The sequence below is a fragment of the Cuculus canorus genome, chromosome 1, assembly GCF_017976375.1.
Source record: "Cuculus canorus isolate bCucCan1 chromosome 1, bCucCan1.pri, whole genome shotgun sequence".
NCBI classification, from domain to species: domain Eukaryota; kingdom Metazoa; phylum Chordata; class Aves; order Cuculiformes; family Cuculidae; genus Cuculus; species Cuculus canorus.
Genome location: NC_071401.1, coordinates 64,204,234 through 64,492,591, shown reverse-complemented (window position 1 = coordinate 64,492,591; position 288,358 = coordinate 64,204,234). Strand labels below are relative to the sequence as shown.

Below are 288,358 nucleotides of genomic sequence, written 5' to 3'. Positions count from 1 at the left end.
ATTTCAAAATGGAATGAAATACTGATTGTTCTGTAATTTACAGAGAAAAAAAAAAGAAATCTCTCACTGATCCTGGCTGTAATGACACATTTGATTGCTCATTTCCGTTGTAGGTCAGTTCTGTCACTTAATTTCTCCCCTTCCCAAAGAGCACTGTGTACCCTTTCATTTTCCCCTCCTCCTTCCTCTTCTCCCCCCTCTACCAACCCCTTTTCCATGGATACTGTCTGAGAACTACCACTCCATGCCCCTGATCTGTGCAGGGTTCCACACAGCGCTTTTCGGCAAGGTGTTGCCCCTATGTCCAGGGAGAGTAGAACAGATTTTCCATACCCACACTTGTCTCAGACATCTGTGCTAGACCACTCCACATTTCCACTCCGTGAACAAGAGTGTTATTCAGAAACCAGGATCCTCCTCTATAAATCCACGTGCCCTTCTTTGCCTGGACCGCTTTGGGCAGGTCAGCCTAAAGAGACAATTGTTACCCTGTGGCTGGAACAAGTGCAGTTTGTGCTGTGAGCTTCATCTGTCATTGTGGGTTTATTTTGATTTAAGGTAGCTACTCTACTGTTCTCAGATTACCTTTTGCTCTCATAAAGGATGGTGTAGGTTGATGGTATTGGCAAAACAACACAAGGAAAAGGCAAACTGCAGATGCCAGCTCCCTGCCTGGCCTGAAGAGAAACTTTCTCCTTTCACAAGCGCCATACAAATGCCCAGTCATAAATTCCCTAGCAGGAATAAGGGAGAAATTATCCCGACCTCTGGCATTTTGCCAGCGTACCGCATATTCATATACCGTACATAGTAGGCACTGCATTTTGTATATTTTTGATTCCGAAACGTTTCCGCAGGGTAACTCCCACCGCTGGGTCTCTTTAATGAGCCACGCACCCTTGCAAAAGGGAAGGGGAGGATTTCGAAGGCCAGTTTAACAAGAGCCCTTCCTTTCCAGGGGCTCAAACCAGCTGAAATCAAAACTGAGCCCATGCCAAGCGCCAGGCAGAGCCTCTTCGACTCCGCTCCTCTGCCTCCCTCTAGCGAGCAGCGCCTGGGAACCCGCTGGCATTCCCTGCCCTCGTTTGCTGCACCTTCAGCAATTAATCCTCATTACACAGACTGCCATATCATACCCTTCCTCTCAAAGAAACGCGACCTGCATAGCACTCAACATCTGCAAAAATAGGTCTTTCATCTCCGCGGTTCTTCTTGTACTCTTTTTCTTTCGGTTTGCAGAAGTCAGGGTGACTAAGCCTTTCCTGGTGTCTGTGAAACTCTAGGTGTTTGAAAAAGAAAAATGACCTCGTAGCTAGTTATCCCAACAAAAGGTAAGCAAATTGAATGTATTAATAAATTCTGATGACAGCATCTAGGCAGCTGTTGTCAGTCCTACATTAAATCTGACTAGTAAATGGGATACGGTTATTCCCCTTTAAAGAGTATCTTGGAGTATGCTTGAATTCAGATATCCCTGTCAGCTGCACCTCAATTAATTTTGTATTATCGAAAGCAGCAGTACAGAGACCGGCAGTCAATGCAATTATTTACATCCCCCTGAAATGATCTCCTGGCACAACAGCATGTCAAAAGTAGTAATTCACATTAGATGAGTCATATGCCTTCCCTTTAAAAAGTAGACAGTATGTGTATATGGCCATGAAGCACCCTGAAAGAGATTACTACAGTCCCCCTAGTTTATAGGCAAGGCTACTTCAAAATTAATTTAAAGCTTCATACCTGACCAGCAAGTACAACATGAGATGTTTTCGATCCTCCACCAATAAAACAAAGGTATATAGTACATGTAATTGCCTTTTTTCCACCACTACCAAAAGAAGCTTGTAGTAATCTCCAGATCCATATTCTTTTCTTCATGCAAAGCCAAAGGCAGAATCTGACTTCTTGTATTCAATCAATGTTATTGCTGGAACAGCAAAGTAAGAAGCCAACTTGCAAACTCCTCAGCTGCTTAGAGGTCTAGATCTTTGGACTGGTCCTTCCTTCCTGCATTGAGTTGCCAGTTATTTACTCAAACGAGCGTGTCCATCTGTCACATTTCAACAGTCCCACACAGAGGGTGTTTGGTTTTATCTTTACATCCTGCAGAAGTGCAGCATATTTCTAAGGCAATAAATTTGAAATCAAGAGGGAACGTTTAACCAGTTCCACAAGGTGGTATCTCTCTCTCCAATCAAAAGTGTGATTAATATATAGCAAGTGAGAAAGTGAGTCCCAAGAGGGTGATGAAGGAAGACTAATGCTACCTTTACATCATGGTTAACCTGTAACAAGAATCCATTTAAGCTTGGAGATTTGATGAGCCTTTTCAACTGTACATTTACCCAGCTACAGATTGATTTTAAAATATGTTAGCTGGCTCTTTCAAGGATAAGTGGTGCTTCTAATCAGTTCCACCACAGAACTAGATAGAGTTTACATACTATAATTGCAGGCATCCTTGACTTCTGTAGATTTGCATTCCACAGATCTCTGTTTGTGGGTTTTTTTCTTCTGGTACTGTTATGGCATTATAGAAACAGAAGATTCTTCTGCCAGCACTAGTGAACTTTGTCTCTTTTTCTTTTTCTTTTTCCATTGTTTTCTGCTCTGTGTATTCCTGACATGAACAAGATTTGCTAGAAACATGTTCAGTAATTAGTGTTACTGATTTACTCTGCTGCAGGGTGCATACTGTGCAGGATGTATGTTTTAGAGAGAAAAAAGAAATCATTACTTTCTAGCAGTCTGTACACCATTTTCAAGTATCTTCTACCTTACATCCAATTCAGTATCTCAGAGGAGTCAAGAAACTAGGTGAAAAATTAGTGGAAATAATGTTATTGAGTGCAATACTATACATTACATTTATTATGTACACATAATATTCATATAGATAGAGTTGAATATATGTACATACACATGACATATGTCTCTTTCTTCCAGGAGAATCCCAGCATGATGGGAAATGCCAGCAACTGATTTTGCCAGTGTAGCAGTGGGGGTTGGAGCCGCTCAAATCCCCGGAATGAGGCAGCATCTGCCCCATGATGTCTAAATACAAAGGACACAAATTGCAATAAAACTCACAAAGAGTCAAAATAGTGCTCCTCTTCTTTCCAGACTCTGTCAACAGACAAGTCATGACATGAGTCAGATCAGGTGAGCTCTGCAAGAAGTTCAACCAGTTGTAGTGGTGTTTTGGATAATACTTTAAAGGAGACAGAAAAGCAGTGATTTTTTATTTGAGTTTCAAATTTTAGCTTCTAAAAGTGACAAGTTTCTGGTTTCTGTGACACTTGAATAATAAAACCTGTGTCTCAGTCAGGTTAGCTTTGACTCACAAGAGGAAAAAAACCCTATTAGGTAATGAACATCATGACTTCCAACCCTCAGCACCTATTAATCACAACTCCTTAAGAGCTACATTACTTTTTTCAGCCACCAGCAACAGAATAGACAAGACAGTTGTCTTTTTGCATGTAAATAGATCTGAGCTGACTGCTTTTAGCTCTGTGGCCAATGAGGAAATCAGGAAGCCTCTGATCCTAATCTACTCACCCCAAGAGAAAATCATTGCAAGAGAAGACATTACTTTGCCTGCAAGGGTATGGCTAGCAAAAAAAAATAAAAATCAGAGGTGTGCTGCTATTCTCTCTCTGCCTTGCACAGGTAAAAACGCAGAATTGCAGACGGGAACCTTCCCCATTGCCTCTTTCAGAAGAAATTGGTATAACTGTTTGTCCGGCAGGTGGAACCCTCCTACTTCTCTTTCTCCTACAGATTCACTCGGAAGCGAAAGGCAGGCAGCCCCGTCCTGTGCCGGTGGGTCAGCCCACGCTACCCCAGCGCTCTCTGCTCTCTCTCCTCATCTCTGCTCCCACTGGCATTATCCACGAGAGGTGTATGGGACCTTCCAAAGAAAGGGAGGGAAAGGTGTTTTTTTCTGTAAGATGTGTTTCATTACCTGATTGCAAATGAAAACTCCAAAATGCTATAAAAATAAAATGAGCCATTAAGCTCTTTCGACAAACATGTTTGTTTTCCCTCCTGACTGCAGGAAAGGAGTCATTTATGAAGTTATATGTTATCAGCCAGAAAGGATTCACACTGTCCACATGAGTGTTTTCCAAGCTTAACTAAGTGTATCTCAGGCATCTTCCCAGCAAGTATGAGAAAGCTTCCTTAGGTCCCTCAACAGGGAATGCTTTGGTTTATCAAACTAAGAGATGCTGTAGGGACCATAATTGTGCACAGCAGCTGGGAACTGGACTTCTGAGCACACGATGCCCACCAAACATCTCAGCCCTGTCCACAAGCTCAGGGTCTGCTCCTCTGCAAGATGAGATGCTGGTAACAGTCAGAGGGTGAGGCTGAGGGAGTGTTTCTGAAACTTGGGATTGCACATCAGCAGAGGAGTGACAGTTCTGCACTCTGAATCGATAAAGTTAAGGCCTGGCTGAGGAGGAACATACAGCAGGAACTACCGTGTGACAGCCAGCATCGCCACTTGCCTCACTCCAGGACCCCATTCTTTCACCAATGGAGTGTGAACTTGGTTCCTTGTTGCCACCATCCCTGTTGGTTCCCAAAGGAATTTATCATGATTCAAGGATTATCTGGCCAAGGAGCTCTAGGCCACTGAACAGAGCTTTATTTTTTGCAGCCTGAATGTTCAACACATTCCACACAGAGCTTCTTATTTAAACACAGCTTTACACAATGCTTTTTTTCAATATTGTTCCTTTATTATTACTTTATTTTCTCACTATCTTTTTTAATATTCCACACAACGTTTGATTCACTCTTATCCTTTTGAACACATCACATTGTCAGTATATACATTCTGCTTGTCACTATAAAATTATTTGATTGGGTAATATAAAATAATAATCAATTTTTTCCCTTGATGTTTTCACTTGTCCATTAATTGCTGTTTGGCACCTCTGCTGAGCCATTTCTTCAGTCAAGGTGATTTTTTTTTCTTTTTATTCACTTCTTGTATAAATCAGTCCCTCTTGCCTCTAGAGTCATTTTAACCATATGTAACAAACAAGGCCTAGAGCCAGCAGAGTCATGTAAGAAAAGAGCTTTTCCTTCCCAGCACCTGATATATGTCCTCGCATCCCCCCTATCCCCTCCACCCAGCCCCATGTTCTACTAGCCTTTTCTTTTTAAGGTATATTGAATTGCAAATCCTTACCTGTAAGTTCTCTTTGCTTTTAGCATCGTAGCACCATAGATTTTTCTTCCTATTGCACACGTCAGCTTAATTTTTCACCAGATAGATTAGCTTCATGTTTTCAAGTTCAGCATCACTCCTTCTCCGAGAGTACTCGCAATTGCTCCCCAGTCTCCTTTCTGTGAAATTTTATCACTCCTAAGGACTTCACTGTTTAATGCTCCCACTCCTCTTTTTCTGCTTAACTTTCTTCTCTGAGACAGGTTTGTATTTCCTTGCTTGTTTCAAAAGAACAGACAATGTAAATATTGAAAAACATAAGTTTTAAGCTCTTTTGGAATTTTTATTTCGTTATTCATTGTTCTTCATGAGGCAAGACTTTATTTTTAGTTGTTAAAATTCAGATTGCCTCCACAACTACACTTAAATATATACCACATAGAAGCATGCATTATATAGTCTTACACAAAAAAATGTTTTCTTTAATATTTAGTTTACTGTGATTTTTTTTTACTTCATTACTGAGAACTATTTTATGTTCTGTTACAGTAGGCCATTTTTTATACCTTGCTATAAAGGTATAATATTGCTATATTTTCCAACAAAATAAACAAGGTAGGCAGGATGCTTGACTTCATATTGCTTTAACTACTTCCCTTTTGTGTTTCCCAAATATGATTTTTAAGCTGTAAAATCTCAAATAACAGCGATACATCTTCATAATTTCTTGAGGAAGGAGTTACAGCTTATTTTTTTCACTTCCCATCTCTGACCTTTTCTGACTGACTAATGGTTAGACCTTAATTCCCACTTCCAAAGAGTCTTAAGAAACTCATGTTACCAATATTACTCAAGCACAAAGGTATTTTTTGTGAAAAATGTATACTCACATTCGTATATACTACGAAACACAACATGTATTCCATGACAAAAAGAGCATATTCAAGACATGCCAGAGTTGTGTCATTATTCATCTGAAGTTACTAAATCTGGGTAGCTAGAAGACTGTCACTACCTTCCACTCTAAATGACCGCAAGTCTCTGAGCATTACTATAGCCAGGTCTCGTGCTCACTTGGCTTTCAGATCTGTTGATGCAACCAGCTCTGATCCTCCATCTATTTTTTTCTTTTGGTATTTCTGTGAGTTTTGAACTTGTAAAAGGTCTCTAATTGGCGACATCAGAAACGGGACATCTGTATTTATTCACATAACAAACCTAGCACAAGTAGCAGCACCAGTGCTGCTCTGATGCTGGCACTGCTACACGAACAGATCTAGTCTCCCTGCTTTCTATGCCAACGTATAAATCATCTCCGCTACAGAGGGAAATGCACCATGTAAACAAATAAAAAGCAGAGCCCACTATCACAAAAGCTAAATATATCCTTAAAGCATTAATATAATAACGCAGTTTCTGCTGAAGCTGGATTCACTTGCAAGGAAAAGGGAGAGCCACATGTGACAGATGGCAAGTAGATTATTTTGGTTATAAGCACAAGAAGAAGATACCACTGCATAAAGTAAAATATTGATCTGTAACATGTCAGCTCCGCTATGGTAACTGCTTGTGTTTTGCCACAGGACAGTTGAGATGCAGCTTATCCCTAAGTGAAAGTGAGATAAAGCTGTTTCATGTTTATCAATGAGGCAAGATATCTCAATAAGCAATAGCAGAGGAATAGTAAATCCACTCCCTCCTGAATATGGTGTCCATGTCTGTAAAGGTCTTCTGAGATGTGTACAAAATCCTTGATAATTGGGATGCATGAGAGTCTAACCAGTACTGGAATCAAGTGCCTATCTTTGATGGCCAATTCTGGATACAGATTTGTTCTGCAGTCACTCTGACAACATCAGCTCATTCATAGCAGCCACCCAATGTTTGCAATATGTTAATAACTTATGTTAGGGTTGTATTGTGAATTGGAAGCAAAATAATTTTCCTGGATTATCCCTTATCTTTATTAGCTTATTTTGCTGTAAATAGTTGTTTCCTGTGACTAGGTTTGGAGGATGGGCCCAAAGTAAATAGCGTTGTCCTGTCCTTTTTACTTTTTCAACAGTAGATATAGAACATATTTGGTGATATCCAAAACCATTGTTCATGGAGGCAGTGAAAAGCTGGTTTTGTGGTGAGTAAAGCTAGAGATCTCACTTTCTGCACTTATGCATAGCAACCAAGAGGTCTCAGCACTGACGTAATGACCGCAGAAGCATTAGCAACAATTAAGGCATAGGAGGAAGCTGATCTACTTTCTGTGTCAGGTTTGCACAAATATTAATGCCCTAACCCTCAAAGATTTTGCTCTGTGTGCTAGAGAGAATCACCCTTCCGGGAAGCAGTATTCATTCCTATTGCAGCCACTACAGCTAATGCTCAATTCCACAAGTGGAGACGAAGCAGGTCCAGCCCCCGCAGCTGCTGGACCCAACCGCAACGACATGCAAGAACGGTTGGGAGTAGCTGGCCTGCAGCTCCATAAGACATCAGAGTTTGGCTACTTGGAAGCACATTTAACACAATAAGGACTAGTACAGGAAATAGAACATCCCTGAATTATAAACTTTCAGTTGCGGACAGGCTTGTGCTTTTACAGTGCTGTTGCTGCCACGGCCCCTGCCCAGTGACTGGTATTGAATAAATGAAAGAGTTGTGCTGATGGGGGGTAATCTGTTGAAAAAGAGATGTGCTTGGGGGTAAGCTGTTGAAGCCACCACATTGGTTGTACCTCTGTTGTTTCTGTCCGGCCAAGCACATATTTCTGTCCTCTCCAGCGCAGATTAATAGAAGGATACTTGTAATCTAGTATAGATCAATTTCCCTTCACTAACCAGGTTGCATGCACTATCCTTAAAGGTAACCATGTTCTAAGCTTCATAAAATTTTACAGAAAAAAGCTACTAATTTGTTGCATGATTTCCATTTAAAAATGACCACAGTAAAAGCACACTAGAGCTGCCTATGAGAAAAACTCTACAATCTTTATATATCATAATCTTGATTTTTCCAATAGTATTCCTTGTTTTTCCTGCAAGAAAGATGCAATACAACACACATGCATGACCTTGTTATCCCAGTACCTGATGGGATAACAGGATTAAAAATGCAGACCAGTTTCTCACAGTACTTCTTCTAAATAAAAGGCCTGAGGAAGGAGTGAAAACTATGCGCCTTTTCTCTTTGCACTTCTTGAATGAGCCAAGGAATAGATGCCATGTCAGGTTATCTCTGATCTGTGGTAAGGAAATTAAAGAGTGAACTTCCCGTTTGTAACCACTTGCACCCATTCAGGGAAAGAAAGCCCTGTTTCCACCAAATGCTGAGGAGAGGTGACAAGTGTTTTGTTTGCCCACTGGCTCTGTTGGAGGTCATCACTGTGTAATGCTGTGGCAGCAGCTCCCCTTTCCTGAGCTGCGGGTGCTGCTTTGTAAGTAATTGCCTTTGCTAATTCCAGGTTTTTCACGCTCTGACAGATATCATATGCTTTGCTGTAAGCTTTACTATTCTCAAGTGGCTCTTCTCACACCAAAGGTTTGGAATCACAGTACCTTTAAACTGTTGTTTGAGATGCAGCCCAATGCAGTGGGCTTAGTAAGCCCAATGTGTTGCTTAGTAAGGGACGCATCTTGACCCCAGGCTCAACACTGTACATGTATAGCTGACCTCAACAGATATCATCCTGCAACATCACTTCCAAATAAGGTAACATAGAAAAGCTCCTCCAGACTGTCAGACACACAGAAATTTTCTTTGGGGTCCAAAATGCAAGCCAACAGCAGGATGAAAGGATCTGTGATAGTATCTCCAGTTGCATCTGCTTGCTTCCAGTGCCTCTTGTACCTCATTACTGCACCATACCATAATTCATATAATGCATGGAAATATAGTATTTCACAACCACAGTATAAGTCCCAAAAAGTATACCTGAAACACAGAAATACTCTTAAATAAAATGGACAGACATAAAAGCAATCACATCAGCACAGTCCCTTTACCCCTCTTCTGTTTTAATTGAATTTCAGTACCTCAAAGCAAACATAGAATGATTCACAGTGTGGTTACTGCAGGAGACTGGCATTTCTAAAAACATCTAACACCCCATCCTCTATCTTGAAAAACACCATAACTTCTGAATTCTTGCGCCAAATTTGGCTCTTTCTCATGAATATAAGACAAAATAGACTGGACAACAGGGTATTTGTTCAGAAACAAACTTTTGTAAAAAATATGAACAAGTGAACATCTTGCAAGGCTGGATGGCATTGACTGATTAGATAGACAATAATTCTACCTGGGGAAAAAAAAACAGTATTCTAAAACAGCTTTGACTTTCTATGCCAAATAAATGCTGAAGAAATCACCATGTGGCTACAAAAAAAAAAGACCTCCTAATTTTCTAGAAATTTGGGGATTGTCACAGCAGCTGAATTATCCCAGTGGAGAATGGAAGATACCTACATTTACCCTGCTGGGAGCTAATCACAACTCTCTTTGCAGCTTCCTATCTCCATTAATATAAAGCAGACAGACAATCAGATCCAGCATCACACAATAACCACTTATGCTTCCCACCACTACCAAGGTCTGAATCTTCATTAGAAAACTATTTTATGATACCAAGGCACTCATTCTCACCTATATTGAGCATTGCACATCCCTGACAGGAAAGCAGTGAGGATTTTCAGGAGTACTCTTCTGATGAGATCACACCTATTAGCAGGCAGACAACTCTCTAACTGGGTGTCAGTAAATAAAGTAACTCCACAGCCCACTCAGAGAAGCAGGTGGTAGGAGAGGGATAGGGAGCGCTCTGCTTGAAGTAACGGTGGGTGACATGAGGCAAAAGCATATCTGCACAGGGAGGCAGGAGCTGTGCCAAGGGCAGGGGAAACTGTCCTGCTGTGAACAGGAAAGTAAAGTAGAGAGTGTACGGTGGTAGGGGCACAGGGAAGGACTGACAGTGCTGGAGCCACAGCAGAGCAACAGATGAGCAGGAAAGCCTCTCTCTCACTGAGTTCTCCTCTGCGCCTCCATTCCTCTGCTGCTGAGCACAGCTTTCCCAGACAATTCCTATTACCACCTGGTGATTTATAGCCATTTCTCTCTCAGATGAACCAAAACACGTCTCTTGTGATGGACTGTGTTCTGCAAAGCATGAGGTTTTATCACCCACAAAGCAAATGTGGGAATATTTATATGGGGGTTTTTTAATGCAACAAATGTATTTTCCCAGATGCTCTCAGCTGAACAGGTTGCTAATGGGGGTATGTTCAGCTTTCCAGAATAAAATGCCTTTAGAAAAGAGAGAAAATATTGACAAGCTCAAGAAAAAGGTGATTTTTTAGAAATAAAACAAGCTTTCAACATCATCTGTGGTACTTTCTTCACACAACTGCTCTAAGATCCACATTACAATATTGCTTATTAGCTCCTTGCTCTTAAAACATGGTATTACTCAGAGGAGGTGGGTCATATTAGCTGTGGTAAGTTCAGCACAGTAGTGGAAAGCAAAAAATTCCACACCTTATGAGCAGGCATCTTGTAGGCTAACACCTGAATATAAGCCCCACTAATGGGCTAGAAGCTGAGTCAAGTATTAAACATCAAACATTATAACACTCAGGTTCTGGATGAAAACTTCACTCTATTTATTTCAAAGCTTATATGAACATCCTCCTTAAATTCCCATAAGGCTATTTCAGTTTGTACAGCTTGTTTACTGAGAAGTGTTCATAGATGCCAGGAAGTCAGACCATTTGTTGTAAAATGCATCTCCTTTAATGATTTCTTAAATTCTGATTAAACAGATTACCACAATCTGTTCCTGGATATATAACTTGATGAATGGTCTTATTGATTCAAAGTCTCACTGAAATGAAGGAAGCATATTTCATTGTGAAGAATAAGATATCTCAAAGAATTTGAGAATCACCAAGTATATCTTAACTGCTTTAGAGCAAATACTTCCTTGACAGCCCATTTTAGAAATGGGCCACTTTTATATTTCTATGTGATTGAACAGCTATAACCTGTCAGTATGTTTGTGATCCTCAGTTAGTTGAGCCTTCCTGCCACAGTCACCAGGTTACGTTCCTTGACTAAGAGGTGCTTATGATATTATGTGCTAAGTAGCTATTTTCAACGTAGTTAGCCATTGCTGTTATTGACGTGACGTTACTATCTCTAACAAGCTTACCTTTGCCAGCTGCCTTCTTTGTATGTTGTCATGTTTGTTGCCAGCATGCCAGCTGCTTCTCTCATGCTTCACAACTCTGTTTCTATCACAGACTTGAGTCTGAAGGAAAAACACTCCCACTCTTGCACTCAGCCAGCTCAATTCCCCCTTCACCTTTGTTTTTCTTTTCCTAGTGAAACAAGGCTACACCTACTTCTTTTGAGATCTGTAATACTTTCAACACTTAGGAAGTATGTCTAGAATATCTGTCTACAAAATATAAAGAAGCAGCTTTCTTTGGAATGTATTTATGAGCTACTAATAAACATTCTCAAGCATTTAGTAGAAAGTGAGGTAAACATGTATGTATGGTACTTTATGGCTGCTAATAAAGTATATCAATTAGAAAAGAACTTAAACTTTCTCAAGTTTCGAGGTAATGTCCTTACAATTAACATCTGTTGGGCTATCTTGAAATACATTCTAGGCTCCGCTGAAAGGAATAGCAATATTGGCACTGAATTCAGTAGAGAAAATATATTGATCTTTAATTTTTAGCTGTATACATGGAGATATACCATATGAAAAAAAAAGGAGAAAAATTAAGCAAAATCATAAACCAACTGCAAGTCCTATAGATATTGAATGCAGCTGCAAAAGGACAATCACCATTCTGACATATATTAGAACAAGATTAAAGACTCGGAAATACTGAAGCAATTCACCTGATATACTTAGTTCAGATAGTCACCCTACTGGAGTACTGCATTTCACTTCAGGCACAAACTTTTGAGGAGGAGAAGAACTCATTGAAGAGAGAAAAGCAGAGATTAACCAAAGGTCATATGACTTTACCTATGAGGAAAAGAAACATAAATAAAATAATCATAAAAGAAGAATGAGATGACCATGTTATAGCAGTTATCTTAGGAAGGAAGAGTCTCCTCTTCACTGGTAGGGAGCAATGTGCTTAAATAACAAAAATTAAGAATGTGGTTAGACATCAGAAAACAGAACCTGATAGTAGAGTCAAGGTCTGGATTAGATTGCTTGGAGATGTTGTCAAATCATTGGCAGAGCTCTGGGCAGACATTACCCAAATATTTTTCAGAGAAGGTCTAGGTATAGTTAATCCTACCTCACAGAAAGACATGGATTTTTTTCAAACTTTGGGCACATTTTTTCCTATGATTCAGTGTTCTTAATTTTAAACATAACTGTAACGTTCACTAGCTTCAGTGGGTCGTAGATTTGTACTAAAACAGTTTCCAGAATTCACACAAACCTTGAAAGAGTAAATTAAGTTTTAAATCTATGGATGCCAGGCATTCAATATCAAAGAACTTTTTTGAAGATTTCCTGATTAATGCAGTTTTCAGATGGCACTAAAAGATTTAGATGATCAGCTGATTCTAAATTTGACCAGATCTGTGCATTGAATGTCCTCTTAACAAAACAGATCTAAGAGGTACTTCAATACATTTGAAGACTTTTTTATTAAAAGAAATGCATATCAATTCAGAAGCTAAAGGTGAAACCAAAATGGAAAACAGACTAAATCATAGAACAATTAGGCTGGAAAAGACCTTTGAGATCATCAACTCCAGACATATCTGTCCACTACTAAATCATATCCCTACACATTTCATCTACCCATCTTTTAAATACCTCCAGGATTGGTGACTCAATCACTTCCCTGGGCAGCCTGTTCTGCTTGATAACCCCTTCTGCAAATAAATTTTTACTAATGTCCAATCTAAACTTACCCTGATGCAGCTTAAGGCCATTCCCTCTTGTCCTACCACCTGGGAGAAGAGATATATACCCACCTCACTACAACCTCCTTTCAGACAGTTGCAGAGAGCAATAATGTCTCAGCCTCCTCAGCATCCTCTTCTCTAGGCTAAACAACCCCAGTTACCTCAGCCGCTCCTCATAAGACTTGTTCTCCAGCCCCTTCACCAGCTTCATCGCTCTTCTCTTGGAGTGCCTTCTTGTAAACATACCCTTACAAATAAGAATCTTCTTCTGATGACTCTTTACTCCTGATATCTTCATGTGATGCAGGAAAGTTTCATTCTTCAAACTGTTTTCATATCTTGAACAGAGATTGAGCTTCATCTCTAAACTTTATTTTGATATCTTTACCTTAACTAAACTGTGTACAAAGAACCCAAACTTCCAGTAATGTATGTCAACAAAGTACCACAAATGCCATGGAAGCACAGTAATTCAGAAAAGTGGAAGATCTAGTCTAAAACTGTAATTGAACAGGGAAAAAGGGCTCCATTAAGATCTACATATCCTGCTTAGAGGAATAGGAATACTGTTTTACTTTAGCATTTTAGTGGTTTATAGATATGGATAAAATTCCTTCTATGAGCACACTAATTTTATAAGAATAATCTCCCTTGAAAAATTATTTTCACCTCATATTTTGAGAACGGTGTGTACATAATCATTTGTGTTACTGCCACAGCCTCTGTTTGCTCAATTGATTGTCTTGTTATTGTTTTTCTGTCTGCTCATCTATACAAATAAAATTATCTTGCCCTTTTCTCTTTTCTGCCTGTTTTCTCAGATCATTTAACAATGAGCTGCACTTCCCATGTAGCCATTTCAAAAGAGATGAAAAAGGGTAAAAGTATAGAGGAGGGGCAGGAAATTGAAAAGTCAGTGTCAGATCCATATGAAGTAATTTCCTTACTGACAGTGATTTTGCTTGATCTTTCAAAAAATCATTGTGTTCATGGTTATATGAATTTAATTGTTTCTATGGGTTCATAACTTTGGTGATTCATTACTGCAATTTAGCCTTATTTCAGTCTGTAAATACTGAGACTCTATTTCTCTTGGAAAAAAAATGAAGTAAATCTGTATTTTTATTTCAGTTACAATTAAAATGCATGGAAAATTAACAAAAATTATAAAACTATTAAAGTCTCACTTCCTTGACCTTTTTTTAATATTTTCTACCATAATACTGCCACTATATTCCTGAAGAACTAAAACTATGTGCTATATACTGCAGTATGGTCCTTCTTGAACCCTGCTACTAGGTCTGTGTTGGATTGTGTGCAGCCTAGACCACATGCCCACTCAGAGGACACTCACAATTTGGCATTACCTCCATATACTTCAAGGTTAGGGTGCCGAGGCTGGCAGCTGCTGGTTATCTCTCCTACTGACCAAAAGGATGGGTAAGCAATTAACACATACCTCACATCAACTATCCAGGCATGTTATTTCTGGGTTTTGCCTATCCCGACAGCTTAAGAAAGTAAAGCCAGAGCCAAAGTGGAAGGGTGCCTGTCTGAGGAGGGGTTCCTTCCATTTACTTTAACACTCAATGTGTCTGCCCTGGTCCAAGGCAGCTTGCATGCACACAGTCCAATATGTCCAAGACATAAGTGAGTTCCACAGACTTAAACAAATAAGTATTCAGTTTCTTAAGTGGTCACGTGTTAGTCTGTAAATTATCTATGATGCTAAATTCTAAATGTTATCTGAACCGTACATTGTTCTGTGAGTAGTATTTAGGGAAACCATAAATAAACAGCTGCCTTTTCTTTAATACATATTGCCTATATAACGCACTGGTATAGGGCAGTATAATACCATTTCACTTCATCAAATTAGCTTCCAGTGTTGCATGCCCTGATACATAAAATAAGAATATTTCTGTGGTCTCCGACTCTTTACTCTGTGCAAGTGGACTAGGAATAAATAGAGTAAGGAACAAAGCAGGAGGAGGGATGTCCCATCAGCACAGCCTGGCTATTGAGAAGTGGGATGTAGTCTAGACATAAAATAAGATTGTCACAAACAATTTCCCCTGAAGCAATGTAGAAGCAGGGAACAAAAACGTGGCCATTGCTTTTTCTTGATACGCTATTATTACAGCACATCTGTTCACTACTCTGTAGTAAGAGGAATTAATATTGTTAGGAGGAGAATCACACAAAGGGGAAAAAAGGAGAGGATGAAATCTGCTTCATAATCCCCGACGTCCTCAGGTAGATCTAAATTCTGTGTCAAGAATTGTGGAGGTGATTTGGGTAACACTGGAAATTCCACTTCATTATGGATAAAGAAATGATGTTTTTACAGTATTAAATATGAGATTTATGAATAGATCTAAAGGAGCAGTGGGATTTTTCTATTTAAAAAAAAAAAAAAAATACCACACCGAAATTTCTTGTACTTTGGGTCATGATCAGTTTTCCAGTTCTAAGCATACCATAGATGTTAGTTAAATATCTAGCGCTCCGACACTACAAATGAGTGTTCCAGACTGTGGAAAATGTGGCAAAACCTTACTCATAGCAACACATGATTCAGTCCTTTCTACATCAAGAAATTTGTTTGGACTGAGTTTACATAGCAAGGTTTTTGTAGCAGGTGGGCAATCAAAATCTGATGGCATCGGAAAAGCTGATGACTGCATCAGAGAAACAGCCCTTTTGTTAGAGGAAAAGCTGGAAGCCACAGCAATTGCATAGCTTCCTTTCTGGCAAATAAGCTGTTCACTCAATAGCTTTGAACTGTGGGAAAAGCACCTCATTCTCCTGAGATAATGTTTCATTCACTAATTTGCATGGAAAGGAGCAGAGAGAAGGGTGAAAAGGAGTGCATACCATATAACTTCTGGCAGTGAATGGAAGTGCCTACAGAAAGAGCTTAATTATGTAAAATTTCCCAGAAGAGTGAAGGAGACAGAGAAATCTCAGTAGTTGTTCCAGTTCATCTCTAGACAGAACCATCTGCCTTCCTTGATTGTACACATAGCTTAGGGAAAACTTGACTTTTGACTCAAGCAGCTCCATCGGATCCTAAAACTGGGTAGCATATTTTTGGCTTTCACCTGCAATCGTTATCATTCATCCACTTCATTGGATAAATTTAGAGCATCCTTCCTTTGCCTTGACGCAGAACTGTTGCTTCAGGTTGTCTCCAAAATCAAAAGGACAATAATGCTTTTTTCTTTTTTACTGCACTTAATTTTCATTGGACTAATAGGAAGAAGAGGTTTCATTCAAAGCACACCTTGAACTTTTAAAGTTTTAAAGGAAGTTTTAAACATTTTTGTTTTAATCATCTCTATCCTATAATCTAAATTTTATCTCTATCTTTTCACACCAATTCTGTGTCAATACTAGGTAACTAAAAAAGAAAGTGGTTCAACTGAGACATATTTTTCAGCTTTCAGTTTCTCTTGAGTAATTTCACTTATTTTTATAGAAATTTTTGGTGGGAGAGAGGTTGAAAAATCAAATAAACTAGTGAAGTATAACCAGCATCCAAAACAGTAAGGAAAATGTGAAGGTAAATTAGTTATGGTCGCATACGTAACGCTTTTGTCAGAGGCTGATATTTGAGGTATAAATTGCATACAAGGGAAGTTTAATGGCCGTTTGTGGACTTTTGTCATCAAGTTGCATTTCAGTACAAGTAAAAGTATTTGAACAAGTCAGATACTATCTATCATCTGTTGGCACATCCTCTAGGCAAGTGTGGAGTTTTGCAGGGTTTCCCAGCAGCCACTCCACCTCTAGAAACTTAATCCTCCCAAAGATATTGGGAATTCTGAATGCTTGTCCAGTTCCTTGCATACTGCTTAATGTCAGTGTTCAAGGGATCTGCCTAGATAAAAATGGGCATATGCAGTGGATGTGTCTACTTCTGAAGCAGTTACTCCAGTGTCCCATTTAACCACTGGAAGGAATCAGAATGCAGTTTTTCTTGTCCTTAGCAGATGTTTTCCAGGTGACCTGCACCTTTCACATCACACGATTCAGTGACCATAAGGGAAGTCTGGAGTAACTTGCTCACTTGAAGATGCCCTTGATGTTACTGTCTGAAGTTAGGCAAGAAGGCTTCTTTTTTTTTTTCATTAAGATTGTCACAGATGGACCACAGGCACTATCTACTGCCACCACAGTACCTGGTTTTGATACACACTTTCAACTCACTTAATGGAAAAAATGAACTGTTTCCCAAGTCATTCTTGGATCAGAATCATGAGAAACTAATGCCATTGAAAGGATTTTGTTGTTTTTCTTCACTGTCACTTCCTGAATACGCTTTCATATTTCTGTTGTTTGGGAACCTAGCCCACCTTCCAGTGATACTCTTTTCCACAAGAAAGGAGAAAGAGAGCAAAATAGCCTATTAATTTGACTAATGTTGTTCTCTGATGTTGCTGAGGAAACTTTGCAGTTCAGTCACCTATTAGCTAATAATTAATGTCCATAATAATTAATGGTTGTTACCAAACAAGTGGGGGGGGGGCATAACTAATATTACTTGCTTAGACTATTCTTTTCAAAGATGGCTCCCTATCATATTCTGAGAGCATCTGCAATATGCCAGACATTGTCTAAAAAAAATTAAAGAAAATAGAGTCCTTACTTGAAGAAGTTAACAGCGTCAACATGGTTTATTTATCTGGTAAAACATGGTTTACTTCATTTTTCATTGCAGCCTGCTTTCTGAGGTCTGAGAACACAGCAGACCTTCACGCACAGTAACCTGTCTCTCCTTGCTCCCAGAATAAGGGTCATTTGGGCAACTGAAGCTGATCCTTCATGCTAGTGATGGGCTTTTCTGCAGGCTAAGATTCGTTTCAGGCAACCAGCCCTTTGGGAGGCTTTTGTTGTTTGCATGGGTGGGTGTCTCAGGCGACGGCTGCGCGACCAAGGCTTCTGTCCATGGTGCTGATCAGCCTGGACGCCTGCCCGCTTCTTGCGTTGTGCGAGGAGCAACCACAGGCGGGGGGGAAAGTAAACATCATAGTTTTACTGGAAAGTCGGTGAAATTATGGGGTTTAAAAACGTGTACGTTAATTTGAAGTTATTTTATGTTATTTATATCATAAATATAGCAATTAATAATTAATATGGTAGTATATATTGCTGATTGATGGGTAGTTTGGCATGAGCTGGCAATGTGCACTCGCAGCCCAGAAGGCCAACCGTATCCTGGGCTGCATCAAAAGAAGTGTGGCCAGTAGGTCGAAGGAAGTGATTCTACCCCTCCATTCTTCTCTCGTGAGACCTCATCTGGAATATTGTGTCCAGTTCTGAAATCCTCTACATAAGAACAATATGGAGCTGGTGGAATGGGTCCAGAGGAGGGCTACAAGGATGATCAGAGGGCTGGAGCACCTCTGCTATGAGGACAGGCTGAGAGAGTTGGGGTTATTCAGCCTGGAGAAGAGAAGGCTCCAAGAAGACCATATAGCGACTTCCCAGTACCTGAAGGGGGCCTCCAAGAAAGCTGGGGAGGAACTGTTTACAAAGGCTTTTAGTGACAGGACTAGGGGCAATGGCTATAAACTGGAGAGGGGCAGATTTAGACTAGACATAAGGAAGAATTTGTTCACTATGGGAGTGGTGAGGCACTGGCACAGGTTGCCCAGGGAAGTTGTGGATGCCCCATCCCTGGAGGTGTTCAAGGCCAGATTGGATGGGGCCTTGGGCAGCCTGATCTAGTGGGAGGTGTCCCTGCCCACGGCAGGTGGGTTGGAACTAGATGATCTTCGAGGGTCCCTTCCAACCCTAACTATTCTTTGATTCTATGATTCTATGATAAATATTAACATAACTCCTTGTGCCAATTTATATGTCCTGGAGTTATATTACAAAACCTATATACAAATTGCAAAAAGAAATTATCAAGACAATTCATAAACCAAGATTAATATTCCAGTTCTCTTCCATAGGCCAATATTTTTCATTACTCTAAGCACAGCGGGAGAGATTGCATTTTGAATATGTAAATGCATTTTAAATCAGTATATAACCATATAGCACTCTTATTGAAACACTAATTCAGAGTCAGGAGGCAAGTGGGAAGGGCTATGGAGTTTCAGAAAAGCTTCTAATTTGTCAAGACAAGTTTCACGAGCTTTGTATATAAAAGCCTTCTTTCTCAGGTGCAGAGGAGGGCCACAAAGATGATCAGAAGGCTGGAGCACCTCCCACATATGGACAGGCTGAGACAGTTGGGTTTGTTCAGCCTAGAGAAGAGAAGGCTCCAGGGAGACTTTAAAGTAACCTTCCAGTACTTAAAGGGGGCCTACAGGCAAGCTGAAGAGGGGCTTTTTATCAGGAAGTGCAGTGATTGGATGAGGGGGAACAGTTTTAAGCTGAAAGAGGGGAGATTTAGATTAGATATTAGGAAGAAACTTTTTACTATGAGAGTGGTGAGGCACTGAAACAGATTGCCTAGAGAGGTCATGGAAGCACCATTCCTGGAGATCTTCAAGGCCATGTTGGATGAAGAGGATTTGATCAACCTGATCTAGTGGACCGTCTCCCTGCCAATGGCAGAGGCGTTGGAACTGGATACTCTTTGAGACCCCTTCTAATTCAAACCATTCTGATAAATTCTATGATCCTATATTTGAAAGTTACTTCGGCTTTGCTATCTTCTGCTAAGCATACAAAGTCTTTTTCTTGTTCTCATTACATCTAACAGCTGCAGGATGGATAGCTCATATACCACAGAGCATACAATAAATAATGAATCACTTTGAAGCATTGCTTTCATCAGAAGTCACATACAAATATGATGTTTACTTGTAATTTGTCTAAGTTATAAAAACACTAGCTGAAAGGGTGAGTTCCCAATAAATCTGCTAAAGTACTGGGTAATGGAGCCTAGCTTCTTTTCTTTTCTTACTTTTTAATTTTTCAGCTCAGCTAATTTATGAGCCCTTTCCAAAATCGTGCTCTGAAGCACATTTTTAGCAAATTCCCCAAATGAAATGCTTCTACAGAGTTTTGTCCAGGTTCACTTCAGTTTTATTATCACTTTCTCCCAACTTCAAATTCAATGAACAGCAAATCGTAGAAAAACACCAGCTCTCACGCTATTTGCATTTGCCTCCCAAATGTCCCGAAGTACTAATACCTTAAGGATTAGTTCACAAATGTGAACTCGGCTATTTATAACTTTTCATAAATAAAGCAATACAAGTAATTATTCTAATTAGAAATGGAATTAATCAAAACTGCCAAAGTTGTTCTGACAGCGTCAGCTGCATCACTGTTTTAATAACAATTACATATTTTAAACTAGATACTTAAGCTTCCAAATAGATCCACAAACAAGTTTAGCAAGGGAAGAAGCTCATATACAAAGGCTTGCACCCAACTGCTAGCATGGAAACGAGACGGATGGAGGAAGGAAGTGATCTCTGCCTTTTGCCTCCAGAAGAATATGCTCAGTTAACCTCAGGGTGACTTCTTGAGGAATGTCAAGTAAGATAAGGAGGCAAACAAGGGAGGGGTGCAAAAGCGTGATCTAGATGCAAACAGGGCTAAAGTGATAGGAAGGATAGAAAGGAGGAGGCTGGGGAATATGCCATGCAAATTCGTGAATCTTGCAGGTTTGTTTATTTGAGGTAGGGCCTCATGAGCTATAGACATTAAAAGGTCACCTACCTGTTCCTTTTGTTGAGTACATCAGGATTATAAAAGGATAGTAATTACGACTATGAAGTGTGGAATTTTGACAAACACAGAACCCAAAAGGCCTAGCAGAGAGTACCAAGAGCCCAAGAATATAAGCTGCTGTAGGTACCATTTTTTTCTGGCCAACACTGACCAAACCAAACATTTTCTTTCAAAATCCTTCTTGCTGTGATTAAATGCTCTTCTATCAATTATGTCTGTCTCACAACCTGGAACAGTTTTTGTCTCTACACTCTGCTTTGCAGAACAAGACTCCTATAATAAATCTATGGAATTTTGCAACTCAATTTTATTTCTCTATTTCACCATTTTTTTACATCCTGATCCAATTTTCACAGAATTCAGCTAAATAATTCTGCCAGGCATGGAGCAGTGCCCTTCAACTGGGATTATGTACTTACTGATACATATAGGCTACAAGAGATATTATTCAGACATTTATCAATATGGATTTGTGTGCCAAATGTTTTCTGACTGCATTTAAAGTACAAACATTTAGATCATCGAAACACAGAAATTAAAAATTGCTTTCTGGATGAAAGCATTCTTACACAAAAGAGGAGATAAGACATTTTTGTCCACAGTTAAGAATCTTGTACTGGAATTATTTTTTATCTTTTACTTCTCAGTTTCAAGATACCTGTAGGTACTGAGGTTCTGATTTAAAGAAGTTTGTAAACCCAGTAGCTGAACCACTGAAATCTACAGGATTAGTCTGATTAGCAATTAGTTATCCATAGGAGAATCTGAATTACTGAGAGCAGAGCCCAGTTACTAAATAAAGGCAATGGACATCAAAACATAGGAATCATGTTGTTGTAAAAAACATATTTCATTACAGATATGGTAAACAAGATATTTGTATGTAAGCAGCAATGAATGAAACAAAGTGGTAAATACAAAAGAATGAACTATGTTTTGTGTCAAATACATCTGTGTAAAAAGGTCTACACAATGCCCAGGCAGTGCCTAAGATTTACCAAAGCCCTTAAATTGAGATATTTTCATATTTTATTTCTAAAAAAGCCAAGGTTATCATGTTAATCTGGTCCTCTTCCTATTCTGTTTCAAATCCTTTGAAAATACTCCATGATTTCAAAAGGGAGACATTTTACTTGAAGTTAAGAGAAATTTTTTAAATCCCATTGATTCCAACCAATTTATTCTAAAGCAAACAGAAATACTCCAGCCAGTTTCCACCAAGTATTAATGGTACTCTCTTAGATAACATTTATGAATGCACATTAGTAAACGAAAAGAATGCAAACCAATGTATTTCTCCTGTGAAGTCTGAGGTCACTCAGCAGTCATAAAATAATAACTTGTGGGTAAAAAGCAATATCCTCATGAGCCAGAAAATATTTCAGGCCAGAATGTGCAAGTTTTCCAATTTGACAATTCTACATAAATTCAGGACATCTTTCGTAAGATTTACCTACTGTAGAATTTGCAGTTAAACAGCAACAGTTTATAAACTCCTATAAATTCTGCCTAAGATTATTACTAACCTACCACCCACTCCCTGCCTTTCCTTCACATTTCTCTAAGGATATATCTGCTATGGCATTCTTTTCCCACACCAGTCACAACCCTGTTTACAAATTTCTGGTAGATGTGCATATAAAATCATCTCCTATCCGTTGAAGTTAATGAGAAGAATTACTTCAAAGGAGATACAATCAGAATAATTTTACTTTTTTTTTATTTTGGATGCAAACATGATTTTAAATTCTCTGGATTAACAATAGTGAAATTATACATTTTTCATTTTTATTTAGGTAATTTAATTTGAAAATATTGAATTATATTTCTCATAGATCATTCATAACTTAAATCAAAAAATTCAGCAAACAGCTCTGAATTGTGCCTTACTGGCTGTATGTAGGGCTGTATGTAGTTCATTGGCTGCTAAGAAGCTGACACTTTCTTTTTTTAGTGTAAATGGCTCTTACAGTAAGGATTACCATTTGGGTTCTCCTATGTTTGTCCATGCATTTTGTCTTGTGTGTGCTTTTTAAGACATGAAGATGTAAGAAATACTTTATTTTACCTGTAGAAATGCAGCACTTGAACAAGTGAACCAATATGGATGTTTGAAGAGATACTGGGTAACTTTCAAGGTGGAATGAATTTCAGACCTCTGCAGAAGACAGGACTCGTGTTTATTCTGAAAGCTTTAGAAGTGTGAACAAGCATGGAGATATCATGATCTAATGGGTTACTGCCTTTTAATGACTCACGTACATATGCCTCACTCTCACTGTAAAACAAAACATGCTAGCTTAAATCACATTTTATGTAACTTTCACTAAAAGCTAAGCAGGTATAGACGTTAATTACATTACTGTAACTATTACAAAGGAGGTCCACAAATATTTCTGGCAGTGTTTCCACTAAAAACTAATTTAAAGTTGATACATGTTTTTTCTTCCTCAGTATTTCAAAATTGGCGGACACTAGAATCATAGAATTACAGAATATCTCAAGTTGGAAGGGACTCAAGTCCAACTCCCTGCTCCTCACAGTACTAGTTTCAGCTTTTTCATTATTACAGACTGTGCACATAGCAACAAATGAAATTATTGCCAACATAGAGGCATCTGACTTATGCTGCGTGGCTTAACAAAAGGGGGAAGAAATGGTTTTATTTATCTAATCCAAAAATCCTCACAGAATCTAATCAATATTTTCAGGCTTTCCCTCAAGAAATCATTGATTCTTTAGCCGACGTGTATGTATATGAGTGAAGAGAAATTGAGTCCAAACAGCACCAGGTTTTGATAAATCGGTCTACCCAGTGCCATAGTGAAAAATATTTCCTGCTGTTTAATATCAGTTACTGGTGGTGATGCCTGGAAGGGCAGTTTTTTACATTATACTCACTAGATGTTTCCAAGGAAATTCCCATGGTGTCAATGGGATTTCCTTCAATTGTTTTGTCACTTCCTACTTATCAAAATTATGCACTGAAAATGATCAGAGGGTTTATTTAAACATCTCTAGAGCATGAACATGATCACCATACCTATTAATAGTAGTAACACTTAAAGTTTAAGAAGTGTCTTCAGATTGTAGTTCATAAAATGAAATTTTTGTGTAGTTTCATTTAGTTCTTAACAACTTTATTATAATTTTTTGTTTTAATTCAGTTTTCTTTCTGACTTAATGAGAGAAGGTAGCATCCACGCATCTATAAAAGCAATATTGCTCATGTGAAGTTCATAATGAGAAAGAACCTGTCATCAGAGGCTTTACCAATACTTTTTGCAGATTTCCTCTAAAGATTGGAGTCCTGTAATAGAAAAGATTAAAATTGAAGCTCAGTTGTTGGTTGTTTTCAGTGAAGGTACAGAAGCACAGTTTTCTAAATTCTTCTAAAACTGTGTTTGCAAAGACCTCCTCCCCATGCTACCATGAAAAAAGAAATCTTTCCTAAACTGAAATTTGAATACTTAATGTTCTTGAAATCCTTTCTCAATTCCTACTCTTTTTTTTCCCAAGACAGCAACAGAAAAATTACTAGCAAATAATGGACACTTTGAGTTCAGACAGAGTAATATAAAGACCTTATGACTGGCACTGCAGGATGAAATAGCAGGGTTTAAACACCAGAAGTGACTTAAACTCACCTGCTAGTCTTTGCATCTGAAATAATAAGTTTTTTCTTGCACCCCTTTCAGTTTAAAGCCGAATTCAGGACCATAAGCCATCATGGCTTAAGAATATTCATATCATCAGTAATAGCTGCAAAACTGATCCAGAAGCTGCTCTCCCTCTTTTGCTTTCTCTTTCATCTAGGTCCTCTCTTTATTGTGAAATGGCACTCAATTGTCTCCAAAGTTTGCAAACAGATCTGTGACCCACTTCTGCAGCAGTTCACACATGACTTCGTGATTTTATCTGCTGGGGTAGAGCTCTGGCACCCTCCATTCACCACGATCCTCTTTATTTGTGTTATATTTGTAATTCTGCTTTCCATGTGGATGTAAGGTATTAATATGATTTCAAGATCATAATACCTACATATTGGAGCATACCAGTATGCTCCTTGCCTTCTTGGGTATGGGATTGGTCACTAACACGCTGTAAGTCATCATAAAATGCAAATTATAAATGGCAGAAATGTTAGCCTAGCTGAGGGTGTTCCTATGCCAACTGTCCACCAGTTCAAAGGTCTTTTGCTGTAACCTTGATAGATGGTAGGTCTCTGTTCAGACAGATTTGCTACTCAGGGATAGATTTCCACAGAAATCCAATAAGCAATTCAGTCAGCTTGATCTTGTTTAGTTCAAGACACACCAAAGAAAGGTGGATCTTTGGTTAGTATATCTGTTCCCCTTTGCTGGGTCTAACTTCCCATTTTTTTTTAAATCAAAAGGAGAATGACAAGCATTATTTCTGAGTAGCTTGTCAAATAGCTATTCTGTATTGTGTCCTATATCAAGGTTCACAAATTTGCATTATATTTTTATTTCGTTACAGTTATTTTATTTTTCTCTCTCCTCACGTTCAGCAATGCTGATTAACAATGAAGAAAAAGTAAAGGAAAATATGTAGCTTCTGCATCAGGGGCTTCACTTTACAATGCGTTTGTATAGCCTTATTGCAGGGGAGATTTGATGTGATGGACTTCTGGGAACAACTGGCAATATTAATATTAAATAATGATAATAATACACAACTTCCTTGCTTGTTTCATTTTAATCATACGCTCAGTACAGTTTACATGTAATGGTTCCCCATAAGGCAGTGCATCTCTTTGATCTGATTCACTCTTACTTACACCCAAGTAAAATGGGAATAATGCAATACAGCTGGTGCAAGAGAATGAAAAAATTGAACACATTCCATTTTCTCCTTCAATCCCTTAATTTCAAGTTCTTTATGATAGCATTCTTACAACAAGTGTTGAAAACCTAGTTCAGTTCAGGTTGCCTGAAATTTCTTAAAATAAAAGCCTTACTTTTAATTGCACACAACTTTACCCAGCATCAGGGTACCAGCTGAAATTTTTCACACCAGATGTCTGACTTAGATTGAATATTGATTTTCTTTACTTCAGCATTTCAGCAAAAACAGTACTAGTTGCTTCTGAGACTTGTATAAACATCGAATAAACCAGCAGCAGAAATTGACAGGATCTATATTTTAAATATATAATTTGTAAAAAAATGCTACCTGTTCTCTTACTGTGCTCTGTAAATGAAATTATCCATATTGGTGATGCACTAATACTATGCAGCGCAGAAACACCTGGGGAAAATCACCAGTTTTATTTTCACTGCAAAGATTGAATGAAGTATAATGTGTAAGGCCACTTGTTTAATGACAAAGAAAAATATAAACAGTGAAGATTTACTGTCATCGAAAGAGAGGCATCTCAGAGGAAAAAAGTAGTATGTGATCATGCAGTTAAAAACTATCATAAAAGGTACACGGACAAGAGGAGCATATTAAGATTTCACACAGTCTTAACTCTGCTTTTCTTATGTTTTTAAGTACTAAACTTTACAGTCCTATCATTCTTTTCTATTTGGCAGAGTTTTTTTATACTACAGACTGAGAGAAACTATACCACACGGTATTAAACAGTATGTCATGCAAGGTACTTGCCACTGTAGGGAAAAGCCATTTCTTTGACATCTTATACAGTTTACTACCAAAAGAGTCACATCAGTGATCTACACTGTCTGGAATCCTGAAAGGTCAAACCTGCAGCTGTATCTATCTTCCCACAAGGTAACCAGGGATTGTTAATACCTTTCAAACACTTCTTCCCAAAGAGTTCTCATCCAGGTGGTTTTTCTGAGCTGTTGAGCAAATGGATGCATAATTTCCTTGGGGACTCCATGGTTAATAAAGAAAGCTGCAGAGGGATTCTAAGATGGATGCTATCCCAAAACCGACGAACTGATCCAGAGGCCCTTTTTTAGAATAATTCTCCCATAAACCTTTCTGTAGTATCTGTCTCAGGAAAGCTTTCAGTACAAGCCTTGAACTAAGCTATAGTAAAACCTTTGTTACTAAGAGAACACTCGTTGGTTTTTTTTAAGGAAGCTAGTGAGTTATTAGGTAACTGTAATCCAATTTTATAAAATGCATAATTAAACCATACAAAATTTTAACTCAGAAATCCATCAGAACATAGAATTTTACCTCAGAAGTATATTTAGCCAGTTAAATATTCATTCTTTAGAGGTTTTACATCATGACTTAAACCTGTGGCTTCTTGTATACTGTGAATTACAGTCCTTAACGTAGATGCTGGCTGAGATTATACTTCAGTTTCTGTCACTTACAGTTCCTACTGTTCAGACTCCTCTGAAAGACCAACTAGCAGGAAACACAAAGAAAAAGAAACGGTGGCAGTTTAGCTTGAGTGGCCCTAACCAAACATTTTCATTTTGATCAGCGCCATGAGTTGTATCCAGGGAGATCTTTTTCTGAGCAAAGTCTCAGTGATGGACATTGGCTTAAAATGCAAAAATCTTTACTTTTACCAAGAGGGAGTTCAAAGAGCTGTAGCCATACAGCTTTAGCATACAGCTACTTGAAGTGTTTCTATAGAAGAAGTAATTCTCTTCGGAAACATGGTCATGTCGAGCATGAATCCGCCTGGCAGTTGCAGTTAGCATCTCTGGCACCATAGTGTATGTACTCATAAATGACACAGAATTTACTGGTTCTCATTTGGGCACAACACGCAGGTAACACGAGAAATGAGCTTTGTGCCCTGCTCTGTTTGAGGGATGCTGTTGGAGGTGCAGCTAGGAGAATGCACATTGGGATCCATTGTAGCAGGGTTCTTTTCCAAGAGAAAGCACCAGAGTACTACCTGAAATAATAATAGTGGATGAGCAAAGAAGGGATAGTAAATCTTTCCATCAACTGGTGTTCACACCTTACTAAAGTAAGTAAGGTGCAAAAAATGGCTTCAAAATCCAAAGCCATATCAGCTCAAGGAATCTATAGCTTAAATTAACATCTCATGAGAGAAGGTACAATTTAATCCCTTTGTGGTTAAGTAACTACAGGAGTAGATGCATGTGTAAGGTAAAACTTGGCCAGTGCCGTTGATTCATTGGGTGAAGGCTGGAAACCGTTCCTTGGTACCAAAGAGACAAAACTTGTCCAAAGAGGCTGCACAAATAAAAACTAATAAATTTTCAGGATCCATTTTACTGAATGTAATTAAAAAATAATTGAGAAGTAATTAATTTCTAGAAATTAAAAAAATCATTTCCCATACAGTGTCATAAGCAGATGTCAATTAAACCCACTAAGGACAACAGGAATTTGCTTTAGTTTTCAGTGACCACTGAATTTGGGATTTAATCTAGGAAATAATTTTTTTTTCTCATTGGTTACCATTATATCAATTTGCCTGAGACAGACTTTGGCTAACACTTTTTCCTGGAATTTTCCATGCTTTGTGATGTCATAACTTCTTTCTCTGTGTTAAACTGGAGAAATACAGATGAAAATGTAATTAAAACTTTCTGTGAATTTAATTTAATATCCATTTTAGCATCCATGCATTTTCTATCACATTTCAGTTGCTGGAACTTGTTTGTTTATTCCAAATTGGGACAATCTCAACATTGTTTCCAAGGTCTCTGACTTCTACTTATTATTTATATTGTGTTTACTTACGACAAGCTTTCTGTTTAGAAGGCAACTCCATGATCCCCTTTGTCTAAAATGTGTCTCTGTTGCCTTTTACTAGGAGGATGTTTTTACTGCAGAGTCCCAAAGCAAATGTTGCATCAGTAGTGTCACTCAACAAAGCCTAAGATTGGCTGACAAAAATAGTAACAGCTGAAACCTCTAAGTTTCGGCCACCTTTATTTGGGCTTCTTCAACCAAGCCTGTATTATGCACACAATTTATGTGTCTGCAATCATAATTTGTTGTACATAACGTACATAATAAATCGCTGGGACTAACACGCTTCTTGGCATGATATCTGCAGCAGTCCACGAGCAGGCTGCCGAAGCCACTCTGCTGGCCAGGTAGTTGGCAAATAGGCAGGAAGGTGTCTGCCCTTGGGTTGTTCCTTGCAGTGGGCTGAGCTTTGCTGATTTGCCACCTTCATTCTGGTTTTACGTCTTCCCACATTGCATTTTCCTCTTGAGTCAAGGATGATTTTATATTTTCTGCTTTAAATTATTTCTTTTACCAATCTCAGTTCCATACTCCTGTGGACTTTCTATTTCTGCTTTTCCATCCTTCATGAGCCAATGGCCCATGTTACCTGCCTCTCAAGAGCTAATGGTGACAGCTACAGCTCAGCACGATCTTCCCTCTGTAAAAACTGGGACAAGGGCACGAGGGTTCTCTTCGCACATGCACTCTTACTCTCAGTACTTAGAGGTTCATTGTTGAGCATCACCTGAGGACAGAGTGCAAGAATTCTTTCATGGGAAAGTTGATACTACCATATCTTTGCAGGTGAGGTTTATAAGAGGCATAGCAAAAAAACGGAGATGCCCAAGAACCAGCTGCCCCCCATCTGGGAAATGTGGCTGCACACATCAACCATGTTTGGAAGGTAGCTGTGGGGAAAGGTTGTCCTGACCAGTCCCCACACAACCATGCCTTGGCTTGGTGCTTGCCCACTGTGAGGCCCAAGGGTGATGTGGGCACGGTGCTGGGCGGGCTGTCAGAGCACAGAGCTCACCTTCATAGAATCATCAGGTTGGAAAAGACCTCTTGGATCATAGAGTCCAACCATTCCTATCCAATGACATCCCTGAGCACCTCATCTACCTGTCTTTTAAATACATCCACGGATGGTGACTCAACCCTCTCCCTGGGCAGCCTCTGCCAGCAATCAATGACCCTTTCTATGAATATTTTTTTCCTGATATCCAGTCTGAAGCCCTCTCCCTACCTCAGCCCTCTCCCCTTCCTCCAGCCCTCCTTTCCACATGTCTCTATTGATCAGCTCTTTCCTTCCCTCCTTTCGCTTTCCTGATGGTTTGACACGATCCTGTTCCTTCCCTTCTCCTCCTCATTCCCTTTTCTTCTCTCACCCCAGTTTTGCTTCTTAACCCTCCTTCCCTGCCATGGCACGACTATCACTCTCCCTTGAGTCATCCTTGCTTCCCCCCAACGTCCCTTAGCACTCTGACGTCTTTCCCCCTTCCTCCCCCCAGCTCTGACGGACGCGGTCCTCTCACCCCACTCAACCCTCCTCCTTTATAAAGGGATTTTCCTCTTTTTTAATCCACGAGCCCCCCACCTCAGCCTCAGCCCTCGCTGCACCGCCGGCAACCGCGCAAGGGGGGCGGGGGGCGAGGGGGGCGGGAAGAGACCATCCTGCTTTTGATCCTTCGCCTTCCCCAGACGGGAAGAACGCCCGGGAGGGGGGAGGAAAAAGCCTCATCCCCGACACCGCCCCGCGGGATGGGCGGCAGCGCCCCGGGGGCTGCGGGGCAGCGCGGCGGCGGAGCGCAGGTGGGGACGGGCGGGGAGCTCGGGGTGGAGAGGGTGGGAGAAAGGGATGCGCGGAGCCTCCGAGGAAGCCGGGAGGGCGAAACGGGGCAGGGTAAGGCTGGTTCGGCGGGATGGCTTCGGGCAGGGCTCCCGTGGAGCCGTCGGGAAGCGAGGACGGGTCCTGTCGGAGCGGCTGTGCGACAGCGGAGCGGCGGGGAGGGGACGGGGCAGCCGCGGGTTGGGTCGCCCCAGAGTTTCCCCCTCGCTGCTGGGTTTCTGCCGCTCGACAGCTTTCCGGTTAGTTCTCAGATTGCCAACGAGAGTAGGTGAGTGCTTTTAATGCTGGACAATTAAATGGTGTGAAAAGGAAAGCGCAGGTTTTTAAATACCGGAGATGACAGAAAGGGGAAAAGGATCAGCATTCCCACGCAAACACTGGAGAGGATGTGTTTTGCTGTTGTAGCGATTACTTATTCAAAGTTCTTTTTGCAATAGTTTTGTGGCTTATGTTGTAACTAACTAGAGACTTCTGTAATAAGCCACATGGCCATGATCTCCTGTCCTATTCTGTCTAACAAACTATTTGTTGACTGAAGAGTTCCCAGACACTTGGGGACTTGGTGACGCTAAAACGATTCAATGCTCAGGAACTAATTTCTATTAATTGCATAGCTTTCGGCCACGTCATTCATTTCCCATCGTAATCGCAGTTTAGATTATCATTATTTTTTGCTCCACAGGCATTTTAATTGGCATGCAAACCTAATTTAAATTACATCTGAAATAGTCATTTCATAAACTCACCAGAACAGTCATTTTAGTAACCATCAGAGTTTTCTTTGTACACTGATTCTGAAAAGCGTCTTACCAGGTTTGTTAAAAGGCGTATTATTGCATTCTCTCCAGAGGTCTTAATGAAATAGCGATCAAAGAAAGAGCCAGGACTTCAACATGGCTTTCCATGTGGAGGGGCTGGTGGCCATAATTGTATTCTACCTGGCTATCCTGGCAGTCGGCATATGGGCTGCTTGGAAAACCAAGAATACTGGCAGTGAAGGAGATCGCAGTGAAGCTATTATAGTCGGTGGAAGAGACATTGGCTTGCTAGTTGGTGGATTTACAATGACTGGTATGTAAAATCCCCTTTTTATTTTTTCCTAACCATCATATAATTTGTCAGTTTTCAATCTGAATAAAGAAATGTGATCTGCATGTTCAGTAATGCAAAATAGAGAACATATTTTTTTTTTCCAATTGCTGCTAACATTGTTCAGTGAACAGTCAAATGTTGCATCTGTATAAAACAACAATTTTTTTAAATCATATAGAAAGAATATGTTATATTTCTTATTCACTGCTTTAATATTCATCTGTAGATCAAATATGTTTGGGACAGGAATACAGAATTTATGTAGATTAATAAGAAATCCAGCTTTAAAATCACTACTGTTGTTGTTAAAGTCATTCAACTTGGTGAGTTATTTTTGTTTAATCTGAGTAAAACAAAGTTTATATTTGGGGTTTGTACACAGCATCAATTAAGAATAAGTTTCTAAAAAACTCGTATTCCACTGATTTCTCCAAAGTTACTTTGTGGATTCTTTTAACTTCTTTTGCTGCAGTTTGACAAAATAATATATTAATATGAATAGTAGTATCAGTAGGAAAACTTGAGTGACTTAAGAGTTCTTCACTAATTTTGTAAGCAGTGCTGTCTGACTCCTAAAGCCACTCGAACCAGTTGTTTTACCTGGATAAGCAAGATATTCACAATATGGCCCAAAATCTCAAGTCTTACAGCTAACACAGTATCATAGCACAAACGCATTATAAGAAGTGTGAACTGACCCACTGTTTTTATTTAAGGAATTTAAATTTTAAGCATACTTCAGTTTTGGTTGGTTGGTTGGTTGTTTTTTTTTAATTCTAAATCTAGTCAGGCAAAGCCCTTTCAATTGCCAAATTGAATTTATCGGATTATATCTATGTTTTGCTTTTTTGCCCTGTTCTGATTTCACAATTATCTAATAAGGAAGACATACATTGAAACTTGGGCCAAAATTCTATACAGGGTCATTTTGCTCATTCAAAAGTGGATATTTGGACATTGAGTAAACAATGTTTGTAAAACCAAAGTTTAAATACAGGTAGATATTCTACTTTTCACACATTGTAATAATTTACTCTATCATGTCTCCACGGTCTACTGAAGCATCCAATATAATGAGATTCTGCTCATAGCAAAAGCTGGTCTGACTGCTTTCTGCTGAATTAAACGTTGTCAAGATCACTGAAACGGGAATCTTTTGCAGAGATACTGCTTTCCACAAACTGTAATCATTGGGGAGAGTGGAGAAAAAACAAGGCATTCCCCATGCAAGTCATTGTCACTAACAACTTTGCCTGTGGAAGACACAAATTCTGGTCTACTTAATTCTGTTTTACAGGAATGATTTCCCTAACATTTGAAGCAGAGATGAGACTTGAACTGGAGCTTCCTATATTGCAGGCAATTTCTATAACCTCAGTTCACACCCACATATACTCATCATGTTCCATGCAAGCTCGAGAGACTGTGTAGTTTATCCTCACTGCGGTTCAAAATCGAGCTGATCCTAAAACCTTTGTGCGACTAAAACACTCATTGGTTTTATACTGTCAGGGTTCACATAATTTCTCACTTCTGCCTTTTTTATATATGGCAACTAAAGCTTGAGATGACAAGCAAATTACACTTTAATTTTCAGGGATCCATGCCTGGAACACAAAGTTAGGTGTGGCCACCAGTCTACTGAATCAAGGGATAGTCCAGATTTTGTCTTGGTGAGGGTGATTTGGATAGTTTGTAAAGCCATAACAAAATAATTGTGAAAGTAAGCTGATCAAAATCCACAATTTTTTTTACTAAATAATCATATTATTTGAGGGCATGTTTGCTTCTTTAAAATTATAGATGCAGATTTTGTACGTTATAACCATATCTCTAGAGATATATGTCGATAGCAACACAGGTTTTATATTTTAGAGATTTAATTGTCGAAATATAAAAAGATATTAAAAAGCAAAGCCTACCCCTCGAAAGGAAAACAAGAAATTGTAAAGATCTCCCAAAAAATACTGGTAATATGGACACAAAGTAGTTTGGGCTATGGAGTAGGATTTGCTTCTGTCTTTCCTGCCAGAGATAAGCAGTAGTATTTTCCATGGATATTGGCTGAAAAAATGGTAGCAGTTTCTACAGCTGCTTGGTGGGGAGGACAACAGAACTCAGCCTATAAATTTAAAATCAAATTCAGGTAATTAGAGTTGTAACTTCGTAGGGACAGACTTAAGAATCCTGAGTAATTATAGCTGATTTTCTAAACAGCATTTAAAAACCTGGAAACAAATGCACTATCTATGAATAAGGGCTGTGGACATATTTGGATGTATAGCAGGATCCTGAAGAAGCAGCTGTACCAACTAGGTACTGCAGCACCTAAACACGAAGCCTCTTAAAGGCTGAATGTGTCTGTAATTGTCAAAATAGATGATGTGAGAAGCTTGAGTTGGGGATGAATCACAACAGCTCATATTAAAATGAGCTAACATGCTACCATAGTAGCCACAACTTTAATCTGTGTATTGTTTTTACATATTTATAGTTAAAATGTTGTATTAAATACTAGCATTCCTTAATTTGTGGGTGAAATTCTTAGGAAGCGGTAGCTGCAACAAACTTGAGACTATTCCAATTTCAGTGATCCAATTTAACCCCCAAAAGAAATGTTTGAGATGACATAATCAAATGCTCACAAGCATGACCAAAAAGGTAGTAATCTATTAATGTATTTTTTTTCACTTTAGTTCAATAAAGCTACATATCCTTCCACAAGAATAAAAGAAATATTACAAAATTATATTTTTTTGTGACCCTTTGATAGGATTCTCATTTTGCAGGACTTGATGTGTTGATTCAATAATTTGAGTGGTCAGACAAGGGATCATTCACAAAGTAGTGCCAAAAATTTTGGGTTTCTAGTGGATATCAAGATATATAAAGATTTCTGAGATTAAGTTATGTGTTCCTCATGTGAACTAGGAGAATTGCACTCCGTATCCCTAGTAATCGATCATTTTTAGGATATATGTTTAAATGGATGTTGGTATTTGCTGCATTTCTTGGTCCTTCAGATGCTAGGCAAAGAGGATTAAAACAGATTACCACATGAGTGTTTCCGTAGGTTATTACATTTTATATTCCTTTTGTCTGATTTAGAAAAAATAATAATAATTTCACCGTAAAAGGTATTAAACAAACTTTAAATTGTGGGTTAGCAGCTGAGGATCAGAAAGTTAATATCTAAAGTTGAAATCCCATTTTATCATATCCCGTTATGTCTTTTCTAATGTGTTTACTGATATCAATGTGCTTGCTGACTACTCATTAACCCCTTCAGAAAAAAACCCTTCAGAAAAAAACCCCTTCTAGCACTTTCCTAGAGCTCTGGGGTCCTTGGCAGAGGTTCCAAAGCAGTCATGTGCACAGAAAAAGTTGACCAGCATCTATTTTTGAAACCCCAATCTGGAAATCAAGACATCAAACTGAAAATAAGTGCTAAATCCTCTACACCACCTTACTCAGCAATACCAGTCCACAGGGCATTGTTCCTGTCCCCAGTCAGGGGAAGGCAATGTCCCTTGAAACATCCCACAGAAGGGGAGTGATCTGCTCCATCACCTCAAGAAGAAAATACATGAGCTAGGCGTAGCATCCGGGTCCCCATTGAAGAACACCCACCACCTCTATAGCAACCATATGCAAATTGATTAAGGATGTTGAAGCCTCTTTGCACCACATTTGTAGCCTTGCTGGACATCTGTCATTGACTATGGGATATTATATCCCACCTGGAAGTTCATGTTGTTCATGCAGAATTCATCCTCATACTTTTTCCACGGAAGGAGACAAATATAATTCCATTCCTAAATATTTACTTTTGTTAGTGTATAGAGGTGCTTGCCATGTGTTCTATAAGTCTCTGCTCCTTGAGACACAATAGGTAACACACATCTCATGGTGTCATGGACTCAACAGTCAATGGATAAACGTCCAGGTGGAGACCAGTGGCAAGTGGTGCCCCTCAGTGGTCCATTTGGGGACCAGTATTATTTAACATTTTTGTCAGGGACATAGACAGTAGGATTAAGTGCAACTTCAGCACATTTCTGTATGACACCACCCTTAGTGGTGTGGTTGTTACTCTAGAGGGAAGGGGTGCCACCCAGAAGGACCTTGACTGGCTTGAGAGATGGGCCTGGTTGAACATCATGAAGTTCAACAAGGCCAAATGTAAGGTCCTGCACATGAGTAGGAGCAATCCCAAACATGGGTACAGGCTGGGTGATGAGTGGATTGAGAGCAGCTCTGCAGAGAAAGACTTGGGGATACTAGTGGATGAAAAACTGAATACGAACCAGCGATGTGTGCTCACAGCCCAGAAGGCCAGCCTTATACTGGGCTGCAACAGAAAAAGTGTGGCCAGCGGGTCAAGGGAGGCGATTTTCTCCCTCTATTCTGCTCTCTTGAGACCTCACCTGGGCTCCAGGGCCCTCGGCAAAAGAAAGACATGGACCTGCTCAAGAATGTCCAGAGGAGGGCCACAAAGATGACTGGGGGCTTGGAGCACCTCCTGTATGAGGACAGGCTGAGAGAGTTGAGTTTGTTTAGCCTAGAGAAGTGAAGGCTCCAGGAAGACCTTCTAGCAGCCTTCTGGTACTTGAAGAGGGGCCTACAAAAAAGCTAGAGAGAGACTTTTCACAAGGGCATGTACTGGTAGGACAAGGGGCTTTAAACTGAAAGAGGATAGATTTAGATTTGATATTAGGAAGACATTCTTAACTGGAACAGGTTGCTCAGAGAAATTGTGGATGTCCTCTCCCTGGAAGTGTTCAAGGCCAGGTTGGATGAGACTTTGAGCAACCTTGTTTAATGGAAGGTGTCTCTGCACATGGCAGGGAGTTGGAACTAGATGATCTTTAAGTTCCCTTCCAACTCAAACAATTCTGTGATTCTATGATTATATGATTGTAGGACTCTGTTAACCAAAGCATCATATTACTACCTACCTGAATTCACATTGTCAAGGCACAAAATCCCAAATGTCTGACAACTTTTTATGTAGCTTCTGTATCCCTGCTCTTCCTGTCAAGGATCAGTGTTAACCCATCTTCTCCATGTGGTTCCACATGGGCATCACTTACCTCTTGTCTTTGTCTCTTTGGTACACAACAGACCTTGATACCCAAAAGTCTACCAATAAGTGCTCACTTGTTTTGCTGCAGACTTTCTCATGCACAGAATTGTCCACTTTTGTGTTCAAAATACTGAAAGTGGGGACAATTGTAATGCTTTGACTGCTAAAGATCTTTCATTCTAAAGCTATGGTGTTATGTAGTATCGAGTTAGAAAAAATACCCTATGGTATTATTTGAGAGATACCACAGTTAAGAGGAAAACAGTATTAATTTATATTTATGAAATTTCTTTCCGAATTTTAATTAATTTTTCTTCATCTGTGTTTATCTCCAGTTGTTTGGCCTAAACACAAAATCAGATTTGCTTCTATGATGATGGATGATGGGAAAATTCTGAAGAACACTTAAGGAAAATAAATTTCTTACAATTGTGAATTTTTACTCTGAAAGCCAGAACTACTCTTACATGAGATGGAAAAGGTTTCTGAGGAAAATCGAAACAGCATTAAAAAAATCTAGTGCTTTTAATGAACTGCTTGCCCTTGTTCAAACTACAGACCTACGTTCATAACATTTACTTATTATACATTAGAGAAAATCAAGAGACTTTTGCATGGAATCTGCAAAGAGGAAGAGGCAAATATTATTAAACAATTTGTTATGAATTAGTTTTGCAGATGCACTCACAATACATTTCTGTGTTGGAAATTTTCTTTCATACGTACTGTAGGTCCCAAATTTTCGAATGGAGAAACTTCCCATCAAGGCAGAGAGTAAATTCATTAAGAGTCTAAAGTTGTTATATTAAAAATACTGATGGTGTTTACAGAGATATAATCAGAAATTTAACAGATAACATGATTCACTTCAGGAATAAGTCTTCAGGAAGCACAAAAAAATAAAAGAATCAAAGTTTAGAACTTAAATAGCAACACAAACCCACCACAGTCCTGTATGCAAATACAGCATCTGTGGAAGCATATTATAAGTGTTTTGTGTAGCCACAATTTAATATTTCACAAAGGCAGTTTTTTGTCATGAAGGCTCTAGTAAATAATGCATTAATTAAATTTGTCTAGTTTAGATGATTTGAGTTTTCCTAGCCAGGATGGCTTTATCCCTGTATGTTTATTGTTCTTCTTCAGATCGCTCTGTGTACAGTCCAGCCCTTGTACAGTCCTTATATTGAAAAATAGCAATATTATAAGTGTTAATACTTTCACTCTACAATATGGGAAGTTTTCTTTGTGCACACTGAAGACTTTTCCACCTCTTCTTTTTCAGCCACATGGGTTGGAGGAGGTTACATCAATGGGACAGCAGAAGCTGTGTATGTCCCAGGCTACGGTCTAGCTTGGGCTCAGGCACCGATCGGATATTCCCTCAGTCTGATTGTAGGTAAGCAAAGAACTAAAGCTAATAGTCTCTCATTCTAAACAGTTCTGATGACAAGTCCATCATTTGAAATTAAACAACCACGGTCTGATAAAAGGAGACTGAGGTAAACCAGATCCCTTCTGTTAATAGGTTTGGCTATTGAAAAGAAAAACAGAAAACCAGTATAGTTTGATATCTTAAGACTCCTAAATACCTTGGCAAGACCTATTTCACTATTACAACCGTAGCTATCTATGGAGGTCACAATAAGAAAGATTTTGTTGTGGCATTTTTTCTAATTAAGTATACTGAGTTTTATATATTTAGGTTTTCTTTAAATGTCTGTATGATCAGGAACATGATAGTATCAGAACACCTATAATTTATGCAAGTCAAACCCTTTCAGGTTAGGGAAGTTCTTGTACCTTACAGATCTTCACTAAGAGTCTAAGCAACTCGTCTAATTGTGTGTTGAAGTCTTCCAGGCAGAAGCCTTTGCCATTGTAGATGTTCCTCTCTGGAATGTGCAAGCCAACTCCAGTTCTAGTAGCAGTTTCCATCCCTGAGAGCAGCTCTTCTTCCTGTAAGAAAAACAGTAACAGTACATATCTGCCTGGAGACTGGTTGACATCATTATAAGGTCATGAGTGTCATCATCCATCAATGTCATTATGCAGTTGTTAAAATTGTAGTCATAAGCATCTTCCTAACTCTTAGTGTCTGGAGGATTGACAGAAACTAATAATGGGCCAGAGAGAGTTGAGTTAGCCTCTCCCCTCATTTCTAGCTGGTTTTAGATATTTAGACTTTTTTCTTGGAAATAATCATGTCTGCTGCAGAGAAAAGAAGTCTGTATCATGTGGCCATATATATATATATATATATGTATGTATGTATGTATGTATCTGCAGAACAGAGAGAAAATCATTTCCGTAGGCGTGATCTGCACGTGAAGGTCTAGGGGGAGGAGTTGTTTATTCTTCTTTTTAAAAGAAATCAGAATTATAAATACAAGGCTAGAAGAAATATTACTGCTTCAGACTGGATTTAAGATTAGATATAATCTCTCTGCTAGCTCAATGTTATGCTGCACACCACTTTTCCTAATTTTTCAAGCAATTTATTTTTAAAGGTTAGAAAATCTCCTATTTCCTTTGACAGATGCTTGAATGTCCTGTTAGATTATAACACCAGTGACTTTTTTTCTTCTTTAAATTGTCTTTTGTAATGATGACATAACAAGTAGAATAGGAACAGGATCCACAAGCAGTCCAAAAATAGTTAAAAAAATACTGGAGGTTTTCTGAACCCAAACAACCTGCCTAAAGACAGCATTAACAGAAGCAATATAAATAAATTACCATTTGTAAACTAGGAACTTAAGTTCAGGGAACTTTAAAAATGAAGATATATGAGTGATATAAAGCAATACATAGAAATGTGGAAAATCTTCTGTACAGTATTGATGAATACATTACATATCTTGTGATGAAGATGAATACATTACATACCTTGTGATGAAGAACCTAATTAAGGGTTGCCACATACAGCAGATTGGGAACTGACTGGTTTTCCTACTTTTCTGTTGTTGCTGTTTTAACTTATACATTGCATTTCATAAGTTTTACTGTCATAGAAGTCTACTTAGTCATAGACATGTGCAGATCTCAACTACACAGGTTTCTATACAAGGGCTCTTTTAGCTTTCCTGAGATATGTCCTTTTCTTTTTCCTAGCCAGAAAGAATTTGAGGACTGTACATTAGAAAGTTTAGGACTGTACATTAGAAAGTTGCACATTTATGTACATATCCAGCCCATAACGCCAGCCAGTCAGAGCACAATTGTGATGCATCAAAATTCCTGAACATACATAAGTGAAATCAATGTATGATAAATGTTCTGGGATCCTGACTCCTTCAGAGCCCAGAAGGCATTTGACCTGCCCTGCAGGTGTGATAAGGTCGATTTAAGTATGCAAAATATATCTGAATTGTCCTGAAAGAATCAGATTTGCTGTCTGTGCACTAAACCATGTGTGAACTTATATTTCTGATCCAGGAATCCCAGACAGTTTTATTTTTAGAGTAGGACCATGCGAAAACTCAGGCTGGATTCTACTCCAAGAATGAACAGGATTAGGTAGAAAAGACATTCCCTTTGGCTCATCCAAAATTAGACAAAACTCTGACATTACCTGTAATGGCAGATTAAGTAAACTGAACCAGACAAATGAAGACAAACTTATTTTTCATGATCAGGTCATAGATATTAATGGTGTGGATGTGTTTATGTAACTCTGTAAACAGATGTAAGGTAAAAGTACCTAGAGTATATTTTAACTGTACTTCTCTAAATAAAAAACAAAAAGTACTGCTGATATTTTTGTACCCTTAACTGACAGTCAATGTTGTACCCCTTAGTGCCAATGCATTCTACACTGCAGCTGGTGTCTTATGCTATTTTTCTTTGTAGGTGGCCTTTTTTTCGCAAAGCCCATGAGATCCAAAGGCTATGTGACAATGCTAGACCCTTTTCAGCAGACTTATGGAAAAAGGATGGGAGGGCTACTGTTTATTCCGGCTTTAATGGGAGAAATGTTTTGGGCTGCTGCCATCTTCTCTGCCTTAGGTAAGGAATAAGCAGTATAAATATTAATTTTTCACAGGTGGAAAGGATTAAGAAAATCAGAATTGCATTAAAATTCTGGCTTCAAATGCTAACTATTCTAGTGAAATGATTCAGAGTGTGACAGTTCTCAGACCTGTGATAACTAGTAATTAAACCTGGTAATGACACTCCATTAATAATTTTGGTAATGGAAAGACATGTAAGGTATCTATTCATTTTCAGGTACCTTTAATTTGTCCCTTTTCAAAGAGCATGAAAAGATTTAACAACAAATTTCCTTTAATTTTGAGGGTGACGTGAGTGAGTGAGTGAGTGACTGAGTGATTAGAAGTGTACCTTTTATGTTAAGGCCAACCTAGCTTCTCTTTTACACTACTGAGAACACAGTCAAAATTGCCCTTAAAGATATGAAATATTGCCAATCCATCTAAACAAAGTAATCCTTTGCATGTAGGAGACCTACATCTACAGAGCTTTCCATAGCACCAATAATAGAGTAAGACACATGCTGATCAATAAATTGAAGTATTATTCAGTTTTACTAAGAAAAAAGTGAAGAAAATATGTGGATTCAGGAAAGGATTCAGAGAATTAGTGCAACTATGACTCAATACAAAATCACCCAACTACTCATCCAGTCCTGAAAAAAAAAGCAGTTTCCAGGGTTTTTAATTATATTTCAGGCCTGAATTTAGCAATGCCTTCAAGAACTGAGAAAGCCCTTGAGTTGAAGCACCAGTAGTTGACTTTTACCAGCTAATCATACTCATAGTGCGCATGCATGTGGTAATGCTTTCTAGCACAAGCTATTTTAAACAGAAAATAAACTTTGAAGGTACTCTCCAACTGTGCTCTGATGAACTGCAAAGCAATGGGGAGCTTGTTTACCACAATTTCATCACAAAACCCTTAAAGGACTAAGAACAAACTACATGCTGAGGTGATAGGAATTGAATAACTTGAAGACCACTTTGAGTATTTGGAATACGCTTTCTTTTTGATTGAGGACAAGCTAATCTGTGATATTTCAAAGCATGTAGTGTGAATACTTTTCTAGTAGGTATATTAAGAGGTGACAGTTAAAGACTGTCAACGACTATAAAGGTCATTGAGGGGGTTGATTTTAACTCTTCTGTGAATAATCTGGTTATGTTACACCTTCTCTGCACATCTCTGCTCACTGATGAATATCACACTTCTTGATCTTCGTGATTTCTTGATTGAAAGGGTATGGAAAGGAAAGACAGAGTTTGCATCTTGTGAAAGAAGTCTGAGCTTGTGGTCCCTAAGAACATGAACTTTGAAGGCCAACTGCACAACAGAAAGCCACCTGGAACATCCCAACTTATATACCACACATTCTGTTGTGTTCCACTGACAGAACTTTTCCAATGTGGTTAAGAATATCCATCAACAATACCTGCGGGGACTAAAAGTTATTGCAACGTTTCGTTTAAATTATCCTGATTAGAAGGAGAGGATTTTTTAAATAAACTAGGGAAAATGTGGACTGCTGCTGAATGGGGCAGCAGATCTAGAGACAAAGGATATGGAAAAGGTTGAGGTACTCAGTGCCTTCTCTGCTTCATTCTTTGCTAGTAAGACCAGCTTTCAGGAATCCCAGTCCCCTGAGAACCAAGGAGATTCCAGCGCAAAGAAATCTTGATGAAGGAGGATCAGATTAGGAGACATGTAAATGTACTGGACAGACATAATTTCATGTGATGTGTCCGTTGAGTGCCTTGGGAGCTGGCACTGCATGGACACTCTCACTAACCTCCACCTACTGTGGTAATAATGTATGCTTCTGAATATTTGACAGAAACAAACGTCACTCCCATCTTCAAGAAGGGCAAAGAAGAGGATTGTAGGAACTAAAGACTCAATTCCTGGGAAGGCAAAGGAGCAAATACTCCCGAAAACTACTTCCCAACAAATGAAAGTCAAGAAGGGGATTAGGAGGAGTCAACGTGGATTTATGGAGTGGAAACAATTCCTGACCAACGTGACATCTTCCACAATGAGCTGACTGACTTGGTTCACAAAGGGAGAGCAGGGCATGTTGTGGATGTCAGAAGGATCTTTTTACGCTTTCTCCCTTAATATCCTCATAGGCAAACAGACAGAATGTAGACTAGATAAGCAGACAGTAAGGAAAACTGAAAAATGGCTGAACTGCTGGGCTCAGAATGTTGTGATGAGCCGCATGGAAGCCACTGGGTGGCTAGCCACACCAGGGCTTGGTATTATCGAGTGCTGGGTTGTATAGCATCTTCATTAATAATCTGATTGATGTGACCAAGTGCTCCTTCAGCTGTTTTGCAGAAAATAAAAGCTGTGAGGAGTTGCTGATAGGCCAGATTGCTTAATTGCCGTTCAGGAGCATCTCAACAAGCTGCAGAAGTAGGCCAACAGGAAATTCATGAAGTTCAACAAAGGGAAGTGCTAGGTCCTACAACTGGAGAGGTACAACCTAATGTCCCAGTGCAGGCTGAGGGTTGACCAGCTGTAAAACGGGTTTGCAGAAAAGGACTTGGGAGACTTAGAAAGAAATTAATTTGACCATGAGTCAGCAACATGTCCTTGTGGCAGAGAAAGTTAATGACGTCTTGGGCTGCATTAGAAGAATTATGATCAGGAGGCTGAAGGAGGGGATCCTTCCCCTTTACTCAGCACTGGTAAGATACATTTGGAGTTCTGGATCCAGTTCTCCACAGTATAAGGCACATGAACATACTGAAAAAAGTCCAATGGAGAGTCACAAAGATGATTAAGGGAATGGGGTAACTGGCGTACAGGATAAGGCTGAGAGAACTGGGACTGTTCAGCCTGGAGACGAGAAGGCTCACGGAATTCTTTTCCGTGTGCATGAACACCTGGTTTGGCAATGAGGAGAGTGGAATAAAGAAGATGGAACCAGGCTCATCTCTCTGCTGCTCAGTCACCAGAAAAGAGTGAATGAGCACAACCAGAATGACAGGAAATTCCATTTAAACTTAAGGAAAAACTTTTTTTTTCACAGTCAAACACTGGCAAAGGTTGCCTGTAGAAGTTGTGGAGTCTCCATCATTGCAGATATTCAAGACCCAACTGAACACAATCCTGGGCAAACTGCTCGAACTGGCACTGTTTGAGGGGGAACTTGGGCTAGACAATCTCTAGAAATGCCTTCCAGCCTCAGCAACTCTTTGATTCTATTAGCTGTTTTGTAGAGACTGACTGATCAGCTCAACATTGTGGTTTGTTTTCTACAAATGAAATCTGCTTAATGGTGCTGGTAAAAGTTCTTGGTTTCTAGGTTGACAACAGAGGATATTTTCTCCAATTTGCAAAGAAACCCACCTTTGTCCAATGTAAACAACTGAAGTGCACTTTTGAAGGGTCAGTGAACAATTGCTCCTATTGTTGATGGCTCCTTCACCATTACTTCGTTGGACAGAAGGGGCTAGCTCAGGGCATAAGTGACATACGAGTGTGATATGTTGCAACAGACCTCCCCCAGGCACAGTTTTTATTGCAGTGATACACTTGTTCCCATGCAGCTGCAACAAAACCAGAGAGGCTTCAGCTGTCTGTGTGTAGCTGCTTTTCCCCAGACAGAACAAGAGAATGTAGTCCTTCCAAAGCTTGAGCAGTGTAAGGAAAGGCTGTTGGCACCCTTCCTTCCTCCATTTCATAAAAACCTTTGAAATGATAGATGTTAAACTTAGACCCACAGGAGCCTTCCTTTTCCCACTCCCTTCAAAGAGTGAAGAAGGAGTGTGTAGAAGATAGAGGAGGAAATATCTTCATGCTGTTGCTAGGTGACACACTAGCACCTATATATACAACTTAACAAAGGTGAGGCTTCTCATCAGACATACTGTGATGTACACTAACACAGTGCTACTTTTCCCTCCATAGGTGCCACTATAAGTGTGATCATTGACGTTAATGTCAATATTTCAGTCATTATTTCTGCCCTGATTGCCACTATGTACACGCTTGTGGGCGGGCTTTATTCTGTAGCCTACACTGATGTAGTTCAGCTCTTCTGCATCTTCCTGGGACTGGTAAGTTTGGATTTTTTTCCCTTCATTGTTGAGCATTTTGTCCTGAGCATTATGATGATTACTGAGGCCTATTGCCCAGCTCCAGTTTTGGATCTGTGTCTTCCCTGAAAGTGCAGTGAAGGAATATCTCCACTCAAAGAGCCCTGACTTTAAGAAGCCTGCAGTTGCATCAATGTACATGCTTTGACAATAATGCTGACTGAGAGGCCCGGTTCTTTGACATTTTTTCCAACCAGTAAGTGCAAACGCTCTTTTAATTTTCTTGCTGGCGTTGGACCTCCAGAGCTGATACTCCACTGCTTTGCTTTCTTGTACCTGTCACCTACTAACACATCTTAGTTACCTCCCGCTTTAATCACCTTCTTGGTTTTTCCCTCATTTCCCTTCATTGCTCTTGGAGACCATAGTAAAGGAAGTCTTACCAGATGATCTTTCTGTTTGAATGTGGTGGTGTGAATATCCTCTCATCAGCTATCAGTGATATGCTAGTGGGTAGCCTTTTACTTACTTGTTTTTACTGCTTTCTTTTATTTACTGCTGTTCTTTAAGCCCTACTCTGAAAAACATCAATTCAACAGGGCTCAGATCACAGGGGTGCAATCGAAGAAGCTGCTGTCTTTGTTTGCCAGTGGCAGTAATAGATGATCACAGGTGTGCAGAGATCTGAAACAGAAATAAATGGGGTGGCTCAAGGTGAAGGAATGGGATGGCACCGTGGGGATCCAGAGTTGTTTCTCTTCTTTTACCAGAGTTCCTGTGCAGCTCTAGGGAACTTGCTTCAGCCAGATTTCACACAGGTGGTCACTAACCAATCCTGTGTGTTGTCCTCACTCTGTGGCATCCTGCTGGGAGGCCTGTGACCAATCTGCAGAATTGTTAAGCATTCTTTGTTGTAACACACTTCATGGGAATGCTGCTAAATACTCTGAAAAAGCAAGTCCAAGTTCCAGCTGGCCATCTCAAAAGAGAAGTTATTCCAGATCTTCTCTCATACCTTTGTTCTTCAAGTGCACAGTGGGGAAAATACTGTTTCCTTCCCTACAGAGCATGTTAATATTTGTGAACTATTCTGTTTCTACAGATGGTGTGTATTACAGAAATTCCCAGATTTGTAGACAAATCAAAATACAAAAATCCTTTTCTAATGAGAGCAATTCATACACTTCTAAAGACCCTGATCCCGTGGGAATAACAACATGTGATCCAGTATTAAAGGCAGCATGAATCTGACAGCAAGGAGAAAGCAAACGAAGATTGTATAGCAATCTTCTAAATCTTTGTATCTGTAGCTTTAATAGAATTCTTTCGATTCAGGTTAGGATCTTTATGTTATTTCCCATTTAAAATAAACTGCAATAATGTCATGTAGAAGGAACCACATTTGAGAGGCATCAGTGAGACTAGAAGCCTCAGGTAGCATCTGAACAGTCATGCTTTAGATGAGGCTGTTTTAGATGAGTTGGGACACTTTTGCAATAGGTGTCACAGCAGAAGATGTCACAGACTCAGGTATCCCAGCTTCCCCTCTGGAGTCTGGAGCAGTTTCTATTTGTTATTGTTCCCTACCCCGGCTCCTCAGTTCAGGCACAACAAATTCCCCAGGCTTCTATAACCTCTACCCCAACTACTCCACAAACTTCCCTGGTTTTCGCCTTGCAGTCTCTAAGTTCTGTTCCACCACGTAGAAGTCCTTTTTTCTGGTTTCCAGTCCTTTGAGGTTCAGATCCTTCTAGCTACCTGCTACTTCCTCCCCCAGGCTTCAAGCCCCAACAGAAAGTCCCAGTTTCTTCTTCAATTCCACAAGCCTAGGTTTTATTTGGCCTCCATTCAAAACAGTGGATTTTCTACTGTAGTTAGAATGGGTTCAATGAAGAAATTGGATCTGTGTCTATATTTAGCAAATTAAACACTGTCAAGGTGAAAACACAGGATCATCTGTAGTGCTTAATTGTAAACACAGTTAACAATTCTGGAACAATTTTGGCTCACACCAACTAGTAATTCCCCAGATAGTTCCCAGGAGCAGTTGAAACTGTCCTTTTTGGCAGGGAAAGGAGTCTAGATATATAGATGTAAATCATGAAATCTCAGTGAACTGCAAGGCCAGAGAAAGTGTCTTAGCTCAGCTTATTTACTATTATAGAGGTAATTCTTGAGATCACAAAGAGTTAGGTTACTGTCAGAAACTGGAATTGATTACAGACGCTCATAATGCATTTGCAATACGGTCCCTATTAAATCTTGAGTTCAGTTTCATGCAGGGTGCAGGTAGATGTTTAAAATTTCACCCTAATGAAATCTCAGCTGAATATGGGCAAACTACAGTGCTTCAGAAGCTCACCATTGGATGTGTTTGAGATTTGAGACTCACAAATGAAAAATTAAAAAATCCTTTTGACATCCTTGTTACCCATGAATTTCTCAACAAGAGGAGTATTAACATCCATTAATTTTGAGAATACCTTTATTTTTCCTTCTAAGTATTTTGGAGACATCTTTCCCAGAAGAGCCCAAGCAGATGGCGAGAAGGGAATATTTCTGCCTAAGTGCTTAAACCAGCAATGTTTAATGTGTAAACTGAGAACGGAATCCTATGGTACATGATAAACAGCCTGAATAGTTGGCAGTGCAGCGCACACAGCAATAATTCAGATATTCTTCACACATTATTGCAATAATTGTACAATAAAGTAAAGGAATATGTTTGATTTCTCCCCTGCTTGCTTCTGTTACCCCATACACTTGAATGTGATCTGTTGGGTTGTTGTAATGTTTCGGTTACCATTGGAGCCTTAAGAATGCCATGCTTGAAGTGGTCTGTTCCATATAGCACAAAGCCTGGTTTTAGTCTCAGTAGGAACTACTAAGGTTTTTCCTATAAAGAGTTAGTGAGTTATAGCATTGCAAAATGAGTGGGCAAGTAAATGCACAAAAAGTCAGTCGGTGAACAAAATTAACCTTCTGGCTAAAACTGTCTCTGAGAAGGGTTACTCCACTCATTTTTTTTGCCTACATCAAAACCAGAGAGACTGAAAATAGTCAAGAGGCCAGAGTGAAATTGCCTTCAAGGTAGAAGAGTGCTGTGATTCTGGGCTACTGGGTATTTTGGAGCAAGAGAGATGGAGGTTCACCAACAGCACCCCTCTCTTGTCACAGTCTAGTTTTGTGTTGAATTAAAAACAAGTTCCCAAGCCTTCAGCTATGTTTGTAGTGTCTCATTCCTGTATGCTGGCAAATCATGATGCTATTGCACACAAGTTTATATGTAGATGTTTCTTTACAGGGTGGTCCAGGAAAGGGTGTAAAGAATATATGTGAAGGTTAGGGAAAATAAAATGAAGATGTATAAAGGTGTCTTTCCTGCTCATTTTGCTATTTACACTGATTAATTCTCTGCTTATACTGACACTCTCCAGAACAGAGGTAAGCTATCCACTACCAAGCACTCTGTATTTTGGAGATGTTCCACCGGCACATAACCCGACTTTTCTGCAAGTTAGCTCAGCAGCTTAGCTTTTGCTCTGTAGCACGCAAGAAGAAGAAAAACAGATAAATGTTAATATTAAAATTTCATGAGTTTGGAATACTTGCTTTAGACCTAAACAAAGTGTTGCCTTTTGGTTACAGTGGATCAGCGTACCCTTTGCTATGTCCCATCCTGCAGTGACAGACATCGGGCTCACAGCTGTGCACCCAGTGTACCAAGCACCTTGGCTTGGATCTATCAACTCAGTTGATATTTACACATGGCTGGACAGTTTCCTTTTATTGGTAAGTGATGGCTTGTATGAAGCAATGAAGCATTTAAGCGCTCACATTCTGTTACTATATCAGTTGAAAATAATACAGTCTAGTAAAGAGTTTCCAGCAAACTGAAAACTTTTACCCTCTTGACTCCTGCTCAATATGTCTGCACATTTAAATGACTTCAGTAAAATATCAGTGAAATATTGTAGCACAGCTGTCAAAGACAACATTGCCAGGAATGCAATTTAAATATCAACAGGCTGAAAGAGTTGACTTATGCTAAAATTAATTAGAAGTAAGAAGGTAACTCTTAACTTATGTCATTCTTGGCAGAGGAATTTATATATTGCAGAAGGCAATAAATATGTTATACAAATGATTAAATATGCCTTATGTATAGGTGATGTAGAAAAAGCTTTTCAGAGATGGATGGATGAATTCATACATGCACACACGCCAGAATGAACTGAGGGCTTTCGTTATTTAATACCATGTATTACACATGGGATTGGTGGTTATTAAGTACTTTCCATTAGAGGATCTAGCAACACATGGTAACATTTTCCATTCTCAGTGTCCCTGAGCAACTCTATACTTTTTATATCATCATGCTTCAGTATTCTTTTTTTCTGTTGCTATTTTTTTTTTTTTAAATTAACATATATTGTTTGAAGCTGGGTTGGGATTTTTTTGAGTTTCACAGAGAAACAAAGGATGACATTAGCTCAAATGGCTCTATTCTGTGTGGTAAACCTGTAGGTTTCACCTGTGCTGATGTTACCAAATTGTGACACAATTTCTTTTCACCATGTTTCCTTATAGCTCTAGAAATGTATACATGCTTGGAAAGCTTTGTTAAAGGAACATTTTTAAGTCCACAAAGGAAAACAGTCATAATAGCAATTTAAAATCAGAGCTGCCTGTGAAACATTAATTTGATCCCTGTGTGTGCATGAAACATGTATGAAACACCTGTATACACCCTATTTGGTCCAAATGCCTCCTGCCTAATCTAGTGTGTAGAACTGGACTGTGGACATTTAGCGTGCAATTTGCTTCATTTTGTTTCTGTTCTGTTTAGTCCTAGGTACTTTTTTACTTAGTGGAGAGTATTCAGATCCTGCTTTCAAGACAGAATTGTTAGTATTTGGGTTTTCAACCTTTGATAATACTCTTTTGTATCATACTTTGCAGACATAATTTTAAGTCTAATCAGGAGATTCACTGTTATATACCCCCCAAAAAAGAAAAGGGTTGCCACCATGAAAGAAAATTTCCTTTTACTGCTTTTTCTTTAATTTTTATTGGTATCATATTTGCTTAAGAGAGTGGGAGAATAATTTTTCAGATTCTTGAATTCAATGTATACAGAATGTGTTGCCTTGTTTTGTTGGCCACATGCATTCATAAAGGAAAATAAAATCTTGCTTTCAAATCCTGTCAGAGTGTAATCTAGTTTTGACAGGGGGAGGATACTTGAGGCCAAATACTCCGGACATGAAATATGACAACAGTATTTTATAACCTTTCATAAGGCTCTATCAAGTATTTATGCAGTTCATAGTACTTGGAGGTTACAGAGACTATGTAAGTGCGAAGTGTTGTTGCTAACTGTACAAAGGAATAACTTGTCTAAAAGAATGCAATTTAACTGTATTTACAAAGGTTTAACATCACCTGTGAGAATGAAAGCTATAGCTATTATTGGCTGACTGGTATTCAGTAAATAAACGAAAGAGTAGCAACACAGCATTCAGTTGATGCTTCTGTGTGCTTTCTATATGGTGATAGCCAAAAGCTCCAGAGTTATCCCCCAATGACAGGATGCTGCCGTTGTATTTGCAGACATTTGGAGGAATCCCATGGCAAGCATATTTCCAGCGAGTTTTGTCCTCATCTTCTGCCACATATGCCCAATTTCTGTCAATTCTGGCTGCTTTTGGCTGTTTTGTAATGGCTCTTCCTGCAATACTCATTGGTGCAATTGGAGCATCTACAGGTAAATTGTTGAAAATTAATATTACAATAAATGTAAAATTAATAATGCAATAAGTGTATGAAAACTCTACAAAGTTTATGTTAGATATAATCTAGCCATGTGACATCATTTATCAATTCATCATTTCTTCAACAGAAGACTACACTGAAAAATAATACTATAAAATGTTTCTCGTAGGGGAAATTATTCCTGCCCCAGTAACTGAGATTAACTCACTCTGAACATTCTAGGTATCTACAGATGTAATATCTATATTTAATGTTTTATTTAGATATCTTTTATTTGGTACTAAGGGTAATAACTGCAAAATACCTGTGTATGTGTTGTAATCATAGAACCACAGAATGGCTTGACTTGGAAGCGATCTTAAAGATAATCTAGTTCCAACCCTTCTGCCATGGGCAGGGACACATTCCGCCAAATCAGGTTGCTAAAAGCCCCATTCAGCCTGGACTTCAACACTTCTGGGGATGGGGTATCCACAGCTTCTCTGGGCAAACTGTTCCAGTGCCTTACTTGCCATCCTCAAGGTGAAGAATTCCTTCCTAATATCTCATCTAAATCTAGTCTCTTTCAGTTGAAAGCCATTACACCTTGTCCTATCACTACATGCCTGTTTAAAAATTCCTTCTCCAGCTTTTTTGTAGGCCCCCCCTTCTGTACTGGAAGGCTGCTATAAAGTCCTCCCAGAGCCTAGTCCTTTATCATGAATTTCTTATCTTGACCAAAATATCCTTGTCAAGTCCTTTGTCATAGGGAGAGTGATCTCCGTCACAGTGGCCATGTAGCTAAATCATTACAAAAGTTCTGTTAGGAATGTTTAACCCATGGCATTGAGCTCTGAGTCTGTAGTCCAAGAGAATAGTTAAACACGTCATAAGCAGCATGGATCCCAGACTTGGTTTTTTGAGGAAAATGACATTTATCAGCCATACAAAGTTTTAACGTTAAACTTCCTCCTGGATAACCATTGTTCTATCCCTAGCAACAGTTTGGTCATTGAATGTGAAGGAAAACGTGGCAATACAAATAGCTCACTATGCATGAAATCAAGAGATGCTGTAGTTGATGACTACTAATATTGCTAATAACATATTGGTGTCCATATTGCAGCCTGGAACGAGACTGCGTATGGCTTCCCTGACCCCATGACTAAAAAGGAAGCAGATATGATTTTACCAATCGTGCTCCAGTACCTTTGTCCAGTCTATATATCATTCTTTGGCCTTGGCGCTGTATCTGCTGCTGTGATGTCATCAGCTGACTCTTCGATTTTATCAGCAAGTTCTATGTTTGCTCGTAACATATATCAGCTTTCCTTTCGGCAAAACGTGAGATTACATTTTTGTTTTTACTTTTAGAGAAAATTTTAGGTGAGACCTTTACTAGGTGATGAATAGTTTGTAAATTCATAATGAATCACCTCTTTCACATTCCTGCCTGTGACTAGAAAAAGTATAGCATTTTGTTTCCAACAGTATATTGAATAAACTAGAAATCATAGAAATATTATGGTTGTGACTGGGGTGAATAAGCTAGCTCAGGGGAGGCAGCTTTCAAGAGTTGTCACAGCACAGCAGTTTGTCCAAATAGCTCTTAGTTGTTGATACAACCTTAAGTTTTACTTAACACCTTAATAAAATGAGACATCTTTGTAAATTATTGATCTATCAGCAAAGCATTTGACAGCAGAGTGGCCAATGAGTTGGATGTTTTCTTAGGAAATGGAGAAGAAGAAATTCTGACACTGACAGGTGTTTTTCTGGTTAATTCATATTTGGCTTATATTTAAAAGTTATTTCTAACATTCTACTGTTGCTTTTTTCTTTGACACATTATTAAAATTTTCCTTCCGATCAAAGATCAAGGACTTTGGGAATGGTGACAATAACTCATGAGCTTTTACTCTGTACTTGGGATGGAGATAGCAGTAGTGATAATTGTTTATAAATATTATTGAATATGTCGTGCAAGATTTTCTTTTACAGTGTAGTATCTTACATAGGCTATGTTCATAAATGTAGGCATGCCTATATTGCCATGGAAAAAACACCACCTAACACTGCCATTTTTTTGCAGGCTTCAGACAGGGAAATCGTGTGGGTCATGAGAATCACTGTTTTTCTGTTTGGAGCAGCAGCAACAGCAATGGCCCTGCTAGCTTCGTCGGTGTACGGCCTGTGGTACCTCAGCTCTGACCTTGTTTATATCATCATATTCCCTCAGCTCCTGTGTGTGTTGTTCATTAAAGGAACAAACACCTATGGTGCCATTGCGGGATACTTATTTGGCCTTGTTCTCAGAATAACCGGAGGAGAACCATACCTCTACCTTCAGCCCTTGATCTACTATCCTGGCTGCTATCCGGATGAAAATAATATATACACCCAGCGATTTCCATTTAAAACACTTGCTATGCTTACGTCCTTCTTTACTAACATTATAGTCTCCTACTTAGCCAAATACTTATTTGAGAGTGGGACTTTGCCACCAAAGCTGGACTTCCTTGATGCTGTTGTTGCCAGGTACAGCAGGGAACACATGGACAAAGCAACTCTTGTAAAAAGTGACAATATTGTATTAAACGAACTTGCACCTGTGAATCCACGACACAGTCTAACTTTGAGCTCGACTTTCGTAAACAAGGAAGCCTTCAATTATGTTGATTCAAGTCCAGAGCTGTCCAACACTGAAGATAATTAAAAAATCTGGTAGCCACAGGCAAAGCAATGTGAAGCAGGATATTCTACAAAGAATGGTAAGAGGCATTTTATCAGAAGAAAAGCAAAAATTGGGAATAAAATGCCACTGCACAATTCTTTAAGTTGTTTCTCAGAGCAGGAGCATCCCATGGGAGGAACTCTTTTCTGTTAGTATCTAACATGTTGGATTAGACCATAGAGTGTTTGCCAAAAGATAAAATGATCCAATTCTTTCCACCCAGAACCACATGCCGTGTAACTAAAAAAAATATTTACAACTGAAAATATATATAGCATAAAATATGCGACATTTACTTAGCTAGGACAACAGATGAAGAAATTATAATGCAGTCACTCTGAAGTACTGTCAGTAAATATTTTATTGGCATTAAGTGAAAACGTATTCTCACAGATATAAATGATTTATTACTAAAGAGCTAGTTGCTTGCAGAAGGACAGATTGATAACTTCCCTGAGTTTTTGATCCGGTCATTTTTTTCCTCATGAAGAAATTCAGAGAATACAAATCTAGTATTTTATTATTTGCATAAGACAGCAGAATGCACAAATATTAATAAATTCCTTATAGGCGTGCTAAATATATTCATTTAAAAAGATAAAATGAAGTCACCAGTTTAATATTATGTTTTACCTAATGCAAGATGATGTTAAGCAAAGTATGTTGCTATAGGTGGTCTATTGTCCTGTGGTCAGCGGCTGTCACCAATGGATGATGTCACGATTTTTAAAGCAATAATTGGAGTTCAAATGCAAATTATGAAAAACGGCAGAACTTTTCAATGTTGAGAGAAGAAGCCTCATCTTGACTTACCATGATGAACACTGAGCAGAGCAGTCTGGCACCAGCCAGGTGCAGCAGTGAGACAAATAGCAAAAAGTAAGGAGAGTCAAGAAGGCTTTGAAAAAACAGATGAGAGGTTTTTCCATGGAGAAAAATTGCTATTTGTCACTTAATAAGAAAGTATTCTCAAATACATCAAAAAGTCTTTTGCATTGGACTTGATGGGATTACTTCAGAAAGTTTTTCCATGGAAAATCACATTTTCTCAAAAATTTGATTTCCCATGGGAAGAGCGGACTTACTGGACAGCTCCATGTCTGTAAGTGTCTACCTCCAGAAGCAGCAGCAGCTCGGAGGGGAACCAAGAGGAAAGCCAAACCCGCAACAGCAGTGGAGGGTATAGCGGTATCTTCCACTAAATGCTGGACTTTAACATCACGGTGCCTCTGTGGAGCACCAGCACCAGCCAGCCAGGTGCAGACAAGGCTTCACTCATAAATGGCAACGCTGGCCAGAAATGGCAAAGCAGGGCGATGAGGCCTCTTCCAATTTTGCCCTGACCAGCAGGTTACATGCAATGTCATCTCCTTTTGCCCATGGCTGATATGATTGTGTCTGTCCCCATTGGTATGTGCCTTTCACAGTGGGAGATCTAATAGCTAGATTCCTATACAACTAAGACTTATGCTCCAATAATCCTTTTTAGTATCTACGCATGACACAAAATGTTCAACTGAAATCCAGATATCCTCCTGGTCACTGGTGAAATTTCTTCTTTAACATTCACAGCACGAGGAGCTATATGGGAGGATAGGAGATGTAAGAATAGATTCTGCTGCTAAAGGAAGAAGCCATCAACTTGTGCATTCAGTGTTGACATAAACTTTCACAAGGTTTAATCCTTAGATATGTTTTTGCTCCTTTTGTGGAGTTTTAACAACATAAATATATATTTATATTTATGTGTAGAGAAAATTAATTTTAGAGATGTTATTTTTTTTTCTCCATACGCTCCATTTAAAAATAACACTGCATCTCAGATCTGAATATGCATTGTCAGCTGTGGTACTGCTGTGCTAACAAATATCGAGTCTTCCCTCGGTGGAGAGAATCAAAATCAGCATCTGCACTAAACACTCAGAAGTGTCAATAAAGCAAAGAAATGGACAAAAAAAAAAATCCTGCAAGGTGAATGAACAAGCCACCAATGAAATCCAGGATGCTGAGGATCTCACAAATGAGATACGCCAGCAGTACTCATTCTCCCATTGAACCATGGAGAAGAGAAGAGGAAAGAGATCGCGTGGAAGAAAGAGGGTAGAACAGAACCACTGTTCAGTTATTATCCATTTCTGGCTCAAATCAACTAGCCTGCCTCCCTTCTCAGGAGAAGATATCAGTCCATGATTTTGCTCGCTTACATAGCCAATGCCCTACACTGCAGTTCCAGATGAAGGTAGGGGATCCCAATTTACAGTCACTTGTAGGTCTTCCTGAAAATTTTCTCTTACTTCAGTTTTGTCTAGGAATTGCTAGAATTTCATTATGAGAAGCTGCATAGTCGCAGAGGCATTGACTACAGCAGCATCTCTGCGTAATTTATTTCAGGATTCCCGGTAGTGAAATGAGAAGGAAAGGAGAAGGGGATTCATCTGGAATCGTTAAAGAAATTTTGACTGAAAAATAAAAATCTTTCCTTTTCCCTTGAATTCCCTTGTTGCCTAAAACCATAAAGGCTTCTAAAATGCTCAAAATGAAAAAGATAGGTGAAAAATTAAAATCTGTTAATCCAAAAATTTTAAACCAGATGCTTTCAGCATTATCAGATTATTTTATACTATTTATCCTATTAAATATTTCTGTGAAGTCACTGTGATTTCATGAAGTATTTCTGTTTAGATAGAGCTATGCATTCTCTGGCAGGAAGTGGTCCCAACAAAGTCTTCCAGTCGACTCTGTGGAGACTGGAAGGTTATTGCACGTTTACATATAGCACACCATGGAAGCTTTATCATGCAAAGGAGACAAGTGACACTGAAGACTGTTCATCATTTCACCATAACTCTGCTTTTCCACGGGCTGCAATGTTTGCGGTGGTAGGCTATGTAATGGACAGGACCATTCCGAAGTCAAACAAAACAACCGCTTGGAAAGCCTGTTTATAAGTTTTCTTGCCTTAGTTCAACTATCCAAGCGTTAAATTTATCCGAAGATGTTCCACTTCCGCAAGCAAAATGCCAGCAGGACATGATTCTTCAAACAGACTTTATTTTCGTGGAAATCATTACGTGTTCATTCTCCACTTTTACAGTAGTATTGTGCACTAAATTGGATCTACAATCAGTGAAGTAAACAGCTCATTTTCAGACACTGAGATTGTTGTTTCTGAGCCTACGTTTTCTAGATAAAATATTCATATCACAATCATACATTTTACTTTCATATTCTTAACATTTGTGCATAATGCTTATTTGACAGGTTTTTTTATCTCCTTTGCATGAAATGTGTTCATAAAATCAAGGTTAATAACATAGCTGAGATGTCAAAAAAAGTTACTATTATTTCATGTATATTTGTCCATTTGGGATGTTAAATGTATTATAAATAAAACATAATTTTGTGAACCTGAACTGAATGTAAACATTAAGTGGATCAAATAAAGTAAAGTAAAAGATTTAGTCTTTTATTTTCATATAGTACAACAGTTTAGGATTTCAAATATAAGTATCCTAGGAAAAAAAATATTACTCATTTTTCCTTCTGCCCTTCAAGTGTATTTGATCAAGTAACTTGCAGTTAGACAGTAAGTTATTGTAAGTCTGCTGTTATTCAGGGCAGTATTTGTGGCTGTTGTTAAAAAAAAATAGTATATTTTTGTCTGTGTCAGAAATGTTATATTAAAACTATACCTAATGAAGCAGATAGGAAGCATAATATAGATATATATGTTTTAACTTCATTTGTATTGTATTCAATGGTACCCATGCAATTCAGGAAAATACTGTCCGGTTTGGGGTCTGTTTTGTCCATCTATTAAAAATAAAAATGTTTATTTTATTATCACTCAGCATCACCTGAAGTTTTGTGTTATGGGCACAGCACTGGTGAGGTGGCCCAGGCAGAGCAGGAACTGACCCTCACCCAGGGAATCAGAGGGGCCACTCCATGCCTACAGACAGCCCTACCCCAAAACCTGGCTCCCATGTTGGAAACGGAGCTCTCATTTCAGTCATATCTTTGTTGTCCTCACAGCCACAAAGGTTCGTGAGGTCTCTCAGCTCTAGAGGAATCTACATCCAGTGGGACCCTCTCCTGGTGACCCCTTGCCAGGGACCTTTCTCTTGCTGGTGTCTTACTGGGACAGGGTCTGCAGTTTTGACAAAGAGCCCAAATGTGCTATGTGAGCAGCAATGCATGTGCATAGAGGTTGCAGCTGGATTCCAGCTTTCATGTGAGCAGACTAGAGAAAGGATTTAATTTTTTTTTCCCTTTGTAATGGGACATAAAGTCATCCTGGGCATTTTATGTGTTATAAATACAATTATTTAGAAATATGAATTTTAACTGACTGAAAACTAAACCTGTGCTTTTATCCTCCTATTAAGAGCTTGAGCTAATGCCTGCCTGAGGCAAAAGGAAAGGCACAAATGACTGACTATCCAAATGTTACTATGATGACACATGCCAAATATACTATGTATTTATCCCCCAGATGCATTGGAAAAATACGTAGTCAGTACTGTCCACTCATGATAAGAAAAATAAGGCACACTGGCTTATTTTCCAGGGCACTGACATGCACACTCATAGTGCGAAGTACAGGCTGGGATTTTCAAACAATGTCTCATAGCATAGATATTTTCTTGAGGTTCTAATGCTTTGGTGTCCCTTGCAATTCAGTAGTTTGATCCCTACTCACACCTTTGGAAAACTGAAGCATGTTTCATGACAAGCGCCCTGCTATCTTGCAGCTTGTATCTCAGAGTGAAAGCAAATTCATAACACTATAGATTCAAAAAGGCAAGAAAAAGCACAAAGTAAGGATGCGTTGATGATTGCATTGGAAGAATTAATGAGCTGTTTCACTGCATAACGTCATGTGAAGTGCCATATGCAGGCCAGCTGAGACCAAAACCACAGCAAAACTCTACTTAGGAGGTTCTATTTATGAATCACTCAAAGCTTTATTATTTTAAACAGTAACAACTTATTTGTTGTAAAGAATAATTTAGGGAAAAATATTCTGTATTTTTCTGTCAAATTCACAGAAGTAACAGTGGGTATAAAAACAAACAGTGGAGAAGTAAATGGATAGAGAAAGAAATTAAGCTCTTTAGTAAAGGTATTTTTTAGAAATATGGAATACTGAATCAGTTTCCACCACAGCCACACAGAGACCGATGGCAGGTGAACACCAAGTAATTATGCAAAATGTATGAATGTATATCCCTTTCTTTAATTTACATTTATTTGCCCAGCATAGTTTAAAATGCACAGAAACCACTGAAAAGACCACCTGTACTGAGTAGTTGTCCACTTGAAAAGAGGGAACCCGAGTACAGTCAAACGCCATGAAATCTTCCCAACCAGGACAGTATCAGACTCCCCTTGGCAAGATTGGAGAACAATTACACCAGGCTTGAGAGACACTTCAAAGATGCCAAAGAAAGCAATGTTAATACATGAAACAATGTCTAAAACTGTTTCCAGGCCATTAAGGTGATCTCCAGCTCCAGCCTGCTTTATGCTCGGGCCAAGAGTCACCCTCCCAAACAGGCACCCAGGCACAACTTGGGGGTCAGACTGCTTCAAGGGCTCTACAGTGTCTTTCTCAACAGAAGCCCTGCAAGCACTCCCCCCTTTTGCAAGGCTTGCAGAGATTGTTAGCGTAGCTTCCCACCAAATAGTTTCGGTTCCCACAAACACCCTTGAGCACCTTCAGTATAGTGGTGTGACTACAGTCTCAGAGATAAACAAAGCAGTTCTCCACTCCTGATCTGGCCTTTGGGGCTTCCTCTTGTGTCAAAGGAGAGAAGCTGACGCAGAAAACATGACAGATTTTATCCTAATTCACACTTTACTGTGAGATGGGGCACACTGTAGAATTGCACCTACAGATGCTTAAACATCAGTGAGATGTGGCCCACTCCTTTCTCTTGCTCTTTAAGAAGGAGGCTGAAGCCATGAATAAGAGCACACCAAACAGATAGCTAAGAATTTTTTCATAGGAGGGGGACTTTGGGTTGTTTAGCCTTTAGGAAGTATTCACAAAAAAAATCATAGTTCTCAGGACAGTTTGTACCTGGCTGTCTGGAACACTGACCTGCTGCAACCAAGACCACAAAAACAGATAAAGGAAAACACGAATCTACTTTGCAAAGGATGTAGACAAAAGATGTCTCTACTGGAGAGAGACACGTACCAGCTCCACAACTACTGTTAATAAATAACAGGTGAAAAACAATGTAGATGAGGAATAAGGCTATGATAGAGAATAGGATAGTGGACAGTGGCCAGGCAGGAGGAAAGAAAGTACTTTTGTGAACGAAAGAATTGATCGCCTTGGTCGTATGTAATTGATTTAGGAAACATTGTGAAGTCAGAAGGAAACAATGAAGTTGTTTGTGGACTAATGCAGTAAACCTCAGTAATGAGGTAGAAGAACTAGAACTACCAAAGCAATATGTGAAATTCTCTTGCACAGAGCAGGGGAAAAATGGCAGAATACCTCTCAAGATGGAAAAGGATTTGCTAAGATTATATGCTGGGCTATAGAGGTCTAAAGAATTTATCTTGAATGTGGACAGACACATAATATTTTAGTGAAAGAAATACTGCTTCAAACTGCATGATCAGGTAAACATTTGAAATCTAGTAGAGACTAGGAAAAAAGGCAGTTGTATTGGAAGAAAATAAGTCTTTTAGTCCTGTGGGTAATAGATTTCTTCCTCAAACAGTCAATGCACAGGCAAGAAGAAGTGTTACTTCACCTTTGAGTTTAGTGCCTGAATACAGCATTACAAAACATCTGATTATAGAAAACAACCTTATATTGAAAGCTCAGAGTGATTAGGTGTTCTTCATATACAAAGAGCAGTGGGAGGAGATATTTAAGCTGAAAGTATATTAATTCAAAGACAAATTGATGTACGGTACCATAGAATAGATTTGGAATGGGAATTAGAGAGAAATTGCTCATCATACGATTAAATTTCTGAAAAAGTTGGAGTATTGTAGACAAAAAGCAGAAGTAGTGCTAAAATAGATCCTGTGGATGAAACAGCAGTGATGGTCAGGTCCTGGGTGTGTTGTAGTCCTATATCTCATGTTGCTCATGATCTTGACATATGTCATCCTAAGAGTCTAAGCACACTTGAAGTAAGTTTAAGTCCTTCTACTTAAAATTGCGGTAGTAAATAATATCTCAGCTACTTGTTAATTCTTCCAAGTAAGAGTTTTCTGTGGTTATGACTGAAGCACTAAAATTCATTTACTAATTTAGAAATGGACAAGGCTATTTTTTTTGCCAAGCTACAAATTAATTTTACTGCAAGAAAAAGGAATTAAATTTATCCTGCCAATTCACTAATGGAATATAATTATTATCTGAGTATTAATAACAGAGATTAGAGTGCTGCAGTGCACTTTGTGTTACTCAGCAGTTCACATCCATAAAACATTGGACACAATTTTCAGAAGGACTTAAAGGGAAAGCTTCTCTCAAAAATGACGGATCATTGAGGGGGTGTCATTCAAGGAATGGAGAAGCTCTATTACCTGACTTTTTGTAATTTCAACATGATCAGGTAAGAAAGACACAGATTGTCTCTGATTAGTGATATTTTGTCAACTGAGATGTCCATGTTATGTTAGCTATACCAATAACCCTGCAGAGCCATGACTGCAAAAGACTTGTCTTCCTTTGAGGTTTGGCAGGAGCATGGCCACGGTGAGAGAACAGAAAAGGTGCCTGGTGCCCACAAGCTTCCTGCTTTGGTATTTGTGTTGTTCTGGTCTCTGGCCAAGCGTTATGATTAAGTCTGTCCTCAGCATCACAGTGGGTATGAACTGAGTCTGGATATGAACTTACATGTAGCCTACATACCAACACAGAAAATAATGGGAAAGACGTATCTTTGTCATATTATCTCAGAGAATCTCAAAAAAAAAAAAAAAACAGCAAAGCTCTGCTGAGCGATCCCAAAGATATCCTTTTAACAAATATTAAGGTTTTCTTTTTTTTTTTCTCTCATATATATTAACACCTTTGTGATCCAAAGTATCTCCATTTGCCTTCTTTCACAGTAAGGCTTTCCTACTTCAATACTGATTAACAGCTGTGGTTGTACTCACACGAAGAGCAAGCCTAGTTGCTCAGCAAGTAAGAATATAGGTAGTTAGCAATAAGAAAGATTTCTAACCTCTACAGTTTATATTCCTAGACATAAAGATGAGGTGACAGAAATATGACAGAAAAGTAAACTGAATACCAGAGGTAATATAATTGTTCACAGCTAGTATACCAGAGAGCTATGTAAACATTATTATTCTGTGTGACTGAAAAAATATTTTGTTCTATCAAAGCAAAAAACTAATAATTTCTGCTTCTTTCCTGCTTCCTGAGCATCAGGAAAGTAATATTAAAAGAGATCACAAGGGGTTTTTTATATCAGTTATTTGTTCTGCAGGATATTGTCAAAAGTACACATTAATTATACTCTCAAAACCACATATTAATCACAGATTATTGATAAACTTCAGTAACTAGATGTGAGACAGGCAACCTAAACAGGACAGCTTCTATTCCTTAAATTTTAAGGTAGGCTATTAAAATGAATTATTCCATCTGTATAAAGCTATACAGAACACCACGTTTTGGCTTATGGCAATAGGAAAGAAAAATAACTATGAACCCTAGTTCAGATATGAGGTTTTTTTATATTCCAAATATTGTCAAGACAATGGCCAATAAAAATGCAAATGTCTGGAAAGTCATCTTATACAGCCTCTGAATTATAGCCAAGAGATCATGAACATCCTTCCTGGTACCACACATGTGAAACACACCGATGAGCAGGAACAGCTGCACACATGGAGGCAGAAGTTATAGAAATACTTATCTTAGGTGACAAAAAAAGAAAGATTTGGACCCAATTAAAACTCTAGTCCTCCAGAGATGTTGTAGTGGTTACTGCCAAAGGCTGACTGGTATTCTTCTGCTGCATAAAGTAGCATGATATTTGCACAGTGTCTGATATTTGTTTGTGTGCTCACTGGAGTAGCTAATCATATAAGGAGTTCATGTTGAGGAGCAAGCACAGTTACCCAGTTTTAGGTTTGAAAAATAACTTTATGTTTTCCATCAGTCTAAAATTCAGTTTTCTACTTCTGCTGAAGTGTCCTCGAGGATTTCACTTGATCAAAATTGCTCATAATATAATGGAAATGTTTCTTTCAGCAGCATAATATAATCTTTGAATAAGAAAATAAATAAGATGCATTTTCATAAGGAGCTTATTTCCTTGCTAAAAAAAAGAAAGATAGAGCCTTCATTCCTGAACATTCCTGAACAGGACCATGTTTTAAATGTGAACATTTTAAGGGGACTCCATTTTTAAAAAGAGTTGAACATTAGCTCCTTGAATACTAAATCTGCTTAAGCTACTTCAAAGCATAAATATAAACTAAGAAAACCTGGGCTGTACAGACATTTCAGGCCTATGCCCAGTGAATCGTCTACAATGTATGCTTAACTCATTTTGCATGAATGCTTGCATCAAAACTTGGGATACTTGGCACCGCTTTTTTATAACTAATTTTCATGCACAAGCAGTTTATATTCAGATACACTATGAAAAAAATGCATGCAACAGCGGCGAGGCAAAACCAAAAATGAGATAACACCTGTAGCCCATGTGTTCAGAAAGAAAGGTTTTGTCTGAGGGATTTCTTATGTCATTCTCTTTTACTTAACCTAGTAAAGCACTTACAGTTGTATTGCTCACCCATTTCCCTCTCAATATGTCATCTCCTGTAGATTTATGTTGCTTTCTAACAACCTAAGGAATACTGAAAAGGTTTTTAATGAGACTAGACAAACTGTCAGTAAACAGATTTATTTCACAATATTGTAGTTTAAAAATAAGCACAAAAAATGTAGAGGTCTCAGCAATTAGAGTATCTGCAGTTAGGAGCAGAAATGTCAGAGAAAATAAGCATTCGGCAACATGAAACTGAATGACAATATCAGGACAACGCTGAGTGTTTCCATTACTCAGTTTAGTAATGAAGGCTAATGGTCCTGTCTCTGCTGTCACCATATGCCAGAGTAGTCCTGAAAACAAATAGCGAGGATGCAATTAAAGAGGTACAAGTTGTAATTGAATATTCTAAAATAAAAGTCACATTAGTAATAGATTCTTGTTAATCACACAATGAGCCCCTGTGACAGATGTTATCAATGCAGTGTATCTGAGTTACCAAAGTAAATCAATGTAAATCAATGTAAATTTTGAAATGCGTGGTCTGCAATGGTTTTCAGTCATACGGAACACTGTAGGGTAAAAAAATGGTGGCACTAAGTGCAAAGGAATTATATTGTGCCTTACTAAAAAACAGCTATCTGGAGACTTTGAGCAAGGAGAAAATAATGATAGCCATAAATAAAGGCACTTCCAACAAATGAAGATGGGAACAAATATATGTGTTTGTTCTGCACCCCATCTCATCTGTGCAGTAGCCAGCAGTGTCCTGTATAAAAATATTTTGTATGAATAGATACTCAGCTTCTAGATAGGTAGTGAAGTCCCTGTAATTTACAGTCATCGAGGCATCAGGAAATTGCTTTCCTAAATGCAGGTCCACAAGGTCATGTATATGTAGCTGAAACAGAGAGTATGTCACAAGAAAGAGAAGAATAAGACTCACATAGCTGTTGCAATTTGGATTGCACTAGAGGATGCATTACAGCAGACTGCCGTAGGCCTGGGAAGCATACAACATCTTTCAAGTCTTCAAACAGCCTCTATTCCATCTTTATCCTCCCAATCTGTCACTAAGGACAGGAGATAGCAAAAGAATTTGGATAACATATATTAATTTTTTCTACCATAGCACTGCTGTTCTAGTGGGTTTGACTCATTTTTATAGTTTATATAATTATGCTTTTATGTTGAATTCTACAATTATTGCTTCACTGTGCTGAAGAAAAACACAAATACGTAGGGAGATGTAGTTCCTGTTCTTTAGAGTTATTCAGATACACTTGAAGGAGAGAAAATATGTAAAGATCTAACAGATAAAATGGCTAGACAAGGGCAAACAATCAAACAAACTAGCTAAGCACACAACTTCTAAGTTTCAGCTTATATTTTTGCAGTGAAAATAATAATTAATGCAAACTTAGGCCACTTACCTGTTAAGTATCCTGCCTTATAGACCTAACAGGAGCAGTGGGACCAGGAAGGGAATGTCATTGCCTGCAGCACTACAGAACAGGACAGATGACATATCTTGTCAAAATTGCCTTCTTGGGCGTCTTAGACAATCTTGGGCACTTTTACAAAATGAGTGTTTGATAGTACTATTCTATTTCAGGCCAGAAGTTAAGGCCTGCATCTTTCTTTGCTTTCATTTCTTCTCACTTATTTCTCTTGTTTTGATTTAAGCTAAGACATTTCTTTCTATGTGACTGCAATATACCTAAGGAGGCCTAGTTAGTCTAGAATACCTGTATACTGTTGTAACATAAATAGTAATAGAAATATTAAATATATCCCTAACCTTATGCTTTTGACAGCCATTCCCCCAGTACAATCTTATTAGCAATATTAATTTGCATGTTGGCTGTTCTTTGGCTCTCATTTGTTCTGTCTGACAGGTCTAATATAACTTTGTAAGTGCAATGCAGTGTTAACCACACAACATGAAAAAGAATTTCCTGTAGTACAGTATTTATAAAACTGTCATGTTGCTATACAGAGGCACTCTCTTCCAGACAAATGGTGCATTTGGCAGAGTGTTTACCACTAAATTAGAAATTGCTAATTGGTTATGATAATATTTTTGTTTAAAGTGACACGTCATTTCACATGAGCTGCCTACCTTATTCCAACATTCCTGCATTTGATAGGGAAATTAGAAACATCTTAGAGGCTTATAAATTCAATGCTCTGTCTCAGTGCCTGAAATGATCTCCTTTTTTAAAGAAAAGTGAATCCTGCCAGATTAGCAGATAGTGAACTTTATAGTTGTTCATTTGTCCAGCCTGTTTTTATGGTCTGTCTTACTGCTTTCATAATTTATCTGTGCTGTCATTACCTAAGACTTTGGGGGTTTACTGTGTACACCTGACCTGGTAGATATTTGCATTCTACTGCTGGCAGCTGCAGAATAAAGAACTGCTCTTTCTTTCAAATACTGAAATGCTTCTTTGAAACCCTTTATTAAAGAAACCCCGCAGTAACAGCACATGTCCCAGACAGCCTGTCAAAATTATGCTGCCAGTATCATATGTTAATACTAATCCTGTGCTGGAAAACAACTATTCCTTGGATTTCATAGTGTATAACTTCAACGTTAATTGGATTTTTCATGTGTATGTAAGCAATTTTCCGAAGGGATTTTAAACTGTAAGTGCTTTAAACCAGGACTTATGTTTCTACTTGTCTCCTGGTTTTGGCCAAGTCTTTTTATGAAGAAAACCAGCTAAATATAATAGCATTTTTCACATGGTTCCCAAATTAGTTACACAGCTGGCTAAGATTTAATGTCTTCTCTTTGCAGACCTTGGCCTGAGCTTTGCAGACAGTTGGCAACATAATGTCTAGAACACCAAAGCAGTTCTAAAAACAGTGCAGAGGGAGTGGTAAATTAATTGTATACATACATATAAGCTTGTAAGTACATATACAGAGAAAAACTTAATTAGAACAATAAGAGCTTGTATATTTAAGTCACTTTTAAGACTTGAAACATGACATCTATGAAATACATTGATTTATAATAACAGAACAAAACCATCTCATTCATAGCCCCTCACACCATAGTTCTGTGTCTTGTAGATTTTTTAAATTATCTAAAGAGCAATAAATGTAAGTGAGTGAGAGACCTTCACAACAACTGTCAGGAATTACATAATAAATGTACTGTGTGTAAATATACACACACAATTAAAACACTTTATTTAATTTTTGCAATATTCTCTCCCTCCAGAATGATAAGGATGATACAAGGATGGTCCTCTCAGAGCAATATCTTTCAGAGCAGAAGCTTAGAGCAAAAGCTCCCAGAAACTGATTATTTGTCTTCACTCTCCAAGACTCAAGTGAAGGAGAAATACTTCACAAGTTAATCATTTTGTATGGACATCAACATGAAATCAAGATGGAGAGTGAAGTGTAAATCATCACAATCAATTCTGATCTTGTTGCAGTCAAAATCTCCAAAGCAAGGTCAATGAGGGGAGAGATGAAAAGCTGCAGATGCTGAAGGTCTTGCTTCCGATAAATAAAACACCCAGATATGTATTGGTACCATTCCATTATTACTCGAAATGACTGGCATATTACATTGCTGCCGTCAGCAGTCGATGAAAGGTTTTGAGGAGTGTTAGTTCACTTTCTGTGGCGTTTTTGTCTGACCATATCATTAACCAGCTCTGCCAAACCTTAAGTTTTCAGACAAGTCTAAGTTAAGCTTCATTTTTGCAAAATAATTCCAAATAAATCTTACTAAATCAGTGGAACTTCAAATACATCCAAAGGAAATTAAACCAATTCAGCAATCTTATGCTTAATGAAGATGGGAATGCCTATTTGAATAAAGCATTGAAGAAAGGTGAAGCTATGTTACTGGATAGGAGCAGGGGAAAGAGTATAAACTGCAGAGGGGCAGATTTAGACTGGACATTAGGAAGAATTTCTTCTCCATGAGAGTGGTGAGACACTGCAACAGGTTGCCCAGGGAAGCTGTGGATGCCCCCATCCCTGGAGGTGTTCAAGGCCAGGTTGGATGGGGCCTTGAGCAGCCTGAGCTAGTGGGATGTCCCTGCCCATGGCAGGGGAGTTGGAACTAGATGATCTTTAAGGTCCCTTCCAATCCTAACTATACTATGATTCTACAATACTACGATACGATGATACGATGATACGATGATACTATGACACTGCTCTGGAGCTGCCCTCCAGTGAATAAGTAAAGAGGATGGGGGGTTCCTTTCAGGGTTAAGACATGGCACAACACAAGTATCGTATCAAATATCGTATCGAGTATCGTATCCTTATAGGACTTAAATTATAAAAGTACTGTAATGTCAGTAGATATATAGGATAATGAAACAGATGTAAGATCACATTCATATAACTAAGTAGTAATATATCATGAAAGAACAAAACAGAGTTGCCATAGCCACTTGGGCTTTTCACAGCCTGCAGCTTCCAGTATATTTTAAACTTCTTTTTCTTGTTTTATCAAAAGAAAAATCATTTAATGCTGCTAGAATTTTGCCATTTGCCAGACTGGTTGATCCAAGATACACTAAGCTATGATAGTTTCTCAATAGACACCACAAACAGCTCATTAGCTCAAGCTGGAAGAATATTTAATATCCAACTTTTTTAAGACACTAACAACATCCTGAGAGCTGCTAACAAAATGCCCAGATATCAGTACACAGAATAAATAAAGAAATTTATAGGACTATCCCACTTTACATACTTTGCCATACAGACATTCATCACAGATCTGAGAAAAGGCCTCTGTAGGATCCACTGAAATTAGACAGACAGCAATATGAACAGTAGAGCTCTGCTTCAAAAGACCTCGTCATGCAAAATGGAATGGAATGATTTCATCAGCTCAACACTGGCAGAGCTGCAAAGGTGAACTGTTAGAAAGCATGATGAAGATAATGCTCTGAAGCTTATCTGCAGAACTGCAAAACGTGGTATTGAGGACGTGTGGTATCAGGAATTCAGTTCTAAGATGTGGGTTGTCATGTTACATTAAAAAGTTATTATTTATGGCCTTTGCTTTCTACACAAGTAAATGCTGCAGCTCACATTTCCCCACCATTGGATGTTACTAGAGGTGCCTTCCTACAAGCCAATCCTCAGAAAGCAAAGGCAAGCTGCCTAAAACTTTGAGATTGCCATTTTAATGCTTGGACAGTACTTACCTCCAGGGGAAAGTTACATTCTCACAACCTTCTTTAAAACAGGTCCCTGTATCAGCATCTTGTGGCGCTTTACAAGCCTGAATATATTGCTCACTTTAAACAGCTGTTCTGTTCCAAGACTGCGGTGGGATGCTTTCAGGTCCTTTAACATAAAAGTCCTGGACATATAATGTGCTATTAATAATGGAATGCTTCTTATATGAAGTTAGCTTTCTGTCAGTGTTTCTTTGGAAAATGTATAATATCCAACTGAAAATACCATCTGACACAGCAGATTGCACTAATCAGGTAGTTTAATGGTCAAAATGCAATACCATGATACAGATATGTTTGGCATTTATATATCTTGTACACTAGTTTAAAATGATTGCAGAATTGTGTTCAGAACTTTTATTGCAACCAAAAGCTATTTTGGTCTTCTCCTAAAAGTTTCTTGCCAAAGACTTGTGTTGCAGACATTTTCTAAGATGGTTTCTGATTTTGGTTATTTTATTCTCATTGGTTCAATTTTCTAAGCCGCTCTCCATCCCTCCTTACAACTGCTATTCTGGGGTTATATGCACATGAAAAACTTTGGACTCAGCATGCCCTTGGCTTGCAAGGAAATTTCACAAGTGGACAAATAAAGGAACAATTTTGTTAAAGCAAACTGTTATGCAATGAAAGTGTTTATATTGCTAAAAGATTTGCACTTAATTTGTTTGGTTTCCAAAGCTAGTTCATTAACCAACATTAACCATACGTAGGAAGATGTATGTGTTATAAATCCTAGCTATTGCTATAATGCTGATAGCTGAATGAGGATATCGCAACAATTTTTGCAGTTACAGATTTTAAATACAGAATGGCAGACAAGTGTCTCCCCGAGGGGCTTTAAGAAGCAGAAATCTTAATGAACTCATCACTTATAAAACCTGAATACCTGCCTGAGGACAGACAGTGGGATGGTAGAGGGATCACACAATTAGGTTTCTCTTCCAGCTTAGCATCCAGCTAAGCTCATCTGATGTTTATTGTCACACAATGCAATATGCAGCAAAGCAAGACTGAACAAAAGAGATTATATTAACCAAAAGTGACATTTTCATTTCTAGTCATTTCTGTAAAAGATGAGAAAGCAAACTTTTCAGACAAGGTATGTATATTGCTTCTTTTGCAGTTGCTTATCCTATTTAGTGTTTAACCACAAATATGGCTTTTAGAAATCTTTTGTGTTTCTATGGGAGTTAAGCAAGTGGGTAGTCTTTGTAAAATTTAATCATGCCACGTCATAAATACAACATCCACTAAATCACTGACTTTTTTCATCTCTCAAACCCTATAAATCGACAATATTATCATTTTGGAGCTTGATTCTTCACGTGGAAGAAAACATATCAAACATTTTTTTTTTCTTATTGGCTTCTGGGAAGTATTTATAAGCCCTTAAACATATAAAAATAAAAATCTGCATGTGTGTGTCTCTGTTACATAACTCACTAAATGTCTGTGGCAAAACCTGTTTTAATCTGGAATGTTTCAGGTGTCCTTGAGTTCTACTTACAAATCCAGTTATCCTCACAAATGGGATATGCTTTAAAACTTGTTCTGTGAGCATCCTACTAAATTCTCTCAAGGATCTGGATAGAAGTTCTTTCAAGGAGCAGTTTAGCCTCTGTGATATAAGTAGTATTTGTTTTCTTTTGGTTTTCATTTCTACTCAGCAATCCAGGGGTTCAATGAGTCACTTGCTCCATGAGATGTTCAGAATGGTGCATTAAGGCTGGGTAATTTTTAAATTGAGATGTGGGGGAAGAAATCTTTTTTGCTAGTAACTGGACTTGGGAAAGGGAAGACTGTCTCCTGCAGAAAACAGGGGATGGTCTTAGAGCTTTAACACAAAATCCCAGCTGTATGTAGCTTTTAGGCGAGAGCAAGAAAGGAGATTTGCCCTAGCCCAACCTACTATGCATTAAGGAAAGAAATGTGACTGCACAGAATATCTTTGACAATACCTCTTGTGGCCAGCAGCATGGTAAAATTGCAGCCTAACTGTACTCCTGGCCCTTCTTCTTCAGAGGCACCAACCTGTGGATAAAACAGCAATGCTAGGACAGACCCACAACTCAGGATTCAGAGACCAGAATTCTTTTCCTTTTATTTTCATTCTAAACATTCTCCTGCTGTCTACCGGCCTCTTATCATAGTAAAGCCCGAGTTAGGCATTTCACCACTGCTTAGCCTTGCTGCATGATACCTACTCTCCTCAGGGGCTGACATCAACCCAAAAAAGCAGGTGTCTCATCTCTTGGTTACATCATCATACAGTCAGCATCCCACAGGCACTTCAGGAGACCTAGGAAAGAGCAGATGGTCACTGGCTCTCCAGCTTAACAACAGGTGATACAAGAGCGATGTAGAGATGGCTAGATTATGGTCCATAGGTATGGCTGTGTCCTTCAGAGAGCTAAAACATACTGTGGTTTTCATAATCTTGCTGTTGGTTGTATGGTATAATTTCAAACCTGGCTCTCTATAAAAAGAAAAGAAAAGAAAAGAAAAGAAAAGAAAAGAAAAGAAAAGAAAAGAAAAGAAAAGAAAAGAAAAGAAAAGAAAAGAGAAGAGAAGAGAAGAGAAGAGAAGAGAAGAGAAGAGAAGAGAAGAGAAGAGAAGAGAAGAGAAGAGAAGAGAAGAGAAGAGAAGAGAAGAGAAGAGAGAAAGAAAATGTGTGAAGGGGTAGTGTACTGAATGGGTGCATGAACACCACTGTAGGCACAAACATGCATTTCAGAGAGAAAAGATATCAAGAGAACAAAAGTGTTGTTTTACAGTAATGCTGTAGTCTTTGTTTTGCCAGCTGATTTCTTTGTGACTTCCTGGATTTCCAGAAATATTGCACATAGACATATTTTATTTATTTTAAACCAGCTTTTCCTACTCTCTTAGCTTTCAAATTCCTCTTATGACCACATCAATCATACGCTCTGACTGGAGATCCGAGTTATTGATAACAATTGAGGGGACTGATTTCATAAAAACTAAGAAAAAGTCCAGCATGTGACTTAGAAGTAGTCACTCTGCCAGAGTTCATGACATGGAGGAGCTCGCTGTGGCTCTGCTACTTGTACCTATAGTTCTTCAGTCTATACAAGGCTGAAAACTGTACTCTAGTACAGGGCAAACAGGCTGCAGCTTGTCTCCCTTCATCCTACTTAGAGCAAAATGGAATAAACCAGCACAGCAGGAGTAAATGAGCCATGGCAAAACTGATCTTAACCTCCACCCCTCTGACTTGGCAGGCACGCACTAGGGCAGGGAACAAGATAATTCCTTTCAGCTTCAGTGGCTTCTGTAATACAATTTGACAAATCAAATACATAGCTCTTGTTAACATAACTAAATGAATTATTGCAAATGGGAGAGGTGGACATTGATCAGTCTTCATGTATGCGTTCTGCTTTGGAGGAGGGGAAAGCAGCTTTAAATCCAAACTGCTGCCTGAGGTAGGAAGTTGGTGTAATGAATCAGTTCTACAGTTTTGATATCCCCAAACCACCCATTTAATAGCAATATCAATAAAGATAAAAGGGAAATACAGAAGAGCACTACAGATACAGAGCTACCAATGTTCCTACGTGGACTATTCAGGGCTAGATTTTAATAAATATGACTGCCTGGTTAGCTTTTCTGGTAATGGAATGGAACTAACAAAGATACATATATGTTGTCTATTTTGGTGAATGTTCTGATCCAAGTGAAAGGCAAGGATACTCTGACTGTTCCGGAATAAGAGCACTTCCCACATAAACAGCTTGAGTAGGATATTTTGCAGCACAGACGGTGCAAATACAGAGATAGCTTCTTCAATGAAAGCATCCAAGTCTAGGTGTCTAAAGTCAGGCAAATAAATTCAGACACTAAAGAAACATTGGTATTAATGCCACGTTATCAGAGCTGCAAAACTCAAACATCCAAGTGCCAAACATGGATATTTGATTTGAAAAAGTATTTTCTTATGTCTTTGTATTCTTGCAAGTTAGATCTGAGAAAGCTAGAGAATAGCTTATATTTTCCTTCTCCTCTCTTGTCTATACCCAAAGCCAAAACTCTCACTGTACAGAAGTCATGCACACCTGTGCTGGCTGAAGCAAGGGATGGGAGACCTTCTAGTAATGGGAAAAATAAGCAAAATAATATAGGCAGAATAAAGACTGATTTAGTATGCAGTAGAGGAAGTCTTCTTGGAACCGTGTAATGTGGTAGACTTCCAGGAAAAGTGATTAAGCAACTCCTGGTTTCATATATCTATCGTTTTCGAGACAGGACTAGCAACGTATCTTGCTGAGCTATTATGCTGAACACATGAGATTCAAGTATTACAGGTAGGACGGTTCAGTTTTCTGCATCCTGCAAAATGGTGATGCATTCTTTTTTCTCCCCATCTAATAAAACAGTCGCCCTGTTCACTTGTTCAAAAATCTTTAGTGTTTTTTTTTAATTCTTACCAAAATACTGAGTTTAAAGGGGGTTTTTTATTTATTTACTTAATTTGGTTGACTGTGAGTACCTAATGTAAACTACTTCTGGAAATTTTTATGGTATTTATTTAAGTACTTGGTTTTAATCATACTTGTAACATCACAATGGAAGAGTATTAGTGCAGGTTCGAAGTATGCCATGTAGAAATGAAATCTATGCCTCACAGGTATTAGCGAAAAGGCATAACTAGGAGTGTGTTATTAGCTTAGATTTCTTTTACTAAAGGTGTTTTATTTGAAGGTATCTCATACTTCAGCTCACTGTGATAAGAAATACTGTCTATACACTAGAACAGAAACCCACTCTTTCACCAGTTTTGAAAGTTCTGGACAACAAGGGTACACCTAAAGTTCTTCCTCAGCTTTTTGCTAAATTTTCCGTTTAAAGACAGAAATCCTGGCTGCAGAGACAGGAGGCATTACAACTGTCATGAAAGCATTAAGCTTTCCGTGCAAACAGCCCTCTGCTGCTACTGATAGTCTCCATCAGCAGGTTTCAGGTACTTTCAGTAGGAAGTTGTGCAAGAAGCAGAAGGTAATACTCTGGGAAGAAAGTATTAGCTTCCCTCTCTCTTCTTCTGCTTTTATGTGGAAGGATATTACAGTGACCACTGAAATAAAGAAATTCTCAGGATTATAGTGGGAGAGAAATCCCAGCTTCTCAAAGTGAGCCATGAAATTAACCTTAGGATTTTCCCACTTCCTCCTGTTTCACATTTCTGATGCAGGGGTAACAGTTCTGTTACCTAGGCAAAGGTATATATCCCTCTCCCAATTCCGAGAAAAATATGACCATTACCTTTGCAATCCCAGCTACCTTTTGAAGAATGAGTTATTCATATCGGTTTGTTGATCCAATATGCCTTGCATACAGCAGGGACCTTGGATTACTTCTGACTTCATCTCTGCTCTATGTTCTGTAAAGATGCCTGTTCCCTCAACAACCAGTGCTAACAGACCTTCCTAAAATATTGCTCGGCAAATTGCTTGGCCTCCTGAATTTAATTAACTGTTCAAATCAGTGTATCTCAGATTAGTTTCTAAAATGGACCTGGGGCAAACACTGAAGTAGATAAATGACAGTGTTGCTTACAGCAGTAAGTCATCTGTTTGTTCAGCTCAAACGATCCCTGCTCAGGCTGGTTATTAAGGTAGAAACTATTCCTAGGAAGGGCATGAAGGGAAAATACGAAAAAAAGAAATCTGAATGTAGCCTCCATTTCAGAAAGTCCCTGCACCACTAACCATGGTGTAGACAGACTATGGCAGGGGAAGGATCACTGTGCAATGCCTCTTTCATATCACCATGCATCAATCTGCTGTTCAGAGTTAGATCTCCCTTTAAGTACTCTGCATGTGCATCCGCATACATGTACACGTATACGTATATGTATATATTTCAGTCAGGAAGAAAATAATCTTCTCTGTCTGACTTAGGTTAAGAAGCAAGAGGGTTTGGAATGAGTCCTGAAGAAGAAACTCTCCTTCCTGTTAGAAAGGACAGATCAGTTGAGAGAGCAGTCTCCACACTTAGACGGGAGGAGTTTAAAATGGCAATTATTATCTTCCCTCATAAATCAAACCCCCAAAACTCAGATGGGTCAGGCTCTTGCTCTGCATGATTTCCTTGTGTTTTCCATTTCTTTTCTTTGATCAACAGGGTAGGTTATCTGTTCCAAATACGCCGCCTTTCAGTTTTAATTAAATTGAAATATGTACTGTACACCACTTTTTTATTTTTAACCCCAGAATGCTTGGATGACCTGAGAGAGTGAGATCCTGCCATGGTATCTGCAAACCAATAAGAAGACAGGCATGTATGAGTCCTTCTGTTTCGGCCTATCAGTTTTCTTGCTCCCTGGGCAGTAAAGCATGATATGGAAGTAGCACACAGTAAACTTTCACTTCAGGCAAGGTTAGACTACAAAGCCTGCCTTCTCAATGATCTTGTCTCAGGGTTTGCTTAAATGTTTATTTTTCCTAAAACTTTAATAAATCATGATATCTTCTCTCCATACAGAGTAACATCATCCAGAGTTTTTTCTTCTCTTTTCTGAATTTGTAAACCAAGACTCTAAAGAAAGGACTGGCCCATCCTCAATGATCTGTAAATCCCAGATTTCTCAGACTCCTACTATTTTTGTCACTCTGTCGCATTCTTCAACTCATCTCCACTTTCACAGTATCCATCCCTTCCTTGATTTCACCACACATGATCATTTCAGTGGTACTTTTGCACATGGGCTTTGCACTTCAAGGACTGTGTTTATTCAAAGAAAAATGACATTTGCAAAGCTGAGTCCACTTCATCCTTTCTTTATTATCACTTTCTATGCACCACTAATTACCTATTTCAGACTATGTGTATTTGAGACGTCGCCCAGTCTTGAGGTCTGCACTTTATTGGACTTCATACTAAAGGAAGAAATAGTTTTTGATGTGAAGGGTCTGCTCTGGGTGGCCTAAGATGTTCTTGTTTGTCCTCTACTAATGAAGTCACTAGGAAGAGTGAAATCTTAACAGAGGGAGCATGTGATACCTCATCCAATACTAATACTGCTGTTCACTGTGGAAATTGGAGTAAAACTATGGATTCACTCTCTTCCATCATGCTTTCCTTTTGGTGAGCTGCTGTTTGGGGCACAGAAGCCAAGGTCTTGGAATATCTCATGTCCCAGAAGTATGCTCAGCAGCCCCTGAGCAAGACCACAGAAAGAGTTCCCAGAAGCTCTAAAACATAAGTGATAGGGTTTGCTAGTTCTGGCTTTGACAAAAGAATCCAATGGGACACCAACAGTATAGACGTCTTTCAGGTTCCCAAGTGCTGGAAGATCAAGCAAGCAGCAAGGCTTCTTCTTAATTGGCGATTTTGCCTGAATAAAAAGAGTTAGATGCTATCTGTTTGACCTTTGGCTAATACAACAGCATGAAAGAAGGAAAGCGGACATGAACTGAATCTGCAAGACTGCAATATCTCTCTGATCTATGGAAAGAGGACATTACTTCCTGGCATATGTACAGTGTTTTGTGGCAGTGAATCACTTGATTTCCTTATGCCACTAAGTCAAATAAAATTCTGGTATTATGCTGCACATCTGGATTCCTTTCCCTGACAGCAAAAACATTAATTCAGCAGTAAATTACATGAGAGACAGTAGTTTTCATTACTTACTTAGGATAAAAATGCAAAAGCTAGAACCTAAAATTTTACTGCCTCTCAATGGCAAGGTCAGACTGAAAGAGCCAAAGGAACAGAACTGGCTTTATTAGCAATCTTTATTGCTATAAGCATTTGAAATTGGGAAAGGAGAGAGGCAATAATATGTATTTTCATTAGTTTGGAGATTCCCTTGGGATGAAAGTGTGCATGTGTATTTTCAATTAAAATCCAGCACTAAGCTCACTGCTGTGATTAGGGAGACAGCATCTGGATAGTGTTATTCCACTGTGTTCATACTTCTTATTCATTTTTTTCCTCCTATAAATAGTATCCACCATATAAGCTTATATCTTTCATGTCCTTTTGTTTTATGTTTTACTATGCATAACTAATAGTTTAATAAGCCATTAAATCATATTATTCTTATTAATTAAGTTTCTGGTCCTGTTGGCTGTGTCTCACCTGATGGGCATCAGAACACTTCCAAGTGTCTGTGCTCTGCTGCCTGTGCCCTTATCAACTCTGGCATATCTACAAGAGCAAGACTAAGGCCACAGTCTTCTTCGGCTCCACCATGCACAGTTTCCACAAAGAGAAACCAAATCGCTCAGGGTAGGTGCCATGACATACTCTTGCCAAAGTGCTATTCCAGACAGCTTAGGATCCCATACACTGGGGTGTACTTCAGTGCATAACCACTTTTAGTTGTGGTCAGAAAAAAGACGTGTTCACTGATTTTAACAGAAGCAGCATGTCCTCAAACAATGTGGTCTTTAAAGGCTGGGGGATTTGGCTTCTGTTAGAAACTGTAGCTGTTTTACGGCTTTCCAAAGGTTTTAGAGAGCCAGCTGGTGATCTGCCAGGCCTCCCATCTTCTTTGAATTAGTTCTTACTGAACCGAAAGTGCCAAGGATATCCAGTAAATCTTAGTCTCTTAGGTCTTAGGAAAGCCCCTCTCAGCAAACTATACGATAAATGAAACTTGCACTTGTTTGTCTTGTCCTCCTGCCAACCTCCATGGTTCCTTGACCACTACAGGCATGAGTTTCATTCCATATCAGAACCAACCCATAGCTTTCCAACTAGTCAGGCAGTGTGGTAAGCAGCAAAGCACTGGCATATTGCTGTCCAAAATAGTGGGATATTGCTACCCAACAATTGGAATCCAAAGTTACCAATACAAAATCCATTCTCTACTCCCCCAAAAAATAAGTCTAATACATTCTACTGCATATTGACTAATTGGTCTGACGGTTTATCTGTGCATTACACAGGGAAGTATATAAAATCTCATACATCTGGGACAAATATCCTTCTAAATGTCTGGAAATAATGCTTGCCCACTTGTAAGTATTTTCCTTGAAATTTGCATGTGTGGCTTGGGCCTAATGATGCTGAGGGGCTCTGATCCTGTTAGGCACATCAAACCTGACAGGGACAGTATTTTGCCATAGTCAAATGAGCTCATAGTCTATGAGTCTAGAGCTCATAGTCTATGAGCTGTCATGTATAATTTTTGCAATCAAATAAACCCAAGGCTGTTTTAGTAGTAGATAGACTTCTTCAAAGGACATGAGTCTGTTGCCCATGTTACCTGTCCCACAGAAGAGAAGAAACCTGAGGGAAAGAGAATGGTCAGAGATTTGGGTCTCTGTGGTTCAGAACCCCAGAGAGGCTCTGCATGCACGAAGAGAGCAGCTTAGAATTGCTGTTATTTTCTGCTGTGAAAGGGAAACAGTTAAGGAGGCAAGCAAGAGTTTTTCTCAGTGTGAGAGAAACCAGTATAACTTCTGTACTGTTATGATCTAAATGCTGCCCTGGGAGACTTAGGGTGACTGTGAGCTCATGTGGAAACAGAATCATCAACAGCAGAGAGAAGCATCCCAATAATTTATCCTAGACAACCAGAAAAAGTGATGGATGCCACACTGACCACAACAGGTTTCCAAGCAACAGTAGTGGCATTACTGCAGGCACATGTTTTGCCTCAGCTCCTAAGGAGTAACACAATTAGCTTTGAGGAAGGCAGGCACCTCTTTGTGCAACTCAGTTAGGTAAGATACCTGACAAAATTGAGATAAAGAAGTGTTGCTCTTCTTTTACTTTCATTTCTGTGTCTGGATTTATTTTATTTTGTCAGGTAATAACAAGCTAAGAAAACTTTACATTTTCTTAAAGTCTGTCTCAAATAAGCAAACAGAATTATATGCTTTGGCAATTTTTTTCTATTCATCTCCCTTCCAAACTGCTGCTGGCACTACTCCCAAGAGGAAGTCTAGACACAGGTTTTGCAATAATTCTTCAAATGAACTTTACTGTTGGGTAAATGATATCATCTGCATGCATTCAGATCTCTAAAAAAGCTCCACTAAAATCTCTCACTTTGAGTAACCCTATTTTGAACTATGTGATGATATATAAAGATACTTCTGATAGCCTAAACAAATGGATATGGCAATACAAGCAATCTAGGTGTACCTTCAGAGCCCCCTGCCCAAGTTAATGTAACCTGCTGCTGGGGTAAGGTTACTTTCAGCAGTCATGCTACCTCCAAATTAAATATCCCTATTTATACCCAGAGCTAAAGCAAGGGTTGTTACCCAAGAAGCAAGACTATGGTTAGGCAAGGGACAAGGACCCATGGGAGAAACAGTGTGATGGAGCAGTCCAGAGGGTTGAGTGGAACAGTAGGCCTTGCACACGTGCAGCAGGCAAAAAAACATTACATGAGATCTCCAAGCGTCTCTTTACAATATTGAGATAAAATATATAAATATATCAATCAGGTCCCTTGAGTCTCTTTCAAATCCATTTGAGGGAGAAGTTGTTCTGATAAGGTGACAGTTAGCTTGAACTCATAAAAGCTCATTTCCCTAAGGCTGGACCTCTAAATGTTTCACATAAAATTATTGTTTCTCTGATGCATTCTGTGGGACACAATACATTACTCATTACATAGATAAGGTAACTTCCTCAGGCTCATCAGCTTGGAGAAAAACCCCTAGAAGGTGGACAAGTTAAAATAAAGAATCAGTCATTACAAAGAGAACATTGTGGTAAAAGTGAATGTTTGAAGTATAGCAACTCTATTTCAAAAAAATAGAAAGGTTTTACTGTGATCAATCAGTCAGTGACAATGTTTATACTGGAACAAGTGCATTATATTAGTTTAATGAAACATGGCTATTACCACCCTTGCATGTGGTATCTGCACCTCATCACACTAAATTCATTTACAGACCTAATAGGCGACACCATTGCCATGGACACACATGGCTGACCGAAAGGAATAGGGATCTAAGGGGATCCAAGGAGTGCTTTAAGCAGATGTTGTTCTTAAACACATTAAATAGGGCACAGCAAGAGTCAAAGTATTTTTCGATTTGTTGCTCCTTGGACTGATTTGCTAGGGCCACTCTTGAATATGTATGAGAGGATGAAGGAAAGGGAAAGGGCTTAGTTGATAAAGGGAGTGTGTTAGTAATTCTTTTACAGACTCCTCAATGTAATGAGGTGACAACTACCAGGCTTTCACTTCATCTTATCTTGTTACCCCCTAGTCTTAAACCCCTGAAGCATTAAGTAGCCTGCTTGTACCATTCTCTTCAAAACAAGGCGACAGTTCACAATTCCTCTTAGCATGTATGCTTCTCAGAATCGTAGGATTAACTTCATTGTCGGTGTTCAAAAGTCAAATGCTTTTCCAAAAGCTTGTCGTATGAACCACCTTTACTGAAATGAGGTTTGCAGGCACTCTGTAGCCCTGCCAGATCGAGCAGAAGATACTAGATACACTGATTTGATTGTATCCAGACAGCCAATATAATAATGCTATTTACCATGCTGGAATACAAAGCTCCCCAATTACTTCAGAATACACAGTCACAACTCACAAGGGAAAAAAATGCATAAAAATATTTTACCTTTAGCTTTTGCAGTCTGTTGTTTTACACAAAGTTTTATAACCCCTTTTATAGAGTACTACATACAACCTGCCTTTGTAATAAATAGTCTAATCCAACACACACAGCAACAGTATACAACATCATAATAATGTGGAGAATCAAATATTTCTGCAGCTTATCATGGTAAGTCATAACGGTGACATTATTTCATCAACAAATACATGTCTCTCAATTATTTATAAGGCTATCCTTCTTCCTTAGCGTGAAACATATCTGACAGATCCAACTGGGTGTTTTCCTTGAAAATAAAGGTGTCTCAGATGTCTTGCATTCATCTTACAGGGGCTGTTTTCAGATTTGGTGATTTACACCATTTTTACTAGTAATTTGTCTGTCATGTAAGTTTATCTGAAAGTCAAATATTAAAAATAAAACTAATCATTCATCCTGGTGATATTCAAATATTTGTAGACAATTATAATACTTATCCAAGTCCAAGCTATTAATATTTAACTCTTTGTCTTTCCTTCAAGTTCAGTACTTCTTGTATCTAACTAGAAAATTCATCTCCTTTAAAATACTAATCTCTCTATTTGATTCAAAATGGCATTGCTGACTTTGAAATTACCAATAGTTATAGAATGAATTAGTTTCTCCATATTTTGGCTGTAAAACACAGATTTATAGTCCATCATATTCTCACTTGTCATAAAATATCGGGGCTTCATCAATCCAAACCCAGCAAGGACTGGTATAGATGTTCTATTTTCCTGCTAAATGTAACGTGGCAAGTACTGCATATTCTATCTTGTCAAAGTAAAATTCAGTTGTGTTTTCTGTGTCTAGTACCATTAAAGCGAGTGTATAGTTATGTATATACGTACACACACATATGTATGCACACACATACGTATGAAATGATACGAGTCCTGCAGCTTTCTTCTGTGTGAATAATTCACTCAACACTGATCAGTAGGCTTTTGTGCTCCATAACAACACATCCTGTCATTAAGATTTAGGGTGCATGGGGCACTAGTAATAGAATTATGAAATCTACTTCTAAAAGAATGATTGATTCAATTCATCACCAGCTTTCAGTGTAAAATAAAATCTTTCCGAACCTTAGTAAAAAAAGTCATGAGGCAAATCCAAGTGCTAATAAATGTCCTATATAAATGTTAACAAAATGGACTCAATATGCAAAAATCACTCTGCATCAGTATGTTGAATACTCTATAAATAAAAAATGCTCTTTTTCACTAAGTAACAGTTCAATGAGTTAAAATAATTCACTGTAGCTGAAAATGCTTAAAAGCTGGCTGTAGCAGAGTGCACGGTAAAGGTCCTTATTGACTGATTAGCAATTTGTTTCTCCAAACACTGCACAGCAGTTGCCCTACTTTGCAGTAGGCTATTAGAGTCTAATGAAAAATGTGCGTTTTCATTAGAGTTAATGGTCTCTAACAGAAGCCTTATGCTTCTACAAGGCCTTATTCTGTACTTAAATTCTGGATTCATGTCTGTGATTATAGCTGTTGTCCCTCGCTTATATAATATACCCACATTGCATAGTTTTGCATAATAGTAAGATTCCAGTGAACATGAGGAACAAAATCCAATGCTCTTAAATGATGAAGCCAGTGTTCTGTGAGACAAGGCAGCAAGTTTCTGTCAGCAGAGGAGTTGAGGCCTGGAAAGCAGAAAGCAGAAACACCTACTTCTGTAGCTGGATGTTTTCTGCTTTAGACATTTTGGGCTCTCACTGGACTTCAAAAAAATTCAGCACAGAGAGTGGTCTGCTGTACATGGCAGCTGAACTTAAAAGGTGACATGATAAGGTATCCCAAAGTAGATGAAGTTCAAGGTTAACTAGAGATTACCGCATAGGCTGAGTGTTCAGCTGCCTGGGACAGCACCGAGCTGTGCAAGGTAAAGACGCCGGGAAGGGGAGAGTGGGGCAGTGTGCAGGGCAACCTGCTGTCACCAGGCATGGAGCACTGGATGCCGGCACAGCTAACAGCAGCCCCTGTTGCACAAATCCACTGTAACAAAAAGCTAAGGATGATCTAAATAGGCAAGTTATTTCATACCTAATTTGGGGTTATGTGGGTCCAGACTAAGCAAGTCAGTCTTTGTGTTTACATGTGTGAGCATATATATGTGTAAGCGTATCTTATAGTTTGTGTTTTTTACTTGATTTGGTTTCGTGTGCATTGGAGCCAGTTTTCACAGACATCCTTCATCTACAAACGCATAAATTATATGATAAATATATATGCCTGACTTTGAGACTTGCCTTAATTTTCCTTCTACTATTCCTACATCCCTGAGAACTGCAATGCCTAGTCCTTCTCCAGTTCCAGTTCATAGCTAAAGTGGAGTTTCCAGAACCTATTATCCTAAATAATAATAGAACTCTCTGATTTCCTTCGTTCTTCTTTCTTATTCCTTAGGGATGCTTTCTGGAGTGTTATTTGTTTTCTTGTCTTGTGTTTATTCTTCATTTTGCTTTCCACTGCTTCAGCTAAAACAGGGCTTGTGGTGATGATGACAGTTAACAACAGCAGAATTGAATGTGGAAATTTCTTTGTGCTCTTAAGATTTTGCTTCCTGTAAAAAATTGCTATTGATTGTTCATCAAAGAATCTGCAGCAACCCATTATTTATATCCACTCCAGTTCAGACTTCTAGGAGGGAAGTACATGGCTGATGATGTGAGCAAGTGTTCTGTATCTGGAATGTTATTTTTTGATTGCTAAGCTTCCCATAAGAAACTTTTTTATTAACTTCTTAATTCTTGTGCTTTTTGCTGAGAATCAAAAACTTGTAAAGTTCATCTCAGTGAAATAAATATGTTTTCTTAAAACATGAAATATATAAAAGGAAAAGCATGCTCCCACCCTGTCTGAATGCAGTGAGCTGGTTACTCCACTAGTACAATCATCAGGCAGTTATGAGCCTATAGACACAGTCCATATACTTTAAGTTTGCAAATTACAGGGCATATATCTACACCTGTTGATATCACATCTTCTTTAATCCTTGGGTAAGCGGAAACATCCAAAACATCCATTTAACCTAAAATTTTCTCAAGCCTCCAACTGAAAGTGATGGCTAAACTGCGGTCAGAGGATGATTGGTAGTCCAAGGACTACCATCAAGGTAATGGAGTAACTTGACAGTTCACCATCAGTGAGACTCAACGGTTTCAGAGGTTTTATAATGACCTGTTGGCCTAAGAACTGGTGCTTCAGGGCAGGCTTGTTCATGAGGCATGCTAAAATATCTGGACCAAACCACTGCACCATGAAAACAGAAGATCCTCAAGGCCTCTCCATAGGCACTGTTCAGTTGCGGTATAGGAGGCTACTGCTTTATTTCCTTTTTTAATAAACTTTGCACAATAATCAGAATACAACAAATCTTCCTCTGAAGCTAGAATCCCCAAAAGTCTCAAAAGTCCAGTCTTCTCATCCTACCACTCGACATATTTCCACCGCTTCAGCTTCCACTCACAGCTCTAACGGCTGGACATCTTTTTTACAGCAAAAGCCTATGTAAAAACATGTCTGAAAAACACACTACAAGCAGTTCACAGACATTAACTGGGAAAATAAATTACACTGAGAGGACTGATTTACTCTTTCTGATTGCCAAAGTGTCACCCAACACACCGCTTCTCAATCTCTTTTAACTAGAAGGCCAACTGCTCTTTATGCAAATTATACAGGACAGCTTATTCTTTGCTGTCTCTAGTTTTTATTTACAGTCAAAGGGAAATTAGATTTATTTTTGAAAGTTCATATATTGCCTACATTTGCTAGCTTGTGTGCAAGTAACTTTCCATATGGATGTATGGATGCACGTAGACATTTTTACTATCATTGCTTCAGTCATGATACAATCGTGCACATTGACTGACAACAAACCCATGGGCTGCAAAGGTATGAATAAAGAATTAGTCATTGGTTCAAATTATTTGTGATATAGAAGTGCAGGCGCGGAGGTCTGACCCATATGAACAGGATGACAAAAAGAAGACGTTACACTGCAAGGCATGTCTACAGACAGGAGCATGAGTCATTATCTTAATTTGGTGCAGGCAGTAATTATGGGGTGATAAAGTCTTGTCAGTTCTCCCCACTTTTTAACATGAACTGGAGAGGCTCCTGATCAAATGTACAGAGCCTTTTCTTGACACCTCATCAGATTTTATCTAGTCTGACCTATGCAAAACCAGATCCTTTGTGTGGTTTGGGAAGTATTTTATCTTGTTTTCTCTCTAAAGAGAACAAGAACATTCTGATTTTGTTATCTACTCCCTTTTGGGGTAAAAGGAGTACATTTCTTCCGCTTCCAGGTAATGCTATTCAGTGTTAAAAAATGTATGTAGGGTTTTAAAGGGAAATTGAGTGTAGTGATCTTTACTAGCTCTCTTTTTAATGCCTCTTCAGAGTTACTACTGAAGCCACCAGGCTGAATCTTCTATGCCTAGGGAATTCTGTATTTCAATAAATTTTGTAATGTGAAAAATAACTCTAAAGGCATTTTTTCTTTTCTGTCCAATAACTCCCTGAAGAGAACTTGTACATTTGAAAACACGGCTTTACATTAACTTGCACTTAATGTGGGGGTTTTATGCTTCTTGGAGGAGAAGCTTTTCAGCTCTACAGTACCTGTTCTTTCAGGGACACATTATCCTCCACACTGACAGCACATGAAATTTATTGGAAGCTGCACATCTCAGAGAAAACTGACATGATAAATACGTCTCTGCTGCTGATGTCTCTGAGAATGTAGATGTTTTCTTTGCTTATAAGCTCTATTATATTATAAAAAGAAAAGACTGTTACTAGATTTTAACCCATTACTTTTCCAGGAACTGACATCTGGTTTCATGCTTTCCTGAAAGAATGGGAGTCGCAGAATAATCTTCCCAAAGGCTAATAGCTGGGCTGCCTTTCTGCAATGAACCCAGCTGACCTTAGAAGAAAAAGAAAATTGTATTATGCCAGACAGAGTCCACATGCCCTGCCTTTTTCCACAATAACTCTTGCTTATAGAGGAACTTAAGGATAGGAAGCTGTTCAAGGAAATCCTAGGGAGATACGATCCTATGTAAAACCTTAAAATATAGAGGAGGAATGAACCCTGAGTAATTTTTTTTACAAGCATGTCTGCTGCTTGATTGATGTTGCTATAATCCGTGTTAAATTACTACTGTTAATTTAGTGTGTTATTCATTAATTATTTACAGTTAGATACAGAAACATTTGTCATAAACATTAGAAGAGGGGAAGAAAAATGACTCCTGCTAATCTTATTGTGTGTTTAATTTTACCATATAATGTGAGCTAAGTCATTAGTCACTGATGCACTTCATTCTGGAAAGGGCAAAACATCAGTTACATAGTTGCCCAAAAATATTATAAAATATACTTATTTTCTGCTGCATAACACAAGCTGACAGTCACAACAGGAGAGGCTTTCTCTCATCCTGAATCTGTAACTTCTTTCAGAAGACCAGAATGTCCTATTTCTGCTAACATGGTCCTCTTCCCTCTCATCCACCTCCCAAAGAGAACGTAACAACAGTCTGCAAGGAGGCGTAATAGTAAAGGAACTGTTGTGCTGGCCAGGAGAATCCAGCTGCTGTATTCTATGAAGCTCAGGACCACAGAGTTGCTGAGGCTGAAAGGCATTTATGGAGATTGTCTATTGTCCAAGCCCCCGCTCATCAGGGTCAGCGGGAGCATGTTGCATGTTTAAATGGGATTTTCTGCATCTCCGTTTGTGCCTATTGCCTATTGTTCTATCACTGGACAGCATACGAATGAGCCTGACTGTTTTCTTTACTCCACTCCTCCCATCACTATACCAGGTATTTATGCACATGAATAGGATCCTCTGATCCTTGTTTTCCCCAAGCTAAGCAGTCCCAGCTCACTTATCCTCTTATCACAGAAATGACGCTCCAGGCACCTTTGTGACTCTGCTGGACTCAATCCAGTATGTTCATATCTCTTTTTTACTGGACCCGGCACTCCAGATGTGTCTCACCAGTGTTGAGCAAAAGGAAAGGATCCCCTCCCTGAACTTACTAGCCATGACCTTTCTAACGCAGACCAGGACGCCATTGATTTTCTTTGCACGAGGGCACATTAGTGGCTCACCATCAACTGCATCCACCTCTAGGACTCAAAGGTCCTTCACTGTAAAGCCGCTATCGTGGTATTTTAGCTAAATGTGCTTGATTGCCTTCTGCATACTCTTTTCCTTCACTCATCTATGTAAATCAACACACAAATGAGAGAAAACTGCCATGGGAAGCATAAGATCCTTACAATATTCACAAACCTAGCAGGTTTGTGCTTTACACTTCATACAATTTTTATTCCCTTCACAGCAGAAAAATAAAAGCAAATAAATGCTCTCTTGCAAACACATTTTGCTATGACGCAAGCTCATTGCCCAACTCCCCTGCTCTGCCTGTGGGCAGAGCCAGATGGGGCTCTTTCATCTTTCAGTAACCAAGTTATGATGAGGCATGAGCAGTAATTTGCTATCTTTAATAAACAAATAGGTGAGTGATGACTGTGGAAACAGGGTATGCAAGTTACAATTTGCCTGGAGGGATTTAATTTCTCCACTGAACATTTTCATTCAGCATCTGAGCTTTGTAGCCCAGTGATCAATCTTTTTGAACATCAGGCTGCTTCTAACATGTTCTGGAGGTCCTATCTGGATCGTGCAGTGATACTAATTAGTTAATCCACAGAACACCCAACATGCATGGTTCCTAAATGAACCTGATTTACTAAGTATATTTATTGATGCCTTTTGCAGTTAAATATGCAGAAATATTATGGGTTGAGCCATTGGCTGCATGCAGCATGAAAAATTCATCTTGTAAATAAGCCAGCAGAGAATGGTATATAAATCAAGGCATCTGCTACTTGTCACCTTAAGTCTAAAATAATTTTTTGTTGTCTTTGGTTGAACATTGCGTGGTCCTTTAGTGAAGTGCATCACCGTGTTTCCAGCCATGTCCAAATACTGTACGATATAGAAGGAATTAATCAGTCACCATGAACCGAATGAACTATAAGTTGCAGTAATCAGATGACTTTATTGTAGGCAGATACCAAGAAAAACAATGTTTTCTACAATAATACAGGACTAAACTTTTGTCTAAGTGCATAATGGGTTTTCTCACTGTAGTGTCTAGTATCTGGCTATTGATGGAACTGATTTACCCATGCTTTTAATGCAAAAGACTACATAAGAACTCATCTGTGCTAAAAGGTATTAGCATAATGCCCTTGACTGCAAAAAGATATAGACATGAATAAGAGCATGGTTTGATGTCACATAAAGAAGCTGTAAACAGGTTAATCAGATGGACAGAGTGACACAAGGGCCCAGAATTTCAAAGACACCTGAGTGTCTCCCTGATCACTGACGGAGACCAGCTCACAGGGACGCCTAAATCGACAGACGGACTACCGCTCTGGTGGCAAGTAGCAACATTTTATTCTCCAAACGGAGTTTTTATACTCTTCTGGTTGAGATAACATCGTACTTGTATGCACTGTTTACATACTTTATTATTATTATTGTCGTGAGAAAGCAGGCTCTACAAGTTCTACAAAACAAGGGTCTACGTGTCTGTCCAGAGTTCACATAACATCCTTAACTAAATCTGCAGGTGTTCCTGGAGTGTATACATTTAGCTTGGGCCCTGGAATGGGGAGAAACCCATTATATTGCCAAGAACCTCTGTGTCCGCATCCTCCCTTCCAGGAGGAGCGGCTTTTAATCTCAGCACAGTTTTCTGTTATCGACCCTTTCAGGCCCCACAGAACACTGCTCTCAAGGCCTCTGGCTTCATCATTCTGCTTTTGACCCTTTCAGGCCCTCAGAATGTATAATGGTTCTCCTCAGATCACATTGAAGGAATTCAAGTAGGACCCAAGGAGGCTTTTTGGGATTTTTCTTCATATAAAATTTTCTTCTTATAATACGAACAATAGTTCAAGTGTTACACCATTTGGCCACTGGTTCTGTAACTGTCTGGACAGACAAAGAGAGAACTGTACAGAAGTGGTGTTTCACAAAATACAACACCAATGAATCTTGAATTAGATGTCAGTTAAGTTCAAAAGCATGCTCTCACTCTGATGGAAGATAGGACCTGCTCACAGCTACGTGTCCATTGACAATAATTCCAGAAAGCTAAGCTACATCATTATGAAATTGAGTCATTTAGTGCCATGAGGATAGGAAAAAGAGAGGTGGAAAGCCTCAAAGAAAGCTCACATTTCTGGATTCCTCCCTCTTATTACCATCAATGACTACTGAGAGCTGAAAAAAAGTATGAGAATATACATTGAAACTGTTATGCTGCTTTGTCTTCACTAGGTTTGTACAGTATGTCTTTAAACTATACAGTGATTTATTGAAGATGAATTTCTAATGTCATTCTTTAAAACTGTCTAGCAGTACAGAGCAACTTGCTGCATTATATAGACCTCTTCAGAGGCCTCTTCTGACAGTGAGGCATGGTGGTAGCAGCCCTGCTCTGCGCATCATCAGAAGGACATGGATAGAAGCTTTTACAGCACCGGTGTTGGATGTTACTCTGCAGTATAGTTCGGCATGCAAAAGTCACTGACCTGGGCAGTACAAAGTATTCCAGCTCACAGCTGAAGTGAATACCCTGTGCTATTGGCTGGGATGAAAACTCTAGTATCAGGCCAAACAGAGCTACCACTTTCTTTTCTTTTAGCTTGAGAAAAAACATCAGCCACCTTTTGTTGGCTGGTTAAAGCCATAAAGGAATGCTCTGCCCATCATCAGTACATGATCACTGCCATTGACAGTGAATTACACTGTTCATATTCAAGGTATATGAAAAAGGAATCACCATGATGATTTTCAGAAACACTCTGCAAGGCACCTGAATTGTCACTGTCTCTTGATGTGACCATGAACTTTGCTTTAAACTGCAAAGAGCATTTGCTGACTGCTGAAATCTGAGAAGGATGTGTTTTTCCAATGTGGAGGCTGCCAGTGCCACGCTTGCCCCTCACCAGGAGGTCACACAGACCCATCCAATTCATAAAAAGGCAGTTGTTTACCTCAGTTGCTTTACAGCAGCAAGCTTTTCTTGCAGCCTGTGGGGGAAGAGAGTCTGAGGAGGCTTCATACTGGTGTGCACTGCTTCTCACAGCAGCATAACTCATGCTGTGGTCTTAAGCACCTCATATCACCAGCTTCAGCGCTTTACTATTTTTGGCACAGACACAGAAGAATAGGAAAATCTTCAGGACAAAACAAGATATGTCGCTTTAAGAAGCACTGGATTCCCACCACTCTTCCAGTAAAAATTAGGAACATAAGCCCTCTCTACCCCCAGTCAGATCCGTTAGGAGCAAATTGCACTGCCCTCTAGTTTGGCATTAAGTAGGAATGTGAATAATCTGAGACTAACTATACTGTCAAGCATGACTTAGGTATTGCTTTCTGGGAACTTGCTGTTCATTCTTACTTATCCGTAAGACCTCATCTAGTTCATAGCTTTCTTTGAACATAGTCAGCTGAAATTGATGTAATGGAGTCATGACCTGCACTAAAAACATTGATTGGCATCTATGCAGACTTTTTTAAATTTTGAAACAATGCTCCACAGAATAGAAGTATTCTATGAATCATTAGAATACATTTCTAGTAAGAATACATATTGCAAGGATCACTATTTGCAGACTTTGAAAGAAAGTAATAATTTGTTAATCCAGCCCAGCTGATGATTTCTAGAATTTTACAGTGGCAGGACATAGGTTCTCCTTCATATTCCAGGCCACATCTTATCAGTGAAACCTGATGACAATTCATTTCTTCCTAGTGTTCCCACATCACACCATGCATATTATCCACTGCATATTCTATTTGTAATCGAAGACTATCTGTGGTATCCACTGCAGATGCATAGATTTGTAAATATGAGTTCTTTAATGATCTTTAGATAGGAATGATGGCACCAAACCACTTCGTTTCTATTAATGCACAAAAACTCATTAAGGAAAACACTGCTAAGTGACAGGAACTCTGACCAGGACTGTTGCAAACAATTTTGAGTAGACTGCTTTTCTTTTCCGTTACCCTGGAGTATCACCTTCATCTCAGATACAAAGTCTTTCTTATCCAGGCCCTGGCTAGGTCCAACTCCAGCAAGCCATGCTGTCACATCAGCAGCTTTCTGCTCCTGCTGCCCAATGGAATTTCCCAGCATGGATGGGGGGTCTCAGGGAAGTGCTATGTGCCAAGCTCCCAACAGGGATTGAATTTACAGAAATCTGGGAGGAAGTAAACGTCTTGTCCTAGTAGCACTGAAGTTTCCAGAGGAAAGGAGGCACTCCTCTCTGAGGAGGTGGATTATGTGTGCCTCCAGTCTTGGCTTCACTCTCTGATGTCAGCATTTAATTTTCTGCACTGTTCAGCTGCTCTGCATATGATCAACTGATGCTAATGGGAACAAGAAATTCTTTAAGTGAGGACATAGCACACAAGGTTTATCGTGGGGCTTTGCTTGAACTCAACATCACTGATATTTGCTTTAAAAAGTTAGCTTTCTCCTTATTTAAAGGACCCTGTGTTACAGATAGGAGGCAAGATCCATAATATGAGTTCGAGCACTTCTAACTCATGTGATGCAACTCAGAAGAAAACAGCCAGACAGACTGGCATCCTGCATGATTAATGGATAGAATTAGACAGTTCCAAAGGGCAATCTGAAAATATGCTATGCACTGCACAGAAAGACAAGAAATTATAGCTAATAAAAATTTCCTCCTTCCTAGAGTTTGGGCATAATCAATTTGAGACATCGAGTGAGGTGCCTAGTGGAAAGTACCTTGAGGTGGTCCCAGGATGAGGTAGTCTTAAGTCCTGGATCATGTCAAAAATATATTTTTCTGAGGAGCAGGTCTTCACCATGTCTATACAACGCTGGATGAGACAAACATCCATGAAACCACTGCAGCTTGGCAATGAAGAAGATAAAATCCTTCAAGGCTGAGGAGAGAAATGCGAATAACTTACTTTGTAGCCTACTGATTATGACATTATCCTGGAGGGCATAACGCCTGGGCTTTGGTTTACAGGGTTATCAAGTCGCAGTGGCGTTGTCAAGTAATCTCAGAGCATCTGGAGTACAGTAATCTTGTAGGGCAGGCTAAATAAGAGAAATGTTCTGCGGATCCTCACAGCACTGGTAGGAAAGTTGTCTGTTGCTGTAAACCACACCTGATGCTCTAGAAATACCTTCAGTTTCCATGATATCTCACCACGGAAAAGCAAACTTGATCATCACAGTCAAAATACTCTGAAGGGTTTCTAAAGCAGCATGAAAATACTACCTCTACATCTCCTTTCCAAAGCAGTGTTACAATAGTCTTTACAAATTGAAATGCTTGTTTGAATTATGACGGAAAAACAAAACAACTATATTACTCTCATCCTTATCAGATGTAAGGAGAATGACGGGTATTTGGACAGGAACAGTTTACTCTACAGCAAAAAAAAAAAAAAAAAAAGTTAAATTAGATAGCAATAACTGATTTTCACAGCAGCTCTGAAACTCTGGGTTAAATTAAACAGTCCTCAAATAAGTCTGTTGCATTCTTTTAGTAAGCAGGACTGTTCTGCTTAAAATGAAACTCCTGATTTCAAAAACTTTCAGCCAAAGCACTTAAAAAAAAACCCAAAAAAACTTGCTGAAAGAATTGATGTTCTTGATGTTTGCAAGTGCAGAGAGTAACTAGTTCATGAGTAGGCTGCAGAACATATTTTAAATTACTCCTATAGAGGCTAGTAGAGCAGCATTTTTCAGAATAATAATGCTTATATGAATTCAAATCCCCCAAAATACTGGCACTGGTTGCTTTCCTTTTCTCTGCAACCATCACTGATTTTTGACCACTGTATTAAGTAAAGGAGTATTATACGGGAGATTTTTTTACCTTTTTCTGTCTGTCTTTGGAAAAGCATCTGCACTCCTTAAATCTCCTGTTCATTCCAGCTAGAATCTCCTCTAAGGCAAGAGAATGGCCTATAAAATGTTTTGAAAGTTAATTTTGAACCGCTAACAGAATGGCTCTTAAAAGCAAGCCCGTACTATAAAATCCTGCTTCCAGCTACAATTTGTTGATGTCAAATGGCCATCTGACAATTAGACAATCTGTACCCACATATGAAAGAAAGTGGATATACAAAGAACCTCAATATTTCCATAACCAAGCTAGCAATATCTCCAATTCAAACTGTAGCTCTCTAAGCATATGTCAAAGAATGGAAAGGATGGGTCAGGCGGGCAGTTGTTTGCGTCACCATAGGTTTCACTAGACAGAATGCATTAAGAATATTTATGAGCTGGAGGAGCAGAGTCGCCCATAATGCAATTGCAGCTCATTTAATTGAGAAAAGGGAATGAAAAACGCTTACCTCAACATGTCTGCTTAAGCCGTCTTCTGATTTGCTCCATTTGTATCAATACAGGAAGTCAAAGAGGCAAATTGAATTTATGGACCAGTGGAAGATAAACCAATTTTCTCTGGTGAAACCCAAGTAACATAGCTCATACCTAAGCTGCCTCTTCTGTTTTCACATCAGTCACCGTACACAGCGTTTACAAAGCAGTAAACCAATTTAAATGATCTATACATGTCAGCTGTTGTACTGCTCATGCGCCATCCCTGCAGTACAACTTTGCTCTTTGTAGAGTGGCTTAAGCAGCACAACTCACCATCTGAACCCTCCTGCCCAGCACTGGTGTCCTGGCACAGGTATCCACACCTGCTTCCGGTCTTGGTAGCTTCAGTAAGGACCTGCCAAGGTGCTGGGCCCTCCAGATCCCCTCTTTTCATGTAAGCCTGCTCACATGCAAAGTGATGCCCAGCAGTCAGAGCTCACCAGTGCTCCCAGCCATTGCCTACTATCAATTTACTGAGAGCCTTGTCCTACCACTACCCCAAGTCTCTCTTATTGTTCACATAAACACATGTGCCTTTCAGGGTTGCTTGTTCTAAGTGGCTTCTTCAATTATCTCAATTAATTCCAACTGAAAAGCAACAACATGTCAAAGATTTAACATAGATCAACATGTAGTCATAAATACAGCTGACATGGCAGGAGTTTTTCTAGACTTGGCATTTTTCTGACAGACAATGCTGGATATATCAGAAATGAAATGTTCTAGGGAATATGTTGACAAAATGTCCAACAGACTCAAGGGGGATTCCCATGGAAATCTTGTTTGTCACTGGCCTGTTTGCCCTCCCCTCATCTCTCCAATGGCCAACACAGCAGGAAGTTGGGAAAGCAGGAATGAAGCAGTAAGCAGACCTGGAGTCAGGGAGTTATTTTCCTAGGGAGTTCATGAAATGCATTTTGCTTTTGAAACAGTTTTTGAAAGACATTTACAGTAAGCCATGGCAGATGTCTAACCCAGGATCTTCACATCCACAGCAGTTTCTTCCCTTTTGAGCCAGATGCAGGGCACTCTGGGTAGCATTAGTTAGTTATCCCTTTTAAGCCAATGTGTATGACAAATGAGACTTAATTTCAGCCATCACTGAAAACCCTAATCCCCTTAATAACTAGTTACATGTGAATACACAAGAGAAGCTGAGATTAGGTAGTGTTCAAAGTTTACCTTTAAGCAAGCTAGTGAAAATGTCACACATGTGAGAGACATGACTCTATGCCCTAAGAAGACTGGCTACTTGGGGAATATGTTGTAAAAAATACCAGGTCAGATTTTCAGTTGGTACAAATCACCCCCAAAGTCAACATGCTGATTCATGCCATTGAAAATTCTCAGTGTACCTGCCAATAAACATTCTGAATTATTTTTCAATTAAGTTTCAGTGTGAATATTTGTGATGGATATCATTATTTTTGTTTCTTTGTATTCTGGATACACTTGCTTCTATCCAAACCAGAAATACATTCTTGCAACTTTAACTGGTGATTACCATCTGAATTTCTGGTAGCAAACACTAGATAGCCATTATTCTATGCAAAATCTCATTTAGCTTTTTTAATCAATGAGATGGCTCCAGTTTTTTAGATGCTTGACTGATTTCTTATTCCTATCATTAGTGGCATCCAAAATGCATATTGATAGCATGGTTATGATTTGTGCCTCACGTCAATGAAGAAGAGTGGCAATTACTTTAAGACTCAAAAGAAGATCTTATTAGAAAGAGGTTCAAAAAGATAGTATCTGCTCAGTATGTACAGGACTTTGTTGTAATACAGCTTAGGAAGTCAAATTAAAGCTAACGGTAGTAAATAACACATCCTCCTAAATGTTGCTTTCTAGAACTTGGCTATAGCAGAATAAGGTATTGCTTAGTTGCATGAGTATACCAGTAAGATTTTCAGTCTTATTTAAAATTATATATTTCCCAGAGCTTTGATTTAAAAATAAAATTTACTGTTCCCGTTCTTCCTTTCCCACGATTCTCTCTTTTCACAGCTGTTTGAATTCAGCACTTGAGCCTCCTGAGTTTCTGGAATATTCAGTGAGCAAGGAGATACTTAATGAAAGCAAGCAGTCATAACACTGCTAAGAGAAATGATAAATAAACTCAGCCTTGATGCTGAGCTAATGTCAATGCACAGTGCCTGGCTGGATCAGTGCAGAGCTCACTCTTTTCCTGTAGAAGACCCCATAAAAATACCACATGGCAGATGTACTCAGTATCTCCCTCAAAAGACTAAAATCAGATCCCCAATAGGAAAGCAAACGCTGTATATACATCAAAGTACAGACCACTAGGGATTCTGTCTCTGATTTTTAAAACATATGGGAATTAGAAACTCTTTGTTTGGACTTTCCTCTAGCCATCAAGTGTGGTTTGGATGCCCATTTTTACTACTTTCACTGAAAGCATGGCCTTCTCCGCCACACCCTCCCACGCACCTTAGTATAAATTGTCTCACAGTAGGCTCTTGGCTGAAATCCTGCACTATTTGAAAGTAATGGACCCAGACAAAAAGCTACATCCTTTAAAGAAAGAATTTTGTTGGCAGTGGAGGTCATATTGATGACAAGGTCATTTAACAGGCGTCTGTTGCAACCAAAACAAAAGTAATGAGGAAGTCACTTCAGGGACTAGAAAACTCTGTAAACTCAGGCTCCTTCCCTTTGTTTTGGCTTTTTTTCACTAGAAAGGGAAATGAGACTGGAATAACAAGCAGAAGAGCGCACTGGAGCTCAGATGTTAGTGGGACATCTGTGGAATTGCACCAGCCGCTTGAGCTATCAGAACTTGGAATGGGATGCAAAACCAGAGTGTGAGCCAAGTTCCCTAAAAGTTACCTGGTGAGTTAAAAAGGACTATTTTTCCAAGTTCACCACTAAGCAGATTGACCTCAGCTGCTTTGCAGATGCAGTGTGGACTTTCTAATGGGGATTCAGCTGACCTTTGGATGTCAGATGACATCCACTTTTAGGATGAATATTCCCATGCTGTCTGTGTCTGAAGTTGGGCACAGTGTATCCCACCCATACTACTGAACACTTCACTACGCATTTTCAAACACACTAAAAATCAATTTTTCCACAAGAACACAAGGTCTTTCTGTCTTTGGTATATCCTGCAAGCATTCCAACAAAATCATTACAGAAGGATGCTTATATGCAATTCTCACTGTGCCCATTCTCCATTTTTTTCCTTAGCCAAGGTCAGGCATGCAGGATGGCTATATTCATATTTGATTGAGTGTGTTCAGATCACTCTGGGAGGAGAGCTAGATGCCATCTCCTTGCCTTGATGAAATTGTGTCCACCTTCTCCAGACCATTAATGACACACAGAGTTCTTGAGCAGCAGAGTTCTGATCTTCAATGGCTACAGATTAGCCAATGTGTATTTGCACACTAGGTTTAATAAAGAACAACAAATTGCAAATGGCACACAGTTATTTTTAGCGCACGGGGCAGAGTTCCAGAATAAGAAATTACTTACTTACCATCATCAAAACATAAGCTACTGCATGGGAAAGAAGTGCTAATGCACAAAGCTTTCTTGAGTTCATGATTAATGCTGAAGCAGAAGGGCTCCAGGCTGGTTTAAATTGGCCCTCATGTTGAGAAACATTAACAAAGATGAGGGTTTGAGGTTGCTGCTTTTGGTTTTTGGTTTGTGTTTTTTTGTTGGGGTTTGGGGGGGGGGGTTGTAGTGTAGTTATATAAAGTTTTAATTCAATAACTAGAACTGCCAAACTCAGCAAGGGAAATAAGATGTGATGTGTATAAGTTGCAGAAGGATGCAAAAACCATTAAGGATATTGATGTATCATTTATAAGGACAACATGGCCTAAAGGAAGACTGGATATTTTAGTAGGGTGACTCCAGAAGCTAGACTTACATAGAATTAACAAACAAGGAAACGTAATCTATTGTTTGTGACAGGTAACTAACTTACAGCCTCACCAACATTTATTTATCCCTGGACTGTGGACATCACGGAAAACACAACCTGCAATAAACCATTTCTCACTTCACACTGAGCTGTCTAACAACCTAATGTGAAAGGATCACATCTTAAAACAGAGAATGTGACTGTCTTCATCGTCTGTCCTTGCTAACTATATAATGATCAACTAGTGATCGAGCTTTAGTAGGTAAATTTATAATCTCTCCTCGCATTCTCTGTTGCCACTGCAGTCCCAATCTAGACTTTAGTTAGCTTAACCTTCTTTCTTTAAATGTGTCCAACAAGTGTTTGGACTCGTCATTTGGGAAATTGAAAATCAGCAGGGACAAAGACCAACACGACTTATGTATCGTAAGCTGAGATACATAAATTCCCTTTCTTCTGTGACACAGTCATTTTCTTTTTGTGGATCCCATAGCTGTCCCACCTTCAAGGTCTCCTTTGCTTAGAGCTCCCTTTGGAGTAGACCTGGCAACATTTTGTCCTTTCCATGCCCTTCCTTTTGACATTCTTTGTGAAACCAGTGTTTCGGTGTTTCTTCTTTTGCTTTGGAGTTTTACTTGCTATTTAACAGTTCTGCACACACCTTTTCATAAGAGGCTCTGGATCAGGAAAACAGGGTGTGGTAGTAGACTGGTAAATAGATATTCTGTTCCATGAAACAGACCCCGTGTAAGAAAAATACTCCCTGACACCTCACCACGGCGTCTCCCAAACATGCCAAAACAAGTGAGAAAGTCATGCTGGTCTCATTCTGCAAAGCAATCAAGATAGGGTTCCTGGGCCTCTGAGAGGGCACAGTCAAAGAGCAGATATCATAGAATCATAAAATCATAGAATAGTTAGGATTGGAAGGGACCTTAAAGATCATCTAGTTCCAATCCCCCTGCCATGGGCAGGAACACCCCACTAGCTCAGGCTGCCCAAGGCCCCATCCAACCTGGCCTTGAACACCTCCAGGGGTGGGGCATCCACAGCTTCCCTGGGCAACCTGTGCCAGTGCCTCACCACTCTCATGGTGAAGAAATTCTTCCTACTGTCCAGTCTAAATCTGCTCCTCTCGAGTTTATACCCATTCCCCCTTGTCCTATACCCACAATATTTATGAATAGCCCCTCTCCAGCTTTCCCGTAGGCCCCCTTTGGGTATTGGAAAGTCCCTATAAGATCTCCCCTGAGCCGTCTCTTCTCTCGGCTAAACATGCAGCTTTCTAAGCAATTTAAACTAATTGCAGCAACTTCTCAATTTCTCTTGTGCCTCCTTCAAAGTAGTTTGAATAGCTACAAGAAACTTTTGCCACGTGGACTGATAGATGGCAAATTAAGTCAAAATGCCACTACCTTTCACAAATCCCACCTTTAACTTGCTACCATCATAAAGTCATTCCACTGGTAACAAATATTCATTTCTTAATAGCCTCTGGATGTTATTCATTTTGAGGCCATACTTACAAGCAGTCTCAAGTTTTCTGAAATACTGTCAGCCTAAAGTTTCATTTTCCCTTCTGTTTCTGTTGTATAAGAGGACCTCATGTGTTTGGCTCATTAACTTTATGCTGCCTGAGAAGTGAAGGGAAAAGCTCTGCTTCTAGATGTAATTTGCATATAGCTGACAGTAGCAATTCATCAGGTTCTTGGATCTTAATATGTAAGAATCCAGGCCTCAGTTTAGCTCTAAATCAAGTAAATCTCCAGAGCTACAATCAGGCAGCATTTTCTTAAAAAAAAACCAAACAAACCATACTTATTATTTAAGATATTATAATTGTCATTGTGTCACTGCATCGTGTAGACTTTAGGCAGGGCTATATGCATATAAAATCATAAGAGATTGCTTTTTCTAAGGTAACTCATGACAGAATATGTATGGTCACATGCACGCATATTCACTCTTTGATATCAGGCCTCAAAGTCTACCTGGAGGAAAGTCTGGGATTTCTTCTTTGTAAGATATTTTTAGGAAGACAATTAAAAAATTATATACATGATGTATATTGAAAAAAGACATCTGCTGGATCATCAATTGTATAATATTTCTTTGTATTTTAAATAAGCAATCTGTCTCTACTAACAAGTTTGAAATCACTTCAAAGAGAATTCAGCCTTCCAGTCAGAACATTAAGCATAATGGGAGAAAAAGGCTGAACTCCTTTCTCAGGTGAAGTTACTGGCTGTTTTGCCCTTCATTTTGATTGAGTTACATTTTAACTGTGCAAATCAACTTCTATAGTACTTTCTCACCTGAAAATCTCAGTTCTTTTCTTTTCTGAAGAAAAGTTGTGTTTGCTTTAACTATCACATGTTTAACTGATTTTTATTTTCTTTCAGAGATTAATTGCCTTAACTAAGGCCTTAAATGCAGTTGCTGCTTCTGTCCTACATGATATGGTCAGGGTTCTCAGTGCCAAATGCAGCCAAGAGATCTGGCTCAGTCGACAGGAATAGGAGAAATTTTATCACCAGCATCTAGAAAAAGCATTCCAGAAACCTCTGCCTGGCAGCATTAGAAATTGCTTAACTGCAGCTCTCACAACTGTATATGTGATTTTGTTTGTTGATTTCTTAAGTCCCAGTTCAGGCTGAACACCACTTGGGCAAACTAATTCAGATTCAGACCTAGGTCCCACCAAGGCCCAGCTCTGAAACATTCCCATACCTTTCTCCTGCCAGCCCACCAGTTCAAACACTGACATACACTGAGAGTTTGAGATTTTTCTGGAGATCAATGGAGTTGAGGTCATTTTTCCTTCAAGAATGGTCCTGGTTTCTCCAAAACCCACAAATTTTACCTTATTTGATTTATTATTATTTTTAAACACAGCTTACTCACTGTGCCTCACTAAGCTTAAGACTTGTGAAGCCTGTGTTCTAGCCCTTTATTCACCTGAAGTAATTCAAAATCACCTCAACTATCAACTAAGGTGTTGTGTTGAAACTGTGTCTTGGTGCTATGGACAGATGCTGACTGACTCTGCACTAACCAGGGTTAGCCTAGGATGTTCATTTAGAAAGGGAGAAATCCCGGGTACCAACCTCACCTCAAAAACTGCATCAGGATTTTATGCTGTATAGCTGTCTGTTAAAATACGCAAGAAACATCTGGAGCAAGGACTGGGCTCATGCTTTTCTAGCCAACCCACAGTGCTGGTCTCCATACTATAGTTATTTGTTCCTCCTAATCTTGTTCTGCCATTGTGTGATTATTGATGTACTGCAAATCCATTTCCGCAGAGTGAATGGAAAATATCTTCTTCCAGAACAACCTCCTAGCTGTGGTCACAACACTCTCATAAAGTGATTCTTACTTGTGACAAAGCTCAGCTGTGTTTGTAGGTAAGGCCTTTGGTCCTGGACCACATCTTACAGTTACAAGAAGTCCCAAAATATTTCTGCTATTTCACTGTAAACTGAAGATTGTCATGGCAAATATTACTTGTGTATTGGGATGCATATTAGCTGACTTCAGGCTTGTGGTCTGTGCTGCACAATGAATGTGGCCACGTTTGGATTGGTTATGCTATGTTTTAAGAAATCTGTAATTATCTTCAAGTGTCATTGTTAATTACACTTTCCCTTTAAAAACATCAGAGCAGGAAACCCTAATGCTGTCATCAATACATATTGATAATACTGTTTCTTATTCATTATTTTCTTACTGACGGATGCAAAAAGAAAAATAAGGCTGTCTGTAAATTGCTTCAGTCCTTGACTATGGCCATGGGGCTTTCCCCCCTGTGGGGACATAAATGTATAATTTGGAACAGCCACTTACAAAACGCATTGGTTTTATTTTATTTAAAGAAAACAATATAAAACCCAAATGTGTCACTAATACATTAAAATCTGAAAGAAATTTGAGCTAAATTATGTTGGATGTTTATCTATGTTTTGTAAGGCCTTTGTACTAAGCAATTAGAAATTCTGAGGCCACCTATGTAGAGATTTTTTTTAATCAATCACCTGTTTAGAAAATGTTGACAGCAATTCCTTTTATTTATTTTGTGAAAACTGGAATAGGAAAACTGGAAAATCTGATCTTGCTATGTATCCTTTACTTCAAGCCATAATCTGGAATTACATTCATCTATCTTCTTTGGAAGTTTACTTAAAAGGAAGCAAACTGAACTTTCAGGAAATGGTATGACAGTTATTTGTGAGGGCAAAAGTAAAAGGAGTCTATTCTGGAGATGCAGCTCAAGGCGCTGTAATTAGTTACTGGAATGGAATTAATGGCTTGTCACTAAAAAGCCAATTCTCTGGCTGGAACATCTGGCTGGGACATGACAATCGGCTGCTATAGACATTATATTGGTGTCACATTATGCGATAAGTAACTGGAGAAAGCAATATCTCTAAGAGAATGAAGACCCAGTTTTACAGTTGTGTTTCCGCTAAATAGAAACATAGGAAGAAAACCACAGTGTATCCATTGTCCAGTTTATAATTATTTCTATTTCGGATGAAACCTTCACTTTTCTTCTTACTGTTTTTATAAGACAATATAAGCTCTTAAAACAAAAACAAATGTATTCTGCACTCACTCATTTTTTTGTTTTCATTACACTTTCCTGTGCACTTCCAATAACATTAATGCAATTCAAGTTTTACTAACTGCTCAAATGAGCAGTCATAGGGTGTGTTTTCAGTACTTTCAAGTCCATAGCCTTGAGTTCAAATAAGGCTGTGGAATACGAGAATTGTTTTGCCTAGTGGCAAAAAAAATAAGTGGGCGGTTGCCCCAGATTTGAGCCATCTTTCCAAGAGCTTCCCAAATCATAGAATCATAGAATCAACAGGTTAGAAAGGACCCACTGGATCATTGAGTCCAACCATTCCTAACATTCCCTTAACCCATGTCCCTAAGCACTTCATCAACCCATTCCTTAAACACCTCCAGGGAAGGTGACTCGACCCTGGGCAGCCTGTTCCAGTGCCCGATGACCCTCTCCATGAAAAATTTTTTCCTGATATCCAGCCTGAACCTTTCCTGGCGGAGCTTGAGGCCATTCCCTCTTGTCCTGTCCTCAGTCACTTGGAAGAAGAGGCCAGAGAGGCCAGCTCCCTCCTCTCCACAATCTTCTTTCAGGTAGTTGTAGAGAGTAATAAGGTCTCTCCTCAGCCTCCTCTTCTCCAGGCTAAACAACCACAGCTCTCTCAGCCGCTCCTCATAAGACTTGGTCTCCAGCCCCCTCACCAGCTTTGCTGCTCTAAATTCAGCAAAAGCAAACATTGCTATATTGTACAATGTGCTACTTACTAGAAACAAAGTTACTGTCATTGCAGAAACTTAATTTGTTTAATAAATGAATGCCACATTGTTTTCCACCTCTCACTCTTTTGTGTTTTGTTTGTGTATTATGTGTGGTAATCTTTCAAGTGAAGTGTTCCCTGTTAGTTAATACACTAACCTTTTAGAAATCTCAATAATGGAAAACAAAAGGAGAGAGAGCAAGCCTGATGAAAGGAAACTCTTAATCACAGAAGTACACATTTTTCTTTTCTGTTGTTCTGAGCCAAATTAGTTCTTAAATGTATCCAGATGCTCTAGTTTCAGAGGAGCACTAAAGTAGAAAACACAAAATTACTCTAATTGTCCCAGAGGAATTAAATTTAGAAGAGGTAGTGTAAACATCAAATGAGTTAATTATTTTTTAAAAAACACAAGCAGGTCAAACTCTGAAGCATACCAAGCTGTGCTTGTGTATTGTTATTTTTCCTCAGGTAACTGCAGCACAGTTATAAATTCACTCTAGTTAGGCTTTCTGTTTGGTAGCATGCCAAAAGGTCTCCTCTTCATCTACTCTGCAACATATCCATTTCCTTTTGTTCTGCCTCAGTAACTTCAGAGCTTGTTGTCTGAGTATACACACAGCAGTAGATGCATATAACCACACACTTTACAGCAAAACTTGTCTCCAAGGTAAAAATAGAAGGGATTGATGGGGTCAGTATTGAACTGGATCCCTCTAATGAGTTAAAGACTCACATCTGTTCCATATACTAATGTGGTTGAAGCCTGAAAGGAGGAAAGAAGAAAAGATCAATACAAATTTATGGGCTCTTCATAAGCATTAAATTAACAGCAAGAGAAATGCAGGGTTGTGTGGAAAGGATGCTCGTGGTCCTCCTCTGAGGCTTATAAAGCTAACTGAACGTATAATGATATAATTATGGTGTTAAATAAGACTTCTAGGTTAAAGTTCCTAGAGGACAAAAAAATATGCTTGCTACAGCCTTAACAATTAAAGAAGCATTTCCAAAAGGAAGTCTGCACCATTAGCCTACCTGTTTGGGATCAGCTACGCACTCATGTTCTCCTTTTTTCTGTCTTTCCAGTTTCTCATATTAATCTTCAGTGTTTCTGACTCCCCCATGTAATTCCCTTCCCTTATACGTTTCCCCAGATTTTTACTTCTTCAAGACTCGGTGTTCCAGATGAAAACCATTCACCGGAGTTGGCCTCCATACACCACTGCTGCTTCCCTAAATTCACTGTGTCTGAACTTCTCCTCTTGGTCATCCCTTCAGCATCAGCCGTTTGCTCCCTCATGACTTCCCATTAAAAGGCAGAGCCAGGTCCCTTTTTTTCCTCTGCCCTTTTTGCCCTCTTGTTTTTAATACTGTTTGATGCTCTTCATGCTTCATTAGCTTCCATTCTTGAACTTTTTGACCCATTTCTTCCCTGTTAGGCCTTACCTATTGAACAAAAAAATGTGTCCTTAGCACCTGCTCTGCATTACACCTTCTTGTAGAAATCCCAGTCCTCTGCTGAAAATTCTGTTTTGCCATCTTCACTGCTAAATGAATCTATGCTACCGGATTGGTTGGAGCTTGATTGACTCTTTCAGTGGTACAGTTCTCTACCTTTGGACTGATCCTCAGGACCTTTCACCCTCTTCCTGTTATTTGCCTCTCTGTATGGACACGGTCCCAAAGTTGTCACATCTGACATCCCTTGAACCCCCCTCTACCCCCACCCCAGCCTGCCTCACCCTTTTATAGTCTCTGATTTCTCAGTCAACTCTGGTTTCTTCTACCTAGAGTGCAAAGATATCTCAATCTCATCCCTCTGTTAATTTATCAGCTTGTCCCTTTCTCATTCTCTTTGCCTTTTTCCTTTGACTGCTGAACTAAGAGGGGGCACAGTCTATAATAACCATCTCAATACTCCTCTCTCCAGCCTTAATCGCTGCAGTGGCTTTCCACTTATCTGACTATGACCACCACCTCTGCCAATTCGCCTCCTGGGTTAGGATCTATCTCCACCCTTCCTCACACAGAGACACTCAGACTCTATATTGAGACATATTTACAAACTTGAGTGAGTTTTGATGTTCACAGATCTTTGGGCAAGTTCAGAAAAGCTTGTCCATATGTTTACTGGACTCTATAAAATTAGGAACATATCCTTACAGGGTAATTGTATAGCATGGAGGTAACTTCCTCCACTTACAGGAAATGGATGCTCACTTTCACTCTGAAATGAAATCCAATTCCAGGAACAAGGTGTTCCTGTAACTCTGCTACTAGGAGCAATCAGAATAGGAGATGATTACTTTGTGAGAGCAAATGAGCTTGAGACTACTGTCAGTCTCCTTACAACCCTTCCACATTACTGTTGGTAAAGCTATTCCCATAGCTGAGATCCTAGGTCTGTGACATGGTTCAGACCTTCTCAGGTGGGTTCAGCTCAGAGCTAAGAACTTCAGCTAGTTTAGCAGGCTGTACATTAACCCAATAAAGAAGCTGTGAGTGCTACATCCAGAAGGGCTCTACCCGCCATCCTATGGAGCAAGAGGTAAAATTTATCATCTGAGTTACAGACCAGTTGCTAGGACCACTAGATTTTCTAAAGCCTGTAGATTTATCCTTGACATACATTGCCTTGTTTCTTTTAGAGGTAATTTTTTTACAGATCACAGTGGGAACCCCATTTGTACATCAAACATAGGATTGCTCTAGCCAATCTCAACCTTCCTTGCTTGACTTTGGGAATCACTAGTGGTTAAGAGTACCCTACCTTGGTTTTGCACAGAAATGTGGGAGTAGCTGTTTACAATCTCCCTCTGAAATGACTCAGGCTTTAGCATGAGTTTCTTTCTCAAAGGCTCTCTAGTAACTGTCAAAGGTTCTCTAGTAACTGTCAAAGGTTTGAGCCAACACACACAAAAAAAATTGTTAAGTAAATATTTCCATTTATTTATCTGTCATAGATAACAATAGCAGTAACCCATTCTCTGCATACTATAAACCTGATGCATTCTTCTCTTAACTACTTTACAACAAAAAGGATGAAAACAAGGTAAAAAAAGAAATGCATACTAACAGAAAACTGTTTTAATCAGAGATTCTTGTAAGAGACTTATTATTTTTGGCTGTCTTTAAGCATTTGTTTTCCTATCTTAAATGAATTGTTTTCGACTGTGGCAATGGCAGTGTCCTTTAACCTTATCTCACTCTCACAAGAAGCCCAGCTGTGCTTGCTGCCCAGAGAGGTCATGCTGCAGTCTCATCCATAGGGCAGGGGCAGAACTATATCTTGGACCCACATCAGACTCCAGAGCCTACTTAAACCTCCCCAAACTCAGTTCTAAAAGTTTCACGGAAGAAGCACTGCACAGGTCCACCAAAAACCTATACTATAGTAGAGAAGCCATTTGCAGCAGTGTGAAGGCCATCCTGGGAGAGAGAAGAAGAGAACCAGAGCCCAGGTGGTATCCTTGCACTTTTCTCTCTCTGTCCTCCTTTTTCTCTCTTTCTTTTCCCTTAACACAAATTTAGTAAGCCAATGCCAATCTTATTCCTAAAAATGCCTGTATAAATAAACTCCTTTTAGATCAATCGTTTGGCATCGTTTCGCCTTCACTTAGCCCAGTGGCTGCTGAACTCATAAATTTTATGGGGAGATCCAGTGTCTTATCCTGGCAGTCCCTGGACTGTCCAGGTTGGGTCACGACAACTGTAAAACAAAACAAAATGTCAAATAAACCAGATCTTGTTCATCTATAAGGGCCATAGTTATGCCATTAGCTTTTCCTTAGTACAATTTGTTCAGGGCATTGGGGAGTTCATATAAAAAAATCAATGGTTCGATCTGTCCCTATAAACACCAAGCAGCGTAGCTGTCTACAGCATTCTGGCAGATTCAAGACAAGATGGATGAGATTCTCTTCTTGAAATTTGAAATCAGAGAAAGAACTGAGGGCTGGCATACTGAAAAGAGTATAGTTTTAAAAAAAAAAATAATAATTCTCTACGATCATTAGAAAAGTCAAGTAAATCATTTACTTTTCCCTAGTGCAAACTGATAGTCAGTCCCCAGCATAATTTGTGTCATCCAAGACAAAAGAATCATCAAGGAAAACAGCAAATGTAACAACTTACACAGCACAGTTGTTTTGCCTCATAATAACACACTCCTAAGGCAGTTCTTCTTGAGCAAATGTGAACCCTGTGGCTTCCATGCCAGGGGAGGTAACAGCAACTCTTCCTGTGGAAAAGGGACAGGTCATTATATGCGCAGGTATAGGCAGCAGGGTAGAAAAGAGAGATGTCGGCACCGATTTTAGTGTTTAGCACAGATTCTCACTACACAGTTACTGAAAGGTGGAAAACCCTGAAGAAGATCTGAAGACACTGATTGCTCTAGGGGCACCATGAGAGCTTTGACATCACCTTGTCTCTCAAGTTCCTTGTTCCTCAGCATCTATCAATGTAGTAAGTTTCATTATGCTAACAATGAAGTGCAGGAAGTGTTCAGCCGCAGTTGAATTCACGTTTAGGTGGGAACGAGGGTCATTATCCCAGCTCTTGCTTTAGTCAAGCAGACAACAAAGTGGTCACTACTGTGATTGACTTACTAAACCTTCCCAGATGGAAGTGCTTATCAAACGATGATCCTTGCCTTAGAGCATACAGATGATAGGTGGTTGTCTGTTACATCCTTATTGTCTGAAATGCTCTTTATAAATGCTTCAGAATGACTTATATACAGGCAAGAGATCACAACTCTGCAACCACTCTTCCCCTTCTCTCTCTGTTTAATGGTTAAGCATTTAATACAGTACTTTTCCAATTCAATTAAACACAAAAAAAAGAAGGGAAAATGTTACTGTTGTTATGATTGTATAGCACATTACCTCATAATTTACGTGCTCACAGCAAACTGCAGATTCATTCATAAATAACACACACAACATCATCTTATTGATAATGTAAAATTTTGAGATATGACTCACAATCAAGTCATCGCTCATAAATATAAAAGAAATGCTTAAATGCCTTTGCTTGTGCTCAGAAATCTACTGCAGTCCTGGTGCACAGTGCACCAACAATGTCATATAGTTTGCAGTAAAACATGACTGCTGTAGAGTGCCTGAAACAGTAGCTGCACTCTCTTCTCACTCTGGATAGCAGGAGTCTTCCAAAACAGTACTGCCCTCCATGCTGTTGTTTGCACAGGTCAATCCAAAGTGCATTAACTTAGGGACAGTGCATACTTTCATTTGGCAGTGTCAGTCACTCACTTCAATACTCTATGGACATATTGACTAGAATCTGTTGTGATTCAAAACCACATGTGATTCAGATGTCCATAGGAATTTTGTGTAGGGAAGGAATAAGCAAGAATTGCAAGATTTGACCCTTTAGAGAGTAATGGAGAGTAGAGGAGACGAGCCAGCCTGTAAGAAACTGATACAACTCCACATTCAAGGTCACCATAATGAAATTACAATATACATTTGAAAAGTAATCAGAAGGCCATTCCAATGTTCATTTGGCACAACATACTCTCTTATCAAAAGAATCAAACTTTGAAAGCCCTAAATGGACTTCTCCCATTTCTGTGCAGCTCCATTTAATTCTCTAAATTGCTCATGCTTGCCCTACAATGGAAAAGGTAATCAGATAAATTAAGCTTATTCTCTAATGTAATTTACCAGAAGCCAAGTTCCTTAACAGCTTTTGTGCCACAGAGTATCCAAGTACACAGAGTATCTTCTGAACTTGCATGTGACTTTGTGCTACTGTCTTGATATTAAAAAGGGGGAAAGGAAATTCATACTGACTTGTAAACAAAATAAGAAATGACACAAAATGCTTAATGCTATCCTATCTGTGGAAGCATTTCACCAGACAGTATTGATACATATGTAGGCATATAGAGGCAGAAAACACACAGGTTGCTGAGAATTTTTTTACAAAGAGGCAATTCAGTACTAAATAACTTCAGTCACCTAAAATTCCTTATTTCTCATGGTGCAAACATGAGAAGTGCCACTGCACAGACAACTGTTGGCCCATTTAGCTTGGCTATTTATATGTACTTTCCTACCACCTGCTGATACGCCACATGCTATTCAAGGCATTGTCCACAGCAGAGGGCTACACTTGTAGCCCTAGAACCCATTGCTTGTTCTTCACATCCAGACTAAACAAGTCACAGCGAGTTTAGAAGTTATTGGAAGACAACATTATGGACAACGTGATCCACTTGCCTAAGAACGTGATGTGATAAAAATGAAATGCTCTCTACATCAGGGGACTAAGAAATTGTTCTGGCTTTCTACCCCTCTCCTCAGTACCACCAAAGTATGTATGGAGCATCGATATCTACATCTACGCTCCTTTCCTTTCACAGTCATAGTGTCATAGTATCATAGTATAGATAGGGTTGGAAGGGACCTTAAAGACCATCTAGTTCCAAACCCCCTGCCACGGGCAGGGACATTCCACTAGCTCAGGCTGCCCAAGGCCCCATCCAACCTGGCCTTGAACACCTTCAGGGATGAGGCATCCACAGCTTCCCTGGGCAGCCTGTGCCAGTGTCTCGCCACTCTCATGGTGAAGAAATTCTTCCTAAAGTCTAGCCTAAATCTGCCCCTCTCCAGTTTATACCTATTCCTCTTAGTCCTATCCAGTAACATAGCTTCACCTTTCCTCACCCCCTGGTCCTATCACCACAAGCCTTTACGAATAGTCCCTCTCCAGCTTTCCTGTAGCCCCTTCAGGTACTGGAAGGTAGCTATAAGATCTCCTCTGAGCTTTTTCTCCAGGATGAACAAGCCAAACTCTCTCAGCCTGTCCTGGTAAGGAAGGTGCTCCAGCCCCCCTATCATCTTTGTAGCCCTCCTCCCGGTCAAACAGCTCCATATCCTTTTTACGTTGAGGATTCCAGAACCAGACACAGTATTCCAGATGAGGTCTCACAAGAGAGGAACAGAGGGGCAGAATCACTTCCCTAGACCTGCTGACCACACTTCTTTTGATGGAGCCCAGAATACAGTTGGCCTTCTGGGCTGTGAACGCACATTGCCGGCTCATGTTGAGCTTCTCATTGACCAACTTCTCATCGACTTTCAGTGGAAAGAAACAGAAGCTCAGGACTCATCTCATCTTAGAGACATCTCCTCAGGCTTTTCTCAGAGGTGGACAATGTTTAGCAGGAGGTTGGACTAGCTGACTTCCAGAAGTTCCTTCCAACCCAAATTTTCCTATGTTTCCATCTAAATCCTGTTTGTTAGCACCAAGCATTTTGCTCCAGAAATGCGTAGTGAACTACTGCAGCTCCACAGCCAGCACTAATGAAAGATATGATGTCTTGATAAGAAAATGAGAAAAAAAACTTTGTTTTTTCCTGCTAGTAGGAGGGAATACATCAGAAGGCATTAAGTTTCTCACAATGGTCAAAAGTTGAATCGTTCCATCTATTGCAAGGCATCACACACAGAGACACTTGGTTCTGTAGAAGGCAACACTCTTTTAGACTGGACATTTAACAGAGAGCCAGAGGAAAGAGAGGACCATCGAAGTTACATGCACATGCTAGTTAGTTTGCTAAGCATCCTATACAGCACTTTGTTTGGATGCCTGATCTTTTTTTCCTGAGTAGGAGCTGTAATAGTTATATCTGCAGGTCTGGACTCAGCTGAGTAAGGTAATCACCTGCCTGATATAATCTTCTGATATCTAAGAGACGTGATTTATCTCACCTAAACCTAACATATGTAAGTCTAAGTGTGTCATCTCTAGCTCCTTATGCTTTAATTAATAAGAAAGAGGAATAAAGAAATGGTGGCTTATTACACATACTTCAGTTACTTGTCTTGTTTGAAAAGGATTGTTCTCTGAAGATTTTTGTTACTTTCCATTTACAGTAGTCAGAGTTTCAGGTAGTGAAAAGATAAAGAAAAAGCTATGCATCTAAAATTAGTAAGAAGGAACACCAGCTGATGAGTCTAAAGGTGTCCCACAGACATCAACTGACCTAGCAGATGCAGTAATTATAAAAGTAAGTGCCTTCATTGTGAAGGCTATTACAAAACGACAAATTCCGTCTTCAAGTGAATATAGAATATGTGTGTGTATATATATATATATATATACAAAAATTTTTTTGCAGTAATACTGCATTGGCTTCCCACATTTGCACTTTATTCCAGCAAAATGACACTTCATTTTCACTGATAGCTCTTTGTAAGGATGGCAATTAAACAATCAAACAATTTGGCATTGGACTTGAGTCACAAATGTGTATTAAATCACAAATTACTTTCTTGCCTGGAGAAGAGAATTTTTGGGGGAAGCCTAATACCACCTTTCCAATAGCTAAAAGATAACTAAGAAGACAGAGCTAGGCTCTTGAATGTGGTGCATGATCAGAGAACGATAGACAGTAGTCACAAATAGAAACAGGGGAGGATCCAACTGGATATAAGGAAAAAAAATGTTTAATTAGGAGAAAAGCTAACTAGCATTGGGACAGGATTCTCAGTGAGATCATGGACTTGCCATCTTTGATGACTTCTGAGATCCAACCTTAGACAAAATTCCGAGCAAACCCATCTCAATTTAATAATCATTATTTTGAGCAGGAAGTTGACCTTGAGACTTCCTGAGATCTCCTCCAACCAGAATGACTCTATGACTCTATAGTCACACAGCTTCCATTGCGTTTCAAAAAACATCCTCATATATATGAGACCTGAACCAACTACAATGGAATTTCTAGCTTTTAGTCTCCACAGAATACAATGCATGAATGTCCTGATGATAAATAGGTCTTGAAATTCCCACACAGGTACAGGAGTTTTCTGGCTGACTAATAGCTGAAAACCATGTATTCCCTTTCTCTGTTAGTAGAATTGCTCCTATAAAGGATGAAAATAAGTCACTAGAATTATTATTGTGTTTATGTTATGTCTTTTTTCTTCTTAGAGGAAGAAGAAACCTATTGCTTCCACAAAGAAATTTCTCTTCCTTGAAAGGTAAAATCCAGTATAAAATAAAGCCAGTATAAAATAAACACAGTAAACTTGAAGACAAAAATAAACCCAGTATAAAATAAACCTAGTAAACCTGAAAACAAAAATGTCTTCACTACATAAGTAAATGCCTAAAGGAGAACAGCAGATTTAATATTGCTTTTATTGCTTTGGAGCTTTGCTATGTACTGTCTAGCTTGCACACAGAGGCAGCTTTTCACCTTATCTTTTCTCTGTGCTGATCTAGTGGAAGTCGTCCAAATTAGAACTGAGCTCCTTGAGATTAAGATATGTAGTTGTAGTTTGTCAGTGTCTTTAAGTAATTTAATAAAGCAGTGTATCTGTTGGATTGAATGGATGTTGTTCAGATATGGAAAGTTCAGTTTTCAAAGAGGCACCAGACTAATTTCTCCAGCAAAGACTACATGTTCCATAGAAACAAGGAAAGTAAAATTTGTAAATGTTTCAGGAAGTCAGAATTAGAAAACAGGTGTGAGAGGGGGTTCCTTTTTCTTTTTTTCCTTTTTTTTTTTTTTTTTTTTTTTTGTATTGCTTTACTGGCAGCAGAGCAGAAAGGAGGATATATGGAACAACTGCACTAACATTTAGAACAGTTCATGGGAAGCACTCAGTATAGTTCAAGAGAAGTTGTGCAATACCAAGACTGGCCCAAGGACAGAATCGGACCTTGGAGGCACAGCATTCCAATAGCAGGATTTTGACCTTTCCCACCTTCCACCCTTTTGATACAGTACAATTGAGAAAATGTTGTCAAAGATCTATGGAAGATGTCTGCTCACATGCACAGCTGCCTCCTGGTTGACCAAAATTCTGGTTTCATTATGTTAAGTTCATTGGTTCGGGAAGAGTTATTATGCACCCTCTAAAGAAAGTATTTCTGTCAAGATAGAGGCTGGAAACAAAAATAACCATATTCTCTGGGTAAAGCCATTGTAAATGCACAACTAATCATTTAAACCACTTATTTGGTGAAGATCTTTCTGTGTTTTGAGTGATTAGGCTGCTTACCTGCAGTTACCTAAAGTATTTTGTGGACTCATGAAGGGCAAATACAAACAATGTTGTGTTAGACAAGCAACTCCTTGTATTTTCGGTGCCAGATGGTGATGTTTCCAAATATTTCATACTTGCATTTGCTTTACGCAAACCACAGCTATGCCTCTGTGCCTCTCCACCCAGGGAGCCAGGAAATCTCAGGAATTATCAGGCTTCTTACCTTGGTGCCTCTAGTTTTCTTTGTTATAAACCAGAAACAATAATGCTGCATTTTTTTCTGAGACTTCTGAATATTATGGGCCTTGTCTACAGGCAAGTGCTTCTACAGGCCACACATTCTACCCTGGCTCCACTGAAGTCAATGGCAATGTGCTTGTTTAATTCAGAGAGGGACAATTGTTCATTCGTTGACTTGAACAACAGAGTAGGCCTTGTTGTTAAGCCAGAGTTTAACAATTATTACTATTTAAAACTTTCTTGGTATGTTCTTCAAGCACAAAACCACTTGTCATGTTGTTCCTATTTCAGCAGTGAATGAGGACAGGCCTAATATCTTGGTTCATTGGCAGAGTCTACTATTTCAGTTGCATCTGTTCACACACTGTAGGGAACAATCTGTTGGTACAGCATATCCATCACGTATATGTAGATGTTCTAGAGTAGATGTAATGGGCAGCAGCCAGTGTTTTCTTGAACTCAAATATCAAAGTTGCATGCATTCAGTTGTTGCTTACATTAAACCCTAAAAAACCAGCTTTTGTAGAAAGTTGTGAGGGATATTTAATATCTTCCTAGGCTATGATGTAGTTTCAGCACCAATGCACAGCAAAACTCTTTCAGAAATTTAAAAGGATCTTGCATAATCGCTGAATAGATATGAGGCTGGAGCACCTCCCATACAAGGACAGGTTGAGAGATATGAGGTTGTTCAGCCTGGAGAAAAGAAGGCTCCAAGGAGACCTTATAGCAAACTTTCAGTACCTGAAGGGGATACAGGAAAGCTGGAGAGGGACTGTTTACAAAGGCTTGTAGTGATGGGACTAGGGGCAATGAGTATAAACCAGAGAGGAGCAGATTTAGACCAGACATAAGGAGGAAATTATTCACGATGAGGGTGGTGAGGCACTGGCACATGTTGCCCAGGGAGGTTGTGGATGCCCCACTCCTGGACGTAGTCAAGGCCAAGTTGGATGGGGCCTTGGGCAGCCTGATCTAGTGGGAGGCATCCCTACCCACCACAGGGGGACTGGAACTAGATGATCTTTAAGGTCCCTTCCAACCTAAACTATTCTATGACATTCTTTTATATTCACTGAGGTTCCATAAAGTTCTGCATCATGTCACTCAACTTCATTTTAGATAAATAAAAGTTCACTGTTCTGACTTAAACATTGTATGGCATTTAGCGACTTGTCATAAATGAAGATCAGTTTGCCTCTGTGAGACTAGGACAAATATAAAGAATGACATTGCTCAGAATTTATCACTGTAAGAAATTTTATACTTCATAGAAGTATATTTTGATAACGATTCATTGTGATAATTTAATTATTAATTATTCCCTCTTCCTTTTACAGGGAGGAAATATCAGCTTTCTGGCAATCAGCAGAGAAATAACAAATCGCAGCCATAATTCTAACACAAAAAACACACTTACAATCCTGGCCAGCATTTCTAAGTCCGGATATCTACAACTGTAGACTAAGCTGTATCAGACACCTCTGCAGTGGTACAAGAGGAACCTGCACTTCATCTTTACTGATTTTGCTTTTGATAACAAATCAGTACACTTGAAAATTAGGCCTTTTGTATGCAAGTATCATCTCAAGACAGATATAAATTAATACAGTCATAGCAAGCATTGTAAGTTTTTTCTTCTCCTGTCACTGGGAGAGAAGCTCCTGTCTGGCCAATTGCAAGGTTTCTGCAGCAGCTATAGGCTGCAGGTCTTCTGAGTCTTGAATGGCATACTGGTTGTTCACACTTTGGAGATGAGCTAGGTGTGCTACCATTCTCTGATTGGAACATAAAACTCCAGGAAGAAGAGTTTAGATGGGCCAAAAAGCCACTAAAGGCATGAAAAAAAAATAAAATTTCTTTCATATTTCTTGCAACAAAATAACTATGAAATACTCATAAATGTTCAGACATGAGGTTTTAAACCTCATGGTTAAAATCAGTTACCTTTTGGCACAGTAGAGTATATAAGTGTATTTTGAATGTCATAGAAGCTTTAAGTGGGGTGAAAAATAGTTGAATCAATACAGGGAAGATTAATCCAATGGGAGATTTTAAATATAAATAACCTTCAGGATAAGAAGTCCCACTACTAACTATGGTCAGAATCTGGAAGAGCATATTACAAGAAAGCTTACTGCTTCCTATCTCTTTTTCCTAAGCATGAATGACTGAACATTATGGTGAAGACTGAAAAAGGAATATTTATTCTGATCCAATTCTTTTATTTGATCTTGAGATCAAGGGAGTAAAAAAGGGAAAAACTACTAAATCAATGAAACTGCCAGTAGTCTCAGTCTCCTATGCTCAGTGACCTCACTGCCCTGAACATTGTCCTGATTTGTATACACTATTTTTCTATCTGAAACTTTGCAAAATGTTTCAGAATTAAATGCAATTATTTTAAAAGGAACGATAATGTTGTAAGGCATCTTAAAGACTGTGCCTAAAATAAATTCTTAAGTTCTTATTTTGGAGGGAAAGAGGTTTGGAATAGGCTTGTGTGTATGTTCAGAAAATATTAAAGATGTCCCTGAATCAGATTAAGTGCTAGCTCTTTGGTTCCTAATATCTTGGCTTGCTGCCAGATGGCAATCTTAGTGATTGAGTCATTTTGTATAGGGAGACTTTCTTCAGATAATGCCCAAGTGAGTCATAAGATCTAATTCCGTTAAAAAGAGTCATGAGGCCCACAATCTTAATTATATTTATGCTGCTAAGCAGAGGAATGCTTAATGGATCAGGACAAGAATAACTCATTTTGAGTCCCTTCCAGTGGAACCAGAATAGAAGTAGCATTGCCCATGCCAGAATATATGAATTTGTCTCTGTGCAACCTTCCAGTTTTGAGTTCCATAAGTGCTGGAACGGTCACACTACCATTAGTGAGATTAGAAATGAGGCGTGTGGAAGATGCTAGAAGTGACGGTCTGGCACTTTTCGGAGACTGTAACCTCTGCCTATCTTGCTCAAAGTGAAATTCTCTTAGATAAGTTCACATGACAAGATAAAAGAATTTAATGACTGCTAAGTCTAGATAAACATAGACCCCAACACCATTTCCATTATTCATACAGGCAGAATCCACATTTTCCTGTACTAGTCAGAGGCTGGGCTTGTTTTCTGTGTCAGCTGGATGTAATACGATAGGGGTTTACTCGCACAACATAATCAAGGAAAGAATTGTATTCTACACCCTGTTAACATATAATTATTTAGAAGAGCTGTCTCATATTTTCACCTTTCCTTAAAGACTTCATCTAAACAAGTATTCAGAGATTGGTAGTTTTTGAAATCAAAGTAAAAATACATTTTCTAAGACTTTTGCTAGCTTTTCTACTTTGGACCAAACAGGACGTTGGTTAATCTGCATATTTTTTAATCACCAGATCTGCATTCTGGGGTTCTTTAGTTCTGTATAGACAGGCAAATTTCATTCTGCACCCCTTTCCTTTTGTTTTCCTTCTTCAATACCCTGAAGAAATCATAACAAATGCCACCAGAGCAATATAAGGCGGTGAAACCTCAGTAACTCATTCCTTTGCTGGGTCAGCACATACAGAGCAAAGTCACACCACGTGGCACGTACGGCAGGACCTTTGCTCAATCTACATCAGCAAGAAGCACTGCACCCAGGAGTGTACAAAGTCTGCTGAGGAGCCCCTGCCCACACTGTGTGTGTCTCAGGGGCTTGCTTTGGGCTGCCCATGAATAGCCAGAGCTCACTTAGTGCCCATCTGGAGCTTTTGGTGACAAACCAGCAAAATTAACATCAGTAGTTCCCTTGAAAGTAATAACATGAAGGACAAAAGTTCAGTTAGCCCTTCCATTAGTCATGAAGTGAATATTTTAATCTCTAAACTCAACTACAATGTTTAACATAATTTCTTCACTACTTGTTTCTGCAACTAATTAAAAAATAGTCATCATTAAAATTGGATAAAATTAATTTACTTCTTTGCACCTTGTCTTCACTGAAAAGGAGGTTTAATGCCTTGACATAACTAAATTGGTTGTAAGTTCCAGACTGCTGAAGCAAGCCTCCTATAACAAGATGATCTGTCTTCAAGTCATTTTTGTCTTGACAGTTGCAGACAATGATTTCATCAAGTCTAGCATAAAAATGCCCTATTTTCTTCCCAAACAAAACCTAATCTTGTTAGCCATGGAAAAAATGACACTTGGAAAGGTAACACTTCAATCAGCGAATTTAAAAAGGCTTCAATACATAGCATCTAATGTGTTTCAAAGCAATTAATTTGTCAGAAAACACAACAAATAATGAAATAGAGATTGTTACTTAAATCATTGATGTCATCTTAAAAATCATCCTTAGCAATTAATTATTTCCAAAGTTTCTTCAAACCAGATTTAAGTTTTACATATTATGCTAGAAAGTACATGAGGATCTGTATTTCATTTTCATTGTGCCTTCTGATATTGAGAAGACAACCACACTGAGACACAGGCATCCAGAGCTGAGACTATGAACTGAGAGGGGTGGAAGGAATGATAGCCTTCAACCTGTTTTCTGTCCCATAATCCTAAAATATATTTTTTTCAAGAGTTTTGCAAGATGATTTGCAAGGTTTGGGAGCTGTTTCAGTCTGACTACAGTATTTTCATAGCATATTTCTGGTCCCATTTTGGTACAATTTACTACTTCTGAAAAAACAACAGCAAAAATCAAACCAAATCACAGGTTATACGGACATCAACAGAGATGCCTGCCTTTGTTTTAGCAATGTGTTATAGCCTCTTTTCACTTGTTATCCAAATGTACATTTCCAGAGGGCTTATGGAAATGAAAGCAATGCAAAATATAAAAGCAAATATTAGTCCAAACTACTGCTGTAAAGAGGTTTCTATATTGGTACTTGATCATCTGATACTTATTTGTATAGTTGGCTGTAGCCTAACAAGGATAAAAAGTAAAAAAAAAAAAAAAAAAAAGAATAGTGTTGTCTAAGGACACTTAAATGCATCTGTTGCCTCATGCACTTAATTACAGTTACTTAATTACAGTAGTTTGAATAGTTACTGAAGTACTCAAGAATATTCCCACACTACTGTGTTTCTCAAATAGCTGGACTAGATAGTCAGTCTTGTTTTCTCAGATAGATATTATAGTGGCACAGAGAGGTCAGAAAGCTATATCACAAATCCCCTTTTACACAAGAAAACAATAGTAAATAAAATATTAAAACCTTAAAAATAGCACACCAATTCTACTCTCACTTGGGTTAGCCACTGGGCTCCTGGCAGAGGTGGTGAGCTTTGTTGCACTCTTCTACAATGGTCTTTGCAGCATATCAGGGTAGTGACAGAATATCTTCCACAAACACAGCCACAGTGTGGTTAAAAAACAGGTGGAGGCCTCAGGTGAGAATGTGGGTAAGCATCCTACAGAAATACAATACTAAAGCCTCAGTGCTATTTTCTTCTTTCCTCCAACAGTACTCACTGAACAGTAAATCATCCTAATGAATTCATCAGATAAATGGTCATTAGTTAAACAAAATACAACCCAACCCTTACAGCAGTTTATAGGAAAAAAGTAACAAGAATGCAAAGGGCTTAGAGATTAATAATAATAAAAATCTGAATTAAAAGACTTGTTAGAGAAATATCCTAAGCAATCTTCATTTCAGTCTGCTCCAGCAAATTCATTTTTTAAAACTAGCTATTAAAATATAAAGCACCCTGTGAAATATTTCCGTTGTCTCCTTGCAGCCGCTTTCTGAGTTTGTGCCAGCAGAGCTATTAGCCGTGATTGAAGGTGAGACAGCCAAGATGAAATTCTCCAGAGAACAAGACGAGAGACACCTTTCTGCCCTCAACCCATCAGCTATAATGAATGATAGGCACAATGCATGACAGGGACTGAAATAGGAGACTGTGACAAAGACAGGCTCAGGAGTGCTTGAGAATAATTCATTCAGTTGCATTTGGCAGTAGCAGGTCATAATATTTTTTGTGTAGCTACGCTGTCAGTGCAAAAAATAAAATACAGAACAGCATTTGAATGCTGATTCCATTTCCACCAGAGAGAGAGAAATAGTGACTTAATGAACTTTTTAAGTTAAATTCTCCCTCCTGCTTCCCGCTGCTCATAAGCACGCAGGGCAGTATGAGACAGCCACATGAGGCTGAGCAGGGAGCAAGGTCTAATTAGCAACATAATGATTACAGCTACTCCTTGTGCGCTTTTCCTCACATTATGGTCCATACTAGAAATATCCAAGGCTTTATTCATTAGCTGTGCTTGCAGTCTTTGTCTCCGGGTTGAAAGAAGTGTTGGAAACATGGCTCCACCTTTCAGGGCAGTAAAGGGAGTGGGGAGAAGCTCAGTGAAGACAAAGTTCTGGGGTAGATATCAGATTGCTAGAAGCAACACTGCAATCACAGCTGTCATCCCACAGCTGTCACCTCACCTTACAGACAGCGGCTCTCTGTCTATGCTTTACCACTGCAACCAACACCTGGGAACCAAACACTTCCACATCCACTTCCACATCCACATGGGCTCACAGGCACAGCAACTTGTCACAGCGGGGCAGGGCTTCCTCAAAGCAGTGTGTAGCCCCAGCCTGAATTTAAGAAACCCATACAACATAGTTCATAGAGGATTTCTGCAAGATGCTGCCAGAGTGGTCAGTGGGGCAGACAGCATCAGCATGTTCAAAAGAAATTAGACCCAGAAATGGATCCTGAAAACAGAGGTACTCTAACATCCCTATCACAGCCACTCTGGACAGCCAGGAGTCTGAGGAGAGGAGAATGCAGAAGACCAGGCTCCCAGCCTGAGCCCTGGGCCCCAGGGCTTCTGTGAAACCTGGCAGGGTGTTTACTACAGTCTTGGGATTCTCCCTCATTCTTCAATATATTTGTGCTAGTAGGAATGCACCAAAAATGCCTATTTCCTAGTGCAGATGTTACACAAATTCCCTCCAGTTTAACCCCAGTAACCAAAGCATTCATCTAGGATACGAGGGGGAAAAAATAATTTATACAATGATGTAAATGAGTTCAAACTTACTTCCGCACTCCTTGCTCATCACTAATGTAGAAGTCATTCCAGAAGACAGACAACTTTACCTGCTGCTTCTTTGGGAACACCAGGACAGAGAAATGAAGCAAACATCATACTAGAGATAAACAGAGCACTTGCCCTACTCTGAGGCTTCTTGAGGCGCAATTTGATATTATAATGAGTAGTCTGTATACAAGAGGTATAAAATATCTTTTGCAGCAGGGATTGGTATAGTCAGTGGGCTTCGTGGGTGCTTTTCTTAAAGATGGAAGATGTGGCTTTGAATTCCCACCAGACAGGAGAGGGGATTGAACTTCTGTCCATCACATCACAGATGACTGCACTGAACAGTGAGCTTACCACAGGGGAGGAGGAAAAACACTTCGTCTGGTGACACTATACAACCATGACCCCTTGCTCTACTTAGAATAAAAATGAGCAAAGACACTTACTTTCAGGAGTTTTATTCAAGGAGTTCCCAGAGGAGAAAGGCACTTTTCTGAGGCGGAGGACAGTCTGGCTCAGCAGGCTGTTTGCCAGTCTCCTCTCTTTCTGGTTGTTGTCACTTGCACAGAGGTCATCACCATTTAAACGGAGTGCTGGTGACCATTTTAGGAGCTCAGCACCAAATCCTCTGCCAGGACATGGTCCTCAGTCAAAGCTGTGACCTCCAGACAATAACAGCTAAAAGCAAATCCTTCTTTTAGCACAGTAACACACTGACTGGGACAATTTGCTGCCTCCTTGCTTTGTTTTAGATAGAAAGATAAATTACAATATATTGCAATAGGTAATTTACTAGCTTTTTTAACATGTTCAATTCTGTTTAGGAATTCAGCTTTGTTTCCTACACAGTCTGCTAACAAAAAGCACTAATGAATTGGAGCTAATAGAACAAACTCACATGAATATGAAAATATGGCAAATTTGGCTTCTCAATGTATGCACACAAAAAGAAACAGATATTTGCCAGGCAAAAACATTTTTAAAAATGTAAATAATAAATATGCTTTAAGAAAGGTAAATTCAATATATTAGATGACGCTATTCAAGCCTGAAAAAAACACAGTATGCCAGTGAGATACTTACCTTCTGCTTTCAATGTGCCTACATGGGATGAAACAAGAGACCTAACAAATGGGTGTTTATCAGTAAATGCCAGTCTGCACCTGTCAGCTACAACTGCCAAGTCTCACCACTGGCTTTAGTGGGAGACACAGTATGAACGTCAGTAGGAGCTGAAGTACATCTGTACAAACAAGAGAGCTCTCTTATTAATAGTTTCATATAATTCGCAGAAGAAAATTTTAAAATGGTATAACAAAAATGTTAACGCTGATGGCCGGTTAGCTTGGAAATGCTGTACAAAGACTGCTTTTCTACTCTGACATGGGGATACTATGAGGGTTTTGACTCATGGTTTTGATGAGGGTAGGGAAAGATCAGTGTGTTCTTCCCCCATACCAAAAGCACTGAGGGAGAAAAGATGAGTGATGACATTATATGATGAGTTTCTGAACTTTTCAAGGCTCCTGCAAACCACAAATTCCTTAGATTCTCTCATTAGTAAGAAAAAGTATCCCTCAGACTTCTGAGTTTCCAGAAATTTGACAGTTTAGACAGACTTGAAAAGGAATTTGAAACCTTCTTATAATTATGCTTCTAACTAAGCATTGTGTAGTATGTAGAAACCCATCTACAAGCAGGTCTGCCTTCACTAGATTGATTTGAAATAAATGAAATCCAAAAAATAAATGTTGAGAAACTGATTAGCAAAAGCATACATTTCATTTTGGATCAATGCAATATTCCTCCCATGTTGCTCAGATATTTTTTGAGTCTATCCATGGTCTGTTCAGGAAATTATGAAGAGCTGCAACAGATAATTAGGGTGGTGGAAAATACTCATAGCTGATCTGGCAATTTAGCTTTCTTGCAATGATCGAATAAGAGTTAGTTCACAAATGCATAGGTGTCTGTGGTAAAATAAGATTACCCTACAAAGCAGAAAAGATGTTCTCCTGCTACTGTAATACTACCAGTTCAATTCACAGTCATTCATATTAATCATTGTTTTTCACAGTAGCCGTGAAAGTTGAAGTCTTGTATCAGTCTGTAAATCAAGAGTAAAGACTTGGCTCCACTGGAGCCAACAGCAAAATCTGAGTTGCTTTTATAAGTTTTCCCAGTAAAGCAATAATACCATAATAAGACATCAAAATAAAACTATCAGTTAACTGGGGAATAAATACTCCTATTGTAAAACTGATTAGGGGAGAGCAGTGAAAATAGATTACAATGCCCTGTTTAAAAATAAATGTGGTCGTCATTTGGTGGCAGCACTCACCAATTTCTTTATTATTTTTTTTTAGCTAATATTTCACACCCATAACATGAGTCCAATTAGGTCTGACTCATGCTAGTGTCCAAAAGTAAGAAATTTGGCTGGAACACATACTGTGAGAAAGTGACTGTCTTAGTTTGATTCCCCCAGCTGAGCCAGGGTTTGGCATCGCATCCATCTGTGTGCAAGAGGAACTGCACAAACTACTCCAGACTGAAAGAAACCTCCAGGGATGCTCTAATTCACAAGAGTCGTGGACATACACTAACCAGATGATTTTCCTCTCTGAGACAGACATTTACTTTCCAAAAGACAGATAGCTATTTTCCCTTTACAGAGAATTACTAACACAGCTATCTATGTTAGTAAATCTAACTGAAGAGCAGAGTACATAGGCAACACACTGCCTGCCTCCTTTAAGAAGTGGGTAAGCTCCTTGCTGCTACGTCTGGAAGAAAATATAAGGCTCTCCCATGACAAACTAGATTCCATACTGTCTAAGAAAGTCTGGTTCAGTAGAGACTAAAACAAAAAAGCACCAGTATTATCCATTAGGTTAGACTCTCTCCTATTTTTAATGACATTTTTAACAGGGAAAACAAAAGAAATAAAACTTCGACAGTCTCATGAAGGGAAAGTATGCTTAACAGTCCCGGATTATTTAATGCTAGATTATTACAATAACCCAGTAATCAAATATGGTATATGACATATCATAACTGCATTTTATGAAGTTGGAATCCGATGCTTTTTAAACTAAGATTACCTTTGAGTGAAATTATAGGGTTTTCTGTACTAATTTTATGTCATTCTGTTTTCAAACTTCAGTCCAGCATAGATTCCTTCAATACTTTAGAAGGTTTTTACTTTAGAAGGTCATCCTGCAGGTACTTATTAAACTTGCTTGAACCCCCACCCAAACTCAAAGCCAGAAGACTTCCCTTGGATGGGAAGAAGTGGCATACGCTGCCTGTACTCACAGTGGCTCCTAATTCATTAGTGAAGGTGGGTAGAACATGAGTATGTGATTGATAAATATTTACCTTTCTGAAACAAATATTGCTCTTTCCAAACTACCCTAATTCCCTCAAATGGTTGGTATCTGCCATGAAGAAGGCAAGAAATCTTTCTGAACCTGGAGGTGTATCTCATCCTACAAAAAGTATTACTGATTTCAGGGGGAGTATTTGCAAAGCAGGGAGCTGCTTAACACTAGGAAGAAAGTCAAATGTGATCCTGAACAAAACGAATACAGATGTTTCCAAGCATGTTTGCCTATCACTGAGTGTACTGCAGTACAGCAATTGCTATGTCTAGCAATCCAAACAGCTCGGTCAAATTAGCTCATCTGGAGCTAGACTCCACGTACGGTTCTGTCTAAGAGGAAGCCATTTAAGTTTAGGCATTTGTACGTAATTGCATTCATGTGAACAAGGATTTAAAGCAGCCATTTAGAGTCAGTGGAGACCTGCATCTTGGTTCAGCTGCCCAAGCACTGTCCCTTTTCCAAAGTCCTGCTACTGAGATCTCCCTGGGAGTCTGGCAAATGCAGTGACCTTACCTCACTCTGGGGCAACCACTGGAGACCAGTAGGAAAAATGCATCTCACCTGCATCTCACCTACACTTAGGCAACTGAACCATGCCCCTGCTTCACAAGTAAAAAACTCCATGTCTGTACCTAAACGCAGAGGGTTTAGTCTAGAGATTATCAAGACTGATTAGGGCGTACCCACAGTACCTGTGCACTGGAGGTACACTCGTGCCATTCCTTCTTCTGCCTGTGTATGAGACATGAGAAATGAGAAGCAAAACTGTTTCTGTGTCCACAGGTACTGACATCCGTGCATGTAGTATGACACATCTCTGTCGCTGTTTTAGCATTCAAAGCAACACTTTGAGCAGAAGATACAACAGTTTAAATTCAGGAAACCTGTAAATAATGACTGGTTCTTATATATATACATCTTTTTTTTTTTCCTAGAAGATAGATTAACAGATATCCACAATGTATACGATAAACACATCCTTCTATTTTTCAATACAGAATAACAAAACGGCTGAGATTGATAGGGACCACCAACCTAACAGCATTTCTATATGCAGAAAAAAAGACAAAATAAAAAAATACGAAAAATATTAAAGCCTTTTAATAAATAAAGCTGAAGTAATTATCTCATTTTGCATACTGATTCCTCTCAGAACACTTTGAAGTCTGCAGGGAGCTTGCAGAAGAAATTCTGATTAATGTATTTTGTCATTCTCCTCTCAGAAACAAAACAGCATAAATAAAATAAATAACAAAGTAGTTTCTCTCTACCACATGACGCACATGCAAAAATGGCATAAATCATCTTTAAGATGTCCATGGGGAAAGTGCTTTCAGAGCTCTGTTTGCCTATTGGTTTACAAATAAGAGCTTAATCTTTGCATGTCAAAAGTAACAAGTAGGACACAGAAATGGTTTATTAAAAGTCATTATTAATTTGTTTCAGATCTGAACAGTAACCTGCTTCTTAGAAATGTGTTGAATGAAGGCCCAGCTGTTTCATTTCAAGCCTAAAGGAACTGTACCTGAACACACCATTATTAACTTCTCTGCTTACACTGAATGCATCTGTGGTCCGTTCTTGTGGCAGGGCAGAGCCAACAACCCCAGTCTTAGCATACACAGATGTCTTTTAATTATAAACAGAAATCTGAATTTTATCAGTGTCTAATACTTGGTATAGAGACAATTACACCACCTAATGTGGTTTTTTTTTTCTAAATTACTCCTATGTAATCTCAACCTGAACTGCATGCTGATATGATTTGTATCTTGTAAACTGTCAGAGGACTGATGTTTTATTGCAGATGTGATGACTGCAATGAATGTGTGACTCATTACCACATCTTTTATTGATGGGGCTGAGGGTTACACTGCAGGACATCAGCAGAGGAAGAAAGATGATTTGCAAATTAAACTCTGTGCAAAGAATACCATCTTGCAGGAGGCTGCAGCCATGAATTAGTTTCCTCTCAGGGAGGCAGTAGTCTTCTCACTGGTTTAATATTTTTCAGTCTTCAGTTTCAGTCTTCAGTCTGATTTTCTTTCTTAGTCACAGCGAATTCTCTTTCCCTTTGCCCAGCCTTGTTCTCATTGCTGTATGCCAAAATGAAATCAATTAAATACAAAACAAACAGTGGTAGGGAGTTCACTGTTTGTCTCTCCTTGAGATCCCTCTCACATATAGTCAGCCAATGCTGAAGTAAATCACTGCTCCCAAATCTCTCCTCTCCAAATGCCTAGATATCCTGATTTTCTGTTTTGTTTTTCTTCCCTGGCTTTCTAAACCAAACCAACATTTGGGCACTAACTCTGGCCAGACCCTCATATGAAATATATTGCTTTTCTTCAGAGAAATAAAAGTAAGCACCTTCATAGCTTGATGAAAGCCAAGGGGTTGACGAAGTCCATGCATCTCTCATGAAGTAACAAAATCTTTCTCAGCTCCCTGTAAAGCCACTCTCAAATTTCCACACACCAAAGCAGCAATGAATGAATAGAGCTGTGTAACACACAGCTTAAGCTGGCAACCTACAATTACCTCAGGTGAAGCTTCATGCAGACTAAGAGAAAGGGCTGCAGGTAATTTTAAACTATTCATGCTCCCTCCCAGCACTGAGCTGATGCAGGGACTGTGGGATAATTGGGAATCAGTTAGAGAAGTTGCAGTTCTGGGCTTTGGCTAAAAAGAATTATACATGAGAGATTTTTGGCAAGATCTGTTTCAGCCATGTGTGAAAAACAGAAAATTATTTGGAGGGGATCAAGGATGGGACAGAAGAAGAACTGGAGACTGCACTTATAAACAGTGTGTTTACTGAGCCACAGGCAAAAAAAATGGGAGTAACTAGAGTGTGTTGTAAGCTTCTCTCCATAAAGAAGCGAGGAACGAAATTTATCCAGGACACCAGATAGTAAAGGGTACCTTTACTAAAGATAAACCATGACATCATAAGCAACAACCTCACCATTGGCTACAACTATGACAGAACAAATGATCTAACCAATCTGCTGGGAAGACATGACTACTTATATCACTGTAGACCTGCTGCAGTTTCTCTTTGTTTTGTTTTTTTCTAGTTACTAGTTATTTTGTTCCCTCTTTCATTGAGATATTGCAAATCAAAATCAGGGTAAAGTTAAGATGTCTTTCACTAACTATTTATAGGTAACCTCTTGAGGAGAGTGAAAGAGATATGACTTCAATAAAGACATTAAACTGAAAGCACTTTTCCCCCTCGTTATTTTTTTCTGTCATTTCAGCAATTTTTTCAGTAAATTACTCCACTTGTTCTCTGCCATGATAACCATGTTCCTATTTATACATCTACTTCTTCCTACCTGGGATTAAGGATCACCAGATAAAATCAAGTTTTAATATTACTGGGAGGAAAATGCCCTACTATAAATGCGTCAGTATGTGTATGTGTGTGCATGCTTTGCAAATAAATCTTATCTGCGGGCTGCAGGCAGGGGAGGGTCTCAAACCGTAAGGTCCAATGAATGTTTATCCGTAAGAGAAAGAAGTATCTTGTAAGCCCCCACATATAAATATCCCCATGTTTCAGAAACCTGTGTCGTCAACACTTGTGAAATCACTCGCCCTTCAAGTCCCTTTCATGGGACTGATGCCACTCCTCTTAATCTGTGATGGCCATTACTAGTTATTGGTAACGAGAGATCTGCACATCTCTGTATTTTGAATACAACAAGAAAATAACATCTGGCTCTCTAGCATAAGTAATCTATCATTTCAAATTCTTTTTCTACAGAAGAAATAACAAGCATATTTGCTCACAATCACCAGAGCTATATCTTTTTCTTTAAAAAATACTGACAGAAGCAGGACTTGTGCTAGATTCAACTGCTACCTAGTTCTGTGCTACCTCTGACACTATTTAGAGGGCAAGTAATAATGAACTTGAGGCACACTGCTGTGGACGAAAACATAAAGGTAATATAACTCTACTTAATGCTTCTGACCATTTAAATGAGATGGTAAATACTATTTTTCCGTGTGACAAGTATTCTAAAACTAGACAAGGACTCAGAGATCAAACAGGAAAAAAGGCTCTTTTAGAGCCAAAGGCAATTGTCAGGACTATTTGGTGCCACCATACATGTTACTGCTTTAGAAACACAAGTCAAAACTTGACCTCATCTAAGAAGGGTCTTCTTTCACTTACAGGAAATGATCCCTCAGGTCCCAGCTTGCTTTAACTGGAATAAATTATACTAGTTAAAAACAACCACACTGTCCTCAGTTTCAACCAATGCCCACAAATCAATAAACACTGTCTGCTTTTTTTCTGCCTCACAACTGTGATGAAGATTCATGGATCTTTAAAAATCACAATATTGAGTTTTGCACTTCCTTTATTGTTTATTGATTATTTGATCTTGGGGTTACCAATACACTTGATTTTTTACTACCATTCTTTTGAAAAGCTGTGAGGAACTTTGAATAACTGACCATTAATTGATTAGGTGGACTCCAGATAAATTAATGAATAACTTTGCCAGTGTCCAGAAAAGTCCACAAACTGCCTCAAGTAAATAATAAACATACTGATTGTCTCTAATAACTGAGTTGCAAGTAGCATGCAAAGAACTCCAAAGGCTATATTTAAAAAGCAGAATGAGCCAGTTTTATGCAGAGGTACAAGTAAGAAAAGAAGAAAAGGAAAGAGGAGAAAAAGACAACATTTTAGCATCAATTATTTTGGCTATGCCTGAATGAACACACTGAGCTAGCCACCAAAGGCCATTGCTAGTTTTAAGCATGTCTTGATATCATTGCTCAGTCTGTTCAATGTGTTGCTACAATTGGCTTGATTTTGGAAAGAAAAGATTTGCAGGGTACCTTTAGCATCTGTGGCTGAGTTAACAGCTCATCAAAGTAGGGGAGCAAAAAAGACTGTCTTCCAGGATAATGAGATACTATCCATGACTTCTGTAAAATTAGGAACAAAACAGAAAAACATGGCTCAGGAATCTCTAAGGCATTTCATGCTGAAACAGCTATTCTAATAGAGACTGTCTTCCTATCTGTTGAGGTTGTGCAGCAGATTAAACATATGTTTCAGAAACAACCTGGGAGCCCACTGAAACTCAACTTACATGCAACTTTTTGGTTTTTTCTGGGTGCTGCCAATGTACCTCTCTTTCAAAGCTTTCTAAAGAACTATTATTTTAATCTACAATGGAATTTGACTGCTGTTAGCTTGCACAAAGAGAGAATAAACCCATTACACTCACTTTTCCTGTTTTTATCCTTCAATGGGCTCGAGGAGGGGAGAAAGAGAAAGAAATATCTCCCACAGGCAGCAAGTATACCTAATAAGTGTGCATGTGTTTCTCTAATGGGAACAGTGCATTCTCAGTTTAAATGATAGTTACTTCTTAAATACCTTGTTATTCTCACAACTTTATGATAGATTTCAACATTTACAGCAATGCAACCATGAGTCCTTACCAGTGTACAAAATCCATGTGTGAGAAACTTTAATTTATTCCACAGCTTCCCTTGCTCAATCGCATCACATTGAGCCATGTTTTATTCATCAACCACAAGACTGACTTAGAAAAAAAAATCTTCCCTGCTGTTTAAAACAGCAAAAAGAACCTTTATGTCAGTCATTTCCTCTATAAACATAGCTCTGGGGCAGACTTGGGCCTGTAGTAAGACAAGAACATCTTCAGGGGAGTCAGTGCAGAGGCTGTATCAGAAAACTGCTGCAAATCTGTATTCAAAAGTAGGATGATAATGTTGAGGGCTTTCTGCCACAGAGGATGCAGCTTTTCTTACCAGAATAAAAACCAGTTTCTGGAAAACATGCTGTGATTTTTATGGTTAGTGATCTCTATACTCGCATCCATTTCATCTTTTCCTTTATGCTCTTGTATGGTTGCATATGTTTGGGTTTCCTCTTCTTATGAATATGTCCAAAAGCTTCTGTGGCAAAGTCTTCATTGCAAAAAAAAACCCTTATGGTGTCATCAGTACAAGTCATTTTTTTAGATGTACCATGGTAGGTCAAACAACAAATATTGACTTTGTACAAGTCTGTGGTAAAGTACTGAGAAATGCAACAGTGAGAGAAAACAGCTTGTCTCTAACAGGCTGGACAGGCAAGGATGGATCTCTGATCTAAGGGTGCACCTAAGCACCTAAGAAGTGTGTCTTAAGCAATTACAGCTCCATCCTGCTTGTCTCTTAAGTCTTGCTAATGCCATAATTGCATTTATTTTATTGCTGTCCTATGTGTGCAATAAATCCATACCTTTGTAATCATGCCTGCCATACTTATTCAATTGTGTAGGTAAAGACTAAGGAAGACAGACACAAGAGGTGCTTCCAATGTGTCTGTACAACATATAACTATGTCAAAGGGTGAGAAGGGAGGAAAGGAGGGAAATGGGAAAGGCTTACTTTGATCCTTTGTTGTTTCTGCATGGGTGCACTGTCACAATCTATTGACTAGAAACTATGAGAAGAACTGGCATTTAATGAAGAAAAAAATATTTTATGCAAGTTTTCATATTCACCACTCCAGATACATCTACAAAAATAAATTGTGCCTAATTACTCCATGCAGAGCCATGGCTGTGCCTCTTACCTAAGTTTAATAGCAGCCACAGATGAACAATCAAGAATAAAATTTGGCCAGCAGTCAAGAGGCAAACCTGTGGAGAAGTTACCCTATCACAGGCAATACTGGAGGGTTAAAATTTTCAACATCGATATCATCAATAATTTAGCCACCAGGTGGATTTGTTTCTGTCTCAGAAAGCTTCAGCAGGAAAAATCAAATCTGTACTCTTTATTCTGGTATTCAGTGATGTTTACTGCTTTATTAGAAATGGCAATAGGAAAGTGGTTCCTCTATTTCACCTTACACTCATGAATGTGTCTTTCATGAAAAATAAGCTGAAACAGCCACCATCTGGTAACAAATTTCTGGTCATTAGTGCTGACTAGGGCTGAATTTTAAACAACAAATTTCCTGAGTTCCTTCAGTTCTAATACAATTTTGCAACAGTCCCTGCATCGTATTCAAGAAGCCAAGAGTATGCAGCTCTCAGTTTTAATGTTTAGAGGTTTTGTTTATTTTCTGGAGATGCTCTTTTATTGGCATCATGAATAGTCTGCCTCAGCAGGCTCTCCTAACAAAGTCGCAAAGTCTTTGGTCTACTGAGGAAAACCAAACTCCCTCACTGGTACGTTTTAGAGTATCTAAGCCACGTAACGGGTAAATTGCTGAAAGAAAAAACAGTCATATACCCCTCAGCTGTTCGGGGATTATCCAGCAAGATACAAAATACTGGACACGGTTGGTGTTCATGCAGACCTTATGAGCCTGGTGAACTCGGGTTCAGAGTCATATAGTCAGATAGGCACCACGCTGTAGCACTGTACAAAGCTGGCAGGGCTCTGGATGTGTTATAGAGGACAGAACAGAGATACCAGCTTAGCTCCACTTCAAAAACACTGCATTTGTGTTCCAACTCCTGCATTTGACCTTTTTTTTCCCCCTTTATGCTGTTACCTCCTCTGGCCTTCTAAGTGACAAAGACTTGGGCTTTTGTAAGCGAGTCCAATAATGAGAAGTCAGTGAAAATTAATTATCCATCACTAGTATAAATTTTTATTTCCAAGAATGGCCTAACAGAACTTAAAAAAAATGTCTTTTTTCTGTTTTCATCATTCTTCCTTTACATAGGTTACATGGAGCTGACAATATTATAGTCTAAATACTCTTCAATTACAAATAGCAATGTTACTTGCATCCTGTCAAGCTCACTTATTTTAACCCTCCCCTTTCCAGGTCCAAGGAAAACGTCACACAATGTCTCCACTGTGCTGGCTGCAACAATCAGGAAGAAGTTAACCAATTCAGCTTCTTCCTTCTTCCAAGAACTGCCTGCCAGAAGTCTGTGATTCAAAGGCCTTATCCTCGCAGAGAAGCAAAGTCATGGAAAAGACTTCCATCATACCTCCTTGGAGTCCCTCTTAGCTACTGAATACTATTCACCAAACAGCTTAGCAGTGAATAATGTATGACAGTCAAGCTGCTCATCAGCAGCTTTAGAGGAGCAATTCCTCACGAAGCAGCTTCCCTGGTGTTGATTATCCCTGATTAGGCACCTCCCCAAGCTTTGGCAGCTCACTGGTTCAGCCCCAGGGTGGTCTCTCTTTCTCCTCCTCGCTACTGCATTTCAGGATCTTCTTGCCAGGGCAACTTCTTGCACTGAGGTTCTAGGTTCAATTTTCAACATTTACCTATTCAGTATTCATAAGTCCTTGTTATTTTCCCTCCCTCCTTGAGGCTTTTCTCAGCAAACCCATCTGGTAGATATTTACCGTACACCCAGGTGAAAGGGAGGTGACCATGAGTGAGAAGACTATTCTTCTAAAGCAAGGGAGAGCTGCAGAAAATAAGTTCAGTTAGTCACAAAGCTTCAGCCTATTCATCTCATGTCTGGTGCTCCATGCTCTTAAACTTCATCACTCCTACCCTTACAGCTGGTCCCAAACACACTGGGTTATTTTGTGCTCTTTGTGGCACTGGGGCAGTTTGGAGACCTACTGGATATTAACATGAATGCGGGCATTATATGCATGAAAAATGAACAACAAAAACTATACAGGCTATGAAAAGTCATTGAAGCTCTGGACAAAAAGGCCCAAGGCCACCAGGATCCTGTTGAACAGATATGATGTTCCACTTCATGGAAAATTCAGTAATCAAATCAGGGAACTTTGGAGTAATTTTGTAATTTTGTATGTTCACAATGTTGTACAAAATCCTGAAAATCAGATTAACTGAACACCAGTGGGGGTTTTCTCAGTCTTTCCATCTAGTACCTAAAAGCTGTGCATTTTTGTCATGATCACACACAGATTCCACACAATATGCGTTGTGATTTTTTTTGTTTAGCGCCTAGTGTTATGTTCTCACCTACACACCCTGTCTCTCTAAAATAATATGACCTAGATCATCCATAAATATCACTTACATTTCCAATCTGCCTTGCACTGACTCTGCTTGAAAATGTATGCCCCAGTACTTCATAAAACCCTCTTAAATGAAGGATCTCCTCATTTCAACAAAATTTAATCCAACTCATGCGATAACCTACTCTGCCAAGCAATTAACACATTTTAAATGGTCAAACTGCATCTGAAACCTGCTTATTCTAAAGGGAACTGGTTCTTGTCCTTAACGAAATAATTCATACATAACTATAATTGCAGGCTAGTAGCTCTGAAAGTACTTGTTCCAGAATAGGTATCTGAGGCTTATTCTCAGGTCCAGAGGCAATCACATTTATTAGGTTTAAAAATTAAAGTTTGCTTTGAAGAAAAACCCTTTCCAGCTTCACCTGTTTGTCTTGGAGATCAAATAGCTAAAGGGGAAGAAAATGGAATGACAGAAGTGAGGTATCTGCATTGGGCATGTTTCAGTCTTGAGAACCACAGTGAAGGAGCAGTTCAAAATATTTCATGCTGCTCAGCTGAGGAGTGGAAGAAAAGAAAGTGCCCATAGGTTTTAAAATGTCACGACATTCTCGTACAGAAAGAACATTAAGAACAGGATGTCCAGAAAGGTCTCTGCTTTTTCAGGCAAAATTATAGCAGATCTTACAAATTTAGACAACTAAATATTTAATTAAATTGCTGATCAAAGTTTCTATCAAAGGCTGAAAAAGGACTGGAAGGTGGCTTTTGTCTTGCTCCTTTATGATGCATAAAATTCAGCCTCGCATTAAAGACATTTTTGAGAAAGCATTACATTGTGAACCTGGTCAATGGAGGCTACGAGTCTTGATTAGTAAAGTACTCTATTCCCCAGTGGCACTGGCTGCCTTTTTACATTCAGTTTCTAAGCCATCCTTTATTGCAGCTTATATCCATGAAAGCATTCAGCGATGCAGACAATAACAAAGCACAAACAAAGAGTGTTTGTATTTTAAGCCATACATTGTAAATGCAGAAAAAGATGACCTTAAACTACTTATCACAGTAGGAAATGGCAAAGAACAATATTCAGGTTTACTTGTTTGAAAATTTGTGTTTAGGAAATTTTTTGCCTAGGGAAAGAGGTGGGGGAGAAGCCAGTGTTTCCTGGTTGCTGGCTCTACTTGGTTTGGGGGTTTTGAGGGGTGACACACAGCACAGTGAGCTAACCATTGTTGGCATTCAGAAAACACCGACTCAGATTCCCACTGAAAGTGTTAAAAATAGAGATATCGTAGGAGCTAGCACAGCTCAGTGAAGGCTATTTTCTTGAACCTTTAGAAAGCTCTAATAAAAAAGTACCGAAGTTATCCCCTAAAGCCCATTCTTTACCCAGTTTAGGCCATGTAGTTACCCTGAGCACAGTTGGTGAAGGCAACCCTTCCCCACTCCGTGTCCGGCCAGCGCCATCAAGATGGAGCACAATTCGCAGATAACTAAGTAAGGTTGTGTCAAAGAAATAACAGGCACGGTGACCAGGTTTCTCCTAGTATGGTTATGAATTTAATCCCCAGGACCTCGTAGTCAGGGAATGAGTCCTTCAAAGAGTATTTTTCCCTCTTTTTTTTCTGCAGGAGAGGAATTATTTCACTTCATTTTGCTTTCCTCAGCGTCTGAACTGATCAGGAGAAGAAACGTTTCCTTCCAGAGTCTGCCCACTGGCACAGTGCATTGCAGGCAAGTTGCCAAAGGGTTTGCTGACAGAAAAGGACAGAAAGGGGGAAAATCAGGAAATTGGAGTTTCTAAAGGCAGGTGATCTCTCTGTGTCTTCCACCGAAGAAGAGAAACAAAGCCAGATATTGGTGATAAGAAAAATAGAAAAATAAAGAAAGAAGCAAAATCAGTGTTGGAGGGGAAAAGATACCATGTGGGCTGGGACCTGCAGAAGGAAAGCGTAAGGACTATGAAAAATAAGGACTATGAAAACCTTCATGCTGAGCATGAAGAGAGCACTTTGCTCTCTGTTGGGATGAGGCATCAGCCCAGCCTACAACAAAAGGAGCTGCCCCTACCTCCAAAGAAATGCTCTTTCCACCTGTTTAGAGCACCAAATCCAGTTCTATGGTTATCTGGGGAGATTTCTTCCCTCATCTTCAACCATGCAATGGAAATTTCAACAAGGCCCTATGGTTGTGATCCTCACAGCCTACTTCTTCCACTTTATATAATAAATGTTGGCCCAAGTGTCGACGAGAGCAATCTGTGCAATAGGCTAGTGATTACACCAGTCACCCAGCTCCAGTTTCTAGTCCACAGGCAAATTTATACCTCAGAAAACAAAACATTTAAAACAGCGTTTCTTTCTCAGCTGAGGAGGACTACATCCAAAAGAAAGGACCAAAACCAGAAACTTCTCATTCTGTTCTCAGGCTAGAGAGAAGGATCTGCCCTACCGTGAGGGCTCTTCCTAAATGATTATGCCAACTTGCAGAAAAGTTGCAGGTTCTTCCAGCACAAGGGTCCAGAAACTTTGTGGTTTGCCATACCCAGTGGCACAAGAGGGAAAAGGTCTGTTTTCAGACTTCTTATCTGATTACTAACAAGCTTAAAATAAAACATAGGTCCCACAAACCCCAGAATCCTAGTAAGTCAGTCATGTTCTTTCTTCTTTACTTCATATCAAAGCAGTTCCCCTTGCTTATGTCTACTTTCCCTATGGCTCAGAGGCAGAGAGGGCACCCACTTTTTTTCACCAGAAAAGGGTGGTGTGATTTCAGCACCAAACTTCAGAAGAGAATTCACAAATACTAATAGCAAATAAAAACTGAAAAGGACCTTTGCCTACCACAAATGTGAACACCAAGTCCAGTTTGACAACAAGCTCCTCCCATTCAAGGGAGCCTGAGCTCCTAAATCAGGACAGAGAATTTTACTAGGCAATAGGGAACCTGAAAGTTAAGTTTTCCAGTTCTTGAGTTCCTTTGTAGATGGAGCATTTAGGTCCCTGTGGCACTTTGTGGAAGCAAATGAGCAGATGCATACATCTATGCCGTGAATTCACCCTTCAGCAGAAACAGTGCCTCCCAAGGCATCAGGAAGGGATATTTCCTACCACTGACACAAGCAGCAGATTTTTTTCTGTAACTTTGTAAATTGGCATCCTCCCATACGAGGACAGGCTGAGGGAGTTGAGGTTGTTCAGCCTGGAGAAGAAAAGGCTCCAAGGAGATCTTACAGCGATCTTCCAGTACCTGAAGGGCCTACAGGAAAGCTGAGGAGGGACTATTCACAAAGGCTTGTGGTGATAGGACTAGCGGCAATGGGTATAAACTGGAGAGGGAGATTTAGACTAGACATAAGGAGAAATTTCTTCACTATGAGAGTGGTGAGGTACTGGCTCAGGTTGCCCAGGGAAGTTATGGACATCCCGTCCCTGGAGGTGTTCGAGGCCAGGTTGGATGGGGCTTTGAGCAACCTAATCTAGTGGGAGGTGTCCCTGCCCATGGCAGGCGTCTTGGAACTGATGATCTTTAAGGTCCTTTCACAACCCAAACCATTCTATCATTCTATGATGTTGAATTTGCTGAAAACTATTAGGAGGGGAGGGGGAGAGAATTACTGCGAAGTGAAGAGGAAGGGAGAGTTATTATGTAGTGAAGCAACAGTTACAAGCAGCAGGCAGAAAATCACAATTATTACAGTAGCGAGGTACCAATTATTTCTCCTTGCTATCAACGATTTCTTGATTACTTTAGCCAACTACAGGAGAAACGTCAAGACCAACTCGTTTGTTACTTGGGAGAAGGCAAAGGCTGTCTCCCCCTAGAATGAGGGGTGGGGTACCATCAGCGATGGTGCCGCATCCCTGCGGGCAGCACCGGGGGGCAGGAGCGGCACTGGGACCAGGACGGTGATGCCGGGGATGGAGCAGCCTCCGGGCGTCGCTGACCCTGGCTCAAATTATTCAAAACAGTGCCATCTGCTGGGGCTGGATGAGGGATGGAGCCTCTCCCAGAGGTCTGCTGGTAGTTGTGTTTTGTTCCAATTCCTAATTAACTTCGGTGTTTTGAGAAGAAGCAACGGCTGATGAAGGCTAAAGATTTTTAAAGTACCCTTTGCATTTCATTAAAACGCCTTACAAAATGTTTTCTAAAGGTCAAAGTGCTCTGTTTCTTTAGATATTTTTGAATCATGAGGGAAACGAGGCTTGGGTTTGGGTTTGCTTTTTTTTTTTTTTCTTAATTGATGCTCTCCAGCACAATAAAAGCTCAATCAGTAAAGCACTCAAACAAATGCTCACCTTTAAGCATCTAAGTGGCTTCTCTGATGGTGGCAGAAATAATTGCATTTCCTCAAAGTCCTGCAGAGCAAGACATGAGATCAGGGTAAAAAAAAAAACTTATAAAAGTGTCTGTCTCTTATTCACCAAGTAATCACTCAAATGCAGTCTAGATTCAGAATTGCGCAGGAAAAAAAAGCAATGAAAAGTGTTTCTGAAGCAAAAATTTAGGTTTTGTGTGAAGCAAATATGTGTTGTAAAATCACTCCACTTCTTCAACTAGAACTGACATAAAATGGATAATTTAAAGTCATTGGGAAGTTAATATTAATATTCAACAGTTAAAAAATCCTTATCTTTTTAAATTATTTATAGACTTTACAGATCTGATGTTTGTAACCTCAAACCCTTCCTGGACTGTTTAATATATCGTAGAATGGTTTGTGTTGGAAGGGGCCTCAAAGATCATCCAGCTCCAACTCCCCCACCATGGACCAGGACATCTTCCATTGGATCAGGTTGCTCCAAGCCTCATCCAGCCTCGCCTTGAACACCTCCAGGGATGGGGCATCCATATCTTCTCTGGGCAACCTGTTCCAATGCCTCACCACTCCCCCAGTAAAAGAAATTTCTTCCTAATATCTAATCTAAATCTCCCCTCTTTCAGTTTAAAGTCATTACCCCTTGTTCTATTCCTGCACTCCCTGATAAAAAGTCCCTCCCCAACTTTCCTTTAGGGCTCCTATAAGTACTTGAAGGCTGCCATAATGTCTCCCTGGAGCCTTCTCTTCTCCAGGCTGAACGAGCCCAACTCTCTCAGCCTTTCCCTGTATAGCAGGTGCTCCAGCTCTCCGATCATCTTTGTGGCCCTCCTCTGGACTACCTCTAACAGATCCATGTAATATGCTAAAAGTCTTTGTCTACTTGTTTGCCTAAGAGCACCATGAATGAGCATAATAATGCTCATTTTACAAGCATTATACCAGCTCTAGTTTTACACTTGTGAAATTCAGACAAAGAAAGTGTCTAAAGCTAAAATTCAAATTGTGCTTATTAGTCTTGGGTGACTAACCTGAGCTACCTAAGGAGCCTCTCAGTTATAGAAGACGTTTACCTTTTCACTCTATGGACTTTACAAAGAAGCTGAAAAGGGAATAATTTTGTAAAGAAAACTAAAGGACCTCTAGTGAAATTATCACGCTGAGGATTTTTTAAAGAAATACGGGTTTAGAACAACTTGTAATTAAACTGGGGGCTTCAGTGCCACATTTTGTTAGAGATATCAAAAGTCTAAAATATGTTCCAAAAAGGATTATCTAAATTCATGGATGATAACTCCATCAAAGAGCTACAGTGCTGCATTCTTGCTTTTCAGCACTGCCCCTTTACAATCTTATGTACATTAAAAGCACGTTTTCAATCAGCTCCTGCATTAGCTGTGTGTGTGCTCAGTACCCCCATAGATCTTTCCCTAGGTCTTTCATACCGTTCACCAGGCAGTTTGATACACATCATTAGTGGCCAACTGTGATCATTTTGTCTTGCAGCTCACTGCCAGATCCAGAGGAAGGTTTTGAGCACCCATGTGCAGTGTGATCCCCTTCATAGGCAGCTGGGGAATCTCAGAAGAACTAGTCAGCTCCTTCAGAGCAGTGGAAGTTACTTAAATCCCTTGTATCCGATTTTTGCCACCACAGTTGCTTAAACCCCACTAGGATGGCATTTCTTAAATGCAGGTGATCTCTCAATCAACTAGTCCAACAGAGCATTGGAGCATGCTTCTCAGAGAAACTTCATGCTTCAAAGGGTAAGTATTGCTTTGGAAATGAAAGAAAGAACTTCTAAAACTAAACAGCCCTAGGCTGGTTGATTCAGACCTGATACATGGCTACAGATGTCATGGGAATCTGTATGGACTGAGAGATAAGGAGCATCTAAAACCCGCCCTGGCTGCAAGCAGGCCCACAAACACTTATTTCCAGACCCATGAGCCACCCAACATTACTTGCAATCTATACCAGATCCAGCAAGTCCTGGTGCAGCACTGCCATTTCTGTGACTGGAAGCTTTCATTTTGTAATCAAGTTTCTACATTGGTTCTCCCAGCATCCTATGTCAGTGATTTAAGAGCTTGTTCAGGAGGAAAGCAATGGAAACCTAAATACAAAAGGCTGAATTTAATGAAGAAATAACAAGGTATGAAAAGCAGCTCCATGGTTCTGTAGGTATCTGTACTGATCTTCTAAAAGTGGAGCAGGAGCACAAGCGTGAGAAGAAATGCAGGAAAGCAAATAGAGACAAACAAGGTTTGGGGAGCAGCCAGTCTTTCTTATTGGGAAAAAAAATCTCATTTCAGCCTCTTAGAATGTGATTGCTCCTCTGGTTGCTACCACTGTTGTGTGTTAGGGCGTTGGAACTAGATGATCTTTGAGGTCCCTTCCAACCCTAACTATTCTATGATTCTATCTTGTGGTGATAGGACAAGGGGAAACGTGTACAAACTAGAGCGGGGAAGACTTAGACTAGACATTAGGAAGAACTTCTTCACGATGGTAGTGGTGAGACATTGGAACAGGTTGCTCAGGGAAGTTGTGGATGCCCCATCCCTGGAGGTGTTTAAGGCCAGGTTGGATGGGGCCTTGGGCAGCCTGATCTAGTGGGACATGTCCCTGCCCATGGCAAGGGGGTTGGAACTAGGTGATCTTTGAGGTCTCTTCCAACCCTAACTATTCTACAATTCTATGATTCCATGATTCTATGACATTAAGAGAGCTGGAGAGTGACCAGCTGATGGAGGTAATACAAAATTAGTGTTTACCATGAGAATAAATGAACATGCAGTGGGAATAGTTGTGCCCAGGTCACTGAGAGAACATCAAGCAGAAGTTGGAGCCCTCCCATTTGATGTAGCCAGAATGATTCCTCCTGGTTCAGCCCTCCTGAGAGTGCTCCAACACACCGCTACCTGCCTGCTGATGCCCTACATGCTGGATGCACACTATCAACCTTCATAAGGCAGTGCTGCCTGCCTTTACATGCTGAAAAAAAGAAAAAATTAGCATATAGTGCACAACCCTACTGTATAGCAACTAAGTCCAAGTATTCATCCCTATAAAAATGCTGGTGGAAGCCCTGCTGACACCAGTCACTTAGATAGAGGAGAATATTTGCATCTTGAGGGGGCATTAACATAGAAAATCTTCATTTCTGGCTCACTTCAGCACTCGTTGTATCACAAAATGCTTGCATTTCTGAAAAGTGTGAGTAGGTTCCTCAGATGAGTGTTTCCTGCCCTTACTTTCTGAATTAGATTTGCTAAGTGTTGGTTGATAGCTGGTAAATGAGAAGTGAAACCAGTTACCAGTTGCTGCATATGTTGCTATGGGACAGCAGCTGCAGGTCTAAGTCTTGAGATTGGTTCCCTGCAGCTCTTGAAGATGACGGAGGGATTTTAATACGTTTTATATCTGTAACTATCACACATAATTGCAGTAAGTTGTCAGAGCTATTGCCTACATGTTTTGGGATGTATCCACTGTCTTTTCACGTTGTTCACAGTGGGTGTCATAGGTACACAAAGTCCTTCAAGTGAGTCAGATGCTAATTCAGCATATTTCCAAGATGTTTGCCCATGGCTGACAAATATGACCCATACGAGATTTCTGCCCATCTGAAAAGAAGTTTCCAAAATCAATGAAATAAAAAATAATGGAATTTCAGTGTATTTTTAATCAGCCACATACTTAATTACCCTACTGAATCCCATTTCAATTATATCTCATCATAAGATATGAAGGTCATAGTAGGAAAGTTTTTAACTGCTTTTGGTATTTCTGAGCAAACTTCTGCAATTAGCCATCTGGTAAATACGGATTTGTAGAATATATGATATGATAAAATCGCAATTCAGCATGTTGGCTAATTCCAGGTCAAATTTTTGGAGTAGAACAGTGTTTAGGTTAGGGGGTTTTAATGGTTTATTTGTACTTGAGATTCTATTTTCCTTCAATTCACTTAGAAAATCTGTGTAGCTAACTGTATGGGATGAGTGACAAATAAATAGTCTTAACCAAGAAATGAGCATAGATACAAGTAGATACCAAGCTGATTTTTATACTATTATATTATTATTATATTATAACACTATTTTGATTTGCCAAATTTTAAGTCCAGCTTTTATACTGGTACTCACCTTGTAACTACTAGTTAGCATTACAGAAGAAATAATCAGATTTTGAGCCTGAAGAAAATCACCTTCAGAGTGTGGCCATTTAGCCACCCAAACCCAGGAATACTCATAGCTCACTGGTTGAGTGCCACGTCATTAAAGTACAACTGAAAAACATTTGGGGCACATTCTCACATGTGAGAACATCGTGCCTGAAGAATCAGTGCTGTCAGATAGGTAATCCAGCAGTTCCATGGTCAGAACCTGGAAGATGTGAGTAGAACTCTCATCTCAGAGCTCCATTATCACATTATAAAAATGATTGATATTCTGTAAGTTGCACTCTGAGCATCATGTGCAAAGATAGCCTCAAGAATTCAAAGCTTAGACAAAAGTCATCGCATGTTGATTGATGGCCCTGTGTCGCTCTAGTTTACGGGTTATGACCACTGGAGGCTTCAAAATGAACTAAGCCAAATATAACGGTATCCTTTGCTCAGTGAAGCAAGGACGCAGGACTCAGAAACCAAAGTGTTCTGTCAAAAAATAAAATACTTAGCTCCAAAAAATCTGTCAGACTTTCAACACTTTTGACAGCTTCCATATTCAATGCATACAAAAGCGAGTCTGATGAATACAGATAAAGCATCCAGAATGTTTCTTTGACATTAAAAATCCATAATCTGGTATATTATCCTTAAGTAATTTATACATCTCTTTTACATAGTTCCCTTACTCACTCTCCAGTATGCTCTATATAATAAATATCTTCATTAAAGCAAATAAAAATAAACTACTTTTCTTATATTGGATAGCGTTAGAAACTGTCCTTACATACAGTATAAAATTATGCTAATATTTTAAGAACAGTGATGAACAGCAAATATTAACTGAAAAATAGCTGTCTTTTTCTTAAGTGTACAAATATCAAGTGAGTTCATCCTGTATTAGGACTGTCATTTATTGTAACAGGAGATATTTTTCTCAACAGGTAAAATGAAACATACTATATTAACTGTCATAATTACCCAATCCTTAAAATGCAGCCATAGTTGTTATAAGGGCATCACTTTGTAAGATATTTGCTTTTAATTTGTAATCTTCTGTTCTTAATTAGGAATCCTTATGTGTCACATTATTTCAGCTATTAATATTTTACTGAACTTTTTCCATTTGGAAAGCAGCAAACAGTGTAGAGTTTATGAACCCCCATCAAATTCAATAAGAAATCTGTAGATCAGACATGAGCAACTCAAGGAAAGATACCTAACAGAAATTATAAAAGAATAAGTGACCATAATATTCTTCATTTTGTGCTGAAGGTACACCAAAAAAAGATTTTAACTTGACAGTAGTGACTTTCTAAAAACAGACTTTTTTCAAGACCATTAGAAGAATAAAGGATGAACTTTCTTAAAAGGTAATAGATTTCTAATAACTTAGAAACTGTGCTGTCATACTTTTGTCATTCACACAGTTTAGGACAAAGCACAAACCCTTGACTGGTCATTTTTCATCCCTGTAGCATTCTCAGTTCCTTTCTGGTTTGAATTTAAACTCTAATTTTCCTGTTGGGAAAAACTGACAGCAGGTACCTACCCTTCTGTCTTGCAGGTGACATGTACAATGGTGTGTACCTCAGCATCTCAAGGAACAAGGCTGGAGCTACAGAAACAGAAAGTATGACACAGAGTACACAGAGAACCAGAACTTCATGTGCCTCCTTAATGATCTCTGGACAAGAGGATTGTCTTCTTTTAGATACATGTTTAAGTAGGGTAGGAAAAGTATCTGTTTAGTGCAGAATTTTCAGATGCTTGTAAGATTTTTTAAAGCCTTATACATTACAATAGTTTCAAATACTGGAGCATCACAACCTAGCTCTTCTCCCATTAAATTAATAGATATATTACCCTACATTTTTATGGAAGCAGAACTAAGACATACATTGGAAATTAGTCTATTTATGTAGGTTTTGTTTCAAATCTTCTATTCAACATTTGACTGGACAACAAAGACTTAGTCTGAAAATTTGTTATTGTTTCTATGTATACAAGGTCCAACACAAAAAAAGATATGAGACTAACCCTGTAGCTCAGCAACAAACAATGGGACAAAAGATATGAAAAGATGGTTGTAGAACATGTTATAACCTGTCACAGTGAGACAAGGCTCAACTCAAGCATTTCACTCAGTATGAGTGGACGCGTGTTCAAATATAGATGTTTTCTTACTCTAAGTTGGAAAATGTCAGTGTGCAAGAGTCAACGGTGAGTTAACATCAAATTTCTTGTGAAACTGAAGAAATCCATGATGGAAACTTCAGTTATTGACTGAGGCTTATGGTGAAGAGATCCTAAAGATCAAGACTGTGTTCAAAGGAACCTATTTTCTGTTGGTAGATGGGAAAGCAAAAACAGCGGAGATCCTTAACAGCCTTTCAGATCTGCAGAATTGCTTTGAACATTGGCAGCATCATATACAGCTGTGTGTCAATTCAGAAAGAAACTATTTTGAAGGTGATCGTAATTGATTTTCTTAATTTATTAAATAAAAACATACTCATGGGGGTTTTTTTCTTCACACATAGGTCACTGTTCCCCATATGTGGACTTGTGGGTGAAATTACTTAAAATGTACAATTCTGAACCTCTTTTATTGGAAGGCATAGTAGAGTCTAGATCTAGCTTACCTAACTTCAGGAACTTGAAAAGGCACCTACATCAAGAGTCCAGTTGCTTTAGCTGCCCCATTTGCCCACAAAGAGATGTAGACATCCACCAAGGCAGTTTAGCTGTATCCAAGACAGCTGACACCATGTATATGTAGTTTTACATGCAAAGGAAGACTCGACATCTGGCAAAGCAACAAGTTGCTACTGAAATATGAAGAAGGTTCTGCCCAACAAGTCTTGATCATTTAATACAAACTTTAACTGTTTGATAGTCAGTCATATTAGTCCATGATAGGTATCTCCCATCTGTAGTAGCCTGATGTGAGAAGACAACTTGTCAGATTTGACCAATACAAATTGACTGTTCAGAAAAGATTTTTCTAATAATCTTTCCACTAGACAAGAACAAAATAAACGCACCCACAAGCTGGTGATGCATGTGCTAAGGAGGTCCCTCTGGCTGCTACCATATAAATACAGCCTTCGACATCTCAGTATTTGGTTGTGATGCTGTTATATCCTGAGAGGATATTTTAAGCCTAAAAGGTAAGTCTTAAAGGACAAGAGCTTATTCCTCTTTAAACCTGCCTCAAGGAATAACATAGACCCCAGCCTGCCATGTAAAACTGAAACACAAGTTATTAATTTCAGAGCAATGTTAATTCTTCAGAAAATGTGAACACTGCTATATTTTTTTCATGCCAGTGGCCTAAAGGAAACAGGTTAACTGATTCATTGGTCTATGGGAAGAAAAATACATGACAATATCAACAGACTTTATGAGTCCTAGACCAGCTCCTCTCCTCCTACTTATATACTAGTGCAATTCTGTTGATGTGGACAGCATAGTCCCCAAAAGAGCTCCAAAATGACACGAGAAACACATCCACTAAACTTTAAGTAGATTTTTATCAGTAAGATGAAAAAAAAACTGAAAGAATATTTTAAATTGAGAGGACAAATCTCCAATTTAAAATATTCCCACCTGCATCAGTTCCACAACAGGCAAGCTCAGTAGGACAGTGAGGCATCTGAAAGCAAGCTGTTGCTAACACCAGATAACCTCATCCTGGTACTTGTCCAGCTGTTAAAGTGCTCCTTTGTTATAGGGCTGGGGAAAGATGCAGATTTCAATCTATTTCAACTGAAGATCCAGGAATTTTGACCACTAAAAATATTTTTGTGATTGAAAATGAAAACAAACTTTTCAAACTAACTAAATAAAATATCTTTAAAAAGTCTATTGTTAAGGATTCACCCTTGAAAATTAAAGCTGGCTTTCTGTATCAGAATAGACAGGCAAGTGAAGCACATAGACTTCTTTACTTCTGAACAGTATCAGATTTTTACGCTGTTAATGACTGTTCCTGACAACTGTTGGTGGTAATAATCTAATTTTTATACTCACAAGAAAACCTTCTAAAAATCTTTACAACTTTACTTTCCCTCACTGCACTGCATTTAACTGAGTAAGGCCTTTTTACAAATATGCGTAAAGACAGCCACTGACAAGAGAGAGATTTTTATGAGACTTATTAGTAGGAGTTTCTTATTGCTCAGGTATTCACATGTAATGTTCTTTTTGCTACCTAATAAGAACTATGGCACACACACCTATTTTACTGAAAAAAATAACAGCATATATATTTTAATTTTACTTGTTTGTAGCATCCAGATTCCTTTCTTTAAGTTATGGGATAGTCATATAAGGATTTCCCAGAACCAAGCAGCATTAGACTGCAGAAGTAATATTGTTGGGCTTGCAGAATTTAAGAGCAACTTGGCTAATGATCACAAGTTCGACAGTGCACAACAATTTCTGAAGCTGCTTTCTGACACTTCACATCCAGAGAGATTTTCCTGTGTCCAAACAGATGTTTGTAAAAAGTAAAGTGGAGTTATAATTTGGTTGGATAAGCAAATGTCTTCTGAACTGGGAATGGCAGCCTTCATGCAATGAAGTCCCAGCTTGAACAGCAGATGTGCCACTTAAGCAAAACTCCATTTAATTGTTCCAGATGAAAGGTCAAGATGGTTTAGTGCCTCAAGTAGCACAGGGTAGCACTTGAGCATCCTGATAGACCACCAGTTGAGCCATTAATTAAATATTCAATCTCCAGCCTTCAGCTGTAATGAAGAAGTGCATCTTTCTTCTCAGGAAATAATTGTAAAAATAATTGTGCAAATCTGATTGTGTTTTGCTCTGACCTAGTTTCCCGGTTTCGCATAGCCTCAGGGGAAGGCTGCAGTTGCCCTTAGCCCCAGGGGATCCATAGGACAGTAGTGAATTCAAACCAATGAAGCTACTTTGTCTCAATCACATCCTGCCTAAAGGAGTATAGATCTATAGGTGTACGTAGGGGTTTAAGAGCAATGACATTTTCCCTGGCTCACAGGTTGTTTTGTTCTGCTGCTGTGGTACAAACACTCAATAAATGGTCAAATTGAGGCCTCAGAAAGAAATGCCAGTTGAAAGAGGATAGACAGGAAATTATGTCAGTTCACAAAGTCCCCTTCAAATAAGGCTTGCTTACATCCACAAAGAAAGCTCCACAAAGTGATCACGCAAATAGCTGGTTGAATAACTACACTTAATGCAAGTGGACTTGTTCACAACAAGCTGTGCTACAAAGCAGATTTTTGGATGGAACAGAAATATTTTCACATCAGTTCATGAAGACAGTCAATACAAGAACGCCTGCTATTACTGTGGCATGGAATTTGCATTTGGATTCATAAGTGCAATACATGACAACTTATTCTGTTTAGGAGAACTGGAATACTGTATCCAGCTTTAGGAACAAGATTCATTTGTCGGTACAAAGGAATTAATAGAGATCCATGGACAATTTACATTATTTTTTTGGAGTGCATATTTTAAAAAGCATTTCTTTATTGCTTTAATTTGACAGTTGCAGGGCAGCTTGACAGGAAAGGATGGAGAAAATAAACTATGTTTCTACTTATTACTTCTCTGAGGAAAAGGATCGTAAGTGCTCAGTTAGGCCTTGCTCATCAAGCCATGCATGCCTGCTGCCTGGAAACTTGGACACATGCCTTTCACCTGTAATCCATAGGCTCTTTGGTTACATTATCTCTTTGGCCATATCTGTCTTCACGTCTGGTTGCTCATCACAGCACTAACAGGGGTCTTGGCACAACGGTCCCCCATAGCATCTGGCACAAATCCTGGGGCTTCTTTTGTGGAGAAACAAGGATGCAGCTCTGTCAGGCACCTAAAACTGAGCTGTGCTCCCAAGTTAAATGTTTTCTATATCCATGTTTAAGAGATGCATGAACAGCTTCTATCTTGTCTATATCAAGCAATGCTGCCTGCATTAACATGGTCCACAACAAGCTTGCTAGCCAAATGGAGTCTGCAGACAACTGTGAATCATGTATTAACATGCTAAGTAACACCTGCAAGTGAATTCCATCATTTCATATATATATATATGAAGGGCAGTAAACTCTTCATTACAAGTTTCCGTTTTCCTCTTGTGGCTCTAAACCAAATCTCATTTACAAGTGGGAATGTGTTATTCTGCATAGTGAATACTTGACCTTTTATTTCTACAAAGTAATTCTCAGAAACAATGCCAAAAGCATGTAGTGCTACTGACAAGGTGACACTGCAGCATTTCATATGCATATTTTCTTGGGAAAATTATTTGGAAAAAGCTACAGGAGTCCAATTAAACTTTATCACCTGACTATGCATGCTCACAATAACAAGATTGAATATTAATGTCACTGTGAACCCAACACATGCAGCGCTGGTCACAAGCAAGGGGCTCCAACACTTCCTCTAGCAGGAAACTCTGCTGGAGAGACAATACTTAAAGCAAAGAAATTTCTGGAGTGTAATGGTAATAGAACATAAATGCTTTTCTAATATGAACTGCACTTGAGTATTGTGCTTAAATGCGTTGTTGAATTAAAGCGTGAGGACTTTTCATTCCATGCTTACACTTAACATTTCCATTAGTGTTTATTTTGCTATTACATAAATATCTCTGTGATTATTATCTCAACCGTATCTGGCTGCAACCCAGACATTCCTTAAATAGCCATCACAAGATTGGTAGTACTGTTTCTATTTTACAGATACCTGTAGGATTGTTCTTGTCAACATATAGGCTGTGAGAGCCTGGAGTCTATAACAGGACATAATTATGATTAACTTCAGGTATGTCCCACAATACCAAAAGCTTTCATTACCTAAGTTTTGCTCCCTGTCAGGTCAGTTTATTTCAGTCACCAAGAGATGAAGGCAGGCAACCAGCTTTAAAATTCACGAAGCTTGAAAAGAGAAACTTTGCTCAGAGCACACATTTCTCCAGAGAATGCATTTTTCTGAATAAGGAATACAGCTTACCATCTAAGGATTTTGATAGCTTTCAAATGTGATGTTAAATTTAAAAGAACTGATGATCTTTTGGAATAAAGATTATGTTTTGTCCAGCAGAGGGAGACGAGAGTTTTAGAGAAATGTAATATAAGCACTATGCATAACAAGGGAAAAAACTCTAACTCAAATGTATCAGCTGTAGATTTTAATTTATAAGACATAGTAACCTAGATCATACAGACAGATAAATATAGGCAAAATCTGTTTAAAATCAGCCTTAAAACTACATAGTGCTTGATACTGATGTAGGATTTGCAGCCTTCATCCCGCTTCAAGTTTGATACTGCACAAATTAGAAAAGAAAACACACGTTTCTAAATATGATTTGAAAGTCCTACTGTGATTCTTGATTAAATTTCAAATGCAAAATTATTCAAATCCAACTTAAAAAATAGAACAAAAGAAGCCTTCCCTGCCTTTAAATTGCTTATCATTCTTGTCCACTGGCCTGATACAGATTTCTTGTCCAAGACACATTTCTGTCAGAAGTTTTTAAATTCTGATGTAATACATTCAGAGAGTCTTTTAGTTACTCACATTCATTCAAATGTTCTTTCCCATATACAAATGATGTCTGAAATACTCCTTGCAGGGAGAGTAAAAAGAGCTAATATAAAAATGTTAGGCCTTCGCGTTAAAGAAAAATAACCTTTTGCCAGCTATCTCACTACAGAATTATCTTTGATAAGAAATGCTCTCCTAATGACTTTTTAAAACATAAACACTTCAGATAGTAATTGGAAACATTTTATTTCTAGGATAACCCGTCTGCATTTTTTTTCAAGCTACAAAACCTAAAGCTGATATACTTAACAGGGATGAAAGACGAGATTTGAAAAAAGTTCTTGCTTGAAGAACAGCAAAAACCAACATAGACCACACTACAGAGTCTGGAGGGCTAACAGAAAAAAAAAGCATGGTTTTTACCTGCTCTCTTCTAATTTTTACTCCATTGTAGATCTATTCATCTTTGCTTAACTCCCTTCAGATTGTCTAGTCAGTAATATTTGAATATTTCTGCTCATATAAGTAGTCATGTTAATGTCTACTTATACGAGCATGTCAAGAAGAGCATGGTGCGGACACGGATAGACCTGAAACATAGCAGCAGTACATATTAATGAGGTCCTGAATACACCAAATACTTGAGGGTCCCCAAGACATACACTTCTGTTTTTCAATCCACATCAAGGAAAAGCTAGAAGAAACAGTAATAAATCTATGCCGCTGAACAAAAGCATGTAAGTAAATAGTGCAAACATACCATTATCCCCAAAAGAACTCTGCTGACACCATGCCAAAACAAAGCTGTGTCCTGGCACAGACCAGAAGAGGAGGCCAGCAGCCAGCACTCTTGAGCAGCCAGCCCAGCAACTTGTTTGTTTGCCTTGCTCAGTAATATTCCTGAAACTTTCTGTCACTGTTATAAACTGCTGTGTGCTGAAAAAAAAATTTTACCTGGAAAGAATTTAGAGACTCATAGACAATTGTCACAATGCAAAATGAAAAAGTATTGCCTTACCACGTGTAGACTTAAGGAACGGAGATAATGAAAGTAAGATAAAGGTATTTCTACTCTCCCTTTGTACTGATTAGATGCAGATTTCACAAATCCCAGTGACCATGAAACCCGACACAAATAAACGTATTCCTGATTCACAGTCACTTGTCTCCATGCCTTAAGTCCCCATCAGTCTCTTGCCAATATTATTTCTGTTGAATGTCCTGTAGCTTCCTGTTCCAGGTAGATCTAAATGTTTTCAGTCAAGGTAAAATATAAAATAAAATTAAAATATAAAATAAAATTAAATTAAGTTAAACTAAATAAAAATAAAATAAAATGCAAAAAAAAATACAAAATAAAATATAAAATAAACCCAGTGTGTTTTACATGAAGAAATATCTGCCAGCAGTTTGTACTCATGAAAAGGCCAACAGAAACCTGGAGGAAGTTTTTTTGCAAAGTGCCAAGTCTTTTTTTTTCGGAGTGACTCAGTAAACCACGAACCCAGCCCAGAAATCCAGTCCCAGGGCTGACTAGTTCACCTCTCACCTCACTGTTTCACAAAAGGAGAAACCCATCACCCATTACCCACTTCAAATGCAGCTTTAAGGCTGCAGGAAGTGTTTTTTTTGCCTCACTCCAGCTTATCTGGCACAGTGCACTGTTCACAGGCTACTCAGATTCACAGGTGCAATAAAAGAGATTCAATCAAAAAGCAGCTCTCTGTTTTTCCTTTGTTCAGACACACCAGCTGATGTGTACTGGGGATTACTGCATTATCACAATGGTTGCATAACTGAAAGGGGGCGTGAATACTATTTTAAACCAGCAAATGAACTGCCAGGTGTAAGTATGAGAAAGAAACACAGAATCGGCATGGTCTTAACACAGAGAGGAAAACACCAAGTTCTCCCATGACAGAACATGAAAGTAATGGTCATGTTAAAAAAAACACAAACAGAAGAAGAAATATTATACCTAAACCGTATATTCTCTGCATGTTCTGTGTTATTTGTCGGTTCTGATGTTGCTAACCTTCAGAAGAAAAACCTGATGTCAGAGCCAGAAAAAGTGATTGACTTAAAGTCAGTCAAGCAGTCCTCTCAGTTTCTTGGTTTGTGTTCCAATTATTTGGAAACTTTTCCTGAAATTGTACAGGGAGCACTGAACTCACTGATTCCCACAGCCCCTCAGTGGGAGCCCACTACTTCTGTGCTGTGAGCTGTGCGAGGGAAGTAATCACCATATGTGGACCAAAGGGTGAAAGGTGGTGATCCTGAAAGGGCAACCACAGAGATCCACATCACAGTTAACCTGAGCAGGCACAGCCTGTGCTGTGCTGCATAGATTCCTTGCCTGCAGGATAAACTCAGCTGGTAACAGGAGCCTGCAGGCAGCTCCCACTTGGTACTGGTGATGGCATCTCCTGGCTGGCCTTGTCTTTGTCTAAAAGGGCAACAAGAAGTCCTTCTGTGAACATCCTTCATGAGCAGAGTTGTTTTCCTGTAAGATAACTATATAATAGCTGGAATGACTGAAAAGGAGGAGCTTTTCCCCACACCTGCTCAGCATGCCCTGGGGAAAAATCCACTGGGCTCTATCTGATGCTGCACAAACGCAAGGTTCTCAGCATCTGAAGGGACATAAGATTTACTCACTATGTACATTACTCTTCTTATTCTGTCTTATTAAAGCAGTTAACTTATTAAATCATTTGTTGTGAAGCCTTTCTTACTGATATACAGAAGAGCCCTGCATGAGCTGTCTTTCCTCACTCCCCAACTCCATGGCAGAACAACCTCTCCTCCCACTCATGCCTTAAAATGTAATTGAGTCTTTGCAACCTGGATATCTACACTCCTCCTACAGTCAATAGAGAGTTAATCTATAAAGTTTATGGCCTTTGTAAAGCAAGTCAGCTCATGTGTGGTCAGCTGAATTACTCTCTAGGCTTCACTGGCCATGTTGACTAACCCTCCATACGATGGCATATGACGGTTGAATTGCTGCAAAGATGTCCACATCATTATTTGATTGGTGCATATGAATTGTCTTTTAAAACTGAGATAACAGAAAAACATTTTAGATATAAACATTACCAGACCATCCGAAGTACCTTGAGTACTCATAGTACTTGCATGCCTTCAGCATTAGACTGAAGGAATGCCTGAGAGCAACGCTTTTCAAAATAATTTTCCATTACAAACACAATCCATTAAAACTTGCTTGAGTTTAGCCGGACTGACCTACCTTTTGCCTAAGAACAGCTTTTCCTAATGCAACCAAACATTTTAGCATAACTGGAGAAGATAGGAACCAGATAGAAAAGTGTCATCGGCATACTTTTAGCAGCCAGTGTTACTGTGCTGTTTGTGACTACTTGGGGGCACATCATCATCTCTCCCACTATCCAGATTTTAAGATAGATAGAGACTTAGAAAAAAGTCTAGAAAGTGCTATAAACATAAATGGCTAGCCCCAGCAATTAAACAGACCCTTAGACATCCACCAAATGAGCACGTTGCAGTACATGGAGAAAAGCTAAACCAAGCTACTTCTGATTCATTCAGTACTGTTGATTGTAGATATTAGGAAGTAGTAAATTATTTTGAAATTTGGATTAAATATTAGTAAGAATATTAATTATTCCAAGTCTGTTTACAATGACAAATTAAAATCATCTTGCTGAAGATACTGACCAATATTTAATATTGCTGCCAGTAAAGAATCATACTTTATATGATAGATCATAGAATAGATTATAGAATGGTTTGGGCTGAAGGGACCTTAAAGATCACTTAATTTCAACCCCTCCTCCATGGGTAGGGGCATCTTCGACTAGATGAGAATTCAAAGTATTTTTCCCTCATGGGCTTAAAAAGGAGTTCGTAAACCAAGCCAGAAACATCGTTCAGCTGTTGGCTGCTGCTGCACCTCCTCCTTTGCTCTCCTCACACTCATAGGAGGAATAGAAACTCCACCCCAAACTTTCGTTCTACTTCTGCCTGAAGATCTAAGTTGGTGCACAGTCACCAATACTGCCAAGGGCTGAAGACATTCAAGCAGGTAAAATTCTCTGGCAAGTTTATTTTTCCTTCTTCTTTTAATTTCTTGGGTAACTGTGCAGGCACCAACCCAACCTCTTGCTATGCTCAACAGAATCTGTGTGAAATCAGGTGTGAGTCAACAAGGAAATGAAAGGAAGTATTTCGACAGTGTTTGCTGTTGGGATTTAAATGTCCTATGTTTTTTCTTGTTGATATTTTTAATTGAGATTATTTCCATAGCCTCTCTTTAGGTAGACATTTCCTCTAACCAGATTGTGGAGCTCTAAAAGTTATGGCTTCCTGAAGAAAAATCCAGAAATGAATCATTAGTTACTGTAAAACTGTATGATAGACAGTAGACTTAGCTAGATCAATATAAATAATTAAAGTCTATCGATGTTTGGTTAATGATCTATCTAGTTCAAGTTACTTATCTGCAACAAATTTCAATATGCAGCAAAGATCTCAGAGAGTGAAAAGACCCAGTAACAAAATACAGAAAAGTAACAAAATACAAAAAACCAAAATACTCTGCAAATATTTTTTGTGAGTATGAGGCCTAAAGGGCGTTAGCAGGTATTTCTGTTTATTTTCTTTAGGAAGGAAGGGTTGGGTCCTTTATGTTGACTTCAGTACGAGCTGCTAATGCTCTGCCTTCTTTTGAATCACACCTCTGATTACTTTTTCTTGCCTTTCAAAGACCATATACTTACAGTCAGAATTTTACATAAATACGTTTGGTAAAATGCATAAAGATGGGAATAAAGTAGGGGGGACAGGAGGGTGTCTGTTTGTGTGTCTGAGTAAACAGACTGACTTTTAGAAATGCTGAGAACCACCACCAGCAGTACACTAAGCATTTCTGAAAACTAGATCCAGCTTTAAGGAGCCTGCATGGATTCTGACAGGCCAAACTATAGGAAAAGAAATCAGAGGATGTGGAATTCAGTCAGTAAGAGAACTCAAGAACGGATGAGTAAATTTATATTTTCTTTCAAAGAAATGTTAATTCAGGCTTTTCTTTCTTCATGGCGTGCTCAATGGCCCTGGATAGAATGGAAGATTTGAATCTGAAACAGACTGTGGCTCGAGGTGAGCTACGTGAAGTTGAAGGAATTCCCATCACAGAACCAATGTGCAAGACATGGGACCAAGTGAAGAAGTTTAAAGCCAGACCTGACGATCTGCTCATTGCAACCTACGCAAAAGCAGGTTGGTGTAGGTCAGAAAGAGAATAGAAATTTTGGAACAGTGCTCATTGTTAGAATTGAAAACTATGGTTTTCTGTTGTGACAGATTTGTTTAATCCAAAATCAGACATATTTTAAAGACATGAAGTTCTATCAGATGTGACTAGTAACTTCTGACTTCTTTGGCAGAAGTAAGAAATATCTACTATTACTGAAGATCAAATAGTCAAAGTCTAATTACCTATGCTCAAAGGTTTTCTTTGATTTAGATTATGTACATATATATTAATGGCAACAATAGAAGATTTCTGCCCATAAGCAATGATTTAACAAAGCCTAGCAAATGTCATCATTACTAAAAAATAGTAGAAACTGATTGAGAAATAAACTTAAATCAAAACTTAAAAGAAATAAAGTTAGGAGTTCAGACCTTTTTTCATTACTGGCATGCGGGTGGAGGATATTTCTGTTGGCAAGAAGCAGCCCACCTAAAATGTAATCCTTGAAACTGTGCTTTGGGAACTACCTTTGTATTCCTAATTATGCAATTTTGCTCCATTATGCTCTCTTTCAACTTTGTGCATCATCTTCTGTACTGCTTCTTCCTTCTTCAATACACTGTCCTTCTGGCTTTCAGTTCCCTAGTAGAAGAGACTCATGGCTATCCCTGAGGGAAACCTCTAAACACTGATATTTTCAGGCACCACATGGACACAGGAGATAGTGGACATGATTCAACAAAATGGAGATGTCGAGAAATGTAGACGTGCCTCTACTTACAGACGCCATCCCTTCCTTGAGTGGTTTATACAAGAGTCTCCAACGGATCATTACTCAGGTGAATATTATACAAATAGGTTTGTACTTCAGACAAAATGAAACAATACAACCACTCAGTGCTGAGGCCACAAGTTTCCTGGAAAAGGTCCCATTTGCTTTGTCACTGAACTGTTCACCACGTTGGCTATTAGGGATCAGTTCAGTTGCCTTCACATAAACATCTACTGCTACTGAAGCCGATGCAAAGCTGGCAAATGTGACTCAGGCACTACCAAAGACTGTGCTGTTGCAGAGTGGCATCTGAAAGCTTTGTGTAATACTCCACAGTACCTAAAGCAGTAGCAGATATGCATAAAAATGGCAATGTGAGGGCAATTGAATCCCATTCTCTGATTAAGGGCTGTATGGAAGAGAAACTTCTGTCATGGATGTATTCCCAAAAGGTAGATAGTGTTTTCAGTGGTTTTACTTCTGTTTTGAGTAACTGCTGAGTAACTGAGGGTCTAGTCATCTAAACAATCTACGGGGCATTCAGGCAACCTGCAGGCCTAACTGTTCCACAAAGACAGTTTCCTACAAGAAGCTTCTCCCAGCAAGATTTCCCATTCCACACAAATCTTTATGCCAGACTGTCTTCACGTTTGAAGCTAAAAAGCTTGACTAACTCTGCAGCAGAAGTGCTGCTATTTCTCTTCTAAGCTAGACTGCGTTGACACAGAAAGATACAAAAGTATGATAGAAGATGTTAGAAAAAAAAATATGGAGGTCATGATAGATGTTTAAAAAGGAGGGGGAGAGATCTCCATGTGACACCAGATATTCCCAAGTATTTCCATATATACAAGGCTACTGAAAATCTGCTGTCCATCATTCTCCTAGTTTCTCTTTACATTCTATCTAGAAAGTCTAATCAGCCAGTCTATTCCACTTTTATCCTAAAACAAAACAAAAATTTCTTACCTAACCACTGTGAAGAAAAAACACTGTTTGGGTAAATATGAATTAGTAATCATCATTATCCCTTGGATGCAGGGGTTAGACATGGTCCCAAGAAAGCAAGAAGAAGATATGAATCAGTGTTCCCCCTTTCCTCTTGAATACATAGGTATATAATTCTCTAGAAACACTGAAGGTGCTCATGCAGGGATGCAGCTGTTACACTGCTATATAGATGCTTTGGAGATGAATGATCATTGAAAGGTGAACTGCTGAAAAGTCACAGTCAAAATCCAACATATGAGAATAGAGAAGAAGAGCTAGTGCAATTTAGAGAACAACTTACATCTCATAATGAAACATTCCACAGGTGTGGAGTTAGCTGAAGCTATGCCTTCTCCACGAACAATGAAAACTCACCTTCCTGTGCAGCTGGTGCCTCCCTCCTTCTGGGAACAAAACTGTAAGGTAAGGCTGAAGAGGTGAGACTCAATTCTACCTCACTTACAAATAAAGTGACATAAACCAGCACTGAATACCTCTTCCAGAACCTTTGTGAAATCAAAAGGTCTTCTCATATATTTTCTCCTTAATACACAAAGCCTGTGCAAAACTAAAGTCATAACTAAGTTACGTGACTTGGATTTCAGAAAATGGCAGCTTCAAAGCAAAATCTCTTAAGCTGTCATCAAGCCCAAGAGAAAATTCCAGGAGATGCTCAATATCACTATATGCATGTGAAAGTTAATTTTTTCCCCTCTCTCTCTTTTCATATCAATAAAGGTAATCTATATGGCAAGGAATGCAAAAGACAACTTAGTGTCATACTACCATTTCCACAGAATGGCTAAAGCATGTCCTGAGCCAGGAACCTGGGAGGAGTTCATAGAGAAATTCATGACTGGAAAAGGTGATAAACTGAAATCAGTTGTATAAGAGATTTTGTTCATTTTAAAAATGCATGTCATTGATTTATTTATTTCAGCTATCGTCTGAAATCCAGTGCTGACACTCTATGGAAGGTTATCTCCTGAAAGCATTTCAGCAGTAATTTATCTTCATTCATGTGTTCATGACAAATTTCAGGCTTAATATCTTCTCTCTGAGGTTTAAAGAAACCTGCTTGGAAGCCAGGTGGGAAGGAACAGTAGTTTAATTGGTTTTACTCTAGCCTAATATACAAGAAACCAAGATTTAATTTTGTGTAGGAACGTATGGTGTGAATTTGAGCTAAGAGAATCTTTTTACCTAAATTCATCTGTATAAAAATCAGGTATCTGGACAAAGGCAGTTATCTAGCTAAAGTTAGGCAAGCCCAGAATCTGATTCTTCCCTTTCTAAGAGAGGTGCTCACATCCAAGAAAGAAAACCTGCTCAGGTGGATGGCAGTCTGTAATTTTGGTCAGTAAAGTTTCCATAGATCCTTATATTTTTGCCAACATGTATATCAAATATTTAAAACAGAATAACAGAACAATGCAAGTTGGAAGGGACCTTTGATGTCTACCTGGTCCCAACCCCTGCTCAAAGCAAGGCAAATTAAGAGTAGTCTTGTCCAGATGATCAGATGAATCACTCTGGAAACATTTCTCTCCATCAGCTGTAAAGGCAGCCTGGATTTTTCATTCAGGAGTAAGCATCTTCATTTGTTGCCCTTTAAAGCTACACATGAATCCTGCTCTGAGCATCCATATGCCTGAGGGATTAATAGCATAATTGCTGTGATAAGCATAGAGCACAGCAGTTATGGCCAACAGTGATTCAAAACTAGCTGGGAAATGCCAGACACTGGTTATGAGGGAAACAGGAGTGTTACAGAGAAGGAATATAATGAAAGATTGACAAGCAGGAATTGTACAACACGTTGAAGTGAACTTGCAGTTTGAATATAAAAAAATCCAATAAATTATGGTAATCATTGCTTAGTCTTGTGCGCTTGACAAGTAAAACCTTTGTGTTTAGGCAACATAGACCTGTGATAAGCTCAGGGCCATCTTAGAAAATATGCTTGAGATTTCTGCTCTGCTATGGGAAAGAACAAAGCACAAGTATAAAACTGCTTTGCCATTCTCTAATATATGAAGACAAAGCAGCAGGTTTGGCATTCACACTTTGTACCAAGGACTGAGCTCCGTGTTGCCTGAGTTCTCGCTTGCATTTCCTCTGCCTGGGTGCTGTTTCGGAGCTCCCCTGGTTTGCAAAGTAACAGAAATACATTTACTCTGCATTTCATCCATGGGTTTGTGCTTGTTCCTGCATCCCACCTGTGTTCAGCTCACACACAGAGATATCTAAAGACAGTTCAGATATTTATAGCTGTTGATGATGTTACTCCTTTTACAGTGCTTTGGGGTTCCTGGTATGACCATGTAAAAGGATGGTGGAAGGCAAAAGATAAGCACCGTATTCTCTACCTTTTCTATGAAGATATGAAGGAGGTAAAAGCCTGAATATACGTTTATAGACCCCTGAAATCTGGAAGTCCAGTAGATACTACCTATCATAAACAGATTACTATAATAACACCATCTCTATCAGCAAATCTCCGGATAATCTGATTTTCTCACTGTGACAACTCCAACTTTAACACAATGTTTGATTTCTTTGCTTTTCCTGGTTCTGTATCTTATCTGATATTATTCTCTCTACAGAATCCAAAGCGAGAAATTCAGAAGATTCTCAAGTTCCTGGAGAAAGACATGAGTCAGGAGCTTCTAAACAAGATAGTCCATAGCACTTCATTTGAGATAATGAAGGAAAATCCTATGGCAAACTACACTACAGAGTTTCGGGGAATAATGGATCACTCAGTTTCCCCATTCATGAGAAAAGGTACTGAGGTTTGTTACTGGCCTCAACTCTGTCTTCCTGGTTGTCATTCTGTTCTGAAACAAACTTTGAAGTACAAATATCTGGTGGGTTACAGCTAATGGGCTTCAGGAAACACCGGTAAATTAATCTTTTTTTAATTTTTTGCTTTACTCTTTCTTAGGGGCTGTCGGGGACTGGAAGAATCATTTCACTGTGGCACAAAATGAGAAATTTGATGAAGATTACAAGAAGAAAATGGCTGATACTTCTCTTGTTTTTCGCATGGAATTGTGATCATTAGCAATGGGAGTTATTCTCTATGCTCTTCAGCCTTTTCCATTGTATATATTTTGCTTTTCCTTCACGAAATGCCTGTGTCCCTAAAATTTCAATGTCTCTCTGTCACAGACCGCTGATTTTTCATCACTGTGAGAGTGCCCAAATTATGTGGAAGTTTGGGTTGGTCTCCCTGAAGAAAATAACTCCACTGGATACTTCTTATTCATGCCTCCCACAGTAACTTTCAGCATTAAGAAAAATATTTCAGATATGCTTAAAGATTTTGTCTTCGTAAAACTTCAGTTGATATTGCTGGTATTTTCAAATCAACCTCTAACAGAAATTAGGGACCAACAGGTGTCAGCATTATATGTTATTCACATGTTGTACAAACATTCATCAATAAATAACAATAAACAAATTAAATGGTGGTCAAGTATAAACAAACCAACATGCATGAAGTAGAATAATTTTCTTTTTCTCTCATTTTAATCTCAACATCATAAATGCCACTGAGATGAAAGCAACATTTCCAAAAACACTGAACATCCATTTCTTTGATAAAACTTGTAAAGGGCTACATAGAGGCATTTATCTACAATCCAGCGGTGGAGGCAGAAGGCCCTACTAAATCACGAGAAGAAGCTTCTCTCACAGTTGCCTTTTGAAACAGATTTTCCTAATTTTCTGTTAACATTCAGAGAATTCTGAAAGTTCGTAGGAACCAAGTCAAAAGTCAGTGCTGCATATACTATCTCGCTCTTCTCCACCATTGTAAAGTGTTCATCAGATGCATTACATTATTACCTCCTCCTTTTCTTCACTCTACTCTTGTTAATCAAACATACAAACACCCTACTAAGGGCTCTTAATCACAATAGGGCCTGGTTGATAGCATTAGTACCAGCACTATAGTCATGCTTTGAGCTCATGGGATATTAAAGTGATTCATAGCCCATCTAATGATAGACAACTGTTACCAATCCACTCTTGGTTTTAAAGGGCCACCATTGAGCTTGGCACATAAAAAAGGCCCCAAAGAATTTGTGCTTAACTGGGTTTGCACTCTGTAGGAGGGAAAACAACATAGACAACAGCAGCTGGAGGAAATTATTTTCCTCCTTATTTTGTCTACTTTGGTCTAGTTTCACAGAGAAGACATTTGCTGGTTTTCTCTTAGACCTATGAAGAGTTCCAAGGATTTGGTAATAGGAGCAGCTGTCAACATGCACAGTCCATTTCAGGTTACCAATTTAATCCAAACATCTAAAATGAAATGCAGTTCTCTAAAGGGCAGCAATGTCTTGCATCAAGTTTGAAAAGCAACCAAAAAGATTCCTGTTGAATATAGATGTTACATTGTCTGTTCCTGGGCCACCAAGTTTCCTCCAGAAATGCAGGAAACACAGAAACCAGAAAAACATATTTGCTACTTTGGTGCAAACGTAGGCAATTGAAGGGCTTCGAGTCAACAGAGACTCCTGCCCACAAATAAAGAATGCCTCAGTAAACTGACTACCTGAGAAAAAAATAATCTGGCAGAAGTGCCAATGTTCATCACAGCAAGGCTAAATATCAACCTGGAGAGCACTCTGCTACTTGTTTGCTTTTTGTTTATGATTAACTTGATTTGCTATCTTACAATTGCCTGCACGAGGAAAAGGCGTTGCCTGCTCTCTGACGCATTTCCATCCTCTTGGGTAGCTCCATTAAACCACAAAAGTGAACTCAGTTTGTCAATCTAAAACTCATTCAGTGTCATAAGACCCATCAGTAAAAGGAAAACAGGCTTAGCTCCGTAGCTTGGTGACATTTTACGAGTGGTGCTATACAAAAGGTCACACAGATGACTTCTTTGTTCCTCCTTTGAAATCTCTGGTTCTATCACAGTGCAAAATGCTGACAGCAGCTGAAGCCTGGTCTGAACGGGAGCTGCACTGCCATTGCAAGGATAGAGGCACCACATAAGGGGCTCACATCACATTGGAAAAGTCACCTTTGCCCTCACTTCCTTAGGCAACTGCTCACCCAGGTGCAATTCAGCTGCTCTGAATAACAGATAAAAAGTTATATGGGTTAGAGTGCAGTCCCAGAAAAAAAGAGGGAAATGAACACTGGATATGTGGTCACATAAAAACTGGGTTTTCTCATACTATTGATATTATCCTTATATATATTCAAGAACAGAAATGTTAACCTTTATGACAAATTACAGCTGGCAGAAGGACAGAAAAGTGGAATGTTTCTGCTTTTTATGCCCCCTCAAGCCACTACTACTGAGAGACATCAACCTGTGGATTCAGTCATAAACAGCAGAATTAACTATACCACTGTAAAACTACAGGGAACAGTGAATTGTTCCCAGTAAAAATGGTTGAATCTGCAGTTACCAGGGAAGATAGGGAAAGAAGACAGTTAACAAGCTGTATGCATCCCCAATGGGCAGGAGACTACCATGCTTCGGTGTCTATTATGACAGTATATCAGCAGAGATTCACATGTGCTTCTGGGTGGATGACTGGAGGATGCCTACATATAGAGTGCCTTATGTAATTCATGTAACTTGTGTATCTTTAGGTTTGTCAGTTCTTATGTAGAGGAGAGCTTTAAATGATGTGTTTGTATATAGAGATTGTTTACTAATACTGACACAAATTGCTAAGACGTTTATTTTACCTTTATATAAGATACAGAAGGAGACTGCAGATGTTCACCTTAATTATTTCAGGTCATTTTAAACTATTGTCAATCTTCTGGTGCAAAGAAGTACTTCTCTTTATTATGGTGTACAAAGCTCTATTAGGCATACGCTATACGAATATAGACCCATGCTTTATTTTCATCCATTTCCTTCTTACATACATGCAACTTCTACGTCAGTGAAAACAGGACTTGTGTCAGTTTAGAAAATTAAGTCCCACAAAAACTCCTTCAGTGCTGCTTGTCTCTTATTATATAAGCGTACCTGCAGAGTTTTAATATCTGAGAAACTTTGCTGTTCATCTCTAACAAATGTTTGAAAATCAATGTTGATTAATGCACATTAACTACTCACATGGTTCTATTTTGTAGCTCTGCGGTTAACAAGTAGCAACACATATCGTGCTATGGGAATGACGGAAGATTCCTGCTTCAATATAGACTTTTTACTGGGAAGTGCAGTGTTAATTCTAGGGTAGTCACAATCACCCTTTAGCTTGACCTTTGACAGCAACTAAGGGAGACATTTCACTTTTACACGGAATGCAACCATTTACAAAATACGATGGAAGAAGCATGAAGTTTCAAAGAAATGAAGAAAGAGACAGAGAAGAATGCTGTTCAACCTTTTTAGCTAGCATTCAACAACAGAGGGATGGCGCTTTTCATTAATTTTACTGTAGATGATCTGCTTCATGTAGAAATTCACTCCCTCTCCAGTTAGGAAACTGACTGTGGATAGAAAACAGTTTTTCTTTAATTTGCCCTACCCATACGGGATATGGATAACCCTCCTTATAGTACATACAGTGTATTTTTTTTAATAAGGCTTTATGCCAACATGTTCACAAAGAGGCTTATCTTTACAACAATTAAATAATAATCCTGGAATCCTCCAGAGGTTCATTAACATTATATTTTAAGTCTGAACTGAAGCTTCCATTTCCCTTACATCCTCAGTGAGTGATGTGAACCCTGTCTCAACGTAGGCTGTAGGTGAGCCTAGAGGCACACTGAGTGAGAAAGTTATGCCCATCACACTCCTAGGATGCAACCAAACTGTGCTGCCAGACCTAAAGCCACGGGCTTAAGCTGAATAACAGGGCTCTGCCCACCCTCCAGACCAAGTACAGACTTAGGCACTGTGTAGGTGGACTAGGAATGTTGTTATGCAGCAGAGTGCTGCAGTTAGTGTTGAAGAGGCAAATTACTCATGGATTATTTTGCAGGAAGGCTTCAGCATAGCCTGCTGCAAGAGCAGTGTGAGCTTAGACTGCCTTCAGAATGTGTGAAGGCTCACAATTGCATTACAGCCATCTACCATGATGATGGAGACAAAAGCATTATGTCAAAAGCAAGACACACTGGGTCCTGCTCTGGTATAGGCAACATACTACCATATAGGTAGTCTTACGTCACACACCTAAAAACAAAGATAAACTTTTTTTTTTTAATTGTTAAAGTTTAGTTTCTTGATTCACACTAACTTGTTATTGTACCAATAACCTTCACTTATCATCTATGCTACTATCTCTGTGTGCAGTTAAAAGAGCTTCCACATTCTGTTAACAACGTAGTAGTCTTTCATAGCCAGACCCAACCCCAAGTGCTCAAACAAAACTTAGTTTCCTTGTTTCAGTTTCACGCTAATCTTTCAACAGGTTTGGTGGGCTTTGCAGACAAGTAATAGAACACCAAAATTCTTATATCCCCACTTCCTATTGCAATGTAAACCCAGAAATAGGGACTACGTATACAACTTCTTTTTTTAATACTTAACCCAATCCTTCGCACACTAAGCAGTACTGAGAAAAATGCAAATCACAGTATTGCCTTGTACCTTATTTACTGATATAAACATTCAGATTAACCTCCCTCTTTACACTTTCTTAACTTTCTCATTGTACTTGTAGCCTGTACCATTCCACTCCAGTGGGAACCTACTGAACCTGAACCCAACCCAACAAAATGGCCATAGTCAGCCAAAGAATTTATAGTTCATTTGCACGGGGCAGGGAGAATAGTTTAAGTTTCCAAACATAAAAGAATAGTTAACACACTGTAAATCCATACCCTGCTTTCCTTTATACTAATTTGGCATACAGAAAGGCCATAAAAGTAGCTCAGAGAAAGAACGCTGACTGGCCCGACATAGTTCACAAGCAAAAGAGTTTGTGATCTTCAGAACCTGTTGGAAAGGCAGGTTCTACAGTGGCAAGTATTTAAAGCATCAACTCTCATATGCTGGAAACACATTCCTCAGTTGCAAAATTACAGTCATTTTCTCATTCTGTGCTCTTCATAAAATTCCTGCACACCTAATAATTCCAACAATAGTGAACAAGCATTTGTACCCTACCTTGATGGAGGGCCTAATCACAGCCCTGTGGGACTTGGCTTCTGAACAAAAGCAGGATTTAATGCTTGTTATGCTCTGTCTCATCACATCTCAACATTTTGTCAATCTTGTTTTACATCAACAATGCTATTTAAAAAAGATGAACTAATTATATTTTACAAAAGTAATGAAATTATAGAGTAGATGGAACTTTATAAATTATTCTTGTTCTCACTTTTCTTGTCCTAAATTATTTGCATCTATATATCACCTTACAGGCTCCTTCTAGAAAGGTAAGATGTGCTATTCATAAACTGTTTAAGAAGATCATATCAGACTAGCGCAGGTACAAATCAACATTTTTTCACACAAAACATAACAATTACTTGTTACTTCACTGTAACAAGTTAAAACAATCAACATTCAAAATCCTCAATATTTTTTCTTTTCCCTAACCAAGATGCTTTACAGTTGCTGTTGCAATTCAAGACCAGTATAACAGACTGTCAAGACTATCATTTGTAAAATAGACCTAAATTTTGTTGCATCAAAAGGTGGAGGGATTGGGAAGGGGAAGAATTAGTCTGTTTCTGTCAACTACTTATCTCATTGCAGCAGGGAGCTCTATAGCAGGGGCTGAGTGCCCTCTAGACAGCACCAGGTACTTTCAGAAAGCCTGCGATGAGTGAACCGGTAGTTCACTGTCTTCAGTACAAACACATCTGAAAACTCTTTTTGCATCTGCCTTGGACAGTTTCCAAAATCAATTTTCTCACAGGTTAAGTAATGAGATGACTCAAGAGTTAGATCACAATACATATTTTCTGGGGACAGGAGGAAAGAACAGGTTGACATGAAACATTGTTCTCTCTGGGGTTTTCCAAAAAAAGAAGGTAAAATTCCCTACAGTGTTCTCTCCAGATGTCTGCCTTCAATTGGGGATCAACCTGGAAGGACAGCAGTGCAGAACTGGATAGTTTATGGGCAAAAGGTTTTGCCACAGGATCGTTTTGTAAGGACTACATCTAGAAAGGCTCTTCTTGAAGTTGTGTGAAACCCCAATGTTGGACCATGGCAGTGCAAGCATAGGTACGAGTTCAGAGTCTCCAAAAGTGGATGAGGAAAGAAAGAATTATTCTAAAAGGTGTAATAAAAGAGGTAAAGGAAAAACAGCTTCTTGCAGTTTGGTTAGGGAGATCTGTTCCTTTCCAGCAAGCTCCACGAGAGCATGGAACCATATGCTCCTGCTGTGGTTGTGTAGTTGCATAGATTATAATTTACAATAAACATAGATAAAGTACAGTGAATGCATTGGAGGGAAAAAACAAGGAAATAATTTATGACATAGAGTTGAAGAACATTTCTGCCTTCTGTCACTATTGTCATTTGAATTTTAAAAGAAGAATGACAATAACTAGACTTGGGGAAATGCAAATTATTCTTCTGAGAGCAGCATTTTTACTAACATGACTCTCTTTTTTATTAAAATAATAGATAGTCTCTCATGACACCATAATTTATTCAGTGATATTCAATATTTATCCAGTGAACTGTAAATAGAATAATATGCCTAAATTGTTTCTTCCAGGCAACTTCTCATTAAAAATCAATTACTTATCACATAATGCCAAAAATAATTCAGGTGCTATAAAAGTGCATGCATGATTACATTAAAAAAAGTGTGTACTTTAATGTAGGTATCACTGCCCTCAAACACATAACGAAAGAGGCATAAAAATGGCTCCTAGTTTTAAAAAAATGTAACTACAAATCCTAATGCCTACTTCTGTTATTTGCTCTGGTACAGTCCTTCTCAGCTGACGTTTGTCATTCTGTTTAATCATTCTGTGCTTCCATTGAGATATTAAAAAAAAGGATCCTAAATCCTTAAGTACCTGTCCGAGCACATAGCTGTTAAGCTTACACACCCCAAATGGTGAAAATCATACAATCATTTGTTTGGAAAAGACCTTTGAGATCATGAAGTCCAACCGTACCTGTCCACTACTAAACCATATACCTCAGCACCTCATTTACCCATCTTTTAAAAACCTCCAGGGATAGCGACTCAACCACCTCCCTGGGCAGCCTCTGCCAGTGCCTAATAACCCTTCAAGTGAAGAAATTTTTCCTGATATCTAATCTAAATCGACCCTGGTGCAATTTGAGGCGATTTCCTCTCATCCTAGAAAATGAGACAGACTTCCCTAATAACAGGCTCTCAGCACCATAAGGTGCAGCAGCACCCAGCCCTCAGGAGCCTTTGAGGAATAGGAAACAAATCACAGTATCATTAAGGTTGGAGAAGACCTCTAAGATCATCCAGTCCAACCATAAGCCAAACACCACCCTGCCAACTAAACTGTGTCCCATAGTGCCATATCTACACGTTTTTTGAACACCTCCATGCTTCCCTGAGCAGCCTGTTCAGATGCTTGACCACTCTTGTGGTGAAGAAATTTTTTCAAATATCTAATGTTTTTTGTAACATCTAATGTTCTTCCTAACATCTAATATTTATTCCAACATCTAATATTTTTTGTAACATCTAATATTCAAATATCTAATATTCTTCTAACATCTAATATTCTTTCTAACATCTAATACTTTTTCACACACAGAATCACACAGAACCACTAGGTTGGAAAAGACCTCTAAGATCGTTGAGTCCAACCATTCCTATCAACCACTAAACCACGCCCCTGAGTATCTCATCCACCTGTCTTTTAAATACCTCCAGGGACGGTGACTCCACCACCTCCCTAGTTGATCAATAATAATAATGATCAACTAGGTCAATAATGACCTAGTTGATCATTATCTAGTTAGCAAGGACAGACAATAGAGACAGAGTCACATTCTCTGTTTTAAGATGCCATCCTTTCATAGAATCATAGAATCACAGAATCACCAGGTTGGAAAGGACCCACTGGATCATTGAGTCCAACCATTCCTAACACTCCCTAAACCATGCCCCTAAGCACTTCATCCACCGGTTCCTTAAACACCTCCAGGGAAGGTGACTCGACCACCTCCCTGGGCAGCCTGTTCCAGTGCCCGATGACTCTTTCTGTGAAGAATTTTTTTCTGATATCCAGCCTGAACCTCCCCTGGCGGAGCTTCAGGCCATTCCCCCTTGTCCTGTCCTCAGTCACTTGGGAGAAGAGGCCAGCTCCCTCCTCTCCACAACCTCCTTTCAGGTAGTTGTAGAGAGTAATAAGGTCTCCCCTCAGCCTCCTCTTCTCCAGGCTAAACAACCCCAGCTCTCTCAGCCGCTCCCCATAAGACTTGTTCTCCAGCCCCTTCACCAGCTTCGTTGCTCTTCTCTGGACACACTCCAGAGCCTCAACATCAGTCTTGGAGCGAGGGGCCCAGAACTGAACACAGTATTCGAGGTGCGGCCTCACCAGTGCCGAGTACAGAGGAAGAATAACGTCCCTGGACCTCCTGGCCACGCCATTTCTGATATAAGCAGAGATGCCATTGGCCTTCTTGGCCACCTGGGCACACTGCTGGCTCATGTTCAGTCAGCTGTCAATCATTACCCTCAGGTCCTTCTCCTCCGTGCAGCTCTCCTGCCACTCTTCCCCCAGTCTGTAGCACTGCACAGGGCTGTTGTGCCCCAAGTGCAGGACCCGGCATTTGGCCTTGTTAAACCTCATCCTATTGGCCTCAGCCCAGTGTGTTCAGATCCCTTTGCAGAGCCTCCCTATCCTTTGTAACATCAATTTTTGTAACACCTAATATTTCTCTAACATCTAATATTTTTCCAACATCTAATAGTCTTCTAATATCTAATATTTTTCTAATAACTAATATTTTTCTAATATCTAATATTTTTTCCAATAACTAATATTTCTTCTAATATCTAATATTTCTTGTAATAGATAATACTTTTCTAATACCTGGTATGTTTCCTAGTACCCGACACATTTTCTACTGTATCTAACACCCCCCACCCTCCAAACACGCCACTTTCCCGTCCGGGCAGGAAAGGGTTAACCCCGCCGCCCCCGTGCGCAGGGGGGCGGAGCCGCGCGGGGCTGACGGAGGCGGAAGCGGCGCCGCGGAGGATGTAGCGGCGCTGGCCGGGGGTCGCGGTGCTGTCACCGTCACCCGCCGCCGGCCCGGCCCGACATGGAGGTAACCGTGGCGTGGGGCGGGCGCGGCGGCTCTGAGGCTGGCTGGGCTGGGCTGGGCTGGGCTGGGGGCGGGTGCGGGTGCGTGACCTTGGGCCGCTGGGGGGGGGGTGCCCGTGCCAAGTACCCCTTTCCTCTCCCCTCCCACCTTTCCCCCCACACACACCTTTTCCCCCCGCCCACCTTTTCTCCCGCTTTTTCTTCCGCACCTTTCCCCTCTCCTTGCTCTCTTATTTCCTGTCCCCCTCCCTCCTCACCTTTTACCCCTTTCGTCCCCCTTACTTTTCCCCACCTTCCTCCTCTCCTGTTTCTTCCCCCCACTTTCCTCCTCCTCTGTTTTTTCCCCCACCTTCCCCTTTCCCCCCGTTTTCCCTCTTTCCCCCCGTTTTCCCTCTTTCCCCCCGTTTTCCCTCTTTCCCCCCGTTTTCCCTCTTTCCCCCCGTTTTCCCTCTTTCCCCCACCTTTGCACCCCCATTCCTGCCTATTTTTTCCTTCCTCTCCCTTCTTTCCTCCCCTTTTACCCCTTCCCCCCACCTTCGTCCCCCCTTTCTGCCTCCCTGTTTCTTCCCCCCTTCCTGCCCTCCATTTCCCCACTTCCTCCTCTTCTTCACCCTTATTTCCCACACTCGCCTCGTGCAAAGCCACTTCCTCCCCCTTCCCCCCATTTTCTCCCACCCACCTTTGCTCCCCCCCTCCTGCCTCCCTATTTCTTCCCTCCTTCTTCCTCCCCGCCTTCCTCCTCCCTTCCCCCCTTATTTCTCCCCCCATTTTCTCCCCCTTTTTCCCACCCACCTTTGCCCCCCCTTCTTGCTTCCCTATTTCTTCCCCCCTTCCTCCTCTCTCCTGTGTGCATCTTCCGCCTTCTCCCTGCCTGCCCGCCACCCCCGCCCGGGGAGGTGGTGGTGGTGGTGGTGATGAATGCCCTGGGCCTGCCCTGCAGCGTGAGCACCTGTGCTGCGGTGCTTAATGGCTCCTCCTAGAAGGGTGGGGGTGTCATCCCAATCGCAGTGGCTGTGATACTGAAAACGGCGGCAAATAAACCCTTAAGACGCGTTTTGGAGTTTTAGAAAACAAGCATCTTTCATCAGGCCTGGGCAACACGAGACAGTGATCTCCTTTCAATCATGCAGCGAGACGAGAGCAGAATGTATTTTCCATTTACATGCAGATGTATGCATTTCCCCAGGAATCATGTACATATTCTATTACTTTCCAAGGACTAATTTTAATGCTGTTATGAAACTTCTCAACAGTCAAAACTTGTTAGTTTGGAGCTGGCTCCAGCTCTCTGCTTGACCCTGCCTTTACGACAGGGAGAAATTCCAAACAGAGGTGATAACTGAAGAAGAGACATCTGTTCAGCAGATATCATACTTCATGCAAGATGTTATCATCTTCGAAGAATGGACAGTGTCTGAAAAAAGCACTGTCTAAAGGAAATCATGCTGTAAGAGGGATATTCTGTCTAACTTTCGCAAGACACAAATGCTTAGAAGAAGCTTGATTCTGCTTTAGCTTAAATCAAAATATTCCACTTTTTGTACTAGTAACTACTTCGTGGATCAGCTGGTGCTGACATGGGGAGGGAAAACTTGGTTGACATACAGTGAATGTATTTAGCAGTTACTTTTTAAAAGTACCCACAGGTGAACAAGCATTCCTTTTTCTACTGTGGTGACCTGATATGTTAACAGCACAACAACTATGAAACACCTACCAACATCGGCAATAGGAACACTGAAGTATGTGTCTGCTGTAGCCTTTCATAAACACCAAGGCAAATCTAAAGGCAATGTGGAAGAGTTTAAAATTCATACATGACATTAACTGTCCTGGTAGTTTCTGAGCTGCATGTGTTCTAACAGATTCAATGCCTCTCTTTGCTGAAGCGATCACACTCAAAATGTGTTCTGATGTGACTTGGTATGGTTAGTGCTGGTGATGTTTAGAAGTTGCATACTGCTCAGAAAGTGTATGTTCGTAATGGTCATTACTGCCACAGTTCTCATCGAATTCTAATACATTGCATTTACACATCAGTTAAGCTTTCTAAGGCTATATTAGGCTGTTGCAAAAGTAAGGGGTACATAGCAATTAAAATACACAGAAGGTGCTAAACTGGCTTGGAGACACCTTAGTATAGATAAAGAAGGCTTTGGACTTAAAAAAAAAATATATATATATATATGTGTGCATTCCATACTTTACTGATATTTATGTATTGGTGAAGTATGGAAGCATACCCTGATTTCAGGATGGTGGAATAGAAACTTGAGAATCCTTGCAGGATTCATTGTTGTGCTGAGAAGTGTCCTTACTGCCTGCTGGCTCACAGCTCTGATGCATCCAATCAATTAAAAGTTAGGAGGTTTTTAATAACTCATCTTCCTCATTGTCCTTGTAATTCAAATGAGCGAAACCCTCTATGCGAGCTACTTATGGTTTCTGTTACCAGAGCAACAAAAGTGTATGTGTAATGCTGCCTCTGTGCATATTAAATTAAAGGAGACTAAAAGCAATGTGTGGATTCACCTGACCTTACCGTAGAGTGGAGAGACATGTGATATCATTTTTTAAACATTGCATACAATTTTCTGTACAATTATACTGTGTAAGTATTCTGCTTGTAGTGATAGTGTTTTGCTAATTGCAGTACTGAAATATTAAGAACGTAAATGTTGACAGTTTTATGTACCAAGAAAATCTGAAACTTAAACTTTATAACTTTTTTCTAAATTATGTATTTATATTTAACAGGCACATTATTTTCTAGTAAGTTTGCCATTTCCATCCAAAAAATACTCTAGCCCATGTGATACAGTGAGAGCTAACTGTAACTGCCTTTGTCCTTGGTCTGTACATGGACTCATATTTCTGTGACCTTTTTTAATATCTGCACAGCTGTTCAATCTAAATTGTTAGTGATTCTCTGTTCAAGTAGTGTTTAGATCCAGTTTGGTTTTTTTTTCTTAGTTTCTGTAGGGTGTTTTTATTGTCAGAATAAAGAGAGTAGCAAAATAAAAGTGAAAATAATTGTATAAATGCACACACAAACATGTAGATATATAAAAATACAAATATTTATATATCCACCCCTTGATTTTCATGTATGATAGTATGAATGAAGAAGTAGGGTAAAGGTCAAAACTTGAAAATGCTGCCCTTAAATGGAACAGACACTTCAATATATCTCCTTTGCCTCATCTTAGTTATGTATGTTTCTTCATGTTCCTTGGGTGTAAGTAAACATATATCATATAAACCACTGTAAAGTAACACAGAGTCTCCCAGCTGATATCTGTGGAAGTTTACAGTAGAAGGCATTATGGATGTATGTTAGAAATAGAGAGCACAGAATTTGCAGAGCCTTTTCAAGTACATTTGTCAGGCCAGCACTTCTAGTGCTAAGCAGTGTGGGTTTGTGGGGTTGTGTTTAGTTTTTGTTGGTTTGGTTTTTTTTTTAAAGCAGGATGAGGGAGGGTGATACTTAGATATTTTGTTCAGATCACTGTTTTGCTGAGGCTTTTCAAATATATTTGTGAGACCAACAATTTTAGCTATAACCAGTGTGTTTAATAAGGAAAAAAAGGTTGAGGGATAGATGTAGTTCAAAAGTTTTCAAAGTTTGATTTAGCTACTACTCTATGAGTTTGTTTTTTTCATTTATACCTTTTTTTTTAATGAGTCTTTTAAGAACAAGATAGTGAGTCACGCCTTTGTAACTTCTTGTAACTAAAATTATTTTTCAGTCTATCAACTCTAGATGTCAATTCAGTAATGGAATCATAAGATCTTACTGGTTTGAAAATCAGGAGTTTTCTATTTTGCTGTTGCAATGTACTAATCATGATAGATCTCTATCAAAATTTTTTCCTTTATCCTTCTAACTAGTCCTAAAAATATACTTTTGATTTTTTTCTTGAGCTCTCGCTATATTCAGTTATTCTCAGTGTTTGCAGACTTTCAGTTAATTCCTTTGGTAGCCTTACATTGAAAAGTTCAGTTAACACAGCTTGTGCTTTATTTTGTTGTAGGTTCAAGATGCTGGGCAAGAGATGGTGGCATCTTCTGTCACACCAGGATCAGGCAAATCGAAGGTAATCAGTCCTCACAAATCTAATGTATTTGGATAGCAGTAGTTGAAAGGGTTTAGCTTGGCGTGCAAGCTGTGACTAATAAGAAAACATAAAGGTATTTTTAAACAGTTCCCTGTCTTCTGGAATTCTTGAAAAAAATATGTATAAACACTAGACTAAGGTGTTTCGGAAAACATGGAGGGGAGAAATCTCTTATTGATATGTTCTCTTCCTGTTGTCTTATTTGATAAAATATTAATAGTGTCCTGTTTTGGCAGTAGTCTATTTCACAGTGTGCACAGATTTCTTTGCCTATCTTGGAAGTAAATTTGAACAATGTCAATGTTAGGTCAATGTGCTTTCAAAACAGTGTTCAAATTTTATTACTGAATTATAAACCTTCCCAACTGAGTTTTCCTGTCTAACTGATGCTGCCCAGCTGTGTACTTGTGGAATGATTTTGGAAAAGTACAGAATTACAAGTAGCTTCTGTTACTGTACTTAAAATAACAGAATTGGATAACAGAACAGCTAACTTGTACTGTTGTTGTTCTTGCAAATGTGTGGTAAGACAGTTTCTTGACCTAAAATTAACTTCTTGGAAGTCTAATGCCAAAATGCCATTTTCTGTTTACTTCTGGGTTACAGGAAACTGGTTTCTCTAATATTTACTTTTTTGTAGCTGGACACGTTGCCCAAAGAAGATCTCATCAAGTTTGCAAAAAAGCAAGTGATGCTTGTACAGAAAGTGAAGTCAAGATGTACAGGTACCTTACTGGAAAGAGAACAATTTCTATCTTAATACTTGGTATTACCTGACCTTTTATAATATTAGTGCATATTTTTGTGAGGTGAATTTCAATTCTAAGCAAATATCCTAGATTTTATTTTCTGCAGTTTCACTGTTTTCTGTGGGAGGGTAAGGAATGAAGTCCTTAGAGCAAGGAAGGGAAGAAAAAGAAGCATTGCTTTTGTCAGATGTTAAAGTAATTTTGATCTGGCAGTATGGCATGATGGAACAGCCTAGCTTATGCAGGAGTTGAAGTGGGATCTGTCATTGTGTGTTCCCCATATTGTTTGCAGGGATACCTGTTGCTTTTCAGGGAGTAAATGGGAGGAGAAAAGTTTCTGATATATTTTTGCATATTTTGTACTGTTGTAGAGTACGACGGCTTCTTTAAAATAGCTAACTACTTTATATTTGAACATTTGCTTCTTTGACAAGAAATTGTAAAATATACCAAATAAAATTTCATGTTAACCACTTTAAAATATCTTTGTAAATCTGTGCTCTCGTGTGCTGTCCCTCTTTGCTGCCCATTTTCCTCCAGTGACCCACTACTTGGACTGGTGTCACTTCCCCTTATTTGGAGTTACAGCTATGCTGACTGCTGGTAACTGACCAGTGAAACAATAAGGATGGGATGGACTATACTAGGCTTTTCCTCAGTAGGGTTATTTGAAAGGCCATCATCTTCTACCTGCTGCCTGTTTTTAGAGAACTGAGTATCTTTTCTCCTGCTTAAATTGAACATGAAATAGAAGGTAAGACAGTCATCAAAAGAGTTATCACTCCACCCAAACAAGGAAACTTTGTTTCCTCAGGGAACCATACTTAATATCAGGACTGGAGAAGTAGTACTGAATGTCTGTTCTCTTCCTATTAGTCTTTTTATCATTTGGTAACAAACAAAAATTGATGAAATAAAAAACATCTCCAGTTTGATTAGGACTGTTGTTAAGCACTGGTTTTACTATTAAGTTACTACTGTGATGGAGCTGTGAAATGTCTATACTTCCTTTTTCAGAACTAGAGAAAGAGATTGAAGAACTCAGATCTAAAGCAGCTACTGGAGGAGCTGATGATATTATTCAGGTAGGAATTTGTAATGGGTTTCTTAAGTATTACGTAAGCATAGCTGAAATAGATCTTCAGAAATAATTTGTGGTAAATACTAAGCAGCTTTGACACTGTTATGCAAATTCAATGTAATCAACTTTCAGAAATTAAAACATTCCTAGACCCCTTTTTTCCTTTGTCCCCCACACCCTTACTCCACTCTTCAGAAAATACTATCAGTTGACAAATAGTACAGAATGGTACAATTTTCTCAGCAAGACTTTTTTCTTTGCGTAGCTGATTAGACGGGCTTTTATTTATTTTAGAATGACCACTATGAATAGACTTCGGCCACTGAGAAAACTTTTGAGACAGTGCTTTGATGAGATCAGAAACACAAAATTAAAGCTGCTTGTCACAAGAAATATTTCTAAGAAAGTAACTGAAATTTTCTTTAACTGTTGAGAATATCTGTCTTTCTCAACATAAAGGCCGTAGATAGCAAGTGAAGGTGAAAATTAGCAATTAGGAGGAGTTTATCAACTGGAAAATTGGTTTTAATAATTTGGTTGGAGATTTCTACAGAAGGGCAGCTCCCCTTTACCACCCCACCTATTGATAAAAAATTACGATTTCAAACAGAATCTCTTATTTGACATCATTGTTTTAGTTTAATTATTCCATATCTGTCATATTTAGGTTGGAAGTAACTTTTAAAATCAGACTATCTGTTTAACTGACAGAAAAGTTGTGATCAATATATGAGTTCCTAGAGTTTGCAGAAAATTATTCGGACTTTCATTGTTTAGAAATCCTTCTTCCACTGGTCTTTTTCCCTTTTAAAATAGGCTCTCACAGAAAGACTGGATGTTGTACTTCTGGAAAAAGCTGAAAGTCAGCAGCAGTGCTTATCTCTGAAAAAAGAAAATATTCAAAGAAAGCAAGAAGCAGAGGTATTGAAATGAGCAATAGAGCATTACTAAATTCTTTCAGAATTTTGTTTGTTTTCTAATTTTCCTTGTTGTGTATTTCACTTTCATTTTAATATTTTCTTCACTTATTTGTATTCTATTTAATCGTGAAAAAAGAAAAATCTAAAGGCTTCATGTATTGAAGTATATTTTCTCTGAATCCCCCAATTTATACTTTTTTGAAAGACTGATAATAAATATAAAATTCTTGTATGCACCAGCTAGATTCACAGCTGTTCAAAAAGAATGCAGTCTGTGGATTAGTAGCCTACATATGCGATGGCTTCAATCAATCGGCTCTGTCTTTTCATTTACCTTCAGATATTCATAGGAAGGAGCCTGTCAGCCAAGGCATCTAAATTATGGCAGTAATCTGGATTAATATAAAGTGAAGAGTGAATTGCTTGCAATTGATAAACATTATTGTATTCCAGATACTTGAATGTTATGCACTGAAAGTAATTTGGTCTTTAAAACATTATCAGTGGTTGCTAAAGCTGAAATCTATCATGACTATTTTGTGAAATTGTGCCAGTAAACATGATTTAAGGCTTAGTTTTCCTTTCTCATTCTGCAAACGTTTTTGTACTCCGCAACATCTTCCGAATTGAGTTGTCTTGACATAGTTAGATATTTAAAAACCATAGCAATTTTTAAAACCGAGGACTCTTAAATCTTCTCTACCATTATTGTAAACAGTTTATTTGGAAATTCTGTGTGCTAAATTACCAGTATTTAATAAATTGCTTGTTTGTTTAGGCTGCAGTGACTAAGACGGAAGAGTTGCAGAAGCAACTAGACCAATCAAATACTGACTCTCTGAAAGAAATAGAAGCTCTGAAGAGTGAATTAGCCAATGCACAATGCAAATACAATGACGACTTAACAAAGCTGAAAATAGAATTAGAGGAACAAGTGAAGAAACAAATGGGGCTGCTGGAACAGATTGAATGTCTTCGTGATAGTGAAAAAGAAGTCGAAAGATTACAAGATGATGTCCAAAGAATTAAATCTACTTATGAGGGGCAGATTTTGTGTCTGAGCAAGCAGCTGGAAACTGTGAATGAAGACAAAGCCAAAGAAGTGACAAATCTGCAAGAAACTATTAAAAGCAACTCTCAGTGTTACTATAATGAAATCAATAATCTGAATGAAGAGCTTAAAAAAATAAAAGTTGCCCATCAGGAAGAGGTGTCAGAGTTGATGCATCGACTTGAAATATCTTCTAAAGAAAATGAAGAAAAGCAAAATCAGATAAATTGGTTACAGCGCAATTTGGCAGAGGAAGGCTTAATAAAAGAGAAAAATGTGCAGGATGAAATGTGTGCTTGTGCTGACCAGCGTGAATATGACTTGCAGCAGCTGAGAGAAGTCTTAAATAAAAATGTAGAAAGCAATATAGATATTGTAGATACACAAGAAGAACCTTGTGAAGAAGTGAAAATGGAGGAAAAGGTTAGGCACCTGGAGCATAGCTTAGAAGAGCTCCAGTCCCAACACAGCATATTAAAAGATGAGTTAACTTACATGAGTAATGTTAAACTAAAACTGGAAGAGGAAATCCATCGCATTAAAGATGAGTACTTTCATGAGCGGGAAGACTTGGACTTTAAGATAAACGAATTGCAGCTGACTAAAGAAGATTACTGTTCTGTAATTGAAAAACTAAAATTGGAGCTTCAAGCAGCAAGAGAACACTATGAAACTGCTGTAAAAGCACATCAGTTAGAAACTCGGACTCTGAAAGAGCAGCATCAGAGGGAAATTTCTGAACTAAATGAAACTTTAATATCTGATTCTGAAAAAGAAAACATGGCATTAGTTTTTGAAATGCAGGAACTTAGAGAACAACTTGAAAAGCTAACTCAGGAGAAAGAAGAAGCAGTGTCTAATTACAGCAGCCTGAGAGAAGCAATGGAAACTCTACAGACTGAGCTAGGGGAATCTGCTGGAAAGATCAGCCAGAAGTTTGAATCAATGAGACAACAGCAAGCTTCTGATGTCAGTGAACTGCAACAGAAACTCCGAGCTGCTTTCAATGAAAAAGATGCTCTTCTTGAAACTGTGAATCGCCTGCAGAAAGAAACAGAAAAATTGTCATCTAATCAGCTAGAGATAGAAGAACTTAAATGTAAAATCGTTAGTCTTCAGGAGGAGAATAGCACAATAAAAAGCTCCATCAGCCAAAAAGAGGCTGCTATGAAAGAACTGGAAGAGAATATCATTGCTCTTACTGATAGAAACAAAGATATTTCAAATGAAGCAAAATGCTTGAGTGAAGAAAGAGAAACCCTTCAGGAAAGGTGCAAGCAGGAACAAGGGAAAATTCAGGAACTTCAGCAAGAAGTAGATGTTTCTAACCAGTACAATAGCGACCTGAAGAAAAAGGTGGAGGAATTAACAGAGAGACTGAATGAAGCTTTAGCTGGTAATATCGAAAATGCTCGAACACTAGAGCAGCTGGAAAACAACATTGAATGTCTGTTGCGTGAAAGAGAGAACTTGTCAACTGAAGCATATACACTTCGTGAGGAAAGTAAGAAAATCATTCAGGAAAAAGAGAGATTAAGTGAAGAGCTGGAAAAGTTTATATCTGAAAAAGATGGTTGGTTAGTGTTGAAAGAGCAGTCTGAAAACTTAGAAAAGAAACTACAAATGATGACTGCAGAAAAAGACCAGCTGTCAGCATTACTCGAAAGTGAACGAGTGCACAGATCCCTTGTGAGAACTCAGCTGTACCACTTACTTGAGCAAGTGGGGTCCAGCGTCTTGGATTCTAATGAGGAGTATGATTCTCTTAACTTGTTAGAAATTGCAAATGAATGCTGGGCAAAAGTGAAAGAAGAGCAGTGCCTTGCTCTACAGAATGAGGAGAAAGTTCTTAATTTGCAGCGGGAAGTTGAGAGACTAGAGGAAGAAAATGCAGCTCAAGATACAGAACATAGGTCCTTGATTGAGGATTTTGAAAAAGAAAAGAATGTCTTGAGAGAAGAATTGGAAGGAGCATTGTCTGAAAAAGAAGCACTTCAACATGATGTCCTGGAGCTGAAGAATGCCAGTGAGAAAACAAGGACTGAAAATCAAGATCTGTTAGCTAATATTGAAAAGATGACTCAAAAACTTGCTTTATATGAAAGCCAATTACAAGAACAGCAAAAAGGATCAGAAAAGCAAGACGACTTAAGTTTCGTTCTGGAACAAAAGGAAACTGAACTTAGAAATGTGAAAGACGAACTGAGTTCACTAAAGGTTATATTTTGTTATTGAAGTATACAGACTAAACCTCTAAAGTCTTCAGAATTAAGGTTCAAAAAATACTTTCAATTCTCTCTCTCTTTTTTTTTTCCCCCCCTCTTGGCCTCAAAGAGAGTTTCCCTTCTAGGAAGCACGTATTTCTGACTTTCCTAAAACCTCAGAGTCCCCTCCCCCCAGAAAAAAAAAAATCCAAACAAAATCAGTCATAGTGACATTTTGGCAAAAGTTGCTTGTGCTTTACCCTCTCTTTGTATCAGTAGCCCTCAAAGTGAGGGCTATCATTTAGCTAGGTAGACTAACTGACCTCATAATCTTTCACCTTTAGCTTTCTATGTTCTCCATCTCAGACAAAATTCCTGCTTGATCTGCATTAGCTACTCCTAACTTCATGTCCTGGGAATTGATAATTATATAAAACTAGCAGCAGCAGAATTAACTGTCTCCCATTTTTTGTCCTTGGACAGGATAGAAAGCAGCTATTAAACGGTCAGAATGTTTTCCTTTCAACATAACTATGCTTTTCAGTTACCAAGCTGATATGAAATCACGTATAAAGACTTGGTAGGAAGAATGTAGACATAGTCCAGCTGCGGCTGAAATTTCTGGTGGCTTGTTAGGAGGAAAACAGATATCACAAATTTTTGTAATTCTTATCATATCTTTGTTTATAATACAGAATTTAATGGAGACATTGACTGAGAAAACCGATCAGGAGTCTTCAGTAGCAGATCTTCAAGAAAAAATTGGTATCTTTCTTGCTGTCCTCTTTTATGTAAACTGTTTGGGGTTTTTGGATTGTTAGTTTTTCTTTCTCTGCATATTTGTTTCATATTTCCTACAAGCCAGTTAAGGTGAGGAAGCATGCAACTTCTTACAAGATTTGTTCCATTAAAGATTTAATGTATTATTAGCAATCTTAAATCAGTTGTTGTTTGATATTTCTTAAGGTTTATTCTTCTTGTGTACATTTGTCTATAAGTAGTGTAGTGAATTTCCATTTTATTTTTAAAACATGGGCAATAATTTTGTAAATAAGATACCCTGAGGCTGCCAAGAGGAGAAGAAAGCAAAACTGCTGCTGCTTCATTGCAGTAAATAATTTGTTGCAAGTGTATGTAGAAGTGGACAGAAATACAGCTTTCAACATTAACTGTGGTAGAAGACTCTGAAACAGGGAAAGATGATCCCTAAGCTCTCTGTGCAGATGGATGTTCTAGCTTCAAATTAAATTTAAATGCTTAACTGAATGAAAATTTGAACATCTGAAGTCATGCTGGTATTGGAGTTGTTCGGCCTGGAGAAGAGAAGGCTGCAGGGACGCTTAATAGCAGCCTTCCGGTACTTAAAGGGGGCCTATAGGAAGGATGGAGACAGACTTTTTAGCAAGGCCTGTTGTGAGAGGATGGGGAGTAATGGTTTTAAACTAAGGAAGGGTAGATATAGACTGGGTATAAGGAAGAAATTTTTTACAGTGAGGGCAGTGAAACACTGGAACAGGTTGCCCAGGGAAGTAGTGGAGGCCCCATCCCTGGAAACATTCAGTGTTGGATGGGGCTCTGAGCAACCTGATCAATTTAAAGATGTCCCTACTCCTGCATGGGGTGTGGACTAGATGCCTTATAAAGGTCCCTTCCAACTTTAAGCATTCTATGATTCTATTTGTGTTCTCATTGAATTTCATTCATTTCATTTCTTGGGGGAGAGGGGAGGCATATTATTTCACTTTCTTCATTATTTCTTCTAGGAAGGCTGGAAAAAGAATCTGCAGAAAAGGGAGAGAAGCTGAATAAAATTAAAATTGTTGCTGTGAAAGCAAAGAAGGAATTAGATGCCAGCCGAAAAGAGGTACCCTGACTGTTTCTTAATATGAACAACATTCTGCATGTGGGATTCTGTTTTAATGACACACACTTCTTTGTCATAAGATGCAGACTCTGAGGGAAGAATTGGATTTGGTTCGATCAGAGAAAGATCAATTATCTGCTTCAATGAAAGATGTCATTCAAGGAGCTGAAAGCTATAAGGTAAGAATAGTACTGTATTTACAAAAGTTAACTGTCAGAAAACACAGCTTTTGAAGAGTAGCCTGGATATATATTGTTATTTATTTCATAGAATCATAAAATAATTAGGGTTGGAGGGAACCTGAAAGATTATGTAATTCCAAACCCGCTGCCATGGGCAGGGACACCTCCCACTAGATCAGGCTGCCCAAGGCCCCATCCAACCTGGCCTTGAACACCTCCAGGGATGGGGCATCCACAACGTCCCTGGGCAACCTGTTCCAGTGTCTCACTACTCTCATGGTGAAGAAAGTCTTCCTAATGTTTAGTCTAAATCTGCACCTCTCCAGTTTATACTTGTTCCCCTGGTCCTATCCCCACAAGCCTTTATGAATAGAGATTTGCACGAGTATGTTTGACAAAAGAAATTTATGTTAGTGCAGTTAGTGCAAATCAAGAAATGTACCCAAATCAAGAAATGTAACAGAACTGTGTGGCTGCTGTCAGAAGAAAATAAGGCACTTCCTTTCTGCTGGATGGTATTTTAAACCTTTTAAATCTAGCATCATATGTGTCAAGCAATGTGTTGCTGAGGCAAAACATAAACTCATGAATTCTTCGAAGTACATTAAATTGAGGATCAGTTAGACAGTCCTTAAGTGATAAAGACATAAACTAACGATTTCCTGTGAGTGAATCCTTTTAGAGCACATCTCTGGGTACATGAAGCAGAAGCAGATGACTGAGGACAGTCAGCATTGATTCACAAAGAGTAAATCATGTCTGGTGAATCTGATTGCCTGCTATGATATAGCAGTTGGAGTTGTGGGTGAGAGGGGAACAGTGGATGTCACTTACCTTGACTTTATGAAGACTCTTGGTGCTCCCACTGTATTCTTGTATCAGCGCTAGGACATTACGATCTAAACGGGTAAACAACTGGATGGGTACCTAAAAATAAATAGTTGCATGGTTTGTCTCAGAGAATAGCAATTAATGGCTTATGCAAGGTGCCAATAACAAATGGGGTACCAAAGTGGTCTATGCTAGGACCCGTGCTTTCTAACAATGACCTGGAGAAGGCGATGGAGGAGTACACATTCTTCAAGTTCTCAGACTATTCCTGACTGAAACAGTCAGTAGCCTTGGGTGCAGGGCTGCCATTCAGAGACCTAAAGAAGTGTGAGAAATTGGCTGACAGAAATCTTTTTGAAGTTCAACACAGACCTTCAGGTCTGTGTAAGGTTCTTCACATGGGAGAGAGGAACTCCTTGATGCAAGCTGGGGACCACATGGCTGCTGGAAAGAATTTCATGATGTTGGTAGGCAGTACACTGAAAATAAGAAAAATCTGTTCTGGTTCCAAAGGTGACCACAGCCTCCTGTACTGCAAGAACAGCAGTACAGCTAGTAGGTCAAGGGAAGTAACCACCTCTCTTCGGTGAGCACTCCCATGAAGGTGAAGGGTCTGGAGCACAATTCTTATGAGGCGCAGCTGGAGGAACTGGGCTTGTTTAGCCTGGAGAAGAGGAGGCTGAGTGGAGACTTTATCACTCTCTACAACTATCTGAAAGGAGGTTGTAGTGACGTGTGTTGGTCTCTTCTCCCAAGTAACAAGGTATACGATGAGAAAAAATGAATTCAAGTTGCACATGGGAAGGTTTAGATTGAATATTAGGAAAAATTTCTTCACCAAATGGGTTGTCAAGCATTGGAACAGGCTTGTGAAGTGATTGAGTCACCATGCCTGGAGGTATTTAAAAAACTTGCAGATGTAGTGTGTAGGGACTCAGTTTAGTAGTGTTAGGTTAAGGGTTGGACTTCATAATCTTAAAGGCCTTTTCCCATCTAAATCATTCTGACAACCTTGACAATATTGCAGCCTGTCTTGTCCCGCCTCTTCCCCCAAATACAAGGAAGACATTGATAACCTGAAGTGATTTCAATGGAGTGTCACTAGGATGGTTAAGGAACTGGAATAAGTGATGCACAGGCTGAGAAATTTCTTAGTATGGAAAGGACTTCAAAAGGACCTAATAGCAGCCTTCCAGTATCTGCAAAGATATGATCAATGAAATAGAGTCAGGTGCAAGATGAGAGGCAGTAGTCCTAAATCCAAATGAGAGATTCCAACTGGATACATGGATAAACATTTTTGCCCTGTGAGAATGGTTGAACTTCACAACAGGTGGCCCAGAGGTGTAGTGCCATCTCCATGTCCTGGGAAAGTCCTGGGAAAGACCTGACTGAACAAAGCACTGAGCAACCTGGTCTGATCTCACTGCTGACCCTGCTTTAAGCAGGAGGTTGAATGTAGGCTACCCTGACGTCTCATACAACCTGAATTATTCTAGAATTTCATTAACTGAAAAAGGTTTCTTCCACCTTGTAGTGGAACGGTGTCTTGAATTTCGTTTTGATATTTCTGATGTTATGGTAAAAGAACTCGTATGCTGAAATATTAGTAAGATAAGTAAGCATCTGAGGTCTGGAATGTGCTTATGCAATCTAAATTGTAAAAAATGATGGGTTTGTGTTTGTCTCTGTTAAGAATCTTTTGATGGAATATGATAAGCAAGGAGAAGAGCTGGATTTGGAAAAAGGCAAAGCAAATAGTCTTGAACATCAAATAGATGACCTTATGAGACAGCTACAGGTGTCATCCCAGGAGGTCAGTTCTATATGTATGTCTGCTTTATCAATAATTAGAGTAAAAATTATTTTACCTATTGAATGTAAGTTTTATTAATTGATTGTCACTTTATATAGTTTCATAACCTAAGTACATTTTGGATAGTGACTTGAAATTCAAAGGGTTGGGTTTTTTTTCAAGATTTGATGTCTTATCTGGGCTGTGGCATAGTTAAAAAGTCAGATATTCTAGATATATTTCAGTAGAAGGGATTTAATTTACCCTAGGTCAGCTCACAGAAAAGAACAGATGATCACCTCTAGCTTGATTTGGAGGTACAACTCTGTTGCATGTAGCAGATTTAAAAACAAAGTATCAAACTTGCACTGTTTCTCTGATTTCACACCTACACCTACACACCACACCTACACTTCTCTTGAAGTGTAACAGTAACCTTTAACTGTTACTTTTTTTCTTCTATTTCTTAGACTAAATGTGATTTTATTATTTAATCAACGGTGTTTAAACATACTAAATTAATCAGGGTGTCTTTTCTATCTTCCATGAGTATGAGACTTTAGGATGCATTGTAGAGTACTGTAGTGGCATTCAGAAGAGTCTAAGATGGTAATTAAGCAGCTGTGAGACACTTTTTTGCAAAGCTGACTGCAATGGGTTCGGGGTTTAGGATTTAAACTCCCAGGCCCCCTACATAATTACACTGAAAATCCACCTAGCCCACTTGTTGCCTTATAAGTGAAAGCTAGTCACGAATAACATAGGTAGATGACAACTAATGGCGTATATTCTGCTGATTATGCAGGTGTTGAACTTTTCAAGTTTGTTATGACATATTCTGTAAATAAAATCACTGTTTATGTAATTAGCAGCTTCTTTCACATATACTTCATTGTATATGAACAGAGACCGAGATAAAACATTGAAGACGTCAAAATTAAATTTGTTAAAATCATTGCAAAAATACTCCAATTACAGGAGGAGTTCTTATTATGTCCTGATATGATCTCATTGAAGGCTTGGAGGTGCTGCCCATCTTTTTTGGGAATTAACAGTATGAGAAACAGTGTTTGAAGTGGGGCAATAAGTGCTTGCGTGTTGCATGTTATTACAGGAGGAAAGTGATTCTTGCAGAAAGCATAAATGTTGGAGCTTGTGTTTTCATCTTGTCATTCTAATCATCTTACAGAAAGCTGGGCAAATGAACTCTGAACAAAATAATCAAATTTTACTAGTGACTTTAATTTAGCCTATTTCTCAGTCTGGTTTAAAAAATTAATATGGACAAGATTCATCTGTAGGAGTGCTTTTATTAAGGGAGTTGGATAGAAATCAGTGATTGTTTCCTAAATATAGACAGTATTTTATCTGACAAAGTTGCATGCAAATTCACCTTATGTTTTTATCTTTCCACTCTGATCATTTCAGCATGATCAGTTACAGTCTGTTAACGAAGACCTCCTGGCTCGTGTTGAAACACTGCAACATAATGCTAAGCTGCTGGAAGCTCAGATACTGGAGATACAGAGAGCCAAGGCAAAGGCTGACAAAGAACTAGAAACTGAAAAGCTTCTGAAAGAACAGAAGACAAAGGTAATATCTGTAGAGGTGGTGAATGGGCTGAAGCATTACTTTCACTGGATGTAGCTTCTATTAGACCTTTGTAAAATGTCTTTATAGAACAAGTTCCATACTTTATCTTGTTACTTGATTCAATCTTTTTTTGAAGGCTTGGTCTGTTCATTGAAATAACTTTAAGGCTGTCACTTACACTTGATAATCTTCTGGGTTTTTCTTCGTCTCCCATTGATTTCCTAAAAAAAGGGATCGAATATCTTTGTACAAAGTAAGTGTGTGTTTTTAAGTGTACATGGATACTGACATGTATTTTGAAGTTGGACTGCCTAATTGGGAAGTATGTACATTTCAGGAGCATAGTGGCGCTCTCCGAGAAGTGGAGGAGCTTCAGATGCAACTTCAGAAGGAAAAGAAGCATCTGCAGAAAACTATGCAAGAACTAGAGCTGGCCAGAAAGGTAGAGTTGCTGTTCATGTTAGTGCTTAATGGACTATCAAAGATTTTGTCCCATCTTGCTGTGTTAAATGCTTCGCTTTCTGTTCTGAGGATTTAAAAACCCAGGGTTTGCAAATGGGAAAATGCGAAGGCTTTTAACCCTCGTTTTGTGTTTGGAGAGCTGATATCTAATTCTGGGTTTGGGGTTTTTTGTTATTTTATGTTTGATTGTTTATTTTAGCTTCGGTTACGTGGTCTGTCATGAGTAGAAATAGGAATAGAACTCAGGAGTCTGGAGTAGTTGTATGGTGCACTATTCAGAAGCTGCCCTTGTAAGGACTTGAAGATGATAGAAACTAATATCTGCAAAATATCTACTGGTAAAACTGTTAAAACTAGCAACAGGTTTTTAAAGTTCTGGTTCTTGTTTGCAAACAGTGTATTTACTGAGGATATGTAAATGTGATGGATGGATGTTGCTTGTGGACCTGGATAGTTACAAAGTTTTTCTTAGATGGGCAATATAGTTTAAGTATATATATTTTTTTTTAAATAAAAAAGTTATTAGCAGCCAAGATAGCTTCATTGTTTGTAACTTGCAGGATGCTCAGAAGAGTACACTGATGGATATGGAAATAGCCGATTATGAAAGGCTCGTAAAAGAACTTAACCAGAAGATAACTGATAAAGACAGCAGAATAGAAGATCTCGAGCAAGAGACGGGGATTCAGAAACAGAAGCAAGAAACCCTACAGGAAGAAATAAGTGAGTAAATTCTAAACAGCAAGAGTCACTATGGTGTATTTAGTAATAGTGAAAAATACAATGCAGAAGTAACTTCTCAGGTTGATGAGTGAGAGTAAGGTTTGCAGGGAGAACTAAACAGTTATATAGTCAAAATTACTTTTCCTTAAAAGAAGCTTTACTAGTATTCAGCAAATAAAAGCCAAATTGCCTAGCTGATAAGCTCTGTTTCTCACCTGATTTAGTTAATCATAAGTTCTGAAAGTTGGTGACCAACAGGGGGTTTTATTCTGATATGTAACACTCATAAAACTTTTACTAGTTAATATGTGGTTAAAAAATTCATTTCTTCCTATCCATAAGTGTAAGTCTTAAAACAATTTCATTTATTTTAGTATCTTTGTGATACTTGGAAACAGGATACTAAACTTATTGTAAGCTACTTGTTTGCAGCTCTTAAGAAATATGTCAGAATTTGCTTAAGTATTTTTTTTCCCAATATTTTTAAAGAACTACAAGAGGGGAAGTTTTCTTTGCGTATAACTGCTGTTTTCTTCATTAGAGTCACTTCAGTCGACGATGCAACAGGATGAGGAAAGAAATGCCAAGATAAAACAGCTCCTGGTGAAAACGAAAAAAGAACTGGCTGATTCGAAACAAGCTGTAAGTCCAGATATTAATGACCATGCATTCCATTTTTAAACTAACTATTAAAAAGCAGGTTGGTAGCTGAATTATTAAGTTGCTGAGGTTTGAAGTTTTTCAATAACAAGATCATTTTATCATGCAGGAGAACGACCACCTGATGTTGCAGGCATCATTAAAAGGGGAGCTGGAAGCCAGTCAACAACAAGTAGAAGCCTATAAGGCAAGACGCTTCACTTCTTTTAAGGTTTATTATTTAAGTAATGAGGGCATGATTGGTACTGGGCGGATAGAATATAGGCTGAAGAATGAAAAGATGTTATTTTTACTATTAGGTTACTGGCTCTTTTTCTTAAACAAGTTTTGTCTGTTTGCTGCTTTCACCAAATATTTCCCCTGTGATGTTCTTCTGGTAGGTTTACTCTTTCTTGTTCCTCCTTTCCTTTCCCTTTCCACCAAAAAAGTGTGGTTTGAAGCTTGTAACTGGGGTATGTTTTAAAATAATTTCTTTTAAAATTGAAGTTATTCAGTTTAGAAACAGAAGAACATAACATTTACAGCAGAAGTTGTAATTGTCATCTATCTGTTTAAATTTGGTTGATTGAGCAGCTTAGGAATTGAATGTAGTGAAAGGTATTGGGGAAAGGAAGGGATAGGTGTTGACTTTCTTAAATACTGCCTGTCCAGTACTGTAATTTTATCTTCAATTTTCTTTTTAAACAACATCGTATTTTTTTAATTATGTATTTGATAACTCATGTCTATTTTTTATTCTATTTCTGTTGGATTCTTGATTTTATATTCACCAGTTCTGTGCAGGAATGACTGCTAGAATCCTCTGTAGCACGTGCCCTTGGAAACGGAAGTAAAAATTTTGTCATAGTGAAGTTTTCAACTCATTTTTTTCCAGATTCAAGTGGCTGTACTAACATCAGAAAAGCATAAAGTTCAGGAACACCTGCGAACTTCTTCAGAGCAACACCAGCGTACGTTGAGTGCTTATCAGCAAAAAATTGCAGCGTTGCAAGAAGAGTGCAGAGCAGCTCAGGTACTCTAGTGAAAGAATTCATGTCAGAGACTTTAGAAGGGAGATTTACTGCACTCTCTGTCTGCTTCTCTAAAAATATTTTGCAGATCTTTCACTCTTTTCTTTTTGTCTCTTAAAATTGGGAGGTACCCCAGTGCTTAATGTATTTGAATGGTGGTATGGAGGACAAGCCAAACTGTCCTACTTTCATGTATTACCTGAGGTAGAATATCTGGACTGCACTCTAATTTCCAGTTGGCAAAACCTTGTAGTGGTAGTGGAGAGTCAGAGTTTAAGATGATCACCAAGTATACATTGCAGGGAAAGGAAAGTTTTTAAAGGAAAGAGGAGAAGAACAAACAAAAAAAGAAATAGAATTTGCTCCATATAAAACTAGTGAAAATAGATACTTAAAAATGCTTTTAAAAAAAAACCACTCAAAATGCATTTTCACAAGTACCTTTTAATGTAATGCTATATGAACAACTTAATTGGCAGCTGAGGCACATGTGAACCTGACACGATTACTGAGGTGTTTATTGCTTCTGATTTTATGTCCGTATGAAACTGAGTTAGATGTTCCTGGAATCAAGTGTTTGCATTGGAGACAAACAGATTCAGAATCTAATCAGAATTGTGTGATTGGTGTGCATCCTGCAGATAACAGTTGTAAGTTGTAAGTAACAAGTTGTAAGTAACAGTTGAATATAGCCTCTTGAAAAACTTCTAAGTTTTAAAAAGATGCACTGTAATGGGCAAATTTTGGGGTTGCTGCTACAGGAGCTTGGCTGAGACATACTGACAGATACCAATCACGGTTTTAAAAATGTGTTCCTCATAACTGAGGACTTACGGTACTTAATCATGGTGTCTTCCTCCTTGACATTGTGAAACTAATAAGATCTTCCATGACAGCATGGCTTGAAGATGTTGGAAGATTAGCCTTCCTCTTTAGGTTCTCTGCGTTGAAAACATAGATATTATAAGGTCATTAACAAAGGAAAATTCTGTCTAAAGGAAAGGTAGACACGAAAGCATATAGTAAGTTAGAAGGCCAAAGCCATGCTGACATCTAAGGCTGTGTATCTGGGGACTTAAGGATGTTCTAGGTCACATAGTTTGACTTGAAGAAAAGAGAAGGATTAATTTAACAAAAATGCCTGCAAATCTTGGACTCCAGAAAAGCTGGAGCAGTGGATAGTCAGGGTCAACACTGTGGAATTTCACTCACCAGTTCAGCTGAAGGAAAACTTTCTAAAATAATCCTCTTGCAGATGAGAGTGTCTTAGTCATCTCAAGGATGACTAATGAATCTATGAGCTCCTCCTAAGATCCAAGAATGAAAATCTGCATCTGTGTTTTCTTAGAATAATATACAACATGAGTATTTGATGGATGGAAATAATACTTACTGGTGTGCAGTGAAGGATGAAGCTACTGTGTTGTGAGGTAACATTCTGTATGTCCACAGAAACTCGTGTTATTGGCTGAATTTAGAAGAGAAGACAGACCAAACACCCTTACTATAAATTAGAATATTTTATCTTATGCTACGTGTTACTGTTACAAGGCTGACTTAACACCTCAAAATCTTGCTTAACTTTAAGGCATATTAGATTTTTGTCACCTCGGTAGCATAAAAGGAAAAAGAACTGTCTTTTTTTTTTTTTCTTTCACCTTTTGCCTTCGTTGAATGCTGTTTGATAGAAACCCTGGCTTGTGAATCTCTGTTGAATGCAATTTTTGAATTTGCAAGTATTCTTTCTTCTCTTTAATACTGTTATGTTGAATATCAGTGTTTCTTTTTGAAAATTCAATTGAATATCATAAAATGTTAAAGTCTAAAGAAACATGATCTGTTATGGTAATCACAGTCTTAATTATCCATTTAAAAGAAAATGCAATGGGTGGTCTTTTTCAATGTAAAATGCATTTTATTTTAGAGAAACAAGGGAGCAATAGTCAATAACATAACTTATAAAGGATTTGTTTTCTGTGTGGTAGGCTGAACAAGCATCTGTTACATCTGAATTTGAGAGCTACAAAGTCCGTGTTCATAACGTTCTAAAACAGCAAAAGAATAAATCTGCTTCTCAGGCAGAATCTGAGGGAGCCAAGCAAGAAAGGTAAGACTAAAATTTTTATATGCAAGCTGAAAAATACTGACACTTGAGTTATTGTACTTGCCTTTGCTAATTTCTGACTATCAAGCTAGTTCCACTGTTTAACCCTTCACTTGAGTAAGGAAAATAGCAGAAGGGGGGCAGTTTGCTTCCCAAGTTACTTTGGTTTACAAAAAGAAAAAAACACTCTTTCATTCTGTAAACTTTCTCATTTGTAATCTAACTGTGACTCTGCTTATCTGAACAGAAGGATCATAAACTTGTACCACCATGGCACTACTACATTAGTTTCTGATTCCTTGATTTGTCTTTTTTAATATTTACTTTTGTGTAGATTGCCTGTTGTTATAGTCAGAGTGAGAAGCAAGATGTTAGGAACATTCTCGTGATTCTCATTATTCTTGTAAGCAGAAATTAGCCAGAACCTGTGTAGACTTAACACGTCATTTTGTCTGACATGAAGTATTGTAGCAAAGTGCCATTTTCAGCTGAAGAAAAGAACAGATTGGTACTGTTCATCTGAGCTCACTTTGAACTTTTTCAGGAAGGAATGATTTAGTGTGGTGAAAGCTCTGGTTGCCAATTCAGTCATTGGTTATCATAGAATCATAGAATGGTTTGGGTTGGAAAGAACCTTAAATATCATCCAGTTCCAACCCCCCTGCCCATGGGCAGGGACATCTGCCACCAGACGAGGCTTCCCAAGGCCCCATCCAGCCTGGCCTTGAACACCTCCAGGAATGGGGCATCCGCAGCTTCCCTGGGCAACTTGTTCTGGTGCCTCACCACCCTCATCGTAAAGAATTTCTTCCTAATGTTTAGTCTAAATCTTTCCCCTCCACTTTAAAGCCATTTAAAGTTACAGCAGATTTACAAAATACTGTTGTCTTATCAGCTTTTACATGAGGAAAAACTGCCAACAAAGTTGCACTGCCACAAGTTCCCTGAAAATCATTTAAGTAAAGTCGTAAGACAGGTAAATTCGGGTTCGCTTAAGAAAATGCCTGAACCCACAGCACAAGTAGATCAGTTTCTGTAAAGTATTTTTGTAAGTTCTTGCTACGTGTTCTTGGTGGCAAACTGGGAATTTATGTGTGACGTGTCAAAAGTAATCTCTAACCATCTTCACAGTACACACAATTGCTGCTGAAAATCCACCAGAGGGAGACTTGTGCCTTGTTAGAGGACTTTGGTTTTCTGGTTTGTTTGGTTTGGGTTTTTTAAATACATCTACCCCTACTTTTTTTTTTTTAAACAAACTGCAAGACTTGCATTTCTTTGTCTCTCCTTTTTGCAGAATTCTAAGAAGTTCTGGTATTGTAAGGTTTTTGTTGAAAGAGGGTCAGCTTGGAAACAAAGTGGACCAGTAATCAAGCAATAAGCAGATGACAAATAGTTTTCAAAGAAAGGATTTACAAGTATCAGCTCAAACGGTTAGCAAGATATGCAGTTCATGAGATATCACAATGTCTGCATATATAAATAGAGAAAGCATAGAAGGAGAATGTGTGTGACTTTTCCTCCTGGTACATATGATCTTGATTTATTTCTGACCAATAGCATTTATCTGTTTTGATAGATTGGTGTTGCTTCCTAGTCCTTTGGCCAAAATGTCCTCCGACTGTTTGTCTCCTATATTCTGTCTCATGGAACTGATGTGCATTTACTAAACAAAAAATAAAACCCTTCAGCGCTTTTAAGAAGCATCTACATCCCACATAGTATTTTCCTTAAGTCTTGTTCCTCTAAATCAGCTTGAAGTAGAAAGTGATAGCAGTTGCACCTTATACCCCAATAGTTACATTCCCAGCAGTTCAGATGAGATGTGAAAAAACAATTTGTACCTGTATTGAAAAATTACCAGAACTTTCCGTGTTGTTTCTGCTGCTGTTGTATTTTAAGATTTTTCTGGTTGTGGTACTGTATTGATTTAATAAACAAGGAATTTGCATCAACTATTCAAAATTTTGTGGATATAACTTAGGTCCTGAAATAATATAATTAATTTTAAATAAGTGTTCTTTATTTCTTTTTTTACCTTTGTAGAGAACAGTTGGAAATGGTGATAGATCAACTTAAAGTCAAGCTGCAAGATGCTCTGCATAATTCACAGATGAATGCATCTGAACTCCATGCATTGCAGTCTGAACACGACACCCTGCTGGAAAGACACAATAAGATGCTGCAAGAAACTGTTGCAAAAGAGGCAGAACTCCGGGAAAAGTATGATCTGCTAATGAATAGATATATATACACTTTATTTTGTGTGCACTTTAAAGGCTGGGCATGCATTGGCCTCTACCTGTACTTCCCAATAAAAAGGCATAACTTGAGAAAGTTAAAAGGATTTTCAAAGCAGTTGTTTGCTGTATTTCATCAGCCTTCAGAAGTTTCTGCAATGAAAATGAAGTAGTAACTGGTCAGGGAATTTGAGATTTCTGCAAGCTTTCTCCCTGTTAACTACCAGATCTTAAAATTAACATTTCTTAAGCATGTTGACTATTTTTAAGTCTAGTGCTTAGCATTAGATTTGTGTTAGGCTGCTTCACTAAATTTTAGGCATGTTTCCTCTTAGAAAAATAAGGTAGTTAAATGCAGAGCAAACAGTTTCACTGACAAAATACCCAGTTGTGCATCCACCAAGTGTTTTCCTTGCAGAAAATACTGTTTCTTAAGTCTATGCTTACCACAACATAAATTTGATATTTTTTTCTAAAAGAGAGGAATCTGTTTAAATCTATATCACCTCTTGAAAAAGTAGATTAATAATGTGATCGATGATAATACTTGAGCTATTTTAAGAGTCTTTCCTTGCTCTTTCTTCTCTGTTTAGGGTACAAGTGAGTTCACATGAAATATTCATTAGAGATTACAGTGTAGTATTAGGAACTGTTGACTTCTTATCTTTCTCTTTGTGCTGTTTTATCTGTTTGTGATAACTACATGATGATTCATTGTAGTCAACCAAATTATGTTCTTCTGCATTTTATTGGAAACAAGCTATATTGCAGTAGTTTTCATTTGTACCCAGAGAGACTAGCTCTTTGCCACTCTGGCTATATTTAAGTTTGTGTGCTTATAAGGCGAAGTCCTATGTTTAGCTATTCCATACACGAACTTGTTTAATTGCTTGTCACAAGTTTGTCTTGCTTTTGGAATACTTCCAAACCAAGTACAATTAATGTGTTACTGACATTTTTCGTGCTAACAGCTGCACTCTTCCCTGTTTTGCACTGAAAGTTGAACCTTAAAGAAAATTGAACTTCTAAGAAATTTATATTTTCAGAAGTCCTGCATATGTGTTTGGTAAATAAATTTTGAAGAAAGTAGAGCATAAGGCAAGTGACATGCCCTGTATGGCGTTATAGTTGCAATTTTAGAACTAAAGAATGTTTAGACTATGATGTCTCTTGATACTTCCATTTTTTTCCCAAAGATGTCTGAATTTTATGTTCTGAAATAGAAATCAAGAGTTTATATAGATTAGTACATTCATATGATAGGCAATAAGTGGAACTTTCTCAGTCTTATATTTTCCCTTTAAAAAGAGGAATTTAAATGGAGTGAAAAAAATCATAGTCATTCTAAAGTAATCATATACATGAAGACTACTTTAAAATCTTAAGAAATTTGAAATGTAAAAATGACAGTGTTTTACTGCTCGTTTCTTACATTTTATGTGTAAACTGTTTTCAGGTTCTGCACGATACAATCTGAGAACATGGTCATGAAAACAGAGCATGCCCAGATGCTGAGTCAGCTGACAGCCCAGAATGAAGCTCTCCGGAACAATTTTAGAGATCAAGTCAGGAACCTGCAAGAAGAGCACAGGAAGACAGTAGAGACACTTCAGCAGCAACTATCCAGAGTAGAAGCTCAGCTCTTCCAACTCAAGAGTGAACCAAGCAGTAGAGGTAATTTACAGTCATAATGCCAGGTTTTCTTGGTTTAGATATGAATTTGTGTACTTGCATCTGAATCTAAAACTGTGATTATAGTGTGTAGCTCTGTAATACACCATAAACTTTTTCTGGAGAATGTACAGCATGCCATATCAGTCTGCTGATACCAAGTAAAGAATGTGTCTTTATTATTGCTGTCCCTTCACAGAGGGCAACACAGTGAAAGGGCTGGAAAGAATGTCCTGTGAGGAGCAGATGAGGAATCTATGTTTATTTAGGTTAGAGAGAACGAGGCTGAGGGACGACCTCGCTGCTACAGCTTCCTGAGTAGGGAAAGCGGAGAGGGAGATAGAATCATAGAATAGTTAGGGTTGGAAGGGACCTCAAAGATCATCTAGTTCCAACCCACCTGCCATGGGCAAGGACACCTCTGGCTACATCAGGCTGCCCAAGGCCCCATCCAAACTGGCCTTGAACACCTCCAGGGATGGGACATCCACAACTTCTCTGGGCAACCTGTGCCAGTGCCTCACCACGGTCATTGTGAAGAAATTCTTCCTAATGTTTAGTCTAAATCTGCCCCTCTCCAGTTTATACCCATTGCCCCCATTCCTGTCACCACAAGCCTTTACGAATAGCCCCTCCCCAGCTTTCTTGTAGCCCCCTTCAGGTACTGGAAGGTCGCTATAAGGTCTCCCTGGAGCCTTCTCTTCTCCAGGCTGAACAAGCCCAACCCTCTCAGCTGATCTCTTCTCCCTGGCAAATAGAACTTGAGGGAATGATTCCAACCTACACTGGGGGAGGTTCAGAGTGGACATTAGGAAACATTTCTGTACCAAGAGGGTGGTCAAACACTGGAACAGGCTTCCTAGAGGTGGCCCCCGAGCCTGTTAATGCCTGTTTATGCCTGCTTAAGAGGCATTTGAACAGGCCCTTAATATGCTTTAACTTGATCAACCCTGAACTGGTCAGTCAGTTGGACTGAACGATCATTGTAGGTCCTTTCCAACTGGAGCTATTCTGTTCTGTTCTACAATCTGTATCACTGTTGTTTATTCCACTGTATCTCCATTGTCAGACAGATGGAGGGAAATTACTTTGTAAACTGTGCTTTGTAAATACTTTTGTGCTCTACCTATCAGTTTGTCTCAGACTGTGGAGCACACTGGACCTCTGGCTCCAGTATGAGGGACAAAACTAAAGAAAAGTGTGTTGGAAGCTGTTTTAACAATGTTTGTTATTGGTATATTTGCTATTTGGCCACTCAGATTCTACTTTAAGATTTTACTGTTTTTGAGCTCAAGTGCTATATCTGTATCTGTAAGGTAAATCCTTAGGATGTAATTGGACACATGCCAAACAGCAGTAACAGTTTAAGAAGTTACTCTTTCCATATGTTACTGAAGCACCAGAATAGTTCACACAGTATTAAAACAGAATAATTTATACCTCCTACATGACTGGTTGAAAAAAAAGCTAATCCCGTTTTGCTTTAAAAACATTTGACACTCTTATCATAGCTACAACACATTTTTGGGTGGAGTTGCATGAAGGTTTCACAGTCACTGAAATAAAAATTACCAATGAAGTTTGGATTTAGAAACAGATTTTGATTGGAATGATCATTTTGAGCAGAAAGGTTATAATTTCAATTATAAATGTTATATGTGTATCTGGCTTTCTCTCTTTTCTTCACCTTTCTTCTTCCTGCTTTTTGAAGACTGTTTTATGTACTGCTCTCCAGTTTGAGACAGTCACGCACCTATGAAATAGCCCTGTCAATTACATTCTGATGACAAATATCAGAAATGTATCTTTCAGGTCCAGCTGTTTCAAATCCAGCAACAAAGAATTTAAGAGAACGACGAAATACTGACCTTCCAGTTCTTGATGTGCACACTGTAGCTAGGGAAGAGGGAGAAGGTATGGAAACAACGGACACAGAATCTGTCTCTTCAGCCAGCACCTATGTGCCATCCTTGGAACAACTTCTGAACTCGCCAGAAGCAAAACTTGGTAGGTAGAACATGTCGCCTACATAAGTTGCAGAAGTTTATGCCTTCACAGTGTCAGGGATTGTTGTGTTTTCATGCTTCTAGGTGCAGGATACAAGTCAACTTCAGTGCCACTGCCACACTCTCCTGAATTTCTGTAGAAGTTTTGTTCTTGAGTGAGGACTAACAATAACACACTGCTACAGGTTTTAGTGATTTAAAGATTTCATGTTTGTGACTTTCTAAAGGGAAAAGACTGGATGAGCAAGTCAGTGACTAGTTAGAGAACTTTTTGTATTCTGGACTAGTCTCTACTAGAGACAATGAAGTGTTGGTTTAACTCTCATTATTGAAAGGATAAAATGTCCGTTCATCTCAATGTGGCCTATTAGAACAGGAATTTATTCATAGTTTTTTCCCTAGGAAAATGAAAGCCAGCACGAGGAACAGTGTTCTAAGAGTCCCTCCAAAAAGTAGAAAAATAAATGTAGCGTCTGATTATGTTTTAGAGGTCTACTGAACACTTTGTGGAGAATTGTTAAAAATCTCCAGCTATGGGTAGGGTAAATTAAAACCCATGTATCTTGGCATACTTAGAACCAATTTGTCAATCTCCTTTTAATATACTTATATATACAGAAATAGATCACAAACCAAACATGTAGCAGCAGCAATGATGCTTGTTAATTTTGCAGTCGGATTTTGTATGGATTTTGTTTCTAAGAAACTACATTAATCAAGTACTAATATAAGTGAGTATGAAGTAGATGTAAGTGCATTTTCCTTCTCTCAGTTTTCTTTTCCAATTAATTGTAGAACCATCTCAGTGGCAAACAGAACTCACCAAGGATGAACTGATTCAGAAATTAAACACAACAACGAAGAGTGCTGATCACTTGAATGAATTACTTCGTGAATCAGAAGCAACCAATGCAATCCTAATGGAACAAATAAAGGTTAGCAGACATGCAGGACATGTGGGGACAGATCTTATTTTTACGGTCTGTTTCCTACACTAAATGTTTAACATTAGAATGTTTCAGAAAATCCCATTCTATAAAAATTTGGTGATGCAAAATGTAATTTTGCAAGGACTCTTATTCCACAGAACTAACTAGTGCTTCCAGAGGTGACTTCAGTTTTTGGGGGTTCCCCCGCCTCAGTTTCTAGTTGGGGAAGAATGAGGAGCAAGGAGTAAAAGTTGCTACAAAAACCCTCAAGAGTTTGGAAGTTCAATGTTTACTAAAATGTCTTTACTGTTTTCACTTAGATAACAACAGTAAATTCCAAGAGAAGCATTGTCTGGTTTCTCTTCCTGTAACCTGTTTTAACTGTCTTAAGTTAAAAGAAGATACATGTTTAGGGATACATGTACTAACAAAGTTTGGCTTGATTTGATTGTAGCTGTAGGTTTGATAGTTAGCTGTTTGACTTTTAATCTGTCACTGAAATTAAATAGTTAGCACCATGTATCATTGTAACTACCGCAAAGATTTTATCAGAAAAATATATTTTCGATCATTAAAAAGTTATTTCTGGACAACATTATCACATGTTCAAGCTTCACTGGATTTTTGTCCAGAGTATGTTGCTATGCACACATTATTATTTTTTGAAGCAAGCTGCATAATTAGCTTTTTAGGTCTTCAAAAGACGTTTGTTCAGTTACTCATTATATGAAGCAAACAATATTGCATAATTTTTTCCCTCATCTGCAGCTTCTTAAGAATGAAGTAAGACGATTGGAAAGAAATCAAGAGAGAGAAAAGTCTGTGGCTAATCTAGAATACTTGAAGAATGTTCTGTTGCAGTTCATATTTCTAAAGTCAGGAAGTGAAAAAGAAAGGCTGCTCCCAGTAATAGACACCATGTTGCAGCTCAGTCCTGAAGAAAAGGGGAAGCTGGTTGCAATCGCCCAAGGTAGGTGGTGTTCAAAACTTTGTCATGAAAAAAGAAAAAGTGGAAATAACGGCAGCTGAGGTTCTATGCTTTCTTTTATGTAGACCTTTGAGGAAAAACAGAGCTTAGCAGCATAATGCCAGTGAGCTGGCAATGAAACCATTTTGCTCTTTTGGGAAAGTTACCATTCATTTTTTTAGGAAACAGAGTAAATACCCCAAAATATAAATAAAACTAAGGTAAAATATAATTTCTTCTGAAACATATATTTTAGGAAGATGATAGTAAGTTGTGAAGTTTTAATGTGTTTGTGTTTTGAGTAGAGTCCAAGATTTCTGTCAAAGTGACCTTAAAATAGAAGTTACTATAAACAAATTAGTTTCTTGGCAGATGTTCTGAAAAGATAAAGTTGTCTTCTACTGGAGATCTAATATTAGTGTCAGCTTTTTGTTTAAGAAATAAAGGAACTAGGGAGAGGAAGAAAAAGAATTAAGCCTTTTCAAGAAACTAAACCAAGAGCTGACTGTATAATACTGTTCTGGCTCTGTTTCAAATACTCCATTTGAGCATTTCTCCCCTTAACACTTTTTAAGGTGGTGTTTGTCACTTCTCAATAACAGCCTGTAGCTTCTTACACTTCACTAGCAACTGACCTGTAATTTATTTTAAAATTAATAAATAGATTAAGTAATGTGTGTATATATAAGCACTTCAAACTTGCGAACAAAATCACATGAATAAGGAAAGTGTCAAAGTAGCGTGTTCCATGGCACGCATTATGTTTGGAAAGATGAGATATAAATTAAGTCCACACCATTTTAATGTTGTTCTGGTACTTGTTGGATTTTTCTAGAGAAAGATGCTAAATGGCTTCTTTAAAACATCTTTAAGTACCCAAAGTAAAGTGGACTTAGTGATAAAATTCATAATGTAGCAGCCCAAGAGCATGTATTGTTTGTTACCTCTTCAACAAGTTTATGAGTACAGCTTTTGAAAAAGGATAGAGGCGAGGGAGGGAGCAGTGTCATTTAATCAAATGATGCAATGTCTAACATAATAAAATTAATCTAAATTATGTTTTTTCTTACTCCTTCAGGTGAGGAAGAGAGTACTTCACGGCCCTCTGGGTGGGCTTCATACCTCCACAGCTGGTCAGGACTTCGATGAGAGAGTGGAAACGTTGAATCTTTAAACACATTCCACAGCTGCAAAAAGATAAATCTTAATGTAGAACAATCTGTTGGTTTTGTAGCATTGAACTACAGGATTTTATTTCTGTTTGTTATTTTCAGCTTTTTAGGCTCTTAAGAAAGAAGCCCTCAATAGCCCTGGAAGTCTGTCCTGTGTTATGCTCTGACAGCAGAGAAGTATTGCGCTTGTAAATGTTAAAGACTGATCAGAAGTGTAGTGAGATGTGAAAAATTAATTGCAAATTGCTTGGAAACAGTTTGTTTTGTGAAACCTGTGACAGATGTGTTGATACTGATTTTAAAACTTTAATATAGTAACTGGAATAACTACACTTCAGACTTCAAGCATTTCAAAGTGTTTACAGTTTCTTTCACATGTTTTTGTTGGCTCGCTAATTTATATGGTTAGTGTTGTTCTCTGCACCTTGAAGAAGTTAAAGTTATTCCCTCTCTAGTCATGTTTACAAAGTGTAAGAAACAGGAATGGCATTTTTTGCTTTGACTTGACAAAATTTCTCATCTTGGTTATATGTTTGGGGTGTTTTTTGCAAAAAGCTGGATTGAAAATATAAAGACAATGGTCCACAAAGTGTAGAGGGTGCCTAAAACTACATGCAGTATAATGGTTGGCACCTCTGAGGCGGAGTGCTGTAGTAGAGATTTGATGACATCTATGGGCGTCTTGGGATAGCACTCCATGAATAAGAGGTCATAAGTGAGCTGAAGCTTTGGGGAAAGGGGCTTAAGCCATGGCTTTTTACCCTGAGTTTGGAAGTTTGTGTTCAAGACCAGGAAGAACTGTTTCATCACTGTTACGATGCCTATACTTTGACGGAAATACTCATATTGACTTAGTCATATTGAAGACACTAAAGGAAGAATCTGAGTCTGTAGGTCAGGCTCCTAACAATAACTTCTGAGAGAAAAGGACAGAACTTCTGTCAATAGATGCTTCTTTTAAATGTTCGAATTATTGAAGATGTCATATCTTTCTCACTCCTCTGTATTTGCACATCATTTGCACAAGTCTTATGCTTAGATGAGATAATCTCTTTTGCAGGTTATTGACAGAATGTAGGTTTTTTGCAAGAAAAATACATCTTTGCCATAGAATTACTTTTTCTATCATCAACACAATACCTTATTTTAGCCTCAGTCTTCTTTTTCCCCTTTCAGTCCATGCTGCCTTTCACCATCTTAATTTATTTGTAAGTTATTAAAATGTGTACACATTTTTAAACCCTACTTGCCTTCCAATGAGAATATTTCCACCTTTTTCACTCATTTTTTCGTGCTCTCTGTGGTATTTGAAGGTGAATCACTCCCAATATGCATACCAATATATGAGGAGTAGTATTCTTTCTTTCCTGTTTTATCTTACTTCAGGCCCTGAGGAAACGATGCTCATTCCTTTAATATTGCCTTATTCAGGACTGAGATTCTGCTGTTCTTATGTTCAGATTAAAGGCAGCGCACATTGAGAAAAAACTGACCAGTAACAGTGCTTATGGTTTAAATTTTTTTTGTGTGTATTTCAGTACGCAATCAACAAAGCCGACAGACTTTATTTAGATACTTTAATTTCTTTCCACAGCTTTAAGCACCTTTCCCCTTCACCCTCTTCCCTTCTCACTCCCAGATGCATTCTAACTGGAATCTTTATGATTTGTACTACCAGTGTTGACGTTGTCTGTAGATTTTCAGATCACAGAACTGATAAATGATACGGTGGGAATGAGCCTTCTAGATATCTGTAGTTTGGAAATGTAGATAGCAAACATGAGGCTATATTTAGGGGGTTTTGTGTTTGCTTTTGAAATGATTACTATATCTTCAATGTTCATGATTTGCTCCAGATCTCAGATGTTGAATTCTAACTTCATATTCACAGCTGGATTTGGTTAATGTCACTCAAAAGAACACCAAAACAGAGCAAAAATACAGATTTGAAATATGCATAAAAATAAGTGCAAGTCATTTTTCTGCTGTGATTTTAACAGTGGAAGAAGTACGACTGGAAAGGTACAATTTTGTCTTACTTAATTCAAACTCAGTTTGCAGCTGACCTGATTTAGTCTCCTCTGCACAGCTATCTCTAAAGAGCTGTGACAAGTTTCTCTCAAAATGCACAGATTTCATAACTGTAGATTATTTAACATTGTGAACTGTGAATAAGTGTATGCAAGTAACATATATCACTGGCCGTATTAAATACCAGTTGCTTATTGACTTCTTTCAGGTCTGAGTTGCATGCTCACTTTTTAGTAAAACTCTAGTATTGTACTTATGAATGTAGTTGACACCTCTTGCATCACTATATATATTTTTTTTCTAAAATGGAAGGTTAAGTTCTTAATTAACGTTAGAGCTATTTTAATAACTGCTACTAAACTGCATTCTGTTGCGAAGATTGCCAGAACTTACCTTTGTGGTAATAAACTGTCTGTAAGAAAATATATCAAAGTTTAATATGCACTTGTAGTAAATGGCATAGAAGAATGTGGACTGGAAGCAGGATTATTTTGCATAGAAAAGTTTTTATATGTCATATATTTGCATTTGTAATGTACAGCATTGTAGCTGTGATTTGCTTTCAAAAAGCAATTTAAAATTGTAACTAGTACTGCTGTTTCTTGATATATTGTGGTGCTCTTTTTTGGAAGAGCACTGTGCTGACTTTGCTTTCTGATTCTTTTGTTTGTTTTCTTTACTGTGCCATATTACATTAGGATGTTTCTCAGAAAGTGTAACCCCTGCCCAAAGAGTTTACAAGCTTAGGACCAAATTTTGTTCCTTTTTCAGCCTGCCTTCAGCCTAAGCCTAAGGAGGTCATAATAAAAATTAAAGACTCTAATGTTACTATGCAGAGTATATATTAATTAAAAAGCAAAAATTGGACTGATTCAGAGTTCACAGGCCCGTGTGCGCACTGTAGCTGCATTTTTTACTACCTGTAATGGCTTAGAAAGGTGTTACGTGCCATCCGTGTTCCCTTTACCCAGAAGGCAGTCATCTGTGCAGGAGAAATGCACTCCACTTGAAAGACAGGAAGACCAGTGCTTGTCAGGCAGAAGTGTAGATGTGGCCAGCTGGATTTTGGGTTCAGGGTGGCCAAAGGGAACGCATGTTAGAAGTGATATATGGGAGAGTAGAGTTGCTTTTTTCTTTTGTGACCTTCCTTCCCTAAAGCATAACCGAGAGAATACTTAGATTAATTTCTAAATTTAAATCTTCCTTTGGCTATTGCCCTCCATCCTTTTGCTTTAATAACAAATGATACATCCTGGAATTGTGGAGGAATGTTTAAAAACTCTCCTTAGTTTGTACTAGGTGGCTTTGAAGGCAGCTTAACCACCTGTGCTTCATTTGGCTCATGCCTTGGCTTTACCCAGTGCACCAATACTTCCTCAATTACCTGATAATTCTACTCTTCTTGGTACTGTGAAAATACCTCCCTTAGGAGCCTTGCAAATAGCAGTTGCCACCCACAAGCTGAGAAACCAAATGTACAAAGAGATTTAAGATATATTTGTTGTAGTAATATCAGAATTGCTAATCTGAATAGGTGTTTTGGTTGGAAATTGATCTTTGGCCTTTTCATGTGGCCATCACTTCAATAAAATTCACCTTTACCCAATAGAGTGCCTTTTATTTTCCCTCAATACCTGTTCTTACCTGAGAAAATTATACTTGGGTGCAAGGTAGAAAGCAAGGGGATGTTTACTGTAGCATTAAAGAGAAAACTTTGTGGATCTGGTATAGTAGCCACAGTGCTTACTTTGGAACACACTAACAGTGATGGATACTTCTGGATGAATGGAAAAGAAATATGTTTATGGGGTTTTTTTCTAGGTTAAAAAAAAAGTTCATTTAAATTAATTCATATTTGTCACTACATTGTCACCAACAATCTGGCAATATCTGACACGAAGAAGAGAAGGGATGCAGAAAGTGTAAATGTGCTCATTAGAAGGATTGCACCTAGTATTTTTATTGTAAGTACTAGCCACCTTATAAAGCAGTACTCCTTCCAAACAGCACTCATCTTCAAGGCCAGGTTGGACAGGGCCTTGGGCAGCCTGATCTAGTGGGATGTCCCTGCCCATGGCAAGGTGGGGGGGGAACTAGATGATCTTTAAGGTCTGTTCCAACCCAAACTATTCTATCATTCAAACTGGACAGAACTACCTCTTCCCTAATTCCCTGTGATAATTTTTCTGTATCTGCACAGTTGTCATAGTGCAAAACTTAGATGCTCTGTGGATGAAGAGGTGGATGGATTGCTTGATTTAAGTGAGAGCTTGGTGTATTTATCTTTTTGCCATCCATTTTTGGTAGGCTATGCTTATTATACAAATATGTAGTCAGGAATCATGAGGTGCAAAAGAAGTTGACATAACTTTAACAGCAGTCTTTAATAGCAAAGAAAGTTGTTCCTTCTGTTTACAAACCCAAGAGTTAGAGGAGCAGAATGAGGCTCCCGTGATCCAAGAGGAGGCGGTTAGAGACTTGCTTGCCCAGCTAGACTCCCACAAGTCTATGGGCCGGATAGGATCCACCCAAGAGTATTGAAGGAGCTGGCGGATGTCCTTTCCAAAGCCCTATCCATCATCTTCCAGCGGTCCTGGCTGACTGGGGAAGTTCCACTAGACTGGAGGCTGGCTAATGTTGTGCCCATATACAAGAAGGGCTGCAGAGAGGATCCAGGGAACTACAGGCCTGTCAGTCTCACCTCAGTGCCAGGGAAAGTCATGGAACAGGTAATCTTGAGTGCTATCATGAAGCACATGCAAGAGAACCGGGTGATCAGACCCAGTCAACATGGGTTTACAAAGGGCAGATCTTGCCAAACTAATCTGATCACCTTCTATGACAAAATGACTCGACTACTGGATGGGGGAAAGGCTGTGGATGTAGTCTTCTTGGACTTCAGTAAAGCCTTTGACACAGTTTCTCACAGCATTCTGCTTCAGAAACTGTCAGCCTCTGGCCTGGACAGGCGCACACTCTCCTGGGTTGAAAACTGGTTGGATGGCCGGGCCCAGAGAGTGGTGGTAAATGGAGTTAACTCCAGCTGGAGGCCAGTCACAAGTGGAGTTCCTCAGGGCTCAGTACTGGGTCCAGCTCTGTTCAATGTCTTTATCAATGACCTGGATGAAGGCATTGAGTGCACCCTCAGCAAGTTTGCAGATGACACTAAGCTGGGAGGAAGTGTCGATCTGCTGGAGGGTAGGGAGGCTCTGCAAAGGGATCTAAACAGGCTGGACTGCTGGGCTGAGACCAATGGGATGAGGTTCAACAAGGCCAAATGCCAGGTCCTGCACTTGGGGCACAACAACCCTATGCAGTGCTACAGACTGGGGGAAGAGTGGCTGGAGAGCTGCACGGAGGAGAAGGACCTGGGGGTGCTGGTTGACAGCCGACTGAACATGAGCCAGCAGTGTGCCCAGGTGGCCAAGAAGGCCAATGGCATCTTGGCTTGTATCAGAAATGGAGTCACCAGCAGGTCCAGGGAGGTTATTCTCCCTCTGTACTTGGCACTGGTGAGACCGCACCTTGAATACTGTGTTCAGTTCTGGACTCCTCACCACAAGAAGGATGTTGAGGCTCTGGAGTGTGTCCAGAGAAGAGCAACGAAGCTGGTGAGGGGGCTGGAGAGCAAGTCTTATGAGGAGCGGCTGAGGGAGCTGGAGTTGTTTAGCCTGGAGAAGAGGAGGCTGAGGGGAGACCTTATTACTCTCTACAACTACCTGAAAGGAGGTTGTGGAGAGGAGGGAGCTGGCCTCTTCTCCCAAGTGACAGGGGACAGGACAAGGGGGAATGGCCTCAAGCTACACCAGGGGAGGTTCAGGTTGGATATCAGAAAAAAATTCTTCACAGAAAGAGTCATTGGGCACTGGAACATGCTGCCTAGGGAGGTAGTAGAGTCGCCTTCCCTGGAGGTGTTTAAGGAACGGGTGGATGAAGTGCTTAGGGACATGGTTTAGGGAGTGTTAGGAATGGTTGGACTCGATGATCCAGTGGGTCCTTTCCAACCTGGTGATTCTGTGTGTGATTCTGTGTGTGTGATAACATGGATATGAAACAGAAAACACAGACTGATATTTGACGTCAACTTCCAACAGCTTTCACATAAAGGTGTATATGCTTAGGGGAAGGGAAATAAGAATCTGACTACTTTTCAAACTGGATTTGATCTAAAATTCATCATATTGTCTTACAAGGATGAGAACGTGTGTCTCGGGTTCAAGAGCTTCCTTCCTCTTCTGTGTTCCTCGTGCTTATCCTGAGGATCAGGGCTGGACTGAATAGTGAAGACCAAGGACAGTAAAGCAAAGTGGAAAAATGTGCATCAATTACTGCTCCAACAATTCAGTCTCCTTTAGTATTAGCAAATCATTGTTTTCATTTTGCTGTTAGCTGAATGCCTGTAGGCTTCTTAAGAACCAAGGTAAAGGTAATCACTGTAAAAATCAATGTGCTATTTTGGGAATGGGCACAGTCCCAGTCCTGTTTTAATGGCCTTTGAAAGTGTTTTAAATTGATAGACACTGGATAGTGGCTGTTATGAGTATAGGATTTAAGGGTTTGGGGTTTTTTTTATTGTTTTGTCTGGAAGCTTAATTGCTTGAAAATCGAAGCTTGTTCTGAGAACACTCAGACTGTTTCCAGAGCCAATGTAAGTTGAATTAGTTCTTGGATCTCTTGCCCTTTGCAAAACTTCCTTTCGGAAGTGAAAACCATGGAAATACAGAACTCCAGAAAAAGTCTTTTACTCAAATACTGCTTTTACTATTGTTATTCCCCTTTGAGGAGTTAGGTTGCTGATGCTAAGGATTACTTTTACTAAGGGAGAAGGCAAATCATATATCATTTTGGCTTTTAGCGTCCAATTATTTATACAGCCCAGTTAATTTTCCTCTCACAAGTAGTCGCCCCATTTACTTAAACTTGCAGCTGCAGCAACCTGTGTGAAGCTGCCAGCCTTTGCAGGTGGACAGATGAATGGTCACTGCTCCGTGGGCAGAGAGCTACAGCCTCTGGAAAGAGTGGAGAGAAAAGCAGCTGGAGGCAATAACGCCTTAAACAGCTCCTGCTGCTGGTGTGGCAGCTCTCTGTCCCTGTCCTAATTCCCCATCAGCCTTTCTCTTGGAAACTGGTTAAAGTTGTTTGCAGAGCAGTGGAGGATAGTGGATGTGTGATACTTTTGTTGCAGGAGGAGGATTTTCAGAAATGAAGAAAAGCTAAGGATAGGTTTTGTAACATTCTGTGAAGGAGGGAAACTGCAGTGATAAAAAGGTTAAAATAGAAAAATGACAAATTACTTTGAGTTGGAACCTGTTTCCCCTCTAGTTATCCAAACATACTTGACTGATTTCTGTGCTGCTTTGCTTTTGAGCTACATTTCCTGTCTCTGGAGGACCTCTGAATACTGGCAGTAGCAAAAACATCCAAATTACCATACAAAATAATGAAGAGGTAATTCTAACCAGTTGCATCAAATTGTTGTCATCAAGCAATGACTTTTTTTTTTTAACCAATGGAGAAACCACTCATCTTGCAATAGCTAGGGACACTTTTGTTAATATATGGTCCATGTGCAGTAGAGAAGGATGGGTTTGTCAGCAGGATTTACAGTTAGATTTGTTCCCTACCTTCTGCAGTTGAACAGGATGGCTTTGAAGACCTATTTCTGATGGGTGGATTAGGCCCAGGGAACAGTTTATGTTTTATGATAGGTGGAGCATAATGAGAATGATAAACGGAAAGGATGAGTGTATTAAATCAACTGTTGATGTAGACTAAGCTTTCAGTTTGGAATAGATGCCCTGATACTTTTTAAAGTATCACTAACAATAGAAAATGCTGTAAATGAATCTTTGCATTCTGTTGATTATGTTAATATAAACAACTTCAGGGCTGCTTTGTTAACAGGTACTCAAAATCAATTACAATATGACAAAGAATATACCATCCACTGGTGCGTGAAATTCTCGAAGAAGAAAGCTAGAGTGAATACCACAGATGGAAGTTAGTTACTTCCTGGAATCATAGAATCACAAGGCTGGAAAAGACCTTTGAGATCATAAAGTCCAACAGTACCTGTCAACTACTAAATCATATCCCTAAGCACTTCAGCTACCCATCTTTTAAATACCTCCAGGGATGGGGACACGATCACCACCCTGGGCAGTCTCTTCCAGTGCCTCATAACCATTTCAGTGAAAAAGATTTTCCCTAATGTCCAATCTGAACCTCCCCTGGTGCAGCTTGAGGCCATTCCCTCTTGTCCTATCACCTGTCACTTTCAGTTAATTGTAGAAGGTGATAAGGTCTCCTCTCAACTTCCTCTTCTCAAGCCTAAACAACCCCAGTTCCCTTAGCCGCTCCTGGTAAGACTTGTTCTCCAGACCCTTTCACCAGCTTCATTGCTCTTCTCTGGACATGTTCCAGAGCCTCAATGTCTTTCTTGCAGCGACGGGCCCAGAACTGAACACAGGATTCGAGATGTGGTCTGACCAGTGAGGAGTACAGGGAGAGAATCACTTTCCCTGGACCTGCTGACCACACTGTTTCTGATACAGACCAAGGTGCCGTTGGCCTTCTTGGCCACCTGGACACACTGCTGGTTCATGTTCAGTCGGCTGTCAACCAACAACCCCAGATCCTTCTCCTCCGGGCAGCTTTCTCTCCGCTCTTCCCCAAGCCTGTAGAGCTGCATGGGGTTGTTGTGCCCCAAGTGCAGGTCTCTGCACTTGGCCTTGTTAAATCTCATGCCATTGGCCTCAGCCCATCAATCCAGCCTGTTCAGATCCCTCTGTAGATCCTCCCTACCCTCCAAGAGATCGACACTTCCTCCCAGTTTAGTGTCATCCGCAAACTTACTAAGTCTTGTTTGGTGTCAGCAAAGCTGATAACATGTATAGCTCCAAACAGGTAAAGGTTCTGTGCTGTCAGTTCTACCACCGCCAGCCACAGTACTATATGTTGGCACTTCAACAACAATGGAAGACTTAAAGTCTCTGGAAACAGAACATCAAAAGCATATGTCTACTTAAAACTGCTTTTTACTCTAGTTTAGCAAGGAGAAATGGGAGGAAAAAAAAGAAAGAGACATGAATTTTGTGATTAATATGATGATCTGGAGACGTGGAGTCCGAAGTCCCGGCTTCACCACATGCTTCCTTTGTGAATTTAATTTTAATTTATCTGTCTGTGTTTCCTTGCTTGTCTGCTGGGGATAATGGCACTTCTCCTCCTGATGCCAAGTACATTAGCAGCAGAATCTTTAACTTTGTGATGAACTTGAAAGCAGAATTAAGTAGATAGTCTACTATATTTTTTAAAAAACTGCATAGGAAGAAAATGGTCACAGCCTTTTACTGTACTGGACTGGGAGGTATGATTTTTATTTCTTTTGAGTTTGTGGTGTGTGTTTGTGAATCCTACTAAGTTATTTGCCTAAGTATTCTGGACTGAATTTTACAAGTTAATTAGAATGCCAACATGCTCTAATACTATGTTGTACAGCAAGACAGAACAAAAAATTAAAGCAGACCCCAAAGCCGAAGTGAAAACTTGCTGTAAAGTGCACAGAGCCTAGGGAGGCAGCCTGTGAAACTGAATTCCTGGCTTTTCTCGGTATGGCGCTTCCAAAAGCTGCTACTACTTAGTGTTTGGCATACGTATGTGTTTGGCAGAGGCCCTCTGGCTCTCTGTGCATGCCTTTGCTGCTTTGAGATTATATTGCTAGCTGGGCTCTAGGGATGTCATCTTTGAAAGCACTGGAAAACTGCACATAATGCAATTCGCTTGCCTTTAAATATACGTGCTCTCTAAAGGAAGGACTCTAACGGCTGAGCTTGTTGGCAAACCCTGCCTGTTAATTATTTCCAGAGTTTACTGTTTCGGAGTTTGCTGCCCTGGTAGTCGGATGTCTGCCCAGCCACCTCCCCCTGTTTCAGGCTGTGCTGGTCAGAGGTGCTTTGGCAGGGCTCAGCAGCCAGAGGCAACCGCCTTGTACAGCTCGCTGGGAGGATGGGCAAAGGAGAGACCCCTAAATCTTTGCAGACAAACTGAGGTTAATTAAAGACATTCGTGGAGCTGCCTACAAGTAATGGCAGTCTGCCCACAATTGATTAGAAAAATACAAAAGGGTACTATTATCTTCAGCTGGCACAGAATGAGCACTTATTTAGATGAAATAAGGACAGTAGCATTAAAAGGAGTGGGTGTTTTGTTTTGTGGTTTGTTTTCGGGGTTTTTTTTTGGGGGGGGCTGTTTCATTTTTTAATACAGTCACAGACTGGTTGATGTTGGCAGGAACCTCTGAAAGCTTTCTTGTGCAACCTCCCAGCTCTAGGACCACCTAAAGCCAATTGCTCAGGACCTTATCCATATGGCCTTCGAATATCTCCAAGGCTGGAGACTCCAGAACCTCCCTGGCCAACCCGTGCCAGTGCTGGGTCACCCTCACAGTACAGAAGTGTTTCCTCATGTTCAGAGGGAACCTCACGTGTTTCAGTTTGCACTCGCTGCCTCTGGTCCTGTCACTGAGCACCACTGAAAAAAGCCTGCCTCCTTTGTACCCTCCTTTTTGAGGTATTTATATACATTGACAAGATCCTCCTGAGCCTTCTCTTTTCCAGGCAGAACTGCCCCAGCTCTCTCAGCAGAGGTGGTCCAGTCCCTTAGTCATCTCAGTAGCCATTCATTGGACTCTCTCCAGTATGGCCCTGTGTCTCACATTGGGGAACCCAGACCTGGACTTAGTCACCCAAGTGTGGCCTCACCAGTGCTGAGTAGAGGGGAAGGATCACCTACCTCTCATCTGACATATCATCCTTTCCCTTTCCTAGCCATATACTTTATTTCCCACTTTGTACAGAAATCATCCCTGTGATGATAAAGTTTTGCTGTGTTTGGGTTCGTAAACTTGACAAGCAAACTCAATCTGTACCAAGAAGCAAACAAACAAAAAGCCAGCAGCCTGATTTCTCTCTTTTTACAGCTGCAGTTCTGTCCAGAACCATGCTTGGGGCATACCGATCAAATATCTTTTGTGAGTTATATTTCTGAAAGTTTAAATTCTTTTCCTGGTCCTAATGGTACTGAAGTAGGTGTACTCCACGTACATGTAGTTGGAATTACTTTGATGTGTATTCACTTGTACCCATGTACGTTCATTTTCACTGGCTTAAACATATTCCCTGGACGTATTTCTTCTTGCAGCCTTATAAAGACCTCCTTAATCCCGCCAGTCAAATATTTGCATTTTTCATTTCACTGTGCCACTTCCTTGTTCTGATATTAAGAATGGTGACAGGCGGTGATACACATAGTGTAATAATCTTGTATTCTCTATAATGCTCTTCTCATTCATCCTTAAGTCTCTGAAACTTGTCTGGTTTGGAATGAGATTGCTTCTCTCCAAGTAAAGCAGGGCCCCTGTCCGCAGGTTTGGCAGCTCTGCTGTTGAAGGCTATTGATTTGTATTTGCTTTCTAAACAAGGTAACTGAGCCGGAGCAAGGTGCCGGCCTGTTCCCATGCAATTCCTTATTAGTGCTGTTAAATATTTTAAAATACATTGATTAAAAGTGGTATCTTGTTCTAATAAGCACTCACCTAAAAGCATTTGGTGCCATAAGGTGAGGCGATAGCTCTCTTGCTAGAAATAAAGCTGTATTGTGCAAGTATGTGTAAGAAATAGTAAAAATATTTGGAACTAACAGCACTTTTCTGTTGTGGAAAGAAACAGCATCTACTTCGTGTAACTCTGCCTGGTTCTCTGTCTGCCATCACTGCGTGCATTTATATGAGGGGTGCAAATAACCCAATTCCATGGGCTTGCACTGATTTAACTTCCCGTTGGGGAGTAACTGGGATCGTAGAATGGGTTGGAAGGGACCTTAAAGATCATTCAGTTCCAACCCCCTGCCGTGGGCAGGGAGACCTCCCACTGGATCAGGATGTTCAAGGACCCATCCAGGCTGGCCCGGAACACCTCCAGGGATGGGGCATCCACAGCTTCTCTGGGCAACCTGTGCCAGTGCCTCACCGCTCTCACGGTGAAGAAATTCTTCCTTATGTCTACTCTAAATCTCCCTCTCCAGTCTATACCCACTGCCCCTCGTCTTATCACTTTGTAAACAGTCCCTCCTCAGCGTATCCACGACTCCTCCGGAGCGGCACCGGGACCCGGGTCCCCAGCGCTTGGCTGGGATGCGGGGCGCTGCGCGGGATGCGCGGGGAGGTGGGGAGCGGGGAGGGTTGGGATGCGCGGGGAGGTGGGAGCGGGGAGGGTTGGGATAGGCGGGTGGGAAGGGGAGGCTGGGGGTGGGTGGGCTGCGCGGGTCGCTGCGCGGGGCGGTGCCGGCGGCGCGGTCGCAGCGCGCCCCCCAGCGGCGCCGGGCGGCGTTGGCGGCGCGGCGGCCTCAGCGCCATTACCGGCGCGGCTCCTCCCGGCGGGCGGTCGGCGGGAGCGGCGCGATGCTGGGGGTGGCGGCGGCGGGGATGACCTGTAACAGGTAGGAGAGGCGCTGGGGCTCGGCTGCTCGGCTTCTCGCCGCCCTCCCGCGAGGCGCCCGGGGCTGCGGCGAGGGCCGAGCGCCCGGCACGGGGCTTTGGGAAGGCTGAGCCGCGGAGCTGCGGGCTCGCAGCCGGGTAGGGCTGCCGCTTCATCGTCCCGCTTCCCCGGGGAGCTTTTCCCGTTCCCCGCGGCAGCGGCGGGGGTGCCTTCTCCCTGCTGCCATCCCTCCGGGATCCCGCGGGAGCAGCAGAGCGGGATAACACGCGGAGCCCCGCTCTGGCGCACTGGGAACCGCGCTCCGTGTGATCAACTTTGCGTCCTTTGCCGAGGGCGGCGATCGCCTTAGAAGCGCCGTGGTGAACAACCTCGGTGTGTACGTGGGGGAGTTCGTGTTTGTGTAGTTTCATGCGTATCTCGCAGTTACTGAGTCGTCCTGTCTTTGGGAAAGGTTGTGGAAAGCAAAAGCTGCTCGACTCATAGAATAGTTTGGGTTAGAAGGACCTTAAAGACCATCCAGTTCCAACTCCTCTGCCATGGGCAGGGACATCTCCCACCAGATCAGGCTGCCCAAGGCCCCATCCAGCCTGGCCTTGAACACCTCCAGGGATGGGGCATCCCACAGCTTCCCTGAGCAACCTGTGCCAGTGCCTCACCGTTGTCATCGCCAAGAAATTCTTCCTTATGTCTGGTCTAAATCTGCCCCTCTCCAGTTTATACCCATCGCCCCTCATCCTGTCACTTTGTAAAGAGTCCCTCACCATCTTTCTTGTAGCGCCTTCAGGTGCTGGAAGGTCACTATAAGATCTCCTCAGAGCCTTCTCTTCTCCAGGCTGAACAAGCCCAACTCTCTCAGTCTGTCCTCAAAGGGAAGGTGCTCCAGCCCCTTGATCATCTTTGTAGCCCTCCTCTGGACCTGTTCCAACAGCTCCATATCCTTCTTATTTTGAGGATTCCAGAACTCATCTCCCAGTGTTTCAAAGCTGTACCCATTGTAGTTGTTTCTTGGGAAGAAATGTCCTAAATTAAAGCACTTCACAAGTGCTAATAATGTTGAAACCTGGGTTTGAGGGAAGGGAAAAGGGTCATTTTGTAGTTGGCTTGGACTGCAGATTGAGGACAGCTGCTGGTGCACAGACTTTAGCCTGGCTAAGGACTGCCTGATCTTTCCTGCCGCCGGATTTCTACTGCACAGTGTTCCAGCTCTGCCCCACGCCTTTGGAGAAGAGTGGTGGCAGTAGCAAAGTCAAGCTGAGTAGGGCTACCATTGTGGCACCCTGTGCCGGCGTGCAGCAGGTTGGGCAGCACGCTAAGCCAGCTCCACTCCCAGGGTCAGTGCCTCAGTGCACCTCAGGCAAGTTGCAGGGAGGCAGCAGGATCTCACCAGCCTTGACCAGCTTTAGCTCTAGGTGGTGTGCAACCATGGACTATGAAAAAGATGGTAATGTGATTCAGATGTCTATTAAGGGAACTGGGTTTTCTTTAGTTGTTCCAAAAGCCCCTTGGTTTCTTAGGGGATTATGGATTCTTCCAGGCCAGGCTCCTTTCTGCATTCCTGAGTTGGCCGAGTTGTTGGTATACGTGTTCCAAGTGTCAGTCTCTTGTGACTGTGAGGTTCTCCACATTGCTCAGCCCTGCACAGGTGCTTCAGCTCTGGTGTGTAGCCTGTATCTCCGGGTAAATAGAGCAATTGCATATTTGGCATCTGTTCTGCTGAAATTGTCAGGGAGTGGGCCAGCTGCCCTGCTGGTACACGCTTCCCAGGATATGAACTAGGCTACACCCGTAGCACAGTGAGAAACTCTGGGACATAGTCAGGCTAGAGTCTACGCTTGCAGAAACTTGCTGAGATCAAGTAGGCAGAGTGCTCTGGTGGGAGCCCACCTCACTCAAAGCTGTCTGAGGGGAAGTCTTCAATGCAAAACACGGACAGTGCATCTCACAGGGGGCAAGAGGGTGGCTGACATGACCAGAGGAGCAGCGACGGCAGAGCATTCATCCCAGGGTACAGCTGGCAGCTCAAGCATCCTTTCCTGGCAGCGGGGACAAGCCCTGCCGCCTCCTGGCAGAAAAAATCCTTACGCAGCTGAGAGTCAACTGGCTTCCTGCTGTTGCAGTCAGGCTCTGGATACGAAATGCTTCTCCAGCAAGGACTGGATGTGGGGCCCCTTGCCTAAACTGGCCCGTCTCCTCTGTGCCTCTCTTCTCCCCATTTTTACCAGTGAGTCATGGTATCGAGGACATGAGGTTGTGCTGTGGTTGAGGAGGTGAAGGTGCTGTGCAGTTGATTGTAGAGGGAGCGGAGGGAGCTGTCGAGTGGGGCTCACCTGGCAGGGCAGCACAGCAGAGAGAGGCTGCAGGGTCAGCTCCTTCGGAAAAGCCAGTTGCAGGACTTATGCTCAGGGGGATTTTTGTTAGATGATTACAGTCTGTTGAAGTCAAAGTAAATAGAAAGGGCAGTGTTTGTGTGAGATACATTTCAATTTAATAAAATGCAAGGGGAGGAAATTAAAAATTGGTGCATTTTCTTGTTTTGATTCTTTGGGGGAAAAAAACACTAAAAATGCAAATGTTTCATTCAAACCCACTGTAACAAATTGTAAGATGATCTCAAAAGCTTCCTCAGGCTGAAACCCCCAAGGGATTTTGAATCTTGGCTTTTTGCTCTGATTTAGGGAGTTAAAATAATTTAGGTTTGGGGGAAGAACACACAAAAAAGAGAAGAATGACTTGAGGTCTCTCTCCAGATTTGGCACATGGAAGAGGAGCAAACATCTGGTCAGCAGGTATACACACAGGGTTCATTATTGTCCTCTGAAATATTACTCTCTTTAGCTTTTTTTTTTCGTGTCTACTTTATGGAGGCTTTTTGAACTCCAGTTGCTGCTGCGGCTTTTGTTTTGCAGTGAAAGAAGCTTGCAGGCTGTCTCTGTAACCTGAACACCGGTTACCTGGCCATCGTGGTCAGCATAGGGCTGGGAGATTAGACTCTGTCCTGGAGGAGAGGGGGTTGGGCAGGGAGGGATGTACAGTTTGCCCTGTGGCTTGGATGGTGCTGGATAGCAGTTTGGGTTTCAGCTTTTGGGTTGAGAGTGCATGGGTTGGAGGGTTTTTTAGGGTGGGCAAAGGGGATCTCAGACTGGGTTTTGTGGGCAGCCTTTCCAGCTGTTTGTGCTGAACTCATATTGGTGTGTTGTCATTGGAATAAGCCTTTTATGCAGCAGATTTTCAGAGAAAAATATCAGCTTGCAGTTCAGAAACATTATTATCTTAAGCTTTTGTAGTTTCCTAGAGGAAACTTAAGTTTTTCTTTGTAGCAATAAATACAGGCCAGTATGCAGTAAAATACTGCACAAAACAAGCTTCTCTTTATACAAAGCATAACTACATTTGAAAAACTAGCGTAGACGCATTGGATCTTGATCCACTGTAGACTGTGAAGCTCAAAACCAGGCACTCAGTGTTTCTGTCTTTGATAGGGAACTCCTTAAAGAAGAAGGTAGATGTAGTGCTGCAGTTAAATCTCCATTGTAAACCATAGGTCTCTTTCTTAGAACTGGCTCCCTACAGTTACTGCAGGGGATCTATTAGTGGCCTGCAGTATACAAGGGACAATGTGCATCCTTAACAAATTCTTCTCCAAGACACAGTAAAATATTTATTATTGAAGCACTTAAGGCAGGCTTTTCAGTTCCTGCAATTGTGGCTTCATGCTAAGTGTGTTAGGTTATACATCCTGATTCATCTGTGTTTTCTTTTTCTCCAAAGCCCAGCTTAATGTTTTTTCACTCTGTGACATAATGCAGTCTCTTGTTACTTTTCAATATAGGGACTCTTTAATTATTAGCTCTGCTAAAAGCAGCTTGAGTGGTCATGAAGTCACTTACGTCAGGTCTTTCCATGATGGCAGCTGCTGATGACAAGGAAAATCAAACTGACAGTCACAGTTTGATAGCCAAAGCTGTATAAGCTTGTCTATAGCATGAATCAATCAGCCGCTTATGTGTGGTCTGCTGCGCTTGTTGTTTCAGTGATGTGTTACAGTTCACGTCACCCTTGCAGCTTGTGCAGGAAGGCTGGTGTTGAGGCAGAAAAGGTGAGAAAAGGATGGGAAGGTCCGAATCCAACTTGACAATTAGAGAAAACATAGCAAAAAAAAAAATACTAAAAATAGAGAAAACAGGCTGTGCCCTGGGGTTAATACTTTTCTTCGTATTAGAACACTCCTTCACAATTATGGCAGCATTTCCCTTCCTGAAGTGTGTAAATCTTTATTAAAATGCTTACTTATGATTTTTTAAGCAGAAGAAAAAAAAAAGATACTGTAATTTCCTTGGCTGGTTTTGTGCACCTCGATGACTCTTCATGTGAAACAGCTTGATGAATTTGTCTCAGCACCTGAAGACATTGGTGAGGTCCAGGGTGCAGAAGCAGATCATGTGCCCAGTGACAAATTATTTACAGGCCAAGTGGACCTCTTGTCTGCAGTATGAAACCATGTTCCTGTGTGAAAATGGCATGGTCTGGAGTATCCTAGCATGTGTGAAAAATAGTGTTATAACAAGGCCAGCACCTATGGTGAGATTTTATGCTCTGTATTTTTCATATTAATTGCTTTTCCTTATATTTAAAATAAAAAGTTCTTGATTCCAGCTCTGATCATATTCTTTTCATCACTTTTTAACTGATGAAAAAATCCACTAGCTACTTCTACAGAATTTGATAAGGAGGTGACTGCTAAGTCAGCCTGGTGCATTTAGGGTTGTTTCAATTACTGCTTGCATTAAATAGTTTGAGAACACAGTGATCGATGGGCTTTAGGTTGACTAAAACCTGGACTAGTGGGAACGGTAGAGTTAAAAACTGGCTGCTCATATCATGGATAGGGAGCCAGTGTGGATAATCTGAGGAATTAAGGCGATGTTATGATTTTATGAGTGTTTCTTGGGTGGCCTGAGCAGCACGGGGAAGCTGCCGTGCTCAGAAATATAAGAGTTTTCTGTATTAATATATTGTTTTAGTGTAGTTTGGGGCACTGGGAAAGACCACAGCAAAGCAATGCAGTTAACGCCAGCAAATATTTGGAAGGCAACAACATGGTAGAGTGGCTCCTGTCCAGACCCCACACTGACGTGCAGCAGCTGTGGGATTGATGTGGGGAGAGAAAATCGCACAGAGAAATAGTTTCAAATCCACCAGGGAGGGGAAGAGGGTGCCTCCATGCTTTGCAAGGACTCTTTGAGTGGGCTTGGTCATCACCACGGGGGCTGAGTGGCTGAGGGCAAGGGACTGGCTGTCAGCCTGTTGCCTCCCAGAGCTGCAGCATCCCTGAGTCCTCCCTCAGTGTTTTCTGGCACGTTCCACCACTGATTTGGGAGTGAAAAATACAGCTTGGCAGGCAGGGTGGCACAGGCTGCCAGCCAGCACTGTCAGGGGAAAGTGGCCTCCGCACATTCAGGACTGAATCGGCACAGCAGCCTCTGCTTGCAAAACCCTCCGGTTTTGGTAAATCATCCGTTGTGAGGAAATGCTTACAAATAGATGCATGTTTCAGTGTGTAGCTTTGCAGATGAACATCCTGCACTTCTGAACTGCATTAGTAGCAGGACAAACTTGTGTTTTGTGGCAGAGAGACCAACATTTGTACTGGATTAAGTAAGTTATTTTTGCCAGGGTCTGCTGGTAAGTGGGCTGAGATTCACCCAGCAGTGATGATCTCCCAGACCCGGCTCTGGCCAGTGTCAAGAAGCAAGGCAGGCCGTCTCTGGGCAGTGCCAGGGCAGCTGCTGTTCCTGCAGGCGGCAGTCACAAAGGTATTTTAGTTAAGTGTGTGGTTGTTCTCTGACTAGGGTGACCCACGCACTCCCATCCCACATCTCTTGTGCGAGCACTGGGGACCTGAGCCAACTGAAAACTTGTGTCAAGAGAGATTGGTAGTTATGTAGGTTTGAAACTGAGTTTTTCTCAATCTGGATCAGTTCCTTGGTCCTGTGAGTGGTGGTGAAGTCAGGAGGCGGAAGGGAAGGGATATGACAAAGGTGGAAATACCCATTTTGACGTAAACACAGATTTGTGCCTGGGTTGTGTAGCTGTGGCTTTGGAGAGCAGTGTGAAAAGGGGAATCCTGTGGGGAGGTGTTTGGATCTAAAGGAGGGAGCAGTGTTTGTCGATGGTCTGGATTGGGGCTGGGGAATGCCTGCAGCTGTCCGAGGTGCAGTGTTAGGAAGGGGCACAACCATGCTCCATTGCAAGGCAATAGGGATCACCTGCCCTCAAGTTGTTCAGGGAGGATCAGCCACATAATTTTGCTTGCTGGTGCTGGAAGCGCACTTGAGCATGTTCTTTCTGCAGTTTGTTGTTTCTTCTTACAGCCCTGCCTGAAGGGAAGCCACTCCAGCAGTGATTTTGGCGTGGTTGTCACAGAATAAGTTGCAGAAATTTACCATCAGAGGAATAATTGGAGGAAGGGGACCCTATGCGCCATCCCCGTGACATGTAGGTTATGGTTGGAAAGGGCATGGAGATTGGTAACTCATCGATGCCTGTTTAAAACTGCCTAACATTTGTAGGCATGCCATGACTTTATGCTCTGAAGGTGCTCAGAGGCTTCCTTCATCCATTGCTTTCAGGTCTGAGAGGAACTGGATGCTGTTTATACCCACTTGTGCTGTCAAGAAAAAAGGTGGAGCAAGAGGTGTGCCCGTGAGGTCCAACCAGCGGAGTCCCACCATATAGAGACACAACTGTGGGACAGCCACAGCACACGTGCTTGCTTGTTTTACTCAAGTGCTGAACCATGGAGACCAGGCAAGCTGCTGTGGGAAAGGGGGTTTGATGGGAACTGCCAGTGAACTTCACCGGGACTGGAAGGAGAAGGGCAGGAACCTCTTGAGTGCAACGTTTCTGTAGTACTTTTAAACATACCAGGAGACAGGGAGTTGCCTTTTGTAAGTAAATACAGTTGCAAGAGAGAGACAATGTTCTGACTGTATGAGAAAGGACTCGAAGCAGATCATTTTAAAGCTGATGCTGTTAAGAAAAAGCTGACTTCCGTAATCTTTGTTCCTTCATTCACATTTTTTCTTTTTTGTTAGTCAGCCTCAGGAAATGAGAACATTCTTTTGGCTTTCCATGCCTGAGTCACATCTTATGTGTGTGTGTATATATTTCTATATATAACAAATATGTTAAAACATCTGGGGATGTTTGTTTCAGAGAGATACTTGTTTTATATTAGGGCATCTAAGTTTTAAATGTTTGTACGCAGTTGGATGTTCCCAAAGTTTCCCATACTTCTCTGATTACAAGGACATATATGTTGCTGTCAGAAAAGCTGAGGGAAATGTGCTGATAACCTAGGCAATATACAAGCAAATAAAAGTAAAGCCTTTATAGAAAGTGAGAATTTGGTTGGTTTTGGGTTTTTTTCCCCCAAAATTAAACTATCAAAGAGGTTGTTTAATGTAAGTTGCATCCAAATACATCGCTCTTTAGTGTTTGCCAAATATCTATTTTGTGCAAAAAAAGAGTGAGCAGAAAACTGGAAAATCTCAGTAGCTCTTCTCTTGTTCTCTATTAAAAAAAAAAAAAAAAGGAAAAGGAAGTAATTAAAAGCTCATTATGCCCATCTCTGCTGTTTAGCGATCTGACACACTAGGCTCTGGCAGCACTCTGGATGAACAGCGGGGTCTTGCTGCCTCCATCTGTCCTCCCAACAGGGTCACACAGGGATCGTGAGACTCCATTTTAAAAGGGAAAAAAAAAAATCCATTTAGTTTAACTGAAGGCCAAATATTTAACTTTGCTGGGGGAGGTGGTGGGATTTAGGAGAAGGAATTAAATTTCCACCCTTTGTTGTTTAAAATAGCTGTGCCAAAAATGTTGGGAGAGACTAGGGACACTGGGCTCCGGCACTTTCCTATGAAGGGTGGGATGGCAGCAGGGCATAAGGGGAAAGTACCCCCAAAGGGGCTCCATCCACCTCCAGGTGTTCACAGCAGCTTCTGCTCCCGCAGCTCCCACAGAAATGCCCTCGAGTTTATGGCTCAGATAAGAAACCTCTCACTGATCAAATATTTTGATTGCATCCTGGCCTTCCTGCTAGTTTCTTTGATCTTTTCTCGTCAGTGGATTATAGTGGACTTTCAAAAGTCTTGCTTGTTGAAATAGTTGTATAAATATGGTCCTCAGGGTAGGTGTTATTTAGAAAAGTACTTAGCTCCCAGAAAAAAATCTACCTCCGTTTGCCCCTTCAGTGGTGCTCGTTTGCCATCAAAGAAGTGTGATTTCTAAAATTATATCAAAGAATAGCAGCTTATTGTTAATTGTTTGAAATAATCTAAAGCCTGGTGGGGCTTATTCTTTTGGCTGATTTCCTGTTCATTTGAACACTGAAGAACAGTTTCAGCTTCACATTTAAAAAAATAAAATAAAAATAAACCTGTAAAGCTAGGACAGTCTCTGGGGGAAACTGATGGGCTCACAGCCCTGGGGTGAATCCCCTTCTGTTGAAATCTCCAACAGTTACAATTTCTCTTTTTTTCCAAAGAGCAAAGGCTCCGCTTCTCCCCAGGCATCCCACTCCCATGACATCCCTTGTGAAATGGCGTCACTTAACTCTGCTTGATGCCACGTTGGGAGCTGGATGTCTTCTGGTGGTGGCACAAGGTCATCCAGTTACCAGGTTGAGTTTAGCTTTGGAGAGTGACTGGGGTGAGGGAAGATGATGAGTTGTGCCATAGATTTGCGGTTAGATAAAGCAAAGGAGAAGGGATAAAATATTGCTAGTGGCTATGTACAGTGTAAGCCCAAAGGTCAGAGTTTCCAATCTGTGTCTAAGACTGAAGGCTTTGTTTTCCTTAATCATAGAGTACTTAAGGTTGGAAAAGACCTCTAAGATCATCAAGTCCGACCGTCAGCCCAACACCATGCTTGGTTGCATGCAGGATGGGAATGATTGCCCTGACTTTTCCAGTGGGACCTGGAGAGGCTCCAAGTGGTGCGGGACATCCCATGCCTCTGGCTCTGGCTGGGTCAATACATATCCCAGCATCCCAGCTCTGTTCTCAAGGGACAACGAGATGCTTGCTCCTCAGTATTGGTTCACATCTGAGGCAAACCAGAAGAGCAGATGCTGCTCTTCAGACCCATCCCTTCCTCAGCGTGCATTAAATTTACTGCTGGACCAGGGCTTCGTTTTGAAAAGTATAGAGAAAATTCAGTGCTGTTTTAGTGTCACGTTTCATAGTGCTGCTTTATTTCAATGTGAGTGAAGCTCTTTGTGTTTGCAGTTGCTTAGGTGATAAAGTGCAAGGGGGAAATTATTTGGATTTCTTGTGTTGAATTGAATCTGAGTTCCAAATGTGAAAATTAATATTTTTATTATTACCATGCAATGATGGGTAAACAGTACAGTTAAGAGGATCCTTGATGTTACCTTTGGGAAAATTGCTAGAACATGATGAAATGACAGAGGATCCAGGAACAGTAATGTTGCATTATCGCTCAAGTTTCATGAGAAAGCTTTCTGCTCACCTTAGGCGATTTATTCATTTATAAATAGCTTTGTGAACCCGTGTTTAAGAGAGAGATTGAAAGAATTTAATGGTGTTGCATGATATCGATGTCTTTCCAGGGCAGTTTCAGCATCAACAGATTCCCAAGGTAGGCAGAATTACGAAATGAGCATTCTGTGTCATTTGAGGTAACATCGGTGTAGTCATTTTTACCTGTTGGATTTCGGTAATGTGTGGCTGAGTAGCTGTGTAGTGGTTTGATTGGGATAATAGATTTTCTATTAAGTCCATAAACATACTGTTTAAAATGTGCAGCAGTGTTACTTCCATGCATGTACAAAAATAACTAGTGGAGTCCATGAAGGGAAGTGATGAGGAAAATGCTGAGTTGTAAGTCTCTGTGTGCCCGGGAGAACCGCCACGGCCATGCAGACAGCACTTGGATGAGTTGAGTGGTGGCAGCATAGCACTGGGAGGCCTTCTGGGGGAAGAAGGGGTCTATCCTGCTGGAGAAGGAACCACTTCACTGAAAGCTGTCTGCTGGCATCCCACCCTTGTGGTCATGAAGGATGTTGATGGTACTAATGTTAAGCAGAGGATTTTTCTCTCCTGTGATGGCTAATGTTCTTCATTTGTTTTGCATTACAGATATTTACCAGTTCTTCCTGCCACAGTGGGGGAGAACATAATGAAAAACTGCTGAGTCCAGATTTTCTGACACATCATTAATCCCTTTTCATGAAAGTGCATGCAGAATGAGCAGGGCTTTAGTTCCAGAACAAAAGACTTTCTTTCGAACTTGAAAAAACTAAGTTATCTACTCTATGTTGATTAAATAATAATGTTCTTGTAGCTGATCTTGGGGATGTAAGGGAGGCAGGCTTTGCCTGAAACAGTTAGAAGGAGAATCTTAGTTCGTCACAGTAGTAATACATTGTTCTGCATTCTACGAAAAGCTAAAGTTCATGTTCATCTAAAGTTCATGTTCATCTAAAGTTCAATAAGCTAGAAAAAAAAGCGTTTGTGCCACTAGTATCAAATATTTCAGATTATAGTGTTGAATGGTTCATTAATGCTTGACTGGAAATGTTGCAAGGATGTTAACAGAATTGTCTTTACTGAAAACTTGGTTTAATTTGCTTTTTTCCTTATGATATTAGCAGAAGTCAGGAGAGACGAGGTTATAATATTTGTCTCAAATATATTTATCTTAAAGTGAACATTCAAGATTTACAGAAAGGATGTACTTGTTTTTCGGAAATTCATAAACAGTGAAATGTATCTATGTAAAAATAATTATATTAATTTGTTTAGTCTGAAGGCAATGTAGTCCTGATCACACAGAGCACTTGAGTTAAATTCCTCAGTTCACTCGTGTCAAGTTACAAGTTTAAACTTTCATTTCCTTGGAGCCAGGAGCTCAGGTGCATGGAGCTGGCATAGCATACATCCGCAGGAACAATGCCTGAGGTCACCCTCATGTGTGGCTCATGCAAGGGTTAAACTGCATCTGTGCTTCTTTCTTCTATTTATAAGCTTTCTTAGAGATAGAGTCATAGACTTATTTAGGTTGGAAGAGACATAATTTTTAACATTGAGTCCAACTGTAAACATTGCTGTGCCCACCACTAAACCATGTACTTAAGCATGATAACTACATGTCTTTTCAATACCTCCAAGCGTAGTGGCTTAACTACCTCCCTGGGCAGCCTGTTCAGATGGTCGAGATGGCTGTGTCAGAGAATGTGAAGCGTTTAAACCAAACAAACGTGTAAAAGAGTGGCAGGAGAAAATGTAGAATGTTTTCTTTTTCTTAAAGTGATTCTGCCATCAATTATTCCATAACTTTGTTCATTGTGTACAAGCAGGTGTTGCAATAGGATGTTGTCTCCAAAATATTACTAGCAATTGCCTGGGCAGGTGTATAAACAAACACAGGATGACCCTGCTGAAGTGTTTCTTCTGAAGCAAGAAATGCATCAACAAGAACTGCTAACATTTTAAAACCTCAGTGGGTGACGGTATGGCATCCAAAGCACTGTGGCAAGGGGTGCTGCAGTTCTGCCTGTTGCCTTTGCAAATTGTCATTGCTGGCATTTTTCTCCTTGGTTGCTGGGAAATTGCAGTTGCCACTTGGCAAGGTAATGCTGCCTATACCCAAGGAGAAGCCAGTGGTGTGGCATGGAGCAGCTGGGGAAGGCATGTGAAACAGCTGCTTGGTGAGTGATAAAAGTTACAGACCTTCCCACCAGGCCTGTCCTGATGGGCTTCATGCACTGAACTGCAAATTTTGCTCTGTATAAGTAACAAAAGAGTTCAAAGAAACAGTGACAGCAACCGGGGATGTCCAAACACAAGGCAGCAGTTGGCAGCCTGCATGGTAGCATGTGTGTGGGAACCCTGCTGGCAACCTCACGAAGTTGTGATGCCACCTCTTCTGTCTTTTCTCAGTACCAAAAGAATTTTTCTTCCTTATGTACCCTATATTTTTTTATTACCTTATTGTGACATGCTAGGAAGTTTGATTTTCTAACAGCTCAGGTGTATCCTGTTTCTTTGCTTCTGTAAGCATGCATTTTCTGTGCTAAGAAATGTGTGCTTTTGCAAAGGATGTCTTCAGTGCTTCATCAACCCAAGCCACAACAGTGTCTTTCTCTTTGTCTTCAGCATATAGGCACAAGGCCACACTATGAACTGATTGCACTCCGAACTTATGTACAGGAGGGAGAAGAGGGGAAACTGCAGCTGAAGTCAGGAATTGTTTGCTTATTCATTACTTACAAAGAGTCAAACTGAGGTCATTTCTAGCTGGCCAACGTGCTACTGCTTGCTTCTCTTGATCTCTCTCTGCGGAGGCAACGTTTGCATCATACCTCTGGCTGCATCTTTTGGGACGTGAGGCCAGCAGCCCAGGGAGGATGAAGTTTAAATTGCTCCACGTTTTTTTCTAAGAGTACAGAAGTGTATTCTACAGGAGAAGAAATGTGTCCACCTCTCAGAACTGGAGGAGTTTGATTCAAAAGGGGGCTTTCTGCATTTCCACATTAAGAGGGAAATAAGATGTACCACAAACTGCCTTTAGCATTTTTTTTAAATAGAGTAGCTTTTGCAGAGGTATTTTAAAATGAGAGGGTTACTTAATTTTTGCTGCTTGACAGTGATATGGAACTACCTGAGGAACAGGTTTTAAGAATATTTCCCCACCCCCGCCCTTGTTATTTCTTTTTTTTTTAATTTTAAACTCTAAAAATGTCAATTTTATCTTCCCTGACTCCTATATCTGGAAGATCTGAGGCATACTTGATGGGAACGGATGTCAGTTTGTTCTGGTACAAAACCATCTGTGAACAAGCCCTGGGGTTTTACTGTCACATCCCATGTGCGGTTGCTGTTGTCATGTTAATAGCTTTTCAGTCAGATGAGAGTTTTCTAGCCTAGAGAGGAACTGAATTTGTAATGGAGAAAGTAAACTTCTGGAAAGGGGGGGGGGAAGCAATTGTGATTAAAAAATGGTTATCCTAATTTATCTTTTTGCCAGCTTCTATAATAATGGTTGAAATGATTACCCGTGAGAAATAGAGGTGATTTCCCCTCACTCAGAATAGAGCTCTTTTCAGATCTGCAGGGGCATGTATCATTAGCTTCAATAAGAACAGATTCGCGGAGCTTTGTGACAAGTCCTCAAGACTGCATGCATATAAATAAGCAAATTCTGCACCAGTTTAAAGTAATATTTGATTATCTTCTGCATGTCATTAGGAACACAGAAGTATCTCAAGCCGTGTGTTTGATCACTTGTTTAAGGTTTCTGAAAACATGTGCAAATGCTGGAGGTTAGCGTGATTAATTGATTCAATTCTGATGGATTACAGCAAGTCCTTCGCAGTCCTCCTTGAAGTCAAGTGAAATTCTGTTGTTCTGTTTAATGGGGCATGGTTTAGACGCAGGGGTCCATAAGTGGGACATCAGTGGCCAAATAAGACAAAATACATGGTAATACTTGGAAAAGAACTCTGTTGGTTTTGAAACCTTGCTTCTGCATCTCAGATACAGAGACAAAACTATCGCTGTTTTGAGTTAGTTTTGCCCAGATGGTATAGTAAGGTCAGTTTCATAACAGTTACAGTTGGAGAGGATATTTTCCTTATCTTTTGTTTCTTTCATTTAAAGAAGAACAGCTTCTTGTTAGATAAATGGCTATAGTATGCCTGTGCAGTGTCACATCCTTGTCCCCACAGATAAATACCTTCAGCTGAAGGTGTCGTAGGTTGGATTTTACGCCTAGTAAAGTATAGCCTGTATAAGTTGTGTCTTGCTTATAGCTAGTAACTAAGGCAGCTCTTTTTTTATACAAAAGATCTGAATTTAATTAAAAGGGATTGTTGTAGTTGTGTGATCCTATAGTTTTATTTACAGTGTTTTTCAACATATCTTGGCAACGCCCTTTCATTGCCATAATTGGGTGTGCATAGTTTGGCAAACAGTCATGCAGATGTAAATGTGAGAAAGAAAACCAAAGTCCAGACCCTCAGGCTACAAAAAGCGAGTCTGCACAGGTCTGCTTGCTCAGAAAGTCAGCACCCAAATGACATTTAGGTTTCAGTCTCATGCAATGGAGTACTGAGTAGTTATGTATTAACTCAGTGTAGTGTGAACTGGTGTCATTTAATTTACATTTTTACCCTCGTAGCCACTTTGGTGATGAACTGCGTGTCATTCTTTCTGTTTCGGTGCAAATGAAACGGTTATGGATGGATAAGCAAGAAGGAAGTACCTATTCACGTGAGCCTTCATGGATTGTTGGATGAGCTTTGTGGAGTGGATTTTACAGCAAACGTGTTGTGTTTGTGTAAAGAAGCCAAGGTCTGGGTTTGAAGTGGAGTTGCTACTGCAAGTGGCTGGGAGTGGGGTGGGGATGGAGCCCATGGGACTGTGGGCTGTGGGGCTGCTGGTGACCTGCATGTGAGACACTGTCTCTGACGTAGGTGAGATCTAGGTGATATCCTGGGCATGTGTGAGTCTGGTCTGAGGAGCTTGACTGCTGGCAGTGTTTTGCAGTAGTTAAATTTTGACAAAGCCCTCCAAGAAAGGGAGAGCAGGGGAGAGGTGCTACACCTTGTAGTATGGCTTAGTGAATGATGTACATGAATAAAACATAGGGAAGGTGGCATTTATACATCAACTTGGACAAAGAGATTTCAATCACTTATGGTGCATCCCACAAGTGGCAAGGCATTTCAGTGCAGAAGAGGCTAAAGAAGGAAGGGAGGTGAAGATAAAACTTACAATATATAAGTCACTGTGGTTTCTAAAGTGCCTGGTTTATTTGTACTGCTTCCTCAATGTTTCTTATGTTACTTGGCATTGTACCAGTACTTTTCAATGACATTAGGAACAGTACACTGAGATTTAATGGCAAAAACAGGGTTTCTGTTCATTTGGTATTATTCTCCACTCCCCTGCGAACCAGATTTGACTCTGGACATGAAGTTACTAATCTGTGTGTGTGTTGCATTGCATTTCTGTTCCTAATTAATGTATGCAAGTATGGTGATTTCTGCTGAATTCTGAGCACTGGGTCAGGATGCTCAGAGCTGCCTGCTATTATGTCCTTTATAAATACTCATGGAAAAGCCAGCTTCTGAAAGGGATAGTTAAAAGGCAAGGAACGAAAGATTTTCCACGCTGGCCATAACAGTGTAAACTAAATATGACATTAAATAGATGCTTGGACTACTTTGGCTTCCTTTCAGCAGTACTCCCGTCGTAGCATCCTCAAAGGCAAGGGAATGAGAGAGGGGGCACTTTAATTACAAGGATAGCTAAAAGCCAACAAAATTAGGAAGACATCTCTGCTGCAAGGGGTAGGGTGTTTAGAAAGGTCTCTTTCCCTCAGGCTTGTTTTGTGGCTATTAGGCTTTCAGCAGGAGCAGGGTGGTGAAGTGCCTCAGTCTGTCGTGGTCTCTGTTCAATCAGACCTACTGCCTCAAAAGGGGCAGCAGTGGGTCCATCCTTCATGTGGGGCTGCTCTTGCAGCCCAGCCACGCAGGTGTGATGGCAGCAAGGTTTAGCTGTAGGAACAGAGCAGGAAAGGGTCTTCTGAAAAGATACTTGACCAGCTTTGAGTCCGTATGCTGATCATTTTTTCACCTGCATCACTGGTCAGAGGACTGTGTGGAGATCCAGGAGCTCACTGCTTCTCTCCTGGAGGAATGCCAGATCTTGCTTGGCCTCTCCCCAAGCACTCCCAAAGAGTGAAAGATGACTGACCACAAAAAAAGTGGTTGAGATGTTTAAAAGCTTGGGTTTTGCCCAGTACTTGGAAAAAAAATGCCTAGCTTCATGCATATTACAAGTTACAAGTCCTCTGAATCATTTCCTGAGGGAGGGTTATAACAGTGATGCTCTCTGATCAGTCATTCAGGTGGGAATCCAGATGTTTAAATTTCTGGAGTGTGTTGTACATGGCCTTGACATTTAAAATGTTTCCAAAAGAGTACAGACTAGCATTTTTATATATATTTTATTCCAGTTAAAAGTATTGGTGTATTTTTGTGTATGCTATAAGGAACTCTGATTCCTATCCCAGTTTCTGAAAGAAAAAAATTGCTGGTGTTGTTGAGGAGCACACATTATGTATAAGTTAAATAATGGGCTTAGGGCTGGGCTTCACATGTGTATAATGCTGATTGGTGGGACAAACGTAGTAGACACAGGCAATAATGATATCTCTGTTTAATTAGATAGGGCACACAGCAGAGAATTTATGCCAGCTCGGGGAAGACTGATGATAACTTCACATTAGTAGGTTTTATACCAGGACAGGTCACCTGTCACAGGTCACAGGCACCTGCTCTGGGTAGAACTGTAGAATCATAGAATCGTTAAGGTTAGAAAAGACCTCTAAGACCATCCAGTCCAAACATCAACCTAATACCACCATGCCTACTAAACCGTGTCCTGAAGTGCCACATCTATATGTTTTTTGAAGATCTCTAGGGACGGTGACTCCACCACTTCCCTAGGCAGCCTGTTCCAATGCTTGACCACTCTTTCAGTAAAGAAATATTTCCAGATATCCAATCTAAACCTCCCCTCGTGCAACTTGAGGCCGTTTCGTCTCATCCTGTCACTTATTACTTGGGAGGAGAGACCAGCTTCCACCTTGCTACAACCTCTGTTCAGGTAGTTGTAGAGAGCAATAATGTCACCCCTCAGCCTTCTCTTCTCCAGCCTAAACAATCCCAGTTCCCTCAGCTGCTCCTCACAGGACTTGTTCTCCAGACTCCTCACCAGCCTCGTTGACCAAAAAGAGTTTGTAGTGGACTGGAACTCAGCACCACACTGCTTCAGCACGTTTAATCCTGCCTGAGAAGCTGTCAAATGAGCTGTGTATAAACTGAGTCTCTGAACTGTGATTTTAAGGAGATGCAGCTTCCTGGAGGTCAGAGAGCAGGCCCAGGAATGGTATACAGATTTTTTTTGTTGTAGTTGTTTGTTTGGGAAAAAGAGATCTTAAAAGCATCTGAACACAAGCAGCAAACAAAGGAAGCCTTTGGTTTGCCAAATGTCTGGCTCATAAGAACATCAGCAATGAGATGCTCTTGAACTGGCATCCATCTCCTGCCTTAGGGGGAAAAAACAGTCTCTGTTGTTCCTTAGTGGTGTCTGTTTTACAAACCCTTTGTTTTTATACCCTCGGTTGTAGGTTGATTGAACTGATTATTCTGTATTTGGAAAGGTGCCTTTGAGCAGTCTAAGCATATACTAATGTTGGATAAAACAACCTCCCTCCCTCAAGTAGAGGAACACAGAAGTGTGGCATTCTCTGGCTCCCCACTGGGAGTGTGACGAGGGTGTAGCACAGTCTCCACTGACATATTCATCCCTCCCTTTGGGTGGGTGTGTGCTATCTGGCATGGTTGGCCTTTATACATTTTTTTAAGATTTTATTAAAAATATACATTTCTCTTGTACTTTATTCAAGTATAAATAACGTATTAGTGAAGGTCTCCGTAGCTGAAATGAATTCAGTAGGAGATCCTATGGCTGATCTGACCACAAGGCAAGTTTTGTTTTCTTCCCTTTTGCCTCTTGCTTCCAGTATCTAATTGCTGTTCCATGGTTCCTGGCATTGATGGTTAAAGCTGAAGGCTGATTTCTTTTTTATTTTTGTTTTAATATCTTTTGGCATCTGTAAGCTGAAAGTCAGAATATGGGAAGTCCAGAATTTAAAAGAACTTTGAGCATGTTCTTCAAGGAAATCAGTTTTAACGTCAATTTTTAGGTACAGGATAGCTTAAGATAATTTAAATCAGGATAATTTAAAAGCTGTTTTTCTGCAATGATTCCAGGAAGAAAAGGCACTGGGTTAAAGTCCCATTTTTGGAACCGCTGAGCATCTGAAGCCATTCTTATCGATTTGGGCAGAAGTTCAGATATATTCTCCCAGCCTTTTCTTTGAAGGCACTCCCCTTGGTCTTGCTTGCATTTCACACAATGTATTTCATATAATACCAATGTATATCATCTTCTCTGGCTGCATTGCTGTCTTAAATCCATTTACTGGAATTCTTGTGCTTTCTTTTCAAGCATTACTGCTAACCACTAATAAATCTGGAACATATTGGGACTTGGTGAGCTTTCCAAGATGAAAATTCATTGTTTCCCGTTACAGGCTGTGGCTGGCAATTGCCTTCCCCGCGCTCCCACCCTTGGTCATCTGAATTCCTCTCTCACTGCAGAGCTGTCCCTGCTTATTGCCACTTTAATCCCTGCTTCCTGTGGGTGTCTCTTCCTAGGGTGGTCCTGATGGAAAATGTGCCTGCAGTTCCTCCTGCAGGGGGGTCAGAAGGCTCCTGACACAGACTCTCACAAATCCCAACTGAACCTCTTCTTCTGCAGTGACTGCAAGAAGTTTCAGTAACTTGAAGTGACTCAGAAGAGCAGCCGGGGACTCAGCGCAAAAGATAAGACTTCAAGTAAATCGAGATTACATGTCCCAAATCACGTATTTTACTGAGTTCTTTTTCACCTATCTTTGTTTTTGTTTTAAATGTTTAGGATGGGAAGTGTCTTTTCGCATTTCTGTAGCTGCCCAGTATATCGAAGCTCTTGCATAAACGAAGTAGTCAAAAACTACTCTCAAATCTCTGATTGTCACAGATGCCAGCAATAAGTAGCAAGTTTCATTGGCTGCAGTCTGGCTGTCTCTCCCCAGATTTTATGTTCACAGTAACGTTGGAATAGAAGATGACAAAAAGCCTGTGCTTTTCTCCCCATTGCTCCTGCTCAGAGGTAGCAGCACAACAGAGCTGCGATGGGGTGGTACCCAGGGCACACAGGGAGCGGAGCACACAGGAGATGCTGCAGGAAGGTAGACTCCCACGGCCAGGCTCCCAGCTGCCGAGTGCGGTTTTGTCTTGGTTGTTTTGTGCTTTTTTTTAGTAAAAACTTCCTCTGCATTTTTTTTCCCTTAAGTTGAGGGAACCGAAACTGGTTTTCCATGCGTGGTTTCAGATGGAAATGCCTTTCTTCCTCCTTTCCCTTCTGTCAAAAGAACTAGTGGAAAAATTTTTGAGTATTATTCAAAGACCTTTTTTTTCCCCCGAGGCTTACTCTTTACTTTGGACTGATGCCTCACTTTTCAGTAGCAATCAGAGCTACCAAAAAAATAGGTAGAAGCAAAGTAACTTTTCAAAAATTAATCTGGTAACCTTTTCATATATCAGGATTGATAATTGTATGTAACTGACATAGCCACAATCCACAAATGGTAGTAAAATAAAGATTCTTTGGGCTGGCACTTTTTTGCTGACTTGAATGAATTCCGTTATGGGCTATGTTCAAAATAACTTGGCATCCTTGCAGCTCTGTATTACTTAGAAAGCAGAAAAGTAAATTTTGGAAGTAACTTCTTTCTGTTATTGGAATACCCAGTACACAAGATTAGTGTTTACTTTTTGTTAGGCACAACATCTGGGGATTTCAGTTTCTTCTGCTAAATCTTATGTTCAAATCAGGGTGGTGATGGTTACTCTGAAAGAAGTACATCAGGGGTTTTTTTTGAGCTGTATGGCAGGATTATTTTCAAATGAGTTCTTTGTAAATTTTGAGTGTTTATGGAAGTCCTAGATTAAAGCACATTTCCTTCTAGGGCTTATGTTTTCCTCATCTGTTCCTGTCATTACTACAAACATGTAATTTACCATAAGCAAATGAATTAAAGGAAAAAATAAGCATATAATTCTAATACAATTTATGAAAATGGCCTATATCCTACATTTGCCCTGTTCTCCACACAAGTAAAAGCAACATGTACCTTACCTCACACCTGATGTTAAGTTTATATTTATTTATATGCTGAGTAATTGATGTGCTACTGAACTTCATGACTTGCTATTTTTATAGCAGTTAGAAGTAAATGGAAGTAGAAATGGGAATGTCCGCTGTCAGAGGAAGCACTAATGACACAGGAAAAAATCACTGCAGATTAGTATTGACTTTAGACCTCCTTTTTTAACTGCTTGTTAAGGGTGCACCACAATGGTAGTTCTTTATCTGTACATGATAATTTGCCTGCATAACACAGTTCATATGCAACCCATATTTAGATCACTTCTAGGATTGCTGTGAATGCTCCTTTTCCACATTCTTTCACAAAGGGTGTGTGTCCACAGAAGCTTTAAAAATTACTTTTAAGGGAAAAAAATTCTGAAAAATACCACACCCTCTTGGTCTAAAGAAGCCTTGTGCTGTTTTTCTTTTGGTTATGTTTTTTGTTATGTATTTATGTGCTTGTGGTGGCTCCCTGAGCAGATATATCTGCAGAAGGTTAAGTCTTGATGTGATCCTTATTTTAGTCTCTCTCAAGGAGAGCAGAGCATGGAAGGGCTTGGATGAACATTTTGGAGAAGACTAGCTGAAATAAAAAAAGGAATCGGGTGCATGCAGAGTTATGACCTCCTGCTACTCTGTTCTAGTCTTCATTTGCTATTCCCTTCACCATTTCAGCTGGCATCAGACTGAGCGCTTGGGTTTCAGCAGTTGTCTGCTTGCTGTCGAAATGCATCCTGCTTCTTGCATCAAGCAGCCATTGTTAACGTGTTATCTGGCACAGCGGTCTCCAAAGGGGGATGCTTGCACAGCATGATGCAATGAGGTGTGGGAAGGAAATAGTAGGACTTCAGTAGTATACACACATAATTTATAAATAATTAAATAAATAAATGTATTTTAAAAATATAATAAAAAACATATATCCAGGGGAGTTTGTGGTGTGTGCTCAGACGTCTTTGCTGATAGGGATACATTACCAAAATAGTTTGAAGACCACAACTCTAGCAGGTGGAAAATCAGTTCTTTCTTTTTTCCCCTTATTTGCCCCCTGATTATGGCTCTGCTAAATTCATCCCTCCAAAAGTACAGCCTCCTCCCATCTTTTAGACACTGTGTAATGAAATTATTCTCCCAAGTAACTCAGCTGAATGTTACCCTTTCTCCAGAAGAAAACATATATGACTGGGTCTGGCTGAAGGGGAAGCAGCTTGCAGCCTGCTTTTAATTGAAGTGCATGCATGTGATCTTTTCCATTTGATTTGAGTGGGACCTGGTTGGTTTCCCAGTGCAGGCAAAAGAGCTGTTTTCTCCTAAAGTGAAATGCCTGGTATCCGATGCTCTATTTATTGAGGCCAGTTAAGGGAAAGAAAGGCGAAGGGGCACAGCTGGGCAATGAGGCGATCGAGGCGGAGCGGGAGCAAGTGTGGTGCTGAGATTTGCAGGGCTGGCAGGGAGCAGCAGATGTGGGGGTGAGGTGACTCAGGCAGCATCCCTACCACTCCACCCTGCTGTGCCTCCAGACCCGGATTCCTCCTGCCACTCCTTTACTCTTGGAGCAGTGTTTCCCTGCCTTCCCCAAAAATGAAAAAGCAGGAGCCTGACAAGGTGCTTTGGAGGATGACCTCTGCCAGGGCACAGCAGCAGGATCCTGCTCCCAGCAGCAGCCAGATGAGCTTCTGGTGAACCTGCAACTTCACCCCATGTGGAGTTAGGAACTTAGGTTCAAGCTAATGGCCCCCTCATGAGCACTCAAATGGGTGGCCAGCACAGGCGAAGCGATTTGCTCCTCTTTGCACTGCCTGGTGTAAACATTCAGGCAAAGGAGTGGGACAGATGGACATCCCCTGTCTACCTGTGTCCCTAGCCAGTGCTTTCAGAGCCAGCTCTTAAATGCCAGAGCCCTCCAGCCCAGCTGGCAGGCAAGCTGAAAATCCAGCTGATGCGGAACTGTATTACTAATAAGTGCTTTGCTCACAAGCTTGAATACCCTGAAGTCCTTTTGCTCAAGTTAAACTCTTCTGGGTGGTTTTTGTTTCTTCTTAACTAAACAGCCTTTCTGCTAGAGCATACTTCTAGGCTCCAGGTGGTCTGAGGTAAGGATGCAAGCTCCACAACTGCCAGCTGAGACCTGAACAACCTCCCTGCCTTATGGGACTACTTGCGGGCAAATAGTTTAAGGACCGGAAGATGCACAAACACTAGAGACAGATCTGTACACAGTAGAGGGAAGCAGCCAGTGGAGGACTGTGATATTTAAAAAGGTTAAGTCATCTGAGGAGTAGTCCCTACGTTGACACCCCTGCCCTGACACTCCCTTCCTTCTACCTAAAATAAGCAAAATCAGGTAAAACTGTCAGAGGAATATAATTACTGGGTTACGATGTACTTAATATTCCACTGGTGGCATTGCAAAAATAATAATTAAAAAAAAAATGTTGATACTAAATTACTAAATCTCTTCATTTGATTGTACAGTATTAAGCAGTAAGGTGATTGAACTTGATTTATAATGAAAGTATTTTTGTTTGCCCTTAATGATTGTTTTTGCTATGGCCAGCACAATGGAGTAGCAGTTCAGGTTATCCTGCATTTGTGACGGATACACCTGCTTTGCTGTATGGTGTCCTCATTTTTCAGCGAGAGGAAAGGAGAAGAGTCAGATATGTAAGCTTGGAAAATTATCGCATAGCTGCTGTCACATAAAGCAGAATGAATTGCAAGAGTTTTAACCTACAAACTGGCACTCTTCTTAGTTGCTGGCAGCAGTTATGCCAAAGCTTTATGCTTGTAAGGTCAAACACAAGACTTCAATGGTGAATGATTACTGGTAAGTTTTTTGGTTTCATGATCTGAAGAGTATCCTTTTACTACTTACTGGCTTAAACATGCAGCACACACTCCTGCCTCTCGTTGCACATGATGCTGCACTTTCCTGCTGTGCTGCTGTAAAAGCACTGATATGGAAAGTAAGTCCCTGGATAAGCCAGTGAGTAAGAGGATGAGGGTGCTGAGGAAGGAGGGAATGGTGGGCAGGACTGCAGTCCTCCTTGGTGGCAGAATGGATGAGATGCTGGGATGGTTTCTGCAGATGCATGACCCCAGTACTTTTGACCTGAAGGAATAGGTGAGTTCTTGAGGGTTCCTGCACTGACATGCAAGACAGACAGGCAGATTAGAAAAGGTTATCCTGTGCGCCTTCAGAAAGCAATATTGCATGTGTTTCCAGTTGGTTAGAAAGTCCCTCTGCTTGGAGAAGATGAATTCTTATATAAGTCTTTGCACTCTTCATTTTCTCTCTGTCCTGCAACAGAATGAGAAAAGGGCAGGAGAGCAGCATGGTGAGTGAGGTGGGAGGGCAAGTGGTGAGCATGAAAATTGTCTGTGTTACCCATGTGTTATACATACACATTTCTTCTGCTTCTGCAGTATGCAGATATACTGACCTGTACGTATCAAAAAACTTGAAGGCAGTTTCATGTTGAAACACAGATTTGTTGAAACACAGATTTATTGAAACTGGCGACCCAGCTGATAACATGAATGAAGCCAAATAATCAAACCAGTTATTCATGGGTGGAATGTTTGAATCTGAGCACCTGCAGTGTCCTTCTTAGTCTTTAAAGTAATTTGCTGTCTGTGAGAGACTGTATTGAGAACACTTGAAATTTTAAAGGGTGACTTACTGTATTTTCCCCTCCGAACAATTAAACTGTTTCACTGAGCCCATCTTCACTGGTCTGATATGTAATGAGTTGTTTCTTCGTCTACTCCTCCCAATATTTATCCCTCAAGTAGTATTGTTAAATGCGAACTGTTTTAATGACCTTTTTTTTAATGCTGCAGTCGATCAGTAACTGAGAAGTTCATAGCTTCAGGGAGGATTGCCACGAATAACGTAATTCAGTTCATGTTCTTAATCTAGACATCAAGCAAATTGCTTCAAAAGAAATCTAGTCTTTGCAGCGAGTAGGTTTTTCTGAGTTTTCACTCAGTTTGGGGTGGGCATTTCTGCCACAACTCTCAATTCTGACACCTGACCAGGTGGGCAAATCGGGGCAGGTGTTATGTTTTCTCATCCTTCAGCAGCGTAACACAGAAGTGGCTGTGAGATTCAAAGACAAAATTAACGTCTCATGATGCAGTGGGTGCACTGGCATTCTTCAGAAGCTGAGCAGTTGCCATCATCTTGCAAAGGCTGGGGAGCAGAGCAAGCCCCTGCGGTGCCTTGGTGAAAGCAAAAGTTATTTGATGTCACTAGGAGGAAAGGAAGAACAAAATAGTTTATATCCCTGACTACTGTGGGGTGAGACAGTGGGGGAGCAAATGGGAGGGAGGTGAGACTGAGGGGGGCAGCGGCTGTGAGGGAGCCAGGGTGACCAGCAGCAGCCAGTTGGCTCTGGGTCTGCAGCAGTGTGCCTGGGAGAGAGATCCCTGGTTGGCTGCCAGTAAGTTTGGGAGGAAAGTGACTACCCATGGTGTTCGAGTGCAATTGTTGAGAGGGATGGTGTTCAGTGCAATTGCTGAGTGCTGTACAAAGGGCTGCCGCAGAGCTGCAAGAATGACGAGTTGGCTGTTACTTCATTTCCCATTTCACGTAACCCCAGGAACAGAAGAGACCATTAATGAAATCCTTGCAGTGAATGGAGCCAGAGCCACGCTGAAAAGTGTAAATAATTTCTCACAGGAGATTTATCTTTTGGTCCTTTTGTACAATTCCGCAGGCATAAACTTCCAGTTAGCATTTTGTTTATTTTGCCTGGCTGTCACTGTTCCTGTTTAATCCTTAAAGCTATTAATCTAAAGTAATAATGGTGAGGAAGAATGCTTTTATTAATATTAATGTAAAGCATAACGTGATACAATTTTGTTAATATTTTGGCTTAATAAAATGCATGTGGTGCCAGCATTAGTATGGGATGGTTCAGATACTGCTGTAATGCTCATTAGGGGTGCTTTTTCAGAGCTTATGTGAGAGGTCCCATAAGACATGCAGAAGAGTGAACACAGTATTTATATTTAAAAATGGTAGCAAAAATAACCTGCTGGAGAACTAAAGCTCAGTCAGCCTAACTTTTATCCCTAGCAAGGCATGAGTGCAACTAACAGTCAATATATAAGCACATACTGAGTAAGTGCATTAAAAAAAACAGTGTGGATTTCTGAGAACAGAATGTTCCAAAGCAGCTGATTTTCCAATTCTGACAGATGAGCATGCCTCGGAAACAAAAGGGAGGGAATAAACGAGGTGTATCTGCTGATGCAGTCTTGCACAGAATTTTGTGAGCAACCAAGAGAAATAGGCTCTAGAATTAGAGCCATTGTGATGCAACTTGTTGGAGCACAAGCCTTGCAGCTCCTCTTCCACTGTGTATCCGCCCAGCTGCTCTTGCTACTGGTTTGTTGCTGTCCTGGAACATTCACAGAAATGCTGCTGCTACCTCCTTCTATTACATTATCTTCCCTTTGCCAGAGGTATTAGTTTGGATTCCATGCTGGGTTTCACTGCCATTGGCCTTGTTTAGCAGAGAAGCATTTGGAAATAATTGTCTACTTGAAATTGCCAGAAGCTGCTTGAAAAGAAGCAATTGGGCAGGAGTTCTTGTTTTGATACTGAGCCACCAATAGGACTGCCCCCCATGAGAACCTTTCAGACAGCAGTTCCTTTCCCACTTGCATTCAGTAAGTTGGTTGGTGACCAGGACCATGTGTAGATTCAAAGTAGATGAACACTAATTTCTTTGGGATTCAAAAAGTAACTGGGCATTAGCGTTTATTGGTTTTGGATCTCAATTTATTCCATTGTTTAACTGCGAAACGAGAGAAATGCTGCTTTCACTTCTTCGTGCAATCCGTAGGCTTGACCTTTCTGCTCTTATTGCTAAGCATATTAGAAAAGAAGAAGCTTTTGAGAGCTCCCAACTTCAAATACGTTCTCCCATCAGCTGCTGCAACTCCAGCCCCACAGCACAATTGGTCTGTCTGGCCCTTGAGTCCCTGTGGTCTGTTCCTGCTCCGCTCAGCCTGCAGATGCCACTGGACCCAGGAGAGGACATTCAGCAAGGAGAATTGGTCTCACTGTGGAGTTGGCGTTTGCCATGACTTCTTGATGAGGCACCTTCAGCCAAGCAGAGCAGCTCATCCCAGTGTATCGCTTCAGGCCTGTCTCGGGTGTAGCAACAGCACAGTTTCAAAAGTTGTGTTTAAATATTGCAGAGGGTTCAAAAGGAGAGAAATTATTGTCTGTCTTCTTGTTAACTGAGAGCAGAAGGGTGTTTTATTGGTGCCATTTCATAAAATCACAGAATGGTTTGGATTGGAAGACACCTGTAAAGGCCAGCCAGTCCAACCCCTCTGCAAATCCTCTGCACCCCTCTGTGTCTCACCACTCTCATGGTAAAGGAATTCTTCCTTATGTCTAATCTAAATCTGCCCCTCTCCAGTTCCTTCCCCATCGCCCTATCACTACAAGCCTTTGTAAACAGTCCCTCCCCATCTGTCTTGTAGCCCCTTTCAGGTACTGGAAGGTCACTATAAGGTGTTCCTGGAGCCTTCTCTTCTCCAGGCTGAACAACCCCAACTTTCTCAGCCTGTCCTCATGGCAGAGGTGCTCCAGCCCTCTGATCATCTTCATGGCCCTCCTCTGGATCTGTTCCAACAGCTCCATATCCTTCTTATGTTGAGGATTCCAGAGCTGGACACAGTATTCCAGATGAGGTCTCACAAGAGAGGAATAGAGGGGCAGAATCACCTCCTGGACCTGCTGGCCACGCTTCTTTTGATGCAGCCCAGGATACGGTTGGCCACCTGGGCTGCGAGCGCACATTGCCGGCTCATGTCGAGCTTCTCATCAGTCAGTCATAAAGATTAATTTCCAGCGCCTGTTGTTATTATATTCTTACTACAATACTCTATTTATCACAATCAACTATCAATAATATCTAAGTCCCACGTGGCTATATGTATCATACTGTCTCATTTCCCTTAGCATCACAGCTCTCCGGCTCCTCCTGCCGATGGGAGCGCGGTGGAGCGGCTCCCGTGCGGGCGGGGGCTTCTGCCCGTGAGCGCTTCTAAAGGACCATGTCCTCGAATCGCTTTGAGGACGGGAGCTACGAAAGCTGTTGAGGGCGTTTGGTGTGAAGAAGAAAAATGAGGGAGATGAGAATCATAGAATGATTTGGGTTGGAAGGGACCTTAAAGATCAACTGCTTCCAACCCCCCTGTCATGGACAGGGACACCTGCCGCAGGATCAGGTTGCTCAAAGCCTCATCCAACCCGGCTTTGAACACCTCCAGAAATGGGGCATCTGCAACTTCTCTATGCAACCTGTGCCAGTGCCTCACCACCCTCACCATAAAAAGTTTCTTCCTGATAACGAATCTAAATCTCCCTTCTTTCACCTTAGAAAAGAAGCAGTGTTTTAGGTCTGTGGCCAATCTCTCTGCACTACTGCATGAGTCAAGAGTTTTAATTAACTTGGTGTTTGTAGAGGGAAGAACACAGTTCACATATAGATGGCTTCTGAAATGTATGAAAGCTGTCTACTTAAGCGCTTTAATGATTCTGATTAATTGAGAGAGATGATTGCATGCCCTGAGAGGACTGGGATCACAGGGTTCTGGAAAGACAATTAATACATTTTTCACAGGGTTCCCCCCCATTCCAGTGCACCCATGGCCATGGCCTGCTCCCTGTTCCCCAGCTTGCCGTGTTTCTTCCTGCTGTAGACATAATGGGAAGGGATGCGTCTGCCAGTCCCTGTGCCAGTTGTACCAGCACAGGATGCCCACGCTGAGGGAGCACCTCCCTTTTGCTGAAATGGAGAGATGCTTCTTAAATCTTGCTCCCTTGTGCTGGGTATGGCGCTCACTGGTCCTTTGCTGTGTGCCAGCTCAATTCACTAACCCACCCCTCAAAACCAGTCTTCTGCTGGTTTGGCAAGCTGCATTGGCTAGGAGAGGGCCCTTGTGAGAACAAGTGGTAGCCTGAAGGTGAGTGCAGCTCCTTGCAGTTGGGGTGGAGATGAGGGAAGGAAGGAGTGTGGTAGTGAAGGAAGGAAGAGCAGTGGAACAAGAGAAAAGGAACTAGACTTTGCCCTTTTGGTGGCCGTGATCTCCTTGATCAGCTCAGTCATCTCTTGTATACCGTCAGCAAACTGAAACAGCTGAGGCATGAGTACGTGTTTCCTTCTGCTTATTTTGCTCTGAAAGTGGTGATCTCACGGAGTGGTGAGGCAGACAGCTGCAGGGCGTGACTGTCTGGCTTCTCTGCCAGCTCCTGGCAGTGTGGGTACCTCAGATATCTCTTGCAGACCTGCCTGAAGCAGGGAGAAGGGCACAGACCCTGACGGGCAGCAACAGAGCATTGAGCATCCCTGAGCATCCCAGGGGATCTGTCTCCACCCATGTGCTACTATTCTGGTTCAAGGTGGCCTGCCACAGGAGCAAAGAAAGATACTATGGGAAATGTGGATGTGAAGCAATGGTCCCCTCCTGTAGTAAGCTTTTGCTTGACAACACTGGCCTAATTTCATGCCTATCCCAGATCCAGCCCCTTCTCCTCTACCTCAGGAGCTTCATCATCATTGCAGAGCCACAGCTGCTGATCTCATCTTCTGCTGATGCTGGAAGCTCTGGTGACAAGACCAAGCTGGTGGGTGTGACAGTGTGACTTTGTCTAGGGCTGTTCATGTGGCTGGGCACTGCACTTCCCCTAACACCCACTCTGGGTGACCGCAGACTGCAGCAGTCTGGAAAGGCTTATGAGCATGGTCTCCATGGGTCTGGTCTTGTCCTGCTCTCCTTGGCTGTAATTTTGTTCACAATTTTTCTTTCAGCGTAGCTCTTTTGGAAAATGGGTTGATGATGCAATAAGACCAACTACTGCAAAGTGAATAAAACTGAAAAACATAGTTTAGCCGAGCCAAAGTTACTAATCAATTACTCAGACATGCTTTAAAAAGTGTAAAATTGAAGAGTTAATGCTTGTCTTCCCAGTTCCGTTTTAACAGATGTTTATTGGCATTCTCAGGGAAGTCTTGCAGCTTTTACAGTTATCATGAATCAACAAACTGTCCTTGCCTTCCTATAAAAGTGGAACTGCTGGCATATGAGCAATATGTGAAATAACATGCAATTACAATAGCAAGTAAGGCCTCTCTTTCATTCTATACAGCAACTGTTTTATTGTGACTTAAGAACAAACCGCTCTTACCTTGACACTTGCCATGTTATTTTGAGAGACATAGCTGCAGTACATTCTTTCTCCTAGCTTAGTAACTGTCCAGTGATAAGTTTAATTGAACTTTGCTGCTGCTTTTGTACTTGAAAGGCATTTGCAGGAAGAGATAAGAAGTTCAAATGAGGAAGCACTATGCAGTGGTATGGGAAACAGCAGCTTGAAAAGATAACTTATGTTGTTAATTTGTCCACAGAAAAGTGTTAGTGATAATATTAAGTGGCCTGAATACAGAAATAGAAGGAGCAAGAAGCAAGATGTAGGGAGACGTGGTGGAGAAGGGAAAGCAAAATGAAGTTCTGTTGGTAAGGCATAGCATTATTTTGGTGCATATGGTGAAAAAAGGTTAGAAGGATTAATGACATGCAAGTGCATTGTCTGCCAAATATCTTGCAGGAAGGCAAGGTATTGTGCACCAGGCTTCACCAAGATGCATTGAATATTGCAGATAAACACACTACAGGGCAATACATACAGTTTTAAATATCCGAACAGAGGTGATTTCTTGGTTGCCTTTAGGGTCACTGTCAAATGTGCACTCAATGTGCGCTCGCAGCCCAGAAGGCCAACCGTATCCTGGGCTACATCAAAAGAAGTGTGGCCAGCAGGTCAAGGGAAGTGATTCTGCCCCTCTATACCTCATCTGGAATACTGTGTCCAGTTCTGGAATCCTCAGTGTAAGAAGGATATGTAGCTGTTGGACCGGGTCTAGAGGAGGGCTACGAAGATGATTGGAGGGCTGGAGCACCTTCCCTACAAGGACTGTCTGAGAGAGTTGGAGTTGTTCAGCCTGAAGAAGAGAAGGCTCAGAGGAGATCTCATAGTGACCTTCCAGTATCTGAAAGGGGCTACAGGAAAGCTGTGGGGGGACTATTCATAAAGGCTTGTGGTGACAGGACGAGGGGGAATGGGTATAAACTGGAGAGGGGCAGGTTTAGACTAGACATTAGGAAGAATTTCTTCACCACAAGAATGATGAGACACTGGAACTGGTTGCCCAGGGAAGTTGTGGATGCCCTATCTCTAGAGATGTTCAAGGCCAGGTTGGATGGTCCTTGGGCAGCCTGATTTAGTGGAATGTCCCTGCGCATGGCAGGGGGGGTTGGAGCTAGATGATCGTTGGGGTCCCTTCTAGCCCTAACTATTCTGTGATTCTATGAAATGTCAGCACAAATGTCATCTCTTAGAGGGGCACATCAGTTTCTCTGTTAAATGTTTCTGTGGGTCTGGTCCTGCTCTGATTTCACAGCTTTGGAGCATGGAGGGAAAGTAGTTGTATTTTCACATGATGTATTTGCTTTTAAGCTATGTCTGTCCATAACCAGACAAATTAATAAATAACCTTTCTAATGACCAAGAAAAAATTCTTTTATAAACTGTACAAGTATATGTTGTAACCGATATTGCCAATAAGCAATAAAATAATGTTATGAGGTTAGTTATTTGTGGTTCCAAATATAAGCCTTTAAAAATTGTTCGGCTCACTCTATCCAAGCCAATACTTACATAGAAGAAATATGCCTTTAAATGGATTACATTATAAATGAAAACTATTTTTTTAGTATTTTTTGCTCTGTAACCAGTAGCAGGCCAAAAGGCCCATTATTAAGAGCACGCAGTGGAAAATGCTGGTGAATGGGTTTGCACTTGTAGGTGTTCTGAAGCCATACTGCTGTATGACCAGAGCTGAGGACAAGTTCTGTCTGGAGGCATGTCCTGCATGTCCCCTTGGAGGTCAGATTGTGGCCTCCTTTCTCTGTCCCCGTCACTGGTGGTGAGCAAGGTTTTAGGCTTCACTGGATACAGCTGATTGTGTTGCAAGTGATGGGGGAACAGGGTTGATCTTGACAATATTGCTGCTTTAGACTGCAAAGGCTTACCCAGGGTCTTTGAAGAAGTGTGCAAGGGATTCAGATGGCTTTAGGAAGACTGAGCTTGAGCCTTTGTCCACACAAAAGAGGCACAGCTCAACTCTTGTTCAGTCCTGCAGATTGGCCACCCTGACCAGTTCTAGGAGGTGCTGGCTCTTTCTGTTCCCAGTTAGTCCTTGTCTCATGCTGAGGTTGTCAGAGGTGGCAGTGGTCTTCAGGAGGTAGGGAGTGAAACTGACTACCTTTGTCTCAGAAAAGAAGAAAATCAGGGTATTCCTCATTTCTCAGTAGGAGGGAGGATGGGGTGAGAGAGTCTTGCCCCTCTCTTTGGCATTGACAGAAGCATTTATGGTGGGGTGGAGTGGTCCTGTGCAGCTCCTCACCACTTACTGGTGGCTCCAGGGATTGCTTTTCTCAGGTGGGACCCTGTCACGTTTCTTGACAGGTCTGGGGTTAGACACGCAGAGTTTTTGCCTGTTCAGAATATGGGGTAAAAAACTATAAGTTAAGGTATACCTCTGGAGGGACTGAAGTTGTCACAATCATCTTCAGTCCCTGGAATATCAGGAAATTTTTAAAATGGAAACACCTCAGTGATCTCAAGAACTGGATCTACAGCTGTTGGCTCTTCCCTCTCCAGGTTTTGTACTTTTGTCATTTAAAAAATATTCATGTATAACTAAAGCTATGCCCTTTCCCATGGGGTGGAGGATTTGCTTCCTTCTGTCTCCTTGGTTGTTTTGAGACAGAGAATTGGCACAATTTGTGAAGCTGAACTGTGAACTTTGATGGCTTTGTGCTCTTCTTTACAGTGTTAAATTTTTTACAGGGTGAAAGAAGGAAGTGGTTTGCTAAGTCACTTTGGGAAAAAAAAAAATTATCACAACTACCAGTAATAACCGCAGGGAAAACAGGCAAACAATGAGTGTTCAGTGTAAAGCTGTATGTGGGAAAGGCTGTTCATTGCGACCCTGCTGCCAGCGAGGCTACACCCTGCCTGTAAGTGTCCACCCGGCTGCTTGGGCTGAGGGTCCACCTCGTTGTGCTGCTCTCCAAGCCAACAGCCTGGCAACGAATTATATGGTCTTTTAGTCATTTTTTTGGGGAAAATTGTTATGAGCAGGAGCCAGATATGGGAACTGTCTTAAATGGAGTTAATAAGAGGATAGATAATAGTTTTGCTTGCTGGGTTTTATTACTACTAAGAGTGAATGGCACCAGTAACAGAGCTTTGAGCAAAGTCCATCGTTCTTGGAATACGTAGAGGTGTTTTGGTGTTCCAAATACATTTTTTATCTGTTGGTCATCTGGAGTGTTTTTAGGGATACTATTTTGTCCTCACCCAGAACAAGAGGGTTTGCGGTTGATTTGAAGGTACTGCCATTGCTGATGGCTTTTTTTTGAACAATGGGATACCTCTCAGTGCTGATTTGGCTGAGGAAGAGGACACAGGAATGGAGTAATTGAACCCAAATGTGTAATTCATTGGAAGGAATAGTTTTTTCCCACCTCTTACAGAAATTGTATTGCTTCTGGTAATGTTTGAGGGAGTGTGTTTTGTTCAGAAGTCGGTCGCTTTTCCGGCAAAGGAAACTTTTTACAGTAGGGCAGCTATGCTTTTCTGGTTTAAGGCTTTTGCTCTAATTTAAAAATGTTAAGTGCGTTTTTCAAGTATTTCAAAATATTACCAAAAAAGCATATGAGTTTATATTCTTATTTTTCGTGCTGAATGCAAAAATAGTTTTTGCAGTGCTAAGGGGAGGGAGGTGGTGTTTCCATTTTGCGTTATTCTGACTTTTCAGAATGAATTAGTTTTGTTTCTTTCACACTCTGAATTCCTTTCTCTGTATGGAATATTCTGCATGGATAAATATTACAAGTTTTAGTAACTTTGAAACTGAAAAGTATGTTCTTAAAAAAATAAGATTTTTTTTGAGTGGTTGAAAATTGCTGCTTGTTTGTGTTTCTTAACTGTCTACACATTCAGGTTTATTTTTGTAAATGTGTGAGCTACTTTGTAGGTTCTGCTTTAGGAAGTACATTAGTTCTTACACTAGAAACCATCACATTGCTAATCTCTGATCTTTTAAAGATGATAATCTCTAGCAAATCACTGCTTTCTACCTTTCTTGGAAATGCTGGTCAGAGTATAGGACCATGTTTCAGTATATCTGGTCTCCTGTGCTATCTCGAGTGTTTTGTCTCTGCCACTGTCTCCCTGCCTTTCTTTTGCAATGTGTTTCCCCTGCCTTGTTTTTTGTGTAGAAGGGACAGTGTGAGGTGGCTGCATGGTATGGTCACAGATGTACAGCTAGGATGGTTGCTGCTTCTGTTCTTCTGTGCTGCTAAAATGACTATCCCTGACCATTCAAGCTCATCGTTTCTCTTACATCCAGCAGTGTTCAAGGGCTCTAGTACCCTTCTCTGGAGCTCAGGAATTGATTGCCCTTCTAAAACCACAGCATTTGCAGCCATAAAGGAGTGTCACCTGCTACTTTGGCAATCACAATTATTTGTGTGCCATAAGGTGATGGTGCCTTCACGCCTGTGCACGTTGTGAGGATCATCAGCACCTCTTTCGTTCTTTGCAAGGAGGGCATGCCATCTTCTCTCCTTGGCAGTTTAATTTCATTTCAATGCAAAGAACACGAAACTCTGAGAGTTTTTTCTTTCTTGACTTGTAATGTAGCATTAGTCATGTGAAAATTATTTGGGAGATGGAAAATAAAGGAGCAGGACAATAATTGCTAAGCAGTCAACAGAGGAAGCAGCTTATAGGCTACTATAGTTTTGTTCACATTTATTTAATCCTGATGAGTGATGTTTTGGAGAAAAATTAAGGCTTCCTAATATTGCCATTCCTTCAGCGAAAGGGCAGTCAGCCTGGGGCCTGTTTTGAGATCTCCCAGTAGCTCTTGAGTGAAACCAGGTCTTAGCGGTTGCCCATCTGGAACAGCTCAGTCAGCCTTTCTGCAGCCCTGAAAGGGCTTGCTGGCCTTTGGATCACAAACCCGGCCATCAGAGCAGGTGATTCCTGAGGGTATCTGGGGCAACAGCTCTCTGGACAGCTTCCTTCATTTCCCACCCAGTTTCAGGTTCTGCTTTTGTACTTTTTTTTTTTTTTTTCCCCACTTGGAGGCTTCCTCAGACTTCTGCTGGGGAACTTTGTTAATCACCCAGTAAGCCAACTGGCAGCAAGGGCCTTTTATCTCCATTTCGAAAGGCATTTTATCCCATTACAGTAGAGTAAACATTCTGGATATATCTACAGTAGTAGGTTTCACGTAGAAGCCAGCTTATGTAAAGAGAAGAATTTTCAGGCGTCTTGTTCAGAGTTAGGTTCTTCACACATAATAAAACGAAGTGCTAAGTAAGAAGTATGTTTCTGAGTAGGTTTGAAAATCTCTTTGGGGAAAATGCTTTTGATTCCAAGATAGTAATAATTATTTTGGAGGGAATGAGTAATTTTACCTATCTTAAGCTTCAGCTGTTTGTCAGCTTGTTTATCACTCTTTTTTTCTAAAGAGCCTCATGTACAAATGTCAAGACAAAACTGATTCATGCTCTGTCACATGGTTTCTTCTCTGTCCATCTATTCATGCTTCGGTCATCCACTGATTAACAGCATAAAATTCTAGCTATAAAGCTAACCTGCATCTTCATACACTAGTCTGTCATTCCTTTCTACTCTCAGCTTGGCCCTGATCTGAATTATTAAAGCACACATGGGTTAATCCGTACCTCTCTCTGGCTGTAGAGAGAAATACTGGGACTGAGAAATAAGGCAGCATTTTCCCAGTAGAGGGAGATATTGTAAAGCTCAGCCAAAACAGGATTCCACTTGCTGGACAAAAATGTTCCTTTTGCAGGGTGTTTTTTTCTGAATTGTAAGAATTCGTGAGGCAGCATGTGCAGAGAGCTTGGAGGAGGCAGCTGAAAGACCTCATTCCACATTTGGTTAGACAGAATATTTTCCTATTTTTTAAAATTATTGGAATAGAACACTTGGAATGAGAGCAGGGACCTCTGCTTTTCTCACCCATACCTAATGAACCATCTGCAGTGGAGGTGCAGAGGCCTTTGGTACCACCAAGACAAGGAGGGAGCCCCATACTCACCTCAGCAGCCCCCTTGCCTTCCCAAAGGACTTTGGTGTTTTGAGTGCATTGCTGCTTTGAAGGGTGTTGAGCACATTATCATGTATTTTTTTTTTTACTTTATGTTGTATGGCAGGAATGTGCATCCATAGAAGAGGTTTGAAAAACACAGCAACTACCATTTAATTGCAGCAAACATGCTTGGTCAGCTGGAGCGTGGCCATAAATCCATAGCGCTGCTTTGCAGTGTCCACATAGATAGTTCACATACCTCAATACTTAGGCTAATCTGCAGATTAAATATGCATACTTCAGAAAGAAACACCAAAACATATGTTGGAGTCATGTTAGACAAGGAAAGAAACATGTAATTAGTTAATTATTTAACTCACCGAATCAACAGTTTAGGCTCCTGTAAAGCTTTGAAATTTTATCTTCAAGGTTCGTGACCTTAGATTTGTGGCTTGATTTCTCTCCACTCATTTCCTTTTATCACCTCCTGCCCTAGTGGAGACCCAAGATTTATAATACTTTTCTTTGACACTCAAAACCACTGGTGGGGACTGCCACAGCAGCCTAATTCAGAAATGCATAAAGTTTCATTTTGGCATGTCAGTTGGGCTCTTGATGGTTCTTGCAAAACTGCTGGAAGAGTTATTGCCCCTTTCCTTCGCTTGCACCAGCAAGTCCCATGCATTCCTGCTGACACACAAGTCTTTTCTTTGGCTTTAAAGAGTGTTTTTCTTCCAGACCTTGCAAGAAATAGTAGAAAGCCAACACTCTTGGACACATTCCTCTGGAGAGACTCATCCCAGTGATAAGCTGGGTGAGCGATGGGGGATGGAGAAACGTGCTCCCCCACTGCAGCCACCTCTTCACTCTCTCTGCACTACATGCATTCCTATACTGTTGTTACAATGCTCCTCTGATTATTGTTTTGACTATTTATGCTGCTTTGAAAACAGCTTTCTGAATCCCTTTGAAAATCTTCAGTTAGATTTATTTGAAATGTGATGGTTTCTTCAAAAAATCCCGACAAGACAAATGTACCACTGGAGTGGAAAAAAAGATCAATCACATTGATAAAGGCTTATCTGTGGGGAATGAAAAGCTAAAACTTTGTCTTTTCTGGTTTCTGTAGTTAGCACGCATTCTATGTAAATATGGTCTCATGTAGACATCTACTGAAATAGAAGTACTTGGGTTTTTTTATTCTTTCTAATTTCACCAACATGATTTCTAGCATCAAGGATTTATGTTCACATCTCTTTGAACATAGTGAAAAGTAACCAGATGTAACTAATCTGAAATTAAATTTAAAGATTTTTAAATTGCAAAACTCTGCTGAAAACCTACAGTCACCAGAACGATAATACTTTCACAGAAATTTAAGAGAGAGCATCTTGGGCCTGGAATATCAAGGTAAATGCTTTATAGGACTGTAATGAAAACTCAAGCATGAGCTTTGTCCCACATAATAAGAAGTTATTTATAGCTTCACCTGAATGAAGAATTGCATAGTTTCTGTCTCGGTTCCACCTTTTTCTGCTTAGACATAGGTGAATATTTTCCTCTAATGAGATACTGATAATACCATGCTTATCCATCGGATTGCAGTTGCAATGTTAGCTGTCTCTGGGGGTGGAAGGAAGATCAGTTGAATGAGTTGCAGACATGCACTGGAAAATGAAGAGTGAACCTTCAAAGTACAGGACGTAAAAGGAGCCTGTTACTGGTAACAAGAAAAGCCATGGTAACTTGGCTGGTCCTCAAAAATTCTGAAGGAATGTGAAAGGTCCAGACGGCACCATCCCACACGAGAAGAATGTAGTCTCTTAAAAAAAGGAATTATAAACAGTAGATAGGGGCTGGAAGGTAAAAGGGGAAGTGGGGGTGGAGCAGGAGACACTGACTGGGCAAGTTCTTCTTCCTGCAGAGCAACGTCCATCCAAGTTGCTTTCTGGCAACCCTGAAGTGAGTTAAAGGAGAAATATCATGTGCGTTCTCCAACATCTCTCAAAAAAACACACATAAGCTATGTATTTGACATTCAGAACTTAAGATTTGGCTGTTTGAGTAATTTCAGATTTGAGGCCTCATCTCTCATGAGGATTGGTAGAAGATCCCACAGCACAGAAAAGAAGTCCTGTTTGGATTTCTTCATGTAGAAAGCTTTTAGCTTGTTTTCAAGTCCTCCAAGAAAGTCTTTTCGAAATCAATTTAGACCCCTGTTGGAGTTTGCTGAAGAAGCCTGTGAAATATTGATGTTGTGGAGCTGATTCCCAGATCTGTTTAAAAAAACTGACCATCTTACCCTTCCTTATATCAAGGTGGATTTGTTCTCTATAACATGCAACTCATTTTTGTGTCTGGACTAAGTTATTTCTTCGATTTACGTGCTCTGTCTGGTGGCGTTGTTTTTAAATTTTAATAATACCTCTGTAATGGCCTCAAGTTGTGCCAGGGGAGGTTTAGATTGGATATTAGGAAAAATTTCTTTACTGAAAGAGCGTTGAAACATTGGAACAGGTTGCCCAGGGAAGTGGTGGAGTCTCCATCCTTAGAGGTGTTCAAAAAACACGTAGGTGTGGCACTTTGGTACATGCTTTACTAGGCATGTTTGTGTTGAGCTGATGGACTTAATGATCTTAGAGAGTTTTTCCAACCTTAATGATTCTATGATTCTCTTTGGTGTAGCTGTGTTTTTTAGATACACAGGATTTTAGTAAAATCCTCTTGTCAAATAGGTCGTCCAAGCATGGCAGCTGTTTGTTCGGATAAACATGAATGTTAGTGTTATGTGCTTTACATTAGTGCAGTGTGCAGCAAAGCAGGTGAAGAGTTATCCTTTAACTTTTGATAGACTTATGTCACAATTAATACAAAAGTATTCAGTATACACTGAAAAGTCTGCTACTGTTGTGTAAAATCTCCTGAACAAATTTCTAGGTAATAGTTCAATTTCATTGGTTTACAAAGAGCTTTTTCACATCAAAAAGAGTCTACTCTATCATCACTTTTTAGGTTATTGTAATCTAAAAATGATTGTTTGGACCAAGATAAGTCCTTGGTACACTGGTATTTAAAGGACAGTAAAAACTGTTGGTAATGCATAAAGTTGCCATGCCATGAGTGTCTGTCATCGGCTGTCCTCAGCAGCCGCTCGTAACAGCATTAACTTTTCATTGAATCACTGATTGACTGGCTGCAGGGAATTGGCATTTAATTATGTTTAAGCTTATCCTGCTGCATATTAAGAAACAATTTTAAATACTTTGTTTGGAACTGGAATGCAACATGTTTAGGCAAATATCGTGACCATTCTCTCTTTTATTTTCTGAGGACAGGAGCTCATAGCTTGCGTTGATGTTTCCGTAAAGCCAGAATTCTAACATCATATAAATCAGTTTGAATTTGCCCAACCACTACCTATTTGGCATGTTATGTGATTCCTTTTCCAAAATCATTTCTGTTATTTTTCCATTGTGTGATGTTTTATATTATATGTTGATGAAATTCCAGACTGAAACACGTTGATAATATATAAAATTACTGTGCTTGTGTTCAGTCCAGTAGTCCTGACAAAACTGGTGTCATGTGACATACCCATGTTACGTGTACCCATGTAACCCATATGTTACGCTTTTCTGTGTTATAAGAATACAAAACTTACATATATTCTTATATAAGAATTCAAAATCTTATATGTATTCTGCTACAAAACAAACACTTTAATAGTCAACTATGAAATTTATGCTGCATAGAACTTGTTTTCTATACTAGTCAGAACAGTCCTTGCAAGTTATTAAATTTCTTGGGTTTTCTTAAACCAAATTCGTTTAAAAACACACTCTCCCCAAATCTCAACACAGAAGTAAAAACTCTAAATTAAGTTTTTGTTTCTATGTGCCAAGGATAATGTCAAAGACATTGTAAAAATTTTCAAAAAATGGTAAGCTTTTTTGAAGCCTCCTTTTAAGTTGAAAAGAAGTGGTTTATTACTAAAAATTACTAAGTAAGGTGAGATGCTGAGCTTGCAAATCCCTGCAAGTCACCTTCCTGTCTTACAGGAAACCTTAAGCACTTTCATTCTCATTTCACAATTACCCAGGACACTCCATCACTATGAAATAGGACAAACAGTTATGGTGGTTATATTTTGAGAGCTGAGAGTAGGAATTAAAATACATTGTGGTTTTCTTCTGGTTTTCAATATGTGTGGAAAAGAGCAATGTCTGATGAGCCCAGTGCTATTTTGTTTCCAAAGTTGTATTTTAATCCTGGTTAAGGTATTTTAATGCTGCACTCTTTGCTGCATTGATTTTCCTATCAGAGTTTGCTCACAGGCTTGAGTAAGTCTGGATTTTCATAACATGAATGACTTCATTTTTGTCAAAAATTAATCGCGGGAAAGAGTTAATAGCTCATTGCAGCCCTGGAGATTTTTTGCACTGGGAGAGCCCCATGCTTTGCCCAGAACACGGCAAAGTGTCTCCCGTCGGTGCAACGGAGAGTTTGAAGAAAGCTGGCGGGAAGCCGGGAAGTTTGTCGCGTTCATCCCTTAGGTGTGATCGAGTGATAAAGGAAATGTAGTGCCCTTCGGGAGGGTGTGTACCTATGAGAAACAGGAAGCCGAGCAGAGGCCGCCTGCCCTGCCTGCCTGCAGAGTTTGGTCTCTCAGGCGGGCGCAGGTGTGCCGACAGCCGCCCAGCCTCTTCTCTCCAGGCATCTTGGCAGGCACGCTCCTCGGCAGCAACATCTGGAAAGGGGGGAAACCCAACCCAAAGCCAAAACACCCCCTTCCTTAGGAAAAAAAAAACCCAACAAAAAACAACAAACCAGCAACCCTCCAGGTAGAGAAATATGACGGCCTTGCAGCTGAAAGAGTTGTCACAGTCAGGTCTGTACAGGAGGAGACGGGATCGCCCTGATAGTGTGGGACTACCTGGGTCACATGAAGAGAAGCTGAGGTGAGTGCGAACTGACGGGTTCCACGGGGCGCCGAGCCCTTCTCGGCCGTTTCAGCAAACGAAATGCAAACACAGCTCTGGAAAGTCATTGCAAAACACATGCATTGAGAAGCACTCCCGAAACACTACGGAAAAAAAAAAAGAAGATGAAGGAAGGATATATGTAGGAGCTGTACAGTGACCTTGTGGATTGTGGTGGTAGTGTGACTCGCTTCCCTGGCTCTGGGAAGGGCGAATGTTAGCCCATGGTTGCTTCTAGATCCCTTCTGACAGCCAGCACTTGCACGTAAATAACTTTCTGCAGCCTGACAGCTTTGCACGATCTTTGGGTCATCCAGGCACTGTGGGTTGCGCTGCTTCTCCGAGGTTTTGAGGCAGCCCCTCCACTGGGCTGGTTTCATTGAGGAGGGTTGAAGTGGCTCCTGGGCTCTGGCTTTCTTCATGGGGCGGGGGGTGTGGGGGGGGGTTCTTTGTTGTGTAAGGGTTTTTATATAAAAGAATGCAGCAGGACCACTTAGCCAGACCTTATCCAGGAAGGATGATCAAAAATCAGAAAGCCATTTAATGTCTGGAGTTATCTTCCTGATGCTGCATGCCTTTTGGAAGAGTAACAGGGAGTTTTCAAAAAGTCTCTGTTTGGAGCAGTGAGATTAAACGATTGTTTGTATCCTGAGTAAGCGCGGACACCAAAAAGAAAAAAAAGTTAAAATGCAAAGGTTTTTTTTTTAAAGTGTGCTCAGCGTGAAAACAATCTATTCCTGCTTCAAGCTCCTCAGAAAAGGATCCTTATGTAAATGCTAACAAAAGCCTCTGTGGAGAGGAAGTGCTTCCTAACTCCTATGCCTGTTCTCTAGTTATATTTTTAGATTATTTTTCACTGGTGGTGGTTTTGTATCACATTGGCATGTGTGCTGTGTGATTTAAAAGGGTTTTGTTACTATGCTTTCATTACCTGAGTTAGCAATTCCAGAAGGATGAGTATTCAGGTTTGGGGGATTTACTCTTTTGTTGTAACTAAGTACCTTAATAAAAAATTAGTGTGGCAAAATGTATAATTGTAACCTACTGAGATTATTTGCCGTGAGGTTTCAGAAATATCCTGTCAGTTCTAGGAATGTGTTAATTTGCAGGTCTGAATGTGTGCTTGGCATCTATTAATAGTGTTAATTCTGAATTATTTCCTAGGTGGATTTCTAATAGCATTAGCGGTATATATTATATTCATATGACTATAGCTGGAAGAATAGTAAAAGTAAGGATTAGCAGAGTAAAAGCTATGCAGAGATTCTTGAGTTTTTGTGTTTAGTTTTACCTATACAAAACTAGCAATGAGAAAGAATAAGTCTCTTTTTAGGGAAGAGAAAGCTGCTTTTTAAAGAATATACATAAAAATGAGTGCTAGCTCTCTACAGTTATGTTGCTGTTTCTCTTATGTATATGCATGTCCAAGATAGGAATGAGACTCTTTTTTGGGGCTAGGTGAGGGGAAGGGGTTCTCTGTACCAGTGTTAAGTCTAGTTGATTTGATCCTTTCCTGAACCTATTCCCCTCAAAGGTGAGATATATGTAAAACAGGGATTGATCTAGAGAAATAAAATCTGAGTTGGAGGAAATAGCATATCAAGACACTTACAAATCAGCTCAAGGCAGGGTATTGCAAATGCAAGGTGAATAGATCATGGTCAGATGATGCTCCTAGAGCAGGCGAAAAAAACATACCTAAAGGCAGAGCTTCTCTTGTATTTGCTAATAGCTTAAGCTGGTGCTTATTCAAACTAAACCTTGCTCCTTCCTAACCCATTTTGTGATATTTCAGTGTGTTGCCAGGCAGCCTTATTTGTCATTTTTACTGTATTCTCTATGACAAAAGGCTATGGCATTGTAAATATGAAATAATGACAAAACAACAGGGCAAAGAGCAGTCAGGAACAAGAGAAAAAGTTCTTTAGTTTTCTAAAACTGGCAACCTCTAGCTTTTTTTTTATGTGCTCTCCCTGGTGACACTTAGATGCCTGTCCTTAGCAAATACTTTCAGAGAATGTAGAGTCCACAAGAAAGACAAGAGGTTTCTTTCATGTCTGCTAAATTTAGCTCACCGTCCTCCACAGATTTGTAATGCCCTCCCATCTTTTCTCTCTCCAGTTCTTTGTTCTAGTGCCTTTGTATTTCATTTTACATACATATTAATCCACATATGTTAAATAAGATCAGCCCTCGAGGAACGGTTCACTGAAAGCTGCTTTCCCAGTTCAAGTACTGTATTTTTCTAATCCTAGGCCAAAATGTACTCAAGATGCCAATGTCCTCAGGGCATCCTGTGAGAATTTCTGTATTTAAAAAAGAATAAAAATGAAAATCGCCCTTTGTTCAAGTCATACGTGGTATCTGCCAGATTACGTTGTACAGCCTTTTACCCCTTGCCCCAGAGTGTGAGATTTCTCTCTCTCCTGCCTTCCTTGAGGTCTGTGTCTCCTTTGGTAGCAATTTCCTGGGATCCAGGCTGAGGTTTTCCTCTGTTAAGGTGCAAAACAGCAGTAAGTGACCCAGCGGCGAGCCATTCATATCCCTTCACCGTGTCTGCAGGGTGTCTTGAACTGCTTCCACTCTTCTGTAACTGCGACTCCTGAGCCCAATCATCACAGCAGGAGCCAGACGCCGCTCAGTAGGATGGGTGCTTGTGTGCCTGCAAACTGCGACCAACACCTAGCCAAGTGTCGGCAGTGTCAGCGCTGCAAAGCAGGTTGGGGGAGCTTGGTGCCACAATTCTGCCTTTGCTCTTTCCTGGGAACATCAGTGTCATTTGTATTTAAAACACTTGAGATTGCTAAGAATTAGGGTACTGTGAAGCAATGTACTAGAACTCCTAAATGTGTATATGTTTACACATACACAGAGTATATGTTTATCATATAATGAATCACATATATTTTATTTTCCAGGAACCAAAATTTCTCAAAACAATTCTCTTCACAGAATAAAAGTAATTTCCTATGTTAACATAGCTTCATGGTAGATGATGTGCCATGGGGCTCTGAACTCCACAACAGGAAGGTGAGCTTTGGCTTCTGCATCTGTGTCCACTGATGTCACTTCACACAAAGGTTTGACCCCCATCATTGTCTTCCAGATTTACTATTCAGTTTATGATGAGTCAGTTTCTATGCACATTTCCCTCAGTCTTTTGCAGGAAAGACTGTAGGAATATAGTTTGTCTCTTTCCATTAAGTTTTATAGCTTGTCAGATTTCTGTTTACAGTAAAAGCTCCTAAATAAGTGTTTAAATTTAACAGAATCTCTCTAAATACCTCTTGCTCTAGCGAGTAGGTGCCAGGTCATCTTGAGGGGAACTCATGCCAAAGTGGCCATCTGCGGGGACTGATTTGTAAGCAGCAGAACTTACTTTTGTGCATGGTTCTGTTCATTTTGCTCACCCAGTCGCTGTGATTCCTCATCCTGCTGTGGACAGAGTTTGATGCCTTGCAGTGCACCCACTCCTCTGCTGTGGTTTACAGGCTGGTGCTTGGTGCTAGCTCAAAATCTGCACCAGCTACCTCCATATTGTGGGTGGTACAGTGTAGTGGCTGAGCTGCTGAACTCTCCCACTCATAGTGGTGAGGACCTGAGGGAGTTGGGAAGGACTGCCAGAGCCCATCCAGTTGAGGTCATTACAGGCTAAACTTGCCATAGCCGTGAATGGCAAGCCCTAAGTTCAGCTGAGATCGGGTCCCGGGCGTGAGAGTAGGACTTATCCCTCTGTTAGAGAAACCAATCCTAGGATGGAGTGAGTTGCCCTCCTAGGGAGCCTCACTTGTCCCCTCCACCCCGCCTTTTCCTGGCATAACCCATGTTCAAGTTATCCCATCAGCTGCAGTGAGGTGAAAGGAGTCCCAGCCCTTGTCCTGACAGCTCAGCCCATTGATGGGGATGTGAAACATGGCTTCTCTTTCTACCTTTCCTATTCTGTGTATCATTTAAATGCCATGATCTCTCTGGAAGCATTTTCATCTACTGCTATAGATGTTACTGGTATTTTACTGACCTATAGGAAGCTGGAGCCTGCTTGCCCCACATAAAAGGAGGTCCGGATAGCTCACTTTCTTGAAAAAAAAGTTCACTTTCTTGAACTTCCACAATACAAAAATGCATGTGGTTTAGACCTCCACTGGGGTAGGAATGCTGAACACAGTCTTCTCTTCCTCTGCTTGAGTTAGGCTCACAAATGCATAGACCTTAACTATGCAGGATGCTTCCCACGTGCAGAGCTCAAAAGTGCAGCAGGCTGCCCAGCGCCTTCATCTCTCCTGTCTGCAACAGATGCAAGTCATTGAACTAAATACAACCTAAAAAATTTGCTTTTCAGAACAGAGAGAAAACTTATTCTCTTCTGCTATATTTATTTGGTGGGGGAAAAAAAGGGATATATCTGATAAATCTTGTCTTGCTTTGACTTTAGGAATGGCATGTAAAAAATTCTGTCTGTATGCTGAGCTATTCTTTCTTGCTTTTCTCAGCAAACAGGATGCAAAGGAAATTGTATGCATACATTTATGATTAATCATTAGGAATCACTTAACAGGAGCAATATGCTTGCTGCTTTTGCATTTTCCTCTTCTCATTCCAAGGCCTTTGTAAAAATAGAATGATTCCTCTAAATATGTGATACTATAAATTTCCAAAGCTCAATACAGTTTACTGGGAAAAGCAGGGACAGATCTCTCGGTTTTTGACAATTAAAATGAGTTTGATCATTTGATTTGTCGTCTATAGCTCTCTTTTCTAAGTTCATATGGATTCGAATGTGATTAAAAATGTGGACAGCTTGAAGAGGTTAGTCTCAAGTTTTTACCAAACAGTAAATTTCAAAATTTGCAACAAATAATTGGTGGCAAGCTTCAGTTGGTGGCGATCTGTCACTAAGGTAGTTCAATATCCTGTTCTCTTGTGCAGAAAGCACCATAGATTTTTTCCACATTAATAGCTTTAAAATATCTGCCTTCCCTTTGCTCTCTGCTACTGAAGCTCATGGGCACATCTGTGTGAGTAGGTGCAGGCAATCTTCTGCTGGGTCCATTCAGGCTCCTGCCTGCCTTTGCACACTGACTCCAGGCTGGAAGGCATGTGGATGTGCCCCAAAATTTCATGCACAAAGACTCTTTCGCAGATGAAATATGAGATATAAGCACATTTTTATGTCCCACTGAGCCTTGGGGGGCTAGGCTTCGCACAGCAAAGCTCGTAGGTGAGTATAAAAAGAAACTAATGAATAAAATCCCTAAACATCAGCAATGCGGTAGAGCTGAGTGCCTCCATTTCTCTGAGACACAGCATTTGGGAGCTGTGCTGGGTCACAAATCTCCTCAAAGTGCCATCAAAAACCTATGTGTAGCAGCCAGCAAAGGTGTACAGCTGTTTGCAGCTGTTTGTATCCCCTGAGCACCTCCTACTCGTCCTAGGAGGGAGAGAAGATGTTGCTGTATGGGACGGACAGGGGAATCAGGGACCCTGTTGAGGCCTTAGGCTACTGAGGGAAAGAGAAGGCAGAGAAGAAAATCTGTCTGCACCTCGAGGTGTTTTTAAATTTGATTTCCACTGGTAACGTTTCTTAATAGCATTCACAAATGTTAATATTTATGTAGCCACTTTTTGTAAGTGGATATTTCATTTGTTCACGGTGCCAGTGTCAGCAGGTAAAGCTGACAGTAATTATTGAATACATTGGTAAAAAAAAAGAGACTAATTTATTAAACCAGGAGAAACTTGAAAATAAATGTGAAGCCACAAAAAAACCTACACTTCTTCATTTGTTGTGGTTAGAAACTCTGCTGGAATAGTAGAGAGTTGGGACCTATACTCATGTGTGTCAGAAGCTTGGGAACTCAAATAAAACCCACTTTGGCTCATCTGCTAGCTGCTCTAATTGAAGAGAGGATTTGTCCATGTGAAAGTAACACTGAATTATTATTATTATTATTATTATTATTATTATTAATTATACTAACTTCCAGCCAGCAAAAATATACTTCATGGTTATATTTTTATATTGCAATACGTAGAATTTGCTTTGAGCCTTAGTTTGAGGTATCCAAATGACTAGAGGCTTTACTTTTCATTTGTGCTGTGCTTTTCATTGCTCTAGGGGTTAAAACAACTCATGAGGAACACACCCTTTTTTCCTTGCCTTCTTTCTCACCTCTTGCCTCCTGCATTGCATAACAACTCCAAAGCGATTTTGTTTGACATGCTCACCCTGACTATCACCTCCCATGACTCCAAATGACCGGAGATAGCTGTTTGCGCAACAGAAACCTGAGCAATTACTACTGTTTCCTCTTAGGTTTGCCTCATTGTAATAATCTATGATTTCAATAAATTGTTAAGCTTCAATGATTATAGCAATTAGGATTTTCATTACTCTTTCTTACAGGATTAGCTGGCTAAAGATAAATTGTAGGTTTCATTTTTTTGCTTTCCTGTGTTTTGATAGCACCTAATAAGAGGTGTTCTTTAAAAAAAAAAAAATTACTGTGATTGTTCATTATTCTTCATTATAATTTAGCTCCTCTTTGAATGCGGTCTGTCACACTAAAGTGAATTTACACACAGAAATATTCTGCAGAGGAGAGAAAAACTATATTATGTTGGTGTCACTACTTAATAAAAATTACGAACTTGCAGGCATTGGGGAGAACAAGTGTAGCTAAAGGCTGTAAGTTTGGGTTCCCTTTCTGTTTATTCCATTTTCCTCTGGTCTTTGAGCTGTTCTAGGAAATGCAAACCTAACAAACACAGTGTCCTGAGAAGTGTGAGCCTTTTACATGATGCTTTCCAGACATGGGAAGAGCTCCAGCTTGCCAAGTATGTTGCCTGTTACAGTGGCCAAAACCTGATGCCTGTGGAGAGAGTCAGAAGATAAAAACGGGCCTTTTATGGGATTTCCCTTGGTAGCAAACCCAACTTGCTGCCAGCTGTGGCTCTAAGACTTCCTACAGAGTTTGTAATGTTCGGTGTTTTTCCCTTCGATTAACTCCTTTGGTCTCGCCTTGCGTTCAGGAATCTTGGACGTTTCACAAACCTTTGTGATGCACTGCTTTTTCTGTCTGCTTTAATGTCCATGATCGAGCTCAAAGAAAATTAGTTAGAAATCATTAGCTATTAGCTGCAAAGGAAGTAACATATTGGCAGACACGACTAGCAGTCCCTGGCGGCTTTTCTCAGCAGTGCCTTTTTCAATGAAAGATTCAAACTGTTCCAGCAAGTAGTGAACAGATAAAGGTGAAGCAGATGTGAAATGGCATTTGTATTTTCCAGCATGTTAAATCCATGCATGCCACACTTTTCATGGATCATAAAGTTCTTGATCCCGAGTTGAGTCTACCTTTTGAACTCTGTTTCTATGCAGTTATTGGAAAAATGTTACCCACTCGGAGTCATGACTGAAAAGTGCCCTAACTAGTTCCCTGCTTGTTCCAGTATGGAAAGTTTGCATTGAAAGCTGTGTGTCTCACTTGATGTTTGGCTTTTCAGTTACTCTTTTTTATGGTTCTCCTCACCGCATATACTATATTCCTGGTATGTTAAAGAAGCTGCTCCACATGGTAGCAGTGCAGCTTCAGGATAAACTCCATTCCTTTCTGACAATAATGTTCAAGTTCTCCATGGTACATAGCAGAGGAGAGGGAGGTTTGGCAGGGCTTGGACCCCTTTTATCCAAAGCTCAGAAACCCATCATCTTCCCTTTTCCCTTCACTTCTGTTCTGCCGAGCCAATAACCTGTGCTGCTCCTTCACATAATCACAGCAATATGCTGTTGCAATGGGTAACTTCTACATCTTCCCTCAGAAGTCATATATGTTGCCACCATTCACTCCTCCTTTAGTCATTTAGGATTAGTCAGTTGTAGTAACTGACTGGAAACCGATACTTTAAAAAAGCATTGCCATAGTTGCCGAAGCCTTTGGTTTGGAAAGTGTGTGGAAGTCTTGCTTTGCAAGCTGCTACTGAAGTTCATTCATGCTTGCTTGGTAGTATCAAATAGCTAATAAATATATAATAAATAAAATATAAAGTACAAGATGAAGACCTTCAGTTTGTATTACCCAAAATGTTAAGACATCATAATGAAATATGAAAGCAATGCTATTTAGTATTAGCTTTATTTGTCAATACATAACTCATGCTTTAATCTTAGGAACCTAAATCACTTCTGATTATTCTCTTTCATCCATTGAATATAAGGGCCTTTATTTAATTCTTCAATGATAGCTTGTGAAAAAGTAGGTTCTAGCTGGTGTGGGCAGATGGCTACAGCAGAAGCAAAGGCTGATGTTTGCCTTTATGCTAAGGATTCAGTGAAGGATTTTTAGTGAATTTAAGTGATAGATGACATGAACTGAATATTGGTGCTAGAAAACTGTTACTGTGAATCAGAGAAATATGTTAGTGCAGCATCTTAGAATCATAGAATCTTTGGAAGATACCTCTAAAATCATTGAGTCCAACTGTAAGCCTAATAATGCCAAGTCCACCACTAAACCATGTCATTCAGAACCACATCTACACATCTTTTAAATACCTCCAGGGATGGTGATTCAGCCACTTTACTGGGCCATCTGTTCAAATGCTTGACAGCAATGACTTTTTTGGTAATAATTTTTTCCTAATAATCAATCTAAACCTGCCCTGGCACAACTTGACGTCATCTCCTCTCATCCTATCACTTGTTACTTGGGAGAAGAGATTAACACCCATCTCACCACAGCCTCCTTTCAAGTATCTGCAGAGAGCGGTAAGGTCTTCCCTGAGCCTCCTTTTCTCCAGACTAAACAGCGCAGTTCCCTCAGTCGCTCTTTAAGACTTGTTCCCTAGACCCATTACTGGCTTCATTGCCCTTCATTTTAGATGCTCCAGTACCTCAATGTCTTCTTTGTAGTGAGAGGCGCAAAACTGAACACAGCATTAGAGGTGTGGCCTCACCAGTGCCATGCATAGAGGGACAATCGCTTCCTTAGTACTGCTGGTTGCACTATTTCTGATACAAGCCAGGATGCTATTTTCCTGAAATGTCAGCAACTGCAAAGATCAGCCTCATACATTTTTACATATTTGAACCTTAAATCTGTTGCTTAAGCAATGGATAAGGAGCACACGTACACTTCTTGTAATTTGCTTGCAATTGCCTGATCACACTCTATTGTGCGTCCTTTGACTTTCCAGTGGTTTGATTTCCACCAGTATAAATATTACTCTGCTCAAACACTTTCATATTTTAGAACTGAATTATCTTGGTGTCTTGAAGCTCGCTCTGTGAACATCCAAAGAGGACAATTTTGAGCTTGGTGGGCCTGATATTGGCTCACTGGTTTTGAAAAGATGGTTCTTTTCAGAGTGAGTCTCCCAGGGACAGTAGGGTGCTGCCCATAGTATTGCTGACCTCTTTTAATGTACTTAAATTAGAAATGTTAATAGAAATACTGTTCTTTGAAATGCATTAGTGCAAACACATCCTTAAAATGTATTGACTTGGAAGAGTTTGGATGCCATCTGTTTACTGTAGTGAAGTATATAGGCAGTCAACTACACAAGGTGCACATTTTAAGAGTAATTTGTAGTATCTCGTGTAATGCACATTTACTAGAGCTCTTGTGAGTTTCTCATATTTGATATTGCATCTTTTTGTTGTTTTGTTTTTCCTGTCTGTATTGGATTCAAAAAATAATAGTGGAGGAAGAACAGATAGCTGTTTTAAGATTATCAAATATTTGTACACAAAAGAGGTAATTTCTTGTTTTACAGGAAGCGTGTATTCATTTGGTAATGTTTGTAACCATCAGAAAGAAGACACAATGGGTTTTTTGACTATTACTTACAACAGGAAAGGGCTATAGTTAAGTATTGCTCTCCCTTTCCATAAATTCTGTTAGAGACTGCTTTTTCACTGCTTGTATGGCTGATAAAAAGTTGTGTGGGAAGTTGCTGCTTACCTGTTTATTCCAGTTATATTCGTTTCCTTATGGAGAGATGGAATGTGAACCTTCTCTGAATGTGGAGAGCAAAGCATTTTTGGACATGTTTATACTAGAATAAATTTATATTGAAGTATATGAAACAGCTAGAGTTGCCTTTTTATTTGCCCTGTTTAAACTCCCACCACATAAGCTTAATCATGCCTTTTGTGGCAAAGACTAAAGGATGAAATGTTTAGGAGCATTCAGAATTCACCTGTTTTTTATTGCAGTGGTTTCAGGGTGGTTTTCCATCCTTTTTAATAGAAACAGAAGTTAGAACAGTGCCGGGCACATGAGAAAATCCTACCTGTAACGTGCATCTTTATTACAGAAATAATTTATACCTTCTTTCAAATTGCCTTAGGAGTCCAGCTTAACATAGAAAGGATTTTATTGCTTAAACAATAAACAATTGCAGCACTCAGAACCCAAGAGTGGTTTTAATTTCAATAAAAAAAAAGATGCAAAAGATTGATTAGCACTTTAAAAGATTGGTGCAGAAATCAGTGCAGGGCATTGCAAGTTCAAGCATATTTTGCAGCAGAACTTCTGTTCTAGTCGTTCTGTATTTTGCATGTGAGGACTGTTGCATAGCATCTGTGTTAAATATAACTAAAATGAAATCACCCTTACCTCTGCAGGAGGGGAGCGGGGATGCACTGTCATGACTTATTCTCCCCCACCACATAACCCAGTGAGGCACACGGCCTCCCAACAGCACTGGTGACGCAGTGATATTTCGTGGCGGTATGAGTAGGTTGCAAAGCAGCAGCTGCTTTTGCCAAGCACCTTGTTTGGAGCTGTGACTGCTCGGCACATCTATTTGTGGCATGGAGCACAGCACACAGCAGGGCTGGCCAGCCACCGAGCCTTCTCTGTAAGAGTCCCTGTCTGCCTCTGGCAGCTACCAGCACTGGCAGCCAGATTTGAAATCTCTCCAGAAAAAGCAGCCTGTAAGCAGAGCAGCACTTGTCCGTCGGCAATGATAAAGCAATGTGGCTATTTTTGCTGCTGTTTTCCAATGCCCTTCTCTGTACCTGCAGTGGGACACTTCCCCTCCCCTCTTCTGCCATTTCCTTTAGCACCTTCCCTGCTGTCAGCTTTGGCTTCTGATAAGGTCCTCAGTGTGCCAGGAGGAGCGTCTCTGTCTTCTTCCTTCCTATGTACCTTTTCTAATTAAATACTGAACAACTCCCTTTTCTCCTTTCCTTATCACTGCTTCCTTAACAGCAAGCTGGTAGGTTCTGTCCCAGATCCCAGGGAATGGCCTTGGTAAGCTGCTGCTGCTAATCAACAACCCCCAACATGCTTCTCACTCCTTGTGCACGACTTCACCTCAGAGTAACCTAGAATTCCCTGATGAAAATGCCATGTATTTTTAACAGCATATCTCAGATCTTAGCAGCGTGCCTCCAGCAAAATAACAGAACAGAGAAAGATAGGCAGCTGCTCTGGATTTGTGGACTACCAGATTCTCACAGTAGAAACTATATTTTGCTTCGATAGCAGAAAGGCCCTTTTTGAACTCTTGGCAAGCTCCTTTCTTGCTTAATGGAAAACAAATTGGGAATAATTCCACCAGCAGCAATGTCAATAGGCCTTGAGAAACATGCAGCTTCTACTTATTGCAGATACAGAGTCATATTACCTTGTAGGACTGCTTCTTGAAAAAAGCTAGGAAGAATGGAACAGGCTATTTGGATGGACATCTTATTGCACTGATTTGCTGTACTACTTGCTTTGCTACCACCATGCAGAAGACTGTGCAGTAGTAAGCTGAAGAAGCAAGCAAATATTTTCCTGTTGACCACAGAAGATGCAAAGCAGCAGAAGTGGCTTCCAGCCACTTCGGTTGCCTTTGGATTTCACGTTGCTGCAAGGACTGAAGTATGTCACCAGGACAAAGAAATTCTCCAGGGCTCTCTGAATCACAGCAGCAGCCTCACAAGAGAATTGCTTGTTATATGGGACAAAATACAAGAAAAAATTGAGTAGATGGTGATAAGATGGAGTAGATCAGTAATAAGGCTAAGAGACAGACTGACCTGTTGTCTCATATCTTAGTGACTTGGTGCACCTGCACTCATCTCAGATGAATCAGCATAGTTAGTCCATTGCAGTCAGTCTTCCTGAAGTTTTTCATACCCACAAAAGCTCGGCATTGATCTGTGCAGGAAACGTTGGGAAGCAGCGTGGAGAAGAGGCAGTATCACTATGTCTGCATCTCCATTGGCAAAAAGCACTCGTTTTCATCAATGGTGCTCCAGCGGGTGCAGAAACCTTTGCTTCCAGTGCTGTTTCCAGTGGTGCTCTGGCAAGTTCATCGTGGCCTAGGGCTACAACCTGAGTATTGCTTGATCTGGAGCTTGCTCCATAACGAATAAAAATAGGGCTTGAGCTCCAGCCAAGCCATGTAAGTGGTGAGGGTGCAGCCTCCTTAGCCTGTTACAGCTTGTGACTCCTGGTAGCTCTGGTACAAGATGGATAATCACACCTACGGATGGGTAAATAAGCAGGGTCATGCTGCCTGCATCCCACCTACCATGATGCCTTGTGGCACAGGGGAACAGCTTGCCCAGAGGTTGCTTTCTGCCAATGGAAGATCAAGCAAAGATGCCTGACCAAACCCATCCTGCAAATTTGGCAGAAGCAGAAACATAGCGTTGTGTTGGCCAGGCTGCAGGAAGATGGTTGCATACAAGCCCAGACCTGCATGGAGAGTGGCGTGTGCGCTGCTGTATGCTTCCTGCGCAAGCTATCCCAACTAGTGGTTAGAGATATGGCCCGAAACCATCATAAAACAGACCCTCTGCAGTAGTCCCTAGGAAAGTGAAAGCATATTAAGAAGTAGGAGCCTTGACTGGAGTTGCTGTTATATCCTTTGTCATCGCCTCCATCCCTAGAGGTGTTCGAGGCCAGGCTGGATGGGCCTTTAAGCATGGACCATGGCAGGGGGGTTGCAACTAGATGATGCCTAAGGTCCCTTCCAACCCAAACCATTCTGTGATTGTCTACTTCTAATTTCTCTGCTTGTTCCATCTGTTTGTCTTCTTCCTTTCCTTTGCTTTTGCATACCCCTCACAGACAAGCAGATTCTTTGGCTACCAAGACATCGTGTGTTATGAGCACAAAGTGCATGCGGTTCTGCAGTTCAATCAGCTGCTAACAAGGCTGAGTCAGTTCAAGGTGAGAGATAGTTACTTAGGACAGTTTCCCAAAACCTTGCTTTGCTTGTAGTTATGAGTTGCTGGAAGCCAAGTATCCCACGTCTGCTGCAAGCGCTGCGCTTCAAGCAGGGAGAGATTGCAGGAGTGTAATTATTGGCTGCAGATCTGAAGCTAATCAACCCTGCCTTCCCCAGTAAGCAGTGCACAAAAGGTTTTTTAAAATAGAATATAACCGTGAAATATTTGCAACATTAGGAGGGCATTCAGTGGTGAAGGAATGATTAATTTTTATTCTTTCTTCCTGGTCTTGCTCACTCAGTTCCCTAATAGCAAATTGCTGCAAATTTCAAAACTATAAGGTGTTCTTACATTAGATAATTGTACTAAATGCAGCACATCATTGGAAATCGAGTTTCATTTTTCCTCCTTCATATATTGCCTGTTATTGCATACCTGGCAGTCTGGTTAATGGCTTGTGAAGCACAACAGGAATCAAACTATCCATCTGTACCTACCCCTTCTCTGAAGTGCTGACAGGAAGAAAGATGCCTATAGATAAATTCAGCGCATGTGACTTAGAAGACACAAGCGGAACATTAAAGGCCATTTTTACAATGTAATTAATATACTGGAGCATTAAAGCAATATTTACCTAATGACAGAAGTCTTCTCTTTGTGCTTTCCACTGCTGATTTGCCCATGATAAAATACTCTTGGAATCTGCCTCCACCCCCCTCAGCAGAAAGTAGCTGCGGACAAGTTTGGCAATGAACATGTTTGGTCACATAGGTTACCCGTAACGCAGCTCTGCTGGGCGGCTTCTGCCAGCAGCCGGCAGCGAAGCCCCTTTTCAGCATCCGAGTTTGCATGAGGGCCTGACAGGGGAATGTTCTCCTCTGCTCGCAGCCAGCGTCAGTAAATCACAGCGTGATGGGCTCACTGCCCCACCACTGAACTTTTAACTTGAAGCTCTAGCAGGGCACTGGGCAGCTCCGACTACATGACACGGAGCTGTGAAAGTAAATCACTTCACTGGGAACAAGGGGAAGTCCAGCATACTGTTTCGCAGACTTTGCCTATAGCTTCTTTGCAGTATAAGCGTAGAATATATACACCCGGGAAAGCAATCAGGAGAGAGATGGACTTCCAGCGCAGGGCTCACCCTTACACCATCCCAGAGGATGAAGAGGTTGCACACAAGGTCGCTTCTGATGCTCACAACTCTGCAGGAAATGAAGATGAGAAACCAGTGTCAAAATTGCAACGTAGACACAGTGACGTAAAGCTCTACAAAGAGTTTTGCGACTTTTATGCAAAATTGTAAGTTTGTTCTATTTGGCTTCAGGGTGTAACTACAGTGACATTATTGATATATTGTACTTTTATTATCTGAGCTCTGTGCAGGCCATTCTTTAATGCATCCTTTACCACGGTTCTGCTTGGTACTTTGCCAGTTGGAATTGTCAACTAAAATCTGAGCTGTTGCTTTAAACTTCATCATTAATTGCATCAGAAATTTTTATCTGCAGTTGAAACGGGGGTGGAATTTGTCAAGCAGTTTCTCTGACTTTAGGTTGTTTGCCTGTTATTTTAGGCAAATGATTAAGCTGCTTCACGTGCACAGAAGTACTACGTACATCTCTGTTTTTACGTATACGACATGTTTCAAAGTGAAGTATTTTTGCATACTGAGGAGGAAAGCTTTATTCCTTCATTTGGTTTTGAACTTTGGTTTTGTTTGGATTATACTTTGTGTCTGACAGCACTGAACATTAAATATTTTTTTAAGTTTAGCATCCTTAGTACTCAAGAACTGTTGAGGTGATGATGAACATCCCAGTTTCTGTTGTGATTATTATTCTTTTAGATTGATAAGGAGGACAGGTGAAGTGACTGAGGTTTTATCCCTACATAATTCATGGAGATGATCAGTGAGCTTTGTGGTTAACCACAGTTTATAGGTATAATCACTGCCATTCATTTGTAGGCTTATCTGTTATATATGGGATAGACCATTCTCCATCTGATCTCATTGTAAAATTTGCCCACTATTATTTCACTGAGGGAGTGATGAATATTTGGATAGCAGTTACTGTTTTCCTCTTGTGCAAAGATCTCTACAGAGAGGGAGAAAAAAAAAAGCCAGCTGATAATAACTTGTCGGATGTGACCTTGTGTAGGGTTCTTCTGTGAGGCAGTATAAGAAATAGACAAAGCACATTCCTTTTTGAACCACGTGCTGGGTGTTTGCTTGCTCCCTCAGATGCTGTGTGAGGAGTGAACTCAGTTCCTACTGAACCTGGTGGGAGCCAAGAGTTTTTATCCCCTTGGAGGGAAAGGCTTGACATCTTGCAGAGGACTAAGGGCTCTGCGCTTACAGATGCAGTATGAAATCTGTCAAAACATGTGCATGTGAGCGCGTGTTTAAAATAATGTCATTTGTTTATTAAGCTTCCACATAGATAAGTTTGAGTCGGTGGTTCTGTCAGCTATGGTTAGATTGTAATAAAACTAGACCTTGCCCTGTATTTGCTCTCTGATATCAAATGGTGTTAGGACAAAGAGGTGATCCTGAAAGGCATAGCTTGGAAGTTAGATACGAGTACGCAAATGCTTGCAAAGGTAAAATCAAGTGAGCCTTTTTCTGGCATAAGAGCCTTAATTAACTGAAACACAGATGTATTGTCTTCTGCAGATGTGGCCATGATCCTAGTGTCCCAGTTTCTGTGCTACTGTACTGTCATTTTATGGTCACATGCCTGTGAGAAGCAATCAAGGTTGCAATTTGAGTAATTTTTGCATTCCTGGCAAGGGGTCACCAGCTTATGTTGGCCTGTGTGTAGGTCGCAGTGGGGCAGCCAGAGCATTCCAGCCCTCCCTCTTGGCCCCCTGGACCGACACTGACACGCTATGAGCTGACCTACCTGAGATGAACCCTAACAAACCAACCAAAAATCCCATGGCTTCAAACTAAATTTGTAAAATAACTTCAAGCTATACAAAGCTTATATAAGGAATAATTGTTCACCTGTTTTCAGTAATATAGAAAAGACTATATACTATACGCTCTTTCACATTGCTTACTTAGAGTTTTGGAACCAATGATGTTATATATATTTTAGAATTGGGAATTATTTTGGAGTTATCATTCATGTTTTCCTATGTGATGCCAGTCCTCAATTATTGTTAGTATTTGCCCTTCTTTTTTTATAGTACCTCTTTGATTTGCCTGCCTTTACTCATCATAAAAAGCCTGTAAATCTATCTGTAGTAATGATGTTTCTGTTTGTTTTTTTGAATTAATAGTTATCAGAGTAGGTTGCAGGGGTTTTGCTTCTAAAGAGTTTGGTAGCAGGGGGAAATGGCAGTTTGATTTCTAAGGGGATGACACGAGTCATTTTAAGTCCACTGGACAATTTGTGTTGAGCAGCCTAGTGTTAGGCTGATGCAGTTGGCTTTAGGGGGGAAAAGAACCCCTACCCACAACCAGTGGTTTTGCCTATTTGGGCTTATTTTCTTTCTGTCTCTTTTCTTTTTGGCAGCAACATGGCGAACGCACTTGCAAATGCCATCTGTGAGCGCTGCAGGGGTGGGTTTGCCCCTGCTGAGAAAATTGTCAACAGCAACGGGGAGCTGTACCACGAGCAGTGCTTCGTCTGCGCCCAGTGCTTTCAGCAGTTCCCAGAAGGGCTCTTCTATGAGGTAAGCCCCCCATCTCACCTCCAGCCTTTGACTTGTGCCTTCCTTCTACTACAACACACAACTACAGGCAAATTGTTAGATCAGAAAATTTCGTGCAAGAATGGGGCTCTGAAAGCATATGCCAAATAAAAGGAGAAAGAAAGCAGAACTGTTTCTGTGCTGTTTTGGAGGACATAAATGTATGTAACCTTATTTAAACGTGTAGTCTTATGTTATAAGAGCTGAGAAAAGAATTGCTGGAGATTTCTCTCTCAGTGCAGACTTCTTTCCCCTGAAATCTGTGAAGACTATATCATTCCATAACTACAGAGAAAGCATACTTCTTAGAGGAGAATAGTCATCCAGAAGGAACTCCCAGCATCCGATAGTCTGTAGGAGGTTTGTTGCTGAGTCAAGTGAGGCCAGCACGACATGTGAGCAGTTGCTCATAGACATGTTCTGCAAGTCAGATCAGGGTGTGCTAAGAGCCCAAACCAAGCGGGGCCTATGCTGTGTCAGCTCTGAGATTTAACAAACTGGAGCATTCAAAATTAGCAGTTCTTAGAAACTTTCAAGGGTTATAACCCACTCTCTCTTGTATTTCTTAGCTCCAGGTAGCCCTCTGCTCAGATGGGTATTTTGATATCAGTGTCATTTTATTTTGCCTTCCCGTGTTGTGGGTATTTGGGATGTGACTCAGCTATGACAAGTACAAAGTGGCTTTAGTGAAAGCTTTAGACTGATTCATAAAATATGAAGTGATTGGTATAAGGAAGGGCAGATAATATGAAGCAGGGAATTGTCTGAGAGATAAGGTCCTGCTCAAGTAGCTTGTGATCCAACTTATGGTAACGCTTACAGGATATATGTCATACTGCGATCTGGAAACGAAGGTGAGCGAAGTGCTAAAAGCACAATGCTGTGCTCTCACATGCCGTGTGCCATCCTTGTGGCAAGGGCACATCAGTTTATCTTGCACAGCAGTATTTTTAATTTTACAGAGCCACATTACATGGTGATGAGGAGAGGCTGAGGGAAGAGTGTGGACTGGAAAAGAGACTGGCAAAGGGGATTCCTGGGCTTTGCTTTCTCTCTCCTTGTTTGAGGATCAAGCAATTTTTCTGTGCTGTAGGGATAGTGTTGCACAAATCATGGTACATGAGCCATTAGTATTCCATAAGACATGAAAAGTTGAGCTGAAGGGCGGTAATAATTATAAAACAAAGCAAAACACCCTCTAGATGCTTACAATTGTTAGCACATGCTGAGCAGCTGCTTGCAGGAATGGTAAAGGAGTCCTTATGTGTAAAGGCCTGAGGCAAACACAAAGTGATACAAATGTTTTAAAACTAAAATAGGTGTAACTGTGTTAATAAAATTTTCATAAAACAATAATATGTATTTTCTCTAAATAATGGGTACTTTATTCATCCTTTTTCTGACTCAAAAAAGCAGTGGGACTTTTCAGAAAGTTGAATCATCCTTTGTTTGAGACAAAAGTTTGAGATTTGAGAAGTCCTGCTCTAGGCAGCCTGTATCTCCTAGAGGATGGAGAAGGAACACAATGGAAAAGAAGTCTTATATTTGCACCTAATCCAGGAATGTTATGAAGTTTTTGTTGCTCACGATGGCCATATCTGAGTCTCCTTGGCAGAGGCAAATATCCCGGTAGTGTTTAGATATATTGGATATAGACATTTTGTTGCCTACTGCTGCCTTGTTAACATTCATATTCATTATGGTTGATGTTTGAGCACTGTCTTGCTGTGAAGTGATGCTCCCTGTTAAAGACAGTAGGTCATGACTGAGTGTCAGTAGATTGTCCTGAGAATTAAAATAGGCTTAAATACTAAACATGTTTTGGTTAGCGTTGGTAGGGTTTTTTTCAGGCTGGGCAGACGCTTTGTTGTTGAGAAATGTTTCCTAGAAAGTGGAAAGTTTCAGTTAAGGATAGATGTAACAGCTATTACAAAAGTAAAATAATTGTGATGAGAATTAAATGAGTATGTAAAGTCTTGTATATGGCTTGAACTTTACATCACTGTTCTAGTGTCCACCAGGAGGTCTTACAGTTTTTCTTCACCTCAGCAAGACTTGTTTGCTACTGCCGAAGAGAGATACTTTCTGGTCTGTTTAAGCCCTCTGACACAATGGCTAATAAATCTTACTGAGCCTTCCTCCCCCATCTCTACTGGCCTGCTCTGGTCATCTTCTAAAGGGCAGAGAGGTCAATAGGCATCCCTGCTGTCACAGCCCTTATACTTTTGGGGCTGTTCTAGCTGGGAAATCTTTGGCAGGGCCTTCTCCTCTGTCTCTGCATCCTTTACAGTGCCCATGTGTGTTCCATGCTGCCAGAATGGCTCTCACTTAGCCTAAAGTGATGAGTGAGATGATTGCAGTGGAAACCCTGGCATGTGTCCTGATGGTGCAGCTCAGGGTGAAGGAGGGTCAAGGGCACAGCATGCTCTTATTTCATTTGGCACCTTGGCACGAGCATTGGGAACATGGTGACAGCATTTAGGGAAGAGGGAGTGATAGCACTAAGCAGGTAGAGGATAGTCTCAGGTTGGCCAGTGCTCAGTAGATGAGTGGCAGTGCTCTGAGGACCTGAGGTATCTCTATCACTGACAAGAAAAAATGACTGGAGAAGATGGGCAGAAAGGATATCTTTCTCTGTCTAGCTTAATGCACTCTTTGAGAAGGTGGATGTGTTTGGATATATGGATAGGTAACATGTTTTCCTGAGCAGGTTCCCCATGGGTAAACACAGACGTTGTTGGTCACTCAGTATGACGTTGTGTTTATTCTGTGCAGGCTAGTGTATCTTGGAAATTATTTCCAGCTCTTAACATTAGGGAAGTCAAATATTCTTCCCCTGCCTATCGGAAGCCTTACCAAGTTCCCCCAGTTAGTCATTCAACTGCTTATCATATTTGACATCAGAGGCTGCCATGACAAGCTTTCACGCAGTGATCCATGAGTAGGGGCTGAACTGGTCAGGCTACCCAGGAAAAAATGCCAATGCAGGTCCTCTGCGCCATAGGATGTGTCTCCAGGCTGCTTGCAGGGACCTCCATCCTCACAGATTGCCATGGTCCAGCATCAGAGCTGAGCTGCTTGCAGGCACAAGTGATGCCATTCCGGAGCAGCACCCATCTGCAGCAGGCAGTTTGTGCAGCATGACAGGGATTTTGTTGGTGTCCTCATGAGCCTGTGTTAAAAATAATAATATGAATTCATAATCAGCTGGTGTGTTGCCCTTACTGTATCAGAGTGCATGACAGAGTAAAAGGGTGCCTAATACAAGGGTATATTTTTGTTCCAGTTTGCTCAGTGTCATCAGTTTAGCATGTTTTCTTATGCACTCAACTTAAACAGAGATTAGCACAAGCACCATGCCACAAGAGTTTCCAGACTCACTGTGCTTTGCTGTCACATGTGGAAGGATAGCAATTCTCGTCTGCTTTTACTCCATAACCTGGAAGCCATGTATTCCCTAGAGTTGTTCTTGCAGAGTCTTGCAACAGGTAGCAGAACACAATCCCATACTGATAGCAGCAGAACAGCCAGAGGGCCAGGTGACCCCCATTGTAATTATTCAGCAGGCATTTATTCCAATCCACCTTACTCTGGAGTACAAGAATGGCTCCTCCTTACTAGAGATTGCCTGTGTCTTCCACTGGGGAGTGTGGCACCTCGTCTTCAGACAGGGAAGGTTGAGAGAAGTAAGTCCTACCCCTGGCCCAGCCATTTGTTAAAAGCCTCTTGCTGGATGCTTTCAGAAAAAGTCCAACCTGCTCTGTCTGTGCTGTGCTGGGGCTGAACAAGACAGAAGGGCTTAGAGTGGTGCATGCCACCACAGAAGAAATACAGCAAAATCCTTACAAAGTACTTAACAAGAGCCTTAACAATTGGGGAGTCTGTATTGCTATTATTATTATCATCGTCATTATTATTATTATTAAAAAGGAGTGGTGTCTGACTTTGTCTCCTAAATGAGAGAGAGCTACTTTCAGTTTGGTATTATTTCTAAGAAGTTTGAAATAACCTATAGGAAGATTAAAAGGAGGCACAACTGAGCTTGTCAGATTTGTTTTGATTCCACTTGCACCCAGAATGTTTTCTTAAAATGGGCCTTACCAAAAAGTGAGTCTTAGAAGAAGGGTCTTTAAAGACTCAATTTTTGTGCATGTCTTTCCTCTAGGTTAGCTAAAAACATGGAGCTCAGCTGGAGGTGATGTTGTGGTGAAACGTTCTATGCAGAGCCATTTAACATATGAACCTCCAGCATACAACATTCAAATGACCTTGCTTTTAAATTATGTGCTGTGGGACTTGTTATAGAAGCTCAAGGCTTTCTCTGGTGGATTAGCTGCTGGGTCATCCACAAAAGGCAGCACAAATGAGCCGAGAAGGTTGAAAATATAAACAAGACTGAATGGTAACCAACCTGCCTGACACAAACCAGGAAAACCTGTTTGGTCCACCAAGATCCACATGTGGTGGCTCTGAAATCCAAGTAAACCTAAGCATCTCCGATCGGACCACCTGTTTATACAAAATAGGAAACTTTTTCGGGTTTTTTTTCAGTTTAAAAAGGATTTTAGCCAGCAGGAAGCAGGCGCAATTCTCAATGAACCGATAATTTCCATTACTCTTTGAGACTAATTAATAGCTCTCTGTCTCAGGCGTTTTTTAAAGAAAACTCCAATTTAAAAATTCATCTCTTTTAGATTATTACACTGGAAAAACACTTGATAAATTGCTTTTAGAGACTTCTGAAAGAATCTGTATTGAGCACGTGTATTTCTTTGCTAGTAGGTAGAATTCAGATTGGGCACAGGAATTAAGTTTCTGATCTCAAGTATCCAATTACTTCTAAAGTGTTTCATTAGATCTGTGTCCTGCCAGTGGCTCTGTATATTGCACAAGTAATTGCTATTCTTATATTGTATTGGATCCTTGGGATTTCATAGTATAAAACAGGTAATCTTGAGGGACATTGCTCTATTTTCTGTCTGTGCAGCAAAACTTAATTTGTGGCTTGTTATTTTATGCTATTTACTTTGTTTTGTATTACACCCAGTAAAAAAAGAAAGGAGTGGGTTTCCTGCTATCCCCCTTTTTCCAGTATTTTAAACCAAGACATTCAAATCCAAACATTTCATAGCATACCTAATATTGTCTGTCTGGTTTTGACATGCTAGTTGGCATGTGTGCTTGGTAATGATGTGCCTGAAGGTATCTAAACATTTCTCTTGGTTTCAGAACATACTTGCCTACATGTTTTTACATATTCTCTGGCTAAGCTGCTAACGCAGTGCTGTAGATCTTTTTTTTTTTCAATACTGTTTTTGCTATGCAAGCTTGAACTGCAGCTGAACTTCTCTAAGCTGTGAGAAAATTCAGATCCAAATCCCTTAAGATTGGTTCCCTATTTCATCTGGTTGGTGTAGTGAACTTCATTCCTTAATATTTGGACTCGATGATCTTAAGGGTCTTTTCAAACCTAAATGATTCTATGATTGTATGAAATAAGCATCAAGAAGGAAAAGCCTTTATTTCCCTTTTATGTTTTGGCTTTGCTGCTCCACAAATTGCAAAGATTTCTGTGCCTGAGTGTTCTTCTCTCCCGTATTTACTTCCTTTGGTATGCTCGGTCATTCTTGCAGGAAATGTAGAATGGGAAAGAGATCAAATGGGTTCAGAGAAAATGCTTCCCCCCAGGAAAGGTTTTTCTTAGCTAATTTCCTGCCCAGAATTCGTTGAGGTGCATCAGTTTCAGCAGTCTGTCAAAATCCAGACGTTTATTGTGATGTAAATGGGTGACAGAAAGTGCCTCAGCAATATTAGAGGTATGGTGTGCCATTAATGCTACGTACTAACCAGTAGCTGAATTAAGGGTGTGGATTTAAAGCATAGCACATGGTCTGGGTTTTTTTTGTGCTGCCTCTCATGTTTTACGACCTAATTGCATCTGGAAATAAACTGTTACATTACAGCATTTATGTTAGGAACATGCTCCTCATCCTTCTAATGCTCGGATTTTTTTCCCATTTGCAGTTTGAAGGGAGGAAGTACTGTGAACATGATTTTCAAATGCTTTTTGCCCCTTGCTGCCATCAATGTGGTAAGTTTTACATTGAGGTGAAACACTTCACGTTGATTCCAAATGGGAATGTCATTGAGGGGCGATGTACAACCCTTGTTTATCTTATCTGGGACGTAGCCCAGTGCACCTGAGCATCTGAACTTACAGTATTAACTAGACTTAGGAGAATCTGGGGAACTGCTTTTGCTAAAGGTCACCAAACAATAGGATTTAAAGAAAAGTTTACATTATTTGAGTGAGTAGTTTAGCTGTTGATCCAGTGATCCAATGAACAGACCGTTCCTCACTCCTGGTTATATATATCTACATGCATGGGCTCATGCAGTTGAAACCCTGCAACAAGTCTTTGTCATCTGCTTTGACTCTTGTAACCCACTTGTGGGGACAGTCTTTATTATCTAGTGTTATAATCAGCTGATGGGCCAGCTGGTCCCCTTTCATAGTATTGAAACAAATATCTTTAAGGCTTCAGTGTATGGTGTCAACCCTATGTAAGACTGAGAACTATGTTTTATTTGCCCCTATTGATGTCAGTGCTTGCATGTCTGCCATGCTGTAATTATTTGCAAGCTTTTTCCCCCTGTGTGTGACACATCTTGCTGGAGCAGGGCTGGGAAGTTATGTGACTGTTGCTCAAGATGATCTGGAAGCTCGTCTATTTCTGTGGCACCTTGGCAAAGCACTATGGCTTTCACTTATCTCAGTGAGGCCTTTGTCTTGTGCGGAGGGAGGGGTTGAACACTAAGGCAGAGGGAAACAGATGTTGTGGACCTTTGAATCTAAAGCTGCAGATGTGAACAAGCAGGGGGAGAGGAAGAAAGAGGTCATTGGTAGTTTCTGAGGAAGCCTGAAGTATGTGACAAACCAGGAGGTCTTGTCACCTTGTCTCTTCCGCTGGCCAGTCACTTCCCATGTGTGAGGGCCCCTTGTGCTCTTCCAGTCACTCGCACAGCCCCCTTCCTTCCTCCCCTTCTTGCTCCCTTGTGCCTCCTCTTCTGCTTCCCTGCCTCTTGCCTCTGAAGGTGTTGGGTGAAACCTCATACCTGACCCTTTGAGATGCAACATGACACTCTTCCTGGCCACTGGCATTTTCCACATACTGCTGACTTCTGCTGGTGTTTGTTACCCATACTCCCCCCAGGAACCTGGGTAGAGAGGGAATTCTCTTCAGCATGCTGGAGCGGGAAGTGCCTTTGGCCCCTAGCCAGGGGTAGCATGGATGAGCTACGCTGCCTGTCTCCAGAGCCTTTTCTTCCCAGCTTCCACTGCTCCTGCCTGGCTTCTCATTGCACCAGCTTCATCAAAACCTCATTGGGTTGGGGTCCTGCACAGAGCTTGGCTTTGCCACTGCTTGGATTTAGTAAGCATGGCCAAAATTGATGAGGCTGTTGTCAGTGATGATGCCCTGAGCATTCCCAACATCTCCAGAGTCCATTGACTTTGTTCTTGAAGAGCTATGCCTTCGTGGGAGCACCACACAGACGCATGCTAGATGTTGCCATCTGCATCTGTTACTGCCTAATCACTCCCCTTTGGCAGCTGTTTGAGTTGTACGCTCTCTGGAGCTAGGACTCAGCCTCACACAGCACTGGGAAGCTGAGCTCCCAATACATTTTAGGCAGAGCCTTTGCACTGCTGAGGACCCCTGGCTACATCACCCACATAGAGAGCAACTAAATCTTGTGTGATGGACATGGCTCCAGCTGCCCATGCAGTAGTCACACTGTACGTGCTAAACAGTAGTTCTCGCACTGTTTTTCTAGTGCCTCACAGGACAGGACTCGTCATGGTAGGTCAGTAGTGTGTGTTGTTCTGCAGCTTCACTTACATCTTTGCATTGTGACTCCATGGGGTCTTTTTGCAGGAGGTCCACAGCCACCCAAGCTCAGTTGTTTTGTGCTTTGAGTATAGAAACCACTACTATCTACACGACAAGTTATAATTGTCATCTTCTAAAAGAAAAGTAGGAGAAAGATGATAAGACACAAAAAAGCTGTATTATATAAATAAATTATATATTTCTTAACAGCTTGAGAACAGACAAGTAAAAACAGGGAAGGGACCAAAAAAAAGGATGACTTCAGAGGGAAGGTGGAGTGTGCACGTAGAAGGGCTCAATATGTAAGGAACAGAAAGATGTCCGTCAGCAAGGATGTTTTCTTCTGACCCATGGCAAATAAACCAAAACCCAGTTCCAGAGTTTAGAACCAGAACTGTGATACTGAAAGCAATATATTCCACCAGACTGGGGAGGGCAGCAGGGGGAGAGCATGATGTCATCATTGTAGCAATTTGGTTGTGGGTTTCTTTTGACTTTCTAGCATGGTATTTTACATTCCGGTGTTGTCTTTCTTACAGGTGAGTTCATTATTGGTCGTGTTATTAAAGCTATGAACAATAGCTGGCATCCAGAATGCTTCTGCTGTGATATCTGCCAACAAGTACTGGCTGATATTGGATTTGTCAAGAATGCTGGCAGGTAGTTCTTCACCCTTTCTTCTGTTACTAATCACAAATAAGATGTACTGAGATGGGGAACTGAGAGGTTTTGGTTCCTGAAGCTTTCCAGCTGAGGTAGAGCAACTGAAGTGTCTTTTGTGAGGAAAAGGTCTAAGAGTGCATCACAAAACTTAAGAATGAGTATCTTAAAATAGACAAATAATAACAGTTTACCTGCTTCAACACCAGATTTCGCAGCAAACGTTCTCTACCCAGTAGCATTTTGGGGGTATTGTGATACATAATATGAGAGAAAACATTCAGATACAGAAGCATTATCTTTCTTTGTTTAATATCAGTTTTTACTTTCTTTATCCAGCGCAGGTTTCCAGTTTTGGTGTTGTCTAGGAACTTATTTATTAATAATTGCTTTAAGTTCAGTGGGACACTTCTCAGAGTAGGATATTTTTACCAGCTATGGTCATAAAAATGTTTTACAAATGGATTCTGTGGCCATTGTCTTCATATGTATAATATGATATACAGTTATTTACAGAATTAGGACTTGTGTGGTCGTGCAGCTTCCAATCTAACTTTTTAAGATTTTGAGAGTAAAACATTCAGCAATGAGAATCTATCACAAGCTTTGTTTACTGTGTTTGAACACAGCTTAAACTCAGATAAGCTGAAGAAATTATATCCCTGCAGTGACAGAATATAAAAAGATAAGACAGATTCTTCTGAACTTGGATTGCCTAGCAAGACAAGTGTTTAAAAGACTATTTTCTCTCCAAGAAAAAAGGCTAATTGAAATGAGGTTCTAATAGATTTTTCGTTTATATTTTGCACTGTGATACAAGGTACCAGTACTTATCTTTTCTTTTTAATGCTGTTTCAGACATCTCTGCCGCCCTTGCCATAACAGGGAAAAAGCCAGAGGCCTGGGAAAGTACATTTGCCAGAAGTGTCATGCCATTATTGACGAACAACCTCTCATATTCAAAAATGATCCTTATCACCCTGATCATTTCAACTGTACAAACTGCGGGTAATGAATTCTGCAAAGGAAAGCAGGAAAACGTGGGGTTTATTTGTTTCATTTATTTACATTTTAAAATGAAAACCTGTCCCATACAACTGGGTTGGGTTTGGGAGCCTTGTGGCTAGGTGTGTGTTACTCCATTTGGGATGATGGAGTTGGGCCTTTAGCTTAAACAACAGCTGACCTGTTAAGGAGTGGTGAAAGGCTGGACTCCGCAGGATAAGGTGGTACCTTACAAAATATGCACACAGATAATGGATTCTGGAGCAGCAAAATGATAACTTGTTATTCTGCTAGGAGACTGAGAAAAGTGGTCCTCTTTAGCTGGTTGAGTTACTGTCTTGCCTGTGCTATTGCTTTGTAGTTAAGTGGCATGCAAATTTTGTTCTCTCAGTTTAAAACCTATGTTTTTCTTAGAGGCTTTCTCCCACCTCATTTTACCAGCTTCTGCAACTGCAGTACATGAAGCTGCACATTTCTACATCCTGCACTGATGCAGGGATCAGGGGCATTGTGGGGAATAGCATGGATTACTAATTGTTTATTTCTGGTGCCAAGGACACCGTCATTTCAGTGCTGACTTGAATGACAATGTGGTGGTGTGTCAGTGCAACAAGTTGAGACCATTAGTGAGTACCATCACAAGTTTAGCTGTTCTCAGTATTCTAACTGTGCAAATTACTAAAAAGTGGAGTATATGAGTTTCTGCAACTGGCAATTAATAAATGTAGCTAGCTCATGTGGGTCTGTAGTTTTCTTTCTCTGAAGTTTGATACAACAGGGAAAATGCACTTAGATGTACAGGGCTACATTTTACTTTCAGTTACAGTTATGTAAATCTAAAATAAGCTGGTGATAAGAGTGCCAGAATATAAACCAAACATGTGCACAGGTGGCACACAAACATTTTTGCTACATAACCAGGATGCAGAATGGCAATAGCTCAGAAGCTGTTATCAGAGAGACTTTGTGCATCTCGCTCAGCAGCCTGTTCTCAGTTTACTGTGGACTTGATCAATCTCACACTACGTTGAATTGTGTCATATTTGATGATGCTGCATTAATGTGGTACAAATACAATTTCTAAAACAAATTTTAAAGATTTCTTCTTTCTTTTCAGAAATTCTCAATAGTTGACATCGTTCAGTGCCTTTATTCATACTCTCAATTCATTAACATTTGAACAGGAAGGAACTTACTGCTGATGCTCGTGAGTTGAAGGGAGAATTATACTGCTTACCCTGCCATGACAAAATGGGTGTCCCCATCTGTGGGGCATGTAGAAGACCAATTGAAGGCCGTGTGGTGAATGCTATGGGCAAACAATGGCATGTGGAGGTAACTATCAGATGATACATTGTCTTTTCCTAACATAAACATACTTACCTGGGATTTTGCTGATAAATTGTGGTGAAAGGATTAGCAAAGTATGCAGCAATGATTAGTAAGCGGGGTTGGAACTAGATGATCTTTAAGGTCCCTTCCTTAAAGTCCTATTCTATTCTATTTTTTATTCTATTCTATGATTCTAAGTGCCTTCTCTTAATCCTGTCTTCAGCTTTCTCATGTCTGGTCTTCCACTGTCAAATAGGAGTTATCTCCTACCTTACAGAAGGCTTTGACTACGAAGCCAAAATCAGTAAGCAAAGAAAGCACTGTGAGGTCTTTACAGAAGAAAATTTCAGAGTGCAAGACAACACATGTGGGAAGGCAGTAGAATTCTGTGGCAACCATAATATTACTGAGCATAGTAATAGCCTTATGTCTTCCATAGTCACCTGCCATGTGAATATCTCTAAAGCACCTTATGTGAGAGTTGGTATTTCAAGGTCATGTACAAGATTTAGGAAGACAAACATTCTATTGCTTTTATTGTTTTGAAAATGTCCTCCAGCAAATGCTTTCTTGTAATATTGGTGCAGATTGTTTAAAATCTCTTCATTCTGTTGATTGATAACATATCAGAATATCTTTGCTTGATTTCTTTTTTTTTTTTATTTATTTTTTTAACTTCTGGATTGAAATGTTGAAGCTATTAAAAGGAGCATCATTTTAGTGGTCTAACTGTAAAAACAAAAAAATTTTTAGCTCTCCTTTTCAAAATAGTTCAGTAGACTCCAATCATGCTCAGTGCTGGATTTGGTTGATTTGCTTTCCAGAAAAAAATATCATTATTTCCAGGTAATCAAAAAATAACATATTAATGTAATTTTGTTTGTAGCATTTTGTTTGTGCAAAATGTGAAAAGCCATTCCTGGGTCATCGTCACTATGAGAGAAAAGGCTTAGCGTATTGTGAAACCCACTACAATCAGGTAAGGCCGCTTACTTTTAAAAATAGTGTTAATTGGTAAACTCACAGATTGGTTTTATTAGACATAAAAAAACATGGACGTTCTTCTGTTTTCTTGTAGTCACTAATGGGTGTAATGTAAATTAGCAGATGTTCTATTGCAGTTAATATATAGGGGCTTTTCTATACATTGGTCTGGTATAAAGAAAAAAAATACAAGGTATTTCACAAAGGCTAGCCAGGACAATCGGTATCGAGTTGTTCTTCAAGCTTAGTGGTACTACTATGAGCTTTTACACACTGTGAGATCGGAGCAGCTAATGACACCCGATCTTTCGCAAGGAGCTAAAAAAGTTTTGCCACTCAGTAGCTGTGGTTTAAGATGAGGCCCTAGTGAGTAGCATGGGATGATGCTGTGTTAATATGCTCTGCGTCACCCAGCTCATTCATTGGGTTACTGAAGACTGCAAAGACTAAATTTGTAAGAGGATACCACCTAGTGACCACTTGCATTTATATAGGAGTTATATACCATGGTAGTATCTCTCTCCAGACTTCCTTAATTCTGTAGTCCAGCAACACAATGTATAGACCTTTTTTATTTGGAAGCCTTCTGCATTGTTTTATGTCCACCTCTTCACTTCTATAAATACAAGAGTGAGGGCTACACTTGGGACTTGTATGGCATCTGCTAATTACAGATGTATTGTTAATTTGTCAGCAATGAAGGGCAAATGAATGAAAAGTTGCCTGTGTAGTTGCAGGCAATAAATGCCATGACATTAGTAGTAATAGTAGTAGTAACAGCTAAAGTACATAGAATCATAGAATAGTTTGGGTTGGAAGGGACCTTAAAGGTCATCTAGTTCCAACCCCCCTGCCGTGGGCAGGGACACCTCCCACTAGATCAGGCTGCCCAAGGCCCCATCCAACCTGGCCTTGAACACCTCCAGGGATGGGGCATCCACAACCTCTCTGGGCAACCTGTGCCAGTGCCTCACCGCTCTCAAGAGTACATAGACCAGACAAGAGCTGTATGTAGAGTGGATGTCTTTTACTAGGTTAACTACTACATTTAGAAAAAATACATGACATTTTGGGCACTTCTTCATTGTTACATTGTGGACAAATGTTAAACTTGGAAACAGAATGAATAGGTTTGGGCCTAAATTTACCCTTTTTTATATATTTTTAATAAAGTTTCCTTACAGTTTTTGCCAGAAACAGCAATATTTTGTTCTAGTCATGCATCTAAGTCCAAATGTTAGACTGACTGATTAGTAATGATGTGCATGTGACACCAACAGCTGTATTTCAGATGTTCAGGATTAGAGAAATGTTTAAACGAAATGCTATGTACAAAGGATCAAACATATGTAAACAAATGTTTTCATCTTTAATAATTTAAAGACATTTTGTGATGAGACTATGCAAAACGTATTTGGTAAATGAAAGCAGATTTGCCAGCATTCTCTTTACTTTACCGAAATAAATAGGGAAGTTATTGTGCCCATCAGCTGAAATATGTGTATTTTATTCATTTGAGAAGCTACCCTTGATAAAATTGTTACATTAAAAAGTCATTCCTTCTCTTTCCTCTTCAGCTCTTTGGTGATGTTTGTTTCCATTGCAACCGTGTGATTGAAGGAGATGGTAAGCACTTTTCTGTTTCCTTACTGTTCCTCTCTGAGGGAAGTTCTCTTTAAAAGTGAAGATAAGAGGAAAGCAGCCTGTTGAAATTTTGATTGTTCTTATTAAAACAAAACTAGCCATTCTTTTGACGAGTAATTAGATTAGAGCTAATTAAGTCACAGACCGAATGGTAAGAAAACCTTAACAGCGAATGTTTCATGATGGTATGGAAGATCACGCAGTTCTGAGGGGAACTGTGGTCAAGCAAATACCCTTTAGGGACATGCAAAGGCCAGGGTTGCTGGGAGATGCACAGAGGTGGCTTCCTGCCCCACCAGCTTCAAAAAAGAGCATGTGCAATGGCAAGGATGATCACACAGGCATCTCCTCAAACAAATTAAGGTATCATGAACCGAATTTGGAAAAGTATTTATATATTGAAAGATGTGGGTGGGCACTCTTAGGTGCCTAGTTTCCATTCAGTTTGGTTCCTAGAGATATTTACAGGCACCTGTCTTTTGAAAATCTAGCCTGATGATAATGTCACAAAACCAGGAAAGATCGTATTTGGAAAGACGTGTCCTACAAAGGCAGAACTTGAAGCAAGTGATTTAAGTTCGGGATTTTTTTTTGACAGAGAAGGAAGTGTTTGGAGGGTTTTTTTGGACAACCAGCTACGACAAAATGTCAAAAAGCAGATTATTCTACCTGAAATACTGCAACAGTATTATGTGCCTGTTTACCCCTGCGGAAGGAGATACTATAATACCAGTGTTAGTCTCACCTAAGCCTAAGCTATTAGCAAAGTGGGAGGAAGCCTCTAGCATGTGGAAAGAGACATAAACTAGTTCACAGTCATGTAAATATAGGGTGAGACCTACATTCCAGAGACGTGCTTTCCTCACATTTTCTGGACTGGGCTATACCTGCAGAACAACAATCCAGAATGCCTTGGAGGAAACAGTGTCCTCCTTTTCATTAAAATCCAACTAAAATGTGCAGAACTGGATCTCGAGGTGAATGAATAAATTCAGCCTTGTCTGATGACTACATCTCTGTATGTTTATCATGTTACACCATATAATTTGACAGCCATATTATATGTTTTGGACTCTAAACTGAACAGAATATACTGTAATGCAGTAATGTTGTTATTTTCAGTGTACATTTTCAATTATTTCTTCTTTGATTTCTGCATATACATTTGACACTGTTGTTACGAAAAAAGAATATCCAGCATTATTCTCTCTCCGTCTCCTTCTCTGATGAAACAAACATCCTTGGCAGCAGCTTTTCAGGAGGGTGCCTGTTGACTGTATTCTAGAGGTTGTTTGTGAGCAAAGATTTTCATCAGACTAGTATTATTTTGGCAAGCAGTGGAATAACGACACTTCTGTGGAATTGCTTGCCCTGTAGTGCAGGAAAAAAGCTCTGCATGACAATGCTGTAGTTCTGTTTGTTGGCAAAATTATGTGTTTTATGAGAAAACTATTGCCCTGCATCTTCAACTTTAAGAAAACAGGCAAATCTTACCAGGGAAATGTGGAAAGGTATCTTGAAAGAGAGGAAGAACAGAAAACAGACTGAGATCAGAACAAAGAGAAAATAGTTACTTTCTTTCCAAAGAATAAAAACATATCCAAGTTTGTCTTGATCAAGTAATTTATCCCATGAATCCATAATTTTTGTCACTTTGGTGGCACTGGTTTACCAGCAGCGTCCTCCTAACTGCTGGCTTCATGTTACTTTCTTTGGCTGGGCAAGTGCTGCTGTTGATGGCATTGCGGTCTGAACAGGAGCTAAGGAATAAAACCAAATGAAACACCTTCTTGCTGGATTGCTTTTCAGCTGACTGTGTGTCCTGATTGAGTTAGAAACATAGCCTCATAAAACAGTTGCCTGAGGTCAGCATCCCATGAGATGAGGTGGAAGCAGGCAACAGGAGGCAGAAATAGGCTAAACTGGTCATGCTGGTGAACACAGAGTTGTATTAACCATCAGAGGCAGTTTTATCAATGCTTCACAGTCCTGCTACACTATACCCACGTGTGCCTTCCTAGCCTTGCCACGTTATTGTTATGGTCGTTAATACTTCATCAATGACTGCTCTTCGTGCCTCATGAATGTGCAAGCTTAAAATTTTTGTTACACCTTATTTTTTTCTGTAATAATAATGATTTCTTTTTTTGACCCTAGTTGTGTCTGCTCTGAATAAGGCATGGTGTGTGAACTGTTTCGCTTGTTCAACTTGCAACACTAAATTAACACTAAAGTAAGTTTTCAATAACTGTGATGCCTTCAAAATGTATCAGTGATTATCTTCAAAGTGTAGATGTTGCTAGAGTATAACTGTTACGGTTCAAAAAACATACAAGCAGCATTGATAAAATCAGAGAATCATAGAAGGGTTTGGGTTGGAAGGGACCTTAAAGATCATCTAGTTCCAACCCCCTTGCCATGGGCAGGGACACATCCCACTACACCAGGCTACTCAAAGCCTCATCCAACCTGGCCTTGAAATAAGTGTATAATTCTTCCTTTTACTCCACTTAATAAATTTACATCTTTCTTATCTGTCTGCTCATGTCTTCCTTCAGTTAGTCTTCTTAACTCTTCTCCTTTCCTATCCTTTGTTTTTCCTATGTTTAACTCTAAAGGGATAAGTTTGTTGAAATTGATCTAAAACCTGTCTGCAAACACTGTTACGAGAAAATGCCAGATGAATTTAAGCGACGACTTGCCAAACGGGAACGTGAAGCAAAGGATAAAGAGAAGCAGAAAAAGAAAAAGCCAATCTGTTTGTAAACTTTTTTTCCTTACCACCACCACCTCTGCTCCTTTCTTCTTTGGTCAGTGCTAAGGATGTTTTCATTTTGAGTTTTTGCATGAATTTATGCCCCTCAAAACCAAAATATTTTTCATACAACTGCAACCTGGAATTGTTGCAACTTGTTATTCTGCTATGTTATGTTTAGTCTGTCTAGCTCTACAGTCAGGTTTGGAAGGCTTTTTAAATGACACAGTTAATAAATACAGATATTTGGTTGAAAACTGCATAATTCACTCAGCAGGATACTGTAATTACTGTCTACCTTGTATAACCTTATGAAAGTAACTTCACATATATGTATAAATTGCAGTTGTATTTTTTGCTTATTTTTTATGCGTATTTTAATGAGATGCTTCTAGAGATTTTGTTTTCACTGTTTCTGCTGCTAAAACTTTGTCTGGTTTTTGCTTTGTCATTTTAGGAATAAATTTGTTGAGTTTGATATGAAGCCTGTCTGCAAAAAGTGTTATGAGAAGTTTCCTCTAGAGCTGAAGAAAAGACTGAAGAAACTAGCTGAAACTTTGGGAAGAAAGTAAAGACTTCATCTGCTCTCCCCTGCCTTTGTGAAAATCTTATATATATGTTATTTGGTGGGGGTAGGAGTGCTGCTTTGAGGCTGCAATCAGACAACAAATGATGTTGTATGCTTTCTATCGAATCCAAATATCTAAGAATCTCTGTTCTCTATACTTGTACATGTAAGATTAGTCTTGATAAACAGACCATACTTCCAGATTAAATTCAATACCAGCTCATCTGAAAGGTTTCTGACCCTGATAATGCAATTGAACTGATGTGAGTGGCCCATTGTGCACAGTAATCTGCATGGAATTTTACAGGGACAGAAATTTTGCTCATGAATACCTGCAAAAACAAACTGCAAATGTGTCCAACTTCAGGGGCACTTATTGTTATTTATATTAATGAAAGCACTAACCTTCTATTAAGTATGCACACAAGTGACTTGGGCAAGAAACCAACATAATTCATCTTGTGGAAAAACTCACACTTGGATTTCAGGCCAAGTCATCTCATTGAAGGAGCCTTCCTTCAGGTAGTTGGAAAAGTATCAGGTTTCTAAATACAGTCACTGTACACATGACCTACTTCTGATAGATTATGCTTTGTACATCAGGCTTAGCATGAAATACCTATATAAAATATATATTCCTAGTGCGAGAAATGAGCATACTCAGAACTACTTGAATTTTGCTAAATTCCACTCAAAATAACATATTAGCTTTTATATATGCTTTTGCATTCTCTTTACTTTTTGTGCCTTATCCTGCTGGACCATACATAACAGTGTTCCATAATATATATATATATATATAGTTTTATTTTTTATTTTGTATTTTTATGCAGAAACTATATACAAGGTATTTTCAAAACATAACATACTTTGCCTTAATTATACAGGACGCAAGAAGTATTTTAAATGTGAACACCTGAGCTTAAAATTAAGCTTCTAGACTTCATTAGTTTTCAGAACAATACTGAAAATGCATATTTCAATTGACAGGCAATATTACTTTTACACCTATGAGTGTAAATATACAAGGTCTGATCCTGCTAGGATCTATTTCTTTAGCCATCCTCAAGAACTGAGCTCACAAATAATCAGAATTCCTTACAACACACATTTAATTGTTTTGTACTGTTGACTTCTGTCCATGCAAATCTCTTCTATTTTTCCTTTTTTTCTAGAAAATACAGTTACTTAGGACTTCTTGATGGTACTACATTATGAAGTAGGCAAACATTTTTTTTTTATGTTTTTTTACATTAGTGATTTAAACACATTTTACGTAATGACATTATAGGAAGCAAAATTTCCTTTCCTGTTTATGAAAAATTAGTGGCTTTAAAATGTCTGCTTTCCAGTGTCATCAATAAAGGCTATGTTATTAAACTTTATATCGCCTCTCTTAAATGAGTATTTGAAAAGGGTGGGGAAAGCAAATAGGCTGTCTTAGTTCCCTGTGCTTTTACCTATGACTGTATGTAAATGCTTCCTTATTATCCTGATTTAAAGGAGACCTGTGCCTTTTCTAAACTTCCCACTGCAGTTAGTTCTTAGGTTCATGAAAGAAACCACAGTTATTTCATATAGAACAGCTTGATTCTTCTGGATATATTCTCAGTTGGCACAGTCACTAGGTTTTCCTAGAGAAAATATCTTGTCTGTTTCAAACGTGCATCTTCCTATCAATTTTTTCTTTCCTCTTTTCACTGTAATGAAGCTGGTTTTCCCAAACTTCCAGTTTAGTGCTAGGTAGGGTATTCTTTACTATTTTATCTGATGTAGTTATTGAATGCCATAACAGTTCAGTAACTGAATGCAGTCCTGACTGTGTTAAAGACTAGATAAACCTTAAAATGTCCCAGAAAACCATTTACGTAACTAGCATGGTAGCACTGTTGGGATTTTAGACCATGCCATGGATTCAGTAGACCATACTCAGCAATACTTCCTTTAAATTGTAACTCACTTCTTGCTCTAGGTTTTTCACAGTACACTGACTGTACTTTTCCTTCAGCCTCAAAGAGTCAGGAAGGGTCCCTATCCCTGAGACTAAATGGTAGGACCTGGCTCAGATGCACATTCCTAGGGATTACAGCCATCTACAACACGATGGCCTTGTTTACGCTGTGTGGCCAAGGTCTCCTCTTGACTCTGCATTAGCCCTGTGGCCCTAACAAAGGATGTTTTTTCTGTTTCCAAGTTCCCGACAGTGAATGTTGTGCTCTCGTCCACCAATGCAGCAGTTTCTAGTTCCTGAACATGAGCACTTGTATCTCGGACCCTGTTGTGTAGCACTAAGAGCATCTGAGGGTACTTGAGAGTTCAAAGCCTGAGGAATCATTGAAAAATGTTGGTCACAAGGGACTGCTAGAGGTCCAATAGCCCAACTATCTGCTTAAAGCACGTCTAACTTCAAAGCTGGATCAGTACTGAAGGTCTTGCTCGACCAAGCTACGAGTATCTCCACAGAAGGAGATAGACTTCTGTGGGGTTCCACGGATTAATCACCCTCATAGTGATGTTTTTATTATTATTGGAGTCATATCTGAGTGGAGGGTTCCCCAAATCCATACTGCTCTCTTGGAAGCTGTCTTCGGCGTGAACTGTCATTGAAATAACACCCCTGGACATTGTCATGAAGGGGATTAATTAAAAGCAGTTGCAAAACAGAGCCAAGGGAGCAAGCTAGCAATTAGGAAGCCTGGACAATTACAGGTCTGGTGTTGAAGCTCACTTCCTGGCCTGTCAGTATCCCAAATATTTTGCGTAGCTGAACATACTTTCCTGAAAGAGGCAAAGTTTATTATTGTTTTTCTATGCATGAGACCTACTACCTCTCAAAGAAGGCTGTGCACCTGGGATGGGGAAATGGATGCCTCAGAAGTTTTGCCCCTTTTTAGTGCATGGGATCAATCACGCATGGGCAAGAGATTCCTTTTGAAGCCTCTACTTAAACTTAACAGTAGGGAGCACTAAAGAAAGCCCAGTGGATGTAGCTGTAGGGGGAAGAAGCCTTTCTGCCACTGGCAGTGACAAGCCTTGTGCTGTATTCCAACAGATAGGTAGCGAGCCAAGCTGAGCAGAGTCTGGTTGCAGGGACAGCACTAGAGCTACTGCTGTCCTGCCTGGTGAGCTGCCTTCAAACAATCACAGAATGGTAGGGATTGGAAGGGACCACTGGAGATCTTCCTATCTAATCCCCCTGCTAAAGCAGGTTTTTCTAGAGCAGGTTGCACAGAACGCGTCTGAGGAGAACCATTATACATTCTGAGGGCCTGAAAGGGTCAAAAGCAGAATGATGAAGCCAGAGGCCTTGAGAGCAGTGTTCTGTGGGGCCTGAAAGGGTCGATAACAGAAAACTGTGCTGAGATTAAAAGCCACTCCTCCTGGAAGGGAGGATGCGGACACAGAGGTTCTTGGCAGTATAATGTGTTTCTCCCCATTCCAGGGCCCAAGCTAAATGTATACACTCCAGGAACACCTGCAGACTTAGTTAAGGATGTTATGTGAACTCTGGACAGACACGTAGACCCTTGTTTGTAGAACTTGTAGAGCCTGCTTTCTCACGACAAGAATAGTAATAAAGTATGTAAACAGTGCATACAAGTACGATGTTATCTCAACCAGAAGAGTATAAAAACTCCGTTTGGAGAATAAAATGTTGCTACTTGCCACCAGAGCGGTAGTCCGTCTGTCGATTTAGGCGTCCCTGTGAGCTGGTCTCCGTCACGCGTCCATATGGGTTTTGATTATCTCCAGAGGAGACTCCACAATGTCCCAGGGGCAGCCTGTTCCAATGCTCATGACCCTCACAGTAAAGAAGTTTTATTCGTACTAAGGTGGATTTTCCTGTGCTCCAGTTTCTGCCTGTTGCCCCTTGTCCTATCACTGAGCATTGTCTGACCCCAGCCTCTTGACACCCACATAACATTTATAAACATTGATAAGATCCACTTTCAGTCTTCTCTTCTCCAGGCTAAACAGACCCAGGACTTTCAACCTCTCCTCATAAGATGCTCCAGTCTCCTAATGATCTTTGTGGCCCTCCACTGGACTCTCCCCAGTAGTTCCATGTTTTTCTTGAACTGGGGAGCCCAGAACTGGTGCCACTTCCACAGGGATGGGTGAGATATGGTGGCCAGTGTCAAGGCACTGGATCTTGCAACTTCCCGTGCCTCCCCATCACCTAAAGAGCAGTAACTTCCTCCAGTGATCCAGCTCCAGCATTCTTGTCTGCACCAGCACCAAGACTTTTGTTACTTAGCCGAGCAGGTGTTGATAAATTGTTTGGCAGCCCCAGTTGTTGATGAACTATTTGAAAAAGTACAGAGAAAAAAAGATCCTCTTTCTTTTTCAAAGATTAAATCGAGTACCTAAATAAACCAAACAGAGCAAATAATAAAAGAGAGGGTCAATTCTTTCAGCCAGGGTGTTTTATGACTGCTGCTGTTACAGGAACAACTTGAGTTACCTTCTTTTATTTTTCTGGCAGATAGGATGTGGGAATATAAGGGAAGACTGGGCAGGAGGATTATAAACACACTCAAGTGACTTGCAGCTGAGGTGAAAAAAAACACATTATCATACTAACTGTTGTTCATTCTCACGTGCTTGACAAGTTGAACCTCTGTGTTTAGATAACATAGGCATGTGAAACTCAAGACCACCAGGAGAGCTTGAGATTCCAGCCTTGCTGTGAGAAAGACTCAAAGACTGTTTTTCCCTGGTAAATACAGGCAAAGCAGCAGTTTAGATACACAAACTTTCCTAGATAGGACAGAGCTCCACGGGGCCTGCGTTCCCGCTTCCACTCCATCTGACCAGGTTCTCTTTTCTGGAGTTGCCCCACATTGTGAGGTAACAGAAATAAATTTATTCTTTTCATTTTATCTGTGGCTTTGTGGTTGTTCCTGTGCTTTGCCTTCATTTGTCTCACACAGATCATAAGAGCTTTGAGGATGGCCATATTTTTAGGAGTATAAGGAATCATATGGCTGCCAACAGGTTGCCTGAGATTGAGAATGGGACAAATTTTTAATTATACTTCTCCAGTGACAGAGCCCAGTGGCCTCATTTTGACCAAAGTGCCTGCACTGGCAGAGGAGAGACAAGATAGGTAAGTCCAGTGAGCAGCATCTCAGGCTGCCAGCTGGGAATTACACCACGTGGCAACCACCAATGGTCAGCACCACCAAACTTGTAATTACAGCTGCAACTTGCAAATTTCACCTGCTTTGAGGGCTGCCAATATTGTCTTCTTTTGATCCATATTTCCAGCTATGCATCAAGATGGTAAGAAAGTGTGTAACTATGTTAGCCACAGTGCCTGGGAAATAAAGTTTTTCACTGTAACTGCTAGAATATTTGGAAACTCATTTTCTAGAGCATTGGCTCTCAGTGATACAGCCCACGGCAATGGATTCAATTTATAGTTGTGGTGAGACACAAGATACAATTTTAGGTGAGAAAATACTAAAGCTCGCTTCCACAGACGTGAGG

At 40.0% G+C, this 288,358-nt stretch overlaps 4 protein-coding genes across 14 annotated transcripts; all 4 read left to right on the top strand.

The window, feature by feature from the left end:
- The first annotated feature begins 30,191 nt into the window (after positions 1–30,191).
- SLC5A7 (solute carrier family 5 member 7) lies at positions 30,192–56,844 on the top strand. Of its 2 annotated transcripts, none has more exons than XM_009557898.2 (9): positions 30,192–30,298; positions 31,184–31,406; positions 37,799–37,912; positions 40,366–40,521; positions 44,425–44,573; positions 48,201–48,344; positions 50,166–50,319; positions 51,433–51,650; positions 52,399–56,844. In XM_009557898.2, the coding sequence occupies exons 2-9, from the start codon at positions 31,229–31,231 to the stop codon at positions 53,020–53,022; spliced, it is 1,737 nt and encodes a 578-aa protein (XP_009556193.1). In that variant the 5' UTR covers positions 30,192–30,298; positions 31,184–31,228; the 3' UTR covers positions 53,023–56,844. The 2 variants fall into 2 exon arrangements, with proteins under 2 accessions (XP_009556193.1, XP_053913030.1); XM_054057055.1 differs by lacking the exon at positions 30,192–30,298 and adding an exon at positions 30,504–30,603.
- A 94,091-nt stretch (positions 56,845–150,935) lies between these two features.
- On the top strand, positions 150,936–157,516 carry SULT1C4 (sulfotransferase family 1C member 4). Of its 2 annotated transcripts, XM_054056823.1 has the most exons (8): positions 150,936–151,092; positions 152,128–152,285; positions 152,964–153,101; positions 154,350–154,447; positions 154,763–154,889; positions 156,323–156,417; positions 156,631–156,811; positions 156,972–157,516. In XM_054056823.1, the coding sequence occupies exons 2-8, from the start codon at positions 152,129–152,131 to the stop codon at positions 157,082–157,084; spliced, it is 909 nt and encodes a 302-aa protein (XP_053912798.1). In that variant the 5' UTR covers positions 150,936–151,092; position 152,128; the 3' UTR covers positions 157,085–157,516. The 2 variants fall into 2 exon arrangements, with proteins under 2 accessions (XP_053912798.1, XP_009556192.2); XM_009557897.2 differs by lacking the exon at positions 150,936–151,092 and having other exon boundaries at positions 152,099–152,285.
- An 8,625-nt stretch (positions 157,517–166,141) lies between these two features.
- GCC2 (GRIP and coiled-coil domain containing 2) lies at positions 166,142–200,210 on the top strand. Of its 2 annotated transcripts, none has more exons than XM_054081480.1 (23): positions 166,142–166,250; positions 170,281–170,343; positions 171,005–171,089; positions 172,131–172,198; positions 173,011–173,115; positions 173,893–176,382; positions 177,065–177,134; positions 178,133–178,233; positions 178,314–178,412; positions 180,943–181,062; positions 182,470–182,634; positions 182,972–183,076; positions 183,657–183,819; positions 184,361–184,461; positions 184,589–184,666; positions 185,354–185,491; positions 187,475–187,596; positions 189,640–189,816; positions 191,290–191,507; positions 193,317–193,511; positions 194,306–194,445; positions 195,208–195,409; positions 196,485–200,210. In XM_054081480.1, the coding sequence occupies exons 1-23, from the start codon at positions 166,245–166,247 to the stop codon at positions 196,553–196,555; spliced, it is 5,082 nt and encodes a 1,693-aa protein (XP_053937455.1). In that variant the 5' UTR covers positions 166,142–166,244; the 3' UTR covers positions 196,556–200,210. The 2 variants fall into 2 exon arrangements, with proteins under 2 accessions (XP_053937455.1, XP_053937446.1); XM_054081471.1 differs by having other exon boundaries at positions 193,302–193,511.
- Positions 200,211–208,976: 8,766 nt separating this feature from the next.
- On the top strand, positions 208,977–284,266 carry LIMS1 (LIM zinc finger domain containing 1). 8 transcript variants are annotated; one of them, XM_054081702.1, is made up of 12 exons: positions 215,508–215,600; positions 215,735–215,912; positions 265,848–266,007; positions 272,050–272,116; positions 274,457–274,577; positions 275,436–275,585; positions 276,767–276,917; positions 277,801–277,893; positions 279,476–279,524; positions 281,700–281,775; positions 282,161–282,352; positions 282,755–284,265. In XM_054081702.1, the coding sequence occupies exons 2-11, from the start codon at positions 215,902–215,904 to the stop codon at positions 282,306–282,308; spliced, it is 1,026 nt and encodes a 341-aa protein (XP_053937677.1). In that variant the 5' UTR covers positions 215,508–215,600; positions 215,735–215,901; the 3' UTR covers positions 282,309–282,352; positions 282,755–284,265. The 8 variants fall into 8 exon arrangements, with proteins under 8 accessions (XP_053937672.1, XP_053937677.1, XP_053937683.1 ...); XM_054081697.1 differs by lacking the exons at positions 215,508–215,600; positions 215,735–215,912 and adding an exon at positions 208,977–209,106; XM_054081708.1 differs by lacking the exons at positions 215,508–215,600; positions 215,735–215,912 and adding an exon at positions 240,960–241,066.
- The last annotated feature ends 4,092 nt before the right edge of the window (positions 284,267–288,358 follow it).

Coding starts and splice junctions, on each gene's coding strand:
- GCC2 (XM_054081471.1), top strand. Junction 184,462..184,588: donor TGGCTGATTCGAAACAAGCT/GTAAGTCCAGAT, acceptor TTTATCATGCAG/GAGAACGACCACCTGATGTT. Junction 193,512..194,305: donor CTCGCCAGAAGCAAAACTTG/GTAGGTAGAACA, acceptor AATTAATTGTAG/AACCATCTCAGTGGCAAACA.
- SULT1C4 (XM_009557897.2), top strand. CDS start 152,102: ATGGCGTGCTCAATGGCCCTGGATAGAATGGAAGATTTGAATCTGAAA. Junction 154,448..154,762: donor TCTGGGAACAAAACTGTAAG/GTAAGGCTGAAG, acceptor ATATCAATAAAG/GTAATCTATATGGCAAGGAA. Junction 156,418..156,630: donor TCTATGAAGATATGAAGGAG/GTAAAAGCCTGA, acceptor TTCTCTCTACAG/AATCCAAAGCGAGAAATTCA.
- LIMS1 (XM_009557893.2), top strand. CDS start 263,306: ATGACACGGAGCTGTGAAAGTAAATCACTTCACTGGGAACAAGGGGAA. Junction 272,117..274,456: donor CCCTTGCTGCCATCAATGTG/GTAAGTTTTACA, acceptor TCTTTCTTACAG/GTGAGTTCATTATTGGTCGT. Junction 274,578..275,435: donor TTTGTCAAGAATGCTGGCAG/GTAGTTCTTCAC, acceptor ATGCTGTTTCAG/ACATCTCTGCCGCCCTTGCC.
- SLC5A7 (XM_009557898.2), top strand. CDS start 31,229: ATGGCTTTCCATGTGGAGGGGCTGGTGGCCATAATTGTATTCTACCTG. Junction 40,522..44,424: donor TGCCATCTTCTCTGCCTTAG/GTAAGGAATAAG, acceptor TTCCCTCCATAG/GTGCCACTATAAGTGTGATC. Junction 50,320..51,432: donor TGCAATTGGAGCATCTACAG/GTAAATTGTTGA, acceptor TCCATATTGCAG/CCTGGAACGAGACTGCGTAT.